At 41.1% G+C, this 220,698-nt stretch overlaps 3 protein-coding genes across 9 annotated transcripts; 1 reads left to right on the top strand and 2 right to left on the bottom strand.

Annotated features, from left to right (window-relative positions):
* Positions 1-53,098: 53,098 nt before the first annotated feature.
* cd276 (CD276 molecule) lies at positions 53,099-114,806 on the bottom strand. The gene is made up of 8 exons (XM_046375595.1): positions 114,530-114,806; positions 108,910-109,005; positions 98,035-98,385; positions 95,713-96,009; positions 73,582-73,719; positions 69,901-69,942; positions 64,222-64,260; positions 53,099-53,975 (listed from the first exon to the last, which is right to left on the bottom strand). Exons 2-7 carry the CDS (start codon positions 108,953-108,955, stop codon positions 64,238-64,240), a joined length of 897 nt encoding a protein of 298 aa, XP_046231551.1. The 5' UTR covers positions 108,956-109,005; positions 114,530-114,806; the 3' UTR covers positions 53,099-53,975; positions 64,222-64,237.
* A 400-nt stretch (positions 114,807-115,206) lies between these two features.
* Positions 115,207-119,264, top strand: ubl7b (ubiquitin-like 7b (bone marrow stromal cell-derived)). Of its 4 annotated transcripts, none has more exons than XM_046375462.1 (11): positions 115,207-115,274; positions 115,787-115,963; positions 116,179-116,298; positions 116,393-116,478; positions 117,078-117,162; positions 117,258-117,315; positions 117,437-117,570; positions 117,866-117,915; positions 118,006-118,182; positions 118,320-118,433; positions 118,891-119,264. In XM_046375462.1, exons 2-11 carry the CDS (start codon positions 115,789-115,791, stop codon positions 119,029-119,031), a joined length of 1,140 nt encoding a protein of 379 aa, XP_046231418.1. In that variant the 5' UTR covers positions 115,207-115,274; positions 115,787-115,788; the 3' UTR covers positions 119,032-119,264. The 4 variants fall into 4 exon arrangements, with proteins under 4 accessions (XP_046231418.1, XP_046231257.1, XP_046231340.1 ...); XM_046375301.1 differs by having other exon boundaries at positions 115,783-115,963; XM_046375384.1 differs by lacking the exon at positions 115,207-115,274 and adding an exon at positions 115,322-115,476 and having other exon boundaries at positions 115,783-115,963.
* A 3,952-nt stretch (positions 119,265-123,216) lies between these two features.
* On the bottom strand, positions 123,217-216,992 carry zgc:158464 (uncharacterized protein LOC791139 homolog). Of its 4 annotated transcripts, XM_046374837.1 has the most exons (8): positions 216,126-216,992; positions 201,393-201,525; positions 152,677-152,895; positions 151,647-151,745; positions 141,042-141,188; positions 134,785-134,959; positions 134,526-134,645; positions 123,217-126,590 (listed from the first exon to the last, which is right to left on the bottom strand). In XM_046374837.1, exons 1-8 carry the CDS (start codon positions 216,555-216,557, stop codon positions 126,404-126,406), a joined length of 1,512 nt encoding a protein of 503 aa, XP_046230793.1. In that variant the 5' UTR covers positions 216,558-216,992; the 3' UTR covers positions 123,217-126,403. The 4 variants fall into 4 exon arrangements, with proteins under 4 accessions (XP_046230793.1, XP_046230870.1, XP_046230956.1 ...); XM_046374914.1 differs by lacking the exon at positions 151,647-151,745 and having other exon boundaries at positions 216,126-216,990; XM_046375000.1 differs by lacking the exon at positions 141,042-141,188 and having other exon boundaries at positions 216,126-216,988.
* Between the last annotated feature and the right edge of the window lie 3,706 nt (positions 216,993-220,698).

Below are 220,698 nucleotides of genomic sequence, written 5' to 3'. Positions count from 1 at the left end.
TTGAAGCACACAGCCCTAATTGTGTTTCTGGGCATCTTAGCAGTTCTGTGTTGATGGAAATTAGTGATTTATTCAAATGTAAGTCTCAGCAGTACAGATGCTGAGATGCTGATCTGTCATTCTGACAAAGTCCTCCAAAGTTACTATATCAAAGTGGTAAAATAGACCAGGATATAACAGAAAGTCCAGCTCTACAAATATAGATTTGAATTATTATATTGAAAGACTCCTAACATCACTGTGTGCTTGAGCCTTTGATTATGTATTCAAATACCAGAGGAGTGAGAGGCACAGCATTGATTTTTGTAACACATAATGATACACGCATGGCTTACGATTCAGTTGAATATACAGAAAGTGTGTACTGGGACAATTACAATCCTCAGTCCAAATAGTCAGTTCTGTACAGACACAACAAACACTAAAACACGTGTGTTAACATACGGACACACACAGTGAGGGCAACAATATTCTCATATTGCAGTGCTCGGTAGCTTCATTTAACATTTACCCATGCACCATTGAGTGAAATTAGCCCACTTTAGGCCATAGCAACACAGTCAGTTCACTATAAAAGCTGCTTCCCAAGAAGTCAATAGAATGTATTGTATTACATGCCCGCAATGATGAGGGAGCAGTCCAAAGGGATAATACAGACTGAAATGCTGCATACCTTAGAGGGTTGCACTGGAATCTGCAGTATAATATGGGCAAGCAGAAAAATAACAGCCCCACTCTGTGGAGTGGAACAGGAGGATTCAGAGATCAAATAGATAAGCCACTTCAGACCTTTCCATTTCAGCGCATGATAGAGCTCACATCAAGCAAATTCTTGCTTGGCACATCATCCCTTCCCTATTTGATCTCTGCTACTGGTGCTTAGAGTACAAGGCTTGACTGTGTTAGAAGATTGTGATCCAAACTGAAGCTTAATTAAATTCTTAATTATTCAATTGACCCAGCAGCTGGTGATCAGTGGAAATGAAGCATGAAGAGGGTGTTTTATTAAAACCCGTAATGTTAAATTATATAAGCAATGTCAACTCAAATGTGCATTAGTCGGCTTCTGCTTGATGCTAATTAGAACAGGAACTAAGTACACATCTTATTAAAAATCACAGTTAGTGCCGACATCTCTCGCTTGCACGGTGAGTAAACTCCGCCGCTGATGTCACTAAATAAACAGATGTACTAACGACTGGAATGAAATTACAGACGGGACTATTTCTGGCTGAGATCCAGGATAAACGGAGAAAAAAATGATTAAACCAGCCTTTCATGGCGGCTCTCCCACACACTTCACCCTTTGTTCAGAGCATCACTAACTGCTTACGGCACCTGAGCTGCACCGCCACTGAGAGCACGGCACACAAGGAGGAAACACTTAAGTAGTTATTTACTTCTCTTCAAGGTCTTCATCGTGCATCATACTTTTTCCCGGTGTCCCAGTGTGGCGGCTCCATTTCTGTTTGTCAACACATATTTTCTAGTAGACTGGGAGCTGCGGAGGGGAAAAAAAATGATTACAGAATCCCAAGTTGTGCCTTCACAGTAAAGACAGCATTTTGATTTCCCTGTATCGTCTCACAGCAGAGCTAACGTGCAGAATGGCACGAGAGGCCAAAGGCATTCTTCTGCTGTCAAATGAAAACTTTTATCTCTTAATTCTTCCAGGACTTAAACTCTTAGGCTCTAAATGCAGTGGTAACAGTCACCCCACTCCCAGCTTAGTTTATTCTATGATTTCTCCTCAGTTCGCGGGATTTATAACACTTCTCACTTTTGTACTGAGCTTTTGAAGGCTTTTGATATTAGAGAATCATCCGCCTACTCACTTTAGTAAACAGTCAAAATATTGCTCTTCCAGGTTTTCTTGATACATGTTTACAAGTGTAAAATGGATTCAAAGAGGGCTTTGATTCCTGCAGTGATATCCCCCCTGCTTAGTGGCATGAGGGTTTGCAAAGTGACTGTCTCATGGGGGCCTGAGCTTTGATAAAGGCCAGACGTTCAGACGTTTCCTTTGAACACACATCAGCACAACCTCGGGGGATGGGGGGTGGAGGGTTGTCCCTCTGGAATCTTGCTGCTTATTATTCTGTCTGATTGGACACCACTGTGGCACAGAGGTCCAGTGAGTGGCACATTTTCTTGTATCATCAACCATAATTATCATCCCACCAACCCAGTGAGGAGAGATGAGCAGGTTCAGGTATCGTGCAGCAAGTCATACATTTAGAAAGCACAATGTCCTTTCTTAGTGTTCTGAACTCCAACTCCAACTCATCAAGAGACTGTTGCTCACTTTGATGTGTTTTCAATCAAAACACTTGTAATTATCTTGTTTGTGAAGCATTACAGGTTTTTATCTTGAAAGAGCCATTTGATCATCCTAAATCTTTGATATTGAAGGCCTGCATGCCAGTAAAAACATGCAACAATGATACAAAGAATGCAATACTATCTGGAACATTGCCTTTGGAAATGTATATCATTAAATTTATATTTAAAGTCATAAGCTTTCTTCAAACCCTTCTTTTAAGGAGCCTGCAGGATATTTAAACTTAGTGCTTCTATAAGAAGCTCAGTCTGTTGCCCGCTTTTAGTATTAAATTTCCTGTGTTTTAGGTATTGATATTTGGAAAACACACATCCAGCATTACAGAAAGGTCATCAGCCTGCACACTTCTTCAACCTTGGCTGCCCAGTAATATTTCCAAGCCCTCGCTGAGTGACAACAGATGGACCAAATCAAAATGGTAGGACATGAAGGAAATACATTTGAGTCGTAGGTGCTGACAGAACTGGGTCTGAGTCAGACAAGCTCCAATGTAGTAGGAGCCATGTTCAACATATGTGCTGCTATTTCGGGGGTACCAGAAGGGTGCATTTGTCATGATCCACATGGCCCAATATCCTGCAAACAGACTGGGATCTCAGAGACCTGCTGACATTTGATGGGACACCTGAGAGCAACCAAGTGCCACAAATTCTCTGGCATTCTGACAGAAGAAATCACATGAAATCACAAAGGCTTGTCTGAGACATTTCTATACTTCTCTCTAATTATATTTGATTACCTCCCCATGCAAATGTTAGGTGGGAAAAAGTTTCTGTCATCAAACCATAGGTGATTGTAATCAAACAAAAGCGGCAGTCAGTAATTGGTGTTGACTGAACTGCCTTGAATTGGTTAGAAATGTGTGAAATGTCAGGTGAACGCTATCAGCTATGTGTTTGTACAAGTATTGATTTAATCATGCCAAGTACTCAAAGACAATACTTAGATTTAGTGTGCAAATCAGTGACATCAGTGGGCTTTCATTAACACTAAGCTGAATGAGTTAAATTAAGGGCATATTACAGCAGCCACAATTAATCAGTTAGTTGATCTTAAGTTCTACTACAAATATTTTGATAGTAGATCAAATTATTGGGCTGTTTTTCAGAGGTTCGGCTGGACGCTTTACTTCCATTGAAGGGAAATCTTGCTAATGCTAATAATGCTTCAGCATACCAAGACATTTTGGACAATCCTATGCTTCCAATTTTGTGGCAACAGTTTGGGGAAGGCCCTTATCTACTCCAACATGACTGTGCCCCAGTGCACAAAGCAAGCTCCATAAAGACACGGCTAGATGAGTTTGGTGTTGAAGAATGTGATCTCAACCCCATCCAACACCTTTGGGATGAACTGGAATGGAGAATGTGAGCCAGGCCTTTTTGTTCAACATCAGTGTCTGACCTCACAAATGCTCCACTGCATGAATGGGCAAAAGTTTCCACAGAAACACTCCAAAATCTTGTGGAAAACCTTCCCAGAAGAGTGGAAGCTGTTATAGCTGCAAGACTGTGTGTGTATTGGGAATGTGATGCCATTAAAATCCCTGTTGGTGTAACCACCAGATGTCCCAATTCCTTTATCCATATAGTGTAGGATTTCAGTAATATTTTAACAAAAAAAATGGCAAACATCTGATGGTTCCAGTTTCTCAAATGTCACAATTTGATGTTTTTATTTGTCATATATCATTACTGACATTATGTTGATGCACATCCAACTACAGGATAAAAACAAATTCAGAAGATTGCGTTGCCTTAAAGGAGGCACAGGATGCACTCTCAGAACTTTGTAGTAATGATGCGTTTTTGCAAAAAATCAAGCTAATTATTATGTATCACAAACATGTTGTGTTTGTAAATGTTAAGTAGTCGATCTTGCCATTTGGGGGGGAGCTTTTTGTGGCTCAGAAGGAGCTAAATGAAAAGATCTTGACGTGTGAAGCAAAAGAAGAATGCCAGGAAAATATCTAGGGTTGTGCTACATGCTTGATTGTTTAAACTGTCCATTATGAGTCTGACACTGCTGGGGAGTGGGAGTGCAATGTGAAATCAAAGAGTACTCTTTTTAGATGAAGGGAATGTCATAGACTTGAATCTGAGCACATCCCTCAGCTGGGCATTACCATTTGGGCTTGAAGGTAAAGGATTCTTTGATAATACGGGACTAAAGGCCTCAGCTTGACCCTCCTTCTGGAGGCCTACTACTTGTCCTAGAGGCTTTTAGTTTGGTCAAGTGGACCGGGCTGTCAGGCAGATGGTTGTAGGTAAGTGGTGGACACACATGGAAGATTTGAGAGGGATCTGAGGTTTCCCTTAGAGCCATGCCTTGGTCTCAGAGTGACAATTTTATTGCCTGCTACCTCAGAAAAGACACCAGGAGAAAAAACAAGAAGATTGTCTCCCTACTCACACATACCAATTCAGATCCAGCACATTCTAGATCATACATAGTCAGTTAATAGCCAAATATGACAGTTATCAGGATACATATTTTTTGTAAATTCTTTGAATGTTCAAGAACGGTTACAGGTAATTAGATGGGCATTGGGTTTATATGCAAATACAATGTAGCTGGCATTAAATAATCATGTGTTCTAGGTACAGGAATTAATAGAGGAGAGCTAGGAGTTATGCGTGATTAGAAAAAAAGTTGACTGCAGGCACAAGGAGGGGATTAGACAAGGCTTTGCTTCTCCCGACCATACACCTTTATCTTTCGGCATGGCTTTTACCTCCTCCAAAGAGAATGGACCAATAAATAAGTACATTAGACCTTCATCAATTATCACTGGACTCTCATAGCAAAGCCCAGCTGAAAGCAACATCCCATTAATAAAACAAAGAGCAAATCTTCTACTTCAAAATCTCATTAAATATGATCATATGTCTTTGTCTCTCAACACAAAGTGTGCATTAAAATAACTCCCTGATGGTACTATGTTCTAAATACAATCAATAGTTCTCCCAGGAGGAAAAAGATTCACTCTGGTGTTAAAATCAGGCTTTACCACAGGGACTGCCCGCTCAAGTTAAAATTATGATCTGACTCTATTATTTCCATCTCACAGGTATGCAGGTTTGGTGATGTATTGTTAGTAATTGTGTTGGATGGGTGTGTGTATCTGTGTAAGGCACATATGTACACACGCATTAGCTTCAGGGAGTTATGATTCTACGCTGAAAAAGGCAGCATAACAAGGACATGAAAGTAGTATTTATCACATGAAATAACTATTCCTCCCTGACACTAGAGCAGATCACATCCCTGCAAGCCATCTGCACCATGCACTGAGTAACCATAAAATCCAACGTTCATCTGACTATGTAATATAACACCACTGTAAAGATTACCCACGTTGGCCATCTCACACAGGATCCTCCTCCTCCTCATTCGCATGGACATTTACAGCTCTCGAAATGGCAGCTCGGCAAATATTACATATACTTCATCAAGCCATTATCCTTGACCACAGAGAAAGATGCGGATCCATGTTTCACATTAAAGGGGGAATCAATAGGTTCCCGCAAAAGGGTTACAAGCACTAATGGTCCATAGGTCCAGTTTACAGCTCACTTTTACAACCTTTTGCAATGCTGTGCTAAAAAAGCCTGCATGGAAGGGTACAATAATAGCTTTTCTGGTTTATCTGCCAATGGGAAAAATATTTTGCTGCTGGCCTTAAAACTGCAAAAGATGCATCATTAAAAATCTAAAATGAGCTGTGGCAAATACTGCTACTTACTGTATTGACACCAAAAGTCAATCCCTCATCACCACCTATCTATGACCTATGTTCTTCTTAATTTTTTTGCCTGATCCACAACCATTGACAGTTACATGTTGTATGTCATCATCAGCTCAAGAGTCCTTGCAAACAAACATGGTCAAACAAATTCTGTGTTGTATCAGTGAGAGTTTGTAATGAAGTAGACCTATTTCAAGAACCTGTCACTGGCGGCTAACCTCATTTAATTGTATTTGACAACATAGATTTTTACTCAAACTTGACAAGTGACTCTGCTGCATGGTGTGGCTTGCATATATCAGATAAATATATATACAAAGCAATTTGAACTTGATACCTCAAAGTACTTAAAGCACACAAACTGTCCAAGGTGAAGGTGTTCCACTCTTTTTTCTTTTTTTGAACTGATTACAGTAAAGTGGGTTGAAAACCTGAAGCTCATTCAGGGAGAGCTTTACTGCTTGGCTGATCATCCTGGATGTTCCTGGAAGTGTTTTCTTTGCTCATGCTGCAATTTCCTTTACCTACCAGCAACTCTCTTTAATGCAGAATGCAGTGTGCAGATTGCTGAGTTATCTTCTGTATTCATAGTGAGTCCCTTAGCAAACGGTTGTCATGGAAATGCTTTTCCCAACTATGGCCTGTACGGATTAACTGTACATTGACCTTCAAAATTGAAATGACAATCATACGAAAAAGGGGGAACCAGTGAAGGAACAGCAACAACAATCACTCCTCAAAAAAAAGGCATAGTCGTTCCTCGAAAAGCCTCAGAAACTAATGGCTATCTGTCAGACCTTCGCATACGGGTTTGTCGTCTTGAAAATGGCTGTGAAGTATGAAAGAAATAAAGGATGACAAGGTTAACCAAGGCTTTTTCACACCAGTGTGAAGTTGCCACACATTTTTTGAATAGAGAACCATAATGTCCAGCATTGCAAAATCAAAGACAAATGCGCAAAAGTTGCCTGAGGGAGATTTTTTTTATGAGCTCCCTGAGAAATTTGTTTGATACTTGATGATGCTTTTATGGTATCCTCACTGGCAGAAAACACATACAAATGTGGCACATTTGCTTACAGTGGTCAAAAAAAAGCAAAATGCAAATGAATTATTACTGCTCTCATTAAAACAATCTTACTAGTGCAAAGACACACAGATTTCTGAACCTGATATAGAATAAACATTGCAAATATCAACATGAGAAAATGTCCATTATCGTACTTGCTGTAAATCACATTCCCAAATCAATCTCTACTCGGTACATTAACTCTTTTCTATTTGTTATACTATTCTACACATCTGTTGTGGCAACTGGAGAAACATCCTGTCATCCTTGTGCATACCAACTAATGTCTTTTACATTCTATGCAGAAGAAATAATGACTTTGTGAATTAAAAAAAGACCTGTTTTAGCATGAGGCAGTAGCCATCAGAAGAAAGCTGTCTAAGCCACATGGGAAAAACGCAAACATGTCCTCACTCCACACAGTCTGACTGAGAACAGTCAGACATGCCGGAATAGTAAAAGTCCTTCCCAAACTGTTGTCACAAAGCAGGAAGCATAGGATTGTCTAAAATGTCTTCTTATGCTGAAGCATTAAGATTTTCCTTCATTGGAAGCAAGGGGCCCAACCCCTTAATAACAGCCCCATCCCACACCTGAATTCAACAATAAAGAGGTATTTCCCAATACTTTTGTTCATATAGTGTAGTGCTAGACAATGTATCGTCTTCTATTCAGAGAACTAAATTAAACATGGAGAATATACAATCACACCCTGATATCCATGACAAAACATGAGTAGAAAGAGTGATAATAATTTATCATTTTGAGGGTGATTCTCTCTGTTTAATGCCGGGGCTGAATCAAGAAGCAAAGTATTAGGACACAATTTGCATCGTGGAATGAGGAGCTATAGGGGCAGTCATCTCTGTCTGCTTTCTTAATTTGTCTCACTGTCATTTCTTCTCTCAATCATTGAGATGCCACAGCCATTACAGGCAGGCCATGGACCCTGCTGGGAGTGCAAACACTGATGGATATCAGTATTGACACTGGTCTAAAAGGATCAGTTAGCCATCTTTTTACCCTGCAGGTCTCACATTTCCCTGTTCATAGAAAAACAGCCTGCTTCTCCCCTAGAGCTCTTACTCTCTGGTGATCTCCAAGAAAATACAAGGAGCACTACTGCCTAATGCCCCATAAAATTCTGACATCACCTTTCCACAGGAGAGGAGGACACACTCGATTTGACAGGCTAATTGTGTGTGGCATAATTAATCAATGTCTCCTGAACGATAAATTCCCACATGCACACTCTCAGTGTCACGCAAATGCTGGTGAAAGCACAGGGGGTAATTGAATTTACTTTTATTTATTCTCCTTCATCAAGTGATTTAGTCGTTACTGGCAGATATCTGTCACTTTTCCTCACTGGGAGATGGACGCAGTTACAACTGTGCAAGATGGACTAAGTTTACCCTCAGCTGGACAAGCTTCAATAGTAGACAGAGCTGAAGGCCTTTAGCATCATTAGAGTCTGGCTATTTCTTGAAAACATAGAAGGAGAGGGATATCAAAACATAGAAACTGTAGGAAATAAACATTCTGATCATACATACGTTTTTGCTCTTCAGGTTGTTTTACAAATCATACATTTGTGACAGTAATCTGTACTTCTAATAAAAACAAAGTCATAACAATTGTTGTGATATATATGTAGAAGTGAAATTAAGTGGACACAAAAGAGGGAAAAGGAAGCCCCTACAACTTACTACAAAGATTTGGCTTTTTTGACAATGACCAGCACTCCTGTTCCCAGTTTCTTGGTTTATGCAGTTCATGGTCAGTAACAGCAACATGCAAATAAACACTGAAATGTGAAAAGAAAGCAAAGAAGGCCACAAGCTAGCAAAATAGATGGAAGGAAGCATATTAAATTAAAACAAAAAACAAATCTGATTTGTAAATACTAAGTGACAAAGAAAATGCATTCATCATGTTTGTTGGACCAAGGATACAAACAATGTGTTTAGTGAGTAACATGAAAGGTTTGCATTAAGTTTTATTTGTTTACGCACAAACTAAAACCGAAACTGTTCAGGTTCAGCTTTCATCACATTAAAGAAGACCACCAATTGAAGCCAGCAGTAGATTGGATTTCCATTGCTCAGCAAACAGATCAATTTTAATTGTCTCTTCACTTAGTCGTCTCCTCCATTATGGAAAAAAAAGCAATCACTGTCTACACTTGGTACAGTGTACCATTACTAGCAGGCTATGGCCAATATCTTGAAAAAACTGCAAAATAACATTTGAATAAATCTGACAAACAGAAGATGGGTCGATGGCTGTGCCGGGGGAACTGAGACCATATTGTTGATGCTGAACTTCACGGTGGTAAACAACAAATTACTGTATACCGGTTGGGCTGATGAGTTGCCTTTTTTGTCATTAAAAGTTCATTGATTGGCAGAAATGGCTGCAAGTCAGCTAGATGAAGAGTGACATAGGGGATGGAACATGGCAGACAAAGATTAATTTCATACTGCCTCATCAAAGTCCTCATGAAACGTTCACTTGTTGAGCTTTTTAAAGTGACGTCACAGTATTAAAGATATAAATTATAATGCCAGTTACAGTGACATTCTTCCTCTGAGCAAGTAAGGGAAACAGTCGAATATGCTGGAATGATGGCAGGGAAGAGGGAGTCATTTGAGTAGAGGGCAGGGCAAGCTCCAGATTAACAGCACCCTGATGACACAGTTGTCAACTGTATTGTCTGGACCCTGACATGATCATGTGAGAAAAATGTGCTGAGGTATGAATGGAGGGAGAACTTTTAATGCTCTTGCTGCTGCAACACAACAAAAAACTATATACTTTTAACTTCATTATAACTGCAGGGAAATTTGGGCTACAGTCCAAATATTTAGTCATGGTGGAGCAAAATGTGATTTAACAGTATTTAGAAAGAAATCAGAGTTGGCAGAGAAAGCACCATTCTGAAAGTTTCTGTGTATTTTTATTTATTTGTTTTTACCGGAGGACATTAACACTGGAAGATAGTGAAATTGTAAAATTGTGTTAATTTATTAACAAATCAAGAATGAAGACACAGTTTTGGAAAATGAAACACAGAGTGTCAACGATCAAGTTCCACACATCATATGTAATGTAAAATAATTTACAAACTGTGGATAGATTGCAGTTCTAGATTACTTTTGCTTATGTGTTCTGAGTTGTTTTCTTTGGAATTGAGCTTAATCTGCTGAGGTATAGTAACTGAGGTCTAATAACACTCAGCTGGATTCAATCTGCACATATGTACTGATTGTAAAACTCTACCAGTTAACATTAAAAAGGAAGAAAACATTAAAAGAGCCCTGTGAATTTTCTTTGAAACAAACTCATCAAAACACAGTGTGTATTGTTTCAGCATGACATATGTGCCAATGTGTTAATCCATTTCCTTCCTCATAAAACATTTGCTAAGACTTTTCAAAGATTTTCAACCCTCCATTGTTTACATTTACCTTTGGTCAGGTTGGTGCACTCAGTAAATACACTATATAGACAAACGTATCCAGACAGACCTCTTTATGGAGCTATTATTCAGGAGTTGGACTAGGCCCCTTGCTTCCATTGAAGGGAAATCTTAATGCTTCAGCATACCAAGACATTTTGGACAATGTTATGCTTCCAACTTTGTGGCAACAGTTTGTTGAAGGTCCTTTGCTATTCCAGCATGACTGTGCCCCAGTACACAAAGCAAAGCTCCATAAAGACATGGTTGAATGAGTTTGGCATGGAAGAACTTGACTGGCCCACACAGAGTGCTGACCTCAACCCCATCAAACACCTTTGGGCTGAACTGGAACAGAGCGTGAGATCCAGGTCTTCTGTCAAACATCAGTGCCTGACTTCACAAATGCTCTACTGTATGAATGTGCAAAGAGCTGTTTTATTTAGAATTGAATGTCATTAAATCCCTGTTGGTGTAATGGTCAGGTGTCCCAGTGCTTCTGTCTATATGGTGTACATATATTTGAAACATTTGGCAAATGGAAAGTCCAAGGTGATGTACCTGTTTTGCAGGAGTACTGTGATGCAGCGTGTTGCTTTGCTGGTGTCTTTTAAACCAAATCTACCCAACAATGACAACTTACTGGTAATCGGGCTAAGGACTATTGTTAGCTCTGGATAAACTGAAGCTGTCATTTTCTTTATTTATTAGGTAAGTTGTCTCCACCTTAATGTTTGTCAAAGTGTTGTTATGATATGAATGCATCAAAGATAATGAATAAGATTCATAGGATTTTATTCACCATAACACAATATAAGGCAGTGCAATTCAATTTGTATATAAGTATATTGAAATAATAAATAATTTGAAAATCAAGCACTCATAGCCACGAGCTGATCATATGATATAAAGAAAAAGCACCTTTAATTCAACACCAAAAACATTAATGTGGGAAAAAAAAAGCACAGAGTAAGTACAGAGCATCAAAGCACTACATGTAGAGTGACTGGTTCATTTCTGCAAAATGGATTTACTGTTTGACACACTGTCAAACTTACAGGAAAAAGCCAAACAATGCCTCTATTTTTTTGTCTTTTGTTATTCATAGAACAGCAGCGCTCCGCTTTTACATTTGTTATTGTGCTAACTATGTGCTCGTGGCTTGCAGTCTGTGATCTAAGACGCAACAATCTCACAGTATTTCAATGCAGAGATTACTGACCAGCGAGAGAGAAATGAAAAGACGTTTGACGTTCTCTCAAAGCATGTGAAATGCAGCACCGTATGGGGTTGGGTGTCTGACTTTGGGAGGACGGATCTCTTTGATGGTTGCAAAGATCAAAGGTAGGAGATTTGCTACTATCCGCAGTAATTTCAGAGCGCCCCCATCACCACCACCACACACTTCATGCACTCATCCTCCCTTAATCTATTTTTCTTACACCAAACGGTGTACTGTTCAAAACAGTTCACTATCATCAAAAAAAGGAAGATAAAAAAAATTAGATAACTAAGGTTAACGTCAATGACGGAGTGGCTCCTTCTTTCTACAGGCAGTGATAAGAAAACATTAACATGCAGTTTTACATTATATTTTACATTCTACAGCCAAACAGTCTCTTCATTTCTATTCATTTTAATCCTGAGCCTGGCTCCAGCCAGTTTTCAGTGATTTGACTCGAGACAAAGGGACAATAGACAGTTTTTCATTGTAGTGTGAGCTCCTCTGAAAGAACTGCGAAACATGGAATGGCCAGATGTCATTGTGCTATCATGCACAGCGACAGAACATTTATGAGCCATTAGACTGCCATGCCAGAAAATGTGGTGGCTGCTGCTTATGAGCATTGGCGGGTGGGCAGGTGAGGGGGGTTCCAGCATTTTCTTTCTTCAAGAAATATTTGGACACATAATCCTAGATGTGAAATAACAGGTATCTAGTTAAAAAAATGTGCTGATATTAAATTACTCAATGTTCTGAGAGATGGAACATTTTCTCTGCATCCTCTCATCTGTCAGAACATATCATGAGTGGATATCACACAGCCCTCTTCGCTGCATCAAGTCAGCTGAGAGGCCAGCATAGATATGGAAGCTAAAGCCCTTTTTCTAAGGGATTTCTCTGTAAGAAGGTGATTTTGTACTCTTGGTGTCCGTTATATTACTTTCAGCATTTCTGCAGCTAAGACGAGATCTCATTTCAGCATCGTGCCTGAAAGAAGAGGCTTGGGGGGGATGACAGGCCTCTGTCAGAGCCTCCGTGCCAGGAAAATTAGGGTTACACAATTACACACAGTTCCAGAAGCACCACCAAAAAGCCCTCTTCGTAATTGGATCCATTTTAGGGGCTTTAAAGCCCACTTCTTTGAGATATACAGTCAGAACAAACCTAGGAACAGAATTCATCCCCCTCTCTGAGTCTACATCTCTTTTGCATTTAGACTGGCCTGAGGAAAACCAAAGCAGCACTGAAGTTAGTCCTGTCACATTCAGTTGTACTGAGCAGATGCAACATGTCACTCTAAATCTATATAATTATATCATCCTCTGTTTTTCATTTTGTTTATTTTTTTCTTTTACTGAGAGGAAAAGAAATTGCTATCATGTGCAGACCTCGAGAATGTTGCATGACATGACAACATAATGCAAAGAACTGCATCCACTGTGTTGAAGTTCTGTTTTGAGTATCAGTTGCTGCTCCAGCGATCTTATTTCAAAGAACACTTGGAGGCTGAATGACAAAGATAGAGGTGGATCTGTTACTGCTGACACAAAGCCTTGATTTCTAATGCTGCTGCTTTATATCAAAGTGAGTTTGAATGGGGAATCATGCTATGGCATATATTATGAAAAAGGCACAGGAAATGCAATGTATTTATCATAGAAGTTATTTTTCACTAAAAACGGCTCTACCCAACAGGATACACATGTTCTCTCTCAAAGTCTCAAAGTGCGGTCCTCTGATTTCAAATGTTTTGTCTTTCAGTGTGCAATTCTAGTTTTGCGTTTTGGAAATTGTAACATTTTGTTTAGTTTCAGTTTTATTTCTGAAGTTGTATTTCCTCTGTCTCCATATCTAGCAATTCTAATGTAGTCTGTAGTTTTTTGTTTTTGTAAAAAAAAATTACAAATCCTAAAGAGCTACTGTTTAACATAAATATGATGTTCCAACTGTTCCGAAACCAGGGCCCCGGTGTTTTATATGATGGTCACCAATAATCCACGAAGTGAAATACTACAATGTAGCTGCAAAGCCCTACGTGCAACAGTGGATTTCTTGATCTCTTTTCCCGTTGGCTTGTAGGACGTTGACACTGTAGATTGTTCTTTTAACTACTGTGGAAATGAAAGTAGTAACAGGCGGCTAAAAGCAGAACAGAAAGTCAGCAATTGCTAAAAGACAGTGAAAATGGCTTGACAAATTTCAGAGAAAAGGTCCTCCATAGCCTGCAGGGGCTGTAATGGACCAAGCTTAACTGTGAACTGCACTGCCTAAAGATGTCAGGCTGAGCTTCATAACTAGGGTCAGAAAATGATTTAGATGAATCAGAAACAGACAGTAGTTATGAAGTCATTGGAAGAAATGAGTGTACAGCACATCTCAGTTCGCAGCAGTTTAAATAGCCTACATAATAGTATGTAACATCAGTACTCAAAACACTAACCTGAAGGAGCAGAAAATTCTTCCTCTTTGAAAAATCTATTGTGATATAATGCAGACCAACCTACACATTGCAGATTAAATACTAATTAGATCCTTCAATATTTAATGCCATTTGAAGGAAATTTATTCATGACAAAGTAAGCTATGACTTCTCTCTGATCACAAAACAGCAACTGCATGTCACCTCGTATTCCCCTGAGTGTTTATTACAGCCCCTGAGGATCAAACTGTCTGGGGGAGACTATAAAGGTGATTGCGGTGTTTATGAGAACTGATTTTCAATCAGGCAAACACAGTTGAGGGACTTTCCTCTTGAGCACAATTCAGCCCTTCACACGCTGAGTGATAATTGCTGCTCATCTGAAAAGGCTGTTTTCATGCTCCCTCTCAAGGTGCGTCTTCTACATTCTCTTCCTCCGTGCGCCATTTTGGATCTATTTCTTAACTCTGCGTGACTTGAGGAGATAGTTGAACAGAATAAGATAAAGTAACTGGAACACAATGTCATTCCCTTCAGGCAAGGTTAAATTAAACTTTATCAAAAACCAAACTGTAAACTGTAGTTTTGTGCTTGGCAAGGTTAAATGGTTTGTACATTGCTGAAGAGAACAGGTTTGGATTCATCTGAATTTTGTCAGTGTTGAGCTTTAATAGCAGATAGTGAGAGACAAAGAAAGAAAACTGTCACATAGCCCCATGGGACTATCCACATGGGCCCACCTACTGTATACCAACACAAATGCTTCACTGAAGCACTTTTCTGTCTTCCCTCACTCACAACACATACACACATACTAGCACCACTCCAGCACAACACTTTATCCTCTCATCATTTTCATCAAAACATTGCAGATGAGGTCCTGAGCTCAATTAATCATTCTGCAGCCCTCCTGTACTGCCCCCTATTAATCAACAAACCCACCATACTGCAGGGCCAGGCCCCAGAAACCTTTCTTTATGGGAGTGGTTGTGCTGTCACTGGATGTGTATACATACCTACACCCCAAATACACTCGCCTGCACACACCTGCAAGCACACAAACACTTCTCAGACTGCCATTCTTGCACCTTAATCTATTTAGGGAGTGGGAGTTGGGCTTATTTCAGGGTCTTCCTCCTTTTCTGTGGCTAGTCTGTTGGAAAAAAAGTGATAATTCACAATTTAGCACACAGAGAGCATACTTTAAGGAATTCCCATGGGAGAAAAAATATCTCAGGAACATGAACAAAAAAACAGGTTCTTTCTACAACAAGACTGTTCAAACATAGTTTAGCAACCATAAGTAGGTCTTTTGAGCAGTGGAGTTCTATATGTACAAACTATGTGCATGTGGCTTCAATAAGAGTGATATCAGTGTTCAGGGAGACTGGAAGTCAGTTTCTTTTGGTAGCCTGAAGAAAACCAAAACAGACGAGCAAAGGCAGGAATGGATTAACAGTGTGTTGATCTTTTAGCTAAGCCGAAAACGTCACCATGCCAGACTGACTATCTTCCCACCTAGATAGATAGATAGATGACTTTATTCATCCCTGAGGGGAAATTAGGTTGTCATAGCAGTCCGGTACACTTCAATACAGTAAAACACACAATGACACGAAATACTGGGTATAAAAATAGAATAAAATACACTAAAGGGCACTTGTATGAAAATAAATAATAGTAAAACAGTATCAGAATATACCATTTTTTCAGAGTGCAAAAGGTGAGAGGTAGATTTAGTCCAGGTGTGTAATCATGGCTCTGACAGAGGTAGATGAGTTATAAAGTCTGATGGCAGTAGGTAGGAACGATTTCCTGTATCGTTCCTTAGAGCAGCGGGGTTGAATGAGTCTGTTGCTGAAGCTGCTCTTTAGCTCGTCCAGTGTTTTGTGGAGGGGGTGAGGGGGATTGTCCATGATTGCCAGCAGTTTTGCCAGCATCCTCTCCTCTACCACCTCCTCCAGGGTGACAAGTTTACAGCCAACAACAGACTCTGCCTTCCTGATCAGTTTGTTCAGTCTGTTGGCGTCCTTTGCCTTGATGCCCGCACCCCAGGACACCGCAGCAGAGAAGCAGCAGAGAAGATGGTGCTTGCCACAACAACCTACTGTTGAAACCTAGCGTTATGTCCAAAGGCAAGGGGCATATTATCACTGAACTTGAATTTTGTAGGGCTGCAGGTTATGTCGTAAACGGAGATTCCATTATACTGTAATTGCTCCCTTGATTTTTCTTTTTCTGCTTGTTTGTTTCTGTTTTTGCTTTTTTAACCCAAAAAGTTAAAAGCATGTTGTTCAAGTCCAACATACTCAAATGTCTGTCATCATAAAGTTGACAAATACTGACCCCGTCGGTTAGTAATCCACAGCATCAGCAGTCTCCTTTATTTGTTTTTACACACATAACATATAACAATATACAATCTGACCAAATTTTCTCCCATTTGTGCAGGACACTGAAATCTTCCAGGACATGTAGACACTGGAACATGAACAAAGATGCTACTATATCAGGGTTGAGAGTAAAGATAACCACTCTGTGATCCAACCAGTCTTTGTTTATACAATTTCAGCTGAACTTGAGTTAGATAACATTACGCGAACCATTATTTCTCATCTTCAAATTTTAAAATTCTTATAAAAGTTTTACCTTTAAAAAACAAAGCATTCTTTAATAAAATACATAAATCAAAGGATAAATCTAAATGCTGAATTGCTTACTCAAAATGTTTATCGTCTTCAGCAAACTCAGAGTTTTAACATTAGCTTACACTAGCCACCTACAGCTAATAACCTGCTTGCAACAGTTATTTTAGCAGGCAAAATCCACTGTCACTGAAAATGACAAGCGTCCTTTAGTTTTCCTTCCATGTGACACTGAAGGCCAGTTGTTTCAAGGGTTAATATCAATAACTATTGGAGGGAATTGCTCATTAATCAATTGTTCAAGAGCCTTTTTCTGCCACCCAAATATGACGAGGAGTATGTTAAAAAGACATTGAATGATCTCCATAATTTGTTTTGTTTCACCTTACAGATAAAAATTCAATTATTTAAAACCTTTCAAAATAATGAACAACAAAATCATGCTTCAAAATTAGGACAGGAACTAAGAACGTGGATGTAAACGTCCACTCAGATGCGGATGCTAGTAACACCTGTCACAGAAGTGTCTTCGTATCTTTCCATGATATTTCTTGGTAATTTCTGATGTTATTAATGTGGCACTTGCTACACTTATCCCTGTTCCTCAACTCTTCTACTTTAAATTAGCTCTGAATAATTGACCAATATTTATTTATTATTCCCTGTCTTCCTTTGCTCTTCTGCTCTGTTTTTTAATGGGAGAAGATAGTGCAACAGCTTGAGAGGCTGGGGCAGCTTGCTTAATTATAATAAATTTGTGGCTCTTATCTGTCCTTAGTCAACCTTGGCAATTTTTACTGCACTCCTTTTACTGCTCACTCCTGCAAGGCACAGAAAACACCCATCTTTGCGTCAAATATCTGCTTAAAACACAAGACAAAGCCTTATCTACAGGCAGCTGTGAGCGTGCGAAGAGAGCAAATGACTCAGTTCCTCCGTACAGCACAACTTGGCCAGTGATGCATTGGATTTCTCAGTATTCAGGAGATGCTAGACTCTCATTTTGAGAATGGCCATATTTAAATTATTTTACGATAATGCACATTATACCTGTAATATTAACAGACTGGGTGCTCACTGTGGCTGAATTATAATTTACCAAATTGTTACAGATGAATAAGACCTTGCATTGTACATTGGATATAATATAATACTTGTATTTATTGTATTTATATGTATTTATTTATATTGTATGATAAGGAACTGAAAAAGCCTACTCATTGTCCCATGGTGCTGTAGCCTCTTTTGATATGTCTTCTAAGAAATGTTTCGCATGCAATTCCTTAAAAGATAAGAAAGACTATATTCTTTCATTTCTAGAATCAAAGTCAAAAAATTACAGGTAGGCGAAATGATAGTTTTAGATCATGATCGATCTTAAAGGCATCCACAATCTTTCCTTGGAAATCTTCTGTGAATTGCAGAGATCGTGGTATTAATGTCCTCTTGGTGTATGTCTGTCTAATAGATGAAGACTAGTGGACAATTCCCCCTCACTTTACCTCTCTCATCTACTGACAACAGAGAGGGAGAGAGAGAGAGAAGGCGATGTATTATGTCCCTCCTCTAAATGCTCTGATTGTAGTGTGACCTCTCCTGTTTAACAGAGGTGCACCGATTGCAATTTTCTTGGCCAATTCCAATTTCCAATTTCTTTTTGAAAGTGTGACCTGCTGATACCGATTTTTGCTGATTCTGATTTTCTTTGTAAGAACTATAATTGGCAGCATATAAAAACAAAAATTGACTTTTACTTTTAAATTACTTTTAAGTTTTACTTTCATAATAAAAGAGATTATTTAACATTTATAATTTCCTCTCAAAATAAAGTACTCTGCAAGTGGAAAGAGCCACAAATAACAAAATGAGTTGTACACCAACTTTATCGGACATATTTCACTTAACCAAACAAAATCAGGTGCAAGTGATTTGTATAACTAATCAAATGTCACTTATATCATTTTATAGTATGCTTATTTTCACTGTAATTTTCCTCGTTTCATTGCTCATACCAAGGAAGGATAGGATAGGCTGCTGGCTTGTGTCTGGCACTGAGCTCTCGCTAGCTTTTACTTTAGCTGCTTTTCCTTTGCTAGCTTCTTCAAACTGGGCCTGTTTCCCTGGGTGATGGTGTTTTAAGTGTCTGATTAGGTTTGTTGTTCTGAACATTTTTGACCTTACATGTATGTAAATTGTGAGCTATGTGTCTTCTTCGTCCATGCATGTTGGTGTTCGGCTGTGACGTTATTTCCTGCACAGCTATGCATATGCACATACATAAAAAGGACCGGGCTGGGAATCTGAGATATGAGACTGACCTGCCGGTCTCCAGTCCGGGCAGTGCATGGCAAAAACCAGATCACCCACCACTACCAACATGTTGATTCATTCCTCTAATAATGTAAAGCAAAAAAAAAGTATTTAAACCCAAAAAGCCATCACAATTAACAACAACCCACATGAGAGCATAAAATGTGCATTGTTTGTGAAATAGGTCCACAACAAATACGCTGCCCTGCTGATTTAAAAATAACCTGAACTAAATAACAAACTACACATCTTTGACCGATTTCTACCCATGCAGGCATTTTCACGTCTTTGGACTAATTAGACCTGTGCTCAGGCTGACATTGGATGGACCTATGCTGGGAATTACATGGGGTCGATAAACAACATGAACCAACAGGAATTATGAAGAGGTACCTTCCCCGACTTACAGGTGCAAAGTTAATAGGAGGGTCAGGGAGGTATCACCACTCAGGGTACATAGGGCCAGAAAAGACAGAAACACCACAGGATAGAATAGGTAAGTCATGCTATTAATAGATGGACTAATACATTATTGGTTTTGGTCATGGGATTTGCTAAAAATATTAAAAATATATAATAATGCCAGACGAATCCTTTATGAAGTAATTATCTCATGCAGACACCGTAATTGAAAAGCTATATTAATCCAACCATATTAACACATGACTGTGTGTTGGCAATACAATATCACGTAAGTACGATTAAGATTAGCCTCCTTGATCATCCGTGTCATGTAAACTTGAGTGAAATCCACCTGTGGCAAATTCAGTAAGCACTTTTCACTTCTGACATTTTGACTTGGTACTGCAGAAAAAGACAAAAAAAAATGTAACTAGTGTAATTGCATCAATGATAACTCAGCTCCCTCCAGGTGTACCTGTAAGCCAGCATCCAGGGCCCTGGCACTGAAACATCGGAACAGAATACAGCCATGACACAGTTAGAAGTTACACCTGTGTTTGTCAAGCCAAAATGTCTGCTGAGAAAAGTCTCTTGATTTCATTTGACTCACTTCACCCTCATATATAACAAGCCATTACACCCAAATAACTCTGCAATAACATAAAAATTATAAATAAAGCTGCACTGAACTCCATTCCTTTACATGATGAAGGAAGAAAAAAGAATAATCCCTAAAAGATGAAAAATTCTTAATAAATTAAGCGTGGCTCACACACTTTTATGATCACCCCACTGTTTAATAAGTCACAAAACATGTTTCTGATGGGGACAACCAATGCAGCATCAGAACAGCTCTGCATGTTATTTGGTGCATACATGGGATGCATGGCCTCTTTGCAATGCAACCGGTTTACTACAACTGGCAATGGATAACGCAAGAGATACAAACTCTATGTCTTTGACTGCACACCGTCTGAATCTTATCAAAGGGTCATTTACAAATTCAGAGAGAACACATTTGACCATGTAAACGAATTTCACCCATCTCACCTTCACATGATGCTGGGTTGCAACTGAAATAGCAAAGAATGCAGAGTGATACAGCCAGCCAAAGCCAGCCAGGCAGCAGATTATAATGATATGTGGATACTGTAAACTTTCTGTTTGGGCTGACTTTTTCTTGGTGTACTGCAATATACTGGGCCATGGTGCTACTTGATAAAGACTGTAATAACATCAAGTTATTACAGAGAGAATCAATAAAGTGAGGAAGTCTGCATCTGATCCTGACATACAGATTGTAGCGTGAAGCAGTGCAACAAAGATCACTGCCACAGACATGCTTCATTTCTTTTAACCTTGGCTGAATTTATTATGACCTTCTTCTTTCAGGAAGGACCGTAGTGTTGCAATTTGCACTTGCACTGAAAGGTGATCCCTCTGTATGCACTGTGGAGCACTCGCTGAAACTATACCCTATGATTTTCCTTTAGTGTTGTGATGTTGAATGAACTACATCCCCCACTGGTTCAAACCGTGAAAGCTGAAACCAGTTCTCTTTAGCTCACATTCATTCTTTCTCTAATAAAGTTTCTTGACTCCACAGGGAAGGCAATTAACAGAAAAGCAGTGGTGTGCACATTTGCAGTGCCCCAAAATCATAATTTGCACATCAAACAGCCTCTGCCTTCATCCTGGTCAATTTGCATATAATACCACAAAGGTGCATCAATGTCAAATAGAAGTCTTCATTTCAATGCAGCATCTACAATATGTCTCCTCTGCTGAGATGCTGAAGCAGGTGCACCCAGGATGCATGAAGCACAGAGTACAATGAAACAATAAGGGGTGAGTTAAGGAATAAAACACTCTACTACTGACATCATAGAAAAAGGTGTGTCCTACTTAGAGATATGGGGCCCTGTCTCATGCCCAGCCCATAGCAGCACAGAGCACAGAGCGAGTGCTAGTCTCATGCCAATGCAATTATCTTCCTCTTCTTCTGAGAAAATGGCAAACTTAACGAATTTACTTGAGCCCATCTGTGTGTCCATGGGTGTGTTGGCCTTAAAACTGCACTACTGACCAACAAAAACCTGGTCGAGGACACATTAATCAGATGATTTGCCTACATAGACATGTTCACAAAGTGTGTACACTTTTGCTTGTTTCCATGTACACAATAACATCACTACAGCAGATATCCTGAAAACTGAAACCCGCGGTTCTAATCTTGAGAGAGCAAAAGAAAGTCTCCAGAGAAAACAGAATTACACTTTTAGTTTTGAAATAAATATTTTTTTAGACAGCCCTGATGGAGCCTGAGATTGTTTTAAACAAGATTTAAATATTCAATGAAGTTAAGCTTTTATGCCTCATGTGTAAATGAACAAGATCTCCCTTAATGGGGGGACACTTACAGTTTTTGTTGCTGGGAGATCACAGTAGGTAAAGTAATTAATATTTTCTGTATTAAAAACGTTGCCTATTGTTTCACCCACTTGCATTCCATCTGCTATCAATTTGAATGTTAATTTTGATTCATTCATTCATTTATTTATTTATCTATTTTAAACCTTCAAGTTTTCATGATCATGGAGCTGGGTTCTGTCTCACACAGTGAGTTCAGGATTCGAACAAAATCCCGCTGAAATCAATGGCCACAGTACAGTGGAAAATCACTCTCCACCCACAGCACAGACAAACACACTCACATATCATCAAAAAAATAAAGAATGTTACAGTTCATAAAAAATTCAGACTTGTGTTTTCATGACTACCTATACTCATATTCATGTAAAGCTATGACTTTGATCAGAAATTGCTCAGGATAACCAACTTACACCATAAAAAATGAAAATATTAGAATAATGTGCATCAGAATGGATATATTTACAATTTCCATAAACCTTAGCTTAGTCTTGCTTTCAAAAATTCCTACTTGTAACTGTTTTTTCAGAAATATTCTACTGTAACATGTAAGAAAATTATATTAGTATGCTTGAAGTTATGAGATGCTCAAATTGACTGTGCACTGTGTGAATAATATAACTCTAACTACACCGTAATCTTAGAGATACCATGATAATACAAGTACATCTGGTACTTCTTTTAAAGTGCACTTAAAATCTCAGCCTCTCTTAGAGACAGAGGGATGTGGTCCTCACACAGAGTACATTCTGCACACACATGCAGCACAAACACGTTTAGTGTGTTACTCCTCTTTGCTTCACTGATATTATTCAGCATGTTGTTGATAACCTGGTTAACACACACATCTATTTTCACACAATCCAAACACATGTATTCATCACAAGTCTGAGGGGAAAAGATTTGACGCTCTAACCACTGACTATAGTTACGCTCCATCTATCCTGCTAGCATAACGCACAACTTTCAATGCATGCATTATTCATGCATTTTCTCTCCTCAGAAGGACACATTAAATATTTGTTAACTTATAAAAGCATCATGCAACACTGTACCTCAGGACTATTAATTTTCCACACACGCTTCATTGTAAAGCTCCATCTGCTACACCACTGGTCCTATTAAGGCAAAGAAGGGGAGGGGGTGAATAGTGGAGTAGAACAGTTAAATCTCAAAGACGGAGAAGAACACAAGAGAGCGAATCTTTATCCTCAAATAAATAAAGCGACATTGTGCAGTCACAACATCTAAGCTCCCAGTGATGTTGCATGTCAACACGAAGGAGACAACAGCACTATGAAACAAGATGCGCTGCAAAACGACTCTGATTCGTGATTTCTGCACAAAACAATAACTAATCCAATTCAATGTGAAGTAAATGTGCCTTTATTTGTTAACTGCAAAAGAAATGGGACTCCATGTCACATTTAAACTTTTTCTCTTTTCTCCGTAGTTGTTCCATTCAAATGTCTTTGGGATAACTTTCAGTATTTTTAGATCATATTTAATGAGTGAACACCCAATGTAAGCATCCCCGATTTCATTCTATGCACGCAGACTAATTACAGTACATTATAAATAGATTTCAGTTCCTCTCTGCGGTGATTAATTAGGTCCTATGTTGCTCCATAGAAGCAATATTGTATTACAGATTCAAACATGTTTAGACGCAAAACAAATAAACATGAAAGAAAACACAAAACAGATTAGTGTTGAATTCAGCGGTTGATGTGTTTGTTTTCCGAGCATGCGTAGAAAAATTAGGCCAGAGCTCTTTGAGCAAAACATGCCCTAAGTCTAAATGTTTTTTCCGTTCAGTCAGCCATGTATTTAGTAAGTATAAAATGTCACCTAGAAACATGCCGGGGATCATGGAGACTGTCAGTAGCCAGTGTGGCCGAGCTGTAGACAGGATCAAACGCACAAGACCGTGGAGACCGCTGTCTCACCTGCCTTTGGCCCTTTCTGTTACCCCATACCAGCACACATGTCATATATAACAATACATCTGTCAGTTGTGTGATGTCTGCCCCCACTACTTCAAAACTGTGTGCCACACGTCAGGAACAAAAACATAAAAACACATAGAATCTATTTTTAATTTGCAGCAACAACACAAGACCATCCAGCGAACAAATCCTGCTTGTCTGATCAAACCATAGCTAGGATGTGAAATTCTAAGTAATTCACTCACAAATGTGCATCATTCTCAGCTCCGACACAGAATCTTAAAACTGAATAATTTAGTGGCTATGAATGCAACATGCACTCTTTTTTTGAATCAACACTGTGATGAGTTCTCAAGGACAAAGCTACAGATATTTACAGCCGTCTTGCCGCGTGTGTTATTAAGAAAACCTTTTCCATAATTTACCGGTGAAATTACAAAATGTGAGAGTGAAAGCAAGTAAATTAGTGATTAGGTACTGATTTACTTCACATAATTGTTCAGAGGGGAATGTGGTATCAGTTCATTTTTTTAAGAAAGAGTGATTGCACTGCATAATCAAAAGTTTAGCTGCTTCGTTAGAACAACCACTAAAGATTCTTTTAAAGCTGAACAGGAAATGTTTCATAGCCAACACTGATAAGCACCTCCCGAGAGTATAAAATTGTTCTTCCTCTCTGTAGTTTCACCTCAGGACACAATCAAAGCCACTGTTATTTAAATTTTCTTTGTACCCTTGTGATTACATTTCAAACCTTTAAAATGCCTCTTGTTTTTAGTGGATGAGCCACTGCATTGTGAAGTAATTTAACACTCCAGCTCCTTTCCTCTTGGCATAATTAACATATCCAGTGTGTCTCTAATTAAGCAATCTGGATATGCCCATTAGTAATGTTTAAAAAAAATAAATAAATATCACCCATTTTTGTTTTTATCAAATTTGATGGAGTATCAATTTCCATCACCTTGTTAATTGAAAATGTGTTTCGAAGATAAAATGCAGCATATTCTATGCCCACAAAACATGATTATCCTCGTCACTGAGCCTATCAGGAACGCAGATCAAGACAGGGAAGCTGACTTCAAAATGTCAGGTGATCATCCTGCATATTGTCAAGACAGAAACAGGGCACAAAGGATTTCAACAAGCTATTAATGCAACTTCTGGTCCATCATCCTGCAATGAAAAATCCGACGCCAGACAAAGAATAAAGGCCACTAAACAAACAGGCAGAGTTTAAAAGGCTGGCTGAGGCTGCCCAGAGGCTCATTAAAGCAGCCTGCCTCTCTTCTTAAAAGCAGCTCCACTGGTAGAGTCGCCCATAGAAACGCCAAACTGACAGAATATTTCATTAGAAGCCTTGAATATTTCATTTGAATACACATCTATGGATGCATTTCCTCTTTCCACTCATACATTAGGAATCAGGCGCTGCAACAATTAAACACACTCATCTGCATAAGAAGGGCACCCTGTAAAATTTGCGCTCAGTGAATGTAATTCTGGCCCACCTTCAGGCCTATACAGGATTTAAGGGCCAAAGGTGACAGGCCCGGGTGCGGTGTTCAAGGCCCATCAGCTCTCTCATTGGCACACCTCACAATGCTCATTACAGTCCTGGCTACTCCACACCCTGTTTGACATCCTGTGGCCCACAGAAACCAACATCCAGCCCTTCCGGCCCAACTGCTGCTGCATCACCATGGCAACTCTCTCTTGCTCACAACCCCGTATAGATATTTCCTCTCTTTAGCTACACTTGCTGGAGGCTGGTTCCCAAACATGACAGCTAGCCGTCCAACCGGTGTTAAAGCACTTCAAGGTGAAGTGGTGGCACAGCCCCACGTCTTCATAAAAAAAGTGGGAAGGCAGATGACAATATCTCAGGACAGCTGGGTCATAATCACTTTAGGACTGATCTCATTAGTAGATTACCATAATACCTTCATGTCATTTTTCTCGGATGTAGTTACCATTATTGTATCTTGGTCAGTTTGTTTTCTGTAGCTGCTGTTTATTTATGCGATGGGTCAACTGCCTCAGCACTCAACCTGAGCATCCCAGTCTATCATTACAATAAGAACAAAGGATCTGAATGAAACTGATCAGATTATATTGTTGTCATTTGAAATCATGAATATATTATAACACTATCAATTTGCACGTCTTATTATCCATCTTCATCTTCTTCCATCTTCAACCCAATAAACTGATCTTTCACATGCTAACAGCATAAACTAAAACATACAACATCTGTCAAGCAAGTCACGTAACACAAAATACGTAAGAAACTAGAATTGAAATTAAAGTACAATGTCACAAACAGAAATATTTGCTCATAGATGGGAACATGTTACAATCCAAAGGAAAAATAGAAAGATATCTGTGGAGATTAAGCCACTTTGTGAAGCAAGTTTTATTGGTATCTTTTTAATCAAACACATCTTAGAACATCTCAAATAAGTTAAGCAAATACCATCACTGAAGAAGCATTAAGTAATTGAGGTGTAGAGAGAGATGGTGACTGCATGTGGTGGGGATAATGTAACTCAGTTGAGACTGGTTTTTAAAAAAAATAAATAAATAAAAGAAGGAAAGAAAGAAAAATACCAGCCAACACACACAAGGCTGTGTGCACTTATTACCTGAATTGTGGCTAAAAAGGGTAGCGTGGAAACTCCAGTCACACTCAAAATGCTTCAGTCACTAGCTGTTCCAAATGTGTAGCCCTCTACAAAGAATACCTGAGCTCTCCATTCACAGCCATCAAACCATGAGGAGCCTTCACCAACAAAACACAGTAGTTGATTTTGTCTAATCAACAGTTTACAGGTTTTTACTAAATGAAGAACCCAATATGCAGACACAAACACAAGAGTAAGTTGGACAAAATACTTAATAAATAAAGTACTCATAGGAAGCAAAAGCAAACTAAAGGTGGCTGGAAATCCAGGTGCAAAAGCTCCACAGAAATAATCCAAATGATGAAGATCAGAAATCAAAAGCAACACTGTGAAATCAGGGGAGGCAGAAAACACAGGGAACACAGAGAGCTCCGGGAGACACAGAACACAAGGATGGCAGGGAAGACAGTAAACACACCGAGGGGAAGGCAGAGAAACAGAGTAACAAAGTACAGTGCAGAAGACTGCAAAACAATAAAGAACACCAACAATTAAAGAGCAGAAACAGGGAACAAAGGAAACAGACAAAACTCAGAACGTAGAGAAGGCAACAAATGCAGGGAACACTGTAAGACAGGAAACACCGCAGATGTGGGGAACAAAGGAAACACAGAGAACACATGGAGGCAGCTAACCAAATGCAAGGAACACAGATGAACTGACAACATATTCAAGGACAGCACTGGTATATGAAGGGAAAGCAACAAGGCACAGGTGAAACAAATAAGGAGAGGAGTAAATAATCAAAAAAAGAGGGGGGAAAAAGACAGAAAATGAAAAGACAATAAAGACACAAGAGGAGAAAATCGACACAATGAAGCAGGAAACCAACCAAACACACGCTTCAAACCATGACAGTGCAAAATGGTAAAAATGGAAAATGTGCACGGTACCCTTAAGCTAGACACTGCCATAAAAGTTAAATGGATTTATAGCACCAGATGCTCAGTTTTTATTTTTTCCCCTCTTTGTTCTTTTATTTATGCCTTTTACACAAATACCATCACACCTTATACACTAGAGGAAGTAGATTCCCAAGCCAAATTTCTCACTTATATAATTTGATAATGCTGCCAGTTTTAAAAGTATCCTGATAATGACTGAAACCTGACCTCACGTATATTTCTGCTGTTAGATCTGGCCCTAGAACCATACCAAGTAAATAAAAAAAAAGGTCCAAAGCTTGTCATTATCATTGTCAACATAAATTTTATCACAATCTGAAAGCAAGATCATTTTATCACCCAGCTCTAACATGTAAGAAATTTGTTACGTTCTTGTGAAATAACTTAAGTGTTACTTTATTTAGGTATACACTATCACGAGTAATCACAGCCACACTGCATGAACACTTTCCTGTTCTTCACATGCAGATTCTTTGTCTACTGTATCTCCCTCATTCAGTTCATGAATTTTCTTCTTTTCAAAGGCTCAGTGTTGCTATATCTGGCACTCGGTGATCAAGCCACACATGACAATTAGACTGACATAATGACAAGCTTTGAACTGGAAACTGCTGACAAACAAAAAAAACTAACAATGCCAACTCTCTACAAATGGGTGATGTGATATGTGATGTGATGTGTTTGATAGCATTGGTCATTTTTTCTAACACTGCTGTGTGAGGAGCACAGAGGAAAGAAAACACACACACACAAACAAACAAACAAAAAAATCCAACCAATTTGAAATTGAGCCAAATGCCAGACCAGATCCATAATACCAAATTTTACCTGTGAGTATTGCCTGTGACTCAGCTACCTCCCGAGTGGAACATAATGAGAGCCCATCAGTCCATCAGACCCATTTTGTTTTTATTTCTCAATACATCCTTTCAACTTGACTTTTCTTCTTCTTCCTAAGTTTAACATCTACATAATAAATAAGATTTCAGCCTAGTGCAACTAGAGAAAAGATGACAGTAGCTTCATTTCAAGTGCTTATGGGATTACCTGCAAATGTTTTACCGTGGAAGCCTTGTTAAGAATTGAAGGGTTTCTGTCCATAGAAACGCTAAAAGGGTGGTCCTGTATCCAAAAACATGTTTACTGTGCACAGCTTCGAACAATGCAGTAGATGAGGCACATGAAAGGAACAAATGGTTTTTTTGGCTTTAATAGGTGATATTGCACAACCCCATAGCACTGAGACAATTAAATACTACTTCCCACTGGCTGTTTAATAGTTGACTATAATCAGCTTGTATTTATGGTCATTTAAAAACACACTGTTGTTCCCACATCTCTCATTTACAATGGGGGAAGGAACTGAATGCCTGCACCATCTGGTACCATTTCTACCTCAAAGAGAAAATGCTTGAATTTTAAAAACAGATTTTCATCGTAGAATGACCTCCCACTCTACAATCCAATATTAAGTCAGCAATGCTACTTCAAATTTCATTTGTGTCAACCTTTATGGATACTGATTTCTTATTTAGTCATGTACAGAACCGTCATAAAGGTAGTAATAATCACTACAGATTAAACAACAATTACAGTTATAGTTTGATATTTTCAAACATGAAAAGTCTCATTTCAAAGCAAAATAAATGCAAAAGAGTAATGCAATCAGGTGCTATTATAAATTTTACAGAAAAGCAGATTATTTGATCTCTATTTTGAAAAAAGTTGCTCTCTATGCGTCTAAAATTTTGAATCTGGTCTATACTAGTTCAACTAATTAAAGAAGAACTTTATCATTAGTGCATGATAAGGACTGTTCAATCAGTTTAGCGTGAAAGCAGGAGAGCAGTTTGCAACAGTTGTGTCTGCGGAAGCGCCTTTGTGGGTATTGTGATAAATATTGCATGCTTTAGATGTGTTTTATTGGACTACATATGACAGCTGGCCGCAGCGTGTGAAACTACCGAGCATCTAGATGGAGCTTTTGGGTCAGGGACATATCATCACGTCTATGAGCAAAGAGGAATCTAGTATCAAAGAGATGCCTTGGAGAAGAGACACAGAGGAAGAGGGCCTTATCATGTTGAAGCTTGAAATATTTATTTGATACAATAGACACTTACAGTTGGTGTAGCTCAAGTGTGACATGATTGAAAACCACAGCAAGCCATAAATGTTTCACATGAAGCTGTGAGTAAAAAAGATGAACCAGACCCATTTTTTCGTATTCTCGTATTATTTATAGAGTCAACAAAGACTTGGAGGTAATTAATCATTTTGTTCACTGTTCTCCCCATTTGGGCTTGACAGTGTTGTTCACTGAACATATTGTTTCCACTGAAGGCGTCGCCTTAAATGAATTCTTATTAGCCATCTAAAAATAGTCTCCTGGTTTCAGGGTCTAGGCTGCCTGTAATCTGACAAGCACAGAGGGAGCATCATGACCAGCCAGCTGCCAGAGATTCACTGAAAAACATAAGGAATACTGGCATTATATCATAAATCTCCTGTGGAATATCAGTAGCTGTTATGAAAGATTTCTTGCAGATCATCAGCAGTGGAAAATCAATATAAGGAAACATAACATACATGTCGTACGGTACATGACTGCTGACGATTTTTTTTTCTATCCTTTTCTCTGAGAAGGATATTTTATTCATTCTGGTTTGTCATTTAGTATAGTAACTTCACGCAGTTAGCTACTGGAAAGCAGAATTTTATGATCCTACATCCTAGTGCTACGCTTTTAAGATGTGATTGGCTGTTTTTGTCTTTGCAGCATATAATGTTTTCTATGCTTTCATCAATTATGTTCGTATTATGGCCCCATTCTTTTTCCCAATCTCTCTCTTTGTCATAATATTATCCATATTCATCTGTATGTCCACGGCCAACAGAATCATGCACTTTGTAAAGCAACTGCAAGGCCTTTATCTACTGTACATCTGCTTATTATAATCTGTTAATTTGTATATTTATATGTTTATTGTCACTGCTAAGAATCTCATTACTGAGAGGTTCTTATAAGATGGCTTTTCAGAGTCTGTGTTCGCATCAGCACCTTGCTGGTATTATCAATAATGGCCAACAGCTATTTCAAGGAAATGTCCACGTAGCAGTAGCAGTCATTCACACACCAACGTGATGTTTGAAACACTGCTGCATTATAATGATGTGCAATGTGACTACCCCTCCTGGTCCAACGCGTTCCTGCTGCAGTTGTTTTCCATTCATTGTTCACCAAACAAATGAGTATAAGTCAACTGCGAAGGTTGAAGTCAGTGAGGTAAAGGTGTACTTTCACTTATTACAGAAAAACATTCATGAATCCTTTACTAGATCTTCTCTATAACTTTACTCACGGGCTCAAAAATCAAACATATGTATGATTAACATACACACAGACAATAGACGGTGAGCTCAAAAGAGGCGACAGTGTCTGAGTGTAATCTATCTCCCTGAGATTCCTTTTAGTCACTGTAGGCAAGTCTCCACGTCTGCAGCGCAACGACCTGGATTCCAGTCTGGGAAGAAAGTGGGGATGCAGGATAACGAAGGGCACAAGGGACCTCAGCAAGGATTGGCTTTAGCACATGCACCAATTACAGTGAGCACAATGTGCATCATTTTCCAAACACTACTGAGTGTGCCACACACCCCCTGAGAAAACATCTGCTTTTGTACACCAATCCCAAATCTACAACCACACATGCATACAAACCTTGTAAGTAAAAAAAAAAAAATAATGAACCTGTTTTTGTTAAATAAAGCACCTTTCAATTTTATTGTTTCACATCAAAATATATCTGTAATGCATATCTCTGGCAGTTATCCATATGCTCACCTATGGTGAAATTACAATTTACTTCAAAAGTACCAAAACAAAAGTCTTTATTTTAATTTAATCTTTCATTATTTTCATTCAAATAAAACATGTGCGGTGTGATTGGACTGCCGCTGCCATGAGGGAGTATACTTGGTGTTTAGATGGGTGCTACGTGTTCAGCATGATTGCCAAGACCCGAGGGTTCCCTGCTGAACATTGTACTTTAAAGAGATGATCAGTCTTATTCACTGCATCTGTCTTTGGTTTGAATGTTTTGGCTGATTGGTGTCATTTACACACCAAATTAAGCTTCCAGCCTAAACTAGACACAGCACTGGTGGTGGGCCTAATGGACCTGGGCTCATTTACTTGAACAACTGGCCCATTTTAAAAGGTAATCTGTTATTTTTTTTAGTTTTTAAAATGAACACCTAAGTAAAAATCATCATGTCTCAGTGAATGTGGATACATTCACAGAGGTGCACACTATACATCAAAACAAAATTTCATTTTCATTAGTTATGTATTCCACTGCTAAATTTGCTGTTTTTCTTTTGAGTTTGGACTAGCATAGTCCTCTTCTTCGCCACAGCGAATCATCTGCTTCCATCTTGCCCTATCCTCTGTATCCTCTTCCCTCACACCAACTACCTTTATGTCCTCCTTCACTACATCCATAAATGGTCTTCCTCTAGACCTTTTGCCTGGCAGCTCTAATCTCAGTATCCTTCGAACAATATATTCACTATCCCTCCTCTGAACATGTCCAGACCATCTCAACCTGGCCTTTCTAAACTTATCTCTGAAACATCTCATATGAGCCGCCCCTCTAATGTACTCATTCCCGATCCTATCCAGTGCCTGTTCAAAACGTGCCTGTTTGGAACGGCATGCTTGGCTTCTGGTACTGCTGTTTGCATCCACGCAACTGAAGCTGGTAAAATTGTTTTTGTCAAAGGAATCCAGTAGTTTTCAAGATAGCACAGATGGATATAACGATTTAATTTTCCCACTAGAAAGAGCTGTCTGTCAGCAAGGTAAAACTGTGATAATATTCTAAATGTACAGCACTACATTGCTTAGCATCCTAAACCAGACATGCCCACCACCATCTAGGTGATAGGCGATATACTGATTATGGCTGAATACCTCATACAACCCCATTTCAAAACCCTAATTATGCCTATTAATAGTGAATGTGAGAGAATCAATTGGCTGCTGTCATTGCTAACAGCTAGCTATTTGGAACCTTGGAACCAGGCTGTTTCTGGAAATTTAAAGCATTCAATCTAAACATTGCTGATGCTCGAAATATTTGAGTTTAGCAAAACAAATACAGGCACTGCTACAATGTAACGACTCTGATCTCCATTTCTTCATCTTTTAATGCATGTACTGTAGCAAGTGACAAAAGGCAAGCTGTACCCAGGGGTCCAAGTCAGAGCATGTGCTTCTGGCAGTAGTAACACACAACTAATAAATCAGCCCCTAGAGCTCAAGAGCTTGTAGTCAACAATGCACTTCCCTGGATCATCATCTATTCACCTGGAAAGTGTAAAGTCAGTGGGATGAACGGTTGACAGGAAAACTGAAAAAACAGATACATCATTTTCATCATTAAACATCATTAAACAGACACATAGATTCCTTCAATTTTAGTTAAATACTCAGATTTATCATTTATCGACGTATCATTTTATGGCAAGTTCAGTACCTGCGGTCAGCAGTCTAACATCACAGCACAGCCTAGCATAATAACATCTGTCCTCAAGACAGACCAAGAAAAACACACATCAGAAAGTAAGCAATAAAAGCATACCAAACTTAAGCTCATTAAAAATTTGTATCAGTAATCTCACACATAGAAACTGACTTGATAGGAAAGTTACACGTAAAAAAAAAAATGATTAAAAACTCAAACTCAAGATACTCAAATCTCCAAACAGGCCTTCCTAAACTGAAATGGGTGAAGTTTGCAGCTGATGTTTACACAGTGGTGTTTGGTGCTTGTGTTACTGCCCATGCAGATATTCTCTTTTTTTAAAAAGCTCTGCACAGAGCAAATTTCAAGGCTTAAGTTGAAGTAGGCATAAACAGACCTCTCTAAGATCACATAAAGCACTTCACTTTGATATAAATTTTCACACACATCAAAGGGTATGTACTGACTTATATTTATCCACTGGTTCTTATCAGCAGTTTTAAAAATAATAAAAAATGGACACATTTCGAAAATTCAAATTTGTGTTAATGTATTATTGTACTATTGCTGCATAAATTCTTAAAATTATTCATCAATTTGACTGAATGAAATATGACTGTCCTGACTAATGTTATGTGACCACAAAAATAAATCTTGCCTTCCTTCTGATGTAGATCTTATACTTAATATTCTTCACAGATATGGTTGCTAATTCAGTTACTGGTTTTGAAGACAGTTTCACACCTCAGGAGCCTCAGGTGTCCCAGTCAGAAATACTGATAATCAGCCCTTCACAACTTCCTGGAAGATGTATTAGGGGTCATCATTTTCAGTTGGTTAAAGCAGGAATAATATGTGCACTGCATCTGCACTGTCTAATTTGATGCATAGGCTGCACATTTCCCAATCACAACTCGTATAGCACAGGAAACTCAATTAAATGTTAAGTCTGCAACAAGTCGTGGTAGAATAAGCGCAATAACCTCCTGTGCTTTTCTGCACTGTTTGGCTATTCCATTCAGATTTCAAGTTTATAGGCTGAAATCACTCTCTCTCAGATTATATAAGGCTCAATGCACACTGAGACCCTAAAATATCTCACAGCACTTTTTTTCTTGAAGCAAAACTCAAGATACCGTTTTCCCTGGATAATCAAACCAGCACTAGATGTTGTGCAAATGGGAGGCCTGTCACTTTATATAAAAGTCTAAATACCTCAAAAGGCAATATTGTGCACATGTAAATGTTTCCAGATATGACCACCTGAATCACATCATATTTTTTCACATTATTAAAAAAATATATCTATGTTACTGCAAGTAGTGTGGTGTAGTGTTAACCAAGATGCACACATATCATTGTATTACGTGCACCACTACTCATAAAAGCATGGTGACAAGAATTCAAATGTTGTCTAAAAGATTAATGAATCACAAAAAGGGACATCATCTTCCTGTATAACACATTCAGGGTGCTGCTCATTTATATTTTGTGTGCTGAATACAATAATTGTGCTTTGGGACTTCTGGGTACCTCCCACGCAACAACAGTTTTCTCCTAAGAGAACAGGAAGTTGGCCATTATTGAAACCCGCAGTGGTGCAGTAAGATTGCTAACCATTGCAATATTAATGCAAATCTGACCAACTTCATTCAGATTTCTTTGGTCATGCGACAAAGCTTGCACTCTGTGTATTTGTCTTAAGTAAAGGTCTTGATCATCATCTCTCACGGCCCACCATGTGCTCCCTCAGCTCATAATGATATGACTGATGTGTGTGGGCAAACAGAGGATGTGGAAATGGTGATGATGGAATTTCTGCCTGCTTTTTTAACTCAACAAAACTTATGCATTGTAATCCCATTTCTGTGAAAGTAGACTGGACCACTCTACTACACAGTGTAACACACTCATGCCTATTCAGAATAAATTATAATTTTCTTGCCAACCAAAATTATGTGAGGCTGTCAAAATCCACTCATGCATCCATGACTTGACAACAAGTATGTAGGTCACCATCCTGCGACAGGCTCTGTGTGTTTCAGTGGTGCAGCTGCACATTGCAGTGGACATTCATGCACAGACAGTGAGATACATACATACACACAGAGACATACACACACACACCACTGAACCATTAAAGGCCAGTCAGGACTGGTACAGAAAGAGGTCACAAGCCTCTCTGAAGCAACTGATTTGACTCTACAGAATAGTACAAGGACAAGGATCCGGCAACACCACTATGCTCACTTCATATCGCTAGACCACAGTGAGATAAAGTAAGGAGCTAGCACCCAGCAAGCTACCAAGATAGAAACCATGTAGAACACTTAAGTTCTGCACAGAGATATACTCAAGATATAAATGCAATTTCAACACAAAATGATGTTGCAATTAAAACAACATACACATACTGATGTCTCAGAGATTCAGTGAGTGAGATGCAGTCAGTCAGAGGCATGACAGGCAATCACACAGACAGATTTCAGCTTTCAATGTAGCCCCTATACGTTGGCAGGTTCATAAATGTAAGAAGAATTATTTAACATGAGAAAGAGCCACAATGCACCGGCCATAAGGCAGGAGTCCCTAATTACTGCCTTGTGGGGCCTTGCTTATCATCAGCAGCAATTTTTGTGTGGCAAATATTCCCACAACAGCCTTTGATGTAATTACTTTCCAAACAGCTCCCCTCTAGCCAATATCCTGTTCTAAATTCATGACTTGGCTTGTTTGCAACGTCACTGGAACACACAAGCTTTTCATTTGTTGCCCTGTAGAGAGCAGAAACGCTGCCACCAGAAAGCAAAAATATATAAAAATATATATATATATTTGCTACTACAACAGAGAGTAAAATGGTGAAGTACAGACTTCTGAAAGCACAGCAGAAGGTCAGCCATTCATAAATGAAAACATGTTGTTATGGCCAATTTTTAACTTAGTGAGGAAGCAATGTGTGGTAGAGATAAGGATGTAGCTCCTCTGACAACCAACCTGCAGCGAGATTCATGACGAAACTACAGAGCAAACAGAGGACACAACCACAGCTAACATCTCATCTAATGTTCTTCCTCCAGATACTGTTGAAGGACAAATCAAGATTCTCTGAACTTGTTTTCTGTTGTGTGCAATAGGAACAATATAACATTCACAATGAGTCAGAAAAGTTCATTTCTAACAAAGGGCCACATCTGTATGAAAGTGCAGCACAAAACTGCACTTCAATATATTTTCACTGCAATTATACCGCAGCAACAACTGTTATTTGGGCACTTCAATTGCATTTACAATAAGATTTAAATAATGAAAGCCTTGAAAATGTGAAAACATGAATAGCTGAAGCAAACTAAGGAAGTAATAGCTACTGAATGACACAAAAGTAAACAGAAAAGCTCTTGCCACTGTTGCCTAAAAGTGCTGCCAGTGTGTTTGCAGGTCTGTGTCAAATTTGAATTTTAGTTCCCAACCAGCCATGATTTTTGTTTTTTTGTTTCTCTGGAGTTAAAACAAAATACTCAGGCACAGTGCTGTAGTGCTGTCTTATTCTGTCTATAGAATACAGGTTAATTAAAATTTCTCTTCTCCACCACACCAAACCACCTTTAATATACCTGCACAAGTCTGCAACTGTTTTATAATGTGATGACAAGTAACTGAACTTCCAGGCTGTCCTGCCTGTTGGATAAATAACCCTCCAAGTGCACACTATTTGGATCAAAATGCTTAAGTCAAACTCAAAAAACACTAAAAACAACAACACACTGCATGAGTCTCTGTGGTTGGGCAGTTGTTGAAATAATGCATGGTCACATGTCAGCAATGTCACGTGATTCATTTTATACATTTTTATTACAGAAATACACTGATGACAATAAGGGGCCCTTTCAACGAATGTTTTGCCTATGGCAATATTATTGGCTACCAAAGTGTTCCACCAGGTTACTGACCTTCACAAAAGAGCATGATTCAACTTCACTTCTGGCATTGACAAAGCCAGAACGATCATTTAAAAACAGAAAGACATAATTTTGTTATAATACAACTGATTATCAAATTGCAATAACCAGAACGAAGATTCTCATGTCCTGCTGCATATTTGCATTCACAGACCATGACATAAAGATCACAGACTAGAACTAGACTGGAGGTTTTCAAATGAATGTGACCTTTAGACTAGATATTTGTCCATGCCTTCACAGCTGCATCACCATTTTCATAATGACTTGATGAAATCTGCTTCAAAGGACCCTTACATATTTGGGGTGGGGTGGAAAGGAGGAATGCATTCCTGCTCATGTAACTTGACAAATTGAGCTTCAAGGTTTCTATTTATATCTTTCTCATCTCACAGGGAGGGTAGAATCTTCCCAATTCCCTTGCCGTTTGCCAGAGGCTTAGTGTGACATATTGCTAATCTGGTTATTATGCAATTTATCAGCCGTCTCTCTTTTACAGCCTTGCATGGATATTATGCAAGTTTCTTATGAGCCTAACTGCAATAACACTGCAAGGAGCTAATGAGCAGCCACTACTACTGTGGTAATACATCTCAAGTCACTTCAGGGTATTCTTGTTGCAACAACTTGTTAGTCCAAGTCACTCCATTAAACTAACCAAATTATTTTTTGCTAATGATATACAGAGCCTCTCAGGCTGGAACCAATGGGTTGTGACCAAAACAAGACAGGAAGAAGCCATTGAGGTCCACTGTGTGACAGCAAATACTTAAATAAAAGGAAAGAGAAGTTACCGACCTTGTTGCAGACCAAAAGTCTAACGTAACTGGTCCCCTGAACTGATACAAGGGCTCACACATACCAGCAAGGAGTCATTATTGCCCCTGGCATCTCTCAGCATTATGAGGTATGGCCACAGCCACAGGAGGAAGCTGTTTTTGCAATGTGAGCACGGCCTGATATGGATGATAGATTGAGAGTGGCCTAAAGCAAACATCATCCTGAGCCTTGAATGGTCACCCGTTTCAACAGTGGCTCGTTTTTGCACCATCAGCTAATTAAGGGTGTGCTGTCATTAAAGACGTGTAAATCAGACCTTAATGACTCAAGAGTCTTGGTTGAGACACTGGGCAGGAAAAATGTGGTTCTCTGATTTAATGGGCCCTGAGCTGAAGAAGATATAAGTCTTGATAATGATGGAAAAGTACAGTGTATTGATCACGCTCACTACGGTGTCTATGTTGGTTAAAAGAACCAGGACAGAAATTTCTCACCTGAGAAGAGCAAGCTTACGCAGAGATGAGATGGTTAAAATAATTTGACTGATGTGTTTGTATAGTATAAAACCACTCTGGTTCACTTTGTCATCTCCACAAGATGTCATCTGTTTATTATCATTATCATCTGTTTCAGCCACTACCGTGACAAAAAAGTCAGATCTGTGGGGATTTTTGTAAAAAAAAAAAAAGTTGTTGTTGTCTAGATAAACATATTTTCTTTTCAAGACAAAAACTAACTTTGGCTAACTTGCAGATGACATCCTGTCCTGGAAATGTGAGTACACAGTGGATTACATTCCTCCTTACTATGTCTATGATTTGTAACTCTCTCTCTGTTAAAGGGATAAAACACCCACACTCAGTGGAATGGAGTGAATTAATGGTAAACTCTTCAATGTGCAATCTAGCTCTGTTCTGTGCACAATTCCCTTCCCTGTCACCGCTTTTTCATGGGAGTGCTAAATGCTGGCAGAGACTGCACTGGGAAATTAGACAGCTAGAGACAGTTAGAGCTTCCTCTAATTACAAGACAACAGCAGCAAAAGTTTGACAGTTAGTGGTTTGGCATTTTGCATTTGCATCATTATTGTAATGAAACATTAAATATTTATCATATAGCAGTCAGGGGGGGATCATTTTGCCCAGCATCATTAAGAATTTGGTTAATTATCATGGCCCATTGGGTCCAGCCCTCCATCAGTGTGCTACTACGCTCTGTCCGTTATCCATACGTAATTATCAAGACGCTCTGTCTAGCCTCCATCACAGCATTTGCTCTTGGAAACATGTTCATAATCACTTAAAGATGTTGATTTGGCAAAGGCTGTCAATGGAAAGCTCCTGGTGGTTTGCCTGGTTGTCAGACCAAAAGGCACTTATGAACACTTGGGAGTGTTGTCAGCAATTAACTGTTCCTGCAGTTCCCAGTGTTTTCAAAATTGTGTTTATAAACCATTTTCATCACACAGCATTTTGAAGTACAGTGATAACGTCTCCATCTTGGTGTAATGATTAGCAATCTGCTGTCTGTCCTGTAGGCCGATCTTACAATAATGAATTTTTCTACCATCCATCATGATTTTACATGTACCATATTACAACACTGACATCGTTTGTACTTCAGAATATACATAATACCGTGAGGAAATCAATCACTTAGATATATCCCCCACAGAAAGCTGGAATAAAAAGAGCCTACCGGGCAGGACTGGTGCAGACCTTGCAGAGGATGACTCCTGGATACAGCATAGTGGACAGAGAATAAAGGGAAGCCACTTTAGAAACACTGATTTTAGATAAAGCTCTGAGCTCCATAAATATAAGGTCTGACTTTATAACATATATAGTCATATTTTTTTAAATTATCTAGTTAAGTCACTCTCTAGAAGAATTACAAATCTTTGGCTTTATGCAGTCGTGTAGCTGGAAATAACTTAAAAACTTAAACAAAACTTAAAGTAAATGCAGGGTCTGTCATTGTTTTCCACTGTTCGCCTGCTGCTCAAATATATTTAATAAAAGCATGACAGACATGTTGCAGAAATGTTTCGAAATAATGAGAACTAATACAATATTTTAATTTCTGCTAGGGCAAAGGTGACGTTCACAGGAGGTAACTGAAAAAGACAGAAACTGTCAGACAGCAAAGACTCACCAGAATCTGGAACATTTTCAGAAGAAAACGGCGATCATCTCTCTCTCCAGGAAAAAAAAAACAACAACAATAATAATAATAATAATAGAAAGCTTCAATCGCTTTTCTCACCCCGCCAGAGCAAAAAACAGAGGAGGTCGTCACTTTCGGCTGATCACTCGTATAAAAATATTGCCATTCATCCACATGCAAGCGTCACGTTTTGTTGCTAGCGAACTCATTTGCCGAAGCTTTTGTTCAGCGTGGTGCCCTAACGTTAGCCAACAAGGCTACTTTTACCAAGTGAAAGTGAAGTAATCATCACTCCACTGCAGGACGCTTCATTAGCAGGTACAAAACCTGCAAGTAAGCCGTTAAGTTTGCAAATGTGTCTCCTGTTTGCAAAGGTCAAAGGTTATCACAGGTTACTGCCTCTTCTGATTGGCCACAGGAAACATGTGAATAGCCTACAGGAGGAGATCGACTGGACAATTTAAAACATAGCCATGACTTACAATACAAACCTTCACAGTCCCCTTTTGTGCAGATATGCAAACTTTTCTGCTTTGTGCATAAAATGTACAAATGTGCAAACAGACAAATTCTTCATTACACTGAAAGTGTACTATAATATTTGAGTATTGACAGATTTATGCAGACTAAAGATGACTTGCAATATATTAACTTTACATACTTTAATGACTTTACAGCTATAATCCACAACCTTTTTCCAAACAAGTTCAAACTGCTGTACAGAAGGCATTAGGCCGGGGTACTCTCTGGATCTGGGATCACTCTGGGTCCTACAACTGTGAAATGTCTGTAGTACAGTCATGGGGTGTCCCAGGACCCCTGTGCAGCTCTGCATCCCCTAGATGAGTTTGGCAACTCATTCTGTTGTAATCAAGGCAGATCTGAGTGAGGGGAGAGGAGCCCGTGTGAGCAACCCACTGTGGATTCACAATTTCAGGGGTGTGGATTTTCTCACTGTCCAAGATTTCACAAGTCATGGAATGATAGTTTTGTTTTACAAGAAGAAATGCTGGAGCCAGTAGAAGTTTGTCACCTTTACCTCTCGCTATTTTCCTGTTCCTCAACATGTTGATGAAAATCGAAAGCAGTAACCAAGGTATTTCTCAGCCAGCAAAGAATCTTACAACTGCCACACTCTTGAAACACTTGAATACAAAGTTTACTTAGTACTCGTCAGTCTGGTACTGAACAGCAGTACTCATCACAAACATATGGAACTCACATCACAGACTGGTGATATGGTTAGATATAAACGTATCAAAGGACAGAATTTTCTTTTAATGTCAGAAGGCTCATTAAAAATCTTTTTTGACTTTATCCTTGCATTTGGCTGTAAGCAAAGCATTTATGTGGAAGTTAAAATACATTTTAAAAATGATTTGGTTAGATCTATCAGTGAAAAAATTAAGATTCATGAACATATTTATACATCACAGAGCCGGAGGCTGTCATATGGCCACTAGTGTGTCCAGTGATTACAAACAGTAGGAAGAAGGACTGAACGCAGCAGTGCTTTCCGTTGCCTCATGCCTCCTCTCCTGCTGAGATGCAACTGCAAGTGTGTGGGTGCTGAGTTTCCGTGTAACATGCTGCCTGTCATGTGCATTAACTGCCTGGCGTTAATTACTTGTTTTACTAATGAGTCCCTGAAAAGCTCCTCGCTTTTTGTGATTCCTGACAGTGGATCAGGCCCAGACAGATTTGAGCAACCCTTCCTTTCGTTACAGAATTCCCCAGTCAGTAACTAAGAAGCTGCACTTCACATGACTTGACCTGATCACAGATATTTGGCCATCTGTCAGTGGTTTGCTGCAGTCAGCTAGTGGGAGCACATGAACTCAGTGTGCAAGTATTACTGAGGCACTGAGGTTCGCATGTACTGTTTCAAAAAATTATGTTTATTATGTTTTAAAAAATTATGAAACACTTTTTGAAAAACTTTTTTTTCGTTGTTTGATGAATCAGAATATGGTTTTAATTTAATCTCTGATTGTGGGCTATTACCTGAACAAGCTAATTTCACACTGTTTGTGCACAAAGAAAACCTTTCTGACTATGATCCTTGTGTTTGGCATGGCAGTGACTCATGTGGTTCAAGCTGTCAGCATTAATTTATCAAGAATTAATCAAACATGAACCACCATGACTCCTCACATTTGCTGTTTTTGGTTGTACCTTTATTGCAATTCGCAACAGGTCAGTATTTACATGGATTTAAAGTGGGGTCATGAGAAATTTCACCAGTCCCCAACAAGAGGGACTGGACTAATTTCACAACTGTTAACATCCAATAAAACGTATGGAAAAGATATACCGTTCTCAATATAAAAACGGCTTCACTTTTATTTTTCTCCAGCTATCACAGAGGAGGGGGTCATGGAGATGAATGCCAATGAACAGCTGTATTTGTTCATTATTCTTATCCAGTGTGATAATCCAAAGTGTATCTGATATGGATTGCTGAGTGCAGAGACACACCACAGGAAAGCATGGATAATTTGGCAGAAAAAGCAAGTAGCTCCAGCACCCCCACTCCTAACCCCACCCCCACACAGAGCCTAATCTTTTATTGAACAACCTGAATAACACAAATGAGTTCGTGCATCTTTATTTGTAACATTCAAAGGGACCAATCATTATCTTTTAATTACTAGTACCCAGTAGTGGGCCCCATTAAAGCAAAGTAATTAATCTAACACTTTGGCAAGGGAGGGGACCTGCTGTACAAACAGCAAGCTCATTGAAACTCGTTTTGAGCTATAATATTTACACATGAAGAGGCACTAAATAACAAATTAATGGTGCAAGCAAGTACTAAAGTGAAGCATACAAAGTACAAAGAACTGAAAGTACTCATGGCATGTACACCACACAATAGTTTATCAGATACTATTTATTTTTTGACATTTCCATTTATTTTCTGGCTCCATGGCTGAGCAAAACACCCCTGGCACACAGATAAAGATGAAAGAGTGAAATAAATTAATAAACAAAGTGAACAACTATGACCATACGCAATGCTTTGTGTGTGGCACCTTTGTCTGCATACAATATAAATGCTATTTATATCCCTTGTTAACATATTAGTGTGTGCTCTAGCTATGTTGATGATTGATTAACATGTCAAATTAAATCACTGTCAAAGTTACATTAGCTCTGCTCATATTCCAAACAGTCCAATTACAGCCATTAATTGAGTGAACCCACTCAGCTCTCAAGGACAACAGGAGAATTATAACCACAAAGATCTGATGTCACTGTAACCGATGCCAGCTTTGGTGTGGTTTACTGAAAATAACAATTCAATAAATAAGCATTTCTCATGCAGAAATGTCACCTAACTTTGCAGATCCATAAAGCTCTTAACCATACTTAAGTCGTTCTGGTTTTGCAACCAGCAAATTCCACCATCATCAACCCTGTTTCCAGCAGTAAAAAACAACTGCAACAAATTGGTGTTGATAGACGTAATGCTTGCAACTACCTCAAACTGCACATTTATGGAACCCTCAAACATGTTTAGTTCACAAGTTTCATATATACCATAATAAAACTTTCTGCCAAACGTGTCATATTAAGGTCAGATTACACATATTTGAGCTGATTTTGGAAGGGGAGGGTGTGGTGGTGGCCTGAAACATTGGCTGCCAAGCAACAGGCCACTGTTTGAGAACCTGCATACCTCCAACATTTGGAGCAACAAAACCGGGAATTTTTTTTATGAGCAATGAGGACATTCTATATCTGTATTTGTGGCAACAAACAGGGTATTTTGAGCCAAAACATGGTATTTTCCTAACTCTATGTGGGTTTTGTGCCTAAACCTTACCAGACTTTAAGCACAGCATTAAACTGAACTGTGAACAAAAAAGTCTGTGCCAACATACAATGCCAATATTTATTGTGGCAGTTGGGTCGTATTAACATGTTTTGTGACAAGAGGTCTATGTGGTTTCAACTTTTTGGGGAGTCCCCCTGTCCAAATGGTCATGAAAATTTCGAGCCCCTCCTTTTCGTCCTACATCAGTGCCTGACCTCGCAAATGTTCTGCTGCAGGAATGGCCAAAATTTCCTACAGAAATACTCCAAAATCTCATGGAAAGCCTTCCCAGGAGAGTGGACGCTGTTACAGCTGCAAAACTGTCTGTATTTAGAACACAATGTTATTAAAGTCCCTGTTGGTGTAATGGTTGGATGTCCCAGTACTTATTTCTATATAGTGTATTTTGAGATGATGCTATGTTCATCATTGATGAAAAAAGTTAGCTGCAGTTTCAGTATAAAAAAGTAAAATAGTAGTAAGTAAAATAAAAATAAAATAAAATAAAAAATCTGCAGTGAATATATATATATATATATATAATCCAACATAAAATTGCTGCTGCAGGATCCATTTCCCATATTGGAAGTGGATATTACAGTATTGATTTGCTATTTTGATATTGCACATCCATTTTCTGTATCAGTAATGGACATCTCAGTGTCCCATATTTCCCACAAAGGTATGTTTTTATGACAATAATCCTGTGATAGTACATATGGTGCATACTGTAAAACACTGTCATAGAACAGTGAAAACCAGCCATGAGACTGCGGGAATTCGTTGGTGCTCAGATTGTTCTGAATAGATTAGTGTTTTCTTCTATTTCAATATCAATTTAACAAAAATCGTAAAATACTCCAAAACACTACAAAACTGAGATTGCATTTCAAAATAATATAGTAATAAAAAATTCCTTCACTTTATGAGATAAAAATTGAACAATGAATACAACTAATTGCACAGCTTTCAAACTTTTTATTTTCTGCCTCAGGAAAAGGGAAACAATCATCACCACTGGAAGAAAAACAACAATGTACAGCTCCACAGTAAAACGGTTTGGAGATACGACAGCCCTGTGGTAATTTGTCAGGGTCGTTCTCCATGAGCGTCTCTACATTGTCTCCACACTTCATACAGGAAATGATTCATCTGCATCCAGGACAGAAGTTGAGCGCCATTTCTAAATTACCTATGAGTTATCTCCTCAATAACTTCTAATCAGACAGCTGCTGTTTCCTCCACTGTAAACAAAAGTAATTACAGTAGATGTGATGGATGGAAAGAATAAGACAGCTTCTGCATGCTCAGGACCAGTCTGGGACTCTGTAGAGCAGAACACTTTAATTAGGGATGGCCTAGCCCAGCACAACTGAATGAGTCTGACAAAGCAAACGTTTCAGCTGCTAAAATAAGCCTCTGCCTATGCAGTGTCTTTTGTTTTCCCAAGTTTGGACCAGTGATTTACTTCGGCTCCTCTGAAGAATTTGTTTTGAGAAGGGAATAGAATCTAGCATGATATCACTTCATCCTTATTAAAGATAATCAGATTTTAAATAGAATTTAGAAGAAAAATCAAATATGCAACCACAGAGTCAAATATAAGCTGCGCTGTCATTACTTACTTGCTCTCCAATGTGCTTTGTGATTGATCATTATTTATGAAATATTTAAACTCGGAGCAGATACAGTACTATTGGCAGACAAATGCAATTCAACTCATGTGTATATTCAGTATTCTGCATATGGACACAAAGGAGGAAAAAGTCTGCTTATAATACATTACTGACCAAGAGTTATTAGGTAAAGTCACAGATTTGTATGTATGAAGAAGAACTCTTACTGCACTGGCAGCTGAGACTCACACAACAGTTCCAAAGTTGATTCATTTATTCAAAGTGCTCTCGGATCTGTAACTGCTTTTTATAGCTTAGTAAAGTTTAGACTGTTAAATAAGATTGAAGGGAGTGAGAAAACAATACTTACTGCTATGAGAGCAAACCACAGTCTCCAGTGTCAAAGGGGCTTTAGATGCTCTACCTTCTACCTTATTCTTATCTTTAAGAGGTTTTTTGGTAGTTGGACAATGTCATGTGACTGTCATGCTTCCTGCCTTTGTTGCTGTGAGAGAACAGTTATTATTGAACACAATAAACGGACTATGGACTAAAAAACAACCCACTTACAGTCACCTGGTATTTTAAAGTAGAAACATAGTTCTTTCACATAATTCTCCTGGTTTAGAAAAGCCAGCTGAGCAAAAATCTCAAGCTTTGGGATCCTAAGGCAAAATGTCTATGGTGTGTAGAACAAATACAAATACAGAAATGGACAACAGGTGTAAAGTGAACCTATGCAGTTGTGTCCATCTTAACTATGAATGAAAGACTGTAGAAGTCAGAAAACAATGATCATGAATAAAACTGGGTCTTTATTGATTAGGATTTGGTTGTGGAGTGTTTGAGCGATAAAACCTTTGGAATGGATTCCTGGTAGAGTTCGACCCTGAGATCAACACTGTCAGACTCACTGATGCCTTTTCTATGGAGTCAGTATTGTGAAGTATTTGGGTTATATTCGATCTGTTGTTTAAACCTGAGTCTGTGCCTTCATTCACATATTTTCCTGTGTAACTATGTGTGTGTATTTTGGTGCATAAACCTGTGATTGTAGTGTGATTGTCTAGGAAGAGATCATGCTTTTCTTAAAAATACTGCTTTTGTGTCCATGAAGACAGGGCTGGTAATTCTCACAGTGTCTGGCCATAAAATGTCACAACAGTTACATTCCTTGGTTGACTCCTTCACCTCCAGAAGACAAAATCAGTTCATTTAATTTGACATAATCTGAACATGATATGAAATGTACTGTCAAAATGTCAATGTGATACATATGAAATGTACAATGGTAACATATCTGTGGCTCACAGAAATGTACAGTGCTAACATTTTGTCCTGGTGACTGGGCTGAATATCTTGGTAAGGCAGTACATCAGGCATCATGTGATCCTTCCCCCTCTGACATCGGGACATTGATTATTGAGGTATTTCCTTTGATGTTGACTGTAGTATCAATGGATTTCCAGCTAACAGTTGCCTCCATACTATACACAACTACAGGACCCCACCACCCTGTGCTCAGTGGGTTCAGCGCCACTATCTTTTGTACCCATGGCACCTTCATGTCTTTGATGTTGATTCTCAATAATAAACCACAACCAGCTGACATTTTCTCCCTTTTGCTCCTGGCTTCTTTAGAGAATATGATCTATAGCAGGAACTTAGCATTTTTCACAGAGCACTGATCAGAGAATGTGAAAGTGCAGCACACTGAAAAGGCACATATTCTTGTTGGCATAGAAGTGATTGCGCTGTGCCTTGTCAGTTTGGCAAATCATGGTATTTTGATAAATTGTCTTGCCAGGTTCAATTAGCAGGGGTATTTAGCCATTTTATTTCATTTAAGATGAGCCAAAACCTCAATCAATCAAATTTGCATCAGAATAAGTAGTATACATGAAATAAGGTCAGGTGCAGTTTTTACCTGGTAAGCTGTGCAAATGAGTGAAGTCATGCATGAATGCATGTGTCTCTGATTTTTTGAGGAACAGCAAATGCTGACAGGAAAAAAAAATCTTTTCCTGCCTCTTTCGTATCCAGCTGCAACTCAGAATTTAGGTCAGATCCATTGTGTTAACATTAATCAGTCAATATTAACAGGAAAAAAAAGTTTGACTCCCTTTGAGCCTTAAGACATGGATGAACGTTAAAGACACCACATAGTTACCATTAACATCATTCACAGACTACACTTTCAGTTCAAAATTATTAGTGATTTTGCATTCAACCCTTACTGTAGTCTTGTATGGCAAACTTATTCACAGGTCCTTTCAGGAATATTTTTAATAATAATGTTGAATGTTAAATTATTGAGAAAAAGTGGGTTATAGTTGAAAAACAGAGGGGCATGTCCCAGCATGTAATGCACTTAGTAACATAATAACTGAACTAAACCTTTCCACTCATTGATTTTCCATCACTTACCTGCATGTATTGGCCCAGGGGTCCTTCTCCCCAGGAATGTGGAAGACATCCTGATCAGATGCCCATGCCATCTCATCCTTTGATGTAAAGTAGCACTGTTTTGAATTCTGAGCTCATTGTGGAGATTTGAGCACTAGATGTGTTGGACATAGGATTAAAAATGCCATCTTCTTCTTTCTGTCACTACCCAGTGTTAATGCTAAGCTCTTAAAAGGTGTCTGCTGGTAAAACAAGAGCTTCTTTTTCAAGCTCGGCTACCTTTTCAACATGGCCGTCTGAGACGACATCCATCTTATTAGTATTGCTCTACTTGTTCATGATCTTCTTCACTATCTCGCCGCTGCAAATTTCAGGCATCACACCTTAAAGATATCAAAAAGACTGACGTGAGAGTGTAACCTGAAAGCTGTAGCTGACAAATCCCTTCAGGCAATTCTGCATACATACTCACAACTAGTATTCTTAAAAAATTTGGATTGAGGCTTTACTTCTTAGCACCACAATTTTCATTTTTTCTTCATTGTGGGCTGGCATGTCTGCCCTCACAAAAGAAATCTTCATTTCCTGAATCTCTAAAATCCTTACATGAACATCTAAAGCCCAGTAAGCCTCTTGCTATTCAGGGTGGAGGATGAGAGTGTTATGAATTCAGGTGCTTTCAAGTTTTTTTGTTTTTTTTTTGTTTGTTTGTTTCTTGTCTTACTTTCACATCATGATTCACTCAAAGAATTGTGATCTATCTTCCAACTCTTTTGTCCTTGAAGATGTACTAATATGAATGTAAAGCTTTTATAAAGACATGGAAAGCAAACAAGGACCTAAAAAGGTTTTCCAAAAATCTAATAATCTTTCCTTTCCCCACAAATGATGAGGAGGCTTAATTAAAGGTCAGTATTTTAAACTCAGAGGTGATATCTCACCACTTAAGCTATTATGAAACATGGAAGTGTATAGAATCTGAATGTGGTGTTCACACTGATACTACTTTAACAAAAAAACTAAAACAAACAAAAAAGCATGTTAAACTATAATGAACACATTTTCTACTTGTGTTAAATCCACTAATACAATGCTGCTGTCGTACATTAAGCCTTTTCACACAAGGACCACTAGACCACCTCGACACTAGACCTTAATTCACTGCGTTTTGAACTTTGAAATGATCTCAAGTGGTACATGTTTTCAAGTGCACAGTTTTCATTTCAGATCTGTCAGGTAGTGAATAAAGTGGTGCAGTTTCATCATAGTACTCCAATCTGGTTACCTAGGAGTTAAAGAAATAGTCTGATATTTTGGGAAACACTCATGTTGAGGGTGAAATGAGAGGAATGTGACCACTCTCATATCTCTCCGCTAAACATGAAGCTCATGTGTAAGGGATAACTTACCAAAAATAAATAAATTAAAAAAAAAAAAAGAAAAATTATTTATATTGTCATGCGTTTTTTAAATTCACATTTTTCTCATAACACCTGAGGGTTTGACTAATTCCTGGAACAATCCTTACCATCTACTAAGTTATCTATACAATGAAAATGTTGTTCATGACATAGGAAATAGGACATAAAATGAATGCTGTTTCCGAGCATCATAAAACAGTGTGATTTTTAGCAGCGCCTGTCCAAAAATATCGGCCTCACTATTGGCTTTGAAAGCCCTGTATTGGTAGATCACTGCTGCAGCTGATTCAGCTGTTTTATGTCTAACGTCTGCATACTAAACACATTATCGAACCTCAGGAGAAATAAAGCACAGGCCGTGTTTTCTCCTTAAGCGGTGAACAAACCCAGCAGATCGTAAAAATGATGCAAGGATGCTCACAGCGGACAGAATTCTTACTAAGTGTTTACATACTTTAACATCTAGAGTGAATGACTACTGACCAATTCTGTGCACCTTGATAAGTTGTCATAGAGTATCCCACATTTCATGAATAAACCAATTACACAGTGGTCTTCAATCCTGGTCCAGAAGCAGGTTTTCTTTGCTACCTTCTATTTAATTGCTTTCACTTTTGGTCCATGGTGTGAATCAGTCCCCGATTAGGCAGAATGAAACCATGAGAGCTGTGGATGCAGACTATTTGGACTGACAGCCACTGACCTCAGGTGTCCCATCCCAAACAGAATATGGGCCACTAGCAGGTATGAAAGGGAGAAGCTGCCAGCTGCCTCCTCTTTATTTGAGTGAGGTTAGTTTAATAGAGGGGTAAGATATTATTCATGTAGAGCGAAAGCATGGAAGAAGTGGACAGGCTTTCATTAAAGTATGTGCTAAACAAAAGGGGAAAAGCATAATAATAAAAATAGGAGGATATTAACGAAAGAGCATACTAAGCATTTACTATGTTGTAAAATTTAAGGAGCACATCTGGCCCAATTTGAATGATTAGCAGGACCTCATGTTCAAATCAAGCCGAAAGTCAAATGCAGAACAGCAGAAGCGCTAATCTAAATCGAGCGCATGTTTGGTGTGTCGTCTGAGGGTATGTGAGCTGTGAGCAGTTGGAGTGCGGAGAGCTTTCTGAAAAATGGGTGCACTGGTGTTCTCTTTCACTCCAAGAAACTGCTTCATACCGTCTGCATTATTGGCAGATTTTGTGCCTTGCTTCATTTGAGTAAATTTGACTGCTAGAGTGTTTGTTCAGTCTGGGTTTTTTAGCCACAAATAGCCAACAGATGTGTTCCCAATAAGCACATGCACCAACACAATGTGTGAAGTGTGTGTGTGTGTGTGTGGTGGTTTAACCCTCCTGTTATGTTGTGGGTCAAATTGATCTGTTATAAAGTTTGAAGTAGTTTTTCAGTATGAAACTTCTTCTGCTTGCCTTAAATAGCGTAATCAACATATAACAAGAAAATGGTTCATCTCACATATTTGCAACCACTCCCCACATGTTTATATCACATAGCTACTGTTCGGGTCAATTTGAATAGTTATGTAAAACTATTGTGTTTTATATGTTGGTCTTTCAAAAGTAATAAAGTGGTGAAACATTTTTATGAAAAACAACTGAATTATCCTAATTGAACCATTATCTGTGAGAGGTAAGGAACACCACTGCACTAAACATTGACAGAATAGATAGTAATGGAGTTAGTAATTAAATATTAACAATGCTTATTAGGATTTTTTTTTATTTTTAGACTTCTTTTGCATAATAAAATATGCACCAGGTCAAATTGACCGGGGAACATCATTGCTGTTCCTGACAAATGAACACAACAGGAGCGTTAAACTGATCAAAACTCACCAGGAGCTACTACTTTGCTGAGACTTACAATTTGGGAGACCTAAAATTTCTTTTTGCCAACTCCAGCACACACATCTTTGCCTGAATTTGTGCTGCCTGGGGCAAATCTCTATTTGTCAGCTTCTGTTTGAGTCTCTCTACCAACTTTGTACACACTTATGCCACCTCTAAATTGCAGTGAGTGTTGTACCAGCATACAGACAACACACAACACAACTGAAGGCCAGCATTCAACTCAGCTGCTGTGGCACAAACTGAGTGGAGAGCGAGGGGGCTGCAAACAGAAAACCCACAGCGGCTGCGAGCACAGCAATTACAGAACGCTTTGAACGGGACTGGAAACAACTGATGCTCACATAAAAGTGGTCTCAACAACTAAAACAAAGGACTGAAATCGTGTAGAATAAAATCTAAATGAGCAGTTATTTCAATTACAGAATTGTGATTAATAATTAATATGCTACGCTGCTCTAATCTCACTTATATTGTATCTATACCAGTTTGGGACATAATTTATCACAGATTCCAGCTTCAGTGGTAGGCTACAGTCTCACAAACACACAATAAAGTTTAAAATCACACCGTTGTGTGACTAATATCAAATATCAACTTCAGATCAAGTTTTCATTTTATTTCAATTGGTCTTTGGATTTTAACCATGAAACTACTTGAAATACATATTAATAAGGCCACACACCAAAACTGACTGGGCTCTTGTGATTTTGCTTTAAAGGCCACAGAAATGAGACTACCACTGCATGCACCATGATCTTGTGGTGAGTTTGAATTAACCTGAGGCTTGGCTGTGGGGCAGCCCTAAACCTTGTTAAGTGTTTTCCACAACATTTTTTTTTTCTTTTACATTTGATGGACACCAGTATTTGAATGTTGTTAGAAGTGAATGTAAATTGTAATTAAGGATGGTGAAAGGCATGGCAGACTTCCAAATTAACGAGGGCTTGGCATTTGCTTCTTTTGTCTCATTTGTGTGCATTCAGTAGGGTTTAAAGAAAATGGGAGCTGCTGTTTCATCAGAGTTCCCTCAGTTTGACTTTGGTTTTCTCATGATTTTTGTTTTTTAATATTGCGTTTCCCACTGGCCCTCTGTTGAATACTCCAACAATGCAAGATTTAGTTTTTGTAGACATTTCAGTCTTAGGGGGCAATGGCTCCAGTGCTCACAGTCAGAAAAAAGAAAATGTCTTGAAGACTGGAATTTTCTTCCTTAAATCTCGTGATGTTTTTTTTTTTTTTTTTTAACAGTCCCTGTATGAAAGACATCAGAGTGCACCTCAGAGAGGGCCCAACCAAATAAACCCCTCTTTGGGCCTGAAGCCACTAATCTGTAATTTAATTTCAGATGGGTGTCTGGGCCATGAGGACACACAGCAAGGTCAAGGGCTACTGTACAGAGAGATCTGCAGGTTTGGGCACAGCCTGGGGTTTGATCAACAGTCTCATCCAGCTTAGGAAGAGGACACAGTACGTGTGCATGTGTGGCTGTGTGTGTGTGTGTTCCTGTATTGGGGAGGTATTTCTGCATTACTTATACAAGTCAGACTTGATGCAGGGTAGCTATTTTGCACATGACAGCAACAAACAATCACAGTGAAAATCCATTATTCAAAACAAGTAAAATGTTTGGGATGACTGAGCATCTGCAAACAGAAAGGGATTAGCCCTAAAATAGGACTGCGTCTAACAGGGAACAATCCAACATGTCACTGTTGATATGCATGTAAATGAAATATTTGTATTACTTTGACCATAATTCATGTTTTACTCATTATGTAGAACAGTCTAGTCGGCAGATAAATCAACTAATGGAAAAATGGAAGGATGAATTTGGGCAGCGTGGCTTATCCTGCAGGTGAAGAAATGTCTGTAATAAACTCGACCTTGTTCTAGTTGAATGTGCACATAGTGGCCTCAGGAATGGGACCAATAATTACCAACGACCAGGCAGTTTCACAATGTCTCTTTAATGTAAATAGGCACTGGGTTAGTGGTGGCTTTGGCATTCATACATGGACATATGGCACTAGGACTTGCTCAAGTACCTAAAAAATGTAGTAAAACAACCTGTACGGCCCCTATCTTGGAAAAGATACAACATCCCACACAAGCAGTTGAAACTAGCTGAGATAGTCTGTGTTCATTAAAAACAATTTCTTACATATAAGGCTGTCAGGTAAGTGAGAAAATCATGGTGTATCCCATGGACCATTTGCAGTTTGTTGGAGCTTAGCTGGCGTTCAATTTCAATTCCCTCAAGTTACTGAATATAAGAGAGAGGCACACACTGACAGGTACAAGTTACTCCAGCGACAGACGCTAATTAGCAAGTGCAGAACTAATGGCAGAGCCAAGCTCTCTCTCTGGCAGAGAGACAGTGATGGCAACTGAGACAGGGTCATCTCTTTAAGTGTCTCACTTCCTATTAGACAGGAGATCTCTGGCACATGCCCCATACAGAATGATGTCAGTGACAGAGAAAGGATCCTGTCACGTCCTGTAGTTTTCAAACAGGGCTTCTCTTTTGCATACTGCTTACAACACAACCCACTCAGCTGCATTCGCTCACTGCCACGGCCCTCCATTGACAGAAGGGAGGGAGGGAGGGAGGGGCAGCAATAGGAAATAATGGCACATGATGTGTTTATGTGTTTTGATGGAAACTCGAGGGAAAGTCTTAGAAAGAAGATGATGGACTCATCTTCTGCTCAGCCAGGCTTTGACATTCTGTAGGGGGACGCTGGAAATAGTCTCCAGGTTGATGGATAGGTGGAGTGGGATTACCCGCCAGACTCATCTCCTACTCGCCGTCTGGCCCCGACTCCTGGAAAAAGACACAAAAACATAATGCGTACAATGTCAGACTGTTCACTGTGAGAGAGGTTAATAGCTTTCCAAAATAATGAAACAGTGCTGGCTGGTGATAGTAGCCAAGAGCTAACCTTAAAACTAAGGCGAGCAGAGGTAACACTTGGTCTAACATGCAGATTGCTAATGGTTCTCTAGGATTATCATTATTAGTAACAGTTAAGAAAACTGCTGCAATGAAAAAGCAAGCAAATTTGGCATGGTTAAATAGGAAGCTGTGTTTCCACGGATGCTACAACCTTCAAAACTCTCTCCATCATATACATCCTCATCCTCCTCTCTGTATCACAAGCGCTGAACCTCTAAAGCCTCTCCTCTCTCATAGCCCCCGTGGACCACCCCACTGCTAGCACAGCAAAAGAAATTGTTCTCCCTGCATCATTAAACAGTTTGAATTAACTTGGGTGGAATTTAATTATGTCACACATGAAGCTCCCCTACACGAAGCTTTTAAAAGCAATATAGTCGGTATATGCTTGGCGGTTCAGTTTTTAGATACATTATTCAAGTCAGTCAGCTGAATCTGCACGGAGGTGGACTTCTAAATGAAAACACTGGACTTGCTCATCAGTACAGATCTTTTAATTTCTGTTTCCTGGTGAGATACCCAACATAAACACCCTGAGAGGAGCTAATTCTGCTCAAGCTCTGTGTCCCATTAAGACCTTATCTGTACTTGTCTAAACCTGTCATGTATTTACTTTTGATTTAGATATACTGTAACTTGTAACTCATGTTGAAAGCACTCACTGTATCTATCCCAGTATTTCATCACAGGAAATACAAAAATAGCTCCGTTAATAAGATTCTGCTACTGCTTAATTGATGCTTATTATTGTCCCTATATTACACACGACACACTGGTGTGATGTGAATAAATCCTAAATGAAACCCTAAGGGCATCGCTAACAGCTTCAAAATGTCAAAGCAAATAAATAAATAAACTGTAACAATAATAAAGTCTTTCTAAATGACAGGAATCTTTGGGAATTGCAAAGCATGCAGAGAAATATTTGTTTTACGGAGCAGCGCTGCATCTGAAAATGCAGTTAGTCTTCCATTTGCTCCCTGTCAGAGGGTAATCCGACTTGCCAACTTATCCATCACCCAAATGGACACAGCACAATTTTCACACATGCCTTTTCTCATCAGATTGAAATTTACCCGTACGTGACCCTCAAAGTGGAGTCATGATAGCTGCTGAGTCCGAGGTCAGTGGTGAAATGAAAGACACTGGATGAACACCTACTGCACAGTAACTCAGAATCTTACAAAATAACAGGAACAACCACCTTGAGAAGATTTTTCTTTTTTCAGCTCTGGCAAATCAGAAAGTAAACTCCAACTTAAGTGCTTAACAAATGGCTTCTCTAGTTCTGAGAATCCAAAGTAGCCATGGCAGGACAGAACCATTTCTCTTCTCCAACACCTGAGACACAAGCTGATGGACAGATTCATTTACAGCAGGTACACGAGATTGCACACTAATTTACTTGAGCTATAGGAGGTTGTTCACGTGAAAGACACCGCGGCACAGTGGATCCAATCTAATGAACTGTTGTAAATCCACACTGTGCCCATTTCTTTCCTCATTTGCACCGAAATGTAAGTGGCATATTCCATTCTCCCCGTCAGTAACTTCTCGCTTTTCCAAATTTATATGCTAGTGGCGCATCACGCCTAGAAATTAGCAGGCCCGCTGCTTTTTGACACAGACCGGAGCAACAACGATCCGAGTAACTATCAAAGACAACCACCAGACTTTGGACCATGAAAGCAAATGTTTGGGAATAACCTTGAAGAGGAATTCAGGATAATGAGGGAGCAGCTAAACCTTGGTGAAACTTCAACATCATTACCATGACAATTTCTCTGTGCAAGAATGGATAATCATGCAGTATACTGTAAACTGATACTTTTATGGATGCATTTACATAGACATTAACAATGTCTTAAATGCCTCAATATACAGTAGAGGGCTGCCAGGGAAATAGGATCCCATGAGAAGTGCGGGATACAAAGGTGGAGTGTGATATATATTTAGACAGTGATTAGTATCATCAGCATGGGAAGAAATATAAGTAATTAGTAAGCTTAACTGTAAGTACATAGCCTTCAAGTAAACTGTGTGGTTTTCACTCCCAGTGATAAGTCACATATAAGTCAGAATGTATTACAATGATCACTGTGAATGCAGCTCCTGCTACGGGCCCCTCCACTTTGTCCCAATAACAATAAGCCAGAGTGAGGTGTCTGACAGGTCATTCTGTTACCGCTTCACTGTTATTCCAAAGCAGCAGCACACATCACACTCTAAAGTCTTACACCTTTATCAGCTCTCTCTCTCTCAGCCTCTCTCTGCAGTCAAGGCACCCCACCCTCGACCTCTCTCCAAAAGCAGCCTGCAGCCCCCCTGGTGTTAATTATAAGACTTTTTCCCCCGGAGCCTGGGTGGGACGTGGAAGTGCATTAATCTTGATTTTTCACTTCAGTCTAAAGGATCGTTTGAAGAGACTCTGGTAGTAAGCCCCAAAGGCGAGGTGACTCAGTACCAGGAGAAAGGTTTTTCTGTGCTTACACCAAGAGGCCACCTCGAAAAGCAAGTCATTTACCGTATACCACTTATATCACCTCTTTTAAAGAAACCCAACATTGATCCTTCTGTTCTTAACAATTTTAGGCCAATTTCTAGACTTCAACCATTATCAAAAGTTTAAGAAAAAGTGGTTTCAACCCAGCTTTTAGCTTTGCTTGAATGCCATAATTTTCTTTGAGAATCTTCAGTAAGATTTTTGAGTTATATACAGCATATAAACTGTCCTGGTTTTGTTTCTGTTTCTGGGGGTTTCTGTTTATACTGTCTTCTTGAGTATTCCGCTTTTACTGTGTCCGTCAAAGCAAAAGCATGTAATCAAAGCCCATGTAAACATGACTGGTCAACACTACTCCTACAAACAGAAAGCACAATGCTTCCAATAATATTACAGTTGCAATTTTGCATTAATATGCAGATATGGGTTTAAGGAATGTTAGAGTCAGGCAAAAGGACACGACAAGTGATCGTCCTTAACTCGTGCTGATTAAGATTATGTACAGAGGTCAATGCTACAGTGACAATCTTGTTATGTATATTTTCCATTTATTTTTTTCCAGTACTGTAGCACTCTATTGTACTTTATGTAGCATATGTTAGTTTATTTAGTATATGTTTAGTCTTAATTTTGTCCAACAACAGTTAGGCCTTGTTAGGTTGTTTGCTTGCTTACTTTTGACTAACCTACACTGCAGTAACGGGCTATTGGATGGTTGAATTTCCCTCGGGATCAATAAAGTATCTATCTATCTATAATACTGTTTCATGATGTGCACCCATTATTCGAGAAATAAGCCATTTGCCATCTGATGCACGATTGCTGATACCCTACTGTATCCCTACACCTTGTTGTGGCCATTGTCACAGATTGTAAAATGGAAGGATGAAAATGACACAGACAATCAAGTAAATGGTTACAAAACACCTCAGACTGGAGACAGCAATGAGAAAAGACATACGGTGGTCGAGATACACAGGTCATTTGAAATTAAGTCCAAACAGAGCAAAAATGTAATTGCTGGCTGACTGACAGGTTAAATATTCACTAATGCATCACTAATTAGTTGCACGCGAAAAAAAAAATCAATCAATTCCAAAGCATCAGTTAAAAGAACGCAATCCTCAAGTAACTGTTATCAAGTGCATTTCAACAGCATCATTTCTGCGCACTTGAATTTGAATTACTTGTTCCGCATGTTTGATCATGGTTCTCCTTATCTCATTAGTTAATCTACTTCTACAGTAAAAAAAAGCACTGGAGCAGTTAGTTAACATGCAGAGATGAGCACTCTTTGAGTTCCCTCTATCTGAACAACTTCTACTGCAGTTTCTCGATAATGTGTGCACACTTCAGAAAGCTACACTTAAAAGTCTTCTCGCCATTCAACAAGCAACATGTTTAGCGTATTCTCATGACAGTGGGGGGACTGTTCAGCCATCTGTAAATTCTCTGGTGCTGAACATACTCTTTGATATCAACTCTTTGTAAACAAGAGTCTGGGATCTATTTAAAAATGCCCGCTCCTGCTTGTAACAAGACTAATGGATATTTAGGTTTAAAAACTACTGTCCTGTTGTTGGTTGTGGTGAACAGAATATTTCTATTTTGGATAAGTTTAGACTTCTTAGAGGAAAAATCAGATATCGGGTTGCTAAAACTGCAGAGATTCTTGTCATCAAGAGTGTTTCAGCTCTTCAGATATGTTGGGTATGAAGGGAAACAGTGACAGTGATCAGCCTCAGTGAGGGATATTAAGTGATGCTAATAGCTTGTGACAAAGGCCATGGCCTGGTGATCACACACAGAGCAAACCATGTCGTCACCATGGAGCTCCCAGTTGTCCTCTACAGCAAAGCAAAACATACATCTGCTGCGTCACCTCTGCTGTGGGGTCACAGGTGTTACTGGGTGTGTTTGTGCCAACAAGTATGCAGCATTCAGCAGTAGACTATAGCTCTAGCTTTTTCCTTCTGGTGTATCAATTTTCTTTGCTCCATCCGATGTCCGTATTTTGATACAGACAGCCTTATAAAACAGCCTCAGAGAACATTTGTTTGTGCCTGCAGATAAGTCTATTATCATTATGGGATAATCATTTTTATTGATATAGATACAATGCTTTATTTAGCTTGTTATGGCCCTTTGTTTACAGAGCTTTGTTGTCATCTATACATTCATGGCATACTTTGGAATCACAATGTCCCAGTTGTCTGTATCCATGCATGTGTTTGTGTGTGATTTTCAACATTGCCACATCACTCATCTTATACACACTCTCTCATCTGCATTATGAGTAATCTATGGTAATTAATTGAGCCCAGAGGCAGTTGGTTTCAATGAAGGCTCCTGTTCTTTTCTGGCAAAAACGATAAAGAAAGAGCTCTCTGGAGAAGGCAGCTCTCTGTTGAGAGGCAAACGGAGTAGAACTCCTGCCGAGTTCATTAGCTGTCATTGATCAGTGATTCAGTTGCTGTGCAACTCCAAGCACAGCACACATATTACTAGTTCCATGTCCTAAAAATTAATATAAAGGTAAGAAAGTGGAGCCAGCACAGCATTTTCCTTGTTATATTTTATTTTTCAGTGCACGATTTTGATGTGAATGGATGTTTGCCAAGGTCTTCAACAGTATGCAGAGACTGCTACACAGCACACTTGTCCATTCCACAGCTTTCTGATATCAATATGAGCTACTATATTCGGTTATTGGCTTCCCTCAGAGGCTATCATCGCTGCAGCCTATTCCATCACAGGAGATGTACTGTAGAATGAGGCTGCGAGGTATAAAATTGCTGATAAATGGCTGAGACAAAAGCATAAATAATGCAGCGATCAGAGATACTGGAATAGTGAGTCAAACTCCACTTCAAGACACCTCCCTGGAGAGAGTCCAACGTAAGTGTCCTGTCTGACATCATCAGTGTCTGCCAGACCTCACCTGCCACATACAGCAAGGAGGAATTAGAGCTGCTCCCCTCTGTCTCTCCTACTGCTTCTTCTTTTCACCAACCAAAGAAATCACAGAGCTCACATCCCATCCAGCACACCTAGCTGTAGCAGGCTTTTAAAATACATTTAGACTAGTTTCTCCTTTCAATTTTCACTCGATTTGACCCTGTCTTATCTCTTCCCCATCCTCTAAGAAAGGACCCCCCCAAATGCAGGTTGTACTTGTAAAAGCATGGCAAAGTAAAGCCTGAGCTATTACTTCAAACAAGTATAACAATGATATATACTCTCAGCATGACAGTCCAGAGTTTAGGAGAATATATAGGGGTGAATTAAATCAATATTTCACAGCTCTGCTGAAGGAGCTGAGAAAGGGCCATTATGTAGCACTAATTGGCCCTATAGGGCCAATCGGTTATCAAAATGTAATCTGAACTCTCATTGGAATTCACTGAAAGTCATCAGGTAGATGACCGGGACCGACCACACTGCTCCTCATTTCATTTTGCTTTATTCCCTTCGCGTGTGCCTTTGAATATTTATTCTCTTCTCATCTGCAGCCATCTCTGGCTAGGCCTATGTTCTGCACAATACCATTCTTTTTTTCCCCTTTACACATCAAAAGAATAATAAAAAAAAAGACTAACAAAATCATTGTAGATTATGAACAGAGGTTAGCGGTCCAATCCATAATGCTACCTGGAAAGTTTTAAGGTTTCTCTACACAAAGTTACCTCTAAGATTTTTTTAAAACATCAGATCAGTCAGTTGTGTGATATGATGCATTAACTGGAGTGCTTAGGACCACCAGCATTATTCAGACACTGTGAAACTACCAGTGAGTTTCCTCCTACTGGTGAATACAAACATGGCTTTTCAAAACTAAAAAAATTATATCTCTGGAAAATAATCAGTTGGTTTACTCAACATCCCACAGCTTTGAAAGATGGTTTGAGTATGAACCACAGAGGGTTGTGGATTTTGACCCACATTTATGGAGCAGTGGTCTTGACCTATAAGTAGTTAACTCTGCAGTGTCATTAAGAGGAGTGAAAGCTAGTGCAACCAACCATTTCCTTACATACATACAGATGATTAGTAGAAAATCAAGATTAATTAAAATAACAAAAAATAAAAAATCTCATTGTTGGTTCAAGAACAGGAGATACATGACAGTTATTGAGTGATTAAGAAAACTTTGCATTAAATTCCCATTCCAAGTTTTATTCACTGAATGCTGAATACTAAAGAAGGCAACAAATCAGTGAGCACAATCTGCAAAATATTAAGAGTGCTGCATATAGCCATTTACTATGTTGTGTGTGCTGGGATGCTAGTAATGAAACGATAAAAGCTGGACTAGATAAACATAAGTCACGAATGCACACACGTATTGATAAGGCAAAGGTTTATGAAAACAAAGTGCCGCCTGGCTCAAAAAATGACTTAATTAAATGCAGAGCCTTGCTTTATTAAATAAGATATGCCACACTCTGCATAAATGCCTTAATCGATAGCAAAACTGCCACACAAATATTAGAATAATTGATCCAGGATGATTCAGCAGTGGAGAGGTCCCAGGGCTTGCAGGATATTACCTAGCATTAACAGTCTTGGTGAAGGTCGGTGGATACTACAGTAATGACAAATGTCCTCTCTTTGACTCCGACCGTCCAGACTTTATTTTGGCTAGTTACAGGAAATTACTTTCTGCACCTTCTATCATCTTCTACTCACTCCACATGCTGTGGCTTTATGGCAATGACCAATCAGGGTATAATAAAAACAAGCTGTAACTGTCCAACCTTGTAATAAAAAGTATTCACACAACTGACACCAAACTGCTGGTTATTAAAGTAAGAGTTAGAGTCACTGTGAAGAACAAATACAGTGCAGGCCCAGTATTGTATGCTAATGTAAGACAGTAGTGCAGTAACTAACTAACTCACACACAGTGGTGCAAATGAAGTAGATGTGTACCCATGCTGTACACACACATGCACAGTCATGGACACCAAATATACACAGTAGATCAAGTCTGCTGTGAAGTACTAGTACTGGGTTTCCTTGTTAGAAAAATGTTATTTTAATTTGTGTTAAATAGCAGAAAAATGCCCAACAACTAACAGCTCGACTCATCAAATTGGATCAGATTTTCTGACAAAAGACAGGCCAGCTACACCATCCTGTTATCACTCCAGTGCCATTGTGACAAAAAAAACTTCAATATCTGTCAAATCAAAATTGATGGAGTGCCTCTAAAAATATCAGCATCAAAGTATCAAAACAACTACGTCTCAACAAAATGGAAAAATATTTGCCCTCTTACAAAAACAAAAGCTTTGAGCAGAAAAATACTCACTGCCCTCACAACTCCTGTCCTTTGTTGGTTACAGTGCTATAGTTTTACCAAAATATCTCCAAGGTCTGGGGCTTTCCTGGCCTGTGGAGGTCCATGTGCTGGATCCAGAGAGGAATATAGTCCCTGAATCAAGCTGGCCAAGGCTGAGTGAACATGGGGCCAGTGCCAGGAGTGGCCCATTCCTCTCCCCAGGGGCCACAGAATCCAACACTGCCAGCACTGTGGCTCCCATCACCATCGGTAATGCATGCCTGCCTACCACTGTATGGCTGCTGCTGCTTCAGCTCAGCCTGCTACTAGCATGAAGGGAATAACTCTCTGAACAAAAACTAGCTATCCAATATTCAAACATAGTCAAGAGAAGCTTTTTTTCACAAGTCCACACATAAAGTCTAAATATCATCATCACCAAACTACATCTGGGTATCTTTAAAAGGGGGAGGATTGGTCAGTCTACACTAATTCAGTCATGGGTGAGTCAATCCATACTGCAGCAAGATGGTTCACCTCCACCTGATCACCCACCCAGCACAAAGTAACACACAACAGAGCAGCATGCAGTAATATCGGGGAGTTGAGAGAAGAGAAAACATCTCTGGCTGGGTATTCTGGAGATGCTTCCAACTATGATATATATTCTTTGAGGATTCAATGTAATGCTGCTGTATAGATGAGGTTCCTCTAAGTCTGGTCACATTTCCTGGATTACATAACAATTCTCCACATGTCCTAAGGGCTGACACCAGTCACTAATCTGTTTGTGTTCCAAGTTATCAACACTCTTCCTTCTGTCAGGTTTTCTTTTATTTACCAAAAAAACAAAAACAAAAAACAAAACATTATACCATATACCATATACACAATTCTGAGAAGGCCATGTATTATCAAATGGGCCAGTTACTGCACCAGTATTGGGAAGTCCAACCAAGTTTGAGCACCTTTTAGCAGAATGGTTACAACGTATGCCACATATTTGCAGCGTGCACAGGGTGCTTTCAGCAAGGGACATGTTGTGACCGTCATGCCCTCCAATATCTACAATCACATCCAACAGTCCACGTCCAACTTTAGCTACCTTCTACTGTGTAAGAAGCGGAACTGTCCATGGTACTGAATGTCTTGTCACAACACAGACAAAGGGGATACTTTGTCTTATTGCTGTGGGGATTCTTAAAAAAAAACAGTTCCAGGTTTGAATTCTGGTCTGGGCCCTTCTGTGCAGAGTTTGCATGTCCTCCCGGTGCCTTTGTGGGTTTTCTCAGGGTACTCCGGCTTCTTCCCACAGTCCCAAAAACTTGCACATTAGGTTAACTGGACAGTCTACATTGCCCCATGGAGTGAGTATGTGTGATTGACTGCCTTTGTGCATCAGCCCAGCGATGGACTGGTGACCAGTCCAGGCTGTACCCCACCTATCACCTGTTGTAAGCTGGGATAGGTTGCAGATCCCCCACAACCCAGACAGATAAGCGGTACAGAAAATGGATGGATGGATAGATAACCATTAAAGGATGAAACAGCAAGGTGAGGGTTGCGATCTTATTTCAGCACGAAAAAGGTGGTGACATTGCCAATTCAACCAGCGCCAGCAGGAAAAAAGGTTAATTAGTGCATACGTCTCTTCAATAGTAGCAAGGGAGTTGAGCTTGTTAGCATGAAGGTGGCATCATTGCAGCACTGGCAATGAATACTGGGTACTATGTGCTTAATGGGAGTTTGCTTGTAAATGGAGAATGTCTTTTCCTTGTGCAATATTAGGTAGATTACACATAATGGATTTTGGTTATAAATACATGCAATGACCAAGACTGACCAAACATCTACAAAAAAGCAGTGGCACATTGTTTCAATGTCACAAATGGATGCCTTTAATCTTTATTCTGTAAGGCTCTTATTGTAAACACTAAAATGTTCTGCTGCAGTTCTTCCTGAAGTTAGCAGATTGAAAACTTCATGAGGATGACAGAAAAGCCAAGGAAAGACAGGGTGCATGACTCAAACTTTAAATGTTTACCATTAATCAGACTTTTACAGTGGTTTGAGAAGGCCAGGGAATTTATGTTTGCATGCCAGATAAAAAGAAATAGATTTGTCATATCAGCGAGTGACCCTGTGATTCCTGAAATCAAAATGTCAAGACTTCTCATATCCCAGACTGTCTGCTGAATTAATGCAGCCTAGCCTTATTACAGCAGCACTTACCCATAGCCTCCGGAGATGCTGTGTCCTCCAGAGCATTACTGCTGAGAATACCAGGCAATTGTGATAAGGAGGGAAAAAAGGTGTGACATACTCACCTTCAGTCTCTTGGCCTTAGCTTTTCAGCAGTGTCATGGCTGAAAAAAAAAAAGAGAAAAAGCGAGAATGAACACATGAGCTCAAAATACTGTGTTGTTTAAAGATCTGTGAGCAGTACATTTACTGTTAAGTGGTCATGTCAACATTAGTGTAAATTTTATGTCTGCTGTGTCTTAGACCAAAGCATCATTACAGGCTAGGTAGTTCTTCCTCCCTTTTCTCCACTCCATCTCTGTGCACCAACCTTGCCATGGCTAACAGGAAGCAGAGGGCACAGAGCTTTATTTAATTAGTCACAGCAGCTGAGTGCTCATGTGGAACCAAACAGGGGAGGCAGATTGGGGTAGTGAGATGGATAGACACTCTCCCACCGGGCCTTGCCTGTGCTGTCAGAGGAGCGTAGATTACATGACAGAAGGGGGAATGAGGAAAGGGTGGGGGTTGGAGGATGTAAATGTCTGTACAGGGGATTCATCCCAGGAAAAGGATTGCCTTCACTCCTTAAGTACCCCTGTCCTTCTTCAAAAGCACTCTTTACATTGTTACTTTTGCCTAATACGCAAACCAGTCAGCAGTGGAACTGGCCTGTTGTGATGCACAGTACTGAGTGGTCTGACTGCTTTTATTAACTGTGACAAAGCTCATTATTCCAAATGATACAAGAGCTGCTATTTTTCTTCTATCTCATCTGACAGTGATCAGGTGGCCTTTCCCTTATGGAGCAGCAGATAACCTCTGAGAGGTTGCCAAAGTAGCTCAGCGTGCACACATCCGTGATGAGTTCCTCCTAAAATTCAAAGGGAAGCGAATTTTTCCCAGCAACTGGCAATCTCTCTTTGGAATCTAACAGTTTTTAACGTTGAAGGTATGCAATATCTTGAAAAAACAAGAGAAAGAAGCAGCAGGAAATATTTATGTGTAAATAATTAGAGAATTCAGCATTATGGGAAACCTATACCATGTGACAGGAGGACTTTAATTCCCATTATTATCGAATCCCTGTTATTTGGCCTTCAACACCAAAACAGCATCTCTCATGGCTCACCCTTGAAGAAAACACAGTAGTAAACATAAAGCTTACTGTATGGTGCTGAACCAGCAAGGAACATGAGAGCAGTGCTCGAATAATGTGTACGCTACTAAGCAACTACAACTACTAAGCAATGGTGTGCAGGGAGCTCTTTTAATTAGTGCTCTTGAAGTTATTCAGTGACCCACATCTAATAATGAAGGCAACATGAATGTTCTATTTACATATCTTTAGTCAGTAATGTGTGACCGTTGGGAGAGCCCAGTGGATGAGTCTGTGGTGTCAGTGAAAAGAAACGACATGTCAAGCAGAGCTGCCTGGGGCTGCTTTCCAAGGCCCTCTCGATTTGAACTGCAGCAGTGTGGAATGGTATGCTCACGACCTGCAGGTTTGTCAAACTGGGTTAAGCCATAAGAATACTGCATGCAACTTTTTAATAAGTTTTGGTCCGGTAATTCCATGTATTTAAAGTTTCTTCAGCACGTCATTTTAACTCAAACAACAGCAGCCTCTACACGCGGTGGTTTATTTTGGGCTTGTAAATTTATGTCAGTAAATTAAAATTACAGTAACTTAGGGAAAACAATGAATTAAAGGTACCCTGTAGAGTTATTTGTAAACACATGAAAGCATTTACATTACTGTATTTACATTCAGTTTTTCTGACTAAAACCTTTTATGTGTATCTTTCAGGTTCTACAAATGTGTTTAGGGCATCGTTTATTTATTTGTTCGTTTTCTTCTGCAGCAGTCTCAGTAGGGAACCCAGACTGCCCTCTCCCCGGCCACTTCCACCAACTCGTCCGGGGGGATACCAAGGTGTTCCCAGGCCAAACAAGGGATATAATACCTCCATCGCACCCTAGGTCTGCCCTGGGGTCTCCTCCTGGATTGACATGCTCGAAACAACTCCCCAGGGAGACGTCCAGGAAGCATCCTAACCAGATGCTCGAACCATCTCATCTGGCCGCTCTCGACGCAGAGGAGCAGCAGCTCTACTCTGAGCTCCTCCCTGATGTCCGAGTTCCTCACCTTATCTCTAAGGCTAAGTCCAGCCACCCTACGGAGGAAACTCATTTCTGCCTTGCTCAGTTTGTGTGCACATTACTGCCGCCAACTACAGGACGTACATCATGCCACCCGCAAACAAATGTAATGGGACCTGCCTGTAAAAACATTGGTCCATTGCTGCTAGTAGTCAAAAACCCCAGAGGGTGCCTTTAAAGGCAATCATTTAGTTTTATTACATTCATTTCTTGTGCTATTCTTAGTTACCCAATTCCCTACATCGTAATTTCTGTGGTTAAATAAACATGTAAAAAACGTTCCCTAACTATCGGCAAATTGACTGTACAATGGATTATTTTCCAATAAAAATAATTTAAAGGAACGTACAACAATACCACTTCACTTTCATTCATTCATTCAACATGCTACACTTTGATTCCCATGAGAAACATAATGTGAATATTATGTTCCTTGAGCATGGAGGTGTTTCCACTGCTATGTGTCTAACTCAACAGACAGGACAAAGCGTGGATATAATAAGCACAGAAGTGACTTTGACTCTGGTACAGTTGTCCTTCTGTCTGTCGGCTCATGTGTCACCTTTACACAGCCTCAGCTAGCTAGATTTTTAAAATGAACATATTTAAGATGACGAGCTACTGGGCTTGAGCCTCTAATATCATTTTAGCAACTGTCACCCATCTTTCATTGTTGGCCTGGGTATGAAGGAGCCAGACAACAGTGAAGGTTGAGGCTTCCCTCTGCTATCAGCTTATGGCCCAACAGTCCCTAACCTTCCGCCTTAAAGGGACTTCGTCTCGGTTAAGAAGGGTTAATAAAACCGTTTTTCACATGGAGCTCCCTTTTCAGAAGGCGTGTCAAATTGTTCTTTCCAACAATTCTTTGTATATGAAAGAACTGGGTCACTGACTAACACCCTCTTCCAGGAGCCTTGTTGCTAAGGCCTGACTCCTTGGAGTCCAAGATTTAGGTAGACAGGGGTTGGTGCACACGAGCTAAAGCCTTCTTCTAACAGGAGGAGCTGCACTTGCGTGACTGCAGCCCCCTCTTAAACAGCACATCATGCTCAGATTACTGAACACATTTTAGGGGGGAGGTGAGGGATGAAGCCAGCAAGAACAGTGCATGCTGCACATCTCCACATGTGGATGTAGATTAGTAGTATAACAGTGCCTCTTTCTGCGTATGATGTGTGTGTCACTCGGCATGTGTAGACCTGTTAGTGTGTGTGCGAAGGGGTGCTGTTGGTTTTAGCAGCTGCAAATGAATCCAAAATTTGGGCTCCACTGTTTGTTAAACATTATTTGCCTCTGCAGTAAAGGCAACAAAGGGATTCTACCCCACTGCAAATGAATGAGCCTAGGTCCCCAGTTATCACTGGTTATTGTTCAAACCACACTGGCTTTGAAAGGGGAGGCACGCTCTCTTTTGGACAGCTCATTAAGATAACACACAAACGTGGCTCCCCATCATCCTGGGTTTATTAAAGTGGGGCTCATTTCAGCTCCTTTGTCTCATGCAGGAACCTCTGCCTTTGTCAGCGCAATTGAAGCCAGATGGCAAAACAAAGCTGCCTGTCTGGAGTGCTTACAGAGTGATCTCATAAGGCGAAGCCATTAGCTTGACTTTACCAGCTCACCGCCCACGACATCCACCTGGATCAACCAGGTGCATGGACAATGACTGGAGGCTGCAAGTTGCTGTCTTGTCACTGGAACACAGGCATGCTACGGCCTCCGAGCTCTGTTCTCCTTTGCCCTGTTAAAGCTGAACTATTAAGACTCACTAGTTTAGGGATGGCTTACCCCACTCCTGGCTGCACAGATCTCTCTGAAACATTCATGAGAAAGGCAGTAGAGAATAAAAGTCATTGTTCCCCTTCACTCAGAGACTCTCCTTCACCTCTCAGCTTATTAAAATCACATGGTATTAACTTTGCCGTTCACAGAAAGGCTAAATAATTCAATCAGACTAAAGATGGAGTCAAATGAATAACTCTAATGACATTAACGCTTGAGGGAAACTGCTCAGGACTGTGAGGGGTAGTCACTGAGGCTGAGCAGGCAGAACAAGCTTGCTCCTCTTGCAAATGTAAAAATTAATTCTGGACTCATAAGATCACACCAAACAAACCTGAGCACTGAGCAAAGTCTATAACTTTTTTCAAATTAAGGTTACTGTTAGCAAATATTAACATAGTAACATGTTAAACTAAGTTGGTGAGCATTATGATTATGAACATGTTTGCACATTGGTGTTAGCATTCAGCCCAAAGCAAATAGCACAGCTATTTACTCTTTGGTCTGAAACATTATACCTGCTAAACGTCAGGATGTTAACACTGTCACTGTGCACGTTAGCATGCTGACATTAAAGTGTAGCTTAGAGCGCCACTCATCCTCACACATCCTCACATAGTCACTTGCCTTGCTCTTCTTGTTCATCTTTGAACAGTTGTGAAAAGTCTCTTTACCGTGGGAAACATTTCTAAATGTTGACTATAGCTCCTTCTGGGCATTAACTGTGTTGAGTGATTTAAACTAATTAGATTTGAAAGAATACTGAGTTGTCAAACACTGTGTAGCATTAGGACTGTCACAGGTGATGTCTGTAAATTTTTACAGTCGTTACAAAAATGCAAAGCAATTAATTCCAAGAGACAACAACATGCATAACACATTTTGGCCTGGACTGAAAGTGCCAAATCGATTCAGCTCGGGAAAAAAAATCATTTGAGTGCAGGACACGGCAACACTTCTGTCTTCTTCTTCGTAAATATTGTGCATCCTCTCACCTGTGGAACTTGTTACCATTGAAATTATAGACAAGATGGATTTCGCTGTGATGGCTGTAGCTTTGGGGGAACGTATAATGTAAAACAGCTCATTGGCATTAGTAAATTAGTACGCTCGTCTCTGTGCCTCTGCCTCAAACACTCACTCACTCACATGCACAGTGGAGTGGAGTGGAGTGATGCCACTGGGTAGCTGTGTTCAATGTAGTCCGGGCCTCTAGCTGGTTTCATTTCTCACGCGGTTCATCAGCGTTCACTCACACTTCAGGAAACAAAGTTAACACTCAGGTACTTGCTCTGATGGGTCTCTACCATCCTGCCAAATGAACTTCTTTTTAAAAAACCAAACCACACACTAAATCGTGAGTGTTATTTGATTTTTTTGTAACCTAAATGCTTGGTAAGTAGTAAATAACGTGTTCCAATACAATTCTAGATGAAGTTATTTAGTGATATTTTGCATGTATACAGAAATACGTGCCCTGTTCACAGGCTCAGCGATTGAGCTGTATTCACTTAATACAGCTCTTACTCTTTTTTCTAGTTGTCTTCAGTGGATAAAATGTTGTCTGTACCTGATGGTGTTTACAGTCTTGCATCTCTACACAGCTCACCGTGCTGAATGGAAAAATTGAAACTTATTTAAATATTTCTACTGCAGTATTAGTTAAAGGATATGAAAGTTTATTATGTGGATTTCTGACTGCTGTTTCCTGACCAGCAATTGCCATAAGCATCCGCACAGCTGCAGTTCTAACTAAAACATACAGCAGCTATCTGATGCACTCTGATGGCTGAGACTTGAACAGGTGTGGATTGGCTGACCTGTCTTTGACTCCTCTTCTTCCAGCGCCTTGGCCTCTTCAGCTGTGGGAAGACAGAGGGGTCATTATCAGTGGGAGCCACAGTACAAAGGCAGGCACACAATGCAGTTGCTTCATCACAAGCCTATGGTGAGCCGATCCTTTACCGCTCAAAGGAGAAGCTGCAATGTGAGAGCTATATGACGACGAAGCTCCACACAGCGGTACCCCACCATATCACACAAACGCACACACACACAAGCAGCGCCATACCCACCCCTTAACCTCTTATCCAGCCCTTTCACAAAGACAGTAATCACATTAGGCTTTAGCTGCTGGCTCTCTGAAAACCCACTGTCAACAGAGTTAGGGAGGCAACTCAGTGATGAGTTGTCACACTTGCATACACACGTGGCATGCATGTGCACACGCGCACACACACATACACACACACACACACACACACACACCCGCACAGAGGCTAAAAATAGGCCAGAGACAGAGTATCCAAGTGGCTGATATTAATTCAGTGACACAATTTTCAGGGTAATTGGGCTTGAGATCCACTGTTTCGGGTTACATGAGATTAAATTGATAATTGAACAAAATTTAATGTCAAGACAATACAATTCATTTGTTTATATTCTTGTACGTTTGCCTGATTTTCCTTGGCTTTGACAGCAGAGACTATAATCCTCTGGGGAAATTAAGAGGGAAAAAAAAGCATAATAAAAGAATAACCCATAATAAAAGAATCCACATGCATTATTCTAGTCACACCACAGTTTTAGTTCATAATACAGTCATAAAAGACTGTGTTTTGAAAGCAGATTTTAGAAAATCACATAGTATTTACTATAGTACACACTATAGTATTCACAGTGTATGTCCACATATTATTATAATTGCTAACTTTTTTCTCTCTGTCAAGATGATAGTTTAGATTGCAACTTTGAACTGAATGTAAGGACAACCTACTAGTTCACTTTGAGAGTGAAAGCAGCTTTTAAAAAAACAACATATACCACTGTTTCACATCTTCAGAACCGTGGTGTAACATCCACACCGATGTGTGAGCCTGTTTACCTTCACCGCTTCGTTCAGCACCTCTGAATCGACTAACAGCCTCACCACTGAGGCAGCAGTTGGAATACCTTGGGGGCAGGGCTTTGATAGCAGACTGAGGCTAATTTAAAGCCACCTTAAAGTCAGGGTGAAGACGAGGGCATCCACAGGGCAGGGACTGAGAACTGCTTCCCTTGTACATTGAGAATGTTACAATTTTATGTCCCTATTGGCTGCAACCCAAATGTGTGGGGGTACGAAGTGTGGTTATGGCTTAAGCACAAAAGCTGGAAAAACCACATAAAAGATGAGAGTCCCAGGACAGAAAAGGCTTTTCAGAAAAGCCAGAAGAGTGTAACTGTTCCTCATCATCCTCCCTTTCGCCTCCTTGTTTACCCTACCTAGAACTGGTGCAGCACTGCTGCTGAATGTCTTCTAGCACTGCTGTGACTTCATGAGTATATATCAAATGCAAGCAAAAGCAAATGGTCTCGGTTAGTAAACCTATAGTACTATAAATACACTGATTAGTGGGCCTAATTAATTTATTCCTGCACCCTAGAAACAGGCCCTTCTTCTTTTTAAATCCTTTGTGCATATTAAGACGTAAGGCTTAATGGCAGCAGCATTTGTGATGCGTAGGATTTAATTCATTTTCTCTCCCTTTGAATATAAACTCAACCTGACAAAAATAAACAATTTTGCTTATTTAAACAAAGAAAACAGCATTCACTTGCCAATATTTTGACCAGGGATTTTGTTTATTTACATGCATTTTCTACACACTGAGTGAAATAAATGTACATGTCTGTCATTTCATGTGAGTCTCATGCACAGAAAGGCGATCAGTCATAGTATTTGGTCTGTTGTGAACCTGAGGGTTAACCCCTGTGAAACATGTGCATCCCTGTGGTAAAAATCCCCTCGGGGAAACACTGCTTCCCTTATGACTTTAATCTGTCACACGGGGGAGATCCGTCCCCTGTCACCTACACATGATCTCCAAGCATTGGTCTGATTAAATCACACGCCTATCTAAATGTAAAATGAGCATTGGAGAAATAGAACAGTGGCCCTGGATAGGTCACTGAAAGCATATATTAGATTCACAGTCATTATGTAAGGAAGGACAGAAGATAGGGATGAAAGAAAAAAAAAGCATCTGAGAGAACAGATTCATACTGGTGTTGAGAAGCAACACTGTCCCTGGAATTGAGCTTTCCCTTGCAACTGCAATACCACAACCTGCTCTGTGCTGTTATGATACACATTCGGGTTCTCCACATATTTTATGACAGGGAAGAAAAATGACTTACTCACTTCTCCACATTTACTGACCCTTCCACCCTCGCTACCCAGGCATGGAGAAGAGAGAGTCAACTTCAATCTGGCCGTACATGGGAACGCCATTAAAAGATAAGACAACCACAATTAGGTTGCACTTCCCTGCTTCCTGCCCTCCCCACAGCTCTGGGTATGTGAATCCTATTTTAAGCCTCTCCACATCTGTATTCATACAATATCATTCTATCAGGAGTATGAGAGTCTGCATGATATGTGAATAAGTCAGAGTTCCCACTCTTCAAGTTCGTGCTTGGAAAACACCAGAGACTGCAGAAGCGTTGCTGGAAGGGGACAGAATAAGACTTAACATTTCAATAAAGCGGACAGCGGATGACCACATAATAAATCCTGCCTTCGGTGTTACGGCTGCAGGCGGGAAACACAGCTCCTCATCCAATCCACTGAAGAAAAGGGCCCCACAACCCTGGGAGCCTTCTGCCCGTGGGAAGACCTGCATTATATTTCTCTCTTTCCATTTCATTTGATTTCATATGTTCCATGGAGCTATTTACTCTTTCCTCTGAGTCTGTGTCACTTCCATATTTATTTTCAAACCTCTGGGCCCTGGTGCAGACACTGGCTGACCTTTATTTAAATGTCTCCTCCACTCTGAGCGGATCTCATTACAGCAGAGCTGGTGGCTCTGCACTATCTATCTCATTTCAAAACTTTTTCTCTTTGTACTTGCAGGGATCCTCAGCTATTCCGCAACGCTAATTACTGGACCCAAGTAATGATGTTCCTCTTTGCCAAAGATATGTGTCCCACCATCCGAGATACTGCTTATACGCATTAAGCAGAACTCCCTCTGGATTCTCAAAGTTCCTTGAGCAGTTAACATCTCATCGCTGTTTTCTGCTCTATCTCCCCTGCTCTCAATGTACCTCCCACATGACCTCGGCAACACGTCGCACTTATGCATATCATTGACTGGCCCACTATGTGAAGACTTTAAGGAGTCCTTCTGCATTTTAATGAAGGCCCTGAGAAGAGTTGAACAGACCTGAGAGCATGATATGTTAGCATCCATTATTCAGCAAGCCCTTGAACTGTGTACGCAGCAGGCTAACAGAGAAAAACAGAAAATCATTTCATTACTTTATCTTTTTGTGCCTATAGCTCCAAAGTCGTCACTGCTCTGAGATTAACTTTTCATATTGCCCCTAATAAGGGCAAGACAGCCCAAACACATGCTCTTATCCAACCTTGAGGATTAAACATGGATTTCCAAGAAAGTCATCAGAAATGGATTGTACTACTTGTGAAAATGTGCAAGCCGCCCCCATCCCTCTACCTTCTCTCCTGGCCTCCTCGCAGCTCTCCTTGATCTTCCTGCGGCAGACAGCAGCCAGGGCAATGAGCAGCACCAGCAGACACACAGCCAGGCCAACAGTTACCCACAGAGCCACCGGAGGGAATGCAACGTTCTGACCTGAAGCAAAGGGCAGAGGGAGAGCCTCATTATTCACTCTTGCAGAGCTAAAATAAGAAGCACAACTGTCACTGCTGTATCCATCACAATTACTTCACCGTTTGACAATTTTGCTGGTAGGAATTCATTGTCATAAAAACTCAAAATTATCCTGAAGAACTACCAAAGCACTACTTGATGACATTGATGATGATTATTGCCATCATCATCATCATCATCATCATCATCATGTCTGTCATCATTGTCAACGTAGTGGTATCATCTCCATATATGGTTTGACTTTCAGTGTGTCAGAGGAAACAGAAACAAGTGTGAACCTTTGCTTGATGGAGACGGAGTAAGAGCTTCTTTACTAGTATCCAATTAAGACGCTTGAGTCTTTCAATTGAGTCCAGATGGCAGATAGCTCACCAGTCGCACAGAATGTGTTGTCGTTTCACTCAAACAGCACTGGCACAGCTTTAAGTGGATGCTGGCACTAACTGTCCCACCCCCTTCCTTCTGCTGCACATTGCTCAGATGTCTGAAGTTCTGATGCATTTGATTTAATATTCTATAACTTCTTAATGTTTACATTATTACTTTGAACAGGAATGAAATGTTAGCGTTTGGTGATATGTTTTACAGATGAACAAGGGTTAGAAAACACACACACAAGCATGGGACATATTTCTACACAAATGTAGATATTTTTGACAAGAAAAAAATGTCTAATGCCACGTGATAGGTATCTTTCAGCCAGCACGGCACTAAAAACACTTTGGAGACAATTAGACATCGAAATGAATGACAGTATCGTTGAAACAGCAAACTGATAAGAAGAAATAAAAACTGGTCAGCAGAACAAGGAAAAGATATCAGAGACACAGCCAAATTTCCCTGGGGTATTCAAACTGAATAGAAGGAGAAAAAAAGAAAACAGCAGAACAGCAGAGCCACTAAATAGCTGTGAGACTGGCTGTAACACAAACAGGCCTCCTTCAGTGTGCCCACTCTGGACAGATAATAATACCAAAAAAAAAAAAATGACTGGCATTGGAAAGAGGAAATGATGAAGCATCTGTAAGGACTTGGCATCAGCTATGAAGACAGGCGGACAGGCTATAATACAGCCCAGCAAAGATGGAGGGCAAATAGAGGCAGCCTTTTGGAGGTGATGAATTCTCAGGCAGAAATTTGGTCCATTTGATACTGAGAAACAGATGTACCTGATTGGCTCATGAAACAGAGTTAATGAAAGGCCACAGAGGGGAGGACAAGGTGGGACATGTACTCAACAATGATAGAAAAGGGTCATTTTAAAAAATCTGTTCAGCTTTTATTGTGCTGCTCATTTTGGACATGCTTGCTTGGGATGACTCTAGGGATGGGAATCACAATCAGTCCACCACTATGGTTCAGAATGATATATCTCACTTATGGCATGGGTCACCAAGGATGAATCATCATGACCTGTGATGATCACTTCGATTTTCAGCTAGTGTCATAATTTTTTCAAAATCTGAATTTGTCCAATACTTTGGTTTGTGATCAAATACCTGCAAAACTTATAACATTCCCATCAGTGTTCAATGCTAATTACCAAATGTTAGCATGCCCAGCATGTACCATATTAGCATCATATTGGAATTTGGCCAAAAGCCTGTCTCAACATCTGTCTTTGGTTAAATGGTAGTTACACATTAAAAAGGAACACGGCTTCCAATACAATATGGAGGCAGCTGTTGCTGAGGCAGATACTAGTGTACATTACATGTTGCACATTTCATGAAATTATTATAATTGAATTTTAAGCTCACCATTGTCTGTTTCAACATACAGTATATGTTATATATATATATTTCAAGAAGCTTCTCAATACACAAGACACTATAAAGACTATGTGGTACCGCTACTGCAAAGCAGGATAAACAACCAAATGTCACAGAGAAAGGATAAAATCTGGAAAGTCAATCTTGTCATTTTGATAAAGCTGCGTATGCCTCCCCAGGCTAGTCATGACTGATGATGCTGTGGCTTGCTGTCCACCGAGCCCTTCACTCTGTTTTATTTAAAGAATGACCATCTGAGAGCCACTTCATACTAACAGCGAAACAACAAAACATGCATGAAAGGAGGAATAATCATGCAAGAGCTGTTCACATCTCATAAAGTTACAAATGTGTCAAGATCTTTGTGGTACTCCTTGTTTCCATCGTCTTTCTCATTCTCTTTTTATTCTCACACCTTCCCTCCACGCTTTCCCTCCCTCAAGGCAGACTGATAAAGACAAATGCCATAGTCGGCTATCATTGCTACACCGGGGCCCAAAGGGCGGCAGGATCATATTTTTCTTTTTCTCTTGTTTGATGATGTGATTTTGTTTTCTTCAGAAATAGATTTGTCTCTAATGGCTCTGTTTACCTATCCTCTCTTTCCCCCTTTCCGTATTCCCTCTGTGCAAGGGTAAGGATGGAGTGCTTTGGGCTGCACTGTCATATTACCTAGAGTCTGCAGACTTCAGAGCTGCACCAAACAGGGCAAACTTCACTTCACACACTTGACATTTTTTAGATACCACAAACGTGTAGAACACATCAAAATACGCATAAAAAGTCTGTCTGTAACAAGCTGACATGATATGATAAAGAACGAAATGAGACAATCATAATAAAAGTCCTAAATATCGCACACTCACCAGGGTTCCTGTCTGTATTTACATCTTTCCATTTCTGCTGATGTCAACACTCAATTTCAGTTGATGAGTAATCATGAAATGAATAGCTGACACTATAGACATGGCAGTCTTTTCATTTTTTGTCATATATTTTACGACCACACGAAAGTCTGATGTCATAACGAAATTCTGCACATTTCAGCACATTTAAACTCCATGCAGCATTTATGAATTTTGTTTTTTACTGCATTCGAAATGTTTGTCTCAGTAAGGCTGCATTTGGTGACGTTTGCATTTTGGCTCTGTCTGCAGCTACATGCAGCGGTGAGAATTTGCTGCCACCATTTTCCATGAGTCCTTCCCCACTGATCTGTTATTATGTCACCAATAATTATTTTCATACATGGATCATATGTATTTCTGTCACAAAAAATGTCAAAGTAATTATTTGCAAAAATAACCTGCCAAAAACCAAAACAAAACAAAAATTGCAGATCATCAGCTTCTACATTCTCTATTCTTGCGATTTGCATTTACCCTGCGGTATTTTTGTCACTCGTGTCTAAAATGGCCCTATCATGACATTAAGGCCCCACCTTCCTGGAATATAATACAACGTCAATATAACAGTCTGCTTAAAACATCCAGATTTTATTGCAACTGTGCCTGTGAAGCCCAGAGTCCACACAATCACAGGTTTAGAGGCTATAAAATAGCTGTAGTATTATAATACTATATATTGTACATATAATGTGATGTGTTACTGTTTCTATCCCTGACACATTTCTTTCAAAATTATCATAATGAAAAGGTACTACTGTTTGCATTGTTTTTTTATAGGTTATGTGGACCACACCTGAAGCGTGTCCTCTGCTGTTACTTCTTATAGGTGGTGCTTCACCGTAGGTGTTTTGTGTAACATAGGAAGCCACAGCAGACTGCTAAGGTAAAAATAGATATTTAATGGGGGCAGGCAAGAGTATGATAAAACACCACCTCCATATGGAGCCTGTAACACAGGGCACATCACCAGTGAGAAATGAGGCTCCCTTAGTCTCTGGAAGACACTATAGGGGACTCACAAGGGGCCAGCTTAGGTGTTGTTTGGGCTTCTGTGAATATGAGAGCCAAGATTTGTAGGCATTTTTACAAGACTGGGTGTTTTCTCTCCAGCACCTTTGGTGGAATAAAGTGCTCCTAAGACTCCCTTGCCTGTCATCTTGGTTTTGCAACGTGAAGACAGTGGAGATCAAAGCTGCTTTCTCTCCAACTGTCAGCCCAGTTTTACCTGCCTAGAAGAAACCTAGCCTCTTAAGCTGTGACCAAAGGAGAATAATGTCCCTTGACAGAAGAATGGCTTCAGGCTAAAAAGAGCCTCAAGGCTCATTGAAGACAAGCTAGAGGGATGAGGAAGAGGAGAGGAAGAGTCAATTAGGTTTTTCTTTCATTGTCAGGATGAACAACCAGGTCTTATTCTGCCTAGATGTGAAAACAGAGCAAGAGAGAAGGGGACATGTAGTGGAAGAGTGCTGATCACAGAAGAGTGCGGTGGACCAGGGGCTAGCCTAGGGGTTGAGCAGCAGTGGGGCCAAGCCCTGCTGGAGGGCCTGTGTGGCTCTGGAGACCAGAGAAGGCCAAGGATTCGAAATAGGCTTATGTATCTCTCTGAAAATGAGTCACATGGCAGAGATAAAGACATTCATTCAGACAATACTGTAAGGCTGGGAAGAACCAATAAAGTGAATGAGATATAAAACTCAGTGAGACAAAACAGGAGCTCACACTTAAATCACATTCACCCAACATTGGTGAGGTGATTGATGCACACTACCTCAGCGAGTGCAAACAGGCTTGCCGACATTGGTGATTTAAACTTTTTTATTCAGTCTCTGTGCAGCACTGCCGATCTCACAGACTGGCAGGAACAATAACAACAGTGCTAACGGAAAGGAGATGACCTCGGTGTCAGAGGACACGGATTAGTCAGAATGAAAAACATGAGCGTGAATATCAGGATTACACTGAACAAATGACTTTGAATTTGTTTCAGCTTCAGTTTCAATTAGTGGCCTTTGTCATCAACCTCAAAGGTGTCCATCAAAACCTCTGAACCCTCCCTATTCAGCCCAAACATGAAAAGCTTGTGACCGCACAGGCACACCGACTGTTCTTGCAGTATTTCTAGGGAACACCTCTTCTTTCTGGGAGAGGACAAGAAGCTCACTTGCAGAGGGAAAACTTGGCAAACCGAGATGGATGCTGACAGGTTTTTGTCCTGTCAGCATCTTTGCTCTGAGCATTCTCTCCTCTTTTTTTTGCATTTCAATAAATTGCTTTTCAGAGAGATGCTACCTCACTGTCTTATTGACATGCAGGGCAGTGATGCGCTCATCTTCAGGACGACCTAGCGCCAATTTACTTAAACAATTTGTCTGACATTATTGCCCTTCCCTTGACGCCATAGGCTTGCGGCAAACACGAGCGTGTACGATGTGCAGAAGTGCACATTAAAACAGAGTAATGGTTCTGCATTTATAGGAATTAAGTTTCAAACAGCCCTCTTTTTTCTCAGCGGGAGAACTATAAAAGCCATCTGGTGGTGGTGGGGGGAGTGCTGGAGGATGAGCAGGAGAGTAAGGAGGAGGAGTTAGTGAGTCAGTGAAGGTTGGAGGGATGGGGTAATCGGGTGAGTGACCAAGCGACCCGAGTAGGTGAAAAAACAAGCGAGTAAGAATACGTCTGCGGGTTCACAAACAAGCAGGCAGTGAGCTGGTAACTGCGTGAAGGCCAGACTGGACTGGAATCACAATGAGGTTTGGTAGTATCAGTCCACTCTCAACTCGTAAGCTGTCTCTCAGACATGTCAGGCTGCTACTGACCTTTCTCCAGTGGAAGGCTGGCTCACAGTCCACAGACACTCTGCCTATAGCGCTGTGCTATGGATATAGAATGATGAGTCGATGTGATAAGGCTGCCACCTCCATAAAACCAGTCAGACTGTAATCTGATTGCTCCATAGGTGAATATTCCATTGCCACCCAACAGTCAAACACAAGTGAGAAAGTTTGCAATAAAACATAGACATGTACGTTGCAGATGGCAGATCAAGGCAGAAGATGGATTTGGATGATTGAGGCTTGCTCATATGCATATATTGCAAACTATATTATCAATTTATATACATATAAATACACACTTAATTGTGAATAATGCCATAACTTGCAACAAAGCTCTTAATACTCTGAAGCAGGAAATGAAACAAATGAAAGAAGAGTGGGCTGCTTAAGGTCAATATGGGTTGAGTAATTAATGTACAAAATATAGGTTTTGGGTGGAGAATTCCTTTAAGATAGACCCTTAATGACTTTTAGTACTAGATGAACTAAGCTAATCATATGCATGTGTGTTTTTCAAAACACACATCAAAAAAAAACTACTAGACTGTAGCTTGGTGCTTGTGCATATATTATATTTCTGTATTTTGTATTAGTATATGCTATATTAACATATAATGTACTGGTTTATGTGACTGGCATTAATAATTCATGTGATGGAATATTCAAAAATGCCATAGTGTCACAAAAACAAATGAGTAAAAGTGGATTCCCTGAAGTGATCTCAGTAACTAGCAGGACACTTTTTGAGTTTACCTATACAATCAGAGCAACAGTATGAGAGTCACTGACTTGAAGCAGGGGGAACCAAAAGTCAAAGGTACGTTCAGAGGGATGATGAAGTCTTACTCAGATATGCTGGGGGCAAGGTTAGAGTGAATTTTCTCATCTTTACTGTTGAAGGTAATCCCATACCCAGTAGACTTGCTAATTAAGTGAATATGCAGCTCAGAGCCAACTGCATGGTTGTCGTGTTAGCAAAGCAGAGCCTATGTTACAGGCAGAGAGGGTGTGAGAATGTGTAATGGCTCTGTGCTGGAATATATAAACAATGGCCTGGGGTAGAGGTGGGAGGTATAACCATAGTGAACTCCACACTGGCAGAGATACGTGCCCTGATGTGGATTTGGATACACCATTTGTTCTTGCACAGAATGGATTTTAAATGTCACGTCAAAGTGCACCGCAAGAATCAGCTTACTGCATGTTAACCAGTGAGCATACGCTTCCCTTTTACACTAAAACAAACGCACGTTTGCATGCTAAGAAAAGGGCGGGTGAAGAAATTGAGTCAGACAGCTCAATAGAGACAGGAGCAAACCACGAGGAAACTTGTCCGCAAGTATCAGGAGTGTTTGAAAATGTGCTCCAGCTCTGACAGGAGTAGTACTGGCACTGGTGTAAAGATAAAAACCACAATGCCGACATTGTTGGCAGAGTCCCTGTCCTAATGATGAGACAAGTTAGCTGTGGAAGGACATGGTGAAAACACAGAATCAGTGGTGCATGAAAAAACACTCTCAAAACATTTTAGAATTAGAATCTTCCCTGTATTTGAAACACATTTGATTAAAATTATGAGGAAAAATATATATCAGGATATACATCTTTACCATCAATATTCAACATATACTTTGAAATGAATTTCATGACATACCGCCCAGCTCTGTCTGGTAGAGGATGAAAGTGGACGACAATACTGTCAATACAACCGGTCTGCCCACCTCATTTAACACCAGCCAGCCAGAATCTCCCATGCCCCTCCCAGCCCCACTGGGGCCTCAATTAAAAACTCCTCTGATGTGGAGTAACTGACAGAGACTCCATCACCTCCACACATCCTTCTCCACTGACTGTGGCATTAAGATGTTGGAGGCAGAGTGGACTATTGATTTTTTCTTTGGTTGCTCCATTTCTTCGCTAGGCCATCTTAGCAAGGCAGCCGGAACCTGGGTGCAATACTCAGTTTACAATGCTGTGTTGTCTAAATTTTTAATTAGCTTTAAAATAAGAGCTGTCTTTGAGTTGTTGAGAACGTGTAAGAACGAATCACTAGTGACAGCCATCGGTACCAAAAGAGAGCTAAGAGCAGAGTGACAAGGACAAGTAGGTGTGAAAGGACTAAAGAGCCATTTACACATCCAGCAGACACAGAGCAAGCCTCCACCAGTTGTGAACGTGATTCGGACTTCGCTGGAAGACAGAATCCTATATGACAAACAGAGGAGCTGCCTTTCTGGAGAGAATACAGTAAAAAAAAAAGTAGTGATTCCCATCTGAAATGACTGACCTAGAGGCAAAACAATAACTTAAAAAATAAAAATCTCTCCCTTCTACAATGTTTTTATGGTTAGTTTGATTTCCAGTTCCAGATTTCTTTATTTATTGAGTTATTTATTACAGTGACTTAGATCTTGAATTTAACAGTTACCCAGTTTCTAATTAAGTCATCTTGCTAAATAATCCACTAAATTCAGCTAGTCGTTAATATTTTCAGCCTGCCACTTGGTGTTAACCAAGTAGCGTACACTGGGTTTATCAGAGCTTTGTCTCTGAAAATGGCTTCTTGCTGCTGTTGGAAATGACACGGATGAGAGCAGCAAAACTGAAGCAAACAGTAAAGTTTTAGACTACAAAACCAAATCAAAGAGTCAGAGGGTAGCATCACAGTAAGGTGACAGGGCTCCTTATGGTTCTCTTACTATCTTCCTTCACATTTCACATTTACTCGCTTAAGCCGTTATCAAAATAACAATATTGATTAGTGCAACTTTGAATGGTGATCCTGATCCTGCTTGCTGCCTCATTCTATCAGTGTGTATCCACATGCTGCTCGTGAGAAATGACTTGACTATACTGACTGCTGACTATAACTACGTAATTGAAGTGCACAGATGAAAGCATAAACTGGCCTCATTACACACAGAATACTTAAATGACACATAGAAATAAGCAGTGAATAATATTCAGTCCCTATACTACTGGAAAGCCACGATAACATGGTGAATGAGCCACAGCTCCATACTTTTTATTCCAATGGTTGATTGCACCAAGAACAAACTGCAGCTAGAAACTCTCTGCAGACATTCTGTGAAGTGCACACCTATTGCTTAAAACAACTCCTGTGTTACATCAGTATAGTGCGAAGTGGGTGAGAAATATCACCCAGGATATGAACTTTAACATGACACTTAGCGAACCATCCACCCAGTAGTTGCACTAGCTTTTGTAATAGTCTTTCACATAGTCTCTGTATATCAGAATCCTCATCAGAATACATTGATCCCAAGGGGAAATTGATTTTATTACAGTTGCTCCAACCAAGATCAGAAATCTAAAGGCCAAAGAATTATAATGAAAAGAGAAGTCAAAATATATCTAGAGTATAAAAGTAAACATAAAATAAATATAAAAAAGAATGTGTGCATAATAGTGCAGCAAATACAGTGAAATTGCGGAGCCTGTCTCTCAGTCTATTGACTCAGAGTGTCTGACACTTCGAGGGAAGAGTTGTGAAGTCTGATGGCCACGGGCAGGAATGACCTCCTGTGGCGCTCTGTGGAGGATTGTGGTGGAATCAGTCTATCGCTGAAAGAACTCCTGTGCCTAACCAGGACATCGTGGAGTGATGTCAGACATTGTCCAAGACAGCATGTAACTTAGACAACAACTGAAGTCATGACAATGAATCTGTAATGACACAGCTAAAGAAAATTTGCACTTTGTCACGTGTGCTCTATTTATAAAGTTGTCTTCTCTGTTGCAAAATTTTTTGCAAAGTATCAATATTTGTTTTTGAAGAAACAAATACTGACTGATCAAAGATCAAAAACAGCCATCACATCCACAGGAACAGTTGTTGCTTCATGATAACATTTCTCAATACAAAATGGCGGGATGTACGCCTCACCCTATACCACAAAGCAACGTTTCCTAACATTAAAGAACTGCCCGGACCTTTTCAAAGAGCGCAACTTCTTAGTATGCCTCTCCCATTGCAGTATCACTAGGAGAATATATAATGACAGATTTTTAAAAAGACATGTCTCTGTATGTCTTTGCCTAGGGCTCTCATTATAAAACAGCATTTCTCATTTTCCTCTGCTGCAGTCTTTGGTGGCTATTGGAGAGACAGATGAATATTCTGAAAGCACTCAAGCTAATCCGACCTCAGACTTTGGAGCAGATCAGCTCAATCCTGTTTGCTGTTCATGGTTAAAAACATAACCACACCTCTTCCCATGATTGTGCTGTAATTTGCTTAGTTTGGATTCAAATGAATACAAACACCGTTGGATCCACACAGCTGTCGCTCTCGGGAAGGTCAGAGGTCAGGTCTAGTTAATGCTACAAACTTCTCCGGGCAGATCCTCACCAGCAAGAGGCTCCATATCATCACTTTTCTGCTCAAAGTAACAGAAAACAAATCGATTAAGAGGATTGTGAAGAAAATGATGTGTATGTCAGGGGGAGGGGACATCTAAGAGAACGCCTGAAAGTCTGAAACCATAAATGAGGCAGGAAGGATTTCATACAGTTTTTTAAACTCAGTGCTAGATTAAATAAATGACTGCGGTCTAGAAGCTAGCACTGAGACCCATTTTGTTGAAACGACTAAAAATATATATTTCAAAGATTTTGAACTTTTAACACTAAAACATCTTTACAGCGTCCACAGAGGGCTCACATGGATCACTACATATAGCTCCCTTGGGAAACTCCAGTCATTTATTGAGTTTAAATCATAAAACAGTTTCTTGTCTCATTTCTGATTGAGTGTGTATGAGGTTCTTGTAAAATACCTTGTAACCTGAAATCAACTTGTTAAAGGAATCATTATATATAACATAAATTACAGTAAAATGTAACATTTATGGCACATTTACACTGGCACATCTTTATTGTGGTCTTTTCACAAAAGCAAAAAGCTACTTGGGGCTGTGCTTTGACAGTTCTTTTAGAAGAGTCCCTAACAATGCCCATAAGCTGTACCAAAATCACTGTCAAGTACAGCTTCTCATGGCTTATTGCTTAAATATACTTTGTCTCCTTCTAGCACTTTTAAAATAAATCTTGGACAGACCGGAAAAATGATTCTGTAAATCTCTGTCTCAGTGGAATATGGCTAATCACAGTCTCACAACTTGTGTAGCTCAGTTATTTAGCCTGAGAAAAGGCTCAGTCACTGGCTGAAAAAGGAATCAGGGACAATATGTTCATACCAATGTCCCACAAGGGCAACACTTTCCACAAAACTAATATATTATGACTAAAACAAGATTCGCTAATGCACAAGTAAGGACACTCATTCTTTCATTTACCATAAAATATCTACGTTGAGAGGCTTAAAGCAATTTAAGGAGGTTCCGAAAGAAGAAAGGAGGAACAAAACAAAAGATTAAACCCGGCACTGATGAACCTTTAAGCATTTAATGATAATGAAAATGTCAACAAGTAAATTACATCTACTTTATGTTGATGAACAAATCAGATTTTCTTGTTATGCCTGTTTGGTTGCAAGCTTTGAATAACTTAATACAGAGAAAAGAGGCAAAAAATGAAAAAGACTATTTTTTTATTTTTTTTCCACAGGGCTGCAGGATGCTGTTTAACTGTCCTTGAAGAAGGCTTTAACCCCCGAAACTTTCCTGTGGAGCCGTTCAGTGACTGGCAGAACGAGTCTGACGTTGTTCCCAGGTGTGAGTGTGCAATCCAGGCCACTGCTATAAACGGCATGCATGCTTAGCAAGCATTTTCTGAGTAAATAAAAACCAAACTCACTATTTCACTTGGGCCATGACTTTGAGAGAATTTTCTTCCAACAAAACAATAGATCCATGTTGAACCAGAGTCACAACTTTTCAAACAGCCTGATGGGCTGCGGTTTGAAACAAGCCACTGTCACTGGAACAGTGCATGCTTGGAATAACTGGCTGTCATAAAGAACTTGAACTACACATTACAGAATATTCACTGTCCAAACTGTCATAATACTGACGAGTCACACCGACTGTGTGATGACCAGTGTGTCCAGATGTATGCAATGCACCCTGTTTATTTGCAGCCACAGAACGGGTACTACTTCTCCCAGACATTACTTCCAGATACTGCATATTGTTCTTTTTCTAGTTACACAATAGACCTCTACAGCCCCACTGCTCCAAGATGATGGGGAGACCTTGAGGCACACACAAAAATGAGTTTGCTGTCTTTTCCTCCCTTTTTACCATATTTTGACACCATTATGATTCACACTAGTGGCGTCTTTGAAGCTGTCTGCCCCCTTTGCTTTAAATGTATGATAAATAACAAGAAAATACTGGGAGAAACATTATTTAAGGCATTCTTGTAAATCAATGGCAGATTTACAATGTGCAGGATTACAACTTGAATCCTATTTTTCTCTGTAACCTTGACAGCTTCTTTTCCTCCTTTTGGAGTGCCGGCACTAATTCTTCTTACGGTACACAATACAAAACAGGACACACTTACTTTCATCTGTGGATGTAAGTCATCACTCTGCTGAAGCAGCACATTTTTCAAACATATAACCAGTTACATCACTGCGCCCACAATGTCATCACATTATGTCGCATGGCTTTGCAGAGATGTGGTGAAATACTGAAATCCAAGGACATCAGTTGTCTGCCTGCCTTGTGTGTGAGCAGGTGTCTACAAATCTTGTAAAAACACATTCAATTTCTGGGAGGCCAAACTAGATCTTTCAGTGAAAATGGGACATCTCTCTTTAGAGTATAGAGTACGTGTGTGCTTCATATATTACATTCAGGCAGTTTTCTCCATGTACATTTTATATTACACAGCTTCACTGAATATGGATTTAAAATTATATGTATGATGTTTCATCTTGGGAAATAGACTTATTTCCTTTTTTGCAGAGTCAGAAGTTCGAGGAAATCAAAACTGCCTGGTAAAAAATAAAACAAAATTGTAAACAGGGGAAACAGCTCGCCTGGTTCTGTCCAAAGCTATCACTAACTGTCACCAAGTTATATTCCAGGCTGGCAGGTGGATTTGGTTACCTTTGGACGGAAACTATTTCCTCCTGTTTCCGGTCTAAGCTAAATGGCTGCTGGTTATATCCTTACCGTTTATTAAAGGACAGATACGTCTTGATCTTCTCAACTAACTCTCAGCTGAATTTCTTGGTTCCGCAACACAGCATCAGTACTCTGAAACACTCTTAGTTTAACCCTGTTTGGATTGCTTAACCCCTCTAACAAATGCATCAGGATAATGACCCGTCATTAGAAATGGCATCACTCTTCATCTGGTAGTGAAGTGGCTGAAAGCATCGAGACAGATACATTATAGATATGACAGACTCTTGTGGTGTGGGTCACCGAGCTGTCTCTGCCGTTGACAGAGACTCGCACTTACTGCTGCAGCGCACACGGAGAGGGCAAGAGATGAAATTAAACACAGTTGACAATATTAATAAGGTAAGAGGAGCGAGTTTGTTTCCTCGTGGCCAGTTTGTCTGTAATGAGCTGCAAGTTGTCAGGCTCTGGGGAGACAGGCGTGGCTACAGAGTCCAAGCAAATGGGAAGACATTAATGCAACCTGAAGGGGCTGTGAGTCATCGCAAGCTGCTGTCCATTCAAACTGGTATCATAAGGAGCACGACCGCAGCACGGCTTAATCACAGTCATTACTGTGATATTTGACACTGAGGCTGAAATAAAGGACTCCGTAATAGATGTGTTTCTTATCACACAGTGAGTCAGTGGGTGCTTACGTATTTTCAAGTCAAGCTGTCAGCGCAGAGGGAGGTGGGCGAGCCTTCTCGAAACTCCTCACCTCTGGGACACAGCCACACTCAGTCGTTCTTAACTTCCATTTCACACTTGGTAATCAATTACTGGTCTCTAGAGCTATCGAAGAAAAGAGCCACCTATCCAGAGAATAAGCTAAATCTCTCAACGCCTCCTAATTGAAAACACATTATATCGCTAGACAATGCTCTTTGTGTGTAGCCAGCCACTAATTTGGACTGTTTGCATGCACAGAACAAAGCAATTTACTGAGGTTGCAAACATCCTTTGCAGGACAATAATTCATGGTGTTATCAGGTGCAGAGTTTAAACATCAAATAAAAAAAGGCTGAATAACTAAATAAGCAAACTTTGAAGGTGTGCCCAGCCATTTGTTGGCAGCTATTCTCCCAGTGACTCTGAAAAGCTGAAACTAATATGATTTCATATCGTGAAGCCAAGACTGATGCCAGACCTCCCGAAACCAATCCCTCTTACAGGATTTAGCGAGAGCTGTGTGAAATGTACACTGCAGGGCCCCACCGGTCCCAATGATAGTCCTTGCTGTGAGTCCAAATCAAAATGAACCCGATCAATAACAAAAGAGGGCTTTTGTACATTTACTGCTATCATAAATACAGTGTCCTGAAAAGGAAAGTGAGGGAGGACAGAAAGAGGCAGGTCTCCACCAGGCCGGGGACAGGCATAAAGATGTCACACTGCTGTCTGTGAGAGGGTGGCAGTGGATATGAACACACAGTCATGAAATGAGGGTCTCGGAAAAAAAGCCAGACCCTGCTTTTGATCACACGTTCATACGCAGAAGACATATTGACCTCAGTACATGCATGTGACAGTCACAAAAATAACAGAATCTGCACACACACACACACACACACACACACAAAGGAGACCATTTTATTAGAGAAGAAATATCAACCAAAAAGACAAAAACTCCTCATATAGGAAGAAATGCCATTGCAACGTGGCTTTTAATCGTGGCAAAGAAAAGCATTTTGACACCCAACCAGTTCAAAAAACGTTTAATGCTACGAAGTCACATTTGCAGAAAATGGACTAGAATAAAGGGAAAATAAATCCCAGCACAAAAGAGACGAGCTCATTTTATCTTTTTGATTGTACTGTTCTAAAAGAGCAGCGCAGACCAGAAACTGCACACAACTGAATCCGTCTCAACAATCCCTCAGAGTCCCCAACAGTGAGGTTGGGAGCATGACAAATAACATTGGCTGGGCCATAATACAGGGATAAAAATTTTCTTTACTGAGCGCCCAGAGGAGGACCTTCAAACATCTTAGAGCATTGACAGTGGCAAGTGGCCCGAGCTAATAATCCTGATCCGAGGAATTAATGTGCTTACAATGGTGCCATTGCTGCCTACCTGAATTTATTTTAGATTGCCCGCATTACTTCATCTGTCTATTCAGTTGTTTTCCCTGGCTGGGTTCCTGATAACACAGAGCACACATTCAGCAAGAGAAAGAAGGCCTATTTGTGCACTGGACACTAATTAATACAGTGCTCTGTCGGGGAAAGTTGCCTGCTTGCTGCTCTACTGACAACAGATTCATTTATACTGCTGTTTTCTGCTTCTCCAAAGGCTCTGTTAATTGCATTTAAATTAGTCCTTGTTCAGAAGCAAAGAAGGACCGGCACAGGCGTTTGCTACAGAAGCTGGCAGCAAATACATGATTTTGGGAAACGTATTACCCCAGAGTTGATTGACGGGGCTTTTGGTAAAAGATTCTATCAGAGAGAGGCACAAACATGCTTGTAAATATTTTTCTGGAATAATTGCAATTACTGCAATTTTACCACAGTTACAAACACAAAGATGCAGCAGCGTACTGGTTCAAAGGAGCGAACCTTTGAACCAGTACACAATGCTAGTGGAGCGGTGCTTTTATGGTTAAGACACGCAAATGTTTCAAACTGCCACATAGTGTTTTTATATATTCTGGAGAAAAGACTAATGTATATGGATGCATATTCAGAGAACACATTCACTGAAGAACTTCTCAGAATGAACAGAGAAGTGAGCATGGCAAGTATAAGTAAGCGTGACAGGTAGCTATTTAGATGGCAACATGATGTCAGGATCAAGCTCTGAAAACATAATAACATAGCAGGAAAAAGGGGCAAGAAGCAAGTTGGCACACATCTAATGAAGAAAAGAAACTGCTAAGTATAATAAATAGCTGAGTGCCATCACGCAGACCATTTACCATTAGCAGCTGTTACATTCCATCTCCACACTAAAGGTCAATGTTTATATAGCAATTAAAGATGTTTTTTAACCTTGATTTACCCTGTGAAGGTTGTATGTGTTGCATGTGTGTCCTTCGCAGTCACACAATAACGAACATTTTCCTCAGGGAAATGTGCCCCGTGTTGTTGTCCACCTGGAGTGGAATAATGTTTTTTTCTTAATTAAAAAACACAGAAAACCGATGAAATATGAGAATGTGGTCTAGAAGACATGGGAGAAAAGTGCAGTATAGTTCTCACCGACAGTGTGCATCCCAGCTTTATTCCTGCACAAGTGACTTTTGTGAGGTTGACTGAGTTGAGCAATCTCATGGAGGGGGGAGATTAAGAGCAGCATTGTAAAGCAAATGTTGATGTTAAGCAACAGCTAACAGAATCAGCTGTCTAGATGACCACAAAAGACACATGTAAGAAATTTAGAAAACAAGTCATACAACTATAAATTTATTTACAAAATCTTAAGAGGCTGACATTTAGTGTTCTGGGTTTCAACTATAACTATAGGAAATCTGAACTTTCTAAGACCTCGATACACATGAATGTCTTTGGAATTAGTGAGGAAAGCAGGGGATGGAAGTGAGCACGCACCAACATGGGGAAAGCAAGCCAACGTCACACAGATAGTGTTGAGATTTGGAAGTAAATCTGGGATCCTCTCTCTGTGAAGCAACAGGGCTAAACACTGAGCCACTCTGTGTTGCCAGCGAAAATGCCAGCTAAATAGAAAAAATAAAGCCAAAAGTCTTCTACACCACGTGGGGTGATGTCCCTGCTCGTCTGCGAGTCCATCTCCCGCCTGTCAGGCCATAGTGCCACAACTCTGAGCTCAGCAAACGTTTTTGTCTCCATCTTGCTTTCTGCCATCCACTTCTCACCCCTCCTAACCCTGTCTCCCTAGCTCCCTCTCTCTATCTCCCTGCCTCATCTCTCTGTCTCCTTCCTTTCCCCACTCTATATATCTCCATCCACACACTGCTCACTGTAAATGCTGTGCCAGCAGAGTGATGCCTGGGAAATGGCGCCATCCTCATTGAGAGAGCAAGCAGACGGAGGTGGGGGAGGTGCTGGAGGGGGTGTTGTGACAGGCCCTGAAACCCAGCCATCAGACAACACACTGCAGCAATCGCACAGCACCAGTAGATGGGATACATAACTAAAGCTCCACATTCATAAAAGGATCAGTGAAGAAAAAAAAAAAAGATTGGATATAGACTCTTGATCCCTCCCAAACTCGAAAAACATGACTCTTTTTTCAGGAGAACAAAGTGGTCAGGACTGGCTGGGAGCGAGAGACAGTGCAAGCCAGCAAGACAGGTGGAGGAGGGTGATACAGAGGAGGGCGACTGGTACACAAGCTTGCTGGCCAGGCAAACAGACAGGCCACGGTTCATTTGAGGACTGAAGCTGCTCCCTTACATCATTCGACTGTTCATTAATACCAGCTGCTCCTATGGGTCTCCCCGCAACTAAGCCTTGCTGCATACTGCAAAATCTATCAATATCCCAGCAACACAAAAACACTGCCTATTTCAGAGCTTGGCTTAAAAACTGACCACATAGAAAATACCATCTCTGAGGTGCCTGATAATAGTGTGCATATGTTACTGACAGTCTGCATGTTTCTGGTGAGGTAGTTAAATTGGTGGTGACTATAAAAGAGGTAAGATTAACATGGATGACTTAACACAGACTCTCAGAGCCCACATAGTGCTCTGCTCAGTGTGGGTAAAGGGTTCATTTTCTCAAAATTAACCTTGTCAAACTCCTGTTCTGCCTGGGGGAGATTTGTATTACTATTGCAATTTTTCAATCAGAGATTGAGGAAAGTGTGAAATTTTAACATGCTTGTTCACTCTCTACCTCGTCTCATCTCATCGTCCTCTCACTTTGTCTGTTTTTTTTTTCCACTCTCATCATTCATTTAGAATTTTAAGCAGATTTCCCCTATTGTCATAATGGGATTCTCTACTTCCTCAGTGTGGTGTGCAGAGAGTGTACAGAAAAACGTGTTCACTATATCAACTCAAGCTCGGCACACTCCACACTCCGCTTTTCCAGCAGAAGACTTCTGCTGGGTCAAAATTAATTACAGAAGCTGTTAAGCACACACCAGCTGTTGTAAACAAATGCAAATACATTTTCATTTCAAATAAGACCCCTTGTATCGTGGAACACAAAATACTGTAAATCTTAGGCATGTTTACTAACAACTTGGGCCATCATCAAGCTGTGTTGCTATTCCTACAGAGAAATTACTCTTATTCATATACATGCAATTACTGAAAATCACGATCACCACTGTTTTTAATGAAGGGTTTTCCTCAGTTTAACTGTGAACAACAATTGCTCTTCTTGCTGTCCCTCCTTCAATATTTACTTCCTCACCCTTCAGTAACTCCGTTCTTCTTTGGCAGGCCACTCTTTTGTCAGTCTGTCCTGCTCATGGACACTTGCTTTGACTGTTTTAAGTTTGGGTAATGACAGGACATAATGACACAGCGACTAAAGGAAATAACAATCAAAGCTTGTGATTCTAAATTTAAATTTGATCCTTCCAGTATTAGCTGCGACTAAAAAATTAATCACTGTCTATGAAATGTCAATAAAATAGAAAAAAAAATGTTTCTTCAGATGTTCTTGTTTTGTCTGACCAACTGCTCCAGTTCATTATCACGAATCACAACAAAATAGGATCCAATCAACACATTTCACAAACTAGAAAAATAAAAAAAGATGCATAAACAGTTAAATTAACTAAATTAACTTAAAATATTTCTTTCTGGTGTCATTTAGGCCTTACTTCCTTATTTCTCATTTTACAATAAAGGCTTCTTTATATAAAACACCTGATTTATGAGCACCTACCAGGGTCATCATTAAGCCATAGAGGTAGGTCTGTAAATTGTTGTCATGGACTGAGTAGAACATCCTCATCCATTAATTTTACCAATTTGTCCATTAAATTGTTCAGTTATTTGCATAATTTTCTTAATTGTCTTTTGCGGTGAACAATCCTAACTCCATACTTGCGTATGTTGGTCCCTCTTAAAATGAAATATTTTATTGAAAAATATGACCAATACAGGTTCACACCATCCATGGCTGTACAATATCCTTGTGGACTGAGTCGCAGCCTGGGTAAGATACAAATCTGCCATAGAAATCAACTTCTTACATAACTGACAATTTTAAACCAGTCAATATTCAGGTCACCTAGAAGGAAGATGTCCTTGCTTTCAGCTGTCACTAGGTATGGAGTTTCACATATTCTATTGAAAGATTTCACACTAGAGCCAGGTGGCCTATAAGAATAACAAACTAGAAAAGGCTTTCATTATGGAAGGTTAATTTGCATCGCCATGTTACTATCCATAGCAACAGAACTGTATCCCTGAATACGCAATGCAACTCTGCTACTGGATACTACTCTGCTAAAACATTAACATTTTATGAGGAACAAACACTAGCAGTTCCATGATGCTGAATCTGAAGCTGCAATAATTGAAGTGAGCTAATACCAAGCCCTTCCTTCGCAAACATGATTCTACTAAAGATGTGTTTTTGTTATTTGGACTCAAAACAAACAATAACAGCTTAAAATTCTAAGCAAAATCACTTGAAGAAATACTGAACAATGACACCCTTTAACCCCGATGTCTGAGCTTGTCCACCCCCCCAGGCACCAGATTATCATACTTCAAGTTGACTTTATCGCCCTTTTCACAAGCAGCTTTTTCTCTTTCTCAGTCTTTATCTATACCGATGTTTGTGCATTTTAAATTCTTGGTAGAGGAGAGGATACTCTTATCTTTCTTAAAAATTTTAGAGAATTTTCTTGGATCACACGCTGTCCATATTTATACCATCTAGCTCTGGGTTGTTTGAGAGCATTTGTCGAAACTTGTTCTGAGTTTCACTGCAGTTCTCTTCTTCTTTGTATACAATCCCAGTTAAAATGTTGTCTTCCAATTTTCTATGTGGTCTAGATCGATGAACACCTATCTATTTTCTGCATTGAATTCATTATGTCATTTTCAAATGACTTTAGCTACTGTGCATCCCTAATAACGCAATCCAGTCTTTTGCCAGTTCCATCCATGACCTGGTGGATGAAACATCAGAAGTTTCATGCAGCTAAAGTAACATGTCCCTTGAGTGAAAGTCGAAGAAAAGGACTGATATGTGAAATGTTACACTATTAATAAATTCTTTTTGTATAGATTGCATTACTAAACATACTTTTTAGGGAGAGAGACACCACACCCGGAAGAAAATGCAAAGCTTTCTCAAACCTAGTGGGTTAGCCTGCTTGCCTGCTACCCAAAGTCCCAGATGTCATTAAATCCAAAACAGGATCTGGTCCAGGTGATGGCTCTAAATGAACTCCTGTTGATAAGCGCACTAAATCGTCAGCCCCAATTGAGGGCCATTTTGTACACAATCAGGCACCGATGATGTTTCTAATCCACATAGAATGGTCAGGTTTCTATGGTGTAATGTTACAGAAGCCCAGCACATATCATCTCATTACAGAAGACCCTGAACTGACTGCTTTGTGCAGCACATACCAATGAAGGAAGAGAATGCTGCCCAAAAATTTTTGACTCTTGTCCTTTCCTCAGACTGATTTAACCAAGACCTCACTCAGACCAAATTCGGCACTGCGGCAAAATGCCAGTCCTCCCACTCATTTTGAGAGTAGTGTGTTTAGGCTGCAGCAGTGTGGGCCGCAGGGGTTTCCGGAAATAAAAAAAAAATGCAGTGGTCCTGCAGTAAAAAGTTGAAACTGAAACTGACTGAACTTGGTTTTGCTCCCAACAAAGGGGCCAGAAACTGGGCACTATCCATGGACCAAACCATGATCTACCTTAGCTGTTTGACTCTACTTCTATCAAAAACAAAACAAACAAACAAACAAACAAACAAACAAACAAGCAAACAAACAAAAAAACAACAAAGATTGACAGAGACTTTGATGACTATGATGAAATTACTGAACCCTAAAGACCAAGCCTCTACATCCTGCACTCTGAAATCATCTCACAGGCAGATTGTTTAACTTCGGTACGTAACTGAGTGTTGCAATAAGTAGTGTTAAAGTCTATGGGAGTGCAGCAAAGACAAGGAAAAATTTTAAATGTCACTGTCACTGTTTCATTTAGCATTTGTACAGTGCATGACTATCTAAATTACTAATCCAGATGACTCAATCAATTTTTTTCAAAATAAGAGTCTCGTTTGTTGAAGAGAAATAGAGGAGAGACAAAAAAACATCAAATGTAATAAAACTATCATATCCATTTCAACAAAACCTGGAATAGAGCATCAACCCAGCACAGGTCTAAGGGTAATAGCAGCCACAGACTATTTTAACACTGCTGCCTTTCAGTCGTATTTCATTCTCACCATGTATTTAATACCTTTTCACTTCCCCAGTGGTCCCTCTGACTGGTTATCTGTGCTGTTTTGAAAGAGGCTAACCAAACTGTTAGAAAGGCCACCGTCCCTCAGCCATCCAGCCAGCCTGCCCTGCCAATCGGCCATCCTGTTTCCAGACAGCACAGTCATTTCCCAGCCCAGTGGAGCAGCACTCCCTGACCTCTGCCTCGACCTCCGCCTCTACAGCCTGAGCTCCAGTACCAGCTCCAGCCTAGAGAGCAGACTCAGGCCACCTCTACTTATTTATGAGCCATTTCACACAGTGCTGCTCCCATTAGAGACCCAGCCTTGGCCCACCTTACACGGCACTCTTCTTGCACTTAACACATAGAGTACATCAGCAGGGCCAAGGGGTGTGGACGGGGGTGGGTGGGCTGAACAGACCTATCAAAAGGGTACAGTCAAACACCCATCCCAAGATTACACCTAACAATCAGAGAAAAGCTAACATATCAATCTACTTCCTGGTTAGTAAATATTTCCTGTGGACAGCTACTAGGACACCAATCATTCCATCCAGCACAATGTTTTATTACTGTACTGCCTTTTGAAATATGTGATGAATAGTTATTTGACTCTCCTCAGGGAAACAATTACCCAACGATCTAATTTAACGATGCACAGGAACTGATGGCTTGTGCTTATTGAACTATAATTGGACATTTCATTTTGTTGGAGCTGAACTGTTACGGGAAACAGAGAGATTTAGGAGGACAAAGAAAAAAGTCTGCACAGCAGAAAATTTGACTGATGGAGTGATTTGCAAAACCATACATAAGACATGATAAGAAACTATGTATGCATGAGTAAGATTAGTCTTAGCTGGTAGCAATTCAGTGAATATTACCTTGTTTACATTACAGCAGAATAGAGGAGACAATGTTGACTGAAAGCCGTAGAAGCTACTTCTAGAGAGAGGAAGATTAAGAGCCACACCCACCTGTAATTGTGACAAAGGCGAAGCCCTCCTCGCCCAGGAGTGAGTTGATCAGTCGGCAACTGTAGGTGCTATTGGGCTCCAGCACAACTGTCAGCACGCTGGTCATAGTGAACAGTCCTTCCTCATTGGCCACCACTGAATTGGTGATATTGTCTGTCAGGTTGCGCCCGCCCCCATCCTGCCATATCACGTCAGCTTGAGGATAACCACCGTAAGCCACACAAGTCAGTGCCACCTCATCACCTGGCCGCAGATTGGACTCAGGCTCTAAAGTCACAACGGGCTTGGAGTAGGAGGCTGAAAAATGACAAGAGTACACAGGAAGAGAAGGAAAGGTGAGGATTCAGGGTGGGAGGGAAGGAAAAAGAGGAATAGTGTGGGCAAGGATGGGTGAAGATGGAAAGAGGACAAGGGAGCAGCAGGGACGTACTGACTTTAGTTAGATTCTCTGCAGTGAGAGTCACCCTGGGAACTGTTTGACATGATTCCCATTAAATTCTTAATTATATTTAGGGAGCTTAGCACAACACAGCGCTTAAGATCCCACTGACACAGACAGCATCTGTAGCACATCCTGATGCTGCATCCATACACTGCAATCTCTTTACAGAAACAGAACACTGGGCCACTCTCAGAAATGAACTACGGTTCAAGGCAGGAGACAGGTGGGCAGGCCTGGGAGAAAACTGGCAGGCTCAGAGATCTGGGACGACTCACTCTATGGCATTAAAAAGAGCCCTGGAGGAGCGTAGGTGAGGGGCGAATTGTCAGGATCGGCTGAAATAACGTTTCCTCAATCCCTTGAGCTTAAACAGGAATACAGAGGTGGTGGAGAAAGACGCTGTTGTATTCCCAGAGTCAATCATTACACAGCAAACAATGGGGAGAAGATGAAATAAGTTTGTCTGAGCTGCTTTTTGAAAAGTGGACTCTCAACACAAAGACAGATTTAGCGTGGTATACACTAACTTCTCCAGCTGTCCATTTGACTGACAGGCAGAATTCCATCGAGGGCTCCTTTCATTTTCTTCCTGCACAGCATGAAGGAAGTCTACAATGTTAACTGTAAATACTAGCTAAAAATAGAACATCTATGAAACTAACGCATAAAATGGAACCAATTTGTCACTGTTGGAGACATTGTTTTCCCTCTCCCCAGCCAGGAGGAAAAAAATGTTATTCATTAACACCGCCTAATGCACACCCACCCTTTGAGAATACAGGAATAATCTCACAACAGATATAGAAATGGGAGAAGGAAGGAAAGGCACACAGCATCATTATAAATAAATAAAAGGCTCTCAGCTGTGAAGGTGTGCGCACAGCAGAGAAGATGTTAGTGGTGTCTGATTGACCATAACAACAGCTAATAATCAAAGTCAGCAGATATTGACCATGACAGAGACCACAATCAGTGCTTATTGACCAATAACCCAGCTTAGCAGCCCTGAGGAGACAGTTTATCACCTGTTTATGTCTTGTGAGGAGAAATTATCATAAATCGCCTTCTACATAGGTAACTGTCTAATATATTTTACTGCATACTATTAATTCATATGTGAATCTAAGTGTTAAGGTCAAATCCCTTTCGACACAATCAATTCAAAACGTAATGTGAAACTAAGGTACAAGAATTGGCTAATGAAACAGCATTTATCCATTATCTAGTCAATATATTGAACCTACAGTGCAGAATGAATCCTTAAAATGTTTAATTTTCATCTGTTATTCAGACCTCTACAATCATCTTATACTCTAAGAGGATAAGCCTGTGTCTGTGTGTGCGTGCGTACGTGTGTGTGTGTGTGCGTGCATGCGAAAATAATGATTATGTTGATTTTGTTGGGTCAGGAATTATCTAAGATTGGGCTTGGTCTGTGTTACAAACTCAAGGTGTGTAGTTTTAAAGACACAGGGATTTACCACGCTGGAGAAGCCTAACAGAACATTTTTTTTTCAAGGTTACCAATACTCAGCCCCCACTGCTTAAATGTTTAAATCTGTTTATTGTGAATCTCTCAATATCATGAAAGTGGTATATTAAAATACCCCTATAGCATAAAAGGGAATTAAATTTTTTAGGGCTGAAAACAATCATTGCTATCAAGTCATCACTAAGTTATTTTTATTTATTATCCAGCTTGTCATCAATCTATAAAACAATGCTACATATGTGATGTACTATATATTGGGTGTCTAGATGGGGTTAATTTGTGGTCTCTGCTTCAGACAGAGTGTTTTTTGTGCATGTGTCTATCTAGTTTCCATGTGCGTGTTCATCTGTCTGTTTCTATGTGTCATGGACATCACAGCTTGACTCACCAGCCACCTGCAGCAGCAAGGCAGCACTGCCGTAGTCCTGCACCCTGACGAAGCAGGTATAGCTGCCTTCATCAGCCACGGCCACCCTGCTCAACAGGAGTGAAGTGTTGCCCAGGCCCAGCTGGGCGGGGAACAGGCTGGTACGGTTGGCGAAGCTCTCGGCCTGGTCCGCCAGCTGGTCGTGTCCCTCCCTGTACCCGTGCACACTGCGTTTGGTGTCTGTCAGCTGCCAGAAGACGGTCAGATCAGACAGGTTGAAGGGGGTGGCGGGGCTGAAGGAACAGTTGAGTGTGGCATCCCTGCCGTGCAGCGCCACCACTGGCTGCTCTGGTACATGTACTTCCATCACAGCTACAAGAGAGAAAGTGATGAATATGAGTGATGTCTTTTTGGGAAAAAAAAATCCCTCAGCTAAAAAAAATTATATATAAATATATATACATATATATATCATTGTGCGTTTACCTACTAAGAGAGGGGGGCTGTGTTTTAGAAAAAATGTTAAACAAACTGCCAACCTCAGGGAAACATATTAAATAAATAAAAAAATCTTTCTTGCAAACATTTCAGCTCTGCAGCCTTCACTATGTCAATCTGATATGCCAAACATTTGTCACCAAGGCAGTCTAAAATAGACAGTATTAGTAAATACTATTTGGCCCAGGTCTAGTATAAACATACAGTATTCACTGAATCACAGCATTAATTCAGTGTGCTGTGTTCAAATGTGACAGACTGACACCTACTCAAATTTGAAAGTCTTTGAAAAAAATCAGTGCAGCATTTTGAAATATATGCAGTGACTGCTTCAGAAACATCCACTTTGTTTGTGCAGCATGGTAGCACGGAGCCGGGTGAGAAGGGATGAAGGCGAGAGGGAGGAAGAGGAGGGATCTGGAGGTAAGCATTAGGACTTTGTTTGTGTTCCTATAGGCTTTCCCTCCTGGCAATGGCTCAGTGCGCTCAAACTCAGCGATGGAAGCAACAACATCTGTATAGCTTTAGCTAAATCGTTAGTTAAATCAAAAAAGAAATCTGTCGGGGTGTTGGGGGGGAAGCAAAACCCCTGGGTGTGTGTTTTGGTGGGTATGAAAACCAAATGCTTCTGCATAAAGGCTGCTGATTTTTCTGTGTATCTGTGTGTATGCATGTGTGTGTGTTCCTGTGTGCATTGTTTGTCTAGACTAGGCCAAGAGCAAAAAGTACACTGCATAATCATTCTGGATTAGCAGCCATCTTAGGCAGTCCAGAGTACATCCATAGTAGTCAGCATTCTCCATTGATCCCTGTCTGCTCTTATGCAACTCTGAGACTCTCATCAGCATCACAAGGGAGAAAAGAAGCCAGTCGGCCCCTTTGGCAATACACTCTACTTTATGCTTATCCCCTTTAATTGTTATAATCACAGTGGCATTTTAGCCTCCTCACCCCTTTTAGAGCTCTGTCTATCAAACGGCCAACATGAATGCGGAATCACTTTGCTATGAAGGAGATTTGACCGCTGCAGAGGTGCAATAATTACTTCCTCTATTAACAGCAAACAAGTCTTTCATCTGAGAGGGTTCATATATGGATGGGTGTTGCTAAGCCAAGGCAGGCCTATTTTCAATCACATTCAGACATTCCCAACAAGGTAGCCTCTTCGCATCACACCCCCAACAACCTGCTCATCTGTATGAACACTGCCACCTACTGCCCAACCTCACAAGTCTAGAAAAGTGGGACAGAAAAATGCACACATTGCTGTCCAAATACACCATGTCCATCTAAACATGCCTGCTGGGGAGAGAAAAAATTATTTTAATCATTTAACACCTGTGACTGACACTTCCTCCTCCAACATTGCATCAAATAAAAGTAAAATAAACAGAAAATATTAACTGGATAACAAAGCTGCCTGTTTTGCTACATAAGTCTACCACACCTGTGTACCTGGTTCATACCATGGCATTTTAAAGGAAAATGCTGCTCCAGAATTTTGACCTGGAGAAGATCAAAGTCTCCATACCAACCAAGTGCCAGTCACACAACAATTACAGCAGAGGGTTTTTCCCTTTACTGTGATTACAAAAGCTCTTCTGGTGATGTGGGGGTTTTCCATCACCCGATATTGTGTCCACATTCACTTGGCTGGGCTGTAGCACGGCAAACAATAGAGAGAGAGTTATCAGCACAGAGCATGGCAGGAGCATGCAGCATTGTGCTGCCATCAATAGGGATAACTGAGCAAATTTCTGGAGTGTGTATTTCTGCTGTCTTTGGAGGTGGCCCAACCTTTGCAGTAATGAATAGGTCGCTGGTGTTTTTTGTAGGAGTGGAGGGTCAGTGACAGCCCTCTCCAAGACGTGCATGTTGAAGGAGGAGGAGAGAGAGCAATTAAATCACTCCCCGAGCAGCCTGGGATGACTCACACCGCTGAGTTCATACAGGAAGGGGGAAGGGAAACAGAGAGAGGGAGGAAGAGAGAGAGGCCTGTGTGGAGCTAACACTTAAAGATAATATCTGGAAACAAGCCAAGGAAGAGGCTGTGGTGGAGCCTCACACACTAATCCCTCAACACAGACCAAAGGCATGTCAGAGAGGACAGAGAGATAGAAACTCCCTTTTCTCATTCGACATCTCTGCCTCCTCTTTCACTCACTGCTTCTTTAACCGGTGACCTACCACTTGCTCCAAAGCCCCGGGAGGACGCAGCTCTAAACTTGTGTAGGGATGCCGACCTGCGTTTGGAAAGAGAATACAAGGGAGGCTTTTTGCATTGCAATGAGGGGAGGGGATTGGACAGGAGAGGAGGGCAAGCTAGGCTGGCTGACGTCATGGAAAGCGCGCATCTGATGTCCTATTCGTCAGAGGTGAAACACCACGAGCCAAAGATCACTGTGCACTTGGCTGTTTTTGATCTGCTGCTGTTTACAACAAACAGCACGCTTTGTACGGCAGCTGACTGTTTGATCGTCTCTCCTCAGGTCTGCTCTCGACATGGGAAAAAACATGCATTCTCCGGAGAGACAAGTGTAAGTAGTAGAGGTTAAAGATTATAACACAAGCGGTTTTTGGTGAGGGGGCCGGGCTGCGCCTCGTAGCCAGGGTCGTGGTGTCTTCACAGGGGGTAAGTGGGGGATCTCGCCTCTCCCTTTTCCCTCTCGATAAAGAGATGCTCAGAAGCCCTAGAGGGCAGGCTGGGAGATGTCAGGCTGTGGGGATTTACACGCTGCACTTTGTGTTTATGGGCCTCAGCTCTGTTTGAGTGCCTGCGAGACAGAGACGGGCACTTTCACAGCCGACATGAAATAAACTCATTACAGCCTTCACGAAGCGCTGGCAAAGGGCCCTGCTTAGCAGTGAGGCACAGGGATTGCTGCAAAAGGCTGCAAGTGATCTTCACACTGCTCTCTACTCTACTTTCAAGACTACTGACCACCTCGACACTATCAACACCTCCTTTCATCATGCTTTCTTCATGTGTGCACAGCATGGGTGCTGCTGGATTTTCTTTCACCATGTTATTTGTATAGTGAGCTGATAGTAGCTAGGCACATGAGGTGAGCATGGAGGCTGAGTGTGAGACAGTGACGGCATGGGATGAGAGCAGACAGCATAGGAGGATCGCAGCTTTTATACAAAAAGTGTTTGCAGGGTGACAGCAAGGCTGTTGGTAAATAAAGATGTGATATCTCCCATCATTCTCATCCTGAAATATCCACATGCGCTTCAAAATAATGCATTGTATGTATGTGCACAAAATCAGATAACTGGACTGATTATTAGCCATCACTTGTGATTCTAATCATGCAGATGATTTTTGTGTGTACATCCTAAAGGAAAAATTCACCAAAAAATGAAAATCACTGTCATTATCTAGTGAAAAGATGCTATTTATACTCTTTCTTAAGCTGAAGTCTTCACTGTAACCCATAAAGCTTAAAGCTTAAAGCGAGCACCCCATTTGAAGTGCACAAGCTCGATACTTGATACATGCTCCTCTAGAAAACATCTTTTCAAACCAATTTGGGATCTCTGGGCTTTTGAAGACTTGGCTGATGCCAGACAAGAGTCATTTTATGTTTTGTTCTGGTTTTTGTTTTTTTGTTTTGTTTTTTTCACATTTTAAAACATTTTAAGTCCCCATCTTCTTTAATTGTTTATGAGAACCCTGCAGGGCTGTTTCGCTGTGAAGCTCCAGAAATATTTTGTGCACAAATAAACTTTACCTGATTTTCCATCGGCAAGACAGAATTTTCATTTCTGTGTGACCTTTTCTTTTAAATAAAGGAATTCACACCAGTTTTACTATACAACAAATATGAATCTGTTTTGAATGGATGATATCAAAAGCTATGGTGCATTTTAGATTTTCTGTACATTATGATATAAACTACATGCTCTGTACAGGATTATAATAGTCACTGAAGCATATTTCAAAAAGACTAGAAGTCATTATCTATTTAAAAGGCATAATTACCCAGTAACCTACAACAGGTCTTCATGGCAGACATTCTCACATATCATAGCCAGAAAAATGTAATAAATTAATAATGGCTACATGCCATTTATTTGTGCTTGATTCAGGGCACTGCTATTGGAGCATTGCTTACAGGTTCACAGGGGCTTAGTTGTGGTAAGTCAATAAATGGCTGACCTGGGCACGCAGGAGCACACTGTGTCAGGGGAACACTTGGGTGCACAGAGCCAGTGATGATATTCAAGAAACAATGCCAGTTTAGCTGCTCGTAAATAGGTCAAAAGTGAAAACACCCATCACATATTTTCTCTCAAATTCCCTTAAAGTGTGGCAAAAACACACTAACAATCCCAATAGACTCAGAGACTGTCAAGAATTTAGTAAAGTAAAAATAAATGTGGTGAGCTGGGGTCAACTATTAGCCTACCTGGCTATTGTTATGAAAATCCACTTGCTGAGATGGGAGTTGTGCATTTGTGCAACTGTGCAAAAATGTGGCTATCTGGAACACACTGAAAACTCAGACGGACAGCAGAGAAGTGCAAGACTTTTTATGGTCATTTGCTGCTTTTCCCCCCACTGTGAAAACTGGTCACAATTGGAATCCATTAACGGACATGAGCTCAAGCTTTCTACAGGCACATTTCAAACCTATGCAGGGGTTTGGGTTTGATACTCAAACCAATTTAACAGTGAGAACTTCATAAAAAAAAGTGAAACAGCAAAACTATGTCGTTCTCAGAGGCTTAAATCATTCTTTTGATCATCCTTAATTTATATCCACGGACACAAGCCCAGCTAGAACCACGGCATGCTCCAGCAGTAGTGAGTAGTATCAAACTGTTGATCATTGCAAAAATTCTATCAGTTTATCCCTTCTGGGACAAAAATGTTCTGCATCTCAAAAAACTATCATCACGCTGATGCCAGAAATGATCAGTTCTGTATGAGTGCAAGTCAGATTTTTAGATGATGGTTATTTCATCTCTGTTGTCGTTTACTGACATTAACAACTAGACCATAATCTCTTCTGCAGAAGCTGATTGATTGAAATGATTAGTAGGTATGTAATACACTGGACACTGTTAGTCTGCCATTGGGCTGTTAGAAAATTAAACAGGTAAAAAAAATACTGGTTAGCACTGATATTAATAAGCATTATCTGTTGTGTTGGTTACATATAAACTTGAAATAACATCCAGCCGTACACACACAATGTCATATGGAAACAGACACCCAAAGATGAGAGAACACATTGATATTCCACGCCTGTATGACTCCTGACAGCTCCACAGCAACACACTGTCTGAGGAATTGGACACGAGACACTACAATGAAGGCCCTGGTACAAAGCTGCTCCAGAGCACAAAGGTTCCCATTAACATCACCAGCAACAGTGTAAGTGCACTGGTGTCCAGGCACCTGTACTGTCCCTGACACACACACACACAGGCAGGCTGACTTCACTATTCAGGTAAACAATTTTGTAGCTATCTGCTGAGAGTATTTTCACTGACTTCAGATGCGGTTCATAAGTTGGTGTCCAGCACACACGAGCACACAAATTTAATATGCAAATTCAATACCAATTCAGAGCCCTTCAGATCAACACAACTTCACTCCAACCTGACTCAGATTAAAGCGGACTACAACTACACAAAGATGCGTGTCTCAAAGTCTCTCTATACATCGTAACAATGGTGACAGTTCAATAACGGTGAGCAGAGCAGAGCTACACGGTCAGTGGAGCCGTTTGTTAAACAGCGCAAGTACACGTTTAAAGCATATGTCTAAAATCATGTTGAAACATACCACATGAGAGGAAATATTCATATGATTTAACAAATAACAAAAATCAAGCAGCAGCACTGGAGGGGGAAATATTGACACAGCAAAGTAAACAGATGCAGTACTAACAGACTGCAATGACAGTATGATTGAGTCAGGCAAGAAGACAGGCAGGAGAAATACCTTTACAACAGTGCCCCCTTCTGTTGATGGACGTCAATGTAGCTCAACACATTTTCATTCTGGACATTTTGCACCACCTGAACATCAAAGGATTTCGCTCAAAGGATGTGTGAGCCCTTTCATACCGATTATTCTTATGATATATCCAATACCTGTAAAAGTCTGAGGGGAAAGCTAGCTTTTGATTTTATGCTGTCAGAAGCAGATGTAGATGTCCATTTCGAAAAAATTAACATCTGGAAAACATTAAGGGAGAGATGGGAGCATGTGCATATAAAGCATGATTTGGTTCAAAATTAGCCGTCTGAAAAGAGTTTCTTGAATCGTCTTGAGCGGTGCTTTTCAAATGGCCCCTCAGTGAAAGAGCCACAATATGGATGAGATTAAGCAAGACTTAACGCCGTCTGTGGTGTAAAGAGGTCACTTTCAACATTAAGCTCTGAGCATAAGCTCTCCTTTTCCCATTTTTTTCTCCAGGAACTCATCGCAGCTGTGAGTGCCCTCATACAGGTGCTGGCAGATGGGGAAAACATGGACTCTGACTTGCTTATTTTCAGAAATAACATAAATCTAAATGGAACTCACTATTGTTCTCTTTCCTCTTTATGTGCTCTCTTTCTCGCTGCCCATCTCTTCTCCCTCTGTGTTGCTTCCTTCATAGATGTATGCCATCTCATATCCCGTCAATAACTCGTTAATGGGCGCTGGCAGTCAGATAATAGTGCCGGCTGAAGAACAGCGGGCAGATAAGGGCAAGCTCCTGGCTTACGAGCCTGAGAGACACAGAGCTTTTGACGAGCAGGCTGCCGGGTGTGGAAGGGGAGGAGCAGGGCTGGTGGACGACGAAGCACCCCAACGTAGCAGGAGGGTCATGTGGTCAGAGCTGACTTGAGTGCAGCTAATTTCTAATGATGGCAAGCTACAGTGAGATGTACATACACTATAGCCATCATCCCAGAGGAGCCAGGAAGAGTTGAGAAGTTATTTTTCTCATCTCTGTGATGAGGCAGGTGTTTTACCTCTGCTGTCTTATAAAATTTAATTCTGGGCTCTTTCACAGGCTCATATCCTTTACTAATTCATGTTTCATGCACCAGGAGGGACGCAAGGTTAAGCAAGGGTCAGTCTGTCACCAGCTGTGTGTTGTCTTAATGACAGAGCCCCCACCCCGCTGCCACTTCACCAAGGCAACACCCTCGGGGTAGGTGTCTCCCTGTGTCAGCTGCTGCTTTGCTTCCTCAGCAAGTCAGTAGCTGTGATGCTTTCCAAGCACAGATCAGCATCCGTACGACCCATTCATCACAGCCCACTAGGCACACAGCAGACACACACATATGGCTCCAGGCTCCTCTTCCCCTCCAGAACCGCAATCTTGGCATATTAACGTATCAATTTTTTAACAATCCCACAAGGCAGCATTTTTAGGACTTGTTGAAATAGTCATGAGGTGCTTGTTGGGTAATGCACTCTGTTTCAATGAATGCACTGTGAAAAAAGAAACAGTGAGACAGAGAGAAGCCAACAGAGACTGGTCATTATGTATGCATTGCAGCGAAACCAATCTTTGTTGAGCCTGTCCTCGATTGTTTTTAAAAGGATACTTCACTGGACGCAATCAAATTAGCAAGAACATCACTGATATGGGGTAATAACCCTAAATTGAATTTCTGCACAGGCTAAAGTGTCCCCTCTCTGCAGAATCAATTGCCGTGAAGAGAAAAGGAGGACAGGAAGAGGGCATTCATAGTTAGCAGACCTTTAAAAAGTACACAAGAGATGCAGGCATGAGCGGGCTATTTTCACACTCGGGGGGGCCCTGCCATAACGTGCGCCTGCCGACTACCACTATAGATGTAATCTATCCAATTATGTTAATTAATCCAAATTACCTTATAGCTCCCATCACTGAGTACAATCAGGTCGGCTTTCCATTTCTGCATTTGTGTGAGTGCAATTTGCTTTCATTGTTTGGGTGCGAAGAGCTGCACAAGGCAAGATCTGGCAGCCAAGCGGCTGTGCTAACTGAACACAGAGTATGACAACAACAAGCAATTAGCTAGACAGCCTCCTGTTAGCTCTGCCACTGGCTGACACTGCTGTGTGCTGTGCTGGAGTGAGCCCAGGATGTTACTGTGTGCCTCTGTCATTACTAAACATATACACTGACATTTCATGCACGTTGCTCTAAGTTAGAATAAGAGTGATAAAAATAAACCTAAACTATTAAGCAACTAGTAAGGTCAAAGGTCAAAGGCAGACTGTGCAGGTGCAGCAAATCTTCCCTCACTTCTGATCCCCTCTACAGGGTATTTAAGCACAAAAACAACAGCCCCTCACAGACAAGCCTCTTCACGGTGCCAGTGACACAACAGCTGTGCAGTTCTGTATGAGTAACATCAGGGAGAGGATTCACAGAGAATGATCCATCAACTGACTACTGAGTCAGGATACAGCTGGGAACTACAGAGGCAATGTTACTGCAAGGGGATGACAATGCTGTCATGTGCTGTCCTTGTGTTTTTCTTCCTCAAATACTGTTCTCATGATAGGAAAGTGCGTTGGCAGGGACCACAAAGTGTAATCGCGTCTACTGATATGGGCACTTGCTGGCGTTATCGAGCAATGACACGGCTGAATACAAGGGAGATTACAGCCAGTAATCCCAGCGAGGGACCTGGAGACCTAGGAGACCCTGAATCATATAAACACCAACATGCACACCAATACCCACATGCACAGCTGCTCATATAATTACACAAGCCTGGAGGGTTTCTGTTTGTGTGGCCAATAGAAGCAAAACATGGCTCTTTATACATCAAAGGCAACCTGAACTGACCTTTAATTAGTCACTCAGATAATTACTGTTGTCCTATACGGGTAGAAAATAGAAAGAGCGCGCATTAATTTGTCAGCCCACAATGTTATCAAGTACATGCCACTGCACTCAATATCTTAATGAACACATAATACAAAATAAAGAATGAGTCTATCTGTGTTGTTCTGAAATGCACCTGAAACCCTCTTTGAAGCTCTCGGAACAACTGAAGTTCTAATAATACTGCACTAAATCCAATAAGCTCCACGAAGCATGCAGTGTTTTTGTATCACCACACACTGTTACATGTGCACAGTCCAGCATCAAACTAGACTCCAACTAATTTACTTAGTGCTCCAGTTAGCAGAGAGAAACAGAATCATTGTGTGTGCTACAATAGCCCATTACCCGTGAGTTAAAGAGCTCCATCAGCTCTCGACATCTCTTCCTCCTCCTCCTCCTCCTCCTCCTCCTCCTCCTCCTCCTCCTCCTCTTCCCTCCAGGTGAGAGGAGAGAGTTAGGCAGTGGATGCCACACAGGCAGTAATGAGCAGGCCGCAGGCCCATTTGTGCCGGGAGAGAATAGCTCCCTAATGAACCACTGAAGACACTTAGGTCCACTGGGACAAGATTGAAATGTGCCACTGATGGCCAATTGGAGGTTGTGTGTGCTCAAATGGAGAGCAGAAAAGGCGAAAAATAGCTCTTCTTAAATGATGGTGTTTTGGACATTAAAAGTAATTTGTGAACTTTGTAGGTTCACCAAAGTGTGCTGAGCCCATTTCTGGCACACGAAGGAACCTTTCAGAGCTGGCTTTCACCCTGTTCTCCCGGCAGCACATAAAGCAATATCATCCACTATGAGATTTTAATTTACATTATGTGTCAGCCACACGCACACTGGGAAAATGGTGGTGTTCAAATATATACACTGCCGAGCCCCCTTCTGACATACTCAATTTCCTTCTTTTATTTACCAAGTCAGGAGACACGCCTGCACATGCTATTTGTCTCTTTTTTTTTGATGACACTAGTTTTTCTTGGAGCATTTCTACTGAAGTAAAACTTTTGAGTTTGTGAATTATGAATCATCAGTTGCAACACCAACCACAGCCTTCCTTCCCCTTGTTATAAGGATGACTTCCACATCACACTCCCTGATTCACAGCAGACTTCATTGGGGGCCTCACCCTAGCCCCAAGCTTTACTCCTCACCTGTCTGGAAAAGGTCAAAGCTCTTCTGTTTTACAAGCTAAATAATAAAAGGAATATAAAAAGCACACTCCCATATCATAGAGCTGTAATCCTGTAAAAACTCAAGTTACAGGAATTATTGTAAAAAATTGTCTTTTTACTCCCTGAGGCAGGACGTCAGTATAAATAACAAAATGCTCTTTGTCGACTCCTCTGGATGGATGAGAGTTTAAACAGGGAGGGTTTATAACTTCCCAGCTATTGGCACATTACTTTTTGGGAGTAGCCTCATTTGGATTGTTGTTTTGCCCAGTGAAGCCTTTGAAGGGGGAAGACTAATAGGCCCTTCTGGGTGTATTGTTTAAAAGAAAGTGGCATTTCCCACTGCGGTGACTCAGTTCTAATGGCAGGGCACAGGCAGGGGCGACACCTACCCATAGCTTGGATGGCCAGGATTGCAAGCAGCAGGAGGGGCAGCATGGTCTTCCAAAGTGGATTAGAACTGCAGGTCAACTTCTTTAGACACAGCGCTGCAAGGAAACAAACACAAGACATCTGAGCAGGGGGGAGACCGTAATAACATGGAACACAATAGTACAGCAAAATAAGAAGATGTGTGGATAGAAGTTTGATTGTGAAGTGGCAGAAACACAAAGGGAGATTTGTTTTAACTTGCTTGGTTTCTCAGGAGGGTGGAGGTGGAAACAATGAGACAATCCAACATATTTCATGAAGTAAATGCTATGTGACATTTCAGAGTCATTTAACGTGACATACAAACTTAAAATACTTCTGAAGGTGACTGCTGAAGTCTTTTCTCTGGCCTGCTCGAGGCTTTTCTCTTTCAGAGGGAGTGGAGCTGTGATGACAAATGGGGACTTCCAAAGTGAACAGGAAACAGCCAAGTCATTCTCCCAGCTTTCCAGAGGGAAAACACGACTTTAGGAGTGGGCAGAGACAGACAAAACCATCCAGTTTTGTCTGTCTCCTGTCTACATTCATTCTACCATGCATGGGATATTTAAGAGATACGTATCTGCATTTGTTGAGCTAAAAACTACTGCATGGTACTGTGGTAAAAACTGGAGGTATTTTTTTCATTGAAAACAAACAGTGACTGCTGAGTTTTCTATTATAAAAAACATATTTGGTTTTTTGAATATTAATTAAATTAGATATTTCTATTTAACGTAAGAGCAGTAAACCCAAAAAAGACAAGGACAAAATCCCCAGAGAAAAACAGAGCAATATCATATATGCAGTCCAGTGCAGTGAAGAATGCTCTGATCTTTACATTGGTGAAACAAAACAACCACTCCACAGAAGAATGGCACAACACAGGAGAGCCACCTCCACAGGACAAGACTCAGCAGTCCACTTACACCTCAAGGAAAAAGGACATTCCTTTGATGACAACAATGTCCATATTCTTGACAGAGAGGACATGTCAAGTTGGAAAAACCTTCACTCAACAGAGGTGATGGACTTAGACATCACCTCTCTTGCACTTACAATGCTGTCCTCCCATCCATACCTAGGAAGTTTCACCCCAAGTCACACAAAAGCCATAACGATTAACCGGTCATACCCGAACTCATTAACATTCTCACAGCCATTAGCCAGTCATTAGAACCAGATAGCCAGTCCTTAGACACAGGGGGCCAATCACTGTCCGTCCAACTAGTACATAGACTAATCTGCAGGACTATCAGATCCTTTGTTTTAGGTAGTTTCACTTAGTCACTCCCACCGAGGAGTATATATTGGTTCCTCACCAGTCAGTTTTCAGAACTGATGAAGCTGCTTGGATTAGCAGCGAAACGTCTTCAAGCCTATCTACACAGTCCAGACGCCTTGCTTTGACTCTTTGAGTCACTTGTTGGACGTTTTCTCAGTTTATCTTTATTGAGTCAGAATATGATATATTATGTTGCTATTGTTGACACCACTATGATGTATCTTGTTGGTTTTCCTCGCCCTGGATGCTCCTACTGTGAAATGAGTTTTGTTAATTTAATGTGCTTCAAACAGAAGTTTTCGAAAGAGAGCTGAAGCAGAAACGGATGAGAGCAAAAATCCACCAGCTGTCATAAACCATTTGGTTTCCTGTCAATAACTGATTCAGCATGACGCCATTTGTTAGCACGTAAGGGAAAGAGCACATGGGTCTGCTTCCTTTTTGTTTCTTTACACTCATTTCCTAGCGGTGAATTATCCACAGCCTCCTGTCTGCCTGCTCTCTCCTTTCCTCTTTTCCTATAAATCCTAAGGAGGTAAAAGCCTGTGCCTGAGAGTGTGTGTGTGTGAGCTGTAAGAAGACTATTACATTCCTGATAGAAGCTCCTCCTCCAAATTTTATGTTAAACATCTTTCAAATTAATGAAAGCATTATTTTTTGTTTGGGAAAGACAAAGAGTGCTTGTGCATGTGCTTTCAGCTCATTCATGTCAGTATCCAGTGTCCCCAGGTCAGATTAGATGTGTATAGTGGGTCTTTTCTCTCAGGTAACAATGTCTTCTTGATAGGGCAACTGTAAGTCACCGAAGTCAGGGAAGGTTACATTCTGTACATAAAGTACACAGGCCAATGCAACCAGGATTAATGGGAAAATTAAGTTAATTAAGTAAATTAAATTAAGCTAAACAGACAGTACCTTTATGGCAGATAAGTCTAGTTGGGCATTCAAACATTTCCAGCAGACTACTTCCAAACTATTTCAAGTCAAGTCACATTCACTTTTTAGATTTTGGCCATTTTAACCAATGCTACATCTTTTCACCAGAAGAAGGATTTTAGTCGTCAGACATCTGCATCTCAAGTTATCAAAGAAACAAGCTCAGCTTACGTTAGCTGTAATTTGGCTTGTAGCCTCCAGCAAACTGCATCAGAGAGACGCTGATTTTTAACGTGAAACTGCTTCATTTGGTGCGTCTACCAGTTTTTAATCAGTGTTTTTACTGCTTCGAGCTTCAAGATCACACAATACCTGCTGTTATCTGCATGTATGTTTCTGTTATTAGGCAGCTGCATTTGCGCTCATTGATAGAGTTAAATTTAGCTGCCTGACAAGAGAAAGAGAAATAACAATTAATTAATTCCTAAATTAAACATATTTGCTGTATGACTACACTAGAAAAGTTCAGTCTCCTCTATCCACATTGTCCTTTTTTGTCCACCTTTATTAGCGTTTTTTTAAGTCAGAGAGAACTGTTTCTAATTTTATCTCCACTTTTCACTTCTTACTTCTGTGGAGTTAGCCAACATTCACAGGAAGTACTGTGGGTTTTTCACAGCTCTTAACACCAAGGTGTGGCTAGGTTCTTTTAATAACTCACCAACACCAACAAACCCTTCTGTTTTAGTGGCTAAATGTCTACACAATGTTATACAAATGTCAATGTCATACATTAAACTGGGTGAAGGCAGGTAACAGATCAGTCATGATGTTTTGGTATGAATGATTTCAATATTGCTACCAGCTGTATCTCCACCCCACGGCCTAACCAAAACCTTTTCCATGAGCCTCTATTTATGACTTAAGCAGAGAGGATGTGGGCAGGATTGCAGCTTCATCACAAAGTTTCCATAACAGCACACTCTCCACTTGCTCTGTGAACCTTCAGAAAGCACTAGCCTGCCAGGGAAGGAGATATTTACCCTCAGAGGTAGGGAGTATGGGTTATTCATGAGATAGATATTCAAAATGTGAACAAATATTCAGTGAAGAAGAGACTGGATATACACATCACATCCATCCTCTCCACAAGGGAAGGACTTCTGTTAATATACCTGTTAATTTTCCTGGGGACAGCGTAAACTGAAAGGTGCCAACACACCAAACCACAGTCTGACTCTGTCTGTGTTGTGCAGACAGCAGGAAGCCATCAAAGGCTTTTTTACTGAATGACTCAAGTACTAAACTGACCCCATGCCAGCATGTCAATGCTTCTTACTTCTTTGCTTCTTTTTACAATTCAGTGATTTCAGTTAATGGCAGAGATCAAAACAACACGACCACACTCGCAAGTCGCAACAGGAAGAAAATAATGGTAAAATTAGTTCTAACTGTAGAGGGCTAAAAAAAAGCTATGTCATCCATCAGAACATTAGACCAATGTATCAAAACTATTATGGACTCCTTATTCAGATTTCAAAGTTGTTCATGGGATTAACAAATAATGCTGCTCTCTAAAATGAAGACCATAAAATGGAAAAGAAATGGTCACTGAAAGACTGTTTGACAGTCTGAATGTCTTGAATTTCTTTTAGTGGTCACCAGCTTTTGAGTCATAATCACCAGTGTATTTCATTTTGACACAGCGCTAAGGATTATTAAGCTTCTTACTGAGGTCAAAGGAAAGAGAAATGATTCTCGAAGTGTCACAGAACATTAAGATTTACGGTTTTGTCATGCTCATTGTGCCATAGCAGTATTCTTTAGAGAAATCAGCGGAATAGGTTCTCTAATAGTTTGTCTTTTTACTGACATACTCTTGAGTGTACTCTTCTGCTGGATGACAAGGCCACAGCACTAACATAATGAATCTGACCAACGTTCTGAGCTCAAATGTCTCATTGGCATATGGCTGGCATCATAACCAAGCTCCTCAAAAAACTGGGAACCATTCAACCCTTCATGATTGGGACATTTCCAGCCTGGAAGACAGCAGTCTCATCAAGACCCACATCATGAGATGAAAGTGAGCCTTACAAATCCATATGGCAGCAGCGGTGAGAAGTTAGCAAACTGTGTTAAGAGATGACTGGGTTCACTTCATGCAGGGAAAAGTTCCCCATAGTAGTCAAGTCAATTAATCCATTAATTACACATTAGTTCGTCAAAGTGAGGAAAGAAGAGCTCCATAAACCTCAAGAAAGTTTTATGGGTTGGACATATGAAAGTTTTACTTGCTGCTGCCAACTGTCTCCATAATTACTGAAGCTCTAATTTACAGTTCACACAAGGCCATGCATCAGCCTCACATGGCAATCCAATAATAGGCATGAAAACTAGACAGTATATTTTTATTTGACTGATAATAATGAGAGAGACAGAGACAGCTGTAGGGCATATGTTTCTTCTCAAGACCAGAACAGTGTATAGTATCAGTATACATTGTGACAGGTACTCAAGCCACAGTAGCCAATTTAGTATGACTTTTTAAGGTAGCTTAACACATGTGCATTAATATGGAGATGAAATAATATCAAGAGCGACTACCTTCTCAGCCCTTTACAGCTACAGAATGCCTACATGCAATCCCTTGTTCCTGCTTACACGGGTCTTCTAGCTGTGACCAACTCAACCAGAGTTACTATCTTGCCTTTGCCCCCCATACCTAAATACGTTTTAGGTGAATGGTAATTCAAAAGGAAAATGAGACAAAGATTGGAGGAGAGTTTGAAACAGTAAGCTTAATTCAGTGTAGCAGTAATATGTTTTCTACCCCACTTTCCTCTCTGTTAACCATCTATTGACCCCTTAGCTTTCTCTTGTGACTGTGACCTAGACTATCATGCTACAGTTCATTCAATCCACAAAGAAGACAGAGAGAAAGAAAAAAATCTTACATATATTAGAAAAAAACAACTCCTAAGTTCTACAAATCCACACGTATGTATCTGCACCGGCTATATCCAAGTTGTAGCACTGAGTGAAGACAATTTTAAATGTAAATGCCTCTAAGTGTAAAGGAAGCTACAGTTACACTCATTAAAAGCAATAACGCAGTGTTGTCCTTTTGTCAAATGGGGGCGCAGTCCATTTCATTCATAAAGGGTTAGCTCAGTGTATGTAACTGTGCACCGTATAGCTTAGCAGGCCTGTGTCTTGCTTTAAAACTAGAAAAAAAAAACTACCACACATGCCAGTGAACACAGCCAAGTATGCGAACCCGTCCCCCTGTTCTGGGTTGAAGAGGTTCTTCTGCTCCCCGCCAGCTGTTGTTTGTCTTTACAAAGAAAACTTAACATTCATCTTTTTTTCCACTAGCCTGCGTATGAAAGTATGTCTGTTAGTTCTTGTTCTGACAACAAATATATTTTAGGGCTTACCATGTTAGGAGGGCGAAACTTAAAAACCACCAAGCATCCAGCGGCGGTGACTTTTTCACTGACCACCACAGCCGACTTTATGTTTCAGAGTAGTTCATTCCCCTTACGACAGAGCTCTGGTAGGAGTGCTGCTGGCGCGACAATATTTTGTTTTGACGGTAGATAAAGCTATAGGATGCTTTTTCAGACTGTGTGGGTATGTTCCATTGATTTGGGACCGTTCTCTACACAGAAACCACTCCTTGCTGCTTTGTCCAGCAGTGATGTCATACCGAGGGTGGAAAGAATCTCCCGAGTCCCGACCCCGAGGTTAACCATTTGTGTACACACCGTTTTATGCCTTACCACATAGTGTACACTGCGCAAGTTTAGATTCTCTTTCATTGTGTGTGGGTACCCGAATTAACTTTTTATACACAGCATTGGCTTATCATATGGTTCTTAAACGTGTCACTTGAGCCTATTCGGTTGACATGAAACAGACAAATGTAGCTGTATAATACCCTATAGCTCCAATATTTTTACATAAGAGTAATTACGTGGAATAATGCAGCTTTGTGATTCCACTTTGGACAGCTTGTTGTTGCGTGAAAGAGAAGAGAGAGATTTTAGGATTGACAATGGTTAAAATTGCAGTGAGGGACACAGAGAGGTAAATGATCCTTTGTTTGTACCAGGGGAAGTAAACGTAACATAGACCACGTGACTAAAACCAGGAAGTCAGTTGAGTGTCAACATCAAAATGGTGAGTGTGCACTATTTCTTTTTTTTTTTTTTTTACAAAGAGTACAGTTGTCGTGGCGTTTCTGTCTGACTTGTCTTTAGAAGTAATTAAGGGATTGTTGTAAACCAGCAATGTACGAATAATTCACATTTAATTTAGTAAATGTGAATGCTTTTTTAAACAAACGATAAGCAGCTAGGCGGGGTTGAGCAGATTCGCTAAGGTAACAGGAGAATAAAACTCGAAAAATTAATATGACGGTAATATTGCATTTCATCCCGACTCCATCCTCCGAAAAAATCCCTGTGTTATTTGTCTACCGTTTATCATTTTCTTTAGTTCATGGCACGTGTCGTCATTATTTTCTCTGATCTATCTTGAAATGACAGCAAAACATTAGTGAAATCATACGTAATTCAACTTAAATCTAACGTTAAGAACCTCAGGTTCATGCTACAAATTTAACGAATGTAACTTGTGTCACTGTCCATGCCATCATGTCAAGACTGTGTTTTTGTACGTGTAAAAGGTAGAGATGGCTTCTTCAGACTGGCAGCTGTCTTTGAAGCTGGTGGATCAGCCCAAGTCCATCTTCCGCTTCCCGGAGATGATGCCAGGGGATGTTCCTCCGGGAGGATACAGGATCGCTACTTTAAAACAACTTGTTGCAGCACAGCTTCAGGATTCAATCCCAGACCCCGAACTTATAGGTCAGTTACACCATTGGCATTTAAACACAATAAACTCGCTGTAAATTAAATGCTTCTATTTGTGTGACCAACTGACAAGAAAATCTCACTGTTCTGTTATGTAATCTGATTAGGAAGTTCTTAGGTAAACAAAGGGTGTGTGTTGCTCTGTTGTTTGTGTATATGACTGTTATTTGTCCTTCAGATGTTTTGTCTCCTTTCATAATTTTTATCAGAGCTGGTCCACTGTGGGCGGAAACTTAAGGATGACCTAACGCTGGATGCCTGTGGGATTCAGTCAGGATCCACAATACACATCCTCAAAAAGACTTGGCCAGAGCCAGAGAGCAGTTCAGGTCTCTGTGTTTTTCATTAAAGTGTTGGAATTGGGTTTAAGCTGTACTGTAAGTGAAAGTATGAATCTGAATGCGTGTGTTTTTTCTTCTTTAGAGCCTGTTAACAGAGCTACTGCAGCCAGGGAGTTCAGGGTGTTTCATGCTGCTCTTCACTCGCTCAACTCTACCTACAGAGACTCAGTGAGTACAGTATACAGGACAGGACAGTATACACAGGTGCTTTGGTACTGTGTAGTGCTGCTGAATATCATTTCAGTCAGTGTCAAGAAGTATTATGTTTGGTCATCCATCCATCACGCATGTGATTTTTCTCTGTGCATGTCTTTGGTACAGTCTATCTAAGATTATTCTGACCATGCCTGGCTTCATAATGAAATGTGTCTTTACTGACCTCTTGTGATCAGATTTTACTTCTAATTTGATTATTCTAATTAAAGGAAAACAGGGACCGCTTCATACAAATTTGCGCATTTGCACTAGGGTCATAAGGCTAGATAAGGGGGTTGGTCAGACCTTTTAAATCACAGCCCAGCACTTAAACAATGTTTTAACCATCTTCAACAGACTTCAGCATCTACAGTGGGTTCTGATCCGTTACTATTTTATTATGTTGTTGATGGTTTAAACACGTTTTGAGAACTATAATTTAATTTTAAATGTTTTGTCAAGCTGTCTCATTTGTAAATGCTCATCACTCTTTCTGAAAAGCTGGTACATCTATCCCCAAAGGTTCTGCAAACAACACCATGACAAATTCTCTGCCTTTTCCCCACACTTAGGTATATAAAATGCTGACAAATAAAGAGTCTCTGGATCAGATCATCGTGGCTACACCAGGGCTCAGGTCAGACCCAGTTGCCCTTGGTAAGACCTGCTAATAAATAATGTTATGCCATCCAATATAACCATGCAAATATGCAAATAGTAACATTTCCCCTAACGCCCTTTTTCCTGTCCAGGGGTGCTCCAGGACAAAGATCTCTTCGTGCAGTTCACAGACCCTAACATGCTGGATATGTGAGTGTGGCTTTTCTTTGTTACTGGCTCTGATATGACACATATTAAGTGAGGGTAGTACAGACACACAAGTTGAGGGTGATTTAAATTCACATCTGTACTCTTCTGGTCTCTTTCCCAGATTGATCGGTTCACACCCAGCCCTCGTCAATGCCATAATCCTGGTCCTGCACTCCGTGGCAGGCAGCATGCCTACGCAGTCCAGTGCCAACTCTTCTCGCAATGTCTCTGCCAGTTCCTATAGTGATATGCCAGGTGAGCAAGAAAGACGGTACAGTAAAAATGGGCAGAATTTACAGCAAGCAAGAAAGAATTGCTAATAATTGTAAAGAACAGCTGGTGACAAGCTGCAGATATTGAAACAGCTCAGCTGAGGCTGACTGTGGTTTAATAATTTGATAAAAATGAAAGTAGTTTTCACAAGACAAACTTCCATGTATGTTGTTGTTCTTGCCTTTGTTTTATCATTGTGTTTTGATCCATTGTCCTCCATCAGTTTTTGTGTATGTTTTTTTCATTATATATAAACAGAAGTATTTTTATCTGGCAGGAGGCTTCATGTTTGAGGGCATGTCTGACGATGAGGAGGATTTCCAGTCCGTGAGTCACTCTGCTTGATACCCAACATCAGATGTAGTGTACGGGAAAATCGATAATGCTATGGGGCCTTAATGTATTTCTGTGTAACAGGGGAGCCCAGCTGGTCCATCCAACAGAGCAGGAGGCTCAGCAGGAATGCGTCCAGTGTCTCTGAGCCACAGTGGAGCGACGGGCCCTCGACCAATTACGCAAAGCGAGCTTGCAACGGCTTTGGCCCTTGCCAGCACTCCTGACAGCAGTGCAGTCACTCCGACAACTTCAAGCCAGGTGAGATTTATCTACATCTGGAAAGAGATAAACAGACAAACTGATGTAGAATTTGAATTAAAAGCATAAGATTTGCTACAAAGCTTGGCTACAATACTGTAGATGAATACATTTCCTTCATCCTGTCTTTGATTTAGGCGGACCCCTCCACTAGTGTAGCCCCAATGCCAGCAGGGACCCCAGTCAGCAATGATCTTTTCAGCCAAGCTCTGCAGCAAGCTCTGCAAGCGTCCAACATGTCTGCTCTACAGGTGCGGTTATTAATTCACAGACAAAATCCCACATATTCGCTCTGTACATGCGTGACACGGCGGTGCAGTGGTTAGCACTGTCATTTCATAGCAAGAGGGTTCGGGGTCGAGTCCAGGTTTGGGCCCTTCTGTTTGCATGTTCTCCCTGTATGGGTGCAGAGAAGTAATTTCCTATCTTGCAATTAATAAAGTAACTTAAATTAAAATTAAATTAAATTAAAATTAGGTTAATTGGCTACTCTATTTTACCCCTAGGAGTGGGTGTGTGGGTCAGGCGGGTATAGAAAATGGATGGATGGTCTGTTCATCTTGAATCTTTTGTGGTATCAGAGTAAGGTGTACACTGCAGTTGTAAAGCTGTTTGTGCAGAGCTAAAATGAGGCGGGAGTGAAAATGAAGTCTTGGTTTGGTCTTTGGATAAAAGAGTTGCTCAGTGAATGTGTTTTTGTTTTTGCAGGGCCGCTGGCAGTCCCAGATGCAGCAGCTCAGGGACATGGGGATCCAGGATGAGGAGCTGATGCTGAGGGCGCTGCAGGCCACAGATGGTGACATCCAGGCTGCCCTGGAGCTCATATTTGCTGGAGGCCCAGGACTGTGAGCCCAGACTCCATGGACACAGGCTTTTATAGAGGAGAGAGCAGGAATAAGCTTGTCATGCTGCCCAGAAATAATAAATTATGGCTTTAGACATACTGTACATAGATGTTTTTAAAAACCGTTTTTCTCCATTTGCATATAGTACCATTTCAACTGAGCTCTACAAAGGTGATGACAGCTTTTTCTTATTGATGTGACTTGACTTAAATAAATGTGATCATGCTTACCTCATCAGCTCCTGAGCCAGTCTTCCTGTTATTTAATAGGTGACATTGACCCCAAATGTAATGCATTTGTCTAGTCTTTCTCAAGTCTCTGTTCTCTCTCTATGACTCTGCTGAAATGCTGATGGTGTGTAGCTATAAGGTCACCGTGATCCTGCTCAGATTTCATTTGCCATGTTTGTTTGCTTCTTAATTGTATAAGCATATTTAATCTTTAGTATTAGGTCACTTTACTAAACTGTGTTCTGAAAACCACTCTTAAATTCCGTTGTCTGCTCAGCCTGTGTAATTCCCCTATTTGCACACTAGATGGCAATGCAGTAGTTTATTTCTATCCAGCCACGATTGATTGTCAACCTAGCAGACATACTGATTGTTATTCTTTCTCTAAAATCATGTTCTTGATCTGCCCTCTGTTGAGCACTTTTTGAGAAATGGTTGTTTTCTTTGTAGTTGTGGGCTTTCATATTTTAAAGGAGGCAATATGCTTAGACAGCCCACGACATTGCAAAAAAAAAGGAAGTTGCACAGATAAGGTGATAGCTTTATTAACATCCACGGAGATGTTGCTGTGCTTGTCAGAGCATTGTTACTATTAGCTGAGCCCACCCCCACCCCCACCCCAGCCTTATTACAGAGGGCTTCATTTGCTTTGTCTCGTTGTCTCCCATCAGGGTATTTTAGGGGAGGACATATTGCATGCCCCCCTCTGCTGCCTACTGTTCTCCATCTACAGTAATTGCCCTGCTTAGTTTTATTACTGCATCTGTGAATGTGACAGCTCAATCAGTCGATTGCCCTTTCATAAGCACAGCACCCAAACAGCGCTTTGTGTCCGTCTGTCCCCATTACCATTTTATATGCATGCACACCTGCGGGCAATTTCCACCTCCAACTGCCTCCAAGGGTATTTTAAAAATAAAGCATTTCCACTGAGCTGAAGGAAATGGTGTCATAGTTCCAGCAAAACAATAGCGGATGGAAGTGTCTTTCTAGGAAATTAAAGAAAAAGATAGTTGCTCTGGCTCAGATGAAATAGTGGAATTTTAAATCAGGTAGGAATAATGCAGCATATTTTGGATTTTTATTTAGTTTTTATGTACTTCTGCTGCTAATAAACTGCGAGGCCAGATGTATGTGCTACAGCAGACATACACGTCTGTTTACTGATTTTATGCATCCATCCCAAGCCTCCTACCTGCAGCTTTCTTGATCTTTTCAACAGTTTACCATGGAAAATTATCTGAAGTTGTCATGGAAACACTCAATGACGCGTGACCATGTAGTATGGTATAGAGAAGATGTTATTACGCCATATTTAGGCCTCTTTTGTTGTCAGCTGTGAGTAGTGTTGACTATGTAATCTGTGAGGATCCTACCTCATATTAAATTCACTATATCCACCCTTATGTCAAAAGAGAACTGAAATGACAGTATAAGCTGAAATGTGTTGTTTGCACCTGTAAACAGCTTCATCACCTCCACAACACTGTTATACCCGGCTATAAACCCGAGCATATTTACTCCACTGAAATGATAAGGATAAAGATGGTGTGACATCATAGCATTAAGTCCAACACCAAAGGGAGAGAAAGAGGTGAATCTCAAGGCCTTTTCTTTCTCTTTTTAAAGCAGAGTCACCTGTACCTGCTGGTGACACTCACCATCACAAGTGGACCACCAATTTTGAAGATTTCAGAGGGAGCAGAAATTATAGCAAGCAAACTGTTATACCTCTCTCTCTGTCTCCGTCTGTTCTGCCTTAAATCAATATGGTCGTTGTTCACAAGGCTTTGCCACAGCTACCCCATCACAGGGTGCCAACTACAAACTTCAGCCCAGGGTCTAAGAGGTTTTTGAATAGCTGTGAAAAGTCATATTATTCTTCAAGAGTTTGTCAGACATCCTCTCTGTGTTGTCTTTTAATTTCCACTTGTTACCACAGTGACACGGGGTGGCAGATGTGTATCTGTGAAAAAGCACTTCTGAGCGGGGACACGAAATGGCTTCAAGAACGGGAAAGATGCCCTGCTAATGAATCAAGCCTGGGGCTCTGAAGCTGGCACAAATCTGCCCAATTACTCCCACAGTGACCTGGGATTCAGGTAATGAGCACAGCTTTTTGCCAGGTCATTATAGGCAATGTGTTAGGCCAATAGAAATCATCAATGCCAGACCTTTTGAAACGGCATAAAAGCCCCTTTAATCAAGCCCTCACAGACAAGTAGAACAATACCAACACTATTCTCTCCAGATGAAATCCTCCGAGGTGCCACAGGAGGAGGATAGGATAGAGTTCGTATAATACCCTCCATCCGCTTTTGTCTTACTGAAAGGAGGCAACCCACGTGTTATTAACATAAGGTCTGTTACCTGAGATTGCTTTCTGCCTGGCGTGACTGAGCGGAATATGAAATGAGGTTCTGATGGACACAAGGCCATTTTATCCCCTCGTGGCCCATTCATTGCTTTCAAGCCATGCTTTTATTCTTCCCTTCTTCTTTTTCCAGCACTCTTTTTGTCCACAAAAGCTTCTTTGATGCATTTCATCCCAGGTGCTTTAACCCTTGATGGAGCTTCTCTGGAGGAGAACAGAGCTGCAGCACAGGGAGAGGCAAAGATCGTGCAAAAACCATGGAGAGTTAGAATGAAAACTTAAAATAGCAGCTTCACTCCTTGTTTTGTCTGAAGTTGTGAATTTGATTGAGTTGGGTGAAAAAAAAACCTTCTAAATCTAAAGTGATATTTGAAATGCAAATCTTTAAAAGGAATGCCGTGTATAAACATGTCTGCAGCCAGTGCCGTTATATAACAATGTTGTACTATTTCCCTTTCCTCATTTTCGTTTCTTTTCTTTTATTTTTTTGGCAGAATAATGTTTATTGTTTCCTCCTGGATGCATGCCATAGGCTTTCTGGCTGCAACAATTCTGCAAGACATTTTAAGGTAAGGGATTAGGGATTTCAACAGTACTGACCGCAGTTTCATTTACATGCAGCAGTGGCACCACAGGGGGGGTGAGATAGCTAGTTTAGTACTGTAGTGATACGTCTGGGTGAGAAGCGTCCATGATCGCATGAAAAAAACTGGTTTTATACTATACAAAATACTAGAGAAGCACAATAAAAAATAAATATAACCAATTCCAATTATTTTTGTTCTTGCTGTAGAAAAGCATCCATATGATGGATTTACTGGTATTCGTCTATGCCTATACAGTGATGTCATTCAGAACTAATTATGCTGAACTAGAACTCAGTTGGTACCCTTCCAGTTATCGTTGCAGTGTGTAGGATTTAATGGCATCGAGAGATGAATACACTTACCCTCAGCGCAAGTATGTTGATCTGTGATCTCCAAAAAGCTAATGGCTCTCTCTAGAGGCTTTGGCTTGTCCGTTGTGAGCTACTACAATGTGGCAGACTGCGGAGGAGGAACTGCTCTCTCTGTGGATATAAAAAGCTCATTCTAAGGTCATGAAAACAGCAATTCTAAGTTTTGTCTGATTGTACACCAATAAAAACATTATCATGAATGTTATATTCCATTTGTGCCAATAGATCCTTCTTTAGTCTTTCTCCTTTGCACTTCTTTATTATCAATACAGGGCCGAGGTGTGATTACTGGACGCAGGGAATCTAACTGTAGGAAAGGTGGACTAGTAATCTTCAGGCAGATGTACATAAAACAGATGCTACTGGGATTAAAAGCAGAGAGGAAAAAAAACAGGAGTGTGCAACAAAGTGGATCAATAGAGGACAACAAGTGCTGGAGTACGGGCTTGATAATAGCTCCAGCATTCTGTCCTTGGCTCAAACAATGGTCGCTCTTCACTATTTATCGAAGGGCTTCACCATGGTAACTGGCGATGGTGAATATGCAGGAAGGAGTGTTTCTCTTGCTAAATAATTATGTGACTTATTGTGGTCTGTCTGCATAAAACAGAAACATTAAATCACACATAAACTCATAAACCCAATTTTATTTATTTTGAACCTATGTCCCCATACAATACATTCAGTATATACATTTGGCCATGAGGGACTGTACAGAGATATGTTGTAGTAGTGCATACATACGTGGCACAAAAATGTACACAAGGAAACTCATACGTGTCACTTTACCACAGTAAAGTGAGACACAAGATACACACGGGGCAAGTCAATGGCTGATGGTTGCTTACACCAGTACTCACGCACACACACCCACACAAACACTGTTTCATGCATGCACATTTGTGTGTACACACATGCGCGCTTTAAGACACTTCAGAGGGAGGAGAAGGGCTCTTTCAGGTTCTCATAATAGAAATATACGAAAGTGGAGAGTGTGTCTGCTGATTGCAGCAAATCCTACACCCCGTCAGAACACACTCTCCTCTGTCTCCCCCTCAATCCCTTTCCTCCTCCCTTCATTCCCTTTCTCCAAAGCTAAGGCCTCTCTCAAGGCAGTGCGGCCACGCAGGCTCTTTCCTGTAGTACAGTAATACTCATCAGCAGCAGTAACTAAATAAATAGCCTGTACTGTCAACATTTGATCTCTTAAACAGGGAACATTCGGAGCATAAAGAACACATCACACATATACTCTATTTCATTTGCATTTCTCCTTAAGTTATCTTCTTTCAAAGAAATACATAGGTCCACTTCAACAACATACTATTCTTTAATATGGCTGCAGAGGTTGCCTGATGACGTGAAAAGACACCCCTCACACTTATCTGATGACGCCAACATTGGTCTGTTCACTTACTGCACCAACGAAATAAACATCTGCATACATCCCACTATCTGCAAACTATTTTTACTAATCAGGTCATTCTGTTGATTATGTCTCTTCCTGCTGGACAGTTTGTACCATCACATTTGTCATAAACATTTGGAAGAGGCACACAATCATTTCCCTTTCCATGACTGCAGTTCATATTTGCATAGCACACACAGCAGAAATATAGTCAAAGACAAAATGCGTTTGACTTTGTATGTACAGTGGTCATGCTTGCTAAATTCCTAGTGTCAGTCATTTTCAGCTCAGACTTTTTCCATTTTCACTTGGATTGGCTCTTTAAACCACAGAGTTTTGCAACTCATAAGAGCGAGGCAGTTTGATCATACAAGTATTAGGCAGGTTCGTTAGTGCCAGTTCATGGTGTGGATACTATTGGCAAATCAGCTCCTTTTTGCTGTAACTGGTCAGCAATTTTATATGCTGTGAGCTGTAATCTCATTGGGTCTGTTTGGATAAAATGCAGAGAGCAGGTTAAAAGACAGGCGAGTCATTCCTATGAGTTACTGAAATCAGCTGTGGTCAAATGAGTGAATACAAGAAGAAATGAAAATTAGTGAGTCAGTGGGCCAAATTCTAGTTTCTTGAGTTCAGGGGAGAGAACACAGGAGCTGACCAAAGAGGTTCAAGCAAGGGCTGTCACCAGTTTGTAGCAGCATGGGTAAAAACACAGGGGAACTCAGAGAGTCTGTGCACACATACGCATACTCACCCACAGTCACACATGTATGCACATCTGGTAGTAAAGGGGTAGATGATAGAGAGATTTGAATGCAAAGTGGATGCAAGACAGGTTTAAGCGTTTATCACGTTCAAGCAGGCTGCGCTGTGATTAGTCAGCAGTGTTGGGGGGGGGGGATAATGAGATCGTGTCTCACGTGAGGTCTGACGGGAGTTGGTCAGAAGACGCCGTGACTCGTGTCCCAGAGTCAGGCCACCGAGGCAAATGTGCATTTAACAGGACTTGATACAACAAAAACAGCACCACAGTCAAAGAGGCTGGAGTAGTCCCAAAGAACACGATCACATCGGCACAGAACAATGAGGGTGAGGGGGGCTGATGGGCCACCACAAAGGATTGACACATCAGTAATAATTACCCCAGAATAAATTACAGTCACAGAACAATCGTTAAAAGCAGAATTGGAAATCAGCTGATCTAGAGGACTGATCTGATCCATGCATTATAAGGCATTAACCAAACATTTCTAACTGACATCACACAGTATCACGTTGTGACTATACATACAATTGCTGATCTGGAAAAGCTGCTTGTGTTTTCATAAAAAAATCTTGGATTAACTGTTTTCAAAAAAACCATATTCCTAAAACCGATGATGCAATTTTAAGGGAATCGGAATGTCGAAGGGAGGGCAGATCAATGTCTGCAATCCCATTGTACCTATTGATCTGCAGATGGGCGAATGAAATTGATTTTCTGAGGTAGACAATGCAGGCATATTTCATTCTCCTGATGCAAAGCCATTCCAAGCAGGGGTAGTGGGGCTAATTTGGTCCATTTGGACAGGCTCTGGTCTCCAGCCTCAGCCAATTGTACTGTGTCGGATGGGCTGACCCATCCATCATGCTTTCCTACCTGTCTCACCACCATGGTACTTACACTGTCACTGGTGTGATACACCCACTCAGTGATGGATAGCAGACAGCATACACTATGACAAGATAGAGAGATCAGTCTGCACTGTTCACAGGCCTGTTATTTCCACACAGCTGGGGACACACCGTTCATACAAGGCCAGTTTATTCAATAACCCGGCCACTGTATGGGGCCCATGTGGACAATATCCCTCAACATGCCTCATAAATGTCGCTTCCCTTACACGGCTCATACAATCTTCAAGTCCCCTCACAAAACAATTACAGCATCAACAGAGCCTAACCAAATGAGCAAAACATTTTCGTGATGTGCACTCTTAGGGGAAAGGTATAACATTATACGAAAAGAGGTACAACCGAGTGACAAATGTTACAATGTTGTACCTTTATTTTTCTTTGAGTGTTAAGTGCTAAGGGAAATCAGATCAAGAATCAGTGAAATGATGCTCATCAGATAGTCAGTCTGCAATGTAGCGAAATGGGCGTCTGTCATAAATAAAATAAAATAAAATAATGAAGACTTCTGCAGCACTGAGTCTGTAAGTATAAGATAGTATGCAGTGGGCCTTGAAAAACAGGTCTGTAATCAGTTGGCCAGTGAGGTGAGTCAGGATCAGCAGTTTTGGGATGCCACTGTACGTCTTCCTGTGAGCCTACTGGATTCTGTCCGGAAGGACAGGTATCGTGGTGCCACAGGGTGGCGCAGTGAGTACTGCAGGGGCCAACGTCTGCAGGTGACCCAGAGCACTATAGTGTCCTGATGGCTACAGGGTAGAGCAGGGACATATGCTCGGCACCTTTGATGGGAAGCTTGCGGCTGGAGTAGAAATGGATGATCTCAGGCACGCTGTCAAAAGGGCAGCTGTTCTGGCCCAGGATGTACTTGTTCTCCTTCGTCCGTGACAGTTTCATGTGCATGAAGCCCTGGCTGCTCCTGAGGACAGAAGAAGACAAAAGAGAGTGATAGAAAACACCCTTTTAGCTCCATAAAAAACAAGACCATAAGTTTTCAACTTAAATCAATTTTTCCAAAGAGAGAACTTCCATCTTCCATGGAATAAAATGGTGTAGCTAGAGCTACACCAATGGCTCTCAGGTGAATGGTGAATAGATCATGGATGTGTTTAGGCAGCTGAATGTGGTGCCGCAACTCAGCCTTGCTGCTAATTAGCCCCAGTGGCCACTCTCAGAACTGCAATGAAAGAAATTCCTTGTGACCCAAAAAGGATTTCCCTCATGAAACATTATAAAAGAGACTGTAAAGTTTCTGTAGAAATTTTAACAGGACACAGTGAATGGCAATGAATATAAATATCAATTACTCTTTGTATAAGAATTTTTTAAAGTACAAGAGTTTTATATTTGTAAAACTTTCCCAGAGCCCAAAAAATCTACTTTTACATACATAAAGTTTATGTGCCAGACAGGATTGTGTGGGCGGGCCAGTGGTAGAAACACTGCTTGATATGTGCAGTTTGCAACAACTAGAAAGCAAACCAATAAACTAGGAAACTATTTTTCCTGTGCAATTTTAATGCAAATTAACAAAGGCCATCGCTGGGTTACGTAGTTCTTACTATCCATCCTTTGTTGGCGTGCTAACAAGCTCTCAATGACAACGCAAAGATGCTGATGGTGTAGCAGGTATAATGTTTACCATGTCACTGTATTAGTTTAGCAGGTTAGCATGCTAACATTTAACAATTAGCACTAAATACAAAGCAAAACTGAGGGGACTATCAGTTTTGCAGGTGTCCATAAACTAACTAACTAATTAAACAAAAATTTTGACTAGACGGTGATTGAAGAAAATTCAAGGGACAAAAGGACACACTATATGCTAACCATGAATGTCTATACCAAATGTCATGACAATCCATCCAATAGTTGTTGAGACGTGTCAGTGGAGACCAAAGTGGTGGACCAACTGACTGTCACTGTTGTGCCTGGAGCCATGTCACTAGCATGGCTGAAAAATAATTTAAATTGAAAAGTGTGTCAGAAGCCTGAATTTGTGGGAGACTCGTGAATCACCCTAATTGACAGCCCCTCTCTCGTTTACTCCCACAGTAGTTTCTCCCTACAGTATGTGACAATGCTGTGAAAGCCGGATTACCTCTGATAACTTTGGAGGTGTCTTGGGAGGAGACTAAAAGGCAGGTTGCTTAAGGTGCCGAGTTTCACATGCAGAGCATAAGGATGAAGCTAATGAACCCCCAGGATAAATCACTTAAGCTACAGCAATAAATGCACAGCAAATTAAAAGCTCCCCGTGAGCTCTGAGGAGCCTTCGATCAATACATTTTACAGCTTGCCAGTAATCTTGTGCTTTAAAATAGAAGATTACTTTTTTGGAGTTAAGAGATGCAACAGTAAGCTTTAGTAAGGAACTGATACAAAACTAATGGTCCCTACAGCTGGCTGTAAATATACCATTCTGATAATTTGTCTTTATGAAAATACATTAGCATAATAGCTTTTAAAATCATCAGCAAATGCTTCTAGCAACTCAAATAGCACGCACTTCCTTGCTGCAAGTGGACATTATGGCCTGTCATCAACATAATGTGAACCAATTCTTTGCAGCTCACTAACCTCCCATCTAGTCTACACTATAACATATCTAATCATATTTCCCTAATCTTGAATGTGAAATGAAAAAGACATAGCAAGGAGAAGAAGAATAATAACTTAAGTCTTCAATTACACTGCAAGAAAAAGAAATGCAGGGATTACCATTTCTCACTAACCCTTTCTGTAAGCAGCAGCCCAACGCATCAGGTCTGTAGGAGAGCTGCAGACTCATAGACTCATGCTAGTGTTCTCTGCACTATGCATCCTGTTTGTGTCAAAGACGATATGAAACAGGATTCTCATGAGGATAAGAGTGTACACAGTGTGAAGTAGAAGAGATATTCATTAATTAACAAAACAGAGACCTAAGCACACATTTCTGCTTAGAAATAGTGTAAACAGGGCAGTCAAGAGTGCTGATGAGGTTTACAACATTGCTCCTATTTTCCAAGTGCATTTGTTTCTATAACAGACAAATAAAGCAACTAAAATGACACTGAATATATAGCCACTGTAAATATATGCACAAATATGTGGATGTGCCCATTATCTGTGATGAACAGGAGCAAGAACTGGCCTTCAGGCACCTTAAACGTAAAGCAAGTCCATTCTTTACTTATCTGGTAATTGCATGTAAAGCCTGAGGATGTGTTCTCTCCCTGACGCACCAGTTTCTCCTGGCACACAGATAACACTCAAGTAAAAAACAAAAAAAAAAAAAAAAAAAGCGAAGAATATGCAGAGTTCAATTTAGGGACATCCATCAAGAACAAGAAAAGATTTCAACCGATAGATGGTTATTCCTTCATGTGAGATTATGTTAAAAGATATATTGTTCCAATCCTTTTTTAATATTAATGTGACGATGACTGCTATTACAGAAAATCAGATAAAGCAATCTATGAAGTTTTGGAATCCTACATACCGTGCATAGCAGATGATGGAGAGCATAATGTTTCATAGATGAGCTGAGGTAGAAAGCTGCAGCCTTGCTGAGTTATAAAAGTGATGTAAACACAACTATCAGACTTGTCCATTATTGTGCCTCTGGCCTTGATATCTAGGCATGTCATTAACAGGTTCATCATGATTTGAGGAGGGCAGGACAAATTTCCCTTGCCACAGGTCTCTACAATTCTACCAACTCGCAAGTGGGGCCAGGAGAGCTCATTTAAAAAAAAAAAAATCCTCCCTGCAAAGTGCTTTTGATGAGTCTTCACGCAGAGCGCTGTGAGACAGGCGTTAGGTTACACAGAGCCACACTTAAAAAGGCAAACACATCAATAGCATCATTTTTAGATTCCCAGCTGATTTTCCAGCCGGTGTTCAGGGCTGCTTATCACGTTACAGTCCTGCAGAGACACAAACCAGGACAACAGAGCAAAATACACCGGGGCTGCTGATAAAAATGAATGCAGGGATATTTTTGAGGAGACAGGCTTTTGTGGCGTTATCATATCCCTGTGTTTGTGGGCTTCTATTGTCTAATCAGGATTAATCTCACTGGGGAGGTCTCCTGTCCTGTTTATTGAGGTTTATGACTTTGATTTGAACCCTGTGGTCCTCAGAGCAAGAACAGCCTGACAGCAAGCACTGCTTATCTCCACCTTCAACATATTGGATTGCTCCATGAATGATGCTCTCGGTGTTATGAATCTATGGCATCAGAGACGGCAAAGTCATTTGCCAAAAAACAATGATCCTTGGCAGAAGTGATGACCTTTTTAAAGCATTACTCGGCATCAGATAACATATTCGTTCCCATTAATTCATATGAGCACTAAATGAATGAGTCTGCCTAAACTGAACCCCACCATTCTGTAACCGACAGTCTGTGTTAAAAGGATGCAGTTAGTGGTGTGAAGCAGCCTAAGAAGTTTGAGAAACAAAATCTCTCAACTATATTCAATCTCACTGATGGGACACTGAACACTGAAAAAGCCTCAGCTGGCTAAATAAGCTGCAAAAAATATTATTCTTGTGTTCTCAACAGTGATTTGTCTTGTCTGTGCCACTTAAAGGATATCAGATCATTTCTGTCTACACCAAAAAGCATGGCATGTCTTTGGAATTAAATTACCAGTGTTTGATTGTTCTGTCAACTGACTGATATTTATTATCTATTTAGTTTCCTCCCCAGTGTTCTGGCATCAACCAGATTCTGTTTGGGTAGATTTTCTTTTTTTTCACTCACATTTTCTCTGCTCAGCCAGGGGAAACATGCTGTGCAGGGTTCTCTCGTGAGGTGAGAAACGGGATGACTCTGTGCACTGAGAGACTGGTGAAGGATATTTTTTTAAACACCTATAAGGGTTTCTCTCCACAGAGAGGGAAAAAAAAGAGAGAAAATGAGGGGTAGGGGTTGAAGAGCAGCTGAAAAGAAAAAAAGAGGTGAGGAGGGCAAAACAGGCAGAAAACGCTTTCCTTCAGGCCAGAGGACTCTTGGGGCTGGAGGTGTCAGCAACGTCTGTCTCTATCAATAATGCAATACACATACATGCCACCTCATGGCCTTATACATTTTTCAGAAACCTCAGACATGAAGGATCTTCACCTTGGGTTTCCACTCATTTTCAGTGGCAGCAGGGGAGATGGGCTCGTGTCAGCAGGCTGAACTCAGAGTTAACCCTGTCTTCAGCATGGTGGCACGTGTCTTTCCCACGAAATGCTCTGCTCACTCTTTTCTAGGCTTGATCTGATTGATGCCAAAGGCCCAAGAGCCAAACTTCTGTGACAGGAGTTGATTCACACAAATATAGACGTAACTGACTACACACGGAGAAACACAAGGCTTCAAGAAACAATCTCTATGTTAATGTTTTTGCCCATTTTCTCATTCTGCAGGTGCCACCCCTGCCAGCTATTCAGCTAGCAAACTGTGAACAGTTTGATTACAATACAGCACAATTTGCCACTCCAACGAAAGGGGAAAAAATCGAGCCAGCTTAAACTAATGTACAGGAATTAAGTCCATTAACTTGATGCTGCCTTTATCGCTCCTTACAATATGGCCTGATATTTTAATTTATACAAGCCGTGAGCTATTTTAAAATTAAAATTAGATTTGGCCCACTGACTTTATTACAAAGCAGGTCCAACTGTGTCACAATCACCATATGGGAATACAAGAAACAGTGTGTGCCAGAGTTGCTCAGTAGGGTGATGGGAGAATTACTACTGTGAAAACTAATAATCTCACCCAGTCAAAAGTGCTTAATGACTTCGGAGGTAAATCATGATATCAGTTCTCTGTAAAATTATCTCCCAAATGCCAACATTTCTGTGCAAATGGGGAATATGTGACTGTGCTCACATCACTCATCACAGAGTTTCACAAGTGTTTTCCATTGAGACGAGCATGATCCAGTTATCAAACCCTTACTCTCTGGATGTGGAAGGAGTGCAAGAGGATACGCACTTGGAGTTTACTGAAATACAACGTGATGATACTCTCCGAAGTCTCCACGAGCCCCTCCAGATGATCCGCCATGCAAAAGGGATTTTCATTTTATTTGCCTCTACATGTATAGATGAGCAAGCATCTTTTTTTCTTATGACAAGTGACAACAACAGACTGAGATCCAACATGACCAACATCCCCTCTGTGACACACACACCAACTACACCCCTCTACACACACCCACACACGCATGTCTGCACCTGGTGTGAAAAGTTTGACTTAGTGGCTCCTTTCTTTCTCACTTTGCCTGTTGCCCTCATCATCGCCAACCCTAAGAACTGTGAGAGCTGCCCAGGGCATGAGCAAAGTGTCTGCTTTAGGTCACCTGGGAACCCTGAATCTCGTTCTGCTCAGGGCACTAAAAGGCTTGAGGCCGCCCCCACAGTCAGCCACTTTACAAAAGAGGGAAGACCTCTGCTGTCATACTGATTGAACAACTTTGCTATGCCAATGATAACACAATCTTTTCAGCCTAATTTCTCTTCTTCTCTCTGGGTGTCATCCAATGCCTTTGTGAAAACAGTAGCCTATAGGTCAGAGGAGCAGCCATGTGAGTAAGTAAGATGGTCTGAATCACTCAGCATAAATAATGTGGGCAATAAACTAGCGCAAGCAAGCCTTCCCTCTACCTTACCAACTGAGCTGCCCGTTAGTAAAATGCTTTACCATCTGTACTCACCAGCTTTTCACCACTGAAATCAAGTGAAACTTTCATTTAGATGATACCTTGATACCTTCATCTTTTTATTGAGTTGAATCAGTAAAAATAAAATAATGAAAAAAAAAAATAATTCAGCCTCATAAGTTTCATTTCCAACCCCTCCTGGCCTCCCTCCTCAAAATTCGACTGATTTAGCCATTTCATCTGGGGAGGTAAAACCTCTCATTTTTATCATAATAGAAAGATGGATGGATTAATTCTCTCTTGCCTCTCAAAAAATATCATTTTTTAGTCCAAAATGGAATTAGTGCTTAATAAAGGTGTATTCATCAAATTTCCTCCTGCTATTATATCTCCACTCCATGTATTCAACACCATTCTACAGCAAAGACCTTTTGTTCTTTCCACAGTGGAGATATGGGTCTGGTCCACTGAGGTGTTGCTTTCTTGGCTCTTACATATCTATTTTATAATTAACATTTAACTCTGAATGGTTACAGCAGTGATTCCCAACCTCTGGGTGGACGGCGTGCGGTCGCGGGCGGAGCGGCCAACTGATTCAAACATTTTTGCCCGACAGCACACTGCGCGGTCTTTCTAAAGTTAGAGATGTGCCACAGCTCAAAGAAGGTTGGGAAACACCGGGTTACAGGATGGTTACACTAGCTGGTGGTTATTAATCATATGTTGTTAATATGCTCATGCTATTCCATATATCCTGGCCTTAGTTTGCACTTAACAGTTATTGATCATGCATCTTATTTTTGAATGCTAAATAATGCATTCCTTCTCACTGTTATCTAAAGTGATAGTATTGCAATTACATCAATTGTAGCCCCAAGGAGAATTTATTTGGCCTGAAAATCTTTCTTGGCAACTTTGTTTTACAGATAAATAAAAATCAGTCTCTTAGGCTACTTTAAAAAACTCAAATAGTAATACTGTCATTTAGCCTCTTTGCTTTGTAGTCAATGAGAATGCCAGTGCAGTAGGTCAAAAGGCCAGCAGTTAGTAAGTCAGGCTTTTTGTCTGTCAGTAAGACAGATAAAGAAGCAGCCACGTAAGAATAAGAAGATGATCAGTCGCCGAGACGGGAAGTTAGACAGGCAGTCAGCTATGGGAGCATGAAGAGAACTGAAGCAGTGGAAGGCATTATGTTTCCCTGCCAAGAGATATAAGCCTCCAGCAAGATGAGCTCTGCCATAATAAGGATAATCAATGTCTCTTAGCATATTATAGTTTCCTCTGAAGGTCAGCACAGAGTTGTAGAGATTTTTCAAAATGTCATGTGCTGTAAGTCGCCCTGAGACGTAAAATGGACAGTAAAGACCATTTATCAGCAAAAGTTTTAAAACTTTATACTTCAAAGATGATGGCTCAAGTTAGATTGCAAAATTTGACTTTGGGCTACATCTTTCAGGTTGTGACTTACAACGTTGCTATGGCACCTAGTAAAATCATTAAACCAAACTCGCCAAAGGCAAACATTCACGTCAAAAGAATGGGATGTGACTGCACAGGGTAAAGTACCAAATGTCAGACAAGACAAGACCAATCAGAGTGGCTCCTTTGAATCTTTTGCTGGACATGCAGGGATCAGGGGTCGCTGATGAAGGGTACCATTAACTAAGTGGCAGGCACATCAGTAAATCAAGCAAGCCGACAGTGTCAGAGGGGTTACCTGGGGGAGGTGGAGGACAAGGGACAGGCAGGATGTAGGTGGGAGACAGAGGTCTGAAAGGTGAAAATTGTTACCATATTGAAAAGGAAGAATCAGCAGACCAGGGGTGTGAGAGGATCTTTGTATGCAAGATTTGTGCACTCTGTATACTCTACCAGTAAGCATGTGGAGCTGCTAAACTTTGTATTTACTTGTCTCTTGACTGTGGTGTGTGTGTGTGTGTGTGTGTGTGTGTGTGTGTGTGTGTGTGTGTGTGTGTACAAAGGGAAGGAATGCCTATTGCAAATAATCCAAATAATCCTCGACACCTGTTCTCTGTACAAATCACAGGGAAAAAAAATACTGACTTGATTTTCTTTCTTTCTGTTACCTAACCACGCCAAACCATACTGACAATTTGCAATTACTCTTTCACCCAGCTGTCATGTGCACTTGGGTATCTTATAATACTGTCTGTGGCTTGTTCTTCAGGAAAAGAGAGTGTTATCCTTACTTGAGGGAGAGGGAGTAGTCGTTCTTGCTGGTCTCACTGTTTCTCACCAGGTAGCTGGCCTCCTTACACAGCCTGAGCAGAGACTCTGCATCCGTCCGACTGATCGCTCCATGGTACCAGCTGCAGCCAACGACAGGAAGTAAGGACGGGGAAAAAAGAGGAACAGATATGGTCAGACCCATGCAACTCATGCACAACAAAATTGACGTATTTGAAATAACAATCAGTCATAATAAAGCAACAACAACATCCCACTCACAACTGGCTCTCCAGGGGCATGGAGGGGTCAATGCGCTCCCCTAGAGAGGAGCTGCAGTGGTCCAGTGAAGTCATTTTGGTGTTGACCAGACAGCCACTGGAGTGTCGCTGCAGCGGCCGGGTTTTCCCCTCCTTGGTAGGCGACATTCGAGACTTTTCAACACCATCAAACTGGACTGTGAGAAAGAAAAAGCAACAGTTGAAACATTTTATTCTGGAATATGATGGATATTTTACTGATAACAATGCAATATCGTTTTGTAAAGTATGCATATTTAAGGTAGACTTCAGCTTAAGGACCCTTGGAAAAGCTAGTGTGCTTAACAGGAAGTAGACATTTGAAAAAGTTCTAGGGTACATTGCTGTTAAATGTATCCACTAAACTAGAACAGAGCAAAGAGGGGTGTGTGCGATAACAGATATCCAACTTGTGCTTTTACACACACACTGACACAGAGTGATTCTTTGTGTAACTCATCCAACAAAGGGACATGTATTCACAGAGGAGGAGGCATAAATCAATCCTTCCACACTGTGTACACATTCCAGTGAGAAAATACACACACATAAACTTTCATCAAACCACTCCAACATTCACGCTTGTAAGTCATATGTACAAACACACACACACTCGTACATGAACACACACACACACACACACACGCATGTTAAACATTAAACTGGCTTTTCAAAATTCTCACGGTCAACTGTGGCCATGATAAGCTGTCTTGGCAGCCTCACAGGGAAGTGTTTGATGGTGTGTGTGGGAGTACTGGAGGTGACCTGTGCTCATGACATGACTGGCAGAGGTCACTGGGTGAATCACAGCCAATCAGCACACAGAAAAACATTTGCCGTTATTTACAAAAGCAAACACGAGGAGAAGATAGTGTATGCGAGGACAAATGAAAGTGAATTCTCTCTTCTGTCAGAGGGCTTTGGAAGCAAACATTGGACAGTGGAGGTGGGAGTACCAGTGAAGTCATCCCTCTGTGTGTGTGTGTCTGTACATGTGTGTTTTAACTATTTTTCCTCTGTCATCCATCACTATAATTGATGTCACAGCACAGTCAGTTTTGGAAAGACCCATTCAGAGCCACTGACACACTTCACGAGCAATAAGAGCAACACCTACATGACAAGCTTTGACTGAAGATCACTGGCTGCTTTAAGATTTAAGATCAACACATCATAGGTGAGCCTTTGATGGAAGGAGTTAATGTAGTATGAAGCTCACAGCCACTGGATAAACTAATGGCCAGTTTCGCGTCTAGTGTAGTGTTTAATTACCCAGGCTGCATGGTAGGCACTTGTACAGACAGACAGGCACTGTGATCTTCACAGGGAGTCAGTGGAGATGGGTCTACATCTGTCTAGACTCTGCATTCCAGTCAGAGGGTTGCATTACAGTTTACAGTTGGTGAGCTCGCCAAGTGTTTCTGCACCAGACTAAGTAGAACGGCTGACAGTATCAATCAATCAATTTAGGCTACATGAGACAACACCATGTCAACAAATCTCACTGCGCTTGTGGACCCCTCTAACTGGGGCTACATGGAAAACTAAAAGACCTCCTTTAGTTTTATTACTTAACTTTGTTTTAAGATTGTGCTTAAAAGACCAAGTTAGTAAAACTTTTAAACTCAATTACATTTTGGATTGATATATTGTACTTTTACTTGTTACATGTAAAACGATGCAATATTATTTAATATTTCACAAGAATCACAATTTGAAAAATAAATAAAAGTTTGTGTAGTAGAACGTTTGTATTTTTGTTCTTTCCTACACGCCTAACATCTCATGACCCCTCAGACTAACCTCGTGACAGGTTATAAGGTTGGAATCCCCAAGTAAAACTACCTAACTGCACATAAAGTAGTTAAAACTGGCACCTTGTTGACACAACAATAAAAATGCTGCTTACACACTGACAGATCAGCATTTATCATGTTAGAAATCATAATATTTCTGCCACATGGCCAGTTTATATATATATATTTTTTTGCAAATAAAGTACTTTTGATACAGAAGGTGAGGACATAGACACAGTGCTGCTGTTTCGGCTCCAACCACCAGGGCTCCCCTACACCTCCACACAAGTCCAGCGTGAACTCGTCGGCCTTGAGCTCAATGATGCGTTTCCCCGAACCCAAAACCCATGGAAATGATTATTCCAAATGACAACCACCGTTGTTATCTTGGCTTCTGCACTTCTGTTTGTTACAGGGCTATGGCTGAGTCTTAAAATGACAGCCAAATTGCACCGTTGCATGACAGCTGGGTAAACTGTGGCTTTAACCTCAGACCCGTGGAAGACAATGGGCTGTAGCTTCACTTCCTCTGGGTCTGGTGCTTATGCTCCACTATGGGTAGTCAATTGATGCTCCTGTGTCGCATCAAAGTCCACATGAAAGACATTATTAATTCTCTACTTTTTCATACAGTCCATTTGAACCACATGCTGAATCCCGGGAATACAGTTCAGGTAGGATGAACATACAGTATATGTGTAAGGGTGAGAAACAGCGTTTCCATGGAAACTGACCAAGGGGACGAAAGAGATGCATGTTTGCTCCGCTCATCCCTGTCAACGCTGACAGATCACAACATGAAGACGCAGCCAATTGCTCTCTTTCCCTCCTTCACTTTCACTTTTGCTCGTACTCTTTGCATATGTCCATCCCTTCCTCTTTTTTTCTCCAACTGACCTTTTCTTTTGATCTTTCCATCTCGCACACTCCAGTCCTGCCTCTCTAAGTCTAGCTGTCTTTTTCACTGAGCATTTGGACGACGACAGAAAAAGATATTGGAAAATGGACTGTGGAGGAATGTTTACTCATCTGGTGGCAGAACAAATGATGGCGAGATGGAAAGAGTAACAGCTGTGGTCTGTTATCTCTGTTATCATCATGACCCTGTAACAAAATTGTTGCAAAACTGTTAAATTTTACCCATTTACATGAAAGCATATACAAATTGTATTAAAAAAGGTACTTTTTTTTATGACATTTTATGACTTTCTTTTGGTCCACCGGTGATCTAAACACACAAGCCCGACAGGAGTATCTCCTATTGTGGCATAAGGATGAATGTTGCTATCTTGGTTTTTCCACACAGTCCATCTCTCAGTGTATCCACAGCCCACTCAGCCATCCGCCTGACCTCAGCTCTTCACATTTTCTCCATTCTCCCAGTGCCCACGCTAATTTCTACACTTCCTCAGATTCAGCACAACCAGTGCTTTATTTGACCTTAATTAAACCCTTTTTTCCCCTCTCCACCTCCCAGTAAGGGTTGAGTGGCTATTCTCAGTGCAGCTCACCGCATCAACCTTCCCTGTCAGAGCTGAGATTTTGCCACAGGCACAGTGCATAGATCTATAAGAAGAACATCAACCTGAAAAGAGAGCCTCCAAACTTACCAAAACCTCATCATTTCACTCAAATGGACTCATGTCTGCATTGACTGCCTGCCATCTCACACAACACCAGCTTTAAACTGTTTGTAGAATTACGTTTTAAGGGTGACTTTCAACAGGAGTGATCTCAACTCATTACCCTTTCATTCTCTGGTGCACACAGTGTGAGACAGGGCCGACAGGAGATTGACGAGAGGATTGGCCCGGAGGAGAACAAAAGCTCTGAGGTGCAGCTTAAGAGAGATGAGAGGGCGAACACACACACAAACACACGTGCTTACACATACACACACAAAGACATATGTACATGTGCAGGGGCATCTGCGTGCGTTATCAGTATTGTTGCTTGTAAAGCGCAGCAAATGGAATCTGTGTATCAGATTGAACTGTCAGTCAGATGGTGACTGATGGCTCAAAGACCTGCCCCCTTCAGACACATACAGCTTTGCTTTAGAGAGTGTGACAGAGGGAGCTGATTGGGTAGGACACATATAAACATAGAGGTTAAGGTGACATTTCATGATTATACAGCATCTACAACATAAAGTGCTGCAAAGCAGCATGTAACAAGATAGAATAATGCCTTAAGAACAGGAATAGGAGGAGGCTTAAAGTGACCATCAATCACCCCAAAATGTATCTTACATAAGAAAACTTTATAAAATCAAACTGTAAACTTTTCCAGGGTGTAAGGGTCACAATTTAAACAAGAGAGAAATGTCAGAAAGGTAGCACAATAAAGTGCTCCACTGAGACAACCTACTCCTACTCCCCCTCTGCACACACAGCAAATTTTCTCTAATTAAGCTGGATAATTAATTCTCATTTGCTAATTGTACTCCTATCAAAAAGGATGACTAGTCTGAGGGGTGAAGTGTTCCATTGACCACTGTACTGTGAGGTGAAAATTAACTTTTTCAGCTAGGACGTGTGAGATGATTAACAGGTCTGCATCTCATTAGAATGCACGGCACACTGAAAATAGCACTCAGCGTGTGCTGATACCCTGGGAACTCATTGCTTTAAAAATCACTCACTTTTATGTTGATATTAATTACGTGCATCGGGATCTCAAATAATGATTTGCTGGATACCTTTTAAGAATTTTTTTTTTCTTTTTTTTGAGTTTCTGCCATCTAGGAATATGCTTTTGCTTTATTATAAATCTCAAAATGAAACTCTAATTAGGTTTTCCAAGACAAAGGAATGACCCTCCAAAGTGTCAGCTAGTGAATCTATTTAAAATTAAATCCCGATATCGTTTAATTACTTTGTGTTTTCTTGTTGTTTTTTTTTAAGTCTTGTTAGATTAGAGAAGGGAGAAGGTAAGAGAAATGCTTCAAAGTGTGGATAATTAATTCATGGAAAACAAAAAACAAAGGCAAAAAGCTCTTCATTATACTTAGACAAAAGTGCCCTCCATTTATATGTAGATGTAATATCTACCCTGTCAAGCTGCATTTAAATTTTGATAATAAGGTTGAATGGATGTGGCAGATTTCCCTGACCTGCAATGGATATAGTTTTTTTCCTGGTCTACATTACAGCAAAAGACAAGAGGCTTTGCAAACACATACACAGACTTTAGCTCCTTATACTGGCTGAGACAGTCTGGAGTATGTAAGCAATCCTGCATATGTACAAATGACTAATGTCTGACTGTGTGTGACTGAGGGTTTGCCCGTACGTTGAGGTCAAGAGAGTGCATTGTAACTGTATTCACAGGAGTCAGCGAGGTCGTCATCCCCCCATGTCTGCCACATTGACCTTTGACCCCAAAGATGTAGACTGGGGCCATACTGGCTCAGACAGAGGTAGGATCACTTTACAGCTGAATGCCGATCTTAAACCTCACTCATATCACAGAGAGGGCCAGGACCTTTCCCATGGATTTATGGACATAAATCAACTCCTTGCCCTGTCCTCTCCTACACCACGCAGCGGTTTCCTCTTACATGGTCCCGCTCTAAGTCTTCCCGCTCTGCCAGGGGAAATCCCATTCCTGGCATTAGTTCTGCTGCACGCCCTTCTTTTCACTGAGTAATTACAGCAGTCAGAGTGTCACTGTGCAAGGGCTTCAAAAATCAACTAACAGCGCTATTGGTTGATAATAGATGAATTAATGGCAAATATGGCTAAACCCGAGGTGAAAAGACTCAAGTCAAAAACTGATATCGCCTGAAATTAGTTTGATTTTTCAATTCATGTAAGCCACTTGCAGAGACCAGCAGGCTAGCGGGACATCTGGGATGCTTATGAGTATGTTGACAAGAGGAAATGGGGGCCACAGCGAATGGCAATTACGCAAACACAAGGCAGTTCAGCACAATTAAAACTAATGAGCCTTCAGCCCTAAAACCTGCACACGAATTAGTGATTTTCTGCCACATGTAATCCAGATGGAAACCTGCAGTCATTACTGAGCTAATACCTAAAGTCATATTATACAGTGCTTCTAAAAGCTAAAGGATCTGTGGTCTTTCACTAAGTTATCACTGACTAGTTAAGTAAAGTAAGTGGACACTTCCTCATATAGGAAACCATTTTAGTTGCAAGCCAAATACAGAGACATTTGTAGCCAGTTATATGTGTTTTGGTTTGGAATTCCTCAAAAATGGAAATGGTGAAGTGTTAAATGCTACCGATTTAATTATCACATACACACTCTTCATCACTCATAAAAACAGAGAGACAAAAAGGTATATAACCACACTGAAGGAAGTGGATGATGGACAGATGAATGATGGGTTAATGGATTGACAATGAGGAAGGGGGTGGGATAGGAGAGTGGGGGATTCATGGGAATGACGTCAGACAAAGTGAACACCAACACCCACCATGGTGGTGCTGGTCACAGCTCATCTGTCCTGGTGAGGGCTGAGCTGTCTGGGAGGGAGACTCCAGCTCCTCCACCACGGGAGGGCTGGTGTTGAGCTGCCCAACAGGAGGGGGCCACGGTAGGTCCTTGATCACTTTAATCTCTACTGCAAATGTCGCCCAAGTCACCAGAGGAGAGATGGAGGGGAGAAAAGGAAAGCAACAAGAGGCATGAATGACCCATAAAGGGAGTGAGGAAGGGGGAGAAATGACAGAAAACAGAGAGGGAAAAAGAGAAAAAGAAGAACGGGTACGTGAAAAACAGGTAAGAGCAGAAGATGCCCCCATTATGGTGGAGAGCTGGTTTATTTTGTGATCCGAGGATCATCAGTAGAGCTGTGGACTAGAAAAGGAAAGGAATGCAACAGGACTGAAAAAGAAGTGAGGTTAGTTTAACAGAAAGTAGGATTGGGTTCTGATAGTGGGCGCCATTTTGGATAAAATAGCTGTATTTCTAACAAAAATATTGTCAATGGGTCAAAGCGCATAAAAGCGCAACCTTAATAAGGGATTTGGAAGGATTCAGATTCAAAAAGCAAATAACATACTGGATTTGAATTCTCTGAAATGCTATCGAACCCCAACCCTACTTGAAAGGTTAGCCCTGTCAATCCAGATAGGAACACAGACTGTTTAACTTACACTATATAGACAAAGCTACTCGGACATATCTCTTCATTATTGAATTCAGGTGTGGTATGGGGCTTTCAAGGGTTGGGCTTGGCCCCTTAATTCCAGTGAAGGGAGATCTTAATGCTTCAGCATATCAAAACATTTTGGACAATGTTATGCTTCCAGCTTTGTGACAACAGTTTGGGGAAGGCCCTTTTCTATTCCAGCATGACTGTGTCCCAGTGCACAAAGCAATGTTCATAAAGACATGGTTAGATGAGCTTGGTGAGGAAAAAGTTGACTGGCCCACACAGATCCCTGACCTCAACCCCATTCAACACCTTTGGGATGCACTGGAGAGGAGATTGTGAGCCAGGCCTTTTCGTCTAACAACAGTGCCCGACCTCACAGATGTTCTACTGCACAAATGGGCAAATTCTCACAGAAACACTTCAATATCTTGTGGAAAACCTTCCCAGAAAAATAGAACCTGATACAGCTGCAAAGAGGTGTCCAACTCTGTATTAATGTCTATTTATGTAGAATGCAATGTCATTAAAGCCCCTGCTGATGTAATGGTCAGATTTTCCAGTACTTTTGCCTATACAGTGTAGTCAACAGTCCTGAATCCCTACTTTTACAAAAATTCATGAATGATGTGATGTATGGCAGTCTTTGTTTAAGACGCAAGCCCAAGTAATTCTGTGAAAGTGGAGACAATAGAATAAAAAACTGCCTTGAGCTCAACTACAGATAATCACTGACACACTACTTCAGCATACACTCTGCTGTTATTCTTTGTATTGAGTTTGAGGAAAAGGCCGTCGGCCTCTATATTAAGATAAATAACAATGTGGACATATCATTCACTGGATGAATGTACCTCAGAGCAATGCATCATAGGAGTAGACACTCCCCAGGCTGTGCCCCTTAAGCAATGTATGCCTCAAGTCCGTGCAGGGTATTACAAGGGTAAATCGAGCACCTTTGCACAAACACATCTTTCAATGAGTGAAACTATTTGTTAAAGAGCTAAGCATACTTGACAAATGAGATAGCAAGGGGAAGGTTTTTGTTAGTGTTGGAAACAAAGATTAATAATGATGTGTGGTTTATAAACAGTAGCTTTGGAAAGCGACTGGAGGTATGATTCTGTTTTTGCATAAATCTTCCAACACAGGTCTGAGTGATGCTATTAAGAACAGCTTAATGTAACTGTCCATGGTTCTGGAGATGTTATGACAGCAGATGACACTAAGTATATGAAGCTAAAATGAGTGTGATATTGACTGTAACTTGTGGTAGACAACGCCCTCAAACATATTGAACTTTCAGATACAAGACTCCTTAAGGACGAAATCATGCAGGCGGTGCTCCTTTAATTAGCCCCAAAAGAACCAAAGGAAACACAACTCCATACAAAATAAAACAACAACAACACAATAAAAAAAACAACAACATTCAAACATACAATTAATTGTCAAGAAAAGTGGCAAATTGTTGATTTAACTTCAAAAGTAAAGGTTAGGTTGAAATGAACTGAAATTGGCAAAAAGACTTCAGTTCTACCGATCAAAGTCCTCTGAGATTAATGTGACAGAGCTATATTGCTGAAACCAGTCACATCAGTCATTTATGGGTGATGACAGCCGTATTTGACTCAGAAGATAGTGGGCGAACGAGAAGAGAAAAGCTGATAGACTGGCAGACGCAACTCAACCAGCAGATATTGAATAAAAGGCCACTTTGGAACATGTCAATAGGCTGTTGAAGACTTTCTTTTTTCAGTCTTATTTTTGTAGTTCGGGTCATCACTGCATTTGTTACAGTAATATTTACTGCACAGTAACTGAGGTGTTATTGTTATTAAGTCAATGCAAAGAAAAAAATAGAGCTGTTTTCATCAACCAATTGTGCGTCACTGTCTTGTTCTGGCTGGTAAGTGGGCTGGTTTTCACTGGGAGGCTCAGCATAATGTTATGGACTTGTCTGTCTTCCACCCTGCAAGGAATTGCAGGGATTGTGGTACAGGACGAGCTAATGAGAAGCAATATCTGCCAGCTAGATGAAACTGGAGAATATTCAATCCGACAAGCAATTAAATAGCCAGGCTTGCAATGTCAGGGGACTAATCTAGAGAAAGGTGGCTGGAAGGAGGAGCCGCTTGCTGTCGATCCTCATGGGAGAGGTGTGGGGCTGTGAAACAGTGGGTATGGAGAGTGGGGAATAGAGACAGAAGGTCACAAACTCTGGGAGATAACGTAACTTCCCCTACTTTAGGGTGAAGTAGGGAACTCTCTTCCTATGAGATTAAAAGCTTAATACTCATTTCACATTGCAGATTAGCATGTAATTGTTTGGGGAGCAGAAGACTGCCTACACTCTGCAGCATTGCTGTGAGGGTGAGGAGACGATTTTGGGCAAGTGTGGCTCCGATTCACTTGGCTGCACAGCTGAATAATAACATGTAGCACTGTGAAAATTGAGGTAAACTGAATTCAACAGTCAGGTGTTTTTTGTTTACTTTTTTTAAACAGTGGGTGTCTAAAATCTCCCTCACCTTCTAATGTATTCAAAAATGCTGCCAGTCCCAAGGCCCTCTTGAATAATCATTGCTGCCATGTTGGCACACAGATGAGTGCATCTTTGCACCTTGTAGCATTCTTCAGTGACAAATTCGAATTCAAGACTAAGGTGACGACAGCGGTTGCCTTCACACACTAGAGCTGATTTACACATCAACCCAGAAGGCTCATCACACTACCACATGCACTTTCACATAACTGCCCCCATCACATTGCCCTCTGTACACACTGATACACACAGTGCTAAATAAACCTTACAGCTACACTGTCTGATACAGATGCCGACTGACTGTTGGCTCTGTGGATGGTAGTGTGTGTTAGCATTAACAGTTCAAGTGTTTTACAGACTTGAGGTGTGTACCGGATAGAAAAACACTCACTGTGATGTCTGGATAACGTCACTTTCCTTTGGTTATTTGATGATTATTTCGGTTAGTAAGCCTGCTCGTTGTAAAGCACTTTAGGCAAAGCAGCCCACATACACAATTATTTGTAATTAAAGGGAAAGTTTTGCTCTGAAATCTCATGAGGGATGAGTTGTTGCAGGAAGACAATAACGAAACTGTGAGTCAGAGTTGGAGAGAGTAGTGTGGAGTTTACTGAGAGGAGCTGCCAGCAAGAATACATTTCCAAAATCAGATTATGTAGCTGATTTTGACATTGAAGATTAGGAAATAACTACAAAAACTCAGCTCTCGCAAGATCTCAGAGTGAGACTTCCCATGGGCAAGGCTTGTGTTTCTGGTGAAACAAAAAGGATTTTACTCTTTAACAAAAAGGTCCCTCTATGTAGTGATCCTTTCCACAATGCTGTCAGACACTCCTCAGAATAACTTCTGAGTGACGAAGAAAAGCACTTTTACTGGACATAACTTTGACGGGTGAAGTTGTGCTGTAGCAAAAGCTACATGGCAGCCATGTTGCCGCTGTAGGTTGAACCAATTTCAAAACGTTTGGTAAATATGAATCATTTTCACACTAAAATATGTAAACGCAGAGCCCAGATTTAAATATACCAAAATTCCCATTTAATGATGGAATTGACTGAAGGAATATACAGATATTTCCAAAGGTTACTACATCTTTGTCCTGCATTTGGATCAATATGCCATCTCATATCTACATAATCCTCAATCCAATCAATGTGGACTTTCTGTTGACACAGGAATGGAGGCATAACGATCCTAAAGCAACAAAACACGTCACTCAAGTCAACTACATAAGGTCTGCCATTTTAGTACTTTTAAATGAAAATTTTTAAAACAACATCATGTGTCCATCACATGTCCTGCTTGATTTGGTGATGTTAGCAGGATGCAAAGTGGAGTGGAAGCTGCCAGGTTGAGCACCAGTCTGGGGGTGGGCATTCAGTAAGGCAGAGTGCTGAAAACTCTGCAGCTGATTAATTATTTGTTTCACAGCTATGTTGACATTACAGTACATCAAAAGAACCAGAGATTACTTGAACAATGGACAAGGGTCCATTGTTTGTTAAATTGGTATTTACCTTCCTTTTGTTCTTCCAGGAGCAGATCTATTTTTAATGCCAGGTATTTGTTTACCCAGGCTTTTCATTAGCCCATGGCACTTCATCACTGTAAACAGTGCAGCACCATAAATCACCAGCTATGCTTGTTTCCACCAACGCCATTTAATTTAGTTCTGCTTAATTTGGTTGGCTAATTGCATGCATATTCAAAACAAGCTGGAAGATTGCAATGTTTATGCTGCACATTATGAGCAGACGAGCTTGGAGCACAAAACCAGCCTCTTCCGAAGACGTGTTTGTTCCATCGGCACCCAAATCATTACAGATAACAACTGTGTAATGCTCAGAGGGAACTGAAATGCCACCTCATTATTCCCTGCATACTGTATCTGACATATTATACGGCTCTCTTTCAAAGAACAGATCTGTTTTGAAAGTCTGTATTTGCATTAAAAATGAAAGTGGCACAGCAAATAGATGATGGTGATGATGGAGATGCCTTTTCCCTTCTCTTCCATCACAACCGAGAAGGAGGAGATGTGTTTGTGACAGCCAGCCAGCAGGAGCTTCCAGGGAGGCTTGCTAGAGGAGAAATGCCTCTATACTTTGTGAGGGAGGGTTTACAGTGCTGTTGTGTGTGGCCAATGTGTGTGAGTGAAGATAAGACCTGTGGCAGCCCTAAGTGAAAGACGGCAGGACACATTTGAGGCTCATAAAGGAGGACTGTCAGAAGGTTATCAGCAGGGTGTTGCAGCAGAGGCCAGGAGGACGCAACGGAGCTGAGGAGTGACAGGCATTGCGGGGGAAACTGGATCAGTTGAGCAGAGAGAGACAGAACCATGACCCCCACACCAACCCCCCCCTCAAAAAAAAAACACAGCTGGCTTTGACCCCAGTGGAAATAACCAGCGCAGGACTGTAACTGAATCAATTATTTATTTTAGGACATTAAACTTGAGCCTCAGATTTCTGGGTCATTAAGCCCATGAAGATTCATTAAAAAACCATAAAGCTCCTCAAGACCTGAGGGAGCAAGCGACAGCACATTCTCTTATCTCCTGTGTTAAACACATGGTACCCTGCTGGCCAGGAGCCAAGAGAAAGGAGTTAGTAGCAGGTAACAGAGGGCAAGGAGATTAAGTAACAATGACTCCTGTTGGCTCTCCTGCTGTGATGGGGCTCAGATTTCCGATGGCGGCGTGTCCATGTCTGGGTGTGTGAGTGAACACGCCAAATGCAAACTCAAAGCATACGGGCTTACACTGATGGACATATGAGCACACTTTTGGTTGCCCTCACACAGACTTCTTCATATGGTCAAATTCTAATGTGTCTCCCTCACTCTTCACCTTCAGGCTCATCCATCACTTACTGAGCCATGGCTGAGGTTGTGGCGAGTCTAGAGTGTGTGTGTGTGTGTGTGTGTGTGTGTGTGTGTGTGTGTGTGTGTGTGTGTGTGTGTGTGTGTGTGTGTGTGTGTGTGTGTGTGTGGTAGGGCAGGGTGGGAGGGGGGTCAGTAAGGATGAGTGATTAACCAAACCACAAGTACACAGCCTCCAAACACCCTAACAAGGTAGGGAATTTACATTCCATTGCATACCTGTCAGGAGATAGGCCAGCAGTGAATAATAACACCAGGCCAAGTGTTGTGAGGAAGCAAGCATACAGGCAGTGATAGGGACAGCTGCGGGAAAGGGCTGCAGAGGGGAGCATTACTCCTTTCCCTATCATTAATGAAGACAAATAGTCTGTTACGCAGATAGTATTATAATATTATACCATGGTGGGAGGGCGTAGGCACTAGTACTTATTTAATCCCACCCAACCCCACCTCTTTTTTTTTTTTAAAAAAAGAAACAAACAAAAAACCATCCACTTAATGGTTTAGTAAGGTTGTGCATATTTTTTCATTATTTGTTAATACTTTGTTTGTAGACACTTTCATTTCCCACATAATTGCTGGAATATAAACTGCAACTGTTTTGATGAGCACAGAAAAGTACCCCTGAAATCCAAATTGTGCACAGTATCATTAGTAATTGACATTTCACAGCCAGCCATAGTGCTTCAGTGACTACAGAAACATAACTGAGGAAAATTGCTAGCTAGAAACCCAACAGCACATGCAGCTGTAGTTAGGCTGACTTTGTGGGTCGTCTGCCCACAGAGGTGATCAATTCAAGCCTGAAACAGCGACCTGATCCTTAATTAATTGTTGATTCAAGAGATAATGATGATAAGAAATAGCAACATCACCAAAATGGAGCTCAACAGGGCAAACATTTTGAGCAGTCAGATAATCACACCAGTTTTTATATCTAAATAGGTGGTTTATGTATGTTTACATCTTTCTTGATTATCTGACTATAGCAATGAAAGCCAGGCTGAAAAATATGAACTTCCTTTTAAAAGGAAATAAACTTTTAAAAACTTTCGTTCTTCATATATATCCACATTCTGATTTGTTTTCAATTTGCATCCTTGGTGTGGAGCCACAAATCCACACTTCTCCAGCAAAGTTAATTCACATCAAGCGTTTTTTCCGCTTACGCCAACAACTAAAACAAAAGGAAATGTACCTTCGATAAAACGCTGTTACCACCAAACCCACATGGCCTTGGTCTGAGAGACCTGAAATATCTGGTTACAGATTTAGCTAAAGAAAGTAAAATATAAAGTTAGACTTCAACGGCCATGAAATCCAATCCCAACCTGGATTCCACAACCTCTTGAGCAAACATGTCCACACGTCTCAAGCTCTAACTTACAGTACGCCCATGACCTTATGACTTGTCTAAAATTTCATAAAACCCAAGTAAGCCAACTTGAATGTGGATGCAGCACAATTCAAAACTGTCACCATGAGAAATGTGATTTTCAAGTTTTTATGGCATTAAAAAAATCGACTGGATCAAAATTTGTCCACATGATGTTGTGAAGCAGCTGTTCAGCTTCCCAGTTTGTACTCAACAGTTTCTATAAATGTTTGAGGGGTGGAACTCCGGGACAAAAGCAGGATAACCTGGCAACTTCTAACAACAGTCTCTAAAACAGGACCGGGAGGGATGAGACAGGCATGGCTGGTAAAGTGGGATTGCCAACAGTACTGAAGCACTGGCTCACAAGTGGGCTTAAATACTTATATAGTGTATAATTTCTTGACATTGTAGGTAAGCTGGTTGCAAAGATCTGAGCCTTGGATGCAGGCACATAAGCTCAAGCCTTGAAAGGTGGGAAACTTTCTCTAAGCCCCTTGATGTCTGGATCAAGGACAGTCTATGCCAACACCTGCAAGAGAAACAAGCCTGTGTTGACAAGGCTTGTCCTAGGGATGTCTTTCTCATCATTCTTCCTTTTTCTGTCTTCCAAATAGTGAGGAATTATGTCTGTCTGAATTAAACATAACACTGAATGAAAATGTGTAATAAATCAAAGTACTTTTTTTTGGAGCTTCAGCTTTCAGCTTCGAAGGCGTATCTCTCCAATTCCCAGCCAACACTTTGACACCCAATATAAATTAAATTAATCATCATCAGAAGAGGGACACTGTCTGTAAAGGAGGGAGTTAGTAAGAAGGAAGTTAGTAAATAGCTTCCTACACAAACTCTTCTGAGTGCTGCTTGAAGGAAAAATAATGAGGGAGAGAAGGAAAGTGATTAAGAATGCAGCATCCCTTATTTAACTGAGCACTGGCAGAGTGTGACTTCGATGAAGACCTTGGTGCCAAGAATACACAAAAGTAATGAGGAAACAGAAATGAAGTGACGGAAGCTTTTGGTCAAAAGTTGATGAACGACTGAACATGTCTAAAATTCTTCAAAACAATCCATTCATCCATTTTAAGTAGTCTTAGTACCGCTAAGTCAGGAGTGATGGGCATCTTAAGCAAATTCCATATTCATGTACTTGTATTTAACTATTAGAAATTATGCAAGTACATGCATAAGAAAATATGAATACAAATACAAATATGATCCCAAATGCACACTCAAGGAAAAAAATGAGGGTAGGGACTGGAGTTAGCAACACATGTTCTCCACTGTCGTAGCTGTTGTTTGCATTGATGATAGCTTTTACTTAGGCTCAACAAACAGGGTTAAGTGGATTTCCAGCCACCAGTACTGTGATGAGCTGGTTTATCGTCTCTGCTCTGGTGGCATCACATCAACATGCTAACACTGCTAGCTTATGGGCTGTTTTTTCTCCGTGTGCTTAATGCACAAAGGGTTAATCATCAAACCAGTTTAAATGTAATGCTACATCGCTGCACATTTCACATCACATTTCATTTACTTTACTTTGTCAAAATACTCCCAAAGAACCACTCTCATATCTGCTGGTTCGCATGATGTCTGACTACCAGTTCTGTCAGGAAGAGTGTATTCAAACTGAATTCAGGGACAACCCTGCTGATAGCAGCCAAAGGCCTGGCTGACATGAGAAAGGCTAAGGGGCATGCAAGCAAATGCTAGTTGTTCGATATTTGCCTTTAAACAATTGTCCCTTTTGACTGCAACTGTGTTGCGTTTTAGAATGTACTTTCCTTTTACCATGCAAAATCTGTGATCTGTCTACAGATATCTCTTCAAGTCCCGAGTGAGTCCAGGCATCAGCAGCAGAGATTATCTCTCTTTCATCCTCTCTATCTCTAATCAATTTTCTTTTATTTAAAATGCCATGTAAATGAAATGCAGTGCTTCAAAGGCAAACTGGAGGGAAATTAAAAGATAAATACCGTAGAAAAATCTATGAAAATAAAAATAAAAGCATATAGTATGATTATATCATAATGAAGAAATGTCCATTATTTTCATATTGCTCCGAGTGATTAGATTTACCTTTGTAAAAAGCTCAATTTGTCTTTCAGTTGAAGAAAAAGTATTTTCCCAACTTCATACCACAATGAGCCTTGGGGCCATGATTTCTTTGATTCTGCTGTAAGTAAAAAAGGAATACCTCATTCATCGATGATTAACTCATTCTGATGTTATTGTGTGAGATACACTTTCACACTCAACAATTCAGGAATATTCAGTCAGTACTGTGTACAAGTACAATATCTTGATGGTAAAAGTCCACCTAAGCTAGAATCTAATGAAACATAGTTATTTAAAAGTTTCTGAAAGCACTGGAGTAAATGCCAGCTCAATGTATTCACTGATTAGTTGCTCTGTTTGTTGTGTTGTGTCTTTTTAAGCAGAAAGGGAACACAGTGTAAGCTTGTACATCACTTAACAATGAGTCACCTATAGGTTCGTACGTACGACATCCCTGTAGAGAGGAAATATAATTCTTTAGTGGTTTTCTAACTTAAGTGTTAATTATTCTCTTTCCATAGCACTGCATGAGGTGGAGGAATAATTAACATACATTCACTTACTCCAACCTGTACACCAGGTATTCAATCTTTGTAGCACCAGCAAGGGTTACACTTACTGCACTTTTTACATTCATGTGTCCACTGAAAGGCTGATTTGAACAGTATTTCTACAGTTGCTGTGCCTTTTTTTAAGTCCACTTCAAGCAGCAGGCAGTCACACTATCAGCATCCTGATAATGTCATTCAAATCAAGAAAATTTCCATGCAAGGTGATTTGCATTTCACTGTAAGCAGATGACCTTTTTATAACATACTGGGACATTTGATTTTGAGACTTAAGGGCTTGCATGTTAATTTTTGCAGTGGTAGGCAAATCTTGCAAAACATGGTTTTAACGTCAATTTCTCATGACTTTTTTAATCTTTGTACTGAGGAATTAAGTAAGAAATAAATTCCAAACTGCCGAGATTTAGTGCAACCCATAAAGTTCAGGCATCAAAGTCTAAGATGAATAAACAGAAAGACAAGAGACACTCCCCAGCCCCGTCTCCAGTGGTACCTGTGAGAGATTTAGAGGTGCAGTCCTTTCTTCCGTGGGGACCTGATCCAGTGTCACTTACAGAGCCCTCGTTGCTAATGCAGTCATAACAAAGCAGAGCTGTTCAAGGATAAAAAAAGAAAAAAATATAAAGACAAAAGGGGCGATGAAAAATAGAGTCAAAGGTTGCAGATTTTCTTCAGTTAAAAGGTTTGGCTTTTTCTTTTTTTAAAAAAAATTGGGTTGCATATTTATATTCCAAAGCCATATTCTTTCCAGGAACAGCCCTGTTTGATGTTATGGCTGAGTTAGCCATGCTGAAGCTCTCAAACCACAGCAACTACCTGCACCTACATGTACTTGCATAACTAATCATGCCCTCTCGAGCAGCAAAGGTATCATCTAAGTATAAACAGGAAGCAGATGGATCAAAACAGCAAACAGCAGACTGGACACCTGCAAGTGAACTTAGAGGGTGCTTTAACAGAGGAGGGAAAAAGAAGTGTTAACAGAGAGTTCAAAGCGACAGCAGCAGCAGCAGCAATAGCACCAGCAGCACCCTAAAAACCAGACAGAAGCCAAAGTCCAATTTGTTAAAGCTGGAAAAACAGACACCTGGATTAGTTAAGCAGAAGAGAAATAATTTCAGATTTTATGGTGTTGAGGGCTTGAAATTTAAACAAGACAACCCTTATAGAAATGCTATCATGCATGGCCTGGATTAGTTTGCATGGTCAGATTCACTGTCTGAGCTTTTGACATCTGCACTAACAGTATGGAACAGGACTTTGCAATGTTTTACATTAAAATATGTTAGAAAAAATGTCTTTCAATCTTAATTAAGACAGGAAGCCAAGAAGCAGAATGACATCATCTGCCTGTTTCAAGAACAAATGTATTTCTGTAATAATTCCACAATTATTCTATGCAGTACGTTACTGATTTGTTATATAGCAAAAGCTATATAGCTACTTCTCCTTGTGTCATATATTATGTTAATGGCATAAGCGCATAAGTTCATTCTAATGTCTTTGTGCACTGGCTGTCATACCTGCAAAAGCTTTGGAAATCCTCTCTTTCTTCCACTCCCAGGGCTGGTCGTACTCCTCAGGGGGTCGCTCATCATCCTGGGGCAGTCGGCTTTCCCTGGGGCAGCGCAAGCGCTCGGGGTCGGAGTCTCCACCATTCTCGGCTGGCTCATATGGCGTGTCGTACAGAGGCAGCTGCCTCACCAATCCTTCCTTAGGTCCTCGTCCACCAGATCGTATTTCTACAAACAGAGAGAAAGACCGGCCGTTAAGGCTAGGTTTATGAAATAAAACTTTATAGATGGAAACAGCTCAGTGAGGCAGAACACCATCAGCAAAAATGAGAAAAATAAGGATTTACGACCGCAGATGCAAGTACAAAACGTTGAGGCAACAAATTTTGTAAAGCCTGACTTGCCCATATTTCAAATGATTTGACTGGGAGACAAAATAGCCACATATTGAAAGTTTTAGCTACTCGCGTCATTTTTCTCATATGGCTGCTATCAAAGCTAATAAGGCCATCAGTTTGTAAGCTAAAGTGCACTAAAAACACTGCCTAACGCTGAATTTATTTTATTCTATTTTAAAATGAAAAAGCCGCTGAAAACCCAAAAACACTGACAGTTTTTATGGCTGGCAACGAACAATTTCTAGACATTAAAGAAGAAACTCACAATTTGGGTAAAAAAAACAGAGACAGAAAGTTTAGGTTGTGATGACACAACTAAAAAGCAAACATGACCTTAACACAGCCTCAACTGATAACAAGAAACTGCCAGACTTAGTGATGATAACATGGCTACGGACGCTATGGATATCACATGCACAAGTTCACGTGACTCTCAGGAACAAAAATGTGTGCTGGAGGATATCCCTTACTCTCATTTTATATCTCAAGTGTAAATCCTGCACCAGCATTAGTCAGGAAGAAAGATTCTGCATGTTGATAGGATGTGTGAGTGGTAAAGAATGGGCCTCTTTACAGGTAGTGAATGATGGTGACAGTTACTGCTGAACTGATGACAGAAGTGGGAAATAGAATAGAGACTTGAAATAAGGGAAAATGAGCAGAGGGGAGCCCGGGAGGCTGAGCACCTGTGTAGCGTCCCTGAGTACAGCAAAATCACACAAGAGTTCTGACCAGCCTTGCCCTAGGCTGCACATGCCTGATCTGTCAGAACAGAAGAACAGAGAAAGGAAAAGAGAAAGCTCTGATTTCATTTTCCACCATGTTGTTTCGAGGTTTCCCCTTCCTGCCAGAAAATTAATTTCAGTTAACTCCTAACAAATGGAACTCTCCCTAAATGTTACAGTATTCATTACAGCCAATACTCAGCAGTAATATTTTGTATAAAGATAAAGTAAAACACCACTGTTTTTTTTAACAAACAGTACAAGATGTTGCCTGAGTATGACTTTCTCTATATAAATGTTGCCCCTAAGGTGCAGAATCATGAAGCTAGTGCATATATTCATGTTTTTATTTTTACATTCATGTTGCAAATCCAGTTAACGTTGCCTGACCTAAACTAAGATGCATGCACACCCTTTTATTGTGCATGTAAGAAGGTGAAACAGACCTGACTCCTAATGAAGCATCCTGCCCTTGAGAACTCTCCTCTTCTCCCTTTTCCTCCACCTCCTCCTCCCTTGTCCAATCTCTCTCTACTCATATGAAGTTGTTAGCAGCCTGCACCCTTCCTTCTGGGCCACATGAAGCTGTTAGTGGCCAGCACCACCACAGAGTAATGCAATGTGAAGAGAATGAAATATTATGCCACACGACTGCATAATTGCCTCTTAGCCCAAGGGAGCTCTTGCGGAAAAATGAGCAATGCGTTGAGCCTAATGGAGCTACCCACTGGTGGTGGTGGAAGTGAAGGGGTGGAGTGAGGTGAGGCTGCCAGGTTCCGTATCTCAGCGTAATCCCGCATTAGGCAAACTCACACACTTTGATCTAGCAGTTAAAAGACTTGGTATTATGAGATCCCGGCATGATTAGGTCTTGCCTCCCCTGCAGAAGAACAAACAGCTCTAGCAGAGGGTGAAAGAGGGGGTTGAACGAGACTGGGAGGGGAGGAGTGTATTACTGGTGGGGTGGTGTGTAAATCTTGGGGGAACAACCCTATAATTGGAGGCATGCTACCTTCGATAAACTGATGTGCTGATTTGAGAGCCCTTGCTAGCTTCGAAGAGTGAAGCTTGGTGCATGGAGATAGGAGTCTTGTTGACCTTCCTCCCACTGTCATCTTCAGTTTCTTCCTTCCACCCACTTTTCCTTCCTTGTTTCCTTTCATCCTTTCCTCATTTCTGTCAGCTCCTGTTTGGGCTTGTTTGGTTAAATGGGTGGGGATGGGTCTGTCTAGGCAAATTACAGTGATTGTCCTGATGGTGGAGTTGTATGTTGTAACACAGCTGCAGTCTATCTCCTGTGTTTGACCTCTCCCTTTAGGGTCAGAGGTCAACCACCACACCCTCCCTTGATGTACCTTGTACCTCCTCCTTTGCGGATGTAAGAGTTCCTGTCCAAATGCCACACTTCCTCTTTTATTTTTTGCCCCTTACCTACTTGACCTTTACAACCCCTACTTTAAAAACCTGAATAACTTGCAATACTTGATTTATTTTCCCATTTGTACAGATTCACTTAAAAAGGTGAATAAAAAGTAGAAATTATATCTCTGCAGCTACAAAGAATGTGTTGTTGTTCCTAATTTTTGAGTATTTTAAGAAACAAACTTCTAGGAAGTGTGCCGCACTCAGCAGGGTTTCACCAGTCATGCAGTAGCAGCAGCAGCACTGACCACAACCATATATTTAGTGCCACTAAAAAGATGTGTGGAGGGACAACAGAGTGTACTGCTGAGAACCAAACTGCTGCATACGAACCATAAACCATTTTTCCCTAATGAGAAAAGACATGGATACTGACTTCAGCAGCGTTCAGCAGCAGCACCAATCAGTTGAATGTAGGGCTCCACATGCGAGTAAAACATCCAAAGCAGTGAGGAGAAACACTGAGCTTTTGAAACAAATGACAGATCCAGTTTTTTAAGTTCATGAACTAGAGAGATTAATCCTATGGGAGAAAGAGGAACATATTCCTTGCACTAAATCCAGGGAGGCTCCTGTTCCACTTACTACAGGAGGAGCCCTCTGGGTATATGATCATGGTGGTGCATGGCAGGCAAAGAGCTCTGGATTAAATCAAATAACATTAACTGCAACCAACCTGGCAGCCGCATCCTGCTGCACATAAAGCACTGACCAAGCCATTTAGCCCTCATCATCCAGATCGCTCCTGTCTGATTCGTCCTCCTTCTCCATTATTGCCGACCAGTAAAAGTGATTGCATTTGCAAGAAAGTAGCAGACAACTGCATAACAGCGCATTTATTGCAAGGCTAAAGCTTCAAATATGTAAAGGAAAAACACATTTATCTGCCTCTCCAGGCGACACCCGCATACTCTTATTGAGCCAGAGAGATTCTGCTGCTGTGAAGCACTTGCAGGAGCACAGTGATTATATAGATTTGACTGAGGGGATCTCTTGTGCACTAGGAAAGGATTAAATACCATTGACTTTACACCCCAGGAAAACAATGGCCAGAAAATACCCAGGCTTCAAGGATTTGCTCTGCCTGCTCCACCAGTTAAGTCAAGATATAGTGACCCTGCGTATCTATTATCATTTCAGAGAGCCTGGTTATTAACAAGGTGGATTTCAACGAAATGCATCTGAAGTAAACATAGCCATCTGTGACACTGGCCGAGCTACAGTTATGCCATGCCAAAGACACACAGTAAAGCTCCAGCGCAGAGTAACAAAGCCACTGCAGCTGGACTCTCGAGATTTCACCTTTGATTTTTTTCTATTTGATTGTCCAGGTCTGTGAAGGGCAAACAGGGTCGATCTTGCGAGAGCAGTCAGGAATTTGAGCTACATCAGGGGCCACCCACAGGTATTATGCGTCAGCCAGAGAACAGGCTGACAAGTAAAGGTGTTTGCTCCTTGACCCATGGCGCCCTGCTGTTGGGTGTCACTCCGCTTAGTGAGTGGAGCCTCTCTGGAAGAATGGCTACGATAACCAAAGACAAAAAAAAAAAAGTCCTGTCAGCTCTGTGCTCACATCTCGCCCCAATTTCAATTTCATTTTCATGTCTCATATTGTTTTGAAGGAACAAAAGCGATAAAGACAAAAGGAATAAATTAGCCTGTATTCTTCTGTGGTAAGTCTTTTTTTGATAGCCTTCACAATTTCAACATTCCTTACTTGATTTCATATTTAGAGACAATTTGTAAAGGGTCTGCAATCAATAAGCTCTGATTTTTACGGCCATGCTTGTATCTTCCTGTTAACATGACAGGCTTGTCCATCTGCACGGGGGATGTGTGTCTGCGCTTGTGTGTCTGTGTGGTGCTGCGTCTCCATCAGCCTCCTGCAGACAGAACAAAAGCAGCCATGCCGTTTGTTCTCTCTGTCTCCTTCTTCCTCCTGGCCCACACCATGCAAGGCTTGTGGTGGGTACACTCTGCGGCCACTGCATGTCTCTCTTCCTCTCTCTCTCTCTCTCTCTCTCTCTCACACACACACTCACACACACACACACACACATACATATATTTATGTGTAAAGTATAAATACTTTTGGGAGGCTGGAGGCCAAGGCTCGGACAGTCTATCCATGCTTGGCCATGACAGTAGATTATTTTGGGTCTTGTTGCACTATTTTTGGTTTGTACTTTCTTATAAATGCCTTTCTGTTTCAACTGGAAGCCATACTTTTTGACAGGGAAATGACACAGTGAAAGCCACTTGTAGGCAGATGCACAGAGCTGGTTTGCCTTTGTAAACTAATGCTAGGAAATCTATCTGACTGGTATTTCAAACAAGCCACAAAAGTCATTTGTTCACTGACAAAATAGAAACATCAAATCAACAACGTTAAGAGAAAGAAAGAGCTGAGAATTGTGCAGCCAGTCACAAGTAATATCCTAGTGAGGGCATGCCTGTGTGGGTGTGTGCACTCATGTATGTGTAAATTTGCTGTTCACCCAGATGGCCTGAAGGAATGAAAGCTGAAAAGTGTCTTCCACAACACACTGACATGTATATGGATTCATTCACTTGATGGAGCAGGAGAGTAAGCCTAAAGAGAAAACATACACAAAGCAGAAAACAAGAGGGAGGCGAGTGATGACGGAAGTAAGCCAGACAAAGTACAGAGACAAAGGGGGAGAGGAAGAGAGGGGAGTGTCGTAGGGAGACAGTGGGGATACAGGAATAAAAAAAGAGACAAAGAGCGACAGCAAGTGAATAGAGAAAGGGAGGGGAAAATGGAAAATTAGAGATGGGCAGGTGATGCAAGTTTGTCACAGAGGGAGAAATAAACAAAGAGACTGTGACAGGAAGTCGAGGAGAGGGATGGGAAGAGAGAGTGGAAGACAAAGACAAAAGGAACGAGTGGCAGGAAAAATAAACATGCACATCAGTGAGCGACTCATCATATCCAGCAGCTAATGAACACAAATCACGTCACTTAAAAGCTCACTACAGATGAAAATAACTATAAGGTGACATATGAAGTTCAGTATTAACAGATGGCTGCTTCTAAGTGCTTCTAAGCGCAGTAAACTAGTATTAGATCAGGAGAAGCTTTCCTAATCATTTTCACGTGTGAAGACTTGAGTTAAGTCCTCTTGGTTCTCAATGTAATCATAGTTGTCACTTTCTGTATTCAAAGCAGGATGAAAGCCACACCGAACTTAAATACACATCAACACCCCTTAACGCTGAGGTAAATGCTGAAATCAACCTGTTAATAATAATACCAGAGATGCACCGAACTGACGAGCTTAAGTGTGCTCGGCCCGGACTGGAGACCGGCCAGTCAGTCTCCCAAATGTCTGATTCCAAGCCTGTCAGTTTTACACGTGCGCCACATGTTGTACGCACAGTCAGTGCCGTTGCTAGCCATTTGGGTGCCCTAAGCACAAATGCTTTGTGGTGCCACATCGTTCCTAGTACCTAGCCTATTGTTATGATTTTTTCACGAGCCTGATTACTGGTAGCCCCGCTGGCACTTTGTGCCCTACGCGCTGTGCGTAATGTGCGTGTGTGGAGCAACGGCGCTGCGCACAGTAGTGGAGGCAAAACATCATGGCTGCACGCTAACGTGTTTAGTGTGGGAGTTCTTCACTGCAAGTGAAGAAGACACAAAGCTCGAAATTTGTAATACATGTAAGGCCAAAGTAAGCTATCACAACTACCACAAAAACGTTTGGAATAACAAACCTAATCAGACACTTAAAACACCATCACCCACGTGAACAGGCCCAGTTTGAAGAAGCTGGCAAAGGAAAAGCAGCTAAAGCTAAAGCTTTAAAAGCATCTAAAGGAGCCAGATGAGGTGGTTCTGGCACCTCGTTAGGATGCCTCCTGGACGGGAATTGTTTCAAGCATGTCCATCTGGGAGGGACATCCTCCGCTTATGGGACGCATAAGCGGAGGATGACGAAACGAGACAAGAACAGAGGTTTCAGAAATCTGATAAATGACCTCAACCCTGGTGAATTTATAAGCATACTATAAAATGAATTATAGTTCTTGCAAAGAAAACTGGAATTGGCAAAAATTCCTAACGGCAGGTCACACCAAAAAAATCTGAAATCCGAATTGGCCAATCGGTGGACCTCTAAATAATACTACTGCTAGCATGGTGACGCTTAGCAGGTATGTTTATCATCTTAGCATGTAAGCATTATTTGGGAAAAATCCAAAGTATTGGACAAACAAAAAGTTTGACCTGAGTGTGGTTCTATAGATAAAGGGTGAGGGATCAAAGTTTGCATCAAACATCACAACAAACAGTTGTTGAGATATTTAAACAAACAAACAAAAATAAAACCTGTTGGTCACATCCTCTGGGATTGTCCATAGAATGACTTGGAGCCAATTCATCAAGTAAATGTTGAGACATTTCACAGGATAAATAAATTATTTGAAAGTCAAATGTATCATCTAGGGAACTTGAATGTCCCCTAGCAGATTTCATAGCAATCCATCTCATAGTTGTCAAGATATTTCACAAATCTCAACCTCACAGTAGGGGGATCACCCCCAGTGACAAAGGGACATTGCCATCCCTGGAGGCATCAGAGCTAGGGTTTGAACAAAACAGATTAAAAACACAAATTGAATTCAACCTTCAGAAACAGCATGAGGTCAAGTCCTAAAGAGAGACAAGCTCAAGATGGAAATGAGTTTCCTGTTATCACTGAAAGACATGCTAATTAGCAAAGTCTGGCATCCGGAGAGCAATTAAATGGATTTGCTTTTTAACATGGGATGATGTAACAACCTTGCGATTTGATACTGCCTTACCATGTAACAGTGGCAGTGCCTTACCTATTCGTTTGGCTTTTCTGCACGGCCAATGTATGAACGGTAACACTGCTCCTATGCAGAGCGCAATTGAAATTACAGCTTGTTACAACTGAAGTGAAAGCTCATTAATAGAAGATGAATGGGAACATCGGCTTGGAAAGGTGCCCGTCCACCTACATGAATAACAAAATAGCCCTCACAGCTAACTCATACAGCTCCGCAGTGAACGACCAAAAAGACAAGCAGTAGATCAGCACACTGACAAGGCAACACTGAGAACAGATGTGATTAGTCATTTACCAGTGCCGTCGATTGCACTGCAGTAATAGAAATTCCATTTGGACGACAGTCAAACACACAGAAGCTAGAATCTTTTCTTGACACGCTGTGAGGAGGATTTAATGTGAAGCAGCGACAGGCTGCTTGGCTGACGCTGTTGGATGCAAAGGGTCCCACAGCCTTGTGGGAGTGGAACTATTTTTCTGCAGGCTGCAGTTCTGAGCTGTGCTCGCTTTGTGGCTATTGTTCCAGAGCTGAGATAAGACCGTCAGTGGATTGGAAAAGAGTGCACCCAGAGTTCAGGTTGTGTATGGCTGCTGGAAGGGGAAGACAGCATGGGAATAGGATTGGTTCTGGGAAGGGAACTGGGAGGAGGAGAGGAGATAAACAGAGAGGAGAAAGGAAAGGAGTCTGCCGTGCCAGTGAGTGCCTCTTGTCATAGTGTCTGTGTGGTCGCAATGGGAGGGGGGAAGGGGAGCCTCATGACACGTGCACATGACTATGATGAACAGTCACTTCATGCCCCCTCCTCATAGAGGGTAATAGCCCATTAAAGGTGATAGGCCTCTAGCAAAGACCCACTCACACCCCTACACCCTCACTGCTTCAACCTTCAACCAGCTCACATACCCCCAGGGGATGTCAAGACTGCTCATCAACTCTTCTCTGTTGGAAAGAGTGTAGAATTGAGAAGGAGATGACGTGGGAAAGTCCTATTTGTGACACAAGGGGAGCACCGCAGCAAAAGCCTTGGTACAATACAGAAATGGGTCAAACGGAGGTCATGCATGTATGAACTCACAGCAACTTAAGGTTTTAGCTTTTAGAGTTCCAGCGCAACAAGGATGTGGGTCCAACATCTTTGTTGCAACCGGGTGCTTGGATCACTACCACTACTTTTATCAACAGCTATCTGTGAAGCTAACACTCATTAAAGCCAACACACAGCTGTGCACTGAAACAGGTACCTTGCCACGAGTAGGAAGAATGTCATACTTTTAAACATATCCACTTTGTTCCTTATTGTGTGATAATCCGATAATCTCTCCCTGCAGCGCTACAATGCCGACAGAAGGCAAGCTGAGAAATCTGTGGGAAATTAAGTTCTATCACCTCCACACTGAGTAGAGCATACAGTCACTGTACTCTCCTTGGGCTGTCTCTCATTAGCGGAGATGGATGCGTGCTGAAATGCTGACATATTTTACTCACAAACTGGGCTACAAACATAGAACAGCAGCAAATCTTTTCTTGTGGCAACATTACAAATCCTGAACTGTGTATGACCTCAGTTTTACTATTCACAATACGCCAGCAAGTCTAAGCTGCGGAGGCTCTTACAAAAACACCCCTTAAGCACTTACAAAATAAAGCATAGTGCCACTCACACTATTCTTGAGCTTCAAAGTCAAAGCTCATTACGAGGCATATCAAGCACATAATGAAGATGAAACTGCGGCAAATTAGAAAAAATAGTGTAACTAGTTCAACGGAGAAGCATAAATATTCATTATGTCCAAAAAAAAAAAAAAAAGAGATAGTTTCAACTCCAGGCTATAAGGGAAGCAGATAGGGGGACGCTAGAACGTTTGGTATTGATTTGTTCCCTTTATCCGAGACGGCTACGTCTGCTGGAGCAGCACTGTGACCTGTTTACCAATCCTTCCAATCCAGAGGACGTGCATGTCCTCTGGGAAGCAAGCATTAGTAGAGCTCTGGCAATGCAAATAGTTACACAGTAGTGACTTCACTCTCGCTTTACATGTGTGCTGCTTTGACCTTCAGGTGAGTGCCGCCTATTGGTACATGCTCCCCACATGACTGTACGTGGAAAGGGTAAATACAGTAAGGCTGGATTACCACGGTAAGCTTCTAACTGTGTTTACACGAGTGTGTGTGACTTGATCCTTGTCACCCAGTGTCTGAGCAAGTAAAACACAACGCAACCACAAACAGATTAAACAATAGGAAGGGTCTCTCACAGGACAGGAGAGGCTGAGGTTCGACTGGCATCACTTGATGAAGCTTACATCTACTTTTGCAAAATATGGTATTCAACTTGTAAAATGGCGAAAGGTCACTGGCTCATAAAATGAATCAATTTCTATGGACTGGACTGTGTTGGAAATATAATGAATGAAATTTATTTTTGCCAAAATTAATTCACAGCATTTTGAAGTCGCTGAGGGACTACGGCAAATTATAACTTAATCAGTCAGGTATTTTTCTCGTGCTTTTTGTTTTTGCTAGTCATAACTCAGCATGTAGCTTAAGCGGGTCCAACTCCTATTTGTTTATCATGTTTTGTGTGTCCTTGCAAAATACACACATGCACACAGAATAACACTACATGGCTCAGGGTCTAACAACCACTGCATTAGTCCAACTATCAGATATGAGATACTGCAGTTAGTCACAGCCTAATTAAAACCTCTGTTACAAGTGTTTGGCTACAGCTTGAGGCGGTATTGTTGTGTACTCGAGCTTAGTTTCCTGTGTTCATAGCGAAAAAAACACAACATCAAAGTCTTCCTTGTGCATAATGACGTGTACGATACACTTCACCCCGTGCCGCGCTGTCTAAACAGTGTCTGCCCACCTTGGTCCATGTCTCTGTGGATCTGTAAGCACAAGCAGCACAGGACTCAAAGTCTGCAGTGCTGGCGTAGGTGTGTTAGTGTATCTGCTATCTGCCCTCTTCAGCCTCCATTAGATCAGACATCAGTGCCTGGACACAAGCTTCTGGAGTCCAGTCAGCTCCATCCAACCTAATTCAGTCTGACAAGGCAGACAGACCAGTGCAGGGGGGGACACATGAAATATGATGTAACTGTAATGCCACAGCTTTACAAACAAAACTAAGGTAAGCAGACATAATGTGAAGGTCATTACACAGTCCAATAGGTGCAAGCAAAAATCCATATATGCATCTTTTTTTGCCTTTGCAACCAACCCACATTTTCATGTGTTTCACCTACATGGCAACCAGTTGGTATAAATATGCTAACCAAGCTCTGTGCAGGTGCAGTCGAGTGCAGACCTGTCTTCATACAGTCCAGACTGGAAAAAGGAACACCAAATAGCAGATGGTCATTTGCATTATTTTCGCGTGCACCATTGTGTCTCTGAGACATGGGAGAGATATTTAGAAAAGAGATTTTTGGCACAACGTCGCCCATCTTCAAGATGCTTGGAGAGGGGAAATATGACCAGGCCACATGCCAAAATGTACTGGACAGTTGTGCCTGTTTTTCAGACATGGCAGCTATGAAAAACCTTTACGTTATGAATGAGCAGGACTTAATGACCTTGTTTTATATTACCACTTGTAAAAAAAAAAAAAAACATGTAATGAAAAATTGTTGCACCTATAAAAAACAAGTAGTAGCATATTGTTTTTCTAGAGAATTTTGCCCATGCTGATTATTATCTCCCACTTGTTCACTGGCTATAAACTTATTATAAATATTGCAGCAGGCGGTGACAGGCATGTATTAAATTTTGTTTTTATTAAACCATTTCTGCTGTCATTCTTGTTATTTTATTACATTGTTTTACCTCTGGCCTTTTGTGGCTCTCATAAGCTACTTGATTGATTTGTCATACAGAAACAAAATCAGAATTCTAGATCCCTTGTTGGCATTTAAGTCAATATTTGACAAGGCTGCATGGGATGATGCATATTTATTTATTTATTTACAAAGGATGTGCTTCTGAAATTTCATTAGCTTTTCACATGGCTCACTGTTAATCAAAGGGTTTTAAAATTCATGAGGAGAGCTTACACATCAATAGTGCTGAGCACCAGTCCCTGAGGGGTGAACAAGACAAAACACAACAGCAAGTAGAAAAAAAAAAAAAGGTTGTCATTTTGACTAGAAAGACAGGAATGCATTTACACACTGTTGTGTGGTGAAGTTATGCTGTTTGGCCAACGGAGCCTGAGACTACTTGAAAGTGATGTGTACTTGACGGTGACATAAAACAAAGACAATGAAATTACAATACAAATCATGCCAGCAAATGTTCTGTGTGTATCATGACAGCATGTAACAAAACTCAAACAACAGTTCAGTCTCACTCCAAATGAACTTCCTGATTCAAATCTTCTTCAAATTTGCTTTATTCATCCTCTACAAAGAGCTGTTCCATAAAGACAAGCTCATTTTCCTTAATGAGTCAAAAACACAACAAAAACTCCAGAAGACTGAACAATGAATGCAAATCGACCCCGAGGGTGCACTGTAGAAAATGAGCTCTTGTAAACAAAAGTGATTACCCACGAAAAAACAAGCTGCAATGTAAACCTTGACTAAGCTAGTTCTGTTACTGGCTAATGAGCAAATCCTTCAACAACTCCTTCTGAACTCCCATCCTTACAAATTACATACAGTGGTTTATATACTGCACAAGCCGGACTGGTTTAGAGGCTGCTGATTGATGGTGTGTGGGAATTAGTGTTAAAGATTTTTGGCTTATTCCTCAGTGACCTCAGACTGAAGAACCGCTATGCCAATATAAGCTCATAATGGAAAAGTCATTGGTATTAGCATATTTAATTTTAATGTCTGGATCTCTTTGATTGCTTCTGGAAATATGATATATCTACTGTAGAAACATGATTTATGTCTTCTCTTTCCTTCAATACTGCTACACTACTGTTCTGTTAGATGTCATTACACCGAGATGTTATATGGATTCTTCTGTCTCTCAAATTGGTAACATGAGAATTTTGACATGCAGCAGCAAAACTCATCAGTGTCTTACATGAGTGAAGTATCATACGATTGGGCCTGCAATAATAATATCATCATATATAAAATACTGATGACCTCATTATATTATCACAATTTTCAAAATCCTAAAAATACTGCAAAGAGTTCTAGAAAATGAAATTTAAAAAAAAAGTCTTCAATCAGATAAAATCACAGAAAGACAAACACAGCTGCCTTCATTAGTGCTCACAGCTGAGCAAGGATTACACAGTAATAACACTATGTCATTGTCTGCTGTGAAAGGCTGCATACCTCAGTTTTATAACACCCCTCTTTTGGCCAGGCCCCAGACATGTGGCTGCAGCATGCCACGTGGGCTTCTCCACCAACGTCGCCAGCAGCAACAGCAGCGCCACTAGTCACTCGAGAGGCTCTGCCAACCATCCGTCAGCATGCCATTGACTTTTATGGCCCAAGTCCCCCAAAAACACAACACCACTTATGAAACTATGGCTTTGAGAGGGACCTCTGCCAACACAGTGTTTTGGGAAAGGCAGCGTCACCACTGCAGAACAGTTATTAAAATGTGACTTTAATCAGGCTTGGGAGTTGCATGGCAATGTCCCATAGGGTATCTTTGTACCCTGCAGTTAAAAGTCAAAGTCAATCCCGTAAAAACACTCAAGCCAATAAAAATGGATGATGCTGAGTGAGTAATCTTTCCCTCATCCTCTTCCCGGATCCAATAATGTGCTCCTGCCATTGTGGAAAAAAGATCTCAGCAGGAGGTTGATAAGAGTGCCAATGGATCACACTATTGGTGTATAAGAAGAAGGTGATGTGAGAATACAAGTCAAGAGTCAACTGTTTTCGTGACCATGTTACAAAGTTAAAAACATAAAGTGTGTGTATGCGTTAGGAATGCGAAATTCTAGTAGACGCACATAATTTTTTTCATTATGGTTTAAAGTAGGTGAGGTTGGTAGCAGAGGCGGTTAACATGCAGTACTGATGTGCCAAACTAGGTTTCATTCTCCCACTGCATCCGCTGTTTCCCTCAAGAGTGTAATCATCATCCATGTGGTTTGGCTGCCTCCTTCAACCTCAGCAGGAATGCCTTTCTTCATTGCCAAAATCTCTTTCACAAAATGTGGATGCAAGCAAAACATAAAGAGGCAGAGCGCTGAGCGGGATGAAGCTCATTCTGTCACTAGGGCAGGGAGTGTGTTATCACAGGGTTGTAAGCAGCTTCCAAGCATGTTTCATGAAGGAATTTCCAAAGTTGATTTAAGCAATCTCCCTCTATAAGTCATGCTATTCGGAAAGAATACCACACCGCCCATTTTCTACCATAATTATTCACACGCACACACAAAGAGACACACATGCTAAAAACTCCACCTTGTAGGGTAAAACTATCAATTACAGAGATTTAAAATACCATGTCAGAGCCTCGCACAAATGGAAGACTTCTGGTTTCTCTCCTCCTACAGCTGTGTAGGCAACTACACTACATGGAAATCTATGTTAAAAAAAGGTCAGCTGGCTTACACACAAATATGAGGCCCGTAGTTACATGAACACACTTGGGGGCACAGATGACTGGCACAAATGCATGTACAATGCACAAGGCGCATACCAGGGGTTGACAACTATGCACACACCCATGAATGTACGTCATGCCGTGGCAATAATACACCCTCCCCACCTCCTTCCCACAGTGTGCCAAGGGTGGGTTGATGGGACCCATTCCGCTCAGAGCTGCTAACACATTCTTGCACCTGCTGCCTACCACCCGACTGCTGCTCATCCGCTCTCTTCAGGGAGCACACACACCGGATTCCACACTGGTGAGGTGGCTGAATGTCGGCAAGTCATAATCTCTCTGCTCCGCACAGTTGTGCTGTTAACCTCTGACAAGTGTAATTCTAACTGGGGCTCTCTGTTTTCTCCAATGAATAAAACATATTTTTACTGAGAAGGAGTCTCTAAGGAACTGACAGGAAATTAGGCAGATGAAGAAATGTTGGGGGGGGGGTAAAGTAATGTCTGCCAACTCCAGTAGAGTGTAAGAGACTTTTGATTTATGCTGAGTGGGAGTCTGCACTGTCTCTGTTTGGCTGTATATGTCTGTGTATGTGTGTGTGAAATGTGAGACAGACAGGGGCAAAGAGACAAACTGACAAACATGTAACTAGTATATGCCAGCAGTGTACGAGAAGGCCTACTTAGCATATGGGGGAGACAGTGTCTCCAGTGCTGTGGGTGTGGAGATGAAAGACTGAGAAGTCTGACTTCTTGCACTTCCTGCTGAGACATAGGAAGCTACCAGAATCCTGTCAGGAACAGGAGGGGCTAATTTCTTCTGGCTCAGATTCTCCAGAACTTGTCAGTCTTTCCTTCATACACTACAGCCAAAGAAAGTGCAGTGTGATATTATTGCCTGTTCCTGTGTGATCATTCAGTCAGAAGGAGCCTGATTCATTTGTTTGCCAAGAGACTCTTCTCTGGCAATTCTTCTAAATCAGCAAGGTAGACAACAATAATGTCGGAAGCGCCTTATTACCATGCTTTCTGTGTACTGACATTTTGTACCGCTGTTGTGTAAATTCTTGTGGACACACTGTGGAGGATGTGCCACCAGCAAACTCATCCTGCACTGGTAAATGATGGCTGACCTTTCCACTGGCAGTCTGCGAAACAGGGAGCCAAGCTCCTGATAGGACGCAAAGAGTGGAATGGCAGACGGGCCTGAAAAATATTGACGACTTCAAGAACTCATGAATAAAAACATGAATGGGTGAAACAGATAATGCAGCTGTTGTGGATGAGGGGGATTATTTCATCATAACGGTTTTGTTCCTTTAAAACTGTTGCATTTGAATGGCTGTCTGCTTGCATTAGCAGGCCTCATTAATAACATTCATTAGCCATTTGTGGTCTATTTGAACAGAGCACTGAGAAGTCTCCCCGGCTCCTGTCCTGATACACTTACAGGGACCGTGCAATGCCTGTAGGACAATTCAATTAGGGTACAGGCATTTGATCACTATTAAGACTTAAAACTCACGTCCTAAAAGCATCATTTATCATCATCAAGGTCTACTGTATGACAGTAGTAGATTAGGTGTCCTGAACATTTTCTGGAAGGTGACACATGGCTTCCTAGAACTGTTATTGGTAAACAAGATTAGCCTTGTATGCGTCTCTCCTAAAAATGGAGCATAGCAGAACTAATCACACAGACTAGCTTGTTTTTATTGTTTTTCCTACAATAGATTCTGGTTGAATGAGGGCCATTTGTTGGCCTGCTCATCATAATTGCACCAGTTCCTGCAGGGAGCAACAGAGGGAGATGAAATCAATCAAAATAAGCCCATCTGCAGACTTTATCCTCGAATCAAAAACATGAACAATCTCCACCTAAACAATAAAGGAGAACTGTGGTGATACAAAAACCCTCCAAGATCTGTTTGTGCTCACTGAGACTCTGCCAAGCAGGAGAGGCATGAGTAAGAGTTGACAGTGAAAAATTGGAACGAAAGGAAACGGAGGGACGATGAAGAAGCCAGGAAGTTAGAAAAGGCTTGTGTGTGAGCAGCCCTGAGTGCCAGCTGACCCACTGTTGGCACGTCTGGTCGCTGGGCCCTCTGCTGCTCTCAACAGTGCCCAGGCACAGAGGGGGAATCCTAGGTAATTTGTCCGCTTGTTTGGATGATCCACCATCTGCCACACTGTGAAAGGCCCCAGGCCCATCCACGGAACTTCATGTTGGACCTCAGTGCTGAGCATATGGGGGCACACAAAAATGGAGTCCAAGTTCCTCTGAGGGCACAGTGATTGTAAAACAACAACTCAATCAGGAAGCAATGGTTCGAAGGAATATAAATGCTTTTTGCTTTACTAACAGAGTATGCCTTAACATTTTAGGCATTGACGTAACATTATGTTTGGAACCATTTTAGCATCATCAGTATATTTTGCAATGACTGAAAGCAGCAGATGGCCTTGTTTTGTTTTTTGTTTTTTTTTATCCACAAAAAAATGACGTTTGGAAATATTAGACAAGAGACAAATGTTAGTGTTCTCTACATGCAGTAATGTGCAACAGGCCAAGCACTTTTATTAGATGTTTCCTTCAGCACCAAACATCACAGCTGAAGTGTAAGAGATAAACCGGTGGAAAACACATCACTGTGACTGTGAAAAATTCAGCTGTCTGCAAATATACCAGTACTGTTAATTGCAAGATCCATTACTAGGGTTGTCTTGTGCAGACATTTCAACCCAAACTGCAGTTTCTCCACCAGTGGACAGTCAACAGACAGACTGTGTCTTTACTGAACTCCTTCAGATCAAAGACTAAGCCATTCTCTGATGTTGTACAACAGCCCCGTGTGTTACTTTCTCTGATGCGAAATAAAGCACACTTGACAATGAATGAATCACATTCAAAGAGAGATTGTAAAACAGGTCTGCACCACCCACATGAGCACAACAGCAATGATATTTGCAGAGGAGAAAGAAGTGTAGAAGGGCAGCAAGTGATACTCAGATGTCATGGAAAACCCATCTCAGACAGGTTTGCAATCCTGTCAAGGATTATTACTTTCAATTTCCTGGTTGTTTATAGAGGGGTGGAAATGCAGACACGTGAAACTTTATCTTTTACATGACTGGTTTCTCAAGTAACCTTTACGAAATGGGAAAATTACTTTTCCTGATCCTTTCAAGGTGAGAGCGGGATCAGGGCAAATACAGCCTGGTCTGGATGGAGATATTCCAAGCAATAGTTGAATGGCGCAACTCACAGCAAATATGTGTATATATATATATATATATATATATATATGACAAATGTCTTGATTTATCTAGCCAAAATGCTGTCAGGTGCATCATTAAAAGAGGATCTGATAACAAAAAAAGGATCTTAGTGTGAAAAGAAACCAAAAATCACCTGTTTTGTTGGAAATGGTCTTTAAGTTCATTTTTCAACTATCTTTATCCTGTTACAGTTTTTGTAACTCCAACAGCAAGAAAATGGTGAACAGGTGAAACGACAGGAGAGGAATGGAACTATGAGTGAGACTTGGCGGAGAGAAATTCAGAGTGACTCACTTCGTTGTATGCCGAAGATTGCACTTCTTCGGTTGTATTCCCTTTGACAACAGTGTATCGCAGCACGGGCAAACAGAGCTTTGAAGTGCCATGAAATGACACAAAGAGCACTTTCAGATTGAGTCACTGTCCAGTGGTGTGACTGGATCTGAAGATGAATACTGAAGTTGAGACATAACTAATTTGGCTGCTTTTAAGTCTGGAACTGGCTACATGACTGAGCACTGTAAAGGTGTGCCAGTTTTTTAATCTAACCGGCGGTGATTTATAGTCAAACAAATGACTGTCATAATAATAAAAGACTGGGTTTTCCCCATGAGGCATCAACATCTATTGGTCTTAAACTAATATTACACCCTGGAGGAAACAGCACTGTGAATTTGTTTAACCATTTGGTAACTAATTCAACCACCACTTAGTCAATCAAACAAATATTGTGTGCTGTACTTTGAAAATGACTTCACTTCAAATATTACAAACCAAAAAAATTGGGATATTCTAATCTTAAACAAACAGATCTAAAGTGGCAGAATAAGAATAAGACACAAACGATACACAAGGTACAATCAGCACCAAGTGAGAGTGTGAGAGAGACGATGCAGGAGTAGGTTGAGGGAGATGGTCTTGATAATGATGTTGTACTAAGTAGTGATGTACTAACGTAAATGCAGATAACCCTGCAAAGAAAGATTTTGTTAATAAACAAATGCAAAGGCCTTCATAAATCTGTTCCACAAGCTTATTAATTTCATTCTGTAATACTCCTTTAATGTTAGAGTGAAAGTTATAGATTGGCATGTGGCTCTTACTGGGAAGGGGAAAGGGACCGACTCTTGCGTGAAGGCAGACTCTCCACAGACTGTGCTCACACAGAGATGTACTGCTTATTAGAAACACTTTAGAATCCCATGTATTTCAAACAAGGAACTCTGAGCACTGAGGCGCTACAACATGGCAGTGAGAAGAAAGATTAAAAATGCAGAAAACAGTACAACTTTTGAGGAGAAGCAGTACGAATCACCTGCCACTCCGCAGCAGACACCCAATAAGTGACAGTCTGGGGAACCCTGCAGACAGTTTCCCCTGCACATCTCTACACGGCACCTTTAATGTTTTGTTTCAGTGAGTTTGTCTACACTGGCCAAATGAAAGAACGCGTCTGAGTGGGTTTCAGAAAGGATGATCCAATTCGGCTGCCGAAATATCTAATCTGACAAACACATTACGTAAATTTTTCAGCGTCATCTGAATGACTGTTGTGTTTTTTGAGGAGTGGGGCTAATTCATTTCCTCAACGCTTACCGGTGCAACTTGAGCATCTGCATGCTCTTCCAGAATGCTGAGTGAGTGCAAATTGCTGTAATGAAGCCATTTCATTATGGGGATGAGCAGTGCTGAATAAACAGGAACAACAAGGCAGAGTGCTTCATTGAGCCATCTGTGAAAGTACTTTGGCAAGGAGTGCCGCTGTGTTTACAACTCTGATGGCTGGCAGGAGGACAGAGATGACTTCTAGCTAAGTGGAACAACAGTCATCTCCAACTTCAGTGATCTACAAACAAAACTAATGAACAGAAGGGGAGTCTGCACAAAGCCAAAAAAAAGGGACTCAAATGCAGGTCATTCAAACTTAAGGGTTGTTGGTGTCATCATTACTACAAGTTCACCACTGATTTTGATATCATCATGAATATGCACCTAACTCTACATTTAAGATTTACAAAATTAACCTCCCGCCGTGGCCATTTCCATGACCATATGAAATCCCCATGTGACTCAAATTGAGTGAATTTTTACAAACACAGTGACAAAATACACAAAAGACACTATAGACGAAAAAGTCAAAGAACAGAGGTAAAAGTGTGTTTCCAGCTGATGTCCTTTGATAATAAAACATCAAAAAAGGCATTTCATTCACTTCTCCCACACTGAGAAGTTTGGGATGACAAGACACAAGGTAAAGCTAGAGAACACAGTGAAAAGCCTGCTTCTGCTTACTTAAGGGAGTATACAGGAAGCAGAAAATAGGCCAGGGGCAATTTCAGCATGCTTTACAGACAGACAGGCGAAAAACACTGGATATGAGAATGCATTGCACTGCATTTGAATGAAGTGTTGCAGCAAAGTGGAAGACTGTTCTTTGACTTCAAAAGACTTGATGTGCTCTTAGACAGCCAAAGAAAAATGGTCAAGCATTGTCATTCTTAGGCCGAGCACTTGAAGAAGAGAAAGACAGAGCCCAAAAACATGCCCAAAGCAGGCCAGTCCTCCCCTGTTTGTATGTCAGACTTTAGAGCAGAAATTCACAGTGTACATATTATGGAAAAGGTGAATATGGAGAACCATTCACACAAAATAGGTGAAACTCCAAAAGCAGAACCAATATTATTTTCTATGAAATGAAAAATACACAAAGTGCATTTTGATGTGCAGAACACATTTTATACTCATGACACAGCATGTTCGAGGTCATTTAATATTTCTTTTTAAATGCAAATCAAGCATGCATGTCTATGAAGATTTTTTCTGAAGCTTTTACTGCTCTATTTCCATATAGCAAAAAGAGTTCATGTTTGTAGCGGTGAAACCAGTGACCTTCTGCTTAAAAGGTGGCCTATTACCATCATCCTCTGCTGTAACAAGGACCGTATAAATCAGCTAATTTCCATTCACAAGTCATGCTCCATAGATGGGCACATGCTATAGATGATTTTATCCCCCATCACATAAATTCTAACTAATACATCAGTCTGGATCAGCTCATTTTCATGCCAGAGTCACATTCTCCAGACATGTCATAATTACTTGTCTCCTGACATTCATTAAGTAACATGCTGATTTCCCTCCTTCCCTCAATTGGGCTTAATTGACCGCTTTTAAAAGCCAAGCCAGTTCTTCCATTAGAACAAAGGCCAGACAGCTAAATGTGTCAGAGAATGAAAAGTGTGTGTGTGTGTGTGCACATTCACCTCACTGCTGAGTGCAATAATGGGTCAGGACAGCTGGACTCGGTTTTGCTGTCATTTTTGTCACAGATATGGAGGCTTGATAGTCAGGCAAACAGCAGCGTGTTGCTCACCACTCATCCCCGTGTCTTACTCTCCTGTTGTACTGTAATGAACACCATGGCAAAATGGGCCACACTTCATGGGGATTCACAGATAATCTCGATTTACTCATTAATAGGAAGTTACATTGAAATCTTTGAAGGAAGCTGCACACAACACTCCAGCTATTAGTAAATGTGTGCCTAATTTCATAGCTGTGGATATGAGAATGACTGTCATCACATAAACTTAGTCACTTCATTAGCATATACATTTCAAACAATGTACAGAATTCAACAGTATTAATGAGAGCTACTATCCTAGGGGCGCAGAGGAAAGCAGAATATCTGCAGGGTATGCTGTTCCTATGAGTTTTTTTACTCTACTTTGCAGCTGCAAAGTGCTGTTTCTCCTGCCATGACAAGTGAAATTAAACAAACATTAACTATTCCTCTTAATAGCCCTCTTAATGGATGGAACCAGATGGGTTTAATCCACATCGTATCCATCTCAGGTCTGAACAGTTTTCAGATCACACAGTCAGCAGTAAGCAAGCTTGTCCAATCTCTCATTTTCCTGCCTTTAAACACTGCTTACTCTCAGACTGCTGAAGGTGCGTCATGTCTCAATTATACCTGCCCTCACCCAGATGATGTTAATGCCCTTTAATTCTTCATAATGCCATTTTGATGTTACAGCCAATTATGCCATCATGCACATGCCATCACACATGAATTCAAGTTCAAGAAAGCAGAACAATCTCATTACAGTGTCTTTCGTTTGTTTAGCATTCTATTGCCTATGATATCAGCACAGTAGTATCTTTGCACAGTTGTAAAACCGAGGACATTTTAATTAAATGTCTGTTGACTGAATAGGTGTGCACTGTTAGAGTCAAGGGTGACAGTCGGGGCTTTAGGGTCTGCCAGTTGGCATAATTGCGGTATAAATGCACCTGAGATTGTGCCGGCAGGAGGTGGACAAACGAGATGCTGGGAACAAGTGGTAATTGAAAGATGTCTGGCTGGATTCTTAGGAGGGTGTGTGCCCGCTATAAGCTGGTAAATGGAAGAGGGAGGAGAGACACTGCGTGTGGGAGGACCAGCTGACTGCTTGATAAAGCCCTTCAATGAACAGCGACTGTCACAATCACACTTTCTCAGCAATAACCATGTACTATCAGAATCAGAATTCCTTTACTTATCCCCGAAGGAAAATTCACCCTTTGGACTGGTTATAATAATGCTCCAATTATCCACAATGGACTTGAGGAAGTTGACACTCCAGTTAACTCCTTCTTAGCTATTTACCCAAGATGGTGTCACATTTGCCAATCTCATTGAATAATCGTCATGCTTTACCAGTCTTTCTTTTGCAAAAGTGAAAATATAAACAATAAAGCATGAATGCAACTTCTGTGCAAGTATGGTTTTTCTTTTACATGGATCATCATGATGAAGATGCTGATTTTGTATTGGGACATTTGAGTGAGTTGGGCTTTAGCTTCAATCTTTAGCATCACATCATGTAGCCACCTTATATAGAGAGGCATATCTCTCAGTTAAAAGCTATAGACTCCCATTTTAACCAGCTCGCACAGCTAACGTTATTCATATACCTATGTACAGCTGATAAAATCTGGTTAAAAATAGTTAAAAGACAGAGGCATGCTCTTGTCAAACTGTGCTTGAAATAAATTCGAACAGGTAAATCTGCCACTACCATCAGTGTAAACTTTAAGACATGCTATGCAAGAACGGAAAGCTCGACATAGGAACAGTAAAGAAAGGGACAGGATGGACAGCAAGTTGAATTTTTCTAATTTTACAGTGGCTCTAAACGTTATTAAAGTTGCGGTCAAATATACTGACCTCTACTGATGTGAATGTGTCAGCTCTGGCTTATTGTGTTTGTTTAGTTTGAGAAAAACACATAAAAAAGTCAGGGCACGTCTGCAGGCTGGTCTTTACTCCACTTGACTTCAGGACTGTTTCCTTATCATATCACCCAGCCAGGCAGAATGATAGTGTCCTGTGGTTTATCTGTTTATTTTAGCACTTGAGCAATGCAGAACTGGTATAAACAAACTTGGTGCGGTAGAACAGCACTGTTCCCTGCCTTGTGCTTCTGGGGATGAAACTCCGTGTTAGAAGGGGAGGCGTTCTTGTTCCTGCATTTCAACAGAAGGCTGATAATGATTTCTCCTGTAGTGTCAGTTGAGACAGAGTAACACATCTTTCAGAGGTTCTCATATCCAAAACCTGACAGAGTTCAGTCAGATGTCAAATCGTGGATCAGCGGTTAGGGTGTCGGACCCGTAACCGGTGGATCGCTGGTTCGATTCCCCGTCCCGGTGTCCATGGCTGAGATACCCTTGAGCAAGGTACCTAACCCCCACTGCTCCCCGGGCGCTACACGCGGTCGCCCACTGCCCCGGGTTTGCTGTGTGTGTGTGCACGTCACTTGGGTGGGTTAAATGCAGAGAACAAATTTCGTTGGAGTGAGTTCCCTCCAATGACAAAATATGTCACTTTAATCACTTTTAATCACTTTAAAATGCTGGGGTCTGACTCATGAGATACAAAGATTTTTAACTCAGGGAATGACAGGTTTCAGTTGATCATTAGTAATATGAGAGTACCAGCAGGACTGCCTCGCAGTTTCCCTTGGAATAATTACCACAAGGAAGCACACATCAGCGCTGTGTTTCATTTAGAGCATTTGCAGTGCTTATTCCTTATTAATACGATTGCTACATCAATGTCCATGTGGGAGCACTGCCCTAACCGCATTTATCAAGCAGAGGGATCAGAAGCCTGCTTCCCTACAACAGAGACAATCTGATGTCGAAATGTAAGGTCAGGTCAGGGCTGTGCAGGACAAACTCTATGAATATAAATCAGCTATGAAGGAGAGTTGCCAATCCAGAAGCAGAGATTTGGCTGCTACACACTATAAGCCAGATGGGAAAGGGATACACCCACTCAATGTGTCTAATAATAGCATAACAGCGCTACTCTCTACACTCTTGACCTCTGGTTTAAGGTCACCAGAGGAGGACAGAAACGAACACAGAAGAACCATTTTTACAACGAGTCACACTTTTACCAATTTTCTTCATTAGATATGGACGCATTTTACTGGAAAACGCTAATCTCCATTGGACTGGCTCCTCTACTGTTGTATTCTGGCCAGTTTTATCAACAATATGTTTTCACCATTTGCCAGTTCATGTCCCTTTTGTAGCCAATACTGCTCATTAAAATTAAATTGCTCCCTATTAAATGGTCCCTATGTCAGTTTTGTAAATGTAACTTAAGTGTTACGTTTACCAAATTGGATAAGGGAAAAATACAAACAAAATACAACATCACCAATGCACTGTAACATTTTAGCAATGCAGGCTTACAGGAACTCTGTATTTCTGTCAGTTTATGGGGGACTGCTACATCACCACAGCCTAGTACCAGAGCATCCATTAGCTCAGGTACAAATAAGTTATTAGTTACTAGTTACAGTAATATAAAGCAGGTGTACCTGCATCATAAAGATAATACTGACTTCACTTAATAAAGAAAATGTGTGCTGTTTTATTCACTATCTTAAGTCAGGTGCACTGTTTGCACAACAAACAGTTTCAATTACCACTCAGTAAGTTACAGCTTATAATTCAGGACATGATGTACGATGCTAAGTCAGGCGCAGGTGAATCCACTTAAAGAGTTTCTCCACAGCAACAATCAACCCTGCAGTGTCTATAGCAAAAATATTCATATTACATGCAAGACAGCCATGCAAAAATGCAAAAATTGTTTATATATTATTACAAATGGCCTTTGATTCACCTTTTCCTTTCATACACAAATCTTTAATTTCAAGGAAAACCTTACACATGAGGTGAAAAATTCATTCAAATATTCATACATTCATATCAAGTTATGCAATCCTTCCCTGAGATACAGATCTGACTACCTTTAATATGCTACCACTTTCATGTAATCCACTGAAATTTATGGTTTCTAATATACAGTTTTACAATCCAGAAATCTTCTACAGTCAAAGAGCTTTTCTCACATCACCACCTCCGTGAATGTTCAACTGCAATTTGAACCCAAAGCATCAAGGAAACAATTGTTGGAAATATTCAATTCCCATGTCCCTACTGACACATCTTATCTGGCCTATCACAGCAGAGGTAGGAGGTATATTTGCTCAGCTCTTGTTCAGGGAGTGACTTCGCCAAATGGACACTTTGCTCCACATCCGATCGGCCGGTGTGAACTTCAGTATGCGCCAGAAGCCTATACTGAAGTGAGGATAAATTACTCTTAAGGCCCATTCAGGGAAGTGAATACAAAACCATAACACCACGAGCATGAGAGTGGGAGTTAGATTGCAGAATATGTTGTGACTTCTACACAGAATGTCTATTGTCTGTAAAATAGGGAGCACTCTTAAGTAAAGACAAAGCTCATTTTATAAATAAGGAATAAAAGCCTCCAGCTGCCTACTTGTTTCTCATCTCAACTATCTTACTTCACTGGCAACATTTCAGCAAGACAAGCATTCAGATCTTGCTCTTTGCAACCCCGTATTTCTGATTCAACAATTTCTTGGGTCTGCTTTTGCTCACTTAGGCTGTTTTAATTATGCATCAACGACTGATCAAAGGCAATTAATTGGCAGAGCAGCCTTTTGACTCATTGGCTCTTAACCTTGTAAGGCCTTCAGTTCTGCTGGATAAATTATCAGCCAAAAGGATCATGTGTTTGCACAGTGTCATTTGTAGACTGAAAGGTCTGCTGTGTGGATAGCAGCACACATTTACTGTTTTAGACTTAATCAGATCCTCTGGGTACATCTGCAAGATTTAGTACATCTGCAGCCTGAGCAAAACCTACAAAACAATGCTAACTATCAGCTGATCCAGTCATGCTTCCGTCAGCGGACAACCAATCACATTAGTAAACATCATCGCTACGCTGACAGAGGTATTGGGGACTCAAGAACAGGAAGAAAGATTAAGCACAAGAAGCCCAGGCAAACAGGTAGGTATTCTCAGAGGAGAGCCAGCTGGGGAAACAAACGCTTTATTTATTTTTGCAAGAACGCACACATGCCCTTTGTCAGCATGACCTTGCTTCACATTTGCATACACATCTGACCTGCCTTATGCAGCCAGTATCTAACTGCTGAATAAAGAGTAGCTCCACTCAAGTGGAAGTTCAGCATGTCTAACTATGGGCAATTCAACAGGAGTCGCAATCTCTTTAAAGGATCAAAATCAAACCAAACTATTAATGAGGGAGTTTCTCTAAGCTTTTGGGTAGTTTAAAAGATTATACAACAACACCTGTCATCTCTAAAACTACTTTGAGCAGGGACAAACAGGTGCACATAAAAAACACATCCACCAGCAGATACATGTCTAGATTTGCTGAAAATGATCACAACCCATGAACACCTGATTGACAACCTACATTCCAGAAGGTTTCCAGCAATATTATTTTATTACACAGAAAATAATGCTTCAGTGCCTCCTTTATATTATTCTGTACCCAAGAGACCCACTGTTTTGGTGCGCTTTATTGCAAAAAGTGTCTACCTTTTCTCTGGACGGAAAAGTATGCTGAGCGTGATTAGTTTCTTAAACTCAACCAAGAAGAAAAAAGTATAATCCAGGATCATTACAGGTAGTGCAAGGACAGGCAGGATGTCAGACTCCCTCTCTTTTATTTTGTTTTAAGAACATGACCTATTTCTTTCACTGACTCGCCTGTACATTGCTTCTTTCCCCTGGTAGATTTCCGTGCTTTCATAGAACAGAGGCCAGAAAAGGAATGGGAGTTTTCATTCCGGACCTCCTTTTCAATTAAAACCTTCGCTTGCCAGGAGGAAAAGCAGTCCAGCTCTTATGCAATACTCCTCCAAACACTGAGGCTAAGTGGAAGAGGGAAGAGAGAGTCAGAGAGTGAAAAGAGGAAAGAGGGACAGGGAGGGATGAAAGGAGTGCAGGAAGGGCAATCCTCATAAGAGTCTGGCACCATCTGACCCTGTGAGTGGCTTTCCTTCGTCAGGATATGGAGAGTGTGGATGGGAGGGAAGCGGGGGCTTCCGTCTCCATTCAGACTCCTGCTTCACAGAAAGGGCCACTCTGTCGCCACACGACTGCACACAGCTCTCTCATTTGTGCCAAGCACCAGGTAAAAACACACAGCCCACCTGACATCACAGGCTCCTGCCTCTCACCAGGTCCCCAACAGATCCATTACAGAAGTTGCAGTTTCCAAAAAAGGGGGATACGGGGCAGGCAGAGCCTGGAATAAAAAAGGCGGCCTGGTTGGAGCTGCAGAGAAACTTTGATAAATATAGGAGGTGATAATAAAACTCTCCAGGGAGCAGGAGAGAGGCTAGAATGAGAAATGGGCGAACAAAGGCAAGCCGCAAGGTTTCTGCAAAGTAAAACCGCAGTGGTAGTTGTGCATAAACCCCCTCCTCTTCTCCCAAACCCCCACACAGCCCTTGTCTGAAACCTCAGAGTGCAAAGTCGCTGCTGGAAATACCAGCCCAGACTCGTCGGAGGACGGCTTCTGACTGCTCATGCTGGGATTTTGTGCATGTCACTTGATGAAAGCCCAAAAAGTCCATTTACTCAAGATGAAACTGAAAATATGCAGCAGTTTGCAGCATTATAGGAAAGATATTCAATCTGAAGAGATATGATTTATGTGTAAAAAATAAAAGTAATGGCATTCCTAATAGCAAAGGTTTACCTATAGAAAAAAGCTATCTTTTCATAACTTCTTTCAGATGTACGGAGACATGACAAACCTCTTTCGAATCTGTCTTTTACCAATGTATACAAGCTACTTTCATGAGGGAACTGTTTGCCCGCAGAGGTTTGCGTAATCACTACCTGTATAGATAAATGTAATATTCACAGCAAACAATCTCCACAGACTTCCAGTAAAAGATGAGAAGCAGCCCCACAGATGACAGGCCTCTAAATATTCAGTGCATCTTTCAAGTAATGAGGAAAAAGCTTGCTACATTTTGCCATGGAATGTACATGAGAAGCTCTGCTGCAAGGAAACGAGGAATGAAATACAAAAAAAAATGCCTTCTACATTTGACTTCTAACAGCAGGCTCAAAACAGTAAAACTAACATTCTGTAAAAATGGAAACGTTAAGGTCCCAAATGAGACCAACAGAGATGCATTACCACAACAGCTTTTGCTCTCACGTCGCGCGAGAATGTTACCTTGCAAGGCAGCTGAAATCGCAAGATTATGTCAAAGCCGGATTTGCTACACATACAGCAGAGACACTTGAGCTGTGTTCTCATATGAAATTTCTCATATTAAGTCAGTGTTCACAAATACTCATGATATTCGGTTTGGTTTAGGCAAGAGGTAGCATCTGGATACAGGAAGTGAATGATGTTGTTGCACTGATATCAATGCAGCATGTATTTGGATGTAGCTGCAATATCAATAAGTGGAGAAAACACAGCACACAGGCAAGAAGAAAAGAGTGTGAAGCAGCTGCACTCCACGTCATTAATATAATCAGCACAAGTTACTCTCACCCATGAAACAAAACCCAGAGACCCAGATGAGTCCTCCATACAAATGACTGCAAATTGCCCCAGAGCGTGACAAAGACCACTGGTTGATGGAAGTCATTTTTGAAATGGCAAAATTCTTATCTTTGTGTTTAGAATAACTTAGCAAGTAGCTCAGTTATTCAGGTTTGAGGCTACTACCATCCACCCCCTCCACTTAACTTACACATTACCTTCACATTTTCTTAAAAGCAATCAAATCTCTCACTGCTGACCAACACTATCATGTTTGTTTGATGCTATTCAAGATGGCTTTGATATTGTAACTTGGAACGTGCATGGGGTGAAAGACTAATACAGGATGAAAGGAGCCCATTGTTGTCCTGATCGTCCTGCAGTCTTCACACTTTGCCCCTCTCTCTGGCCAGGAAATGGCCCACCTGGTGCAATCCAAGTATAGAGGCTTTACAGCTCAAGTGTTTTGTTGTGCTGAATACTGCCTCTTAACATGAAGGGAGCACTAGTTGCTAAGCAGAAGCTGAAGAGGGTAAGGGTCCACTCAGATAATCCTTGAGGAGCCTTAGTATGTCTCCTCTATGAGGAATTCATCAGAGCATTATACATCAATGCTCCAGTGCAGCTGTGACAGCATATAAGGGTACTCAGGTCCAGTGGAAACCCAGCTGAGGACGAAAAGAAAGGAAAATGAGAGCAGCAAATAGCAGTGAATACACCACACACATTAAATGCATGCATATCCTGAACACCTGACACTTGCACAAGCGCACACACACAACGTGGAAAGCAGTACTGGCTGTACTGGCTAGAACTCGAACTGCCTTGGCCAAATGCTTTAATTGTGTTTCCGAGAACCACATGAGAAGGAGTTTGCTGTCAGTCTCTCTTCTCGTTTGATCAGTGTAATCACATTAGAGCACTTCATTCCTTCACACTCTGAAAAGAGAATCTGAGCTAACACACTGCCTGATTAATTAACAACAACGCATACAAGAAGCACTGTCCACAATTTCACCCTCTCATTCAGTGATTTTCAGAAGCTCTCTGATTAGTGCCAAGACCATGACCACAGGCAAAAATCACAGACATAAAATGTCAGTTGATAACTGTACTTGAAAGAATATTACTATACGGCACACAGTTTTGGGGAGTTGAAAACTGCAGAGAATCATTTTGACTGTAGTCGATCACTTCAGTCTGCTTTATTTGTCCTGTTTATTCTGTTTGCTAAATCCAAACTGAGAAGCCAAGTCGGGGACACAAAGGCACCAAAAAAAGAGGAGAGAGGAGCAGAGGACACTGAGCCAAGTCTCCTCTGTGTGTTTGTGGGTGCTGATGAGCTAGGTTGGGAGGATATGGAGAGGGTTTCCTGCAGGGCAGCAGTCTGCTCTGAATGGGCCAGCTGTTCTCTGCTCATTCTGGTATCCCAGAGCCTGCTGAGCAGACAGACTCTGCCAAAAAGAAGGACAGACACAGCCTCACTACACTGCACACAGTGACAAAGCCTGCTTTTACGAGGGGTTCCATTCAGAGGTGACCAACAGGCTCCGGGATAACTGGGTAGACCATATGCTCTAATCAGGGCAGAGCTTCTGGTCCTTCGTCAGTCTTTCTCCTCAGGACATAGTCCACCTCCATTCAACCCCATGTCTGGCCGAGCCTGACCCGGCACGGCTTGCCTGCGGGTGACCTCGGGGCCCCCAGGGAGGTGTTGATGGGCTTGGTGTCCCGTCTTGGATGCCCTGCGAGCGGCCTGCTGACAGTGACATGTGGGCTTGCTGACGGAGCACCGAGGGGAAGCTCAGAGAGTGAAGCAATGTAGCCCGACATCTGTGGAGTTGTGTGGGGCAGCAGAGGGTCAACCACAAGGCAGAGGAGTGGAAAGTAATGTATGCCCCTACTGTGTTTGTCAGTGAGCGCAAAGACAGGTGCATACGGACGGAGCATAAGGACATAATGGAGCAATTGAGTGCAATCAGTTACTCATTCACTTCTGCAACGGACCCCTCAATTTCTGAGAGTGGCAGACCTTTACTGTTTTCACTCTGAGGGGAATAAACTAACAAAACAGAGTAGAAAAAGTCAGGAGGCTCAAACTGAAGCATCACCTGAGGGAAATGATTTAAAAATTAACCTTGGCAGCTTATCTTGTTGTAATTATAGTGTGATAAAGAGCATATATGCTTTGATCACTGAGATACTGTGATATTGTCATGAATAATATCATGGTCCCAATCATCTTACACAATCAGTGCAAGAAGCAAAACAGGCACTAGACTGATTACATTCACAAGACAATAATCATTGGATGTCATGATGTAATTACTCTTTAATCTCACTTCCAAATGAACTCATGGCAGAATCCATTTTTCATCAGAAAGAAATTACACACTGCTTATGCCATTTTACATACTTGACCGGTTTTACTAACTGTTTTCATATGCACAGAAATATTCCAACACTGTCCAGACTACATATGTGAACGTGTTCCGTTTAACACAATCTTATCATTTTTGACGTTTGATGGCATATTGATACTAGCTACACTCAAGCACCCTTATTCTGGTCACTTTTGTTTTCATCGGTTTCATCAAATCTAAAAGGAAAGATCTGAATCGCTGAGTTAAAGATCTGAAAACGGTATTTTGAAAGACTTCCTCTAAACTGACACCAAGTGTGTTAAAAAATACAATAATAAGCAACACGACCAGAGTTGCAAAAGTTATGACCACAGATAAAAATGCTACATAGAGAGCAGTACTATCATCACCACCACTGCAACTCAAAGCACTCACCTCCATAATTTACCCACATCCTTGTGCAAGCAACACATCTCTTTGTCTGCCACATCTGCTTGGTCTTAATGAGCTCTGAGGCCTGATAATGATATTATTGCCTGCAGACAACAGCACTGAGAAGAGGTTTACTTCCTCTGTGTGGATAGAGGACAAACCAAAAACAGACGTTAATATGCAGTCAGTAGTCATTACCACGACTGCAATGCTGATGTGCCTGCATATGTGCAGGAGAAAAAAGACCTATATCGACATGTAGACATGTTGTCAGCCATCTTGTCTGCAGGCATTACCCAAAATACTCTGACGTGTGTACAATGCAAATTGATGCTTGTGCACCGGGTGTCATTATTACCACACATGTTGCCATACTTGATGTGTCTCTTGCGTTCTAGCTGACCCCTGAGGTCTATAACAGTGACTGGTAGACCATGAACAGAATGGAGGATTTCCTGTGGCTGTCAGTGAGGCCTGAAAAGCGGAAATGTCACTAGTTGAGATTTTACAATATGTACTGACAACCTCCTCGTACTCCTTCACCCCAAAGCTTTACGCTTGTCGGGGCAACCTGTGTTTGCGTCATGCTCTACTCCAAACTCCATCTTGATATTTACATGCTAATTTTAGCTTAGAGACTTTCCAGCCATTGCATAGGCTTTGTTGTGCATGGCTCTGATTACAAAGCAGGAAGTCCACAATAATATCTGCATAGGTGGACAGCACATTAACGTTCAAGTAACTGTCATCACCTTATAACATCATCAAAAGCCACTTCAAACAATGAGATGCTACAGGGGGAGCATACGGCTGAAATACTAAGCACTGAGCTGAGATCTTAACCCCTTGGACTGATTTACTTGAGTCAAATTTTGCACAGTAACAGAAGCAGTCCAGTGTGACTGATTATCATGGTTTTACCGTTTCTAATAATGCAAACAAATAAAATGATTTATGTGACTCAGATATTCTGTGACGCTGTGTGTGGATCTGATTGCTCAGAAGCGAATGTCAGTAACTCACAGCAAGTGATGCCAAGAAGGTTATGAGAAATGTTAGGAATTATTTGAGAGTGTGTGTGGGTGTGTGTGTGCGTGTGTGTGCGCGCTCAGCCTTGCTTGCTCAGCGGCGAGCCTATAGTAAAGTGACAGCGTGCCATGGTCCTTCAGAGGATGAGTCAGACCACAGATGACATGTCTGGCTGGTTAAACAAGGACACATACTTGTCGAATGTCATACTGATGTCATTTACAACCAAACTACCCATTACACAAACTCACAGTGGAAGGCAGTTTGGCTGTTGTGTGTGTTTCAGACACAAACTTGTGATCAGTGAGGCATTAATCCAAACATCTAAACTGGCATTAATAACTTGGGTGAGGAAAATAAATGAGCAATGACCCACTTAAAAAACCTTTGGCTTTAGTTGAGCTTGGTACTGAGGAATGTGTGGTGAACTCCTAGCACTTTGTGATGTGGGCTGGGGTAAATGTGTGAATGTCCAGCAAGGGCTCTTGTCTTTTTAACATCCAACAGTCCTAAGCGTCAAAGGTCGCTTTGTGAAGTTAACTGAAGCCTTGGATCACAGCTTCTGGATGTAGAGTTTTTCTGCCAGATGGAGAAACTGAAGTTGCCAAAGGTAGCTTCAGTTCTTGTTCTAAGTCATATTTTCCTTTGGAGGGTTCTTGGTTCTCATGTAGCAGCTTCAAAATACTGTGCTGTATGAGTTTCTCTGAACAGTTTGACTGAGTGATTTGACTGTTATCCCTACTCCAGATACAACTAGCTTCTCAAAAGAGTTTTAACTCTAACTGTATCTACCCTAACCGTAGCTTCAATAGTGGACCTTGAAACATTTTATCAAACTACTATGTACTAGGTCAAGAATAAACTTTAATGCTAACAAGTGAGAAGTCCAATCAGCTATGGATGAGCTAGGGATGAAATCATAACAGCAACTGAGCTCACTGGTTTATAAATCCATCTCCAACTTCATTTGCTGATTGAGGTGGTGTGCTGTGGGTACAGACAAAGCTAGTTAGTGGACTTGGATAGGGAGCTGTTTTGTCAGTTTCATAAGATCAAAAATTAACTTTGATGTTTCACTGCTGTACACATTTGGTGTTGCCAGCATTATTATAATCTAAATATATAAAAGAATTTCTGTAGGTAATGTATATCTTTCTAAAGCTTCAAAGTGCTGCGATGTTATCATGAACGATGTTAACGCAAAACAGTCACATTCTCAGTCACACACGACACTAAAATATATGGACTGCAGAACAACTCTCTTTGTTTCTTTCATACAAAGTGATCACAGTGACCAGCCAACTACAGCTGGTATGTCTAAAAAAGACAGTTTTTGTGAAACCCCTGGTTTCAAACACACCTCCAACAGGTCACTTTTCTTTTTGGTCGGTCAATACTGGTTCAGTACTCAGACAGCACGAACCAGCACAATCAAACAGCCTAAATGTCCACCACAGAGGCTCCCGACCCGGGTCATGCAGTTTCTCCTTCATCCACTGTAGTGATCCCCCAAAGTTCCGCATGAGTAGAGGTCACCTTACTGCTGGATTTCTCTGAGGTACCTTCACTCTCCATAGAAAAGTCTTGCTTTCCCTTACTTTTCCCCATATTTTGTTTTCTAATCTTTTTTTTTTTTTTTGCATCTCTCCATCTCCGTCTGTGTTTTAAGGTCAAGCCATCAACCATGTAATTCCAGTCATGCCACATCTCTGATACACAGGGTCTGACAGCACTGAGATTCGAATGATATACAAATTTTAGATAAGTCTCTGAAACATCAACTAAGCAAAATGTGAATCAGTGCATTTCTGTCAGCAAGTGCAACGTGAATAATCAACTGCGATAATCAACACTAACATTTGAACATTTGTCCAGGAGTGCAAAAATGTGAATCAAACATGAAGTATGAACATGTACTAAGACATAAAGTGTAAACGCTGAATAGAGTCAGCAGTGAACAGTTTGCTGTTTGGTGTTTGTGGGGAAGAAGAGAATAAAATTATCCTTCAGTGGCTGAATGAACGGGAAGTGTAAGACGAAACTTATGACTTGTGAGACGGCCACTAGTCCAGCTGCAAAAAAAGTTTGCTGGCAGAAATATACCAACCTACCCAAATTTAAGAGATGTCTTCTTTCCCAAATCAGTCAATCATTTTTGCAGCCTGGATTTGCTTTAAAAGCCAGGGACAAAAAGAATGTATGAAAAAGACAAAAAAGACGGTAAAGAGGCAACAGGAAACAACAGCAAGACAGAAAAAACACCAGCCCAGCCCTTCAGTCAGAAGCTCTCAGCATCCACTGTTCCACATCAATACAGCGATCAGTATTTTCCAGATTACTGAGCTGGGGGTTAACCACTGCTCTGTGATCTGGACAAAGGTCACCCAGAATAGGCTTGCCGTGAGGTCTAGTGACCCACCCTGAGGAGCCAGACTCTGGGCTCCAGTCTGGTCCAGGCTCCCTTAATCACCACGACCAGAAAGTCGATACTGCTCACGAGTCAATTACCCAGGGAGGAGAACTCCTGGCGCCACGTGATCCAGTGGTTTCCCTTATCCAGACCACCAATCTTTCTGACAGCCAAATCATAGGCAACTTATTGGATTCAGCAGGAGTTCTTTATATTAATAATTCACTCTGTCCACGCCTGCATCTCATCTACCTCAGTGCTGCCTAGAGTGAGACCACACTGATGCACGCAGCAGGTGAGAAAATGCAATGCTCGAATGGAAATGAACCTCTCTCGCTGACCTGCCTCATTCTCTGCTTCTTGGCTCTCTCTGTCCTCTTATTTGTTTCTCCATTCTTTTGTTTTCCCCTCCACTTCAGACCTCTTACCTATTCTGATCGACTGGTGATAACAGTCCTGTTTCTTATGCTCTTTGGCTGTCACAAATTCTCAATCTCCCACAGTCACTCGCCTTGAATTTCCCTCAGGATCAATAAAGTATCTACCTATCTTTGCTGGCAATGTAGTGGCAAACAAAACTGTGGATAACTCACAGCCTTTAATATGCTTTATGATTTTCATATCAAAAGTTGATCTAAAACTCGAGGTAAACTATTTTGGAAAAAAAGCTGTGCTTAAAGTATACATACTATTTTAAAAAAAGGGTTACAATGAGCCTATTTTTGGTCTACTGTTGATAGTTTCCTGAGGCTGTCATCCTCTCTGTCCTCATTACCTTCTCCAGTGACCCATGCTGACAGAACCATGGTCTTCTCTCCTTCACTTTCATCCTCTTTCCAAATTATCTCCTCCCTTCCTCTATCTTCTTCCTCTCCTTTTGCCTCCATTCCATTTTGCTCTTGCCAGTGGTATCCTGGTGGTGATGGAAAGCCTAGTCTCCCTCTGTGAGCTGCTGTCCCTAATGAGGCTCCTCAGCCACACACCATATCAAATTAACAGGCTACACCAACCTCTTACAACCCAAATCCACCAGCCGACCCCCAGGCAGTCCCAGCGCCTTGCCTCATCGCACTGACGATCGCAGTTTGTGATTGATAAGATGCAATGCAAACAAAAGCAGTAGTGCCGGATACAGGAGGAAGAGATAAAGAGATAGAGCAAGACCAACAGAGGGAGTTAAATTAAAGCTATACACGTCTGTATTTTTCCTGGAAAGGAAAAATATCGGCCTTTGCAGCAAGTAATTATCCTCCTGATGGAATAAGTAATGAGGGGGAAAAGGTCACAGATTGCCTCAGTGAAGAATATCCGTTTTGTATTTGTTGAATCAAGAGTGATTTTTGGCAAGGACTCTCAAGTGTTACACTAACAACACACATAGGTCACCTGTAAACTACCTTTAAATGCTTGCTGCCAAGTAATTTATTTTAATTATTTGAAATTCTCAAATTTTGGCAGCAGAAACATCCGAAAATGTCTGTATAGGTTCATAATGACGCTGAAAAAGGGCCACGTGGAGGGGAATGTATACACAGGAGAGTGTGTTATGCTGTAACCATCCATCTGGCTAATTGGATCTTGAATCTTGGAACACACACTTGACATGCTCTGATAAGGTTATAATCTCCCTTGTGCCTTTATATTGCTAGTTCACTATTTTTAATTAATTAGTCACATCAAGTCCAAACATGGCATTCCCTTATAACTGTGAAGAAGGAGGGAACTCAGTAAGTGTGTGCTCATGAGCAAGCAGAGAGAATAGGGTCAAAATTACAGTTGGGTGACATCGCTTTAATTGACATAAAAGACATGTGTTTACTGTAGCACAGAGATGTACACAGATGTTAAAAAAAAAAAAAAAAAAAACACAGGGAAAGGCTAAACGTTTAAATCGAGCTACTATAATTGTTGGATTACTCTGCGAGAAGAGATAATGCTGCATGTCTCTGGAAGACAAATCCAGAGAAGGTCATTCCTGAATAAATGTCACCAATAAATTGCTTCCCAGAGAGAAAAAAAGACCCCTAGGTTATTTTATAAGACAACAAGGCTCATATGAAAGAGCTTAGTCCATAGTCTATCACAGTGAAAACAGGAATGTCCCAGACTACTGCCTCCTGGCTAGAGTGATAGACCAGAGACCCAGCCAGAGACAGACAGATGCACACAGAGAAAGAATGCATTTCCATAGGAAATAAATGTAGACAAGAAGAAGAGGAGAGATAAAGGGAAACAAATGAAGATATGATAAAGACAAAGAAAAGGAATGGGTGAGAAAAAACAGAAAATACAGCAACAGACCTGAGAAAATGTTAAGCGGCTACATTACATACAGGAGATGGGGTGAGAAAAATAGAGACAAGCTCTGTGGAGAGATGCAGTGCTGGTTTAAGATGACGGCTTCATCACTGTGCGCTGGCTCTTGAAACCCTCCTCATCCAACCCAGTTGTCAAGAGGCTTGCCCAGCTACATTACTCACACTGCAACGGCAGGTACAGGTTACTCTCCTCGGACCACCCTGTGCTGTAGTTCACACGGACAGATACAAGCAGATATCCACAGACATCCACTCACCTATGAGGTCCAGTTCCAGACGCATGTCAATTGTGAATCATGACAAACAGGTATGGTACAGACAATGTCACCATTTCATTTGTTATTCCAACATTTTCAACAAGTTATCACTCAATGTTTGCCGCATCATTTCACAACTTCTAATCAGTGATATCATAACTAACCAACAACAATACACACATAAAGCCCCTCTTTTGAACACACACACACACCAATAATTGCTATGTGTAGGCTGTGTATGGGGTGCCAGCATGTACAAACCCACATGTTGGCCTGTCATTCTCAAACTCTGTCTTTTCTTTGTTCCTCTGTCTTTTCCTCTTTCTTGGTGTGTTTATATACTCTTAGGTAATCAGAATCAGAATCAGAATTCCTTTATTTATTCCAGAGGGGAAATTCTTTTTTCTACAGACATTACACTTGCAGTTTTCCCGACCAAGAAAGAAAGTGAAAGATATAAAAATAGGATAAGATACGCATAAATCTAAAAAATACAGGTATTTACATGTGTAACATATATACATTGTATTAATTGTGTTATAGCTGGCTTTCTCCAGGAAGTGTGTTTTTTTAAATGTCTTGTAAACAAGAAACCTGGTTTCTCTTATCAAACCTGATTTCCCAAGCTGCATTTCCCCTAGAAAACTGATTTCTCTGATCATGTATATGGATAACCAGATTATAATTGGCAGGAGAGATAATAACATGGAGATAAACGCCAGAATGACACTAAATAGCCGTTTTTTCTCCACTTCTTGCCAGGGCAGGAAGCAGTGTCTTTTATCACTGCCGGATAAAATAAATAAACACCCAAAATAAGATCTGGAGCAGGTGCTTAGCAGGTACACAGATTTACACCAGTATATTCATGTGTATATAAATCTGTTTGATAATTACATGAGTAACCTGGTTTCACTAAGTAATCTGTAATCTTGGGTGCTTGTAAACATTTTGTATGTCTCTAACAGCCCACACCACCTCTTTCTTTTCTTTAAATCTCTCTTTCACACACACATACACAAAGACACACACACACACACACACACAAAGAGCCAAAAACAAGTGAGAGAGGATATCAGTCCTGGATTAAGATTGAAAAGCCTCATCAAACGACACAAGGATAAAGTGAATCCAGAGGTATGGATCCTGATGCGCTTGGACTGCAGATGAGCATGTCCCAAAATGTAAGGTAGACAGAAGAGGTCTACTCCAACACTGGCATTGAGCCTGGACATCTAAGCTATTAATTTTGGCAAAGCATACTCAGAGGAGTGCAATAGATACAACAGATTTTTATCCTTTTTCTTTTTTTTTCCTTATAGTTTGGAGAAAAGTACATTTTACTGGTGTCTTCTGCACTGATTTCCAGGAAGGAAGTACAGCCTCAGAAATCCTGCCACTAGACCTTCAAATAACACGCCATCAATAACTTAATTGGATAAAGTGTATTTATGACTCACTGTCTCACACTCCCACATAGACCAGTACACTCTGATTTGCTTCGTGCTGGTTTCAGTGGATTGTGCATTTGTCTCCCTCTGAGTGTTTATCTGGTGTTCCCGTGTCTGCTTTTTCTTTTTTCTTTTTTTTTGGGTGCCCATCTGTTCCTGTCATGTCCTTCAACAGCTGCAGAGCGCTAGCCACCCACTCGCGCCACGCACACACACACACACTCACACCTAAAAGCTCTCTGTCGTACCAGAGTGTCAACAGGCCAGATTTCCTCTCCAGCTTGACTGTGGCCACTGCAAAAAACACAGGCCTGCAATCAGATTGGTGCCAGCCATGTCCCTATCTATTACTAATTCACTAAGGCCACCATCCTTTCCATTTCGCTTTGTCTCTTTCTCTTTCTCTTCAGCCAGTAAAATAAGTCCAATAACCTCCATCAAGTAACTGCCTGTGCAAAGATACAAGCTGCAGCCTCAAGTTTCATCACCACTTGAGGCCAAATGGATACTTGACATATCAAATGACCCAGAAGAAAGTGTGTCTGTGTGCACAACAGCTGTGTGTGCCTCTATCTGTGTATGTGTGTGCATATTAACTGACATCATGTGTGTGCTGCAGGCCCTGGGTAGCCAGAGGCGGGTATGAATTCTGCCCTGTCCTCCTCTGCAGTGGCCCAGACATGGATTAATGGTGTCATTAATCTTACCTTTAAAATGAATGACTTCAGCACCTCCAACCTGCGCCAGAGTGGCTGCCCAGTGCCCGGCCCCCCTCCCCCTTTCACGTTCCACCCCCTCCCCACCCACTCAGCTGTAACGGATGGATAGTGGGTCTGCCATCCTATCCATCCTCAGCTTGGTGCAGCGTGGCACAGTGGGATATCAGAGGGCAGCAGGAATGATCTTACCAGTATACACCATTTCCTGTCACTACACCTCCTCATGCTGCTTGTTCCGTGTGTCTATGTGCACGTCTACGAGCACTCAGCTAGTCTGTTTTTTTTTTTTTTTTAAAAAAAAAGCAAAATGCAAAGAATCCTCATCATAAATGGAACAGGGCAGTGACTTTCAGGTTTCCTGCAAAGATTAACCATCTGCTGATGAATATATTCTTATTAGCAAATGCAGGGAGTCTCACTGACTTGATGTTTAAAGATGTTAAGTTAGGTAAGGAATGGAACAATAAATAAAATTGTTCACTGCTGGTCAAATTCAGGTAAATCAGAGAGAGAAAAACAATGATGTAAGACTCTGCAAGAATCTTCAACCTGCGTGACCCAATTACAGCACCCTGTTTTGGTTGCAAAGCGGTAATTTTGTCTGTGGAAGCACCAAAATTTGGGTCCTCTCCTGACTTAGAGTGAGTATACGTAGTAGTTCTGACAGAACTGTCTATAGGGTGTTTATTCACACTCAAACTGCACTGCTGAAATCATGCTGCCTCCGCAATTTCCTTCACACACACTTGCTTGGCTCCATGAACCAGCTGCTCCAAACTATGGACATCTGCAAAAGATTTCTTGTCTTCTCGGGCAAACATTCAGTGGAGATGGCCTTAAACAAAACAGAGCTTATGGTTTACAGAGCATAAGCTATGCATACATACATGTATTTACAAAACATGAGCAGTTTATAAGAATGACAGGTAATGCAGTATACATGTAATACTGTGCTCCAACCAACACTGCATGTGTCAGTACCTAGTGGAGATGTCAGATATATCGATGGCTGAGTAGTCTGAGCTACAGTGCAGGATGACATTCATCACTAAGTGAGGGGGAGGGAGGTCATCAAGCTGGAGCAGGAGATTTCTCATTTTATCAATAAGTAGTCACTCTTCATGCTCTTCCCCTCTACTCCCCCTTCCTACACCTTCCACTCTTCTGCTTCATCAAATGACCCTTCACACCACAGAGATCGCTGGCCATTATCCAGTAGGCCAGACACACACACACAACCATTTGGACTGTTTGGCAGTGTCAAAGTCAAAGAAACACACAAAACTATTCAGCTAAGCCAGGAAGGATTTTGTTGTTTTTTAGCACAATGAACAAGTCATAGAGTTCAGTATAATCTTATTTTTCTTGTTAAGGACACTGATCACCACTTAGACATCACAGCTCTTTTCTTTGAAGTGGATATTGTTACGACATAACACCACAATTACACAAAGTCTCCATGTGGTTCTTTGAAACCGCTCGACTGGCTTTCAGTCCTCCCACAAAAACAGTTAATGAGGTGAGATTTGCTGCTGAATCACTGGTTGTAACCATAGAAAACAAGAAAAAGGAGCTCATTTACAAAGTGAGTGTCTCTTTTGAGCTAATTATTTAGCACAGATTGTTTCACAATTTTCATGTTGTCTTCTGTAAGATTTATGAGAGCTTCTGTGTTACATTTCCTCATGCTTGTTCCAGGCTCAGTGGAAGAAATACATTTAATTAATGGAGAGGGCAGGGGAATGCTGAATGTTTGACCAAAACTGCAAGCAATTTAATTGTATCATAAAACCAGGTATTTCTGCTTTATTACTTAGCAAGTTTAGTTCATACCCTGTATAGACAAGAGTATTGGGACACCTGACCGTTACACCAACAGGGACTTTAATGACAGCACATTCTAAATAAACAGGCATTAATACGGAGTCGGTCCCCCCTTTGCAGCTATAATTGCTTACACTCTTCCGGGAAAGATTTCCACAAGATTTTGGAGTGTTTCTGTGGGAATTTTTGCCCACACCTGAAATCAATATTGAAGATGTGCGTCCAAATACTTTTGTCTACTTTTGTATGGTATATGTACCCTATATTTTGAACAGGACTTACAGTAAAATTAATATCAGACCATACGTACACCTGATGTCTTAATATGAATTATCATTTGCTAACTTTACACAGTTTTCTGATAAATCTGATCAATTAAACTAAAGCTCCACTCTAAAAGTTCACTCTAGAGGAATCTCCTTACTGCTCTGTTTTTTAGCTCTGCTCTCATTACACTGTGCATTTTGTTGACAAGATCATTTTTAACCATTACAATAATATAGCTCCAGCAACAGTACCACCTGACACTAGCTCTGGCACCGTGGAGCTTTGGTTTGTGCATCACCCAGTACCACCCTGTCAGATCAGCGTGAAATAACTGTCAGTCATTTCTCATGGGATCATGTAGATGTGACAAGTGGGTGGCTTGCTTCTGACAAAATCTGGCAACCACTGAATGGGGTGTTGAACAGTGGACTGTTTCATTGTTTTCTGTTAAGTAAGTGAAGACCCCGCAGCGGACAGAAAGGTCATGCTTTAGCACCTAAAAGGAGGTTTTGGAGCATATCAGATAACAAATCTCCTTAAGCCAAATCATCATTAATAACCTGCTGTGTTCCAGGCTCATGTGTCCGTACCTTACCCAGCTCTGCAGCACAGCCAAAATGTATTTACTACTTTTTAGGGCCCTGTCATGGTTCATCACTCACCAAAATAAACTAGTCACCATCATTCACAAATACAATGTAGCCACCTTGATCATTCTGTTGCTCAGCATTTTGACTATTTGTCCTCCATAATTTTTAGATTGTTTAGATTGCTTAAGATGTTATTTCAAGTTTTAAAGTAGATGCCAGGTCACGTTTGTTAGTTTGGAGGAGGCTGTGAACTCAGACATGCTGTGTGTGTCACTGAACTCGATGACCTTAAAAAAATGCTTCCTGTTCAACACAGTGACTCTTGCATGGAAACTGCACCCACGTGTTACGCTCATTCATGTCTGTCAGAACTTGTTGGTGCCTCGACTTCATTTTGAAACTAAGCAGTTTCTGGTAAAAGCTTTGTCAGTATCATATTTTTCACTGCATTTTTTACATTATAAAAGAAACCGCATAAGTATATATATGCCTGTCTATAGAATTAAGAAAACAAATGCAAAAAATTGAGTTATTTTTACAGGTTTTAATCATCTGAGCCAGTAAAAAGGCAATAAGGTGAGCTGAATCCATGGCCCAAACAGCCTTAAAAAGTAGCTGTTGTGAGGCATGAGAGGAAAAATAAGGAGGGGTGTTAATTATTCACTTCCCCTTCCAGTTTTCAGCTGCTGGTCTTGCAGTGCTGCACAAATGTGTTGCTGAGGTAATTCTTGAGCAAGCCTTCAAATGCACCAAGGCAGATGTGTTGAAAAACAAAGCCAGAGAAGCGTGGATAACTGTAGGATTATTGCATGCTATAACAGCACACTAAACCAAAGTTCCCTTACTTTGCTATAAGAGAAGTGTGACGTGCCACTGTCAGTGCATGCTCCGGATATTCCTCAAGTTACAGCTCGGGGCAATAAAAGCAGGGTTACAGGCCAAGAAATGTGCTGCCACATGTAGCTGCCATCGCCTGGGGTGAGTTTTCACTTCAGTGAGTGAATGAGTGAGTGAGTGAGTGAGTGCGTGAGTGAGTGAGTGAGGAGGACATGAAAACCATTCAGCACACCGTGTCTCCATTCGTTCTGTTTCCCTTTAACTGTCCACATAAAGTAACCCATGAGGGCAGTAACATGAATTTGTTCTCACTGTCTCTGCCTCTCGGTCTCTCTCCAGTCTCTCTCTTTACTTTTCTGCTTATCGTCTCTCTCATGTTTCTCCCATGTTTATGCGTTTCACTCTCTTTTCTTGGTGTACTTTCCCTTTCTCTTTTTCTGCCTGTATTCCCCAATTTGTCATCCCTCTTTTAACTTCCCCATCTTTGAGCGTGTTCTCTCACCTACTCAGGCCAATGCCAAACTGGTAATGTTCCTGGCATTTATACTGCAGAGCCAACAGGGGGCTTATACCATGAGTAATTGAAATAATCAACTGCATTGCTAATGATTCATCTCCTTGGCACTGGGTGCTACTCTCCACATCGTCGGGAGTGCAGCACAGGAGGTGCCAGTGCCGGGAGACATTTCCCAGCACATTTCTCAGACAGAGAGAGAAGTAGTGAACACCCATCTACCGTGAGTCAACCATTATGGAAAACATCAATGTTTTTCCCCTCTGGGCATTCTGGCCCTGTTGCACAACTCTCCTGACGATAAATGACTGTGGATGACCTGAAATATGGGATGAGGACAAATTGAGGTTACAACTTTGAAACTGCATGTAATAAATTCATCACTGGTGTAAAATATTTCACACTGGAGGGGTTGTTTCTATCTGATACCCCCACACAAGCCACACACACACACACTTGAGGCGCGGTTGCGTGGCTATGGCTTGAGGACCAGCGAGTGGACTGTACTGAAGTGTTTTTGTTCGAGAGAGCTCAATCATGCAAGCTGTTTGCACAACAGGCCTCCTCTGCACTGTGGGAAAACTCTCACATGGTTGTCTCCCTGTCTCGCTGACGGGGGAGTATGACGATGAGTCTGTGTTCATTGAGAAATGGCTGGAGGCACACTGCCCTGCAGTACTAGCCCAGCCCCGTGTACTTGTCAGTGTAACAAGTCTCAACAGTTACAACAATGTACAAGGTAACAGAGTCAAGAGGAGAAGATAAAGCAACAAGGCAAAAGTTGATTCAAGCATTTCTTCCGGCAGCTCCATTTGTGATGAGGTGCTGCTGCATGTGTTGAGGTATGCAGGACCATGCCGACAGCTACGGAGGTGTGTGTGTAGGGGGGTCACTGTGAACATATCTGTGTGAATTTATATGTGTGAAAGTCAAGTCCGTCACAAGCTTGCACACATCAAAATACCTACAACCACATACAAGACACACACCGTCAGTACAGTAATTTAACATGCCAGAACACCAGCTGACAATGAGGGGGAAAATGTCCCCTCCCAGGCTCACACACTCACACACACACACACACACTCAACTGACTGACATGGATACAAAGATAGCACATGTGATAGCTGACGCGTGAGGACATGACAAACATTCAAGGCACTCTGGAAACACACACGCATGAAACGTTAAGACTAAGTGGCTTTGCACATGTCTTCACATAACTGCAGGTGGTGCAGTAAGCCCCGGCCAGCAGCCAGCGTGGAGCAGCTTACAGGGGGGTGGGGCTGGCTGGCTTTTCAGGTTAAGGAAGTCGTGACATGCCCCTCCAGCAGGCCCATAAATCACCAGGCTCAACCTCACTAAGGATGGCTCTTGGGAGAGGAAGGCAAAGAGCACAGAGCACAGAGCACACACACAAACTCAACAGCATGAGCAACCAGCCAGTTCAGCTCACACACACACAAATGCACGACAGAATGCATGCCAACAAACACACACGGCCACACACACAGCCAGAGTGCACACTCTGTTATGTAAACGGCTGTGGCACTTTTCGCCTCAGGTCCTTACATGACACACCTCCCACTATGTGGTCGAGTGTATGTGTTTGTGTGTTTAAGGTGTGAATGTTGTGTAATCATGGGCTTATAATTGTATATAAAAACCGCACATCCGGTTTCACAGAATTTTACTTTACACTTTCAAACCTCACTATTCAAAACGTGATTACTTGTGATTTAATAATAAAGCAATGTGGTTAATTGGTCACTTTGTAACAACCCAATGTGTGTAGGGTCTTGGGCTTTTATTGAACTGAATAATAAGATATCCTCTACAAACTGAACACTCTGTAGAGGGAGGCACAGCGTTGTGGTGGTTACCATTCTTGTCAAAGAGCAAGAATGTTCCAGGTTTGAATCCCGGTCTGGGCCTTTCTGTGTGAGTTTGCATGTTCTCCCTGTGCCTGCACGGGTTTTCTCGGGGTACTCTGGCTTCCTCCCACAGTCCCACAAACATGCACATTAGGTTAACCGTCTACTCTACATTGCCCCAGAGGAGTGAGTGAGTGTGTGTGTGATTGTCTGTTTTTGTGCGTCAGCCCTGCAATTGACTGGCGACCATCCCAAGATGTACCCCACCTCTCGCTCGTAGTCAGCTGGGATAGGCTGCAGCCTCCCGCGACTCTGACGGATAAGCGGTATAGAAAATGCACAGATAGATAATAAATCGGACATGGATATCTGATAGGTTGTTTATGACAAGCCTTTTGTTAGCTCAACATCTCTATAGAAAAAGAATGACCTTCCTGTAAGAGGTAGATGACACTGTAGTAAAGCAAAACAATCAGGTTATTTCACTCATGAGGCTGCAATGGCTCATAAAATGCAAAATGTGAGAGGGGTTGACTGTGAAATGCCTTTTCTTATCAGCAAATGAGTACACACTGACCTCATGCAGTACTTTCTGTTCACAATGATGTCAGAGTCATGGTACAAATTAAGTTAAATAAAGTAAGTAAGTTTTGGAAATTAAGTCTTTGCATTCAAACAAGTTCCAATAGCCTAACAGCAATACCAATAATATGACCAGTATATCTTTTGCTATGCTATTATTTTTTTACAAGCTATATTCCCACAATTTTCAGTGCATACTTGCCTCTGGTACCTCATGTCAATGAGAGTGTTAGAGACTTTTCAATATATGGAATCATTAATGGAACAGCTTAGTCACACTATTGCTTTACAGGGTACCTACTGTCTGATCATCACCTAATTTCTGCTAAGTGCAGTGTAAAACCACAAGTGATTACTCAACACAAAAGATACTAATCTGATGTGACCAATTCCAAGAGGTTATGACATGCAAGTGTTTCTGCATGAGTCACACAACATGGAAAGATGAGCCACAAACAGGGAATACTGCAAGATTGATTGATATGCAAGATTGATATCAGGGCCTCTTATAAATATCACTACCAGGAGACTCTGAGAATTAAATTACTCTGATTGATTGGGAAATTAAAAATTGGCGCAGCAACTATGTGCATGTGTTCAGTGAGATTCAAGCCGTCAGGAAAGTACGTCTTGTGTTGAAATCTAAAACCTAAAAATCATCTGTAAAGACAAAAATATCATGCTGTATGATTTATTCTCAGTCCACTTAGAATTAATTGGATACACCTCTTTGTTACACCTGTGAATTTTACAAGTTCAGACAGTTAAAGTCTGTTTTCTGAGGAGCTGTTTTATAGTCTATATAAATTTGGCTCTTGGTAAATGAAAAACTAGCTCTGACGGCCATGGATAGATAGATAGGTTTCTGTTGTGCTGTCATGTTTGGACGTTTCATGGCCATCTGCAACCTCTGTTGCCTAAAATCACGTGCTGAGAAGAGAAGGAGATGCACAGAGCTGCAGCTTTCTTCAGCTAACAGTCTGAGAGCTGAAGAAAACTCAAGTATTGTTAACAGTGTGAGTTGAGTAAAAAAAGATAATGCTTGGAGAAGAAAAGAGACGAGTTGGAGCAATAGTGACAGAGGGAGACGCAAGCCTCTAGCTTCACATGAGTAGTTTGGCCCTTTCTTTGCTTCAGTGCAGCAGCATCCAGTGGTTCCTCTCTCCCCCTTTTAGCCAACTAAATTCTGTGTGTGCAGTTCTGCCTGACCAACAAGAATCAGAGACGCAGCAATTACTCTATATCCATAGTCAGTATACTGAAACACTGGTGCAAACACCCGCCTTGCACAGTAAGAGAAGGTCCTGACCCTCATTACATCATTGAGGTACCCCTGGGCAAGGCACTTAACCCGCATCTGCACCAGTGGGGCTGAACTGGGCAGCATCCAAGTGTGCATGTGTGTAGCTGTACAAATTTGGAGCAAAGCTGTTGCTGAAAAAGAGCATTTCTGCTCTGTGTTTCTGCTCTGGATACATAAATGTTGAAAGAAAATAACTAACACTACATATGCTACCAATAATGAAGCAGCAAAACGTAAGATTTTGGTTTTTGGTTCAGTTACCCAAGATTACACCTTTGGATTTTCCCCAATCATTATTACATAATACAGAGGCTAGAAGAACGATTAATATGACATTCTAACCCTTAGCCACCAACATGTTTGCACTATATTATTTCTTCCATAGAACTTTCACATAAACCTTCCTATCTTACCTATGGGTGATGATGTGCATTTTTTAAATCCAACTGAAATGCATGGATCATTATTAAAAAGAATGATAACAGAGTCAAACTAGTCTATTTAAAACAATCCATTGCCAGCTCCAACAAAACAAAAAAGCAGGAAAAAATGGAAATCAATAGATATGAAGGAGAGAAGCAGGGAGCCTGAAAACAATACCACTTCAGGTTTCAAAAACGTTTCAGGTTTCAGGAATGGGGACTTCATCAGATCTGGAAGGCAACTGCTGCTGGTATAGTTTAGTTTGTCAGTATGGCCAAATACAGAATTGTGTCAATTTGAATTTAAAGAGAAATGAAAAATTCCTAATAAGTTCAAGATTTAAATGATGGCACAAAAGGCATGCTCAGATTTTTTTCCTTTGCAGCTTCCTCCACCTGAGAGCAGCGATAAATCTTGAGTTTTTGTACTTAGCTGAGGCACTGACTGGGCCAGAGGTCAAACCAGTATAACAGATGAAAACAAGAGATTGTCTGGGGGGCCATTAAAAGAAAATTGCTGAGGAGGAACAGAGACATTCATGTCCTGCCTTTGTGAGAGGCAGTGTGTGTGTGATATATGTGTGTGTGTAAGAGCACAGTGTGAGAGTGTAATGTTATATTGTAAATGATATGACTGTGTCAGTATATCAAGGCCTAAATTCTGAGACCTTGTTGTCATCCAAGTTCCAGAAACATCCATTTGAGGTCTGACAGGCATGCAAATATTTTGTGTTTCGTAGGTACTAAAGGTCTGTTTTAGGAGAGGGAAACAGCTGCCACATGTTTTGTTTTCTCTACATTTTTCATCATGTCTCTTCTCTCGCTGCACATTCTTTGTTCTTTGTCATTGCTGTGCTCCCATAGCCACAGAATGAATGTGCACTGTGACAAAGCTGTGTGGAGAATGTGGTCCAGCTGAATTCTTATGTTAGCACACAGCTATTGTTGTCTCAAAAAAAAAAAAAAAGAAAAAAAAGAAACCCTTCCTGGAAATCCCAACAAGTGGCTTTTTCCGGATGCACACAGTTAAGTAAAAAAAATATATCAATTAAAAAACACCTCCTTTTTATTAGTGCTATACCTGCATTCTGAGGTGTGGTTTAAACTCACTTATTGCTTTGTATGAATTCTGAAGGCAAAGTCACTGCTCTTGTAAAAAATGTTTTGACATTGCTTATGACATACACGTTATGTTTTTTGCTCTGCTGCACCTGTCATGTTAATCTGAGCCTCTTTCCTTAATAGAGGCTCCTTAATTCCCAGCTTGGAAGCATAAGGCCAAATTGCACTGCATACTAATTAATACAGTCCTAGTCATGACAAAGACACAAATCAATTATGTGTTGCTTAACCTGCAATTACACAAGGTGTGAATCAAGGTAGGTGAAAACTGAAAAGTGAATTAAAGAGTTCATCTACCTGCCATCATCTTCTGGGCTTCATATGGCTCCATGTAGCCATCATTCTCAGTTGTCACTTTTTCTGTACTTGTCTGAGTCCCGCCAGCCTGCTCGGCATCAAAAGGGTCCGCATAGTCTTCAAGGATAATGAGCTGCAGAGGAAAAAAGAAAAAAAGACAAGGAAAGGTGAGATGGAGGGCAGGATGATAAAAAAAAAGTGAAATAGCAAGTGGGAGGATTCGTTTTGCTGCACTGTTGAACATTACAAGATGGGTTAGGTGTCAGGAGAGTTGTATGACAGAAACTGCTGTGGCCCAGGACAGGACCAAGTGATATCCACTGAGGCAGGCTGGGGGATAAAGGGACAAACACATAAATAACACCCCACCTTTGTATGCCTCAGCACACCACCACAATGCCTCATCTTTTAGCCTTACAGCACGCTCTCTGCTACTGCTGGTCTGCCTAATTATATGATAGTCCAGTGACAGGCCTACATTTCAAAAGTAGAGGAAAGAAGACCACAACTGCTCAACTTTCTGAAGAGAAACAATTTGGCAGATTTATGCCGAGCTGGCAGTGAGCCACGGCTAATTGCAGTCTTGCTCTTTTGCTGAGCATTTTGTGCAGTAGATGGCAATTAGGTGGATGTCCTGAGACCCAGAAATACAGCTCAAACCTTTAGGGAACAGAGGAACAGTCCACATCTATAGCGCCTTGGGGGGATATTTGTTTTCTTGAAATGTTTGCCTCGGCTACCAGGACACCGCTTCAATGGTAAAAACCTTCCCTTTGAAAGGAAATGTAGTCCCATGTGAGCCATCTGTCCTCCTGGACATTGGACCTAATGAGGGGGTGTTAGAGCAGGGGTTTGGGCCAGCTGTTAGAATAGTGACTTCTGTTGAACTCCTGACAGTCTAGTCCAGCCAATCACTGGGCAGAGGAGAAGGGCACCGCATTATCTGTTAACTTGGAGACATTTTCGGAAAAGGTTTCAAACAAGTGAGGAAACCCATAAGGGAGCATGTAAACATGTACTTGACTGGCACTACACCCTGTGAGTCATGTGTAACAGGAAGGGATTTGCTCTCATTATAAACAAGCTCATCACTCATCTGGTGGATGGAGCTCAGGCGGGGCAGGCTGGAGGTGGACCGAGCCTCATCCCCGCCATACTGTGCCTCCACCTAGCCAGTTTTCCTGAGAACAACCACTGTCCATCTCTCCATCACAGTGAGAGTGTGCTTCCCAGAAGCAAATTCCATGTGCAGGCCACCCGTGAGAGTGCCACAGACGTAAACACACACATTCACACACACCTGCCAAGCCTCAGGGAAGCAAGTAAAATGTACAGATATACTCTTCCAAATCTTGGATTTCTCATCAGCCAGGAAAGCACATTTTTACAGTGCTCATCAAGGTCAAGTGTCATTTAACTGTCATGAAGATTAAAAAAACGATGAGAAAATTTTATGAAATGAAATGCCAAAAAGTTCACCAGGGAAAATTTGTAAGTCGCTCAGTGACATGGAAATGTTGCAGGTACATCCCTGCACAGATCATCTGCACTCTACATGGATTAGGCAATAATAGCAAAGGAAGTAAGAACTACGGATGTGCTCCATAGCAGCTACTGTGTGTTAAATCCGCCTTCTTCAATATTCCTTCTCCATCTGTTTTGGGAAAAATAACTAGGACTTTTTTTCTGCCACAGCATAATTATGGGTTCCTCAAATGTTTTGCTTCTGTGAATTCAAGCAGGGGGAAAAATCCAATACAAACATTGTCCTGGTTTGTTTTTCTGCCACACATATCTTTTACTGACAAGTTTAATCAAAATTCAGCATTTCAGACAAGCAACATCTTAGCAGCCCCAGAGACCCCAAAACTCACTGCAAATTAGGCATTACAGCCACGGTGTCATTACCATCTCGCACCTTGTTGCATAGAAACTCAGCCTTCAGAAACCATAGTGTGTGCCAAACCTACCTCTGTAACTGCAAACACAGCCCAAACCTAAGAATAAATAACCCTCACAAAAAAAAAAAACAAAAATACCATATGAATCACCTAAATGGGAGGGATGAAGGCCAGTGCTCATTTGACTGTGGTCCACATGCTGTAGCATAGAGGCTCGAGGTTTGAGACCATAGCCCACAAATGAGATAAAACACTCCCAATGCTGTATTTTACATTCTTGTCAGTAGCTTCAGATGACAGAAACAGTTTATGTATTTGCCCACAGTTAGTTTTTAGCTGAACGCACACCTTAAACTTCTACCATCTTACCACTTCATGCACCTTCGTGAGCCAAAGGATGTTTGGGCATGTTTCAGGAAATAATGGCAATCAATTACTGAGTTATGTGTGGAACCACTCCAAATACATGACATCATCTTGTGCCTTTCCTGTTGACTTAATGCAGGACGAATAAAGGGCGGGGTGTGTGATGAAAACTTCAGATAGCATCAGACAGAGTGATGCCGTTGGATTAAATGCAATCAAGGATAAAAACCAAAGCTTGAATTAAAGACTCAAATGCAAACACTCGCTTGCTTGGCCTTTAGTTTGGACATGATATACAACAGTCCTGCAGTCCACAAGTGTTTTTTATTTATGACTTGGACATTTTAATGCCAAAGTATCCTGGTATTAGAGGAAAGAGAAGGTAAAACACTTCACTTGAACTCTAATGTACGTGTCTTTTTGCTGTCGCAAACAATCAAAATCAGCCTAAATCAAAGTCTAATAGGCCTGCTGCTACTCAAAAAGCAAAACAGGAATCAGCAATTAGTCACAAGTGGCTCTTGTCCTTCTGTGTTTTTAACATTCTGCAGAAGGTGAGTCAGTATTTTGAATATCCTTTTTCATAGGATAACAACTTCGATATGTTCTGTTCTGAAAAACATGTCATGACAAGGTGCAACTTTCTAATGCAGCACATTAGAAAATATCATAATCAAGATCACTGACTTTACAGGTCGCTGGTCTGGTTCATGTTCTTATCTCAGTAAGCAAGGACAGTCAAGTTCCCAGCAAAAATTAAGCTAATGGCAAATCAGTTACCAGCCTGACTACCTCTGAAAAAAATGTGAAACAAAAAGTACCTAGTCAACTTGGAAGTGGTTAACATGTTACAAAATGGCATTGTCAGGAGGAAATCTCTAAGCTTAACAGTCAATATCAGATCTATTCTGTGTATCACATTCATGCCTTCACAAACCAGTAATGCATACATCTACAAGACTCATTGTCACTCATTAGCATGCAACAATGTTACTAATTTTAGCCTACATGGATCCTTCCCGGCATCGACTTCTTAGATCAACAGGCTGCCTCCATAAGGCGCCATCACCCAGCTGCTGCAGCCTAGTTCATGTTCGGGTGGAGGATTTGGTTAATACCTCCAAATTGTTCCAATGTGTCCTTCCTGTCCCACTGCACTAATGACTACTCGACAGCAGGACGGGCATGGGGTTGTGAGGCGAGGGGTGCTATACAGCAGTGGCGTCGCCTGGGGACACACCATCTGCCTTGTGGCATGCCAGGGTGTGTCAGGACTGCAGCCAAGCCACACTTGTCATGAAAGCAAAATTCCCTCTCAGCATACGACTGCAGTGCCTCAATATATCAGGTCTTTGCTAAGCCACATTGTAAGCCTATATGAAGCTCACATCAGGCTTAGGCTATGTCTCTGTGGTAGCAGGGTTCTTTACTAATCTGCAGCATAGAGTGAGAACTCACTCAATTACTTTGATTCCACAACTTAGATCCCAGGTTGGCCATGTCCTGCACCTGCCAGAGCTCTGGCAGCTTGCAACAGACTTCTTGGAATGCACTGAGGCTTTCAGGTGATGAAGCGGTCTTCAAATCAGTGGGAACAGAGAAGGAACATTAGGGAAGGAGGGAGACTTTAACAGGCACCTGCCACTTTGGCTCAGTGTTTGACCATCCTAAAGGTTGAAGGATTACATTCTGACTAGGCCCAGGTATTCCATTAAACAAGAAAAATACAGGCTACAATTCTCCTCCTGCATTCCTAATGGAGAGAGAAATGTTCGGCTGGATCATCAGATAATCAGGTGCAAAAGTGTAAAAATTTCAGAGGCAGCAAAGGTTGAAATATGAGCACAGCTGGAAATTTTGGTTATGACAATTAGAAAATAGGCTGACAGATTTGTTTTCCACAATTTGAGCAAGCTACAAGTCCAGCGGTGGCATTTTAGTCATAAACAACCAGAAGCAAAAGCAATATAATGGCAGACTAATGAATACACAAGACGATAACTAGACAAACACATTTAGACATACACACAAAAGAAAATGCATCCCAAAATTAATACAATCCTGCTGAATGGGTGTAGACAGGAATATGACATTAATGTCATAGCTGGTCCAGGAAGGATTGAATGCGTCAAGGTTGAAGCCCCTCTGAGACAGCAAGAAAAGTCAGCAGGCTATTGAATGAGAGAGGAGGGAAAAAAAAAAAGAAAGAGGACTGACGTGTGTGATTTATGTCTCACGCCACGAGGGATTTCAGCCACTGATAACCTAATACAACCCAGTGCTTAGCAGCTCAATTGCATTAAGGCATTTCTAAAGGCTTTTGCTGCTACTGCTCTTTTGTTCTTCAGTGCAACAAAAAAGAAAACACGCCACCATTGTGAGGACAGAAAAGCACTTTAAAGAAGAGAGGAAGGGAGGAGAGAGAAAGGACACTTTTTTTTTTTTTTATCTTTCTACAAAGGGGAGCTGCCATGCATAAAGTATGTTTATCCCTTATGGGAAGACGTTCAAATGTTCATGTAGAAGCCAAACTCAGCAAACTGAGTGTCACTGATGCGCCTCTACCGATAGCTCCTCCACCTTATCTTTGTCTACAGGTGGATGAATGCTTTATGTGCAGTGTGCAGTTATCCTCAGATAACCTGGCCACAATTTTCTAGCAAGAATATACAGGAAAAAACACTCCATCAAGGCAACTTATTGAAGCAAAACTGATGGTAGCTCCTCTGTTGACATAATGCAGTTACTATCAATAAGATACTTTCATGTTTTTAAGAAGCAAGTGCAAATCTGGTTACATTTCACTGAAGGTCCCTTGCGGAAACTAAGCCTTGCTGGATTCTTTATCTCCCAAACAGATTAAGAAGATGGAAAACTGGCTTTGCCTCTAAAGAAGCGACATTTCCCACCATACAGACCTGACATTAACAAAACATTATTGAAATGTTTCTCTAGAAAAATGGCTGCTGCTTGAGCTTCTGCCTCTCCATGAGCTTGGAAGAATAATGTGCCTCCACTAAAGGCCTACTTAGGAGTCTGCAAAGGTAGCTAATCACATTATTGTATTTGCCATCAAGATGCCTTTTCACAATCAGTCACAAATTACTGAAGTTCATGGGCCAATAAGGAGCACTTCACTTGAGAGATCAAAAATTTGGTTTATTTCCAGGTATATTCATTTGCTTTGTTTTTCATCTAACTGGATAATCATTAAATAGAGGCAATTCAATGTTAGTAAGCATGCTCACAACGTGAATTAACAAAAACAAATTGTGACTTCACTGACATCAAGATAAAAGCACGGCCACAACTCTTCTGAACATCTCTGTTCTGATGATTATTGGAAACAGACACATAAAAAGAAACATCCCTCCTATATTCCTTACCAACCAAACAACCTCAAAAAAGCCTTTTCTTGGCCATACCCATTAGCAAGCTCAGGATTTAAAAGGGTCTATGTGTGACATATACTTCACTGTACATGTTTGAGGATTAGATTTAGCATTTCCCTTTGCACATCAGTGCACTCAGACCATCAGTTTCACATGTGTCTCCTTCAGGAACATCTGCACTGTTCAAAGGAAGGCTCACTTTTGGCTGCTGACTTATTTATTACACATACATACCCCCCCCCCCCCCCCCCCCCCAACATTCAGACCACATTAAATGTTGGTTCTTCAGATCTCTGCACTCTTACCCATGTGGGCTGGCTTTCGTTTGACAACAACCGATTTAGACTGTTGTTGGTCATGGTTTGCATGGGAATGCTTCCAGATGCAGAAACAACAACTCCGACACAAAACATCAGCAATGCGTAAAATGGTAAAGCAAAAATAGCATTGAATGGGAAGGGGTGTAAAATACATAATTCACACCTAAACAGTCCCCACATCCCTACTGTGAATATTGTCGTCAGTGCACTTTTGGTTCATAATCTATTGTGGACACATATATACGCAGAAAGTGCACATGTGCCCTGACAAATGACAGATGTATGTACATGAGTTGTATAAATGTGGGAAAGGAGTGGAAAGGGTTTCAATCAGCACTGCAGCGTTCAGTTTCGGTGCATATTCAAATCAAATGCCCCAAAGACGTTTGGTATGAACAAACTAATAGATACATGAGATTCAGGCAATCACAAAAACTATTCCCACTTAGAGTTAGAGACCCCCAAAAAGTTACAAGTAAGATCATCTGCCATTTTATTTGCTGCTGTGGCAGTTGTCTAACTACAACTCACAGCATCAAATCTCCCTGTCTTACAGTTACCAGGGTGGTTGTCATATCAGTGCAAATGAACACCTGCAACTGATGAAACATCTGTCATATAGTCAAGACAGCTTCACGTTAAGAGAGGAGAGCATAAGTACTCTCAACACACCGAAGCCACATTTTGTCCAGAGGCAGCCAGACTCACCAACATCGGATCGTTTGTCTCTCGTCTCTTTTGTATCCTTTGGTAACCACCAATTAGGAAAACAGAATCCCATCACATGATTTCTGGGTCATTTATTTATTACTGCGTTTGTAGTTGTAGTTATTATAAGCCATTAAGTTATACCGTAGTATCCCGGAAAGCCCCTTTATACCAAAATTTCAGGACTCAGGATATAAAATAAGCACATATTGTATGTGTCACTAGGATCCCTCAAACAAACAGACAAAAGTTCTCAGAGAGAACTGGACGCCCTGCTCATCCATTCCTCTCTCAATTTGAACAAATCACCTTGTGGCTTACACAAATTTAAGTACCCAAACGCGTAACCTTACTTTTCAATAAATTCTTACTCTGGCTGCCCTTGTCTCCTGATGAATGACTGCATCCTCCATTAACACCCAAGGCAGTGCAGGACAAAAAGCACCCCAACTTGTCCCTAAGGACCTCCTTCATTGAAACTCGCTCCACACAGCCACTTAAGGCCTCCAGTGGAGAAAGGGGAGGAGGCCGCGGGTTTTGCCCGATGAAGGTGCTCTTAATATGCGACAGATATTCAAGATTAAGTACTTGACGACACGCTTGACAAAATCCAATTTCCGTCCTCTAACCCCATTCCTTTCTGATAGATTTATTGGCAATGTTTCTTCTACAGTTAGTGGTGCGGTACAAGGGTTGATAATAATTCAGGTGCTACAAAGGAGTGCTGGAATTTTATAAAATATGGTAATCCCAAACCAACATGAATGTGCGATATGCCCTCTGTGTGGCCTACATAATTTTCCCTCATCACTACATTTACAATTAGTACGTAAACAATGATATGTTTTCAAATTGTAGAATGAGTCAGTGGGGTGAAACGAGGAAAAACACAATTATTCATGGCTCTCATAAGATAAACACTGACACAATTAGGAAGCTAGGGTTTCATGACACAGCATGATTTTACAGAGCGGGGTGAAAAACAAACCACAGTAAGGCTGTAAACAAAGCTACAGATTTTGATGTGAGGACATCTTGATTGAGGCTGGAAGTTCTGTAGCCTCAGATAGCCTCTGCGTGGTGGGGATGCACCAAGATCCCTGCATGTCGCCTACACTGACAATAGAGCGAGTATGCAGGGTGGAGTCCCACACCACTGCCACTGCTACGTGGCTTCCCACCTCTCTGAGCAGGACAGCAAAAGGCTTGAGCAGCTATACTAAGAGGGTGTGAGACAATCACCAGTCTGCTGCCACAAAGAGCACACGACAGCTATGTGCCGACACCATTTGTCGCTATTTCCAACATCTAAATTGCTCGTGTTGAAACAGTCGAGAACGTTAGCCCTGGTTAAATTTTAGCAAACAAACAGCAGCCAAAACGCCCAGCCTACACAGTGGGGCGAGCGCAGACTTGTCAAGTTAAAAAGGGAATGTCACCAAGTTGTAAACACTTCCTCTCAGGAAGGGAGCACTTCCTTAATCCTGGAGCAACCAAGCCATTCCTTATTTTCCACCAAACAACTGCAGATAGTGGCTTTCTGTCTCTACCCACGTCCCTGTCACAATAACAGCTCATTTTAGCTGTGAATAATAAAAAGCATGTAAAGCATGACCCCATGTGAGTAAATCACAGATGTGAGCAGCAGCAACAGACAAAAAATTATTCGGTAGACTCATTCACAGAGTGAAATGAAATGAAAGTCTGGAATCCCACTAAGAAGAAATGGAAGTGTTCAGCTGCCTGGTGGGCACTCAGATCACAGGGCAGCTCTGCTTGCAAGACGGAAGTCTGGCTGCCTCCTGCAGTGAGACACAAAAACAACAGCCTGCATTCACACGCAGGAGACACAGAGGCAAATCAGATCTCTATGATCCCCACGTTATACTGCATTTTGATGCAAAAAAAACTATTTGATTACTGCAGAAGTTTCCATAGTTTTTACTATGAGAGGGTAGAGTTTCTGATTTAGGAAAAAAAAGTCAATGTGTCATGCAGATTCTCCCTTTGTGTCTTAGATGGCATGCAGGCTTGGAGCTCAATTTGTTTCCTTTTAATCGGTGTGTGACGATCTGCCTGCCCACCAGGACTCCCTCCTTGTAGACTCTCTCTCTCTCTCTCACACACACACACACACAGTCATTAAACAAAACAGAGCCATGTGTCTACAACTCCCCAGTGGAAAGTGCTGCAGTACCAGTCTGCAGGCTAATTGTGACCGGGTGGAATCATGTGACTGATGTTCCGGTGCAAAGCTAGAAAAAGCAAATCGAGCAACAAACACTACAGACCCTGTTGGGACTCTTTAAACTGGAAGGAAGGCTCCCAGAGGGAGGGGAAGAAGTAAATAAGTAAACAATGGCTAGAGGTCGCCATTTCAGAGACCTATAAGTTTCAAGCACATGTGGTTGGATGTGCTAATAACCATGGTTAGTTCTGTGATGCTGGATTACAGCACCATCATGTAAATGCAATAGGATTCACTCATTCACCAAAATGGTATCTTGATGAAAAGCCGAACCTTTTGATGCTCGACTGGTTGAGCATTACATTGTGGCTTCCAGTGAATCCTGCACTACAGGATAAGTTCATCCCAACCCAGAGAGGCGGGGCTGTTCGGCTCTGTGCTTCTTCCTTCCTTTCAAAGGGCCTTTCCAGGATTCTTATTCGGGTTACAGTAATAAACTGTGACACATTTTTGTCATAGACAGATAAGCAAAAAAAAAAAAACAAAAAAAAAACAGTGACTATAAAATATGCTTGGCATGAAAGAACAATGTGCTGTATTCTGAGCAGCGGGTAATTAAAACTGAACATCTTGTGGCTTGAACTAGCTAGGGCAACTTGGAAAAAATCCTTTAGATGCTTAAAATAGTTCAGGAAATTCACAGCATTCTTTGACACCTCCATACAGAGAGGGTCACACTGGAAACAAAAACCTCACAATCGTGCCTGGCATTTCATGTAAACAATATCACAGTCTAGACTTCGCTGGCATGAGTCACAGGAGCTACAGCAACAGGCTTAGTTAGTTACAAAATGTATCACAATAACAAAAACAATTATCTACTTTATGAAGATGTGATTCACAACCTGCGCACCGCTGATGGGAATGAATTTGTCACTACTGAGCATGATTAAGAACAGCAAAAGCTGCAACATTAAAGACATGCACCACACAGCTTTGCCACACCAATGGAAAATTGCTTAAAATCATTATTGTTTAGGCTATATTATTATGCATTCCTTCTACATGGAGGTCCAGTGGAGTAAAATAGTCTTACTTTAAAATAAGAACAGAACAGGTTGGTGTAGTTGTAGAACAACAAGGGCACATCAGGCCCGCTATCAGCCTCACAGGCCTCCGCGTGACTCGGAAAGGTAGAGAACCGCACTTAAAAGGGGAGCTATAACAAAACATGATGGGCTCTGATGTTTTCATCCATTTTCTGGTTCCCTGAAGAAAACCACTCACAGACCCAGGTGATATTGACGTTTGTGCTTGACATTTCTCCTATCACTGGCAAAGATGAGAGTGTGAAAGGCCAGTGGGATGTATTTATAAAACTCCACTGATGTCTGGAGTGCCAGGGTGAAAGGCCAGGCGACGATATTCAGGTTGTGGGGAAATGAAGCTGAGTCGAGTTCAGCCATGCTCTACAGGCACTGTAATCCGCAGGCCAATCAAACAAGCTTGATCTGCCCACGCTCTGGCAAACTGTAAGCTGGAAGGTGTGTCTGGTGAGGATGTAATTCAGCTCTATCACACACACACACATCTCAAGTTCAATACGATCATTATGGATCCAAATGGCCTCAACAGTATGGAAACAACAAACGAAAGGACGCCAACACCCACCTTATGACAGCCTCTACTGAAGCAGTGATTTTGTATGGACTGGCATTCACTGACATATTTTTTGCTATTTCACACAATATTTAATCTTTACCCCCAAGACAGGCAGTTGTTACATGTGGCTAATGTTTTAGGTCTGATAAAGATGGAATCATAAACATGATCAGCATTTTAACATGAACCCAGAGGTTGGTATAGTATGGAGCATATCTCCACATTAAACTGTCTTCTTTACTTCAGTACTGTTGTATTCCAGGGTTTCCTCCACCATAAAAAGAACTAGGTGCAACATCCAGGTTGATTTGAGCACCACCTTAGTTCAATGAATATGAAATCTATGCAGAAAACATTAAAAACTAACTAAATGACTTCTCCCACTGGTAGTGGTTGTAGTTAAGACACCAACGAAAGAAACTGCATTCGCATTCATACTCGTCAGTTGGTTAGATAAACAAATGCAACATTAATATCTGTTCTTACATGTTGGAGTGGTGATGAATTTAAAAGGGCAGGCATATTTTAATAGATATTTCTCAAACCAAAGAATTAGGGGGGGATTTTGTGTTGTTTCTACAACTCACAGCTGAGGAGTTATGAGGGAATATAGAAAGCGTTTTATTAAAAGACCCTATGGTGGTGCTATTTGAACCAAAATCTAGTTTGGTTCTTCTCTGACTCGAGGTTAAGCCATAATGGGAACAAAGACATCTGCCTCAGAAATATACCTGTCTCATACCTGAAGATAACAATGGATTTCCACCTCCAGAATAATCAATCAAAATGCTGAGCAAGTGGATGTAGGAAAATAAACACAGAGGAAATGTGTCAAATCAGATGCCTGCTTGGCTGAGCAACAACTGTCTGCGCTTCTGATCTAAATGCAGATTTCTATAGATAGATAAGCTGGCTCGTAGGTTCACTGAGTCAAAGGGCCCCTGAGCCATGCAGGGAACCAAAGTTAGCTTGGAACAGCAGTTTCCCTGGTGCACCAACAGATACTGATGATAAAACGCTGCACTTCACAAAGACTGCCGCAACCTGTCAGCTCTGTGCTGCCGCTTTTGTTTACACATTTCCGAGTGGAGCCCGTCATCACTTTCGCGCGTCCTTGAGAGAAGTTAGGTTGGTGCTGAGTAGAGCAATGAGCTGGCAGATGAGGCCTTTAATTAGCTCCAAGGCAGGATGATAATTGATCATCTCCCTCAACTCACTCTACCATGAAGGGCTTGGCATCATTAAAAACAAAACACATCACAATACCTTGAACGCTCCAAACTACAAGTAACAATCTACATCAAAACAAAGCTCTGTGTGAGGAGTACACACTCAACCTTAGACAGAAATGCTCTGAATAAACTGGTACCTCTAAGATGATGATTGGCATTAAAAAATACAACCAAATAGGACACTTGTGAAAATGTAGCAGTCAGATTATATTTTTCAGATATGCGATATTTCACTGCACATTAAAACTGCTTTATCTTGCCTTTTTTCCCTGGTGAATGGAAAAAGACTAGGAAAATTCACTTGATGCTGCTATTGGCATTTCAGGCATTAGGTAAGCGGTGATATAATTAGCATTCATGAGTCAAGTAATTAAAACATCAATGTAACCAGGCAGTGCAGCAAAGACACTCGTGTGCTCTTTGCTCACTCTCCAGCAGTCAGTACACTTAGAAAGACTCCATTTGCTATCACACTGATGTCCATGTGTGTGTTTTTTTAAAAAAAAAAAAAAAGAAAAAAAAACATTCAGATGTCTCTCTTAAATTGTGAAAACACAAGTCTGAGAAAAGTAGCTAAAACTGTTTCAGCATGAAGCTTCACTAAACAAGAACACAACTCGGTATACTTTCAACCTTTCAACAGCTGCCTGAAGGGAGCGTGTCTGAACACAACTACAGTGCGTCCTCCCGCACAGACTGCTGAAACAAGTGTTTATATAATGGAACAAATAGACTTGAACAACACTTTTAAAATCACCTGGACAGTAGATCTAACAAGGTTCTACAAACAAGTACCACGGCCAGCAACAGCTGCAAAAAAAAAAAAAATCCTAAATTTCAAGGCAAATTTTAATCCTCACAAAAGGTTGATGGTGACTTAATGGTACATGTTTTAACAATGAAAAAAAACAAACGTAACAAAGACAGCAAGGTGACGTATTTTTGTGGAAGGCGTTCCTGCTGCAAACTTCCTTTTCCTCCTGAGGGTGTCACCTGACTGACAGTAAGCCATGTAGTGAAAGCACTCAACTCAGTACGTGATAAGCGTAAAACCAGCAAACTTTGCAAAACTAAAATTAAGGATTACTGATTACTACGATGTCTCTGCTTTCACTGAGAGAAATTGCCGCACCGATGTCATTTAACCTTTAGCACATGACCATTTGACGAGAAACCCTTCTCTCAACATATTCCTTAAGCCCACCAGCTGTCGCCACTGATTTAGCTCCTCCATAACATCATTCATACTGTTAGGTGTGAGGTATTTAAACCATACTATACAATCATCTGCCTGTCTGTTAAAGCCATATGTGCACATGAGGGGAGGTAGAGGAGTGGCAGAGGCAACTGTATTCGTGACTGGGGGGAGATCCAAATAAGCTTCAATTAACATGAGACAACAATAATCTGTTTAATCAGCTTGAACAGCTGCAGTGGCTGGGTGAAAATTGTAAATTCTGATTTCTTGCCTGTTTTACTAATAACTCATAGCTGTACGTGTATTAAACCTGTATTGAAAAAAAAGTTTGTGCAGGCTTCTAAAATAACAGCAGCTGACAGTTTGGAAAAACGATGGCACAGAAGATGGTTTTATGAGCTTCAAGTTATTCTTGATCTCTGTGATGAGGGCATATGGGAAATATGGATGACAGTCACAGTTGTGTTTTGTGGGTGATCAAAACTGGGGCAAAAAGCACAGTCTTCTTTCACGCAACACTCCGGTGTCTGTTCGCAGGCGGCAGCCGCAGTCGAATATAAATAAACCAATGAACCAACCGCAAACCTGTCACGCATCAGAGAGACAGGTGCGTAAGCAAACACAGGAGAAGGAGCAGAATGAGGAAGTGACAATAAGGTGAAATCAAGATGACCACAAGAAATGTCTGAAAACAGCTGTGAATGAGACGTGACCTGAGGAGGAAGCAGTGGTGCGCAGTATTGTTACAGGGCCTTGCTGTTTTCTCCTCTGTGCATGAGCTACGCAGACACTGAAACATTCCTCAGCGGGATCACACTCATCACACAATATGTCATTAAAATCACTGACGCTGAACATCTCAGGTTTCTCCAAATGAAGCCAGTGTGTATGAATTCCTAAGAAGCCTGACATGTCACTGTGCTGCAGGGCACAGCTTGTCAAGCATTCTGCCTTTCTGCCTGTCTGTCTACACATTCACTTTGTGCTGGTGAGTGTGCCACCACCTCCATGCATGAGCCACAACCTCAAAGGTTAAAAAAAAACAGAGGTGTGAGGCTTGTGTTGGTATATTAGGAGGACTGTGCCAAGCTCAAATTAGAGCCATATATCCATAAACCCATCACAAGGCAGCAGGCATCACTGCAGAAAGAACATTCAACTAAATTGATCTGTCTAGTTAAAAAAAGATTAGAGTAAAGTTCAATTAAAGCACTGTGAATAAGTCTACATCACAATGCTGCTTGGGAATAAGCTGCAGATTGGCACTGTGCACACACACACACACACACACTTCACTCAGATCTCAGCACTTTGCAGCAAGTTAACTGTCACAAAGTAAGCAAAAGAGCAGTTTTTCAACATGAAGGCATATGTGGCCTGATATTGAGCCGTATGTGAACTCAGCACACAGACTGTTCCCTCCACAGCACTCCCTGTAGTGCAGGTTAGTTATTAGAGTGAGGTGCATGTCGCAACTCCTGTGGCCAGCCGTTGTGCGGTTGTGATAACAAGTTCTGCCGGTTGTACGATTCATTCCTTACGAGAGCAGGTCAACTGCTTCATAAAGAGAACATGTTTGATTTTAGATTTAAAAACAGATTAGTGCCAGTTTCATGTGAACTCGACACTTCTGTTATTCGAAACTACAGGCTCACAGATAACTGTTCAACATTCATTCTGTCCATTCTCTCCAGTAAAGAGAAATGACCGCTTTGTCATTTGTTCAGGGTAATGACCACAGACTGTTGGGACTAAACTTCACCCACCTTCTCCTTGTTGTCGTGGTCCGAAGGAGGTGAGGTCGGAGATTTAACACTCGCTACAGCAACAGCTTGGGTGACTGTAACACCGCCGCCTGGAGCTGGGCTGCTCTTTTCGATTGTTTCCACCTTGATAAGTCGGTGTTTTGGTGACACATACTTGATATCCGGCGACCCCACAGTGTTCAAGCTCGGGCCGAATGAGATATTTCCACCTGGAGTGTACGGGTCCTCGAAGTCCAGCTCCTTTTGTAGTTTGTAAGCAGCGAGGATGTCCGGCTGAGCGGGGCTCGGGAAGGTGGCCCCGGAGCTTGTTTGTTGGTAGCCAGGCGTACCGGGCACACCGGTGTGACAGTGTCTGTAGTCCGGTTTCGGAGGCGCCGGAGGGGGTGCTTTGGTAGTTTTGAATCCTAGGTGCTCCTTGAACCACTTGGCCATGCTGCCAGTGCATCGCTCTCAAGTCAATGAATGTAGTTTAGTTCCACCTTTCCTGCCAGCGGAGCCCGAGTCTTTTCGTCAAAGTGAGATCCTCGGGTCACCCGCGGCCAGCCGACCGGTGTCTGAGCGTGTAGCCAGTCTCGTGCGACTCAGTCGGTCCGGAGAGGAGCGCGCGAGCAGGGGCAACGCCGGCACTTTTCTGTTCTGCCCTGCCGCAACTCTGTCACTCACTGTTCGGCTGCGCTCCACGTCAGGTTTCAGACTACGCAACATGGGAGCGCTTGTGCAAGAGCAACACACGCCCCCCCAACCTGCCCTCCCTACCTGAAAACATTCACTGCCACCTACCGGACTTATGAAACTCCGCTGACTGTTCACTACTGTAAATACGAGACACAGCTGCATGAATTCACTACCAGTTTTGATAAGAGTACAAGCCCCTGTCAGATGAGAGGCTTGTCTCATACATACCCGGATGAGGAATTTTAATATGTGCAGAATTACACGTGGGCTCATAGATGTGGTTAAATGATTGTTTTGGTCTACATCATGTCATTTTTCAGGTTACTCAAACCAATGGTTGGTCCGAAACTCGAAATTTAAATGATCAGGTATAGATCTTTGAATGGTTTGTGTTGCATTTAAATGGGCCCATTAGTGAAATGGTTCACTTAAGAGGATTAGGATTCATAAAAAAAAACAAAAAAAAAAAAAGCAGTGAAAGTATTTCTCATTCCTCTAAAACTCCTTGCTTGAAAATCCTTCCAGTCAACATATTCTTCACCAATAGGACTCAAGGGTAAAGTGTCCTTCGGTCTTTCTCTGTGCTCTCATGTCCAGATGGCCACTGCAGATTGTTTTAATTGCAAATTGCATTCCAAATGACCAGTGGAGAGCAATGCTAGAGTCTTTATTAACACTGGGTATTGTTCTAGTGAAGTTCATTACACCAGTCAATGAGTAGAGGATGTGAAATGTTCAACACGCCAACACCAGTAAACATTTCTCTCCAAGGTGTCTTTTAATCTCTTTGACGCAGAGGGTCATGGGTTCACATGCTACACATTAATTGCCTTTGCAATCCGAGTACGGATGAAAAAAAGATCCCATTGCTCCTCCCAAAGACATACTCCAGCAACTGTCTGCATTAGCAGGAGTCATTGCTGCAGCGCAGTGGGTTTTTATGAAGCAATATTTCTTTTTAATAACACCACACACACTGCCTTGAGCAAGTCACAGTGTACAGATCAGAGTTTAACCCTGGCAGGCCCCTGGGAGAGACGACTCCATGCGCTAGAGATCAAAACAAAATCTATTATTTCTGTCCTGAAATCCTGCCATCGCTGCACTTTTGGCAAGCAGAGGGAAATTTGACCAGTGCAATTTCCCTGCACTTTATAGGAATAATTTCACCCCACAGCCAGGACATTAATCTGTTTAACTAGTGCATTATACATAAAAGCCTTAAAAGAACAAAAAAAAAGGAAAACCGTTCAGATGGTCCTTATTTTATTGCAGCACTGGTCGTTTTTGTTGCCAGTCCTGGGAAAAACTATTTTTCAGAACAAATAGAAAAAGGTCTGTTTCAGATCAAACATTACATGCTGTGTTTCAGGATTGTAATATACCTATGGTAAGAGTACTCTGAGTGCTGCATTTAGATGTACACAGGATGTGATATAAATATTGCAGGTGCTGCAGGGTAGCCTGTCTCATGGTGTAGGTATAAGAGGATCTATGGTGGGCAGAAGTAGATGTGTCATTTAGGTTACTGAGCTTGACTCACATCACAGATCTTGTATTGCATTGCTACAATTGCATTCACCAGTTTTCTTCAGCTGCCATCACTGACACCCTTTAAAATGCAAATCCTGTAATCCAGCACCTCCAAGGATACAAACAGTCTCTTTAGTAAACAGGCAGATTGCGTGCCAGGAGGAATTTATGTCGCGATGTATAGGATTCTGCTTCATACTTAAAATGATATGAGAGGTGCCGGTAGCACAAGTTGTCAGTACCTCTCATAAAGATAAAGTTTTTAAAAAAATCATATATTAATGGCAGGTGGTGAGTGCTTGCTTGTTTCAGGATTGTCAGATATATCAGCCGTGTTGGAAGAATAATCAAAGTCGTAGATATCCACAGCTCCACTCTGGTATTTAATGTAGAAATCAGTTGCTGCAACAGTCCATTTACCAGACTTAACTGGTGAGTCTATAAGAATTTGCCATATGCAACCTGTTACCTGCTCTCGCTTCAGACTGTATGTTTTAATAAGCTTCCTTTCCATATACGTGTCAGTCATAGGGATGTTGGCGTACATATAGTAGGATTTTCTTTTCAAAAAGCATGAAAATTGCAGACAAGATGACAGCTTAGCTTTCCTATATAGGCGAATGTTAATGCCTTCAGCAGTTGCTGCACAGTTCAAACATCTGACATGTTGTGCAAGATATGTCATATGTTTATTTTCCTTTTTAAATCTTTAGCTTGAAGGTTTTTCAAGTGCTGTCTGAAATGATTAGACAGCAGGTTCAGGTTGTGCTATGCAGAGGGCTAAGAGATCAGGGAAAGAATTTATCAGAATATATCATATTTTAGAGCAGCTTTACTGATTTTAATGTTAGTATTATTAGAATAATTATGATGCCTTGTTCTCTTGCCACAGCAGGTACCCTCTAAATGTAGACCACTTTGTGCAGACTGCTTCTGAATGTCAAAATACTTCAGCAAATACTACTCATGTGTTGCATAAATGTAACACTTCTGTGCCAGGCTGGGGCAGAAATGCTAACTGGAGTTCGAACAGCTTTCTTCATAACCATTTGTTTTCTTATTGTTGTTTGTTTATTAAAACAGACTGATGGAAACCCGCAATCTATCTATCTATCTATCTATCTATCTATCTATCTATCTATCTATCTATCTATCTATCTATCTATCTATCTATCTATCTATCTATCACACCTATGGGCACACAGAAACACACAGTAAACGCAGACACACACAGGATATCAGTCACCGTGAGTGATTTTAATGTATTATATTTTTAGTGCGATTATGATTCAAGTCTTTTAAGTTATCCAAGTGTGGCTCCAAACTGTGCTCTTTCCTGGCCCATCAATTATTTATCCAAACATATATCCAAACAGTTAACATACAGTAAATCCACACTCTCCATTGACACACGCTTAAGTGATTTTAGCAGCTGCCGGACATTGTAAGTCAAAGCTGTGAAATATGTGTGCATTGCATCACCCTGATATTCAAGCAGGTGGTTTTTGATTTGGTTCTCTGTGGATGGAACATCTGTGAAGGTCTAATCATCTCCTGTCTGTCAAAAACTGTATCACCTTGGTTCTCAAGCAAGGAAATCAATATCTAATTGCTGAAGTAGAGGGCACAAGGCTCTGATTGCACAGTGAGGCTCATACTGTGAATGTTCTATAGAGAATATTATGTGCATAAGGTGAGACAGTGTTGATAAACAGGAAGCTCACTTAAAAAAAATTTCCTGCATTAATAAAAACTACATTAATTAATTTTCCATCCATTTGTTCCATGTTGTCTGTAAGTACCAAGCTGGTCACACTCAGGCCTAGGTTTGAGATGTTTAAAACATGGGTAGCCTCCATGTTTGTAAAAATGCAGAAAAAGTGCCCTCTTAGATGCCCCTATGGTAGATAAAACATGATTAAGTGACCCCTACAACAATCCAGAGTGGACGTACACAGGATACAGTGAGCTCTAATGGTGGCCATTTTTTTGTCTCTGCTCCTCAGACATCCTGAGCCTGGCCTGGGTCTAAGAATTCTGATGATTTTAAAATCACCTCATTTACTTGTCTTCCACGTTTTATCTACATCTTCGCCTCATGACTTACTTTTACTTTAATCAGTCACTAATTCTATTTCATGTGTGTGTGACACTTCAAACAAAATGTGCATAACCCAGGCAAACACAGGATGTCATGACAAAATTGGTATACCTGATAATAACACCAAAACAATGAGCGCTTCGTCATGTTTTGCCTACTGTTCGCTGATAAAGCCATGTTACCATGCTGGCGTTCCATCCCTTGTGTTTTTAGTGTGAAGATGGATCAGTCTTTCCCACGTCTTCAGTCTGACTGCACAGCTTT

Source organism: Scatophagus argus, chromosome 1 (assembly GCF_020382885.2).
Source record: "Scatophagus argus isolate fScaArg1 chromosome 1, fScaArg1.pri, whole genome shotgun sequence".
NCBI lineage: Eukaryota > Metazoa > Chordata > Actinopteri > Scatophagidae > Scatophagus > Scatophagus argus.
The sequence above is the reverse complement of the archived record's forward strand: the minus strand, read 5'-3'. Positions and strand labels throughout refer to the sequence as shown.

Bases quoted from the DNA above. Each gene is read 5' to 3' on its own strand.
- cd276 (XM_046375595.1), bottom strand. From the start codon at position 108,955: ATGCTGCCCCTCCTGCTGCTTGCAATCCTGGCCATCCAAGCTATGG. The intron at 98,386-108,909 runs GTAGGTGTCGCC...TCTCTCTTGTAG, and splicing joins CCTGGCCATCCAAGCTATGG to CTGTGATGGAAGTACATGTA. The intron at 96,010-98,034 runs GTGAGTCAAGCT...GTCATTTTTCAG, and splicing joins CTTGCTGCTGCAGGTGGCTG to CCTCCTACTCCAAGCCCGTT.
- ubl7b (XM_046375214.1), top strand. The intron at 117,316-117,436 runs GTGAGTGTGGCT...TCTCTTTCCCAG, and splicing joins GACCCTAACATGCTGGATAT to ATTGATCGGTTCACACCCAG. The intron at 118,434-118,890 runs GTGCGGTTATTA...TTGTTTTTGCAG, and splicing joins CCAACATGTCTGCTCTACAG to GGCCGCTGGCAGTCCCAGAT.
- zgc:158464 (XM_046374837.1), bottom strand. From the start codon at position 216,557: ATGGCCAAGTGGTTCAAGGAGCACCTAGGATTCAAAACTACCAAAGCA. The intron at 151,746-152,676 runs GTATGACAGCCA...ATCCTTGAACAG, and splicing joins GATTTCCAAAGCTTTTGCAG to CTCTGCTTTGTTATGACTGC. The intron at 134,646-134,784 runs GTGAGTGGGATG...CGTTGGCTGCAG, and splicing joins ATGCCCCTGGAGAGCCAGTT to CTGGTACCATGGAGCGATCA.